The following is a 288,358-nucleotide window of genomic DNA, read 5'->3' on the forward strand; positions in this document are numbered from 1 at the left end:
ACGTTTCATGGTAATAAAAGACCAGAGAGACGCCTTTTCACATTCTTGAGTTCAAACAACTCTATAATACACGACATGCCTGGCTTTTATGTATCTTCAGTCAAAGGAAGACGACACACCTTGTCCCCGCTCTTGTGCGAAGTTGTGTTCTATTATCGATTCTTAAAAGCTAAGTGTTAGATGGATTACCTAACCAAAGTGAAAAGATAGTGCCTTCTGAAATACTAATAGAAGAATGTTTTTTTCCTGTGCCGCTTCATTGTTCAAAGTGGGAAAAATCACATGGGCAAGACGTACAAAAGCAAGTGAAAAACATGTGGATACCACCTAGTGTTAAAACTTTCTTTTTCAAGCTTCATAGGCGAGCCTTGTCAGTGAAAATGTGGCTCTAAGAGAGAGGGATGTATGTACCATAGGGAAGCAGCTGTCTCCTTCGTGACAAACTTTAAATCATTCAACATGCATTTATTGACTGTAAGAATGCTGTTTTTTGGGACAATTTACAGAGAAGTTTGAAAAAATATATACGTGTTACTCCACATGGAATCCATTTTGTGCCTTGTGAGAGTGCTGTGCAACTTTTGGACGTTATCTTCTTGCTCAGTTTTATTCGGTTTGGCGTAATATGTTATCGTACACACAGTGTGATGTAAGAGTTCTATCAGTTCATGAGTGTTTCGTGGAAGCTGTTATCAAAGTGCGAGATGTGTATATGGCTATCAACTGCGTTGATGACATGATATCTTTGTATGATGCGTTAACACACATGGCACGCGTCTTAAGTGTGATTGTCAGATGAACTTGACCGATAGTGATGAGGGCATTAAAAAAAAGCCGTTTCGTAGCTCAGGGGCTAACACCACGCATTCAAGGTTTGGAGGTTCTATGTTCGATTCCACGCACTGGAGTATTTTTCAAGATTTTTCTTTCTTGCGTTTTCATATACATAGATATGTATACATATATGGTGCATGACGTCGATGCCGACGCCAGCGGTGGAATCCAGCTGAGAACGTCTATATAATTTCTATCGCAATAAAAATTAAATTGAACAAAACAGGATTTTGAACTGGCCAAAACCTATTTATCATCTCAGCTACTTTTTCTGTTTATGTTCTTGGGAGTCTTCCTATTGTTAAGGATGTATACAAGTTTTTTTTCCCTAAGACCTAATTGTGTTTTTGTAGTTACTTGACGTTCATATTTATGAGCACGTTAGAGGTGTATTTTGCTCATTTTCCTCAGTTTCTGCCGAATTGCTTTTTCGGAGTTAGTGTCTTCAAGACACATGTAATTATCCAACGTGAATGACATCTCAAAACTTTTTGGGGCATATAGTTCCGACGTGTGAATGGCTCAAAGTGCTCCTGTTTAATGGTTGCATCTTATTCTTTTTAGAGGCGAAGCTTTAAAGCGGGTGGGTCGTTCTCTCCTCCGTAAATGTTACATAGTAAGTAGTGAGCTATAGTTATTGAATTTCTTACTAGATGCGTTGTGTATCTACAAGTAAAACAGTATATATGATCACCTAATTGCGACAAGGTATACGTATAATTGACGATTAAACTGGGGGTCTGTCGGACAGATGGACGGACGGACGGATTGACAGACAGACAGACAGACAGACAGACAGACAGACAGACAGACAGACAGACAGACAGACAGACAGACAGACGGACGGACGGACGGACGGAAGGACGGACAGAAAGGCAGACAGACAGACAGGCAGGCAGACAAACAGACATAGACAGACGGATGGATAGACAGACGGACGCTTTACCCACTCGTTAACATTCAGTCGGTGAATATGCTTTAAGCTTTGTGTTTTGAGAGCACAGTCTCGCGTTTCATATTTTATACCAGTGTTGCTCGCTTTGATAAATTCGATAAAGTTCAGCTACGCTTCCTCTATAGAGCCACGTGTGTAATAAATTAGTATGCAAGTCGACTGTAGCCCATAATCTGTTCACTTGTAATCGCAAAGTATTCGTGTCCGACATTTCATGTGTATTTTAAAATAACAGCGACCCAAACATCCATGCAAGAGATAGTGACTTGCGTGTAAAACTATTTGGCGTGATGTCTTCAAAGTCTGCAGACACAGGACGTACTTCTGACTTCATATATATTTATTTATAAGCAGTCATATATTGCCACTCGTAAAGTCATTTTTCTGTAGGTTGACTAAGCAAAAATGCCTCCTTTTCCAAGGCAAGACTGTCATATGCTACGTGTGAAATTCGAGAAGAACGTGCTTTCAGGAAGAACTCCGCGAAAGCTATTAGACAGGCAAGGCCGAGGCCAGACAGCAAAACAACGAAAACGCCGCCCAACTTCGGCAGCCCCAGCTCGCTGGCTGAGCCAGGCCTAGAGGGACCGTCTTCCCCTGGACAGTGCCTGCTTGCGTGGCGAAATTTCCACCATCGCTCCTTTAGCATCTGAAGTGTCCCATTCTCTTGAAGCCGCAAGATGGCTGACGAAAAGAAGCTTCGATACGGGGACCCTGCGGAAGAGGTAGTGAGTTGAGTAAATGCAAGTGTTAATACAACTGTGTTGTGACGTGTAGCAGTTAGCACGTAGATAAGCCACAGTGGTTTCCAAGACCTACAAACTTTAAATCTGCGTGCTTTTCTCACTTCACGTTATTCAGATGCATGCATATTCATAAACAACTACTAACTTTTTGTTTGAACGAGTAAAAAGGGATAGTTGACATTTCTACATACGTTCATATAACCAAGCGCTCGAAGAAAGGTTTGGTTTTATGAACACTTGGTGTTATCACTTATGAGTCTAAAAGAGCTTCAAAGAACCATTCAAGTTCGAAAGTTTGAATGCTTTTTCGAAGCCCTTTTAAACTGTGGTGTAATATAGTCGCACGTATTCGCTGAACAAATGCCTAATTTCGAAAAGAAACAAACACTCAGCAATGTTACAGTACAAAATATTTCTCAGGCAGCATTTATATTATTGCTGAAGTACTGCTCTTGTAGTTCAGCTTCTGTATTTACTCACTCAAATTGGTGTTCAAGCAAGTTGGAAAGGAATTATTGGGACCAAAACTGAGGAAATTTATTACAAAGGAAAATAATCCACAAAACTATTGGTGGTACTTTATAAAATATAACGTATCTTCAAACAGTAGCCACTGAGCTACTTTCATGTTTGAAACAATTACCGAAAGATTGAAGTGTGCCATCGCGCTCCCTCTTTATGGTAATCAAAACCACCTCGTATTGTGTGTATCGGGAAGGCAATTTTCGGGAAGCTGACACCTTTACGAATCAATGAGAAATTTTTTATTGATATAGAAAATGAAAATGTGGTTTCAAATCTTGACCCAATAGATAGTAAGGGTTCGAGCCGAAAAGCTGATATTAATATAAGGAAGCTAATCAGTAAATAATGACAAGGAGCTATACATCAGCATATCCTAAAAAGGAACATGCTACAGATTCAGTCTGGTTGGGAAGCAAGTAACATTTGAAAAGAAAAACTGATCATTGTATTCAATAAATGTACAAAACAGGAAATCCCGACATTTCGGGTCCCACTCGGTCCCTTCCTTGGGGGGTGACTGTGTGGTACCGGGGAGCAACAGAGTTTTTAAAGCTTTCTCTTCAAGTCAGTGGGTCACCCTTGTTTTCACGGACCCTATTTGCGAACCTATATAATGTTGCAGATGTCATTATTGCCAATTTGCTTCATCCATTTAAACAGGTATAAAGTAATCTTGGATATGTAAATAACTAAACCTGTATATTATATTACCTTCTGATAAATTTAAACTTTCATGAAGGTGTTGCTATTACTTAACTCACAAAACATGTAGCATTATCGTGGACTCAATATTTAGCTTATTTTAGAATAACAGTTACATAATTTTCAACAGTTCAGATATCTGAGGGTACATATATTCTTTGGTACGCAATGAACGTTTTCGACTGTTCACTAAAATAGCAGAAGGGTTGATAGATGAGCTAGTTGGTACATATATACATAATAAAATATTAGGATTGAAAACTAAGGGAACGCAAAGGCTGCGCTCTTTTGTCTCCTCCCTTGTGTCCTGATAGTTTGCGTTCCCAATATCTCATTATGAACACTCACAGAGCACAAGGAATCACAAGCATTGAATATATTCTAATTAAAATATACTCGCAAAGATCATACACATATTGTTCAATTCTTGATTGAAATGAACACAAAGAATAACAATTTTGCCGTTTCAATGGCAAATTACTCTCTTACAAAACCAGAGAAAAAATTTTGCCGTGACAAGACTGGGAAATCAGATACATCTGCAAAAACAAAATAGATGGGCGCTTTTCGCGTCTTGGCATACACTCACGGCGTCGCCAGTTCTGTCGGAATTCGAGGAATACGCTGCGCTATACATTTAAGACGTCTGTGAGGGCATACATAATTATTTTTCATGCGAAAAGCTGTAGATTCAAGACTGCGCTGCTGAATCCTGTATACGAGCAATTTTCGATCTGGTCTTTCGGGGGTTTTCATTCTGGCTTATGTTAGCTTCTGTTCCAGATTTAAGGAACACTGATGGACAGATTAGGCTGGTTGCAACTGTTAAACTGCACTGTAAAGTTTCAACTAAATTTGCTACCATATAATTAAGAAACAAAATGCCCAAAACATAGAATACATACTTGTTTTCAAGCTCCTTCTAGCGTGACACACTACTAACATCATGTTCAGCACTAACATATTCCGCATCACACTTGGTACTAACACCACAGTACTAATATCTTAGCCGCAATGTGCTCTCTTATCGGCTTCTAATTTTGGTCCTGGAGAACCACAGTTTATATTTATTAGATAAGAGCCACTACAATGAAAATCTTGAAAATCAAGATTTGCATGGTGTTGTATTATATGATGAATAGAGGCAGTCGTAATAGATTGTGGGGCTTACCTCCCAGAACCACAATAAGATTATGAGAGACGCAATATTATATGGCTCCAGAATATTTGATCATCGATAGGGCTCTTTACTGTGCGCCTAATCTGAGTACATGACCCTCAAGCATATTGAGTTCGATCGAAAATGCGGCCGCCGTGGCCGGGTTTTGATCCTATGACTTAGTGGCAATAGTACTAAAATTTACTGCAATCTTGTTTCTGTGTGACAATATCGAACATAGATGGGCCCATGTGTACTTCTGTAACCATAAGCTGGACCACGAGTAAGGAACCTATAAGGAACCTATAAGACCGAAGCTATTCGAGTAATTCACTTTTTTTATATTCAAACAGCTCTCTGACTTCTCCTCAGCAAAGACCAAATACAATCACAGTGCTGCTATTTGAAAATTACTCACCTGGAGGCAGTGCAATACCATATCCTTTAGAGTCCAACAAACCACCAATCTGCGTCAACTGACACTCGCGCTGAACGACGTACTCGATGCTCGTCGACTCCATGAGAAAAGCGTAGCCACCACTTCGCACCCGTGCAACTCCTTTGGTGTTCGACTGCGCCAAATCATATCTCATGGCTTGCCACATGCGCTCGTATGTTTCGTGTTTGGACTCCTGAAAAATGGTCACAGCGGGTTACCTCTTTTGAGAAACTAGTACAGATGAATATGAGAAAAGGCCTATGTCGCTCGTAGAAAGCTACATCAATAACTTGAGGGAGCAACAACGGTTTTTTACTACATCTCGATGACGCACCTAAGCACCTCTAAGCTGCTGGTTACATAAACAACATCATAACTTTTGAAATCCAACTAATATATAATAGAAATGTAAGCATGCCAACACCAGCAACTCCGTTTTGAAATTACCGTGCGAACATTTATTCGTTGCAATAGAGCGTAGGTTTCGGTAAAGAAACATATTAAGACATTGTTCTTCCCAACAAAATACGTTAGAACGTTCATTCTCCAGCTGCCATGGTGAATGTAACTTATCGTTCACTGAATCGGCAAACTTCAAATACATGTTAAAAATGGAAAATGGCCGCCAGCGTCACGACAACTAACGGCGAAAAAGAAAGCTTTATGAGGTGTACTTTTTCTGTGTAATGGGTAAATCAGCGCGAACAACACCAACTAGAAAATATACACAAACTGTGTGTTGTTCGTTTGTGCTGTTTGCGCTGTTTTAAGCAGCTTAGGAACTGCGCTACCTAGCCTTGATGTTAGGCTTTCTACCAGCACTTTGTTAGCTCAGATTCAGGTAGCTAATTCCGCACAAAATTTCGCAAAAGTTTTGTGTATGTGGTTTTGTTGTGTGACAATTAAAGCAAGTGAAGTAAGTGCGACGTACTCTTACGAAAACTGGTACATTACACAAAATGCACGCATTCCACCACAATTCGAAAGGACAGGTGAAAGCACAAAGCATCCTGCCCTACTTTTTTCTTCCTCAGTCGTAGTGCATTTCATTCACAGGATGCACCTAAGAAAGTGGACTAGAAAATATTGTTGCCCCGCCGTGGTGGTCTAGTGGCTAAGGTACTCGGCTGCTGACCTGCAGGTCGCGGGTTCAAATACCGGCTGCGGCAGCTGCATTTCCGATGGAGGCGGAAATTTTGTAGGCCCGTGTGCTCAGATTTGGGTGCACGTTAAACAAACCTAGCTGGTCGAAATTTCCGAAGCCCTCTATTACGGCCTCTCTCATAATCATACGGTGGTTTTGTGACGTTAAATCCCACATATCAATCATTACAAAATATGGTTGCTCACTTTCTAAACACGCTGTGAAATTCACCAATCCACTCTGAACGCTTACACACGGAGTTTTAGCAACTGTGAATTATTTCCAGCAAAATAAAGCTCCGACTCCTAAAAACATTCGGTAGATCCCACGTACCTGGGAATCGACGTTACGGGAAGCATGCAGAGGAAAGGTGACCGTGTTGCAATTTTTATTATTCAGCGACACGTCATGAATTGACGCTAAACATATGTACAAATGTTTCACGAACTGACATATGTTGAAGAGTTGCAGATGTTTTTATAACTAGTTGTTTGCACTTGTGCAATGATGTCAACTAGAACATGCGTATCAGCAACACCAGAACCTGTTATGAAGCGCTGATGCTCGCGAAGATGCTGGCCCTTGACACTGCTGCATATATTACCACCACAATTGACGTTAATACGACATCATGGCTCTGTCAAATGTGTACATATATAATGTTTATAAAACTAGGTAGGCAGCACTGCAACCACAATTGACGTTTAACGAAGATTAGCGTCTATTTGGAAAGTAGTTCCGAGACCTGGCGTAGCTCTGTGGTAAAATACTTGACTCTCACGCAGAATGCTTGAGTTCTGTTTCTGCTGGAACACTGAAGTTACTATTTGCATTCGTCGACGGATCAACACTGCCCATGTGAGGTTTTTCTTAACACTGACATTTATTCTACGCCTTCATTGGGTCGACGCTGCCGATGTCGGGTATTGCTTACCGCTCACGCGTTAATATATCCCGTGGGTGTTCTCGCCATTCCTGGATAGATACTGTCAATAACCTATGGCACATACCCACATGCCCGCGGCGGGTATGCGCCACTGTCTGGCGGGAAGGGTTTGACGACGTACGCGACGGAACTGTGACATTATTCATGTATTGACCAGCGCTTCATATTCGTCAAACCACGTTACCATTCCATGCTAATCTTGGTTCACGCCAAGTTAACGGGGTGGCCACGAGAGCACCCAAACGTAAGCGGCTATAAAGATAAATACACTCAAAGTCGCCGAAGTTAGCTAAGAAATGCTCCGCATTTAAAATTTGCTCTCCAACCTTGTATGCAACATTCAATACAATTATCGGTTTCTTTTGAAAATTGATATATGATGCTTTCTTTGTATGGTGCCTGCCATAAAATATTTATTTACTCATAGCACTGTGGTCGAAAAGCGATCCATGCGCTAATAAAACACAATAACAGACACAAAGGGCGCCTGGCGCACAATGTATCAGTAGTTCGTGTTGGGGACACCGTGACCCTGCAGCCTAACCACGCCCTCTAGCGGGTAAAAGAGCGTCGTATCTTTCTTCCTGCTTTCAGAAGTGCATAAGTTTTAAGAGCACGTTGTTTATCATTTGAACTGGTGGGTTGTAGACTCTGTGTATTTACGAGTAACTGACAAAAAGAACCATCTCCATTCGGTGTCCTCTAAATTATTGCATGCGGAGCTCAAATTTCGAATTTTTAGGGCTCAAAGGAACGTTGTAACAAAAGAATCTTTTAGAGAAGGTACCATGCCAGGTTGATTTTTTCATTGCCCAGGTCAGCGTTCCCAAAGTAACCTCAGCCGGCAGGCTTGCAGTCCCGAACTTTAGTTTCCAGGCCAGTATACTGAAGAACGTTGAAGCTAAAACTGCGAGGAAGGCCCATGATACCATTTTACCGCAGGTCTTTCCGATACCTCAAATGTACTCAGGTCATTTACGAAGATAATTAAACATTAAAAGTCCAGAAATATATTTATACTGGTCGCCAGAATGACTGCAATCGTTGTCACTAACACTTGACTACAAAGTTTTTCTCGTCGATTTCGTTTTGACACATTATGGTCAAGGTCGCTTCAAAAAATGGCAGCATAACCACGGTGTGAATAATGGAGAGTGGGGCGAAGCATGCGTCTGTCCATTCGTTCTTGCCTCCGTCCGTCCATGCGTCTGTCCGTGTGACCATCCGTGCGTCCATCCGCCCATCCGTGCATGCGTCTATTCATGCGTTCACACATTCATCCGTGCGTCCGTTCCTGCGTTTGTCCATGCATCCGCCCCTGCGTCCATTCATGCGTCCGTCCGTCCATGCAACATTCCATGCGTCCGTCCTTGCGTCTATCTGTGTGTCCGTTCGTTCATGTAGTCAACACTCCAAGTACCACTATCTCACATCTTTTCACCATATATTCCGCATAAAGAAGCACCGTCATCCATCGGACATTCCAAGGACTAAACAATCGGTGGCACACGCACACTTTCTTACGGCTTGCGCTTCGTGTCTACTTCCCATCTTTAACCACCTCGAGTTCATAGTATATGCTAGTTCACTGTATCCATGGCAATGCGGCCCAACGCTCGCTAAGCCTTTCTCAAACCAAGGAGGTTACGCCCAGCGAGTATAACGTAGCAACCCTTTCTTGCCAGGTAGTTCTCAATGTACATGCCGATGGCTGCTGATTGGGAATGAGAGACAGGTAAATTTGGCTTTTAGTTAACGCGCATACTGCGAAGTTTTTATTGTTCAACAATGCACAGGAGAAATATTCCACCGGCACCACCTCGCAGGTCAAAGCGTAAGACTGGTTAAGCACTACGACTACGACGAGGGACGTACGGGTGCCGCCTTAAGGAGCTTCGCCCCTAAATAAAATAAGGAAGGCTTTGGACAACTCACGTCTGCGTAGTTTATGAGCATGCTGATGAAGACTGTAAGTGAATATGAGAGCACTGCAGTCTAGTGTGGGCCTGCCCACCTGCCTGCGACCTGGTTCGTTTCATTAATTAAATTCCACTTTTAGCAGCTTGACCTCTGCAAATGTGCTCCTCAGTTGCGCATCACCTCTAATGTTCCGTGGTAGACGGGCAAACACTTATTTGAAGCTGTGCATCCTGAACGACTATTCATGACCTCAGGAGCTGACATTGTGATTCTTGAATTTTTAATTCATTTTAAGCGGTAAGTGTTTTTTATCGTACATATACTTATATTGCTTTGTATGAGGCACAAAGTGAGCAGCTCACACTGCTTCTAGGTTGCCGCATATCTATATAAATACACGAGCTTGTACGAAGCTCACAGCGTAAAATTACCTCACCTGAAAAAAGGCTTGCGTCGATCCAGAGCGCACGCAACCATATCGTATTTCTGACTGCTTCGCAAGATCTTCGACGCTCTCTATGGGCAATTTCAGGCGCTCTCGGGTCAAGAATGAGGCCAAGTTTGCCGTGTAGGAGGAGACCAGCACAAATGAAAACAGCCACCATGTTGCGCAAATTATGCACGTCGATGTGGACCTGCGACAGATGAAGTACACAAAGTGTAACATGACTTTTGTTAATAGTGTCTGGTGTTTAACTTCCGAAAGACAAGATGTGATTATGACAAACGTAGAGAACAGCTCCGGAATTTTCAACCATCTCATGTTCTACACTGGCCTCTATTTTCACTGGCCTCTAATTTCAACCATCTCACTTTACACTGGCCTCTAATTTTAGCCTCCCCTGAAATGCGAACGCCGCGGCCGGCATTGGAACCATGACCTCCAGGTCAGTAGTAGAGCAAGCACCCTATGGGCTACACCACCGTGGTAGACTAAAACGAATTTTATTGGGAAAGTGGCTCAGCGTGTAGTCTGCAGTTATAAAGTGGTTACGCCTGCATAAAAGAAACCCTGTAAATATTAATCTATAAATATATATAACAATCAACACAACACCTGGTCACATGATATATGAAAAAGTACATCTGCCTTCAGTGAAGTAATGTTTGTAAGCAACTGGAATTCAATATTTCTTAAAAAGCGGCATTCTTCATTTGCCCGCACAGGACAAAGAAAAATTCAAATCAAGTGCAGACAGAAGTATTAATCAGGATTTCGTTTTGCTGATTCTATTAGGAGAGGAGGACCAGACAAGGACTAAATGGCATTTTCAGTGATTTGGATAAGTTTATTGTCACACTTCCCATCATTTGAATAAACCAGTTGTGAGTTTGCGTGTCCCCGATCCTGCAATCCTGTCTCGTCCTCGTCCGGCAATACGAAGTGTGAGAAGAAGTTAAAAATAATCAACAACTAGCCGAATTCATCACTCTGTTGAAGAGTACTATTTTGATAAGATTTTAAAGATCATGGACTCAGTTATGTAACCTCATCTCCATTTATTTTTATTTTTATTTATCAGTACTGCAACCCTCAAAGAGGGTTTTACAAGAGTGCGTACACAATTGTTAAGAATAAAAAATAAGACAAAGTTTGTGCAGGCTTAACCGGACTGGTTAGGTGTGCAAAAAAAAAAGAAATCGACATTTTGCAACAAACATGCACAACGGCATCTAACAAAATAAATAAGCACTGTACTCAAAATGACCACCAGCGTAGAATAAAGATTGCGGTGACTGAAATACACAGCACTATTTTATGTCATAGAGCACACACCGTTGTTGCCGAAGTTGCGCAGTTCATTACTCAAGGATAACTGCAAAACATCATTAATAAGATTATTTCATTAGGTAATTGTCCTGGGGATAAACGACTACTTCATTGTGTTATTATGGGTGGGAAAAGGAGTGAATGTGAATGCGTGCCTCCGCCGTGTGGCATATCCAGTCGAAAAATGAAGTATGCGTGATAAGTCTATCTTAACGTAACCTTAAAACTAACTGAAACAAAAATTTCAACTCAATACAGCTTTTCTCTGTGTTCGAGTTGGAAGGTTGGCTTTTGCTAATAAACTTGTTATTGAAGTACGGCCAAAACTGATATAAATAAATCTAACAGCGCTCTTATGATTTTTTTTCATTTCGTTGTTATTGGTTTTAGTGTGAGTATACCGATGCATAATCTAGAGTAAGCTGAACAATAGCCTTGAATGCAGTAAGGCGAACAGCGGGAGTGGAAAGCTCGAGAGCTCGTTTAAGATAAAAGAGTTTGGAATTGCACGTGCCTATTTATTAGAGTTTTTATGTTTTGTCCAGTCTTGGTCTTATGAAATCCAATGACCAAGCTACTTGTATTGTTGTACCTCCTCAAAGAAAATATTACTCGCGGATTATGTGAAATGAAGACGATTATATTTATGACAAATTTTTATAAAACGGTTCTTTAAGTCAACTGACACCTGCCACTTTTCACACCAACGAATGACCTTAATAAATGCATCGTTCAAATAAATTTGGTCTGTTTCATTTTCCATCTCAGTTGCAGGATGCAGCCATCAGTATATAATTTAGCAATGCAGCTTTCCTTCTCATGACCAGAGGAGAATACTCACCTCGGTAAAGGCTCGCATCCTTGTTGCATGATGGAGCTGATCGTGAACCACAAGCTGTTCAGCAAGGTCAGACGATTCTTCACAATATCTGTCGAGCCTACGCTGTCACAACCGCTGCTTTTTCTGCAGTCAGTATGCGTAATGAGGTTGTTGGAATAATCTTTCACGTTAATGACGTCTACATAGGCAGATTCACACACTTTTTCTCCGACGCAGTCATGGCTACAATAAGCTGAAGTTTGTTCGCATTCGCAGCAGTAGTGTGTGTGGGCAGCTGTGCTGCGTCTCCACCGGAAAGTTTGCACACGAGTCACCCAGCACAGTAATAGGCTTATCACCACGTGTGCAGCAGCAACACATAACCACACATCAAAGGATAGGGGCGAAAGGAAGAAAAGTAGAGAGTGTTCCTCTTGGTTCTTTCTGAACAGGATGCTCACTCCCAGCGTCATAAAAGGAAGCGTGAAATCCACGGCTTCTTCTCGCGATGACGTAATGGTTATGTCACCCACCGCAAGGTCCGCTTCCTAAAAGAATGAAGAGATGTAAGGGATTTATTGCCACCAGCAAAATCAACAAAATGAAAAAAATGAAAGTGAAACCCAGTGATTCTTTAATCAATGTGGTCATTTACGGCGAGATAATCCATCAAAAGCAAATATACCTGATCACAACGCATTTATACGGTTTCGTGAGATAACTAAAGCGTGCATCGAGGCTGCTTTTTTGTTCGCGTAAATATTCTTTCACGCAATGTCAAAAAAGTCACCTTCGTTTTCGGAAAGCTTCAACAAGGTATTCAACAATAGTATTCTACTCTGCATAAAATGCAACATCATGGACACTGTGATTGTGCTGCCTTAACCAGGCAACCAGGCTGACAAGTTCACGTCCCATGCTTTAACTCCTGTTGCTGATATGCGCTAGCCAGATCAAATTTCTGAATTTCACTTGGTCACATGTCAACGTATTCTTTATTTTTTATTGTGACAGAAATTGTATGGACACTCTCGACTTGATTTTGCCGTAAGTGTAGGCGTCGCCCTCACTCACCGTATATGTATACATGTCGGTAAATATAAAAAAACGATAGAGAGAAAATTTAGAAAGAGACTCTGGCGCACGCTATCGAACGTGGAACCTCCACGCCGTCAATGCGAGCCGTTAACCACTGAGCCATCGAAGGGCACTTTTGTGAATGTTCAAACAACACGCTATTTATATCTACCACTTCTCGCTGTTGGCGGGCATCTCGGAGAGGGGGAACTATCGTGTTTTTAGCATTATCACAAAGAGGGCGCAGTGGGCGTGCGGCCGCTATCATTTCTCACGCGTACTTTGGCCAGCGGAGAGGAGGGAAGTGGACAATCTCTTGCGTGTCCTCATCTCCTAATGGGGAGGATCATACGCATTGGCTGGCGTGGGGCTTGCACTGAAACGATTATGTTGTAGTTACGGGGTGCACAAAGGTCACTGCAATGGTTGCACAGCCTCTGTTTGCGAAAAGGGTGGCGCGCTGTTTAGACACAGTGAAGTAACAACTGAGATGCTTATTGGCGCTCTTCTATACTTGTGCGTACGTTTCGCGCGTCATTTCTGTGTGAGAAACGCGGGGCATGTTTTTATCTGCTTGCAATTTTGCGCTTGACCTTCCTATTCGTTGCTATCGCGTTCATTGCTTCGCCTTTGCGGAAAAGCTGTGAGTTTTTGTTTCTTAACTCCCATCGGTTTTCATTGTCACAACAGTGATCAACAAAGCGTATAGCGCTCTCACACCAAATCATATTGGGGGAGTTGCATATATAAAATTCAGTACCATTACCATGGCTAAAAAGTATTTGTGTATTGATGACACCAGGTGTTGCTATGTTTTTAGGGCCAGGAGCCCTTTTTTCGTTCTTTATATGCTGCATTAAAGTGAAATACGGCAACAGAATTAGGTACCATCTGTAAAGATCCTACTATATCACGGTGGTTGAGCTTAAAGTTTCTTTTATCCCAAAGAGCGTGTCCCTCACTACTAAGGTGACAAGAGGAAATGGGAGTACGTGGAAACGGGTGACGCGAATCTAAAGATATACCAAAGCATTTTTCTCTCCCAACAAAACACCCGATAACTGCCGAATGCCTTCAAGTCGAATTTTATTGAAAAAGAAACTATCACTATGAAAATACCTACAAAGATGATGGGTGAACTCATATAGAGTGCCATGTTCTGTGAAAAATTGACGGCAGATCCACGAGGTGAAAGATAATGAGATTGGGCGAAGCTCCTGGAAGTAACCTTCGGTTAAACCGTGAAATTTCTTCCATTAATTCGCCCGAAATGAAAGGATTGATTAAATGTTTTATCAAACCTTTATTGCTGGTTTCCGTTGTCCTTTCATTATGACCGCTTTGTGGTCGGTGAAATGTAAGCTAAGTGGTTCTCGCACTGGTTGCAGATGAAAGTTGGCAAACACGATGTCGATGCAGGTGCCTCTGATGGTGGTTGGGTTGGGGTTTTCAATGTCTTCAATGTTTTATGTCTTCAATTTGATGCCTTCCATGGAAAGATTTGGTTTTGAATGTCTTCAATGTTTGATGTCTTAAGTTTGATGTCTTCAATGGAAAGATTTATTCAATGTTTCAAGGCGGGCGCGCAGAGATCTGCCCTGCGCGCCCGCTTTTTGGCATCCTTATCCATACGAGCACACACCGAAGGCAACGAGCATCGTCAACTGCAAACCTGTATCGCGATATGGTTTTGATTATAAAACCATTGCTTTAGAAAACACCTGGCGTCTTTCGTTAAGCAGCTGGCGTCTTTTCGTTTTGCTTTAGAAATATCTGGCGTCTTTTCGTTTTGCTTTTAGAAAACATCTGGCGTCTTTCGTTGGTTTTTTTCATCAATCAACGGCGTTTTGAAAATTAATCACGGAGGTAAACAATGGCTGCTACTGGGAATGAGAGACAGCAGAAGTCGGCTTTTAGCTAACACTTACACTTCTACTTCTACTGACGTTTCCTACTGGAAAGACAATAGTGTTTTTGGGATGCTCCAACACAAAAATTTGGTCTCTGTGTGTGTTCGTGTCTGTCCAATGATTCAGCCACCCGTTGAAAATTTAAGGCCGTGCTCAAAGCCCATCCATCTAGATCTGGTGGCTGCGTTCATACTTTTGAACATTGTGAATAAAAAAAGAAAAAAACTCCAGGCCTGCGTGAAACGCTCAACATTGTCACAGCAATAGCTATAAGAGTAGATTTCAGTGACTTTGCTGAACATTTTAGGAAACTGCTAGAAGCACACGTGCTGAGTACCCACTACACAATAAATATTCATAGGTTTTTTGTACTGCCCAGCATTCGATATGCTATATTTTGTCCTTCTTCGGAGAAACGCGACAAGCGCTACATACTTGCGCAATTTTCTGCATTTTTTTTTGCAGTGGCTGACAACGATGCAGAATTATGCATAAAGTGGGCATGTGGCAAGTTTATTAGGTGATCACGAACAAGTTGTCTAATGAGTTGGAGCATTGAACGACCCACTCATTACGCAATTCACATTTTGCGACGCTTGCTCCTTCCTTTGGTGTTTTAAAACGCTTTATTACTTATATTACAGGAATTGTTTTCCTGACATCAAGCCTTACTAAGGCCAGTTTAGAAACAAATTACAAGCACCCCGTGACTCAGTGGCAGAACACTGGGCTGGCATGCGACGAAACCGGTTTCGAAGCTTATTCTGTCCTTGATGTTTTATTTACGAAGTTTTCTTATTTCTTGCGATACTCGTTACGGACAACTACAGCACCGTGCGTGACCCGTGCTGTGATCTCATAGCAGTTTTCGACGTAAAAACAAACATTAGGCATATTTGAGGCACAGCATCAATACACAAGTGTTATGTAAAGTGTATTTTATTTAGTAAATCCAGAGACACGCTAATCTAAGAACTGAAGTGTTTATTACGCTGTGCTTAACGATGCGACGCTATGAATTAAAAGGGGGTGTTTTCGAAGCTTACCTAAAAGGTTCCGGGACTTCGACTAAACGATTTCATGCTGCCGCCTACCAGTAGCTCAGCGTTTTGAAAAAAAAAAGCTTTCGTTTTTTCCCAATACTGAGAGATGGCACCATTCCTCACGTTGCGGCTTTAGACAGAAGATTATCGTCCTTCAAAGTTCGTTGCAGGGAAGCACAGAAATACTCGTCCAATTTTTTTCCCAAGCTCCATGAGCAGTGGTAGGGACGACGAAGGGTACATAGCGTAGTCAGGTCTAGCTATTTTTAATGGGACGGCTTAGTGCTCTCCCATAGTTGAGCACAAAGTATTAGAAACCATTAAAAAAATTTTCCAAACACGGATATTCAATATGAGGACTAATTAAATGGTACACACCGTATTACAAAGTTCCGCTATTGTAGTTTCGTTGCGATTAGCGTACAAGCACTTTAAGAAAATATGGTTGAAGCCTAATGTATTGTTCTATAGTCTAGGAAAAGTTTTTCATAATGTTATGCCATGGAAAATGGCGAGGCTGAGCATCTAAGCAAGTTGGGGCACCACTCTGGTTTTTGTCGAGTTCTCTAAATGAATAGCTATTCGGAATAAAAGTGTGAGTGAAGAGGTCATCGGCTGTGTTGCAGTCCTGCACATGCGGCTTCCTCTGTGTATACCAACAACGAAAAAAAAGGCAGATCTCACGTACAGTGGGAATTGATGATATGCAGAGCACGAATGAGGATTGTTGATTTGTCACTTTGAATTCAGCACAACATTACGAGGTGAAGGTAAATGATGCCGTACAAGAGTTCCGTGTCATGATAATCATGTCTGGATGTGTCGTTTACCTTCTTCATCTATTCACATCACGTGATATCCAATTTAGTATATGTAGAGCTAGCGAAACGTCCACCAGCACGCTATAATCGTAGTATGTTGTCATGTTGCTATATCACATGCGTGTCAGGATTATCAAGATTGCACCAGACATATATTTTTTCATCTATTGACGTCGCGTAACACCAAAGTCGGTATATGTGGAGCTTGCAAAACGGTGACGACCGCATCATAAAAAGCCCAATATACTCCATTCTAGCGTTGACACGCGCGCATGCTGGGCACCATGACGCTACATTAGCAAAACGCGAGCACTTTATAGTTTGACGCCAGAGGCAACCAGCGTCCGTCGGCGCGGCCAGATGGCAACTGGCGCGAAATGCGACATGCTGCATTTCGCGCCGAAGCTTTACCCAGACAACATTGCATCTCCCTCTTTTTGTGACGCAGGGACGCCAGATTCGCTGAAACACGCATGCGTCCAAGCAACGCAGCGCGGCGCGCGCCGGAGAGTATATGGCAGGGCCGGCACCTGGCGTCGCAACGCCGGCGTGACGCGATGAAATGAACACCGGCGAGCACGCGCACCGCGTCACGTCGAAATGTGTTGGCGCTTTGACTGTGGCCTATACTAATGTTCTCGCATGACACGCATCTCATGATTATCAAGTTTGCACCAGTCACATACCTTCGTCTTCCAGTGGCGTCACGTAATACCAAATTTGATTGATTGATTGATTGATTGATTGATGTGTGGGGTTTAACGTCGCAAAACCACCATATGATTATGAGAGACGCTATATTGGAGGGCTCCGGAAATTTTGACTACCTGGGGTTCTTTAACGTGCACCAAAATCTGAGCACACAGGCCTATACCATTTCCACCGCTATCGGAAATGCAGTCGCTGCAGCCGGGATTGGATCCCGCGACCTGCGGGTCAGCAGCCGAGTACCTTAGCCACTATACCGACGCACTGGGGCAAGCATACCCAATTTTGCACATGTGAAGCTAGCGAAACGGCCGCGTGCGCATTATCAGTGTGGCATGCAACATGTTCTTACATGAAATGCATGTCGTGATTATCATGTTTGGATGTGTCATTTATGTATGTCGTCCGTTCGCGTCACATAATACCGAGTTTGGTACATGTGAAGCTGGCGAAAATTCCGCGAGCACATCATGAGCATAGCATGTAGTCATGTTGTTACATGATACGCTTCTCACGTTTATCATGTTTGCAGCAGTGTCAGACTTTTGTCATCCATTCACGTTCCGTATTACCAAATTTGGTATAAGTGAAGCCAGCAAAACGGCCGCCAGCTCATCGTGAACGTGGCATCTAGTCACATTGTTATATGCCACGCATCTCATGATTATCATGTTTTCACCAGTTACATACCTTCGTCGTTCATTCACGTATCGTAATGCCAAATGTAGTGTGCATGACGCTGGCGAAACGGCCGAGAGTGCATCTTGAGGGTGGCATGTAGTCCTGTTGTTGCATGACACGCATGTGATAAATTTTATGTTAAGGTCTGTCCATTGTGTCCGCCATGTATTCATGTCATACCATACCAGTCTTGCAACATGCCATGCGAACGAAGCCACCGCAAAAGCTGCAGTAAATCAGGACATTGATGATACACATGCCATGATTTTCGTTTTATGACTAGTCAAATATGTTCTTTATAGAGGCACGTTACGTCATTCAAGTTTGGTATTGATACCATTATCAAAACGGCCATGAGAGCTAAAAGTCATAGGTGGCTAGATAGATAGATAGATAGATAGATAGATAGATAGATAGATAGATAGTTAGATAGATAGATAGATAGATAGATAGATAGATAGATAGATAGATAGATAGATAGATAGATAGATAGATAGATAGATAGATAGATAGATAGATAGATAGATAGATAGATAGATAGATAGATAGATAGATAGATAGATAGATAGATAGATAGATAGATAGATAGATAGATAGATAGATAGATAGATAGATAGATACGCTGAAAGTCGCCGGAGTTTGCTAAGAAATGCTTCGCATTTAAAACATATCCTACGGTGCTTCATGAAGAGATTTCGTTTAAGGTACCGACAAAGAGTGCGAGAATTGATAGCAAACTATTTCAGAGTTTTTTGGAGGATATCACAGAATGCCTGCAGAAATTTCAGGAGATTGTAGCAAAAGGGTCAGAAAAGGAAGTGAATGTGAAAAAAGATTTAGTGGTGAGGAGGAGAACGACGAAGGTGAACGAGTTAAGTGTAACACAGAGAAAAAGACAGTGGACGGCAAAGACAGAACATTAAGGAAAGGGACGGAAAAAAGTAGCAAGAAAGAGAAAAGATACTAGGAAAAAGAAAGCAAGAACCATTTCGTTTATATTCGGCGACTACTTTTTTTTTTGGCATAGCTGTGGAAGTTAACTATGAAAGCGTATGCTTGCTATCTCATTCAAAAAGAGTAAGTATAGAATTTTTTCTGAATTGCCTTGCTGAAACAAATGCTGCTATACTTATAACGAGGGAATCTTTTGTGGGAAGTCAAAGGTAAAACACAGATATAGGTGAATTCGGAACATTGCTTTGCATTTCATTTCACTTCTGAGTCAGCACCACTTTTTCAGTACACCGAATTTACAAAGTATTGATGGTGTTATTGACGTAGCAAGTCAGTGAGTGGGCTCTCAAATGCTTTTTTTTCATTTCTAAAAAATATACTCATAATTTGACACTCAAGTGTAGACTGAATATTGAGAACATTTCAAGACCAAAGATCTCAAGATTGGCGTAAAACATTGAGTAGAGTGCAAAAAACCTCAATGATTATCAGCCATGCTCACTGACGGAGAGAGTCCTCGCAGCCTCCGCTTCTTGTTTGCCCGCGCAGTTGGAGCAAGGAAAGTCCTGTGCTTCGACAGCCAGCTTTGAGGTGGACCCTTCAGAACGGTCAGTGGCAGGTTGTGGTTCGACTCTATTTGTCAACGCCATAATTAGCCTAGCATCAACAACAAACAGTTTAAGCCCCTTAGACCAACCAGGCTTCCTGTTTCTTTTCTCCAACGTGTTTACGACGCGAACAACAAGACCGAAATCAGCTTCAAGCCGCCGTACTTGTTACGGACCTTTGTAGTCTTCGCTGCACTGTTAAGTCAAGTTGTCGCCGAATGTATACATATATACGACCAGATATTGCACCACCTAGCCAAGATGCTAATGTGCAGCAGCCTTTCTATGGCGCATAACCTGGCTGCACACGATGGTGCCCATAGAGTCGTAAGGCATTCTTATGCAGTGCGTACTCCCCAACAAGAAGCCATGCAACAGGAAGTTAGAAGCCTCTTTCGACAACGAGTATGATGAACTGTGTGTCCTTCCCTCGTTGTGTCAATCTTTGCACGACTTTGCATGAACTGTGCGTATTTTTATCGTTCTGGTTTATGTAAGTAGCGTCCTAAGTGCACTGATCAGCCAGTGAAGGCAAATGCCTTGGGGCACAAGCAGCAAAAGCTGACTTTGATTCCCTTTACTTGTTTTTGTATATAGACCTTAACCGGCAAATAAATTGGAGTAAACGGTCTGGTCAAGGCGGTGCTGTTGTAAAAACGCATTAAATCGCAGATCATGTGGAGCCCATTAGGCATGCCCTCATTGTGAAATGTAAGTTAAAGAAGGCAGCACAAAAAACTGAACGTATTGCGGATGCCACAAATGAAAACGCGCACTCTGTTAGCAACCAATGGTTAAATCAGAAAAAAACATTAGGACAGTGCTGAAGGTGGTCATTAAATTTCTGTTTGACTTATTTGAACAGAAAGAACACAAGTGGCGAGATTTCACAAAATATTGCTATGATTGAGTGGACATATTTTACCCGGTCAACGAGTTCCCGGACCATGCCATTCCATCGACCTTGGGCGTCTCTAGAACCGTGTGCACCATCTCTGACGAGCTTGATGCGATAACGGAAGTCCAAGTAACGAGATATTTCACGAAGGAGGTCCACGCAAAATCCCTCGAAGCGGTCATTGCCACGAAGCTTGTGAGCGGACGATTTCACCATCACGTATGGTGCGTTCTGTGAAATAGATAAGTAACATCATTTTGCTTGGCCGAATAAATATTGAGTTGCTTTTTTTACGTCTACTATTTCATGCATTCTTATGACACGCTGCACACGAAAATGGGTGTACTTGAGGTCTGCTTTCATGTGATAGTGTTTTTTGGCGTTTTAGTCAAACATAACGTATTTTTTACATGAGTGGTAAGTAAAACAAAGGTATAAACTCTATTAGTCTGCCTTAACTCTTTGGAGCAGAAAACGTAAAAATTTACCTGGTAGAGCTTTAACCAGTAAATTGGACTAAAGATAACTTTGTACAGCAGCATTTTGACCACACTATACGTGATTAGTGTCTGGTAAATATTCAACAAAAATACGAAGAATATATTACAAATGCAACAATATAAACGTGTATACTATCCCATTTGTATTTACTTAATACATCTAGGTCATATGAATTTTTATCTGAGAAATTGATAAACTAGCATATTGTTACCGACAAAAGGATTAAAATACACAAAAGGTAACTATACATAGCACGACCTTTAGCCATTGCAAGCAAAAGGTGCTGTCTTTTGACGTGCTATGAAGATCTTCATAATTGCTGTCTCGGCTCTTTAAAGGTCCCAGCACTATTATTCTGCCCCAGAAAACTCACGAATGAGTACGCATTGCTCAGTATTCAATGTCGGGAAACGTGAAGAGAAACATCACGCTCGCGTGTGTTCCATTAAGCCCTGCGGTGATTTCTCGCAAAAAGAGTGTAGAACGCGGCGATGAGGTGCGACAGCCAGGCTTGTATTATGAGTGAGACTTGGGTACAAGCCACTTTCCCGCGGTGTGCCAAAGCGTTGAAGAAATTTCGCTACTATTGAAAATGTTTCGAACGGGATGGTAGCAGCGACGGTGCATTGCTGAGCTAATCGCGCAAGTCAGGCATAACTAGACCCTTCTGTTTGAAGACGCCGACGGGAGCAGCTGCCGCTCGCCGTTTCATTAGGTACAAATTGTGCTAACCACAAGAAACGGGTAGTCAATTCCTAAAATCTAATGTATACCGATGCTAAGCTACCTTCCCGTATCCAATGGTGGGAACTCACAGGTTTGTCTCCACATCACAGCCAAAACCGAAAACAAGCTTAGGCTGATAATCAAGGGTCTCAAACCGCAAAGGACGACTGAGGAAAAGCAGTCTCATTGGCCTATACCATGCGTTCCTCGTGAGTCACATTATTTACGCGACCTCATCGCTATATCAGTCAAAATGCGATGATGTCAAGCTCTACAGTTTACTGCGCAAAATTACAAAAACGTGGTTAAAACTCCCATCAGCACCAGGTAAAGACCACGGACCTCCATTAAAGAGGCTGGACGAGGCATTTCCGCTCTCTCATGCAGGCGCTTCTGAAGCCACCAGCAATTCCCTTTGCGGTCCCGGAAGCTGGCGTCTTTATGACGTTTTAGGCACGTTATTCAATTATTATATTGTGGCAGTTGTTGTGACTGTATTTTTTGTGTTTTTGATAATATAACATTCTCGTGGTCATCCAATGCTACGAGAAAATTGACAGACGTCGTAGCGGGGCCGTCCGAATACGACGGAGTGCTGTAATGTACAACTATAGTGCATACAACTATTCCTACGATTAGGCATCACTCGGAACGCCGACTAGCGCTTCATGAAAAATGACAGACGCTGTAGCGACGCCTTTCGATATACGGTGGATTGGTGTAATGTACAACCTTACAATTACTGTTTTACAATTAACGGAGGGTCGGAGGCCTGGAGGGTCATGTTGTTCTAGTACCTGCCTTGGCACAGCCAGCAACTGTGGCGCATTCCCCTTGGGCGTGGGGATTGGTATTCTCTAGGACCAAGAAAAAAATTCTTTCACTTTCAACAACCTACGAAAAAGAGCCCTGTGAGGGATATAATATGCTCGTCCTTGTAGCCTTCTTCGTGACTTTGGCAGTGGCGTAGTGCGTTAAACGCCCACCCGCCATAGTCGGGACTAAGAGGTCATGAGTTTCTCTTCCAACAACGTTTACAGTGAAAGCTTAATACGGCTAAGAAAAACAAAACTCCGTTCGGCAGCGGTGTTATCAGTGGTCTCCTTTGGCTGTCTAATAGTTACATTGTTCCCAAGCGCGCGCGTTATTGGCTGCGTTATTAGTCACGTGGTAGCAGCCATGGCGCCTAGCCCATGCGCAACAGTATCTCCTGGGACCACCCCACCAAGTTGGCTCGCGATGTCAGATGCTTGCAACAACGTGACATGATTGCGGGAGCACGTTCGCCAAGGCGAACGCCGGTTTCGGAGAAGTTTCTCCAGCGGCACATTGGCTTCGGCTGCGACGTCTGTGACTTCCTGCGATTCGAAAAGGACCACTGGGATTAACTCCTTGCGAAATGCATTTACCTGCTCATTGCATTCATTCATGGCCGTGTTCATGCGAGACACAATGTGCTGTGTGTGAAATGAACACTGTCGTAAAACGAAGCCAATGATGTGTCTAATCTCATTAATAAGCACGAACTTGCAACCAGTATTTGTTAAGCGCTTCCCTCCCACGTCGGGTTTAACCCATCGGTATACACGGGGGCCGCATTTTTCAGTTTTTCTAGTTAACCATTTGTACGGAATTTTTCAGCGGTGACTTTTTTCTTCGCCGTAAACACGACCATACATAGTCGCGTTTATTTTTCTCACAGTTTTTTTAACAGGCATGCTTCATCAAAGTATTACTGCACTGCGGCATAGAACACTTTCGTGTTAAAAAACACAGAGCGCACAGGACGAGCGCTTTATCTGTACACTCAATCTGTTTTACGGCTTCGTCTTTAGCGCTGCATGTATCATGGAAAGAAGCTAATACGGCCAGCGTTTTACCAACGTTCGCGTTCTAATATTACCCAAGAGGTGATTTGAAGGCGAACAAGGGCAGCAACAACCATTTTAACTACGACAATCTGTAGCCTCTATATGAGGGAAACTATGCCCATGAGGTAAAAGCATATAAAAAACGGGTATGGCTGCGGAAATAGAAGTCTGCGCTGCTTAGCGGTGAGCGACCTGCCATGGAGAGTACTGTTTAGGCACACTGTAAGCGAAACTTAGCCGAGATGTAAATTTTTTCAGCATATTAGCCCCCAAAACTCACCTGCCCCAATTATTTACTCTATGGAACGAAGTGAACTCGGCACACGTCGTCGCAAAACGCTCCCTGCTTAATGACAGAGATTAGGAGTGACCTGGCCTTGTTAAACTCCTCATGGAGTGTCTGGTCTCGTGGTTACAAGCTCCCTATGGGAGTTTTAAAAAGCCTTTTTGGTCGTGACGTGCGTACGTGCATGTGTGTGTTTGTGTGTATGTACAGGCATCTGTTTGCATGTCGGCGTGAAACACCAGTGCTTTGTGTGGCTGACTGGGTGAACATCTGTCGACAGGCAACGAAATTATCAGAGCAGCGAAGATTTGTAACGACCTGTTGATGTTACGTGGGACTGTTTCAATGTATTTCACACTGTTGAACCACGCTGGACATCGGTTCAATTCGTATACAAAACGCCGCGAATGCCTCGCTTCAAAGGACCGAGTTACAAAACATTTCAATTGATTTGATTGATATGTGGGGTTTAACGTCCCAAAACCACTATATGATTATGAGAGACGCCGTAGTGGAGGGCTCCGGAAATTTAGACCACCTGGGGTTCTTTAACGTGCACCCGAATCTGAGCACACGGGCCTACAACATTTCCGCCTCCATCGAAAATGCAGCCGCCGCAGCCGGGATTCGAACCCGCGCCCTGCGGGTCAGCAGCCGAGTACCTTAGCCACTAGACCTACAAAACATTTCAAAGAATAATTTAAAGGTAACAAAAGTAAGCTAGCTTTTGCGATCGTCAGCAATTGCTCCTAGAGTTCCACTGTCTGAAACTCCGAAGCGGTCCGAAGTAGGCTTCGCTCGACCACGTCAGGCTGGCCAGTAAACGGTGCGAGAGTTGCTCCGGCGACGCACTCGGCCCGACTCCACTGACGGGGGCTTCTCGTAGTGCCACTGGTATTTCACGGGCTCCAACATTCAAGTGGTAATAATACCTCACTATGCCGTCGGTTTCAAGCCGGCGATGCAGCGAACTCGCATTGCGTGCCGGCCGCCGCGGCGAGCTCTACGATCAAGCACTGACTACACTGACTACTTCACAAAAAATAAAGGCTGCTTAAATGAATGGCAGTCTTCTACGCCTTGTGATTGCAGCTGTCAAACGACTAACACGAGGGCGGGCGCCGAACGAGGCGGAGACACACAGAAACGGCGTACGGCTTCCATGCCCAAGCAATGTATTTGAGCAACAAAAACCGCGACTGCAAACCGTCTTGATCGTTTAAGTCCATCGCTCCGTAGCTTTAACTACGTAGATAGCGGACAACTATTTCTGTGCACGAGAAAATTAACGCGACGAAAACTGCACAGCAGCAAGAGATTTGTAATCACCAGCTTTCATTCATTGCATAACCGTGCCGTATATATTTCTTAGTGAGGCCTTGTCGTCGAACGCGGAAGCGGCGGTGTATCTCGGTTCTTTGCTGGAGCAGCTGAATGTGCCTCGTTGATGTGTTCATGCACGGCAGCTCAGGCTTTGTGTATGATTCAGTGCATTTTACGGATTCACGCACAGTACTGCTAATGCAAATTCAGCCCACATGACAGAGCATCAACTGACAAAGCCCTTTCACTATAGGTAAAAACGTATATTAGTAGGTGGGCTTAAGATAAAAAGCATGTGTGCTGAAGTGCCTACAACAGGCCGACGCAAATTTATACCTATGATATGCATGCTTGTTGCTTAATTATTAGTGAAAAAGGGTCCCTCCGAAGCTAAATGGGAGGTCAGAATATGATGCTTATGTACACGCTGTGACTGAAACGTGGGCGTGCAGCGCGAGCGGCAAGCTGTGGTGAGTGTGAATGTTGTAATAATACGTGAACATTGTGTGCATGTTCTGGTACTGTGTTCAATATTGTGTGCTTCGATTGTAACTAAATTAAAGTTACGCTTTCGTATGATATGGCTGCTGACGTGATTTTTTTCTCACCAGATGTAAAAATTTACTCCCATACTGACCTGAAAAAGTTCCACGATGAATGTAAATAAAAACTCCCCTAAATCAGTCCAAGAGCCACCTCCTGTTGGGGAGTAAACATTTACTCCCTCCGGACAGTGCTTTTAAGCCCCCATCGAGGCATCTGCTAAGGAACAGGTCGTTTACTCTCATATCGGCTTATTTTTGTTTACAGAGCGCCATTCACTAGGGCAATGCCCTTGACAGCGTAACCCTCTCATTTGCAGACGCCTTGCCGCTATAAACAGCACAGAGAGCCATTTCTGCAATCACTTTTGTGATCTGTACACTTTTGTTTATGAGTGCACGTTTGTTTTGAAATGTGTCGGAGTGATATGTTTTATTGGGAAGAGGTTAATATCTAGATAACAGTACGTTGATTTCACGGTTCTCCAGGAGAAGGAAGAGTACTTCTTGATGTTACTAATAGGTTGTGCCTCCTGTATGCGCTATGTTGACAGAATCGCAAGTGCTGAAAAAACTTGTAACGGCCCCTATATAAATCTTACTGCAGGATACACACTAGGTATCTTGAGTTCAAATACTAGCTGCTCTGCTTACACCAACATTACGCGAATTTCTAGCCTTCTTGTGGTGCCTGAAAAAAAGAATCTAAAATAAAATAAAATCATTGCGTGACTGAAAGCCACTCCGGCTTCGAAGTTCCAGTTCCACACGAACACTAAATGTGAGCTGAACTCCACATTACGACCCTTCAGTGGCACAGAAATTGCCTGACGTGTGGCAAGACTTCTGATTAAGTTTACCATCTGCATAGTAGTTTGATTTCAGCTACAGAGGCTCTGTGGTAAGCCGTGAAGGTGGTAGACAGATCTTTGACCCCGTAGAGCACACGTAGTATTCCTAACTCATAGCCATGTAGGTACTCTCCAAGTTTGACACTGGTCTCGATCATTATCATTACATTTGCATTTTTCGCAAATATAACCGAATATCAGATATACTCCTCGGCCAAAGTATTTGCTGCAGTTAGTTTTGTATATACAGGCATCTGTTGTAAGCAGCACATGAATATTTACCACGTCATTACTAACTGCTTTTATTTCTTGGAAATAAACAAGTTCTTTATTAAACATTTTTGCCCAAATGCGTAGCATCAATAGTTTGTTAATAAACATTGGCCAATTAGTCTATTGAGTAGAACACATACAATTGTATGACGGCTAAAACAATTATCAGATAGGGCACAACACACAAACACACACACACACACACACACACACACACATATATATATATATATATATATATATATATATATATATATATATATATATATATATATATATATATATATATATATATATATATATATATATATATATATGTATATATATATATAATGCATTGAGTTTAGTTTATTGAATAATTGCGCAAAGAGGTTGCGACGAGGCCAGGCGAAAAAGCTGCACTGAGCAGCTTGAGGCAGGCTCGGGATGAGTGCACGTACCAGAATCGTGGTAATACGCATCGTCTTGTTTCTCAGCGTACTAAGCACTTCTTCCTGGAAGGCCTTCTCCGTACGCGCAATGTGCAGACCCGAGGTTGCACTCCATGTTCCCACCTAATAAGCGCACAAAAAGGGAAACAAAAGATAAGCTAATAAATACGTTGTAATCATGCACTTACGCTGTTTTCGCCAGAAGGGCAAACAAACAAATAGTTACATCGGTAACATACATCAAAAACAGTGATCCTAAGGCAATCTGTGTAGCTTAGTAGATGCTTAATACCATGGGCTGACGCATACATGGCAATCGTGCTGATGTTGTACGTTGCCTCAATAATGAAATATCGGCAAAACTATAAATATTGAATGGTAAGTTCTTAGGTGTTCACGTGTTCATAAAAATACTTCGAGTTTTCGCTATAGTATTGCAAATAACCAGAACGAAAACATTCTCGAGAAGAGTTTTTTTTTCTTCGTGCATTACAAAAAAGCTACAAACTTGTAATACGGAAAAAAATTTAAACATCGGTAGACAGGTTTCACTATTGGGAGTTGATTCTGATAAAGCCCTGTGGTCGTGAGGAAGATGCTCTCAACATTACATGGAAAACTCCAATAAGACTGCCCAACGTAGTGCATATGCCTGCCATGTTATCGAACGTGGACAACAAAATGGTGTGCCGAGTAGCGCTGTCATTCTCCAGATTTTAATGAAGCACCACAAAGTAAAGACTTTGTAGGAATTGACAAGCTGAATAGTTCTCACTGCTAAACTAAAGCGTCATCGTATTATACGCGCCACAATTGAACGCTAACATTTACATATAAAGCAAAATATTTTAGTCGTAACATACTACCTATTGAAAACTATTTGGAATTACCCAACCTGTGAAGCACCAAAAGTTCACGCATGAACAACTGGTCTCAAACCCACAAACTTTTCTATATACACGTCATGAATGTCGCACCATTCGCGATTCTGCCCCTAATCTATATTACAATAATAAAAGAGATCTTGAGACATGCTCTGCCCCGTTAAAATAAAAATATTTAAAGTTTCAGCTCGTTGCCACTCGGTCACATGACAATATATTCTACCAGAATAAACACTCTAGTAATGATAATCTATCAAAGCAAATGAATCCTAAATGTCAATGTGTGCGTAAAAATAAAATAAAAAGGAACTACAAGGTCGTTCGACGAGAACTGAGCGCGGGTCGAGTGCTTAGTCTACCGATTGGTGAGCCGCGGCTGCCTTTCGTACTCTTGAGCTCGCCCCCTCGAGCTCGCCCCCTCGAGTTGATGCTAGACAGCAAGGCGGTTTCGGGCGGTTGCGTGTGGAATGTGTGAATTCGCAAAAAAACCGACGTCGGGTGCATGTAAAATCACTCGGAGTATTGATACATCGAGATATCTGGCTACAATTTGCCAGATGACCCCATCCTTTTGTCGGCAAAATATACCAGCATGCATTTACAATGTCTGAACGTAGCATGCCGTGTGCTTTACTTTCCCAGCCAGTGCTCGCATCACAAACGTCGGCAATTTTGGTGGGTTTGTTCAAATGAGATCTTTGCATCTATGTTTCCACTTCGTGCGAAAGTGGGCTAATTGACCTGTTATTTATAATCACAGTGCTCATGCTAGGCATAACGTGAACGCCGGTGTTCATTGGTAAATTTCTTCGACAATGTTCCTGGTGTCTTCGCATCTGATTATGATATAAAAGAGGGCTGATGAAAAAGACTGTTAAGCTGACATAACTTTTACTCATTTTTGTGCAGCATTGATATTGTGACCAAACGAATGACCTCTCGCACTGAGTGAAATCGTGCCACACGGGTTCATTGCCACGCCACACGGGAGCACATGTGTTCATTGAGCGTTGTCAGAATGGCAAATAATGATGCCATCTCCTGATTCCTGAGAGTATACCAACGGGAACAAGCCCTTACTCTACCCTTTCCTTCATTTCATTGCGAAGGTCTCCTTCTGGCAAACTTTATGGCCTGACGAGGTGCGTGAGGTGTTATTCGTCAATCGTCATCCCCTATAAGGTCACTCACTATGTGACACCGAACAGCTCAGAAGAGTGTCGCACACTCAGCGCCGTGGCAAATGGTGGCACTGACTGACTCTCCCACGTTGAAGACACGTATATACACCGTAAAATCACCGTGGGGAATATCTGCCGTCATAGCTCAGTTGGATTACCCTCTACACATGTGAGAGCCAACCAGCACAGATGAGGAAAAATCGAGACATTGAAAATAGCTTCTTTTGTGGCGACCATTTTCGCAGATGAACAGGCCAGACGAAAACCTTTTCCTCTATGGCTGCCACCCTGGTACGTGCTACGCTCAGTACAATTACTTGAAATGTTCGCGAAACTGCGAAGGATCCAAACTTGAGGTGTCGGTGGGTAGGACGGGTGGTGAACATCGGCCAAGAAGTTGTGGTTTGAGTGGTGTGAGTGGGTCGTGTAGTGCCGTCAGCAGATCTTGAAGAGTCGAGTTATAACGCCGCTGGAGTACTTCGTTGAAAAGTGCCACCGGAACGACCCCCAGCGCTGGGGTTCGTTTCAGGGATTCCTTGAAGAGACATTTTATAAAAACGTTCAAAGAATTTTTGAGTACACGCGTGTGGAAAATAATTGAAGCCGCTAAGTATTCTTGTGAAGTTTATGATGCGTGAGATTACACATGTAGCACGATATATTTGTTCCCGTGGTTTTAAATACCTTCTAAATGATTTTGTGAGTTGTACCTGGTAGTTGCCAAGTATGCAAGTTTTTGCGATGCCTTTGTTGATAATACATATTTTATATCGTAAGCTCTTAATTGCTTTGTAACCCGGTATTCAGACCTAAACTGGCGTTTTAATGGACCAAAAACCATTGTTTAAATTAGGCGTGCTTTCGCGGTTCTTTTCAGTGGGACGATACGTCAGCCTTTCAAATCTACCCGGCGATTGTTTTTCTATGAACGCAATCGGTGACCATTTTCAGTTCTGGTGAGTCAAACGGCCAGCATTTATGGAGAGTGTTGAGGCCTATACTCTACGAATGATTGGCTCTCCTAGGGCAAACTGTTCACATATGTAGCATAATAGGTACTAATAATAACGATTCGGAATGGAACCTGTGATGTGCAGCCATGAAACGCGTTATTTATGGCCTACAGTGCCGCGAAAAAGTGCTTGTGAAAGTGTTTCTCCAGGGAAAAGCGCTGGCACCAGATTGGGCGCGAGGTGAACCAGGCCCGTCCCACCGCTTCAGTGGCACACAGCATGCCGCACCTTGTTTTTATACAGTGTTCATGGAAATCCACACAAACAATACGTTTCATAGTTATCATCAAAGTAATCTATCATAAAAATATATGTGTACAGCAAGACACCTAAGATAATGATCCTTCCCCTGCCACAGCTCTTTGATTAGCGAGGTGTTCTGCAATCGTAAGCTCGAGGCTGCGTTTTCAACAATACGCCCGCATCGATGAAAGCGTGATAAAAAAAGATACATTTTATCGTTAAGATTAGCAAGCCCACTCATAAAATCTCATGCATGTGAACGATAACCTAACGGTGTTGCTTTAGGAGATTGAAATCTGGCGAATACCGATGCAGCGACTAATCTGTATTGCGCAAACCTTCTTGACATGGCCACGGCATGTTTGTTCAGGAAGGCACAATGAAATTAAAGAACTCTTCACTCCAAATTCGGAAGCTCGAGATGCTTATGTTGTCTGATAGTCCTGCATGCGGGATCAACTCTGACCAATTATTTCTGGTGAGCGTAGCCTAGAGGATATTTTTTTCATGCGAAGCATTTCTTTGCGAACTTCGACGACTTTGAGCGTATCCATCTATCTAGCCGCCTACGGCTTTTAGCTCTTCTGGCCGTTTGGATAATGGCATCAATACCAAACTTGGTATGGCATAAAATGACTGTATGAAGAACAAATTTGATTAGTCATAACACGAAATTCATGACATATATGTCATTAAAGTCATAATTAACATTTCACGGTTCTGCAGCTCTTGCGGTGGTTTCACTCACATGCCATGTTGTGAAACTAGTATGGTAGGATATGATTGACTGGTCAACACAAGGGACAAGCCTTAACGTGAAAATCATGCCATGCGTGTCATGTTACAACATGACTACATGTCACACTCATGAAGGGCTCGCGGCCATTTCGCTAGCGTCACATATACCGAATTTGGTATTACGGTACGTGAATGGATCACGAGGGTATGTGACGAGTGCAAACATGATAAACATGAGATGCGTGTCATGTAACAACATGACTACAAGCCACACTCGCGATGCGGTCATGGCCGTTTTGCTAGCTTCACATATGCCAAATTTGGTATTACGGGAGGTCAATGGAGGACGAAGGTATGGGACTGGTGTAACCGTGATAATAATGAGATTTGTGTCATATGAAAACAGGACTACATGCCACAGTCAAGGCGCCAATACGATTCGACGTGGCGCAGTGCGCGTGTTCACCGACGTTCATTCGTCGCGTCACGCCGGCGTTGCCACGCCAGGCGCCGGTCCTCCCATACACTATCCGGCGCGCGCCGCGCTGCGTTGTGTTGACCCATGAGCGTTTCAGCGCATCCGGCGTCGTCCCTTCGTCACGAAAAGAGGGAGACGCAGTGTTGGGTGGGTACGCATTGACGCGAAATACAGCATGTTGCATTTCGCACCGATTGCCGTCAGGCCACTCTGACGGATGCTGGTCGTGTCGTTGGCGCCTGGCGTCAGACTATAGAGTGCTCGCGTTTTGCAAATGTAGCGTCACTACGCCCAGTGTGCGCGTGCGTCGATGCTACAGTGGAGTAAATTGAGCCCTTCATGATGCATTTGCGGCCGTTTTGCTAGCTCCACATTTACCAACAGTGGTGTTACATGACGTTAATGGATGACTAAAATATGGCTGGTGCAAGCATGATAATACTGAGACGCGTGTAATGTAAGAACATGAGCACATAAAACGCTCATAGCGTGCTCGTGGCGCTTTCGCTGGCTCCACATACACTAAAATTGCTATCACATGACGTGAATTGATGACGAAGGTATACAACACATCCAAACATGATAATCCTGGAACGGAAGTCATGTGCGGCATCATTAGCCTGCACCTCGCAACGTTCTCCTTACTTCAAAGTGACATATAAAGCTTTCTCATTCAGCTTCGCAAATCATAGATTCCCACTGTACTGTTTTCTGCCATTTTTTTAAATTTGGTTTTAAAACAGTGGGGCATGCTCTTCCGAGTATTCTGGTGCAATCTAGCTTTTCTCTGGTTTAACGTAGACTGACACTACCCTTGTGACGTTGCAGGGTAAAAAAATTGCGGGGTGCACACAATACCCTGACAGGCACTGTGGCACCCGGCGAAGGCTATTTTTCGTCTCCCCTCTTGATTTGTTGTGGCGCTGCTATAATATGGTTTTGGCTGCTGACACCAGGAATGCTTTTCTTTTTTTTTCTGAGGGGGAGACGCTCAAAGCACCCAAACCGTTTCGTTCTTCACCACGCGCCGGTTTATGGCGCTGCTCCACTGTGGGACGCTAGTTTCTTACCATATGTAGAAAGGCGTTTCTAACTGACGCAAAATCGTTTTCAATTAATGCCGCTAGCATTATCTAAGGTGCGTTATAGCATTTACAACATAATTTCGGCAGTGCCAGACACAATGCTACAAATTACTGTAACAAAACTCGCAAACAGAGCTTTCGCTGTCGGAGTTCTTTTAAGTGAGCTAACTTTGTGTTGCACATCCTGGTGAAAAATTATTATCAACGGTAATGAAGTAACAAAATGAAACAGAACGTGCGTTCACAGCTGGCACCCTAGCTGCGTCCCAAAGTGCACGTTAATGAGGTGGATGCCAACTAATTTACCCCAACATGTTTTGGTCACAGCTTTCACTGTTTTATGCAAAGTTACTGAATTCCATGCGAAATTTTTTCTTCAGAGCGCTTAGCGTTAATTGTGAATCTCCCGTGACAACTTTCACCGAGCAAATTACCACGCCGACACCACGTGAACATCGACAAACGGTTGAACAGATCACCTGTTTGTTTCACAGTTGCTCCACTTTTATTGGAAAGGAGCACAGAGTAGTGTGGTGGTATATTGATGAGTGGAAATACGAAAATAACATAAATAATTACTCGTGTTTTTTTATGCATACGCGAGATACGCAAACAGGACGTCCGTGCATGTGTGCCAATCGTATAGCGTCGACTGCACCTCCTCACATAAAAGGTTTTAAAGGAGTGTTTAATAAACAACCAGAAAACATGATTGGTGTTATATTCTGAGTGCGCTCACAATTGTTCATTTTGCCTAGTTATGCTTACAGCAAATTGTGCAGAACCCATTTTTACCTCGAAAGTGTGACATTGCATCTGATTAACAACTTTATTATAATGCTTCTCATTGGAACAAAGTTGCAGTGTCTGCCTTGCACTTTATAAAGAAAAAGTTTCAAAACACTGTTACTACATATTTGAGCCATCAACATTGGATGTAGCAATGCCATCTTAGAAACCTAACATTTTAGAAATATTTGTATATAGCTTGAGATAGCGGAGAGCTTCCAACTTTTATCTGCTCGTCGCAATTTGAACAACGCGGACTCACGTGAACAACGCCTTCTTTCAAGTAGCGGCGTGAGGAAGACAGTTCCCCATATTCGCGACTTAAACAATTCATGCGGCACCTAGAGGCATTATAGGAAAGCTGCGTACTGAGGTCCAAACAGTCCAGAAAGAGAGAGAGATAAAGATGCAAGAAAAGGCAGGGAGGCTAACCAGACGCACATCCGGTTTGATATCCTGCACTGGGGAAGGGATGAAGGAGAGAAAAGAGGTTGCAGAGAGATAAGAAAGTACACACAATCCCGAGCACACTCGGGGGAGCACACACAGTCTACAGGCGGTCACTCAGGTTTGTTGTCTCTCAGTAAAGTAGGGATGCTTTAGTCGCTTTCTGCGCAACTGAGGCAGATGCCCAAGGTCCTAGAATCTTCTGCACACAGAATGGTCTAGAGTCAAGTTGATTCAAAACCATCCGGAACTGGCATCTCTGTGTGTCGTAGCAAGCGCAGTGGCACAGGACGTGATGAAGGGTCTTTTCAGCTCCGCAGTAGTCACATGTTGAGGTGGCTGTCATGCCAAGGCGAAAGGAGTACATTTTTGTGATTGCAACACTCAACCAAAGGCTGCATAACAGTGTCGCATTGGAGCGGGAAAGTTGTGATGTTAGCTGTATATTGAGCGAGGTATCCAGTTCATATAAGTGACACCTTTGGAAGCTGGTAGACGACCAGAACGTGCGTGTAAGATCTCGAGCCAGCAGGTAAAGTTGCTGCATCAGTCCTTGATAGAGGAATTGATCTTGCTGCTGCATCAGTCCTTGATCTTGCTGCATTGACCTTGATCTTGCTGCATCAGTCCTTCATAGAGGAATTGGGAACACACGGGTTCCTTTATGGGCTGAGGGGGCTACATCATCGGCTAATTGATTTCTGGTAATACCGATATGTCCTGGCAGCCATTAATATATAATATTATGCCCTCGTGCTAGTGGTTCCTGATGGCAATGTCTTATTTCATGTACCTATTGTTCATGATTCCTCCTACGCATGGAAAACTGCAGACTCTGAAGTGCTGCCTTCGAATCACAGAATATGACGCACTTTGCAGGACGCTCTTGAACGAAATATTGTAAAGCAGCCCTTATAGCAGCAAGCTCTGATGCCGTAGATGTAGTCATATGCGACAACTTAAATTCGATTGTCATTGCTGCAGGCGGAATTACAACAGCACCTGATGAGCTGCTGGACGAGACAGACCCATCAGTGTTTATCTGCATTCGGTCCAAGTACAACTCATGTAATAATAGCAGTGCTGCTTGCTTCAATGCCACTCTGAAGTGATTTCTTTTTTTTTTTGATACCCGGAATTTCTAGACGTACTTGCGGCTGGTCGAGGCACCACAAAGGACATGCAATTCTCGTAGCTGGCGTATATCCTGATGGAATGCTCTTTAGGTGCTTGGCTATGACGTCTCAAAACGTAGCACTTGGTCCTTCGGAGGGTAGAAGGGCCAAGTGATGGTTGGGGGCACGGCTAGCATGTCGTATGTGCACTCTGAGGTAATCCACAACTCTATAAATACTGACCGGATGGTCTTTGGCACGCACGATTGTGGCATAAGTAAAAGCACATCGGGGCAGTCCTAGGCAGATACGCAGCGCCTGACCCTGCAAACTCTCCCATGAATAAGTATTGGATTTGCAAGTGTTAGTCAAAAGCAGCAAACTGTAGCGCAATATACCCATAAATAGGGCCCTGTACAGCTGTAGCATGGAAGCTACAGAAGTTCCCCATGCTTTTCCACACATGAATTTCATTATATGCACAATAGATAGCAGTCTCTTCTTCTAGTACGCACAATGCGGGCTTCACGAAAGACCTCTGTCGATTCCAAGCGCCAGTGTTATACGGTAGCAGCACGGTAGAATGGTGCCGCTCGTGAATAAAAAAAAACGAACGGCCAAGCAGACTCATTCCTTCCTGGGGAGGCACCAATGTTACCTTGTTAACTCGAGCCTATTAAATGACCATTCTATTGAGTGACTACAAGTCGCAGCGGCGCTTGAAGTATGTAAACAAATTTCGCAGAGACGCGGTGTACCATGTGCATTGCACACACAACCTGACCACTTCATGAACGCTGCTCGTGCTTGCGGGATCACTGGTGCCTACTAAAATAAGATACTCAGCGTCAACAACACGCCCCCTTCTACAAAACAGCGTGAACTGCAATCACTATGCAGAAAACTCAAGATTTGTGTTAGCGACAGCGGATGCAGTAACCTCCGTGAATCCGCCATGCTGCAACTTTGCAGTGCCCTCTCATGTTAATTTGTGTTGCGAATAGTATGCGGGATCGGTCGCGCGCGAGCTGTGACAGATTTCACTACCGATGGCTAATTCTCGTGGTGTTTTAATGAAAAAGAAATGCGTCAGACAAAGAAATTCATGCGTGATCGTGTGTAAATGCTAGCTTTTTATGCGCCTATAACTGAACCATGTGTAACAGTAAATGCAGAGTCTTCATTAGACATTGTAGAAATTATCATAAGCACACGAAACGCAAATGAAGGCAAACCTACCGCAGTCAAGCCTCTTCGCTTTAACTTCACCACGTAGAGGGACACGTTGCGCCGGCGACCCAGCGGGTCAAGCCGGATAGGACCGGTGAGGCCAGAGAAAGGTGTCTGCCAACATGCGTGAAAAAACGGTTCCGGACATATTCGCGGAAACAACGAGAATAAATGTTCACATGGACACGAATTCTATAGGCTACCAAATGCACAAACAATGCAGGACGATGACTTGAATTTATAAAAGGACTGTATACTGTTCACCAAATTTTTCTCTAATTGTGCCGGAAAATGAAAAGATAGTTCATCACATCGGCGGCAACGAGCATCCTTTCGTGCTAGAAAAAATTATAAGTTTAACTTGATGTTTAAAGTAGATAAGAAGTGACCACTAGCATCATCTTAACAGCAAACGTGGTCAATCTTGACAATCTATTGGTAGAACAGGAAACCCTCGCAGCTAGACTCATTTTGCTTAAGAACAAACCCGTTTAACTTGAAAATGTATTTTATACACTCTAGGCAGCTTTAGGTTGCACCAGAGACCATTTTTTTTCCTTTTTTTCTCGTGCGTTCAAATAGGTGCCTGGTAGCGTTGCCGGCAACGTGTGTGCTTCCCTGCATGCCTGCCTGCAAACGGGCGGAGATACGCGACCACGGCGTCCGCCGCCGCTCATGCGAACAACAAAAAAGTGCGTGCGTGCCAAAACGACCACTAAGGTATCTGTTTTATTTATAAGCGATCTTGATGAAGCCTGCAAAAACTCACGCGGTTTCAGTTCTCGACTTTCACCGGCACCGAACAACGTTGAGGTCATTCATCCCACCGATGAAAGGAGACGTACCACGGACAAAAAAAAATGTGTTTTGAAATCTTCTGCGCACTTTCCAGATAAACCGATGCAAGGTTAGACACTTCACATGGTGCACATTTTATTGCGACACAACACAGGAGAGCAATAAAGGACGGTATACAGTCCCTTTAAGTATCTTTTTGTTTGAAAAATGCCAAATATAGTAAATCAAGAAAGACGACTGACAAAGGTGGGATGCTTAATCTGTGTTCTTCATGGAAACCTATGCTTAGTGCTTCTCACACGTGTTCTGCTCAATCTTTTTTCAGCACCACTATATTGTTCATTTTTTCATGTGTTCATTTGTGCCCGGAAAAAAAAACGAATAGACCACCGACGTTTATTTTTGAGCTTGGTTCTTCGCTTCAGAAAATAAGCCTGCGACTGCTCCTTGCAAGTGCGGACTTGTGACGTAGATTCCTCTTGTTGAACATACACCTAAACTCGGTGTGTGCTATTTTTGGATAGCTCGAATGCTTACAATTTAAAAATGTGAAAATGGGAAGATGGTTGTTGAATGTTCCTTAGAGAAAAATATGTCTTTTTAGGCTAGCGTAGTGATTTTTGTGTACAGCTTATACAACTACAGTAAGAATTGCACAATATACCCTCTGTGTTGGCTTGTTTTTTACTATGCAAGCTCTCCCGTTTTCTTGAGTATTTGTGCACAAGGTGACCCTGCATTTGTAATGTTTTTAGTTTTGTTTTCCCACGCTGTCGCCACGCTAGTGTGTCAACCACAACAAATATATTACCTAAAGCACAAACGAAACCACCAAAACTTTAATAAATCATATATGAACAATGAATTAGTTTCGTCTCGTAATTTTGTCTAAACTTATTGCGTATGAGTTATTTATTCAATTATTTGGTCTTCACCATCATCTCTAAGAAACTATTGTAGTCACAGCTCAATAATGTATTCGAACGCACTCAGCGGCTTGCCATGTGTGACTAAATGGCACGTAAATATTAGGCTGTGTATAAGGAGCCGACCGCAGACCCTTGATCTAAAATAAAATCTACTGGCTGCAATGTAAAGTCTAAAAACTGCCTAAATTACAATAATAGCTGACATGTCTCCGACTCACTGTGTGTTCATGCTAGCTCTGCAAAGCTTTAGACAAGGTGCGCAGTTCACAGTAGTCTTTGTAGAACGCATCCACCTACCTGTTCATCACCTGACCCACGTGAATTCGATCCAAAACTTTTAGAGTGAGCGTCCAATTTTTGTGTACATTTGTGTATTTGTTGTAAAGCTACATTTCTCTACGAGTTAATGAACCTGTTTAGGCTCGGTTACACGTCATTTTAGAAGCCTGGCGACACACTGTTTCTGCCAACGCATGCGATATTCACATGTAAAAACTTTAGAAAACCTCGTTGTATGAAAATCGTGCATGCAAGTGAGCCTCTTCATCGTCTTTATTTGCTTCTTGCTCTCACATTCCTCAATACTGCCTCCAAACCTTTTGCTCTGCTCAATGCCAGACATCAAACATTCGTCCTCGCGTTAGCAGCACAACACTTTTGCTGTCACTGGCTGGTATGACGGCCATGCGATGATATCCAGGCAAACCCGCCGCGGTGGTCTAGTGGCTAAGGTACTCGGCTGCTGACCCGCAGGTCGCGGGTTCATATCCCGGCTGCGGCGGCTGCATTTCCGATGGAGGCGGAAATGTCGTAGGCTCGTGTGCTCAGATTTGGGTGCACGTTAAAGAACCCCAGGTGGTCAAAATTTCCGGAGCCCTCCACTACGGCGTCTCTCATAATCATATGGTGGTTTTGGGACGTTAAACCCCACAAATCAATCAAATCATATCCAGGCAAAGAAAATTTTCGGTATCATCACATGACAAGTGACGTCAATAGAATATCAAACTCTGATATAAGAAACAGTTGACTGCTGATACAGCAACGACCGACAGAGCACCTATTATTGGAAAATGGCGGATACAAAATGTGACTTGTGCACAATAGCAGATGGCATTACTGTACGCTCAACGAGGCCGCGTTTTTTGCGTACAATGCCAAATTTTCTTGGTTATACAAACTTCCCTCACAAAGTATTCGGTGTTCCGGTGACGAAATTGTCAAATATGTATGCTGTGCGAGCAAGTCAACTGTAACACCAGCCCCACCAGCACCAGCCGGCAATATTCTTGGTAACTTCGTGTCGCGAACTATGTAGTCAACGAATGAATTTTTACAATGATGGCATCAACTCTAGCAGAAAAGAAGTATTACCTTTTTCACAGCGTTCACAAGCTGATTAGACTGCTCCCAAGCCGCAGATGAATGCTCTCCACGGCAGTGAGCTACTGGGATACGGCTTAGATTTCCGGCTGCGGCCAATCTTTGCAGTGCTCTTACTAGGAGGTTCGCCGCGTCCTGGGCAAGTGCAGCGTCTGTCTGGGTAAGAAGCAATGTTATGAATGAAGCTGATTGCAGATGAAAAATTCATCATACAAGCGTGGCGCAGACATTGAGGTACAGGCTTCAAGAACAAAATCATCATATTGTGACGCAATAATAAAATCATCATATTGTGACACAGACTTTGAGGTACAGGCTTCAATAATTTAGTTTACACTGTGCAACGCAGCCAAGACCAAATGGCTCACAACGTCCTAAAAACGCATTCTTCTCTTTCTCTTACGGGGGTTTCACACCCCTTCTCTTGAGCCACGCGATTCACAAGAGCTTGCATTGGCGGATACCATCATGGCATGCGTGACCTCCACTCCTCTTCCTCTCTGTCATATGAACGCGGCAAACTACTGGGAGGGCGTAGAAAAGTACCGGAGTGCCAACTTTGTAAGTAGCTTTAGAACAAATACCGTTACGCGACTTCTAAGCTCGATGCATGCAATATCGACATTTATATCATAGCATGACGCTAAAAAGAAAGCCCATGGGGTTTAGCAGTAATAAAGTGTGGCAGCCGCATAGAATGTTGTTGTGGCCAGGGTTCCGAAACTTTCCAGGTAGAAAGCTCTTTCATTATATTTCTGAATTCAAGTATCGTATTCTTCCAAGCGGAGGAGATGGTATTTTTTATAGGAAACGGGGTGTAAGAAAGCATTCAAGATAAGATACCAACTGTCGGAAGTGACGTCCGATTCGAAATATTTGCAACATAAAACCAGATTGGGACGTCACTGTTCAGGGTCAGTCAGCTTTCTTAGGTGCTGGTTGAGGTGTATTATATAACCAAGTGACATCTCTTCTGGCAGGTATTATAGCTGTGTGTCATTATGGCGAGGGTATGCCTCAGATGACAACCGTAGCACGATTGCTTGAACGGTGCATAATTATTAAACGGAGCCCCGAAACAAGCCATCAATAAGTATTGATGGCCCCCATAAGTACTGCACTTCATTGGTAAGAGCAACATTTTTTGTGCTTCCTTGTTATTTGTTACCTTTTTGATGCTATGTGTGCTTTTACTGTGATGGTGATGATTGCAAATGGCTGATTTTACTGTAATGGTGATGGATCAAGGCAATCACCACTGGGACCATCCCTTAGTGCGAAGCACGAGCACTGTCAACTATTTGTGGCTGTACTGGCTACCTGCCTGCGACCAAACGTCGTTAATAAACCCCCTTTAGAAGTACTGCGCTGGGTGGTGCATCGCCCGGTGGTATGATTCGGCATTGATATCGCAGTGGCAGCATCTGGTTTTGATTTAGCTGCCCATCACTTCCACCACTGTACATAAATATTATACATAATCTGCGCATGTGGATAAGCATTCAGTTGAGATTTCGCTGCTTGTGTTTTGTTTGATCCTTCTCGGTATCTTCTTTCTTTGTGGCACCGTTTTGTAATTATGAGGTCCTGCTATGTAGCAGACCTGCCAGACTTGTCAGCCGCAGTTATACCTGGCTTTATGAATTATGAAGTCTCGCTTCTTCTGAAAACAGGTATATAAAATTTTGTTGTATGAGTGCAGCCAGGAAACCACAAATATGTTTTAGCTAGCAGGCTTCTCTGTGGATAACCGACAGTGTAAGTTCGCCATGCATAAAAAAACTTTCAAAAGAGCTGTCTAGTGATGACTAATGAGGACAGGGGGACGATAATAACAGAGTGATTGTTAAGTTCTGCACAAGCTTCTACATTTCTCAAGTTAAATTTGGATGCTATCTTCTCATGACCATCAAGTCGATTACACACGGTTCTGAAGGTTTAACAAAAATGTAAAAGTTCTCACAAGTGCCAAAGCACTCGACCTTAGAATGTGCAGATTCGTCAGACGGGAATAAAAACTAATACCACAATAATTTAGTATGCATCTCATTATACATTTCAAGTGAACAAACTGCTAGTTTGCAATTTACAATGAAAAATATTATTAGTACGTGAATAGGGCTTTCGCTAAACCTTCAAGAACTTTAGTGATGAGTTCAGGGGGGCTGTAAATATAATACGAAATTCGTGTGCCTTAGTTACTTCAAGAATTCTGTTAGATGTTCCCTATACAGCCTCGCTTTGCAAACTTCGTGCTCTCATTTTTTTCAGACTCAGCAGTTTTCATAAGTTTGAGAAATTAAATAAACACCATCACGTAACTTGACTGTATAATAAAGAATTGAGATAGCCAGAACTGTTATTTGAGACCAGGTAGCAGCATAGGCCTAGCCAGCGAAAGCGGCGACAACGTCTGGGCCGAGCGCCTCATTCTTAGCACTGACGATGTGTACGCCGAGCTATGAATGACCCACTTATTCTTCATTATATATTTCCCCCTCACTGAAGACGGGGCCAAGTAAGTGTTCTAAGGTGTCGTGAGGACAAGTGGTTCGTGATACAGTCTGAGATGATCCACGTGTACGATTTCGCGGCCTCGGCGACGCAGGTTCAGAGTGGGCGTGAGGGCTTCGATGAGGTAGTTGACAATAGAAGTTTGCTACATGACGTGATAAGGCCCATGGTAGCTGCTGCGAACTTTGTAGAGGTACTAGGAGCAGCAGTAGGAGGTACCCATTGCCAAACAAAAGAGTTGGGTGAAAACTGGTAGTGGGACCATTTATCTTCGTGACGAAATTTCTGTAGCCCTTGTTATTGTGTTGTGAGGGTGCGCGCTAATTGTCGACATTCTTCCGCATACCGAGCGGCTTCGTAACTGGTGTGCCTTCGAATAAGTCGGGTCGGTAAGGAAGAATGGTGTCGATTGGAAATGATGGCTCTCAATTATAGAGTAAAAAGAAGGGAGAAAAGCCTCACGTCGCTTGAGGTGCCGTGTCCTAAGCGTACGTTACGTAGGGAAGGATAAGATCGCATTTGCGGTGCTACAGCGACGAATCACATGGCATTCAGAAAGAAGTTCTTGATTAAAGTCCACGAGAAAGACGCGGCCTCTGTCGCTCAAAAGTTCACGTGTAGCGTCGAGACGCAAAACCAAACGTTGCAGCAGGAAGGCGCAACGTCACGTGCCGTCGCGGCTGGTTGAGCGGCCGTTTTTGCATATCTCGTGAGAAGGTAGATTGCTACAATAATCCAACGATTCGCAGCTGATGTATATGACAGAGGACCATAGAGGTCTATTCCAACCAGGCCGAATGGTCGCACTGGGCATGGTAACGGCTAAGTTGGTGCTGTTGGACGGCTAGGGTCGTGCTTGCGGCGTTGGCACTCTGTGCAAGATCGAATGTACTTTTGAACGAATGTGTACATGCCAGTCGAAAGCGTAGCCTGGCGTAGCTTTTAAACGAACCGGCGTGCGCACACTGCGGATCGGCATGGAAAACATGCACATATCCTGGCACGGAGATGGCTGGGTATGACGAGTAGCCATTGGCGGCCGTCCGGGTGGTAGTTGCGGCGATAAAGTATTCCATCATGGATGGCGAAGTGAGAGGCTTGTCGGTGTAGCACTCGAGATGGCGGGTGGGCGAGTGTTTCAGATAGCTAATCTATCAGAGACGCAATTCACGAATGTTTGCCTTGCTCCGTAGCCATATCGATGGGTCCTGATAGTGGAAGTAACTTGTCTTGGATAGAGACACTCGCAATATCTGTATAAACAGGTGAACGCGAAAGAGCATGGCATCGGCTAGTGTTTGGCCTGAGCGATAAATGACACTGATGTCGTACTCTTCGAGCTGTACAGCCTATCGTGCCAAGCGTCCGGAGATATCCTCGAGGGAGGATAACCATCAGAGCGTGTGGTGATCGGCAACAACATTGAAAGGGCGGTGGTAATGATAAGGCCGAAATTTCGTAATGACCCTGATGATCGTTAGGCATTATTTTTCAGTTACCAAATAAATTGCTTCTGTTCTTGCGAGAGCGCGGCTCCCGTACGCAACAACATATTTTTGGTTACCAGGCTTTCGTCAGACGAGTACAGCGCCAAGACCGACACCGCTAGCATCCGTGTGGATTTCTGTGGGAGCGCTTGAATGGAAATGGCGCAGTAGGGGTGGTGTTGTGAGCCGTTCATAGAGCTTCGCAAAGGCGCTATCGCAGGCTAGAACCCACGCAGATAAATTGCATTCTACCTAAAGTAGTTCTCTCAGGGGTGCTACGATCGAGGCGACATCCCGGACGAAGCGGCGGAAGCATGAGCAATCGTCCAATGAAACTACGCCTCTCCTTGAGAGACGCGAACCTCGGGAACTCGTTAACAGCACGTAGCTTAGCAGGTAAGGAAAAATGCCACTCTTTGACATGACGTGTCCGAAAATGGTCAGCTTACGTGCTCCAAAGTGACACTTCTTTTAATTTAGTTGGAGGCCTGCTGCAGAAAGGCAGCGTAGAACCTGTTCCAAGCGACGAAGGTGCGTGGGAGAATCGGGCTAAAATACCACCACATCATTTATGTAGCACAAACACATGTTTTATTTGAAGCCTCGTAGGATAGTGTCCATCATGCGCTCAAATGTTGGCGGTGCATCGCATAGGCCAAATAGTATCACGTTAAATTCGTATAAGCCATCTGGTGTAACAAAGGCAGTTTTTGGCCTATCATCCGGATTATTGGGCACTTGCCAATAGCCAGAGCGAATATCAAGAAGGAAAAGAACTCTGCGCCTTGTAAAGAGTTTAGGGAGTCATCGATACGAGGCAAAGGATAAACATCTTTTCGTGTTATTATGTTTAGACGACGATAATCTCGCAAAGCGCATCGTCCCATCTTTCTTTTTACCTAAAACAAGCGGCGATGCCCAAGGACCGTTTATCAGTTGAACGACGCCACGCTTTAGAAAGTCACCTACTTGTTCATCGATGATATGGCATTCAGTCGGCGAAATACAGTACGGTCGCTGCCGTAGGGGTGGGTGATTACCTGTGTTGATCTGGTGGCATACAGTAGATGTTTGACCTAAGGTGATTGTCGAAACTATGACTGCGACTGTCAAAAGATGGCCGAAACTTTTCAAGGAGGCTCAAAAGCTCACACCTCTGTTATGGGTTCAGGCCCTCGCCGATGACATGGTTTAAAATATCGGCAGTGGAAGGGCCATTCACGGAACTACAGGAGAGGTCGCTGAATTCCGGCGATCCAGCAGGAACGTCAAGTGTAGCGATGGTTTCGAAGGATTCGATTGAACCAATACATTCGCCCCGAAGCAGCGTATTTGTCAATGGTAACGGATTCCCCGCAGGCACGTCGGTCACACCACCTTGAAGAATAAGGAGAGCGGCAGGGAGCGGTAATAGGTGGCGATGAACGAAACCAGCGGAAGGCGTGAAGAATGCGGTAGCGTGGACAACGGGAGAACACGACACAGGTGTGAAGATAGTATACAGTGCGCAGAGGGATCTGGGTGTCCTCATTATTGGCCAACTTCGCGTAGGAAAGGCGATCGTCCACAGGTAGAGCGTCACCAAGGAGACAAAAGACGATTTCGGCACAGGCGCAATCAATGACGGCTTGGTGATGGGAGTGAAAATCCCAGCCTAAAATGATGTCGTGAGAACAGTGCGGGAGTACTACGAACTGCAGTGTGTAGGGCACTCTTTGAATTACTAGTCTTTCGGTACACGTGGCCACAGGCTGCACAGGCTGCGCAGTGGCAGTACGAAGACCCGAACGCAAGTATGGTGTTGTCACTTTTCGAATTGAACGGCAAACGTTTTTGGCAATGACGCAATTGCGGCACCAGTATAAATAAGGGCAAGTACAGGTAAACGTGCAAGAACGGCATTAATTACATTCAGTGGCGACGAACGAAGAGAGCTTGTGCTTTGCGACGAGGACGCAGTTCCTGCCTCGGGAACTGCGTCATTTAGTTGTCCGCGTCGATTGCAGGGGGGCGTCGGCGCATCGAGGAGGGCAAGCGATGACGTGGAGAAGGAGATTGGTGATCAAAAGTTTGTCGGAGACTTGGTCGAGGAGGTTATCATTCTGGGTCTGGAGTGTAGGAAACGTGTGGTCTTACTCATACTGACGTGGGTTTTCACGTGAGTGGAGTTGGCGGCCGCGGCGGCACAAACGTGCGTCGTGTCCGGGTAGACAACACGAAAAGCAGATTGGTTGGTTGTCAGCAGTGTGCCATGGATTAGGGACTCAGTTGACTGGAGGTCGCGGCGGCTAGATGGCATAAACAGGAGCAGGCAGTGAAGGCGGCGCTCGGAACGTCTGTGGTCGGGGTCGTGCTGCTGCTTCGGCATACGTCAATGGTGCATTGACTGTTGGCACCAGCTGCGGAGGATAACCCTCAGACACTTGGTCTTAGAGAATAGTCCGTAGTGTAGGGCTAGGCGGCGCACTGCACTCCAGTAGGCCGCAGATGAGCGAGAATTGCTGGGCAACTTCTTCGCGCACAAAATCTTTGATCTGCGAGAGTAGGATAGGATCTTGCGAGAGAGTTGAGCCGGACATCGGTTCCTGATGTGAGAAAGCGCGGCAGGTGACTAGACGTTGCCGGCGAAGCCCATCATAGCTTTGGCAGAGCTCAGTAACTTGAGTGACAGTTGCCGGGCATTTCGCAATGAGCATCTTGAATGCGTCCTCGTCGATACCCTTAAAATATGCTTGATATGGTTCACCTCTACCATGTTCGCATCGACGCGTTTGCCGAAGCCAATGACGTTCTCTATGTAACTGGTGAAATTTTCACAAGGCACTTGAGATCTTGACCAAAGGCGATGCTGCACACGAAGTTTGCGGACAGCAGGATGACCGAAGACTTCGCTGAACTTTGTCTTGAATGCTGTCCAGGTTGGAACGTCGGCTCCATGATTCTGAAGCCACAAGTTGGCAATGCCACTGAGGTAAATGCCGACGGTGGCCAGTTTCTTGGCTTCGTCTCATTTCTTCAAGACACTCACGAGTTCGTAGGTAGCCAACCAGTCGTCGACTTTGTGATCGTCAGTGCCACTGAAGATGGGAGGGTCCCGCTGACGCACCACGCCGGAGCACCCTATGGCCTGGGGAGCCATAGGTGGAGGACTTGTGACAGATGCAGTGGTCATAGCAGTAGGTCAAGTCCCGCTTCGCAACTCCAGGATTTCAAGGAGGCCCAGCAAACTCCACCAATTAAATTAAGAAACTGAGACAGCCACAACTGTTATTTTAGACCAGGTAGGAGCGTAGGCCTAGCCAGCAAAAGCAGCGTCAATGGCCGGCCCGAGCGTTTTGTGCTTAGCACTGATGGTGTGTTTGCCGAGCTATGCTTGACCCTCTACTTCTTCATTACAACTGCTTCATTCCACTACGATTATGCTTCTTCTTGAAAATAACAATATTCATTTTACCAGGCGTAGCGTTCCCTATTATATTGTTACCATGTTGTACATGCAGGCCTTGCGGACTGAAATGTCGGAAATAAGGGCTTAGTAACGTGCGTGTACGAAACTGCAGGCGCTGTAGGCACGAAATGTAGACACATGAAACGAAAGTATACGTTTCAGTGTCCACTAACAGCAGTTGCTGTCACATCAGTGTAATTTTGGCCCGAGCATTTACGTCAGAGCTGACTTCATACCTAATATCTAGGTTTACAGCAACATGACGAGGTTAGCTCGACTAAATTCTTATAAGAATTCATTATACTAAAAGCTTGCCCTCTGTATATATAATTACAGTACTCTGCATATCATCTAATTTGTGCCATTTATTCGTGAATAATGTTACGGAAAAGAAGAGACGCCGTGTTGACGAGGCCGGGGATTAGATTATTCAAAACCAGCGGTAAGGGCGTGACCACTTCAGCAGCGATTGAGTGGAGACAACCCTTTGTCTTCCTCGTCCAACACACACGCGCGTCGCCCCTTAAAATGTGAATATACAGGTATGTAGCATAACCTGCGGTGACACAAGCGCTGTCTCGGCGCATCTAAATGTCAAGATAGAGATAGAGATAAAGATACAAGGAAAGGCAGGGAGGTTAACCAGACGCACATCCGGTTTGCTACCCTGCACTGGGGAAGGGATAAAGGGGAGAAAAGAGGTTGCACAAAGATGAGAAGGTACACACAATCACGAGCACACTCGGTGAGCACACACAGTTCACAGGCGGTCGCTCAGGTTTGTTGACTTAAGGTAAAGAAGCAGTGCTTTAGTTGCTTTCTGCGCAACTGAGGCAGATGCCCAAGGTCCTAGTATCTTCCGCACACAAAATGGTCCGGGGTCAAGTCGATTCAAAACCATCCGTAGCTGGCATCGCTGTGTGTCGTAGCAAGCGCAGCTGCAGAGGACGTGTTCGATGGTTTCTTCATCTCCGCAGTAGTCGCATGTAGGAGTGTCCGCCATACCAATGCGAAAGGAGTACACCTTTGTGAATGCAACACCCCACCAAAAGCGGCATAACAGTGTCGCATCGGAGCGGGAAAGTTGTGATGGTAGCTTTAGCTTTAGCGAAGGATCCAGTTCATAATATTGACACCTTTGGAAGCTGGTAGACGACCAGAACGTGCGTGTGAGATCTCGAGCCAGCAGGTAAAGTTGTCTTGCTGCATCATTCCTTGATAGAGGAATCGGGACTACACGGGTTTCTTCATGGGCTGAGTGGGCTGCATCATCGGCTAGTTCATTTCCGGTAATACCGATATGTCCAGGCAGCCATTGATATATAATATCATGCCCTCGTGCTAGAGCTTCATGATGGCAATGTCTTATTTCTTGTACCAGTTGGTCATGGCTCCTCCTACGCATGGCAGACTGCAAACTCTGAAGCGCTGCCTTCGAATCACAGAATATGACCCATTTTCCTGGACGTTCTTGAACGAGATATTGTAAAGCAGCCCTTATAGCAGCAAGCTCTGATGCCGTAGATGTAGTCATATGTGACAACTTAAATTTGATTGTCATTTCTGCAGCCGGAATTACAGCGGCACTTGATGAGCTGCTGGATGAGACGGACCCATCAGTGTATATCTGCGTTCGGTCTAAGTACAGTTCATGTAATAATAGCAGTGTTGCTTGCTTCAATGCTACTCTGGAGTGACTGCTTTTCTTTTTGATTCCCGGAATTTCTAGACGTACTTGCGGCTGGTCGAGGCACCACAAAGGGCATGCCGTTCTCGCAGCTGGCGTATATCCTGATGGAATGCTGTTTAGGTGCTTGGCTATGACGTCTAAAAACGTAGCACGTGGTCTTCCGGAAGGTAGAAGGGCCACGTGGTGGTCGGGGACACGGCTAGCATGTCGAATGTGCGCTCTGAGGCAATCCACAGCTATATATGTCCTGACCGGATGGTCTTTGGCAAGCATGATTGTGGCATAAGTAGAAGCGCATCGGGGCAGTCCTAGGCAGATACGCAGTGCCTGACCCTGCAAACTCTCCAATGAATGAGTATTCGATTTGCAAGTGTTAGTCAGTACCGGCAGGCTGTAGCGCAATAGACCCAGAAACAGGGCCCTGTACAGCTGTAGCATGGAGGCCACAGAAGTTCCCCATGCTTTACCGCACAAGAATTTCATGATATGCACAATAGATAGCAGTCTCTTCTTCAAGTACGCACAATGTGGGCTCCACGAAAGACTTCTGTCGATTATTATGCCCAGGAAACGATGCGTCCGTGCATATTTGACACTCTGCCCATTGATGTAAACAGGGTATGGCGTCATTGGTTTGCGTGTACACGCCATCAACGCGCACTTCACAGTTGATATATTTAGGCCTTGTTTCTGAAGGTAGGCTGTTGTGAGTGTTGCTGCCCGTTGTATTCGTGCACGCACCTGAGGGCGAGTAACTGCAGCACTCCAGAGGCAAATATCATCGGCGTATATGGATAGGCACACCGACTTTGGCAGAACCTTCACCAGACCAATGAGGGCCACATTGAACAATGTGGGGCTTAAAACACCTCCCTGAGGTACTCCGCAGTAGGTGTAATGTTGGGCAGTTGTACCCTCATATGTTTGTACAAAGAAACCTCTGCCAGTTATATAATTTTTTATCCATTGAAACATTCGTCCACCAACACCCATCGCTGCGAGAGAAGTGAGGATGGCATCGTGAGCTACATTATCATATGCACCCTTCACGTCAAGGAAGAGTGCCACTGATATGCGCTTGCGACTTTTTTCTTGTTGAACAAATGTCGACAAATCAAGGACACAGTCAATGGAGGAGCGGCCCCGACGAAAGCCTGCCATGCAAGAAGGGTATTTGGTGTATCGTTCCAAGTACCACTCGAGACGAAATAGAACCATCCTTTCCATCACTTTTCCGAGGCAGCTTGCGAGGGCAATAGGGCGATACGCTGTCAAGTCCAATGGTGATTTTCCCGATTTCAAAAGTGGTATTAATCGACTAATTTTCCATTCTCGGGGAACACTGCCGCTGAGCCAGGAGTTGTTGAAGCATGTTAAAAGTTCTTTTCTAGCTTTTTGTCCAAGGTGTCCCAACGCACTATAAGTAATACCATCAGGACCTGGCGATGACATGCGCTTAGAAGCGACTAACGCACCTTCCAGTTCTTCCATGGTGAACGGAATGTCCATTTCTGGTAATCGCGTCTCAGGAACGATCACGGCGTCGATGCTCTCGTTCACAATATTCCCGGCAACTCTCGTGCAAAACTCTTCAGCCACCTCGAGTTCTGTTTTTCCCTGATGGAGTGCCAAAGCTTTAAAAGGGTGCCGTTGTTGTGGAGAGGAGCGAAGACCACGAACTGTTCTCCAGATATATGACAGCGGTTTATGAGGGTCTAGAGATTCGCAGAATGCTTTCCAGCGTTCGCTCTCCAGTTTGTAAATGCGTCGTTGAATCTTTTTCTGGAGCCGCCTTGCTTCCCTCAGATCGTAAATTGATCTTGTGCGTCTGTATCGTCGTTCTGCATGCCTTCGTATAGCTCGTAATTTTTCCAGTTCGATGTCAAACTGTGTAACTTTAGACGAAAATGGTAATTTACATTTGGACGCTTGCATAGCTTCCACTATGGTATTTTCCATGCTGCAGGCGAGGCCTTCTTAGCAAGCATTCTCAACACGCGATGCAAACATCGACCAGTCAGTGCCAATTGCAACACCGGAAGAGAAATTTTTTACGATACCATCGATCGTCACGTAGGTGGGTATGTGATCACTCCCATGAGTCTCAATATCGCAAAACCACTTAACTTTGTGAGAGAAGCACCGTGACACCAATGTCAGGTCAAGGCAACTGCCATACGTGAGACCCCGCAGATATGTGGGGGTACCATCGTTCATGATGGAAAGGTCGTAATCGGAAGCGAATGTAACAATGTTCCGGCCCCTGGCATTCATCCTAGTGCTCCCCCAAAGCATGTGATCGGCGTTGAAGTCACCGGTTATGATCCAAGGCCCATCGGTTCTCATTAGGATGTCTTTTAATCTGTCGCAGTCAAATCGCGATGACGGAGATATATATCCACCAATAAGCGTGAACGAAACTGCATTCTTCTTCACACGAAGACACACGTACTGATTGTCGTCATTTGAACTTATTGGGTGCGAAAGATAAGTCAAGTCTGTGCGAGTGTAAACAATTACTTTGCTACGTTCTTCGGAAGCGGCTGAACAAAAAGCTTCATAACCGGACAATCTATAAGGCGTTGACACGTTTGGTTCACATATGACAAGTATAGGGAATTTATTGGCCCGAACAAATTGGCGCAAGTCCGAGATACGGGACTTCATGCCTCTGGCATTCCACTGAAAAATCGACGCACTTTTAACTTCAGTGCGGAAGTAGAGATTTTGTTGAGCCATTGTGCTTATACGAAGTTAGCAAGAACTGGATTCAGTGCATCCAGTATTTGCAGTGCACTCTTAGCAGACGGAGATTGTATGCTGCTCAGTAGCGTGCGAATCGTGGCAATTAATGATTGCACGATTGCAGCCACTTGCCTGTCTTGGTTGGAAAGATCTCGAACCGGGACGATTGCAGTCACTTGCCTGTCTTGGTTGGAAAGATCTCGAACCGGGAGCGTGGACTGGCCGTCATGAAGCTCCTTCGGTTCGCTTGATGCTGCTTCCCTTGGAAGTGCAGGCCACTCTGTCGCAGTCAGGGTATGCTCACTGGCTTTGTCCTTTACAGCCTTTCCCGCGGCATGTGGTCTGGGAGGCAAAGGAGGTGGTACTGATGAGGGATCACGCAATCGTGTCGAGGAGGTAGCGGGCGTCCTCGAAGACCGACGTCGACGTGAACGACGCCTTCTGGCTTTAGCTGCGGCTTCTCGGTGAGATGAGTGATCGCGCACCATCTCCTTCAAGATGGCAATTTCCTTCTGAATCCGCGGGCAGTCCTTCGATGTGGCTTCATGGGATCCATTGCAATTAGAGCATTTCTTGACAGTTGCGACGCACTTATCCGCTTCATGGTGCTCGGCGCAGCGGTGGCATACCACCGAATTCTCGCAGACGCTGCTCACATGTCCAAGTTTCATGCATTTACGGCACTGGAGAGGCTTTGGAATGAAAGGCCGCACAGCATGTCTGAAGTACCCCACCTTCACATGAGAGGGGAGTGATGTGCTCTTAAACGCAATCTTCACACAGCGAGACTGGTGACATCAAAAATTGGAGTATCAGTTGTTGACTTGACAAGAAGCTGTAAGTCCTTATTGGAAATAGCGACATCAATGTCGTAGATCACGCCGGTTACTACATCACATCCCAAGGGAACATGAGAGCGCACCTGGTTGCTGTCCAAGTCAGTTACACTGCGCAGAACGCCCAACGCACTAGCGTGCAAAACGTTCACAGCCAGTATATTCTTTCTGGCGTTCACTCTTATGTCCGTGATCTCATTTGGCACGAGCGTTTCCAGAGACCTCGACACAGACTGTCTGTTAAGGCGTTTCATGCTGACGGTAGGAAGTGCAGGCAGAAACAGGATGGTAAAAGCGTTCGATTTTGGCGCTTCACTTACAGTTTGAATAGTTGAGGATGAGGATGTCCTCATGTTCCTTCTCTTCGCCTTGCGGCTCACCACAGGTTGGAAACCGTCATCTGAGAAGTCCTCACTGCTGAGATAGTAAGCATGAGTATCTTCACTGTCGCTGTCGCTAGCTTGTCCCATCCGCTTCCTAGAGGCGGTCGCCGCTGACGCCGCTGGTGCCGGCAGGCGCCCGGGGTGGTCTACTTCCATCCCCTCCAAGGGAGCAGCGGAAACTGATCAACAGACTTAAATTACAACTGAAATACGCCGGAGTTAGCAGAAGCAGCTCCTATTCAAAACACACTTCTTCGTCTTCCCCCATCTAAATGTCAACGTCACAAGGAGAGTTGTAGTGCTTCAAGCGCGCAACATGTACAATATCGGTAGCCTGTTGGGTAAATGAAGGCGACGGGGTGGCAGCACCAATTTCATATGTTACAAGAGTAACCACTTGAAGAACTCGGTATGGACCTGGGTAGCGAGTAAGCAGTTTTTCCGACAAGCCAACTTGACGGGTCCAAGACCAGAGCAGGACCAAAGTACCGGGCGGAAAGTGTACGTCGCGGTGTCATTGGTAGTACAAACGCCGTCGTTTTTCTCGAGAGGTCAGAAGACGAGTACGGGTGATTTCGCGTGCATGAGCGGCCCGATCGACAGCTTCCAAAGCATATTCACTGGTTGGTGCTCCAGGGGATGGTATGACGGTGTCTAGAGGCATTATTGATTCTCGGCCGAAAAGCAGAAAAAATGGAGAATAACCAGCAGTGCCATGGCGCGAAGAATTGTAGGCAGATATGCGACGTACAGCAATGCGAGATCCCACTCAGTGTGGTTGGTAGAAACATACTTAATAAGCATGTCTGTAAGAGTTTGATTTAGACGCTCCTTGAGTCCATTGGTTTGTGGGTAGTATGACGTTGTCAGCTTGTGTCTCGTTTTACAGGACTGCAAGATATCGGCTATGACCTTCGACAAAAAGGTGCGGCCACGGTCTGTAAGCAGCTGCCGTGGTGCTCCGCGTTGCAAAATCACGTTTTTGAGAAGGAAGTCAGCGACATCTGTGGAGCAGCTTGTTGGAAGAGCTCGTGTGATGGCATAACGCGTGGCGTAGTTGGTGGCCACCGCTATCCACTTGTTAGCCGAGGAAGTCAAGGGGAAAGGGCCACGTAGGTCCAAGCCAACGTGGTAAAACGGTTGTGACGGAATGTGAAGTGTTTGGAGGCGTCCGGCGGGAAGTGTCGATGGTGTCTTGTGGCGCTGACATTTCTCATAAGCCGCAACGTATCTTCTGATTTAGAGTGCAAGCCTTGGCCAAAAGAAGCGTCGGCGTATTCGGTCGTAAGTGTGTGACACACCAAGGTAACCAGCAGTCGGATGGTCATGAAGTTCATGTAGAACTTTCGAGAGAAGGTGTTTCAGAATAAGCGGCCGGGCCGGTCCATCCTGCTCAAAACTTTGGTGGTATAATACGCCATCGTGGAGTACGAATGAGTGATGGAACTGATTGGAAGATGGTGATTCAAGGCGCTCAATGATAGCACGCACGGACGCATCATTGTGCTGCTCGTCACCGATGCATGTGATTTGCGAAAGGAAAGAGACGCAAGACTCGGTGTCGGTGTCAGGAGTAGTGCTTGACTCAGCAACCGAGTAGCGGGAGAGGCAGTCTGCCTACTGATGTAGCCGTCCTGACTTGTACGTCACCAAATAGGTATTCTCTTGCAGTCGCAGAGCCCAGCGCTCGAGCCGGCCAGTAGGATCCTTGAGTGACGTAAGCCAACATAGCGCGTGATGGTCAGTTATCACAGAGAAATTTCCGCCAAATAAGTATGGGCCGAACTTTGAGATTGCCCAAACAAGAGCAAGACATTCACGCTCTGTAATGGAATAGTTGCGCTCAGCAGCTGTGAGGAAGCGGCTAGCGTAGGTGACATTTCGGTCGTGTCCCCGTTGGCGTTAGGCTTAGACGGCTCTGATTCCGGGACCACTAGCATCGGTTCGGAGTTCTGTCGGAGCAGATGGGTCAAAGTGAGCCAATATAGGTGGAGTCGTCAGTAGAGTGATTAGGTGAGAAAACGCAGCAGCTTGGTCCGTACCCCACGTAAATGTGACGTCTTTCTTCAGAAGCTCTGTGAGGGGTCGAGCGATGGTCGCGAAATTATTCACAAACCTTCTAAAATAGGAACAAAGTTCCACAAAACTCCGGACGTCTTTGGCTGACTGGCGTACAGGAAAACTGGTGACTGCACAAATTTTCTCGAGGTCTGGCTGTACACCAGAGGCGTCGACAAGGTGGCCCAACACTGTAATTTGCCGGCGTCTGAAATGGAACCTCGACGAGTTTAATTGAAGGCATGCAGTGTGGCTTATGTCGAGAATAGCTGACAAACGCTGAAAGTGGGTCTCAAATGTTTGGGAAAATACAACGGCATTGTCAAGATAACACACCCATGTTGGCCAATGTAGCAGAGAGTCCATCATGTGATAGAACGTGGCTGGGGCATCACATGGCCCAAACGGCATAACATTAAACTGATATAGGCCGTCTAGAGTTACAAACGCAGTCTTTTCTTGGTCTTTTTCGTCGACAGACATCTGCCAGTAGCCGGAACGTAAGTCTATTGAAGAAAAGTATCGGACACCGTGGAGACAATCGATACCGTCATCGATGCGGGGTAAAGGATAAACGTCCTCTTTCGTGATTCTATTCAGATGGCGGTAATCCAGGCAGAAGCGCCACGTGCCATCTTTCTTTTTAACGAGCACAACAGGGGACGCCCAGGGGATCGAAGAGGGTTCAATATTTACTTTGGCTAGCATCTTGGGGACTTCTTGTTGAAAACTTTGCGCTCGGTGGCATACGCCCGGTATGGTCGCTGATGAATGGGGTGAGAATCATCTGTGTTATTGCGGTGTTTGACGAGTGAAGTTTGGCCAAGTGGACGGCTGTCGATGTCGAATATGTCGTGGTAGGAAGCCAGAAGGCAGCATAGCGCGGCTGACTTTTTAGGTTTGAGGTCCAGGGTGATCATGCAGCGTAAGGTCGCATCGAAGCACGTGGCATTCTGCGAGTGATGTGGGTGATCGGGACATACATCTGCCGTGAAACAGGGGACGTGGTCGTCAATGAAGGGTCTTAGCGTGGTGACCGAAATTCCTTGAGGTAGCACTTGTTTTATGAAACCGAAATTCATAACAGGTTGATAATGTTTGGTTAGGGGCGATGATTACGATGGAGTGTGGGACAGTAAGGTCATGCGGCAGAAGAACATCAGTAATAGGCGTCACGATATAATCACCGTCGAGCACGGAGAAGGTGTTGACAGGTCAACGAATGTGAGAGCTGTAGCTGGTACCCGGAAGAAGTCAGTGGTGCACAGGCTGTTTGAAAGTTCAGGGTGAAAAACCGGGAGAAGAGGACGTTCTAGGCAGAGAGTACCAGAGGCAGAATCAATCAGGGCAGAATGCATCATTAGGAAGTCCATGCCGATAGATTAGGTCATAACGGCAATTTTCAAACACCGTAAATAAAACGGGAACATGGTGGCCGGCAATGCTATACTCATTCCAGTGATGGCAACAGTTCCACCATCAGCTACACGAAAGGCTTTAGTCGCTGCAGGCGTGATGACTTTTTTGAGTTGGCGACACAGGTGAGCACTGATTATGGACACTTGAGCTCCGGTATAAACTAACGCCGTCAAAAAAATGCCGTGCACATACACCTCAATTAAGTTCGTATTAGTGGGAATGTCAACGAAGGATTTGGATCAGTTGCAATTGGTGCAGTACTACCTCCCGGAGCTGCATGGTCTAGTTTTCCGTCCGAGAGGATCCATAGTTAACCGGCGACGGATAGTGGCTTGGTTGGGGTGATGGGGAACGGCGGCGTTGATGTGACGGCGAACGAGCGGTAGAGCGGTTAAGGACGTCGGAAGAAGGGTACACACGACTGAGTGAATACCGACGGGAGTCCTCGTATGAGCGAGAAGCGGAAAATGGGCTCTAATTTGAGGGCGTCTTAGTGCTGCAGCAGTAGCGGGAGATATGGCACACTCGGTGCCAGTGGGAGCAGATCAGTTTGCCATCTGCAGTTCTCCATTCCTTCGGATTGCGAGATCGTGGAAAAATTGTGAGTCATGGCGCGGTGCATTTATTGTCATTGGTCTGGAGGTGGGTCGAGAGACAGAGCAGGCCACAGGAAAACCGAGCTTTGCAATTTCTTACCTCACGACGGCTTGAATAACGGGGACCGCTGAAGGCGTTTGTGTGGCGCAATGGTCGAGCGGATGTGTAGGAAATGGTGCCGGACTTGACGCCTCAAGCTCCCGTCAAACTATTCGTGTCACGCTCTCCTGCATGGGCGGTGTGGCACCGAGATCGGTGCAGGTTGATGTAACAGCCGTGTTTGGTAGCCACGTAAATTGAGGCAGAACACGGTGGCTTTTGTCCTTTTCGAAGCGGTGGCATTCTTTGATAATCATATCTACAGTCGTGACGTTGGTGTAGACGAGCAAGTTGAAGGCGTCGTCCGCGATGCCCTTGAGTATGTGGCCCACCTTGTCAGTCTTTGTCATTTGCTCGTCCACTTTTCAGCACAACGTGAGCTCGTCCTGTATGTGCGGTACATACGACTCTGTTGAGGTCTGCACACGAGTGGCGAGTTGTTTTCGCGCTTCCATTTGGCAACCGGACGGGCCCCCAAAGATGTCGCGTAGTTTGTCCTTGAAGGTATCTCCACTGGTGAGCTCGGCCTCATGGGTGTCGAAACAGACACGTGGGGTGCCTTCCATGTAAAATATTACGTTGGCGAGCATCATGGTAGGGTCCCATCAGTGTGTATGGGTAACACGCTCGTACATACGGAACCAGTAGTCAACGTCAAGCCCAGGCTGTGCGGAGAATGTACCGGGATCACGGTTGGTGGGCATAGTCAGGTATGTAGTGGCTGGAGCTACAGACGGAGACGCTCAAGGGCTGTTGTCATTGGTAGCCATGGCGGTGTGGCCATTGCGATGCTTCGTGGTGAAGACGGGGAACGTTCCACCTCCACCAAATATGTTACAGACAAAAAGAGACGCCATATCGACGAGGCTGGGGATTAGATGTATTCAAAACGAGTGGTAATGGCGTGACCTGTTCGCCAGCAATCGATCTGAGACCGCCCTTTGTCTTCTGCGACCGGCACTCACGCGCGTCGCCCCCTAGAATATCAATATACAGCCATGTAGCAATGTTATAAACTAAGGTAGCAACAAAGTTTTTCCTATTCGGTTCTGTCACAACCACATCTTTACTTTTAGCGGGCAAGTAGTCTTTACCATGTTAAAGCGCGTAGATCACAAACACCGACAGGCCAGTGTGTATAGCGGATTTAACCCTCCAAATTGTGGTATTTTTAAGCTCCAAACACTCTAAGCTAATACATGTACAAGCCAACAGTGGTAGACTCACCCGCACAAGATTGCTGGAAGGTCTCTGGCCCAGGAAAACAGGGTGAAGTCCTTTGCGAGCGTACGCATTACGTACCACGCTGATGTCTTGCTCCCACAATTCCCTGTTCAGCAGTTCGAAGCCGGTCAGGTTGGTGCCCGAATTTCGGAAGTGTGTGAGGTCCAGGGTATGCATGTCCTGCTTTGAATAAACATTGAATAAAAGCATGCAGACATTCTCCAAAACGATGAAACACGTGTATTCTATGTACGTTGGAAATGCAAGTTAGTTTTAGTGCATACAGCATTTCAGTAGACAAAAAGAAGGTGAGCCGCAGGATCCTTTTTTTTTTCTTTTCGCATGCTGCAGTGGTATTGCATTGGCCTGTAATATATGTACGGAATAAATGCTTATTTGGCCATCACCTTGAGAGTCCGAAATACTAGTAGCATTGAAAGACAACAAGGAGCTCGTTTTGAATAGGCCAGGATTTTTTCAGATTTTGTAGCTTGAGGGAGTTTGCGAAATCAATATCTGCTTACAAATTGCTGTTAGGGCTTTCAAACAGATACGAGAAGAAAGATTCTGGCAAAAAGAAATGATGTACACTTCACATTTTAAGCCTTTCCTATTTCCTGCAATGCATGCTACGCTTGAATAAAAGTGTTACAAATGATAGGGCACAGGATATGTTTCGCAAAAGCTTAGGTGTCAAATTTATGTGGCGTGTATACTTGTCATCATGATACTTGAAGGAAAAGAGCTCACAACTCACCAGTGTTGTCACAATGTAACTGTGATACTCGGTGACCAGTCCTAATTTCTGCGCCTGAAAATGAAAGTAACAGCTTTGGAAAACAAAGAAGCATTACGTGTGTTGTGGTCGCTTCAATAAACTTCGAAATGTAGTCGCACAGAGTTAAGATCACGGCGCTTGAAAGGCAAATGCTACAGGTTTTTTGGTAAGTGAAGAGAGAGAGAGAAGTAAACGTTTATTTTGAAACAGTGCCCCGAGCTATGCCCGATGTCACCCTGAGGTGGGAGGGCTCCTTAGTCCAGGAACCTCCTGGCTTCTACTGTCCTCTTGGCCCTGGCGACAAGTTGTTGTTGGTCTTCTAGGTTCTCGAGACCGAGCTCTGCCTCCCACGCTTCGGTTAGGTCTTCCGGCCGTCCTGCTTCATTATCAGTCGTGTGTGGTTGCAAATACGTCTGGCGATACACTGGCATGCAGGGAGCAAGTGTGCCAGGGTGTCTGGTACGTTGCAAAGCGGGCAGGCTTTGCAACGTACAGGCGGCTTGTCAGTGCAAAGCCTGCAAAATTCATGCAGAGTGCAAAATTCGTGCAGGCGGCTTGCGAGTCGGTGAAAAGCACCGCGGCGTCTGTACATGTTGTGGTTGCTAGAGCAATCGCCGATTCTTCTGCGGCGTCTGAATTGAGTGCGTTGACCGTGGCCGACGCTAATACTCGGCCTTGAGAATGTACAACGCTGACAGCGTACGTGTTTCTATGCGGATACTTGGCCGCGTCAGTGTAGCGGGCGTCCGGGTCTTCCTTGAACTTTCGTTGAATAGCGTCCGCTCTAGCCTTGCGTCTAGGTTTGTGGAAAGTAGGATGCATGTTGCGTGGAATAGGTGCGATGGACAGCGACTCCCTAACGTACAGCGGGATGCGCTTTTTCCGCTCTGCATCGGCGATGAAGGTATCGCTGTAGTTGAGGTACCGGAGCACCGACCTCCCCGTGGGTGTCAGCTTGAGCCTCTCCAGCTGGCTGTTCCTATGCGCTTCTATGAGCTTTGCCGCGTGTTGTGGACGCCCATTTTTAGGAGACATGTAGTAGAGGCTATTGGAGGAAGTTCCAGGGCTACTTTAGTGGCCTTTCTTATCATGATATTAAGTTTTTTTCAATTTCAGCGGTTTTTAAATTCAGGTACGGCGTGCCATACGTAATGCGGCTGCTGAACAGAGCTTGCATTATACGTAGCGTGTCGTGCTCTTCGAGTCCGTTTAGTTTATTCGCGATCCTCTTGACGAGGTGCGTGAGTTGTGATAGTGTCCGTTGGGGTCTAGGTAGGGTGGCAGCTCCCGATCCATCCTTGTAGATGTGAACTCCAAGTACTCGAAGGGTCTCGACTTTTGAAATTAAGGTCCCTTTGAGCATTACGCTTGGGTCGGACTCGTTGTATAGAGGCGGTCTTCGCTTTGAGGACGATGTGCTTGAATTTCTCGGGGGCTCAGCAGAGACCGCAGTTTCTGAGATACCATTCTCTGGTATCTACGGCGGTTTGTAGACAGGTCTCTTGCCTCCCAGTGTTCGAAGCCCTGGTTCATAGCGTGATGCCATCAGCATAGATCGCGTGCCGTAAATCTGGTATTTTGTCAAGAAGTTTTGGCAGATTGATCGTAGCCACATTGGAAAGTAACGGCGAGATGACCGAACCCTGCGGCGTGCCTTTTTTAGTAGTTGGAAACTTTTGCTGCGTATGTTGCCCACAGTTGCCGTACGGTCCGTCAGAAAGTTTCTGACATACGTGTAGGTACTAAAGCCGCAGCCAACGCCTTCGAGGTTGTTGAAGATCGCGTCGTGGCTGACGTTATCGAAGGCCGCCTTGACGTCGACTCCGAATATGGAGTACTTTCTTCGATGAGTAAGGTGATCAAGGAGGTCTTCTTTGAGTGGTACGAGCACGTCATGCGTCGAAAGATGCTGCCTGAAGTCGAACATGGTGTCCGGTAGGTGCCTACTGTCTTCCAGGTACTGGGTTAGGCGGTCGTGCACCATGTGTTCGAACAGCTTTCCCACGCATGAGGTGAAAGAAATTGGTCGTAGGTTCTCCTTGCCATCTGGTTTGTTAGGCTTAGGGATCATGGTGCTTCCATACCGCAGGTGGCTCTCCTTTATCCCAGCAGTCGTTGTGATATCGGAGAAGAGCCGTGGTGGCCTGGTGCGGTAGGTTGCGCAAGTGCTTGTTGACAATCCTGTTTGTTCCGGGGCTGCTATTTCTTGTCAACTTCGTTAGGGCTGTGTGCAGTTCAGCCTGGCTGAAGGGCTGGTCGAGTTCAGTGTTTGGTGCGCTAGCGTATTCTTTGGTGTGAATTGAAGCCCGAGTGGGTGCATCGCCACAGAGCTTCTTTTGTATTTCTTTTAGGAGGTGTTCTTCTGTACCGGCGTAGTTTCGAATAGGCCTCTGAAGGTGCTGCTTCTGTGCTGCTTTGGAGGGTTGCGTGGCTAGAAGTGTGCGTAGTATATGCCAGGTCTCCTTGGTTCTCAAAGTCCCCTGCAGCTTGTCACAGAAAGCGGGCCAGTTCTGCCTGGCCAATTGGTTCGCATATTCTTGAAATTGCTCGGTGAGCAGAAAAAAGCACTTCCGTAACTTTTTGTCTAGTTTTTGCCGCTTCCACTGTTTTAGAAGTCCTCTTCTAGCCTCCCAAAGGTGGAGGAGATGTGCGTAACGGTGGGTGTATCGACGTCAAGCTGTATGTCCTCAGTGTAGCGTTCGGCTATCTTGAGCACATTCTTAAAGCAGTCTTCAATGTTGAATATGGTGGTTCTAACGTCAAGGTCATTCCTAAATGATTGCCATTCTGTTAACCGCGCTATTCCAGCCTTGGTCTGTTTAAGAGTTTGCGCTACAGAGAGCTGGGTGATGTGATGATCACTACCTAAAGTTTTCGGTAGCACATGCCACTCTGCCCCAGTGACGTTCGCCGTAAATGTAAGATCAGGATTTGTAACTCAGGGGACGCTGACCCCTATTTTCGTCTTCTGAAGAGGGTCGTTCCACAGGGCTAGTCTGCGATGTTGAGCAGTATAGTGCACCCTAGAACCCTTCCTCGTGATGATATGATAGCCCCATACCGTGTGAGAGGCGTTAAAGTCTTCCATTAATTTGATCTAGTGGCCAGTCGTGCGTTTCCTGATTTCTCGTATGAAGTGATCAAAGTCTGGTAGTTGGTCTCGTGGGGGGCTGTATATATTGGTTATGAAAAGCCTTTGCTGCGTCTTTCATTCCGGCAGAATCTCTATTATTGTATGTTCTATCTGAGTCTCCTCGATTTCGTGTTCTTGCGTTGAATGTGCTTTCTTGAAAAGTATGGCAGTGCGTTGGGTTTGTGCGCAGGTCGTGTACTCTTGCTGTTTTACGTTCTGCGTGCTGGTTTCCTGAAGTGCAATGATGTCTGTTTGGTTAAGCTTGATGAATTCTTGTAGGCTTGCGTGTCGAGGGTGGTATGACCGACAGTTTCATTTCCATATGCGTAAAGTTGAATGCTGGTTTCTATACTTATGGCTAGGGATTGCCATCTTCGATCGATTCGATGTCACGCCTGCGATCGCGACTCGGCGAGGCTGAGCGAAAAGCATTGTGACTGTTCGCTCGTGCCTTCTTCAGAGTCATTTGGTGTGAGTTGTTCAAGCTGTCGAACTGTGTCATGGTTACGTAAGTTTTCTTCACGTGGGCGGTGAAATTGTTGACTTGCGCAGCAATCCTATCAATTTAGGCATTAGGCGTAGTGATCTTGTGTTCAAACATTGAGGCTGTTTTTTCTAGTGCTGACTGGACAATCTTTTCTATTGTGGCGTGCATGTTACTGAAGAAAGATTCCTCGAATATCCTGGACCTTGTGTTCACTAGGGCTTGGACGCCTACTTTGGTCAGCGTCGTTGCCGGCTCTGTGCTTGAGTTTGCTTGTTCTTGATATTTTTGTTCTGCATTGTCCGAATGTCTTTGCTGATGCGTGCACTTTTCAAGTAGTTTGTCAATGAGCTCTTGTAATCGTTTTTGACTCTGAAGCAGTTTATTTATGAGGCTTTGTTGGCTTTGCAGTTGGCTGTGCTGATTCTGGAGCTTTTTTTCTTATTTTTTAGTTTATCTTCGCGAACCTGTATGGATGAGGTGTCCGACTTCAAGGAGGTTAAGCTGCTGCGGTCGTTAGATCCTCTTGCCATGATAGCGGAGCCCACACGTTTAACGGAAGGCGAGCGCGTGCGAGAGCGGGAGCGTGAGCTGGAACGCAGTATTGATTTGGATCTGCTGCGCGTAAAGACGGAACGCGTGCGAGAGCGGGAGCGCGAACTCGAACGCAATATTGACTTGGATCTGCTGCGCGTGGAGACGCGGCCCTCATTGTCACTTTTAAAGGTAGCGGCTGATATGTTAACCTTAGGGAACTCTTTCCCGCTGGCGTTTAAGTTGTTGTCTATTTCTTGAAGCCTGCTGAGGTGCTGTTGTCGTAGGTTCTATGGCGGTGGACTTGGCTTTAGTCTTCTTTTGCGTTCCTTACTTGCTGTTTCGTGTCCTTCTCCGCAGATCTTGCAGATGGGTGCACAATCATGTCCCTGCGTTTATACGGCCTTGCCGCATTTATAGCAGAAATCTAGGATAGGTTTCAGACAGATGTCTTGGCGGTGACCCGTATTGCCACAAGCTCGGCAATACTGCACTGACTTACGATATGGTCTGCAGCGGAAGTCCACGCTATGGAAAATTATGTAGTAGGGAAGAAGACGACTGCCGCAGTCGATTGACCTAGCATTCGGGCCTGAGGAACTGTGTATCTTGCCGGTGCGCCAATACCAGCCATGAGTTCTGTGGTGCTCGTGCCGGGTATCAAACCACTGATGACGCCTCTGGAGACATCATCCGGTGTTCTGATGTTGCCATTCACAGTGTAGAAATTTCCTCCAAGCTGTATTTTTTGGATGCTTACCAGCTTCTTGGCGTCTTCTTTGGCGGCGGTGCTTGCGTCGATTCGGTTTTCCATTCTCTGGACTTGTACGCGTACCTTGTCGTTAAAGTATTGCTGCGATAGTCCACTCACTCTGCCGATCGCATGCGTGACAGCGACGGTGTTCCATTTGACGAGGTCAAGACCTGCTTGCGGGCGCTAGACAATCCTAAAGTCATCGAGTGGCAGAGGTTGCATCTTGGGCCTGCGTTGTTGCTGCGATGGTGATGACTTCAGCGCCTGCTTTGTGATAGGTGGCTGCTCTGTGAGTTGGTTGACTGGTGTCCTTGCATTGGCGGCAGCCTTCTTGCCTCCCTTATTTCTCGTGATCCAAGCGCTTTCCGTTGCATTTGCTCTCGCACTGCCAGCGTCATAGGTCCACAAATTTTCTGTTGTTTTGTTTGCTTCCACTGGGCCAGTTTGCATTGCATTTTCTTCGTCTTGCTGGTTTCTTTGCATTTCACCTGCTGCAGCTGCGTCTCGGCTCATTCTAAGAGGTTTTCGCCACTGCGAAGACGAGCGCTCGTGCCATGCCATCAGGTGCGCCTGAGCGCGTTGTGCACGCGCCGCGCAGCTTTGCTAAGGAACGAACTTGGCGTTAGGCTTACTAAACTGGACGTGCGCTTGTCGGGCATTGAGTCTTGTATTATGAGACAGGATGCACTCACCCAAAAGAAGCTAGTGTCCGCCGATTCCTCGTGTCTTGGCGGTTGAGGCTGTGAAACTCTTGAGTTCGTCACTGGCCTTGCTTCGGGTTGAAAAGCACGAAAAGCAGAAGCCCATACGAGACGCGTCTGGTCTATATGGCCCCCTAGCGGTGAATCTCGGCAAGTGAAAGTTTAAAAAGTATTGACTAATTCAGCATGCACGTACAACTAACAAATTCATGAATTTTGTTTCGTTCACACTTAAAACCTCCTACACCTAAATTTCATTAAAAAAGTCCTCATAAAGGCTCCTATGAAAAACAATGGTCATGTAAGCTGACAATATCAGCAATAAAAAACTTGATCGATTTTTAAGAATATTTTAAACATGTTGTTGAAGTATAAGAGTAGATTTTTATTCATTATTTACTACATGCTGCGCACATCAGGCCCATGCGGTTTAGCCAAAACACAGTTAAAAAGTAAAACAATCTTGTTAGCTCAACTATTTAGCCCTTAGCTTACATTTTTGAGTAACCCACATCATGCAATAAAAGTGTGCAGAAGAAATGATACAGTGCGTTATTTGTGTGTTACAGTGTATTCGTGTGATACAGTGTGTTATTTATTTAATGAATTATGGTGCCCGAAGAAAAAGAGAGTATTTGAACCGGTCAGTTTGGGCGAAATAGTGGGTTAGAGCATTTGGGTGACGTTGGTGAGTAGGCCTCGTCAATAGCGGACTCAAGTATGCTGCCAGATCGAAAGCGAGATTTTCACTAAGTAGAAGTGTCAGAAAATGAAGCCGCTGTGTTTTTTTTTTTGACATGATTCAAGACTGTGGATGTCATTCGACTGTATCAGTTCAGTTAGATTTTTACTAAGTACATGTGACAAAAAGTGAAGCCGCCATGTGTTTTTTTTTTTTTTGACGTGATTCGAGATTAGGGATGTCATTCGCCTGTATCACTTCAGTTGGTTAGTCGAAAGTAGAAAGGTTCAAGCAAATTAAGTAATAATGCGCAAGAAGATTAACAGAGAACGGAGCATGTTTTGGTTTTTATTTAAAAAATATAGTTTTCTGAAGGCAGAGAAAGATATATTTTCTACATGAAATTTCCAGGAAAAGTTCATGCAAATTGTGACACCTAAATATTTATAGGTGACTAATTTAAGAGGAGAAGAGCCAGGCATATAATTATAGTATGGGGAAGATTTCTTTCGGGAAATTGGTAAACGACCCTTTTTTCCGCATTCAAGGCAATTTCCAATTTAAGCATCATTAGAAAATGTGACAGACTTTTGTTTACGTCATATTGGTCACTAACGCGGACAATGTTTTTAACAGTGCACAATCATAGGCGTGAATAGCCTTACTTGAACATTTGTTTTAACTTCATTAACAATGTCTTTCGCATACAGAAGAAACAACAAAGGACCCAGTACATTTCCCTGCGGTACTCGAGAGGTGACTGGCCGACAGGCCGAGTGGTGCCCACCTATATCCAAGAACTGCTCGAAATTTTTTTAGGCATTCAGCTATCCAAGGAAGAAACAATTCAAGAATATTATATTTTCCTTGCCTAACTGTTAGTTTGACATGAGTTACCTTATTGAAATCTTTGCTAAAGTCCAAAAGAAAATAAATTGATTTGATCTTTATTGACCTTAGCACAAGCAAAAGTATGAATGACAGTGAACTAATTTAGGGCTATTGTAATAACATGTTTATTAATTTACAGCAAGAAGATGTTATTGAAATTGGATGATAGTTATTTACACGGAGGTAACGGTTGTACCATTTAGCTGCCTTTCTTAAAATAGCTCCACGGTGTGGAAGTTTCTGGTTACTGTACTGCTCTTCAGCATCTGCAGTGTATTATATTGCTAGCAAACGTCTATGCTTCAAAGGTCTTCCTTGTTTATAATCGTGCTGACTGTGGCATTTGAACAATTTGTAACATTTATTTATTCTTAAAATTATGTACGTATCCATAAAACTATTTTATTTATTAATACTACTATGCCAGCGTCCATAAAATATTATGAACGCTGGCATAGTAGTATTAGTAGTAGCATAGTGGCGCTAATAAAAAAATAACTTGAATGAGCAAACAGATGAACATTGCAGCAATCTTACAACACAACAATCCGCTACAACGTCGATGCTCTGCTACGTCATCAAAAAACATTTAAACACGTTTGTTAGTACAGCCATCATAAGGTGAGGCACACAAAACGAAGTTAGATGTTGTTTTTAAATACACCGTACACATACAAGTTCACTTGTTTTGCTTTTAATTTTTGTTGTTATGAACATTTATATATTTAATAAGTTCTTGCTTTAATAATTTCGTGTTTTAATAAGTTCTTGCTTTACTAATTTAAGATGAAGGACGCTCCAGTCAGGTAGAAGAACAGTAACGCGTAAATAGTTCTACACAAGCGAGCCGCCAGGCATTAGGCCCAACGCAACTGACATATAGGTGTGGTCTAGCAGTTAGATGTTTTGATGAGATATGGATGACCAGCTAATCAACTTGCCGCAATGGTCGAGCTTCTGGCTTTATTTTCTTTGCGGGGCACAAGTTTACCTAATTTTTTAAATAATGATGAAGTTTAGCCTCCATTGTTCTTGAAACCGCCTCACACTTCCGGTTGTTTCACAGCTGCATGATAAGCATGAATAATAGCACTCCCCTAGCCCTAGAACTTATGCAATGACCACTGGAAGGAATGTTCACCCGCCTATCGATGAAGCACGGTAAATATGTATTATGCAACATATTTTCTTCTCAAGCATGACGTCTTGATACTTCAGTGTCTGCCAAAGAGGAAAGAGGCAGTAAAGCGTCCAGGCGCAAGCAATTTAGATGTTGTTCAGTGAACTCATAGAAGTAGTAGAGGGTCCAAAGGTAGAGCTGCCCAAAGGGCCCAGGCATTAAATCTCTGACCGCATGGGGACCCCAATAGCCGCATTTACGTTATGCTACGAGCGTTACCATCTTCTGAGACGAGTGCTGAATTCACAATGGCATTCATTGTTAATTGTAACTCATTATTGTGCACTAACCAAACTAGAGTTGTCAGTGCGCCTCAACAGAAAGCGCAGACGACCACGCATTCTAACTCCCATCAGAAGATGCGCCATAAGATTCGATCTTCAAATTGAGCGGATATGGTGGCGCCATTTAGAATAAATGCACGGAAACTGTGCTATTCTGCCCCTTGAGTCTTTAGGAGAATAAAGTGCGTAGGTCGCCCTTAATATTTATGAAAACCATTGAAATTATTATGTAGGCTTTGTTTGCTCGCTTCTAACATGCAAGAAATGTCCGTGTTTGATTCACATTACCAGTACTACTTACGTTCAATGCCGAATGATTGTAGTTGATCTGTAAATAATTGAACATGCATCAATAAAAATGGTAGTGCAAGTGCAGTTTTCTTGTGGTCTGCTGTTTCGACTGAGTTGTTCCTGTGGAGTCTGTGCTAACTCTATGAAATTGTGAGTCCCTTTCTTTGAAGTCACGTGGCTTCTGCCGCATCAGTTACCTTACCAGATTTAGAACTTCGGCAAGTCTCTCCGCGGTCAGGTCCAGGACAAGATTGCAATCTCCAGACTTGGCTATTTCTCTAAGCAAGGGTCTTGGGTCTTCTTCTACTGTTAGCATGTGAAGGGACACCGGTACCAGCTTGGCGTCAGATGACAATCGCTGGTTGAGCAGTCCGCGTAGTCGAACCAGCGCTGGGGCGAAATGAATAAATTATTGTCGACAATGGGGAAGTATAGCATAGGCAGATGAAAAATCGCCACTACCGACTAACTCCTCACTCAGTTCACGACTTCAGTAACACTTTTCTCAAATTAGCACCTACTGTTGCTTTGCAGAATATTTGCATCTTTCTTTTCTTGCCCCTCGTCGTGTGTTTGAGCTGAATGCAATTCTTAATATTTTGCTGTATCTGGCCCTATTTTATGATTGTTTACTTTCGGATTTGTTGAACAACAATATTAGGTGGTGTAATTACAGAGCACGGTAAGTGAATTCTCACTTCGTCTTACATTAGCAAAGAGTTCCAAAAGGTAAAGTAGGGCCCGTTTTCTTAGCCATGGTTTACATTACATACGGGATTACCAACAAAAAGCCAGTAGTTGTAGTACTAGTAGTAGCAGTAGTAGTAGAAGTAGTATTTTCTGGAGTAGTATAGTAATACTTGCTGCAGTAGTAGTAGTATCAGTAGTAGTATTAGTAGTAGTAGTAGTAGTAGTAGTAGTAGTAGTAGTAGTAGTAGTAGTAGTAGTAGTAGTAGTAGTAGTAGAGAACTTTAACATATACATAACCAGACAGGCAAGAAGGAGCATTATATTGTTGCAAGCTGTGACGAAGAAGAGGGAATTCTTCATTCAGGCGATGAAGATGAAGACTGTAATAGCTTTCGCGTTGTTGTTCGGAGCTGCCGTCTTAGCTTAAGGACTCTCTGTGGACAGAATGAGTAGAATACATTTTTCCCTTCTGTCTTTATTTCAGGTATACTCAATGTCGTGAAGTTTTGGGGGAGGTGCGGGTGGCGACACGGTATAACGGAACTCCGTATCGGACGACGTTTGACGCAACGCACGATGGCAGAAAGGTCGGCCCCTGGAGTGAAAACCGCAACGACAACAATTGTCCTACCACAACTGAAAGACCGGTACGTTCAATGGGACAGACAAAGTTGATATCGAAGAGTGATTGCCCATGTACGAACGTACCAGAAAGAATTAGCGCTGGAATGAAACGTTTATGTTAGCGAACATCCTATTTTACCTGAAAGGGACAGCCAAAGTGCAGTTCGAAGATCACGAGGCAGAAATCTGTAGCTGGGATTAGTGCAGAGAAGATGTGTGCCTCGTTCGGCAAATCAATGGTCAGAAGATAATGGGTGAGAAAGAGCTGGCCTCTCATGCACAAACGTCAAAGTAATCCTACCTATCTTTACTACAGGACCTCCTCGCCTTTTGCCGCCAAGCGGACGACAGCATGGAGGAATCTGAAAAAGTGGTGCATATAATGAAAGAAATATTGGACGATGCATTCAAACTTCTGATCTACAAGGGCTGTGACACGCTAGATACCGTCGTCCGTGTGTTCCAGTGTTTCGAAACCGCCGAAAACCGACGCATTGTCTATCGATTCTCCCCGAGTTCCTCACACGGCAGCAGCGTCGTCTTGCGAAGAGGCCATCTGCCCCAGACACCCATTGACTGCGGAGCACGTGACAAAGATAGGGTGACGTGAACTCAAAGGTACCTTTCCTGCTTCCACTACTTCTCATTTCTGTGATGCCGGCTCGCAAGTGGTACTACTAGTGCATGCCATTGTAGTTCAAGAGCTCTCGACAATTGGCCTAGTCTCTGTGTGCACCATCGTTCCTCAAGACCGATTGACTGTGGGCCACCACTTTCGTCCGCAAAAGGCCGACGCTTCTTCGCAGTCCCACCGTATGGAAGATGGCTGACGACCGGCCCATTTGTTTCCACTCCGACGACCGGCCTATTTGTTTCGTCGTATTGGTCACGTGGGCCGATATTGTAACAGCAGGTGGTATTGGCGTCAGGAATATTATCGGTTTATCACCCATAGGCAACGAATGATCAATTCCAACCTCGCCATGAGTTACCTGAGACCACCAGTGATGACGCTTCTCCCATGCCTTGTCGTCAGTCAGCCTCACCGTATGGTGACCGGCCCCTCTCACCACTATCTCGTCGCCCATTGTCTCGCGCGCCCCAGTTCTGCCCTCATGCATCGCCGACTTTCCGCCAGTCTTGGGAAAACTAGACGATGCAGCTCCCGAAGGTGATCGTGCATCGACGATCCGCCCGCTAAATCCTGTGACCAAACTGCAGACTAGACGCAACCTTATAGACGTTAGAGTGGAAGACGCTCTTGTTGTTGCTCTTGTGGACACAGGCGCCCACATATCAGTGATGAACTCGGAGCTCCACCGCCGTCTAAAAAAAAGTTTTAACGCCGCTCATGATGCCACTCGTCCAGGTTGCCGACGGTGAAACATTTACCGTGGTTGGGATGTGCTCTGCTCGTATTAGTGTTTCTGACCGCGTCACCACTGTACTACTTACCGTGCTCGAAAAGTGCTGCCACGACCTCATCCTCGGAATAAACTTTTAGGGTCGAAGCTCCTTATGGCTTAAGTCTGTCGCTCCTCCGTATGTATGTATGTATGTATGTATGTATGTATGTATGTATGTATATATGTATGTATGTATGTATGTATCACAGCGATCACAAGTCTTCTTCCTTTTCTATACTCTAGCTCCATGCCCACTGCCCTCGTTACAGTATGTATGTATGTATGTATGTATGTATGTATGTATGTATGTATGTATGTATGTATGTATGTATGTATGTATGTATGTATGTATGTATGTATGTATGTATGTAGCCACCAATGGCACATACCCGCTCTAGAGCGGGTATGCACCACAAGGTTTGCGAGATGGGAGAAGGTGGTACTTGGTGTTCACTAGATGGATGCATGAACGCACGCATGGACGGACGGACAGACAGACTAGCAGATGGACGGATAGATGGATGGACGTACGGACGGATAGACGCACGCACGGACAGACAGACGAATGGACGGACTCATGAACGGACGCTTGGATTGACGCACGAATGGACAGAAGCAAGAACGAACGGACAGACGGTAGCTCGGACGAGCTGAAGGACGCTTCGCCCCGCTCATCATCATTTACTCCGTGGATATGATGCGATTTTTTATCCACCCAATCTGCTCTTATTGACTGTAGAAGCGGATTTTTGAGCTCAATCTGCTATGTTATCAAGACGCTCCAGTAGCACCTCAACCACGTTTGTGTTCGTTTAGTACGATTGCCTTGCGGCTCAAGCGGTTACGTATTTGACCTTCAGCTCGAGCCCTTCTATTCCCGACGTCGACTACATGTTGGCTGCAATCATTGACGTTTTGATGACTCGAAATGTTGCTGTTCTTCGCGTGGTTCTAACGGTCGCGATGAATTGAATATCTCTATCTATACTGAACTTCCCCTGGTGTGGGAAAGTTATACCGAATGGCATGGCTCTAGCCAACGTGTCTCTTCTCGCCGGACATACTGCTTTTGCGTTAACTTCCGACACTCCATTTTCGCCTGTCCCATCTTTGTCACAGAGCTTAGCTGATGACTACATTGGCAAGATCATCGCATCTGACCTCGATTTAGCACAGAGAGCTGATATATGGCGTATCTTGAAATCCTTCCGGGACATATTCGACTTTGACGACCGCTCCTTAAGTGAGACGTAGGTGGTCATTCGCAACATTAACGCCGGTGACTCCATACCAATCCTACGACGCCCTTATTACGTGTCTCATGCCGAAAGACAGATAATACCGCATGAATTTGACAAAATGCCCACGAAAGATGTCATTGAGCAGTCCTGTAGTCCATGGTCATTACCAATCGGGCTTGTAAAAAAGAAGTATGACAGCTGGCACTTCTGCGTTGACTACCGTCACTTAAACGAGGTCACGCGAAAAGACGGCTGCCTTTTGCAAATGATTGAAGGTGCCCTCGACTGCCTACACGGGTCTGCCTACTTCTATTTCGACTTGAGGTCGGGATACTGCTAGATTTCTGTCGATGACCAAGACCGTGAAAAAACAGCATTTGTGACGCTGGACGGAGTTTTTTCAGTTTAAAGTAATGCTATTTGGTTTATGGGATGCTCCAGCTACGTTTGAAAGGTTGATGGACTCTCTGCTTCGTTGGTACAAATGGTCCACGTACCTTTGTTACCTTGATGACGTCATCTTATTCTCAACGTCTTCTGAAAGCCACCTTGGCCGCCTGTCAGATGTTCTTGAAGTTTTGAGCAGCGCAGGGCTCCAGCTCAGCTCTTCCAAGCGCCATTTGTCAAACGAGAAATCATTGTGCTCGACCACTTTTTCAGTACTCAAGGCACGCAACCTGATTCTGACAAATTCGGGTCCTCAAAGATTTTCCCGTACCACGTTCCACGACAGATGTACGCAGCTTTGTCGGCATTTCTTTTTACTTTCGAAGTTTTGTCAAGAACTTCGCTAACATCGCTCGCCTTTAGACAGAACTGCTGAGGAAGGATATGCTGTTCTCTTGGGGTCCCCAAAAAGCTGAAGAATTTTGCAAACTTACTGCTTTGCTCAACTCCCCACCCATTTTAGCCCATTTCGTCCCAATAGCACTGGATGAAATTCGCACCCACGCCAGCGGATATGGCGTTGGTGCAATTCTCGCCCAGTGGCAACGAGGACGCAATCGCGTCATTGCTTACGCCAGTTGATTCCTTCGTCTGTCCGACTGGAAGTTTTCTGAATGCAAGTCTGAATGCAAGTGTCCATAGGGAGTCCTTCAGCCGAGATGGCAGCACATGAACAACAACAGCGCGAGAGATAATACAGTTTTCGTCTTCATCGCCTCAATGAAGCATTCCCTCACGTTTGTCACATCTTGTAACAACACAGAAAACATATGCTTAATACACACCCTGTTCACTCCGCAATTCCTCGTTTCTGAACCTCGGCTCATCTAATATCTAATGTCGTCCTATCGCTGTCATCTTCAATGAAATTAGGGCTTGACTAAATAACTCCTTTGCCATTGGTATCACGCAGTCACTTTTGTTTACTTGAAAAGCCTAATATTGCTTTATTGTGAGGTATCTAACGTGATGTGCTTTTGTGAGAAGTGCTGCTCCATAAGTAAATATGTTCGGCTACATGCTCTTCGACGAGCGAAGAAAACGCTTACGTCCTTACTGCATAAGTGCTTGCAACTTGAACGGATGATTTCTAATGTGCCAATTTGACATCTTTTACTACTTTTCATTTACAGTACTCAACAATAAAGGACAAAAAAGAGGCTTGATTGAGGGCTCACCTCATCGTATCTTAGACAAAGGCTAATAAAACCAACCTCCAACGAAGCTAAGCAAAACATAAAGGACATTATTTGTACGTTTTGCCCATTATGCATACTAGTGAGCGAATGGAAGAGAAACAAAGCGCAGAACTATCAGCTGATTTCACGTAAGTGACTTGACTTGTTTAGCTTGAATATACAAAATAGTCACACACACTGTGCCTTGTATTTGTTCACATTATTTTATTCTCGCTAAGTTTGCTTTCATTCGGCTCATTCCTTAATCTGTGGGTTGATTTTTAATGGGTCTTCAGCATCTCTCAAAGAATGGAAGCATTTTTCACTGCATGAAATAATTTGTATTTGAGCCGCAACCTCAGTCAACCCGATCTCTTCTTACCCGTGCCTCACCGAAATGAAAACGCGGGACTTTTTCTTAAATAACTTCATTCATTCCTTCGTTCATTCACTATCTTCCCCATCACTTCTTGTGGTACCTATTTTTTAACATAAAGTATATATTTATCTACTTTTAGTAACCACAATATTGTGCTATAGCCCATTGTATCTATGATAACTATTGGTATATAGTAGTAGTGTTCTACTATTTATGCTGCTAGTACCTAAATTTAGTAACCACACACTTTTTCCTAGCTTACTATTGTTCTGCTATTGTTGCCTATGTTTCGCGCACTTTTGGTAACCACACTATTCTGCTACAGTCCTGGTAATCCTAGGTAACTATTGTAATATATATTATCGTATTAATGTTCTAGTATTATTAGAGATGTCTCAATATTTACTATGACACCAGTTGAAATGTATCTTTAAGTTGCTTCAAAGTGTGCGCTTGTCCTTGTCTTTCTCCCGTCCGTGTTTTTTACCGCGTAGTATACGCCGATCAAGTGTCACAACCTGGAATAATCGTACACTTTGATCAAAGTCTAAGTGAAGCAACTTTCACACGTTACCTTCTGGTCTTTCGTAGATTAGGGTGAAGTGGGTCCATCGCTGAGCTTCAACAAGATCCTGAAGAGCCCTGCTGAGTTCCACAGGAGACGGTGAGAGCGTGATTGACACCGAGTCGGGAGCGATTCGCCATTGCTTGTCATCATCACGGTGAGAGTAGAAGTGTGTTATCCTGTGCCGGAAGCAAGCGGTGCGTACTAGAGAAGACGTTTCTCGTTGCAGTGGTGCCAGTACAGCCAGCACGCCTTGCTCCAAAAGTCCGCACACTGAGCCCATAGCAGAAATTTGCATACGTGATGTAATAGAGAAGCGTGTGCATTATTAGTGCTCATTCATGGCATACAGAAAGGCGCACAAGTAATTTTACCTATATTGAACATTGCCATGCAATAATAGGTACAGCGTGACACAATTCTACAGTAAGCGCTGTATGGGAAAACGTTTTTGATACCCATGGTTTTCCTTTAGTCCACATCTGCTTCCGCAAGGAGCTTATTTTAGAATTTTTAGAATTGGGCAGTCATGGTCACAAGTATATCAACTGGTCTTGTGTTCATGCCGTTCCCACGACAAGATGCTGCAGTGACACGCCTTGATTCAATGTTCATCACATTTTCATCACGCAAAGCTACCACTTAAAAGTAATGAGTAGCCGAGTTTCCTGCGTGCTCCACCATTTCTATCGCGATATCGCTGTTGAAATTCACTGGAATATTTTTCATTATATACGCCGAGTATCTGCTAATAATTCAATTTTTATGCAACTTTAGCTTCCAAAGCTATTTGCCTTTCGACGTAGAGTAGGCGTCGAAAGACGACAGGAAACTCGCTGTCATAGAACTTTTATAAAGAAAGTAGGAACAGTCAGAATAAGCTTGCATTATATCGCCCTTTTGCATTAAATTGTATTATTTTGCGAAGCAAACCTAGCTTGTTTTTTGCCGTGAAAATAACCATCACTCTTGTTTTTTTAAAGGATTCTTTTTAACCACTGCAAAACATTGTGCGCATAAGGTATGACAAAACTTTTGGATTAGTTTGTCCTGACTTGTGTTTTTCGCAATTACTACCTGCTTTAAATGATTAAGAAGTGGATTCGCATGACTGAGCGCAAATCTTGAGAAAAGCCATCTGCCCTAAGTCAGTTAACTTGGTTGCCAAAACTTCCCGATGGCATCACTATCTAGGTCCCGCCATCATCAGGTTCACAGCGGCTGTCGCATCTATGGCGTAGCTGCATCTTAGAATTGACATTTATGCTGTTGTTTGTGTGCATATATATGTATTCAGTGAACTATTTTCGAGGAACATGGATCCAAACAGCACCCAGAAATTAGCTGTTGCACGGTTCCTCCTTAATGTGGACGCAAAACAGAGATTAGAAACAAAACACGGACACTGTGCGAGCATTCGTATGCGTCACTAAGTGACTTTCGAATTTAGGCTGCACATAAATAACTATTTTTACGAGCATTCATATGTTGAAGACAGTATCCTTTACGACGCCTGAATTTAAAACTGTACCTGTCGCAGAATCAGAACGTAGGAGCGTCAGTGCCATTTTGCAGCTTTATCAAAATATCAAGTCTTGCACATTGATGCATAAATGCGCTTTTTATTATGTTCCACTACAATGTAAAACGCGGCCTGACGAAATTGAAGAAAAAAAAACATGTGCTGCACTGATTAGGACCGCGAAACAAGTAGTGTTCCAGTTTGTGGCGCTGCTGCAGCCATTCGCAACACATACCTTATTATGCCACGTCGTACCGCAACGTTCCTATTCCTTATATATAAGTGTGTATATGTGTACATTATATTGTTTTCGCATGTCTGCACTAATGCTTGGAAATTTCGCGATTCACAATGCACTGTGTTTGAAATGCCACACTGACCAGCCCAAGAGGCCAGCTGCAAATAGCACGCCACTAACCGGCAAATACTTCACCTCTTTAATTGTATTAACACCAAGAAAGTTTTGATATGTACACTTGTGGTATCAAATAGCAAAGCCCATAGTTAAAAAAGTGAATGTTGTGCTATGTTGTAGCCGATAGTACTTTATAAGATGAGAAAAAAACACTTTCGTACGTAGAGCGAAGTGTTTGAGTGGACGTATTCGTAAAAACTGTGCCAGAAACAGATATTACTTCTGCGATACCTTTCACGATGACCGCTGAAAGCTTTGACACAATATGCAGCAGTGAAAGACGTATGTAACTGTATCGTGTTCGGAGGTGAACGTGCAGCAAGATGTTTACGATTTCGCTCAATGACCATAGTTGTTTTGTACTACATGGCCATCAAGAATGATGTATTGAAAGGAAATGTGCAGGGTGCGGTACTCACATTTCTTTGACGACCGCAGGATGTCTACCGCGTTCAAATCCACGGCAGAAAATTTTAAAGTCTCTGCCGCCACATTTGATGCCCCACTGATGTTGAGTCTCAGCTTTTCCAGCGCCTGCAACAGCCATGTCTGCTCCTCTGGGGACATGTTTTGATCGCACGCAAAACCTGAGTATTTACAAAAAAACACCAATGTGGACATAATTATTACGACAGGCATATACACTTACATATAATACCTAATGTAGACCGGCTGCCCTCAGCTATGCTTCCAGCGCCGCTTCCCCTGACAGCTGTGCTAAAATAAAGCCAGCACCGGAAACCGACAGCGTGTAAACACTATCAAGATCTCTAGGAAAACACGCGTAAGGACCGTGAGGTTTGTCATTTATATTTCTATTAACAGTCATATTTCTCTATCTAAATTTCATGTTCATCTAGCGTCAACTACGAGTGCTCTAGGGTCAAGTGCAATCACCCCACATGGACAGGTTTTTCTCTAACGGTGTGGCTCGCAAATATCCCATTTCTTGAAATAACAGACGCGTAAGTTATTCAACCTGTCTGACGTTTGCGGTATTCTATACTTACAGGGGCCCATTCTTATAGTGCTGCCTCTGAACGGTGGAGAAAGACGACTTAAGCTTACATCATGGTCAGCCGCAGTGGTCTAGTGGCAAAGGTACTCGGCTGCCCGCTGGGCGCTGGATAAAATCTCGGCTGTGGTGGTTGCATTTTCGATGGAGGCCGAAACGCTGTGGGCCCATGTGCTCAGATTTGTGTGCACTTTAAAGTACCCCAGGTGGTCGAAATTTCTGGAGCCCTCCACTACTATGTTTTTAATAATCTTATGGTTGCTTTGAGACGTTACACCCCACATATGAATCAATCGATTAATCAATCCATCAATAAACTTACCACCTTTCTCGCTAAAGAGAACCATTTGTAGATGTGAAACAGCGGGCGCTGACGCTTACACTGGCGCTGCCGTTGACACAGGTGCTCATCGCGGCTTCGTACATGGGCAGTAAGGATGATCACGCCGAACAATGAATTGAGCTCAACCATAAAATGCTCCACTTCTAAAATGGGCGCACTCATTGGAAACTACTTTGGTTGCAAGCAGAGAGCTCATTTTCACATCCGCTGTGTGGTGGATATCAAACTGTGCGCTAAACAGAATATCGAAATGCCTTCAATGAAACGTCATGTTATTGTGAATTTCTCAATTCTTAAATTGCGCTCAATAAAATTGCACTCATAACAATTTTTATTCTCATGGAGACTATCTGAAACGTGGCTTAACGCAAAACAAACACTAATTCATTGTAAAGTTACGTTCGCAAAAAACAGGTTGCGAAAATAATAACGCCCGACCTATTGGAGTGTAACTAACGCCTGCGCCAATTATCATAGTAGTAAATGTTCAATCACCATCATACCTTTATTTACTTTATAGGTATGAAAACAAATGAATGCGTTGCATTTTTTCATTGCGAAAACAAATATACGGACACTGGACGCGCATTGCAGCGCCACTTTCATTTCAATTATTAGTTATATATATAAATTTTTAAGAAGTGACGTGAGGACGTGAGGAACATTCATCACATCACCATTTGTAGAATGAAAAAAAACAACGTGTGTGTCATGTACCTAATAATAAATACGAAAATGTCTTCCTTGTGCCGCGGTCGTTAATCCATTGTGATGTACTGCTAAATTCCTACGGCATCAAATGTGAGAGAATAATAGTCCCAGGTCATATATTGTCTATACCGCAACATGCCTTTCATTTATCCAAGAATGTCGATACATACATGCATGACAAACATGCTATAGCGAACGTGTTTTTATAACATCAATCTCTTGATTTAGCTAGGTCCCAATAAACGCTCTTTATGCTTCCTCCCCGACTCCTTCGCATAACATCGATTTGCACGGTGTGTGGGATCATGCGAGCCAAGTACGCCTAAAACCAGATATATTACTATTTAGCAACACTCTAAAATGGTTTGGTGGTGTTTGGCGAAACGTGACAACATAATGTTTTATCCAAATCTGACTTTTTAGGTGGCTTGATATCAATTTTGCTCAGCTCGACTAATTATGATGACATTCAATGGTTCCAAGTTATATTAGACGTGAAAATTGTTGTGTGGAAATGTTCGTCTTTGTAACATCGTTATTCGACACAAAATCGCCGAAATAAAAACACGCACGCGTTGATACTTTGATTGCCAAAACAAATGCGTCTTTTTGTAACAATACCTGCGGAGAGACGTAGCTGACACGAAGTGCTCGAGCTTTATTGTAGCCGACCGAGAGCTGCATTGTAATTTATTAGGCCTGTGGTGGTCTTCTTTATTCTTCAGCGGGATTTCACAAATAATAACGGATGACAGCTATGCTCGCACCACGCGTCATGTATCCTTTGTATATTGCAGTAGAACACCCTTTTGCAGGGGCGCTTCGGAATAGCTGCGCATTGGGTGAGCACCAGGCGGGTCACGTGTAGGAGCCACTACCGCCCACGTCTGCAGACATGGTTACATGATCATCGATTTGAGCTTATCATTCTCACAAACGGCAATGCGAAGACGGCGTCTGAAAGAGTAAGGCGAACTCCACTGCCTCTTTTTTTTTCTAAAAATCATAGCATGCTTCTGATCTATTCGTACAGTCTGACACTTCATTGATATATTACCTTTGTGAAAAAAAGAAACAGTCATTAAGCCAGACATGCAGGAGCACCAATCAAAATGAAACTGTGCTTCGTTTTGCCTCACACAGAAGAGAAATATTTCGAAACCACGCAAAAATATCAATTAGTACAGCTTTGAACAAATGTAGTGACCGTATTGCGACTATTTGAAAACGTAGAAATTCGCAAAAGGCAGCGAACAGCAGTTTTGGAAATAGCATGCGTGATATGTGACAGCGGAAATAGACTAATGTTACGATCAGTCTATCTCGATTGATTCATATATGCCTGTTAGAATTTCATTTCCATTCAAATACGCATGTTAACATTCCGACTGTTAGCGCCGCAGGAAGCTTGGTTGCTTCGCAACTATAATTACTACAAATATTATTGCCCCTAAAAATGTTAGGCTTGTTTCGTAAGACATTCGAATATGTTGATATCGCATTCAATGCTTTGCTATTTCGGCGATACTGTGACTTTTTTATGGTTTACTGGCCAGTAAGCTATTCATGAATCTACCGTGCAAGGTGAGCTGACCTAAACCTACCCTCCATGTTTACACTAATATATAAATTAGCCAGAATAAACTGGCGTTGTTTATTCGCGGCAGGAAGCCAGGGGATCTGTTATTTGCTTGCACAGATGAGAGCCTACTCGCCGTCATTGCTTTCAAAAAATCAGATGCAACGGCAACAAAACGTACAAATCGCTTCGTATACCATGTGTGGTGATTCATGTTGAGCGCGGCTTTTTTGTGTTTAATGTTGTTTCGAACAGTACACATCATTGATGTCGCTCGAAATATACGTGAGACACCTTTGTGATTGATTTACTGTGTCAGCTTTCAGGTTTCGCTACCCATTTCAGGCATAAGTACACTCGTCTGCCACGGGTGAAAGACGACAGTAAGCGATGCATGTTCCCGGTGCTAGTCTAAGGTCTGAGTATCGCCTTTTGTGCAATATAGTCTGCACTGTGCTTTACAATGCCTTGAATGAAGGCAGCAGAACAAACCTACGCGCTCTTATTGAGAATCCAGTTTTTCGAATGATCTCTGCTATGCGGGCTCTTTTTCTATCACCATCGGTGTGAAGACAGAACGTTTTGACTAGCATATAAAATTAGTTCAAGCTTGCAGAGTGCATCTTCGCTTGGCGCAGCTGTGCTCGAGTTGCAAGCGCTTCATCGGAATAGTTTATCTTTACAAAACATTGGAACTCAAACAACCACGGCCAGCAAAAAGACTACAATCACTCATAAACAAGTTAGACAAGAAGTATCCAGGTGTAGTTTTTTGCTGAATGCACAACGTTGCCAGAGGCCGCCAGGTGCCGACAAAACTGTTTAATGCCGTTGCTTGAGTTCGGTGTATATTAGTGATTATATGCCACAACATAGGCAGGTTGCCGTATGGATTAAAAACTTGTTGCAGCAATTTCAACTTAGTTGGAAGACTTTATGAAAACCTTATTCATATTGGCAGCTTATTTTACATGCAAATTTTATGAAAGCTGTCCCAAGCATTATTGTGCTCTTGCTTGCTATCCAGCAGAATGAACAACGCAGTGAGATAACGGAGAGAGATAATAACATTCGTAAATAAACAACTTTTTTTTAGTTTTGAAGGCCCTAAAACTTTAGTGACGTAGAAAATTAGTAATGCGAATTAAGAGCTTCAGAGCTGTTATTGTTGAAAAACGTTTAGAAAAGAAGTGTCTAGAAGTCCACTTGCAAATATTTTCTTGGAAATGCCATAGCCACTCTGGAGTCAGTGGTCATTCTGGCCAGTTATACCCTAATAACTCTTGGCGGTGTGGTATTGATATTGTGATAACTTGCGAGTGCGATGTTAATGGAACGTAATATATTAAGTTTTTCAGTGGATGCTATAATTATTATGCTACTATTATTATATATACCGTTGTATAACCCAATGGCAAGTATGCAGTTTTAAAGAGGTTCGTTCATTATCACCACATTTGCAGGCACTTACCCCAAGTTATTAAAGCTGCAATGAAGCAACAATTGTGACAGATACACGCCCATGTCAGGCACTAGGTCAATGCTACTGATAATTTTGAAATGACCTTTATTCAGAACAATAACAAGTTGAAATGAACTACTTAACGCTAAAAATGTACAACACCGATACAATTATTCGGTCCTTCTAGTATTTTTTCACGGAATAAACAGAAGAGACCACAAATCATGGTAATAGGACAAGGGCACCGACTTTCTTCTGGTGCTCATATTACAGCGGCGAAATCACAGAGAAAAATGAAAGCTGGAAGAAAGCTGCGAGGACAATATCGTAGAACAACTCCAGTGGTAATTTTGTAGCCACAAATGAGACATGCCTTATTCATTAGGTCTATCTGCAACACGTGAATAGCGGAGGCACTTTTGAACACTAAAGAATGTTGAAAGAAAAAAAAATACTATATCACCCAACACAGAAGAAATACTTATTAAATGATATTGCAATTACATGAACGTATGCCTTGATGCAGACATAGATATAGATATCTGAAGCAGACATTGATCAAAGTGGTGTGACTGAGCAGTGTTTGGAAAACCAACTAAGAGGTTAGCAGATTAAGATCCACATTCTAGTCAAAATTAAAGATTTCCGTCCTGATACACAGTGAACTTTTATAAGCTTCTCAAGCCTCAAACACTGACTTGTCACGCTTCATAAACGCCTAAGCGTCCTGATGCGTGCTCCAATAAGCCAGAGCGTTCCCTATCGTTGCGTGAGCATCCATTTTAGCCCTCAGTAAGTCAGTTTTCGCACAGCAAATCAGGTGCCTGGGTCAGGCAAAACTAGTGACTAGCCAGACTTTCGCCTTCTGATGTTAGAGGATTGTAAGACCTGCCGACTTATGTATTCATCACGTGCGGCGAAAGGTTACTTCGAAATAGCCCAGTTCAGCGTACCTCACGTTTTTATCACCGTAAGCAGACATAAAAACCAATACGTTTCTAACATACTAGGGAGTCAGTGCTTAACGCGTGAACGTTGGGCTGTTCGTTCTTCTCGAGAAATGAAAGGCCTAAGTTTTGGTACGAATAAACAGTATAATATATAAATACTAGGGGAGTGGTGTTAGTAATTTATGATTGCGCACTACAAAGGTGCATTGTTGCACCTAGATAAAAACTGTCGCATTTACCTTTCGGAACACTTAGAAAATTTGCAAAACACTCCGTCATGAACTTGAATTTTTGCCCTAACGACGTCTTCAGAAGTGTTTAAGGTTGAGCAAGGTGACTGTTGTTGGCTACATTGCCACAAGCTGGCTATTTAAAACACTCTGAAAATGAAAATTTCAGGACAACTCTAAGGCGCCGTTGCGGCTACTTAGAACTTCTATTGCGGCCTATTCAGTAATAGTTTTCATTATTTCCAGAAAATTTACCAGACAACCCTAACGTAAAAATTCAGCAGATTCCACGTACCTGGGAATCGACGTTATGCGAAGCATGTGGAAGGAAGGCGACCATGTTGCAATTTTTTTTATCAAGCGACACGTCATGAAATGACGCTATATATATGTACGAATGTTGCACGCACAGACAGATGCTGAAGAGTTGCATATGTTTGTATAACCAGTTGTTTGCACTTGCGCAACGATGCCACTAGAACGCGCGTATTAGCAAGACCAGAAGCTGATATGAAAATTGATGTTCGTGCAGATGCTTGCCGTATACACCGCTATATAAATGAACTTCAGCGCATGGTAACTAGCCTCAATTGATGTTAACTCGACGTGACGCGTGTATGAAAGGAGTACATATGTAGTGTTCATAAAATTCGGTAAGAAGCACTGCAAACACTGTTGACGTTTCAAGAGGATTGGCGTCAATTGGAAAAAAAGTTCTGAGACCTGGCGTAAATTTGTGGTGAAATGCTTCATTTCCACTCAGAAGGCTGGGGTTCAATTCCAGCTCGGGCTCCGACATTTATGCTTTGCATTCGTCCGGTCAACGCTACCAATATCGGGTAAAATTGCCCATGTGTGTTCTCGTCGTTCCTGGGTAGATACGAAGTACCAATCACCTGTGGCACATACCCGCATACTAGTGGTACATACCCGCCAGTGGCTATGTGCCCCTGTCTGGCGGGAAGTATTTGACGATGTACGCAACGGGTTTGTGACATTATTCAAGTCTCGACCAGTGCGTCATACTCGTCAAATCGTCTTATCCTCCCATGCTCTAATAATAGCAATATAGCAAAAAATAGCCTAGTTGGTGGTTCACATACTTGGGAAGTAAAAACAGCGCACAAATATAGACACGAACGGAGAAAGAGACGACACCGCGCTGAACTCACAACTAAACTTTACTGGAAGATACAAACACATATATCAACCATTCGGCCCGGTCACGTGGAAAACAAAGGCGTCTGCGCATCAAAGCAAACAAGGTACGAAACACTGTTCTAACTGTTCTATCGCATTGCCAACAAACTAAAGGTGGCACTGTACCTTTCAGCATGACGCCTGCAGGAGGGTGAGCCCAATTGTTTGCACAGGAACACATATGACATGTGGGTGTACGCCTGTTTTACTTTCACCTGATGAAGTCATGAGCGGCGCTGATTTAGATATTAAACAAAAATACTTTCCCACACTATTGAAAACGTCACCTAATTATTAAAGGCGAAGTATTTCTTCGCAAACTTTGGCGAATTTGAGCGTATCTATCTATCTATCTATCTATCTATCTATCTATCTATCTATCTATCTATCTATCTATCTATCTATCGATCGATCGATCGATCTATCTATCTATCAATCTATCACTTTTAGCTCTTCTGGCCGTTTCAATAATGGTATCAATACAAAACTTGGTTTGGCATAACATGACTGTATGAGGAACATATTTGACAAGTCGTAACATGAAAATCATGACATCTATGTCGTGAACTCAATGATTTACACTTCAAGGTACCACAGCTCTTGCGGTGGTTTCGTTCATATGGTATGTAGCAAAACTGGTATGGTATGACATGATTGCATGCTGGACACAAGCGACCGACCCTAACACGAAAATTGTGACATTCGTGCCATGTAACAACATGACTACATGCCCAGCTCACGATACGCTCATGGGCGTTTCGCTAGCGTCACATATACCAAATTTAGTATCTGATCGTTCATCGTAGAAGCTGATCGTTCATCGTCGTTGTCCCTCTCGGTGTTTTCAGAGCCTTCTACGTCCAGCGAAAAATCACAGCATATTCACGGACTTTATGACGATGATTGGGGCGAAACATCCGTCAGTGCGTCTGCGCTTCCGTCCATTTGTTTTTTCTTGCTTCTGTCTGTCCGCGCTTCTTTTCGTGAGTTCACTTGTTCGTCCATCCGTTTGTGCGTCCGTGCGTCCGCCCCAGCGTTCATCTGTGCATCCCTCCGTGGATCCGTACGTGTGTCCGTCCATGTCTCCTTCTGTGCATCCGTCAATCCGTTCGTGCGTTTGTGCGTCCACCCTACTTTCATGCATCTGTCTGTCTGTCAGTCCATCCGTTCGCACATTCGTCCGTCCATCTAGCGAACACTTCAAGTACCACCATCTAGCAAAATTTCATCATATGTTCATCATATAAAAGTACCACCATCGAGCGGACATTCCAAGAACTAAATGACGAGTAACTAGCTACTATTACTATGACGACTAATACTGCTACTACTGCTATTACTACTGCTACATACAATGTGGACGCACGACCCACGGCATAAGGAGCTTTACCCCTAAGATGAAAGTGCCCCGTACCGAACGTACAACATTTTCTTTTGCTTGTTCACCGTTAAACTACACGGAAGTCATCTGTTTTATAACATCTGCATTGGCTTATTACACCAACAACTATTGCCCAGCGGTGAATTCTGGAACGAGGTGGCTACGTACTACATACATTGGGGGCGACCGACCCACGCCTAAAAGAGCTTCGCTCCTAAATACATCTCGTCAACATGCTCTCTTGCTACATCACTGCTGAAAATTGACTGCAGACTTCGCTCCACCGAAGGACTTCGTAAACTCCACATAACCATGTACGTTACGCGCGCAATAAATATTTTGCTCTGAAACCAGTCAACAAGTGAATCGCTCCCAGCGTGCTCCTACCTATCAAAAAACGTACAAAAACAATCTGCTCAGTGCCGGCGAATTTGCCACTGCTTAGTTAAAAAAGATGAAATCGTGAACCCGCGTGACTTTCCACGTACATTGCTATAGGATTCATGCTCTGCAAAAGCACTGATTATTGCTACATGCAAGTAAAACAAAGTAAGTTTCAATTTAAAGGATCAGACGTTAACAATATATTAACGCTTGCCGATACAGAAAACCTTCGGAAGTTGAGAAGTGTGCACGTTGAGCTAATGTTGAAACCGAGAATTCTCACATATTTTCACGGAAACTTCATTACTCGCAAAAACAAGTCAGATTTATCGTGTCAGGGAGGGCCTGGTTTGTTTACAGAAATCATGCAAACACAAGTGCTTCTTTCCTGCTAACGCGTTAGCTCTGATGCTAGTTCAGCCGAATAAGGGAGCAACAGCGTAGTGCTGCCGTTGTGTCGTCTACTGACCTTCCTCGAGAGGACGCTACTAGATTCCGCTTGGTGGCACGACAGTTTATGGGCTTGGCGATCGTGAGCCTTTGTACACTATGCCGCTTCTGCTCAGTGCGCCTATCTATACACAAACTGTGCACGTAAACTGAGCCCATGGAAATTTATTCATTTGTTTGTTAATAGTATATCGCTTGAAGTCGAATAACTGGGTGAAACAGTGGTATTTTGTCTGTTCTGCTGATGTAGAAAGATATTCTTAATTGCTCAATAGCAAGAAGTTGATTCATGGGCCAATTTTGTTTTATTTGACTAGAACTTCAATGCTTATAATAAAAGGAATGACTACTTTTGGCTACTTTTAACTACCATTCCGACCGATGAAGAAAAGATAATGTGGTCGCTAGACCCAGGTTAGTTAATATCGGGCTCGAGATTATTGCATACCAGAGTGAACCACCCCGTTTTGCAGCATGAGTTCTGCGCGTATAGAGTAAGATTTATGAATGAAATAAGGTCGAATTGTATGAATGACGTTCTTATATGTTTTGTATACTGTATAAAATGCAGGTGTTCGTGGTGTCCTGGCTTTCTTCTTACACCTTTGTTTGCACGCCCTGTCTGTTTTACAATGTGTAATGTACGTAATTTTTGCAAGGCGGCATATCAACGTCCTCAGATATTTGCGCTAACGTTCAAAAATTCAAAAAACAAAAACAAAATGTGAAGTTCTGCAAGCTTTTCCATTATTAATTTTTACACATTTATAGAAGTTGTCAAATTCTTTCAACTGTCTTTCCTAGATTTTCTTTTTCTTTCTCTCGTGTTTTTCTTTTTCTCTTTTTCTTTCTCTCTTTCAATGTATGCTATGGTAGGCAGGGTACTTATCTCAACAACAATAATATTAATAATATTATTATTAATAATACCTTTTATTTCTTCAAATAAAACAGTAAATGTGACTAGGCCTGCCAAAGCCAATTGGTGGCTTGAGTGGCAGAGCCTGGCAGGCAGCAAAACAAACCGGACGCGTTACAAGATTGTATTTCATGGCCTAAGAGGGATGATAAGACAAAAACAATGTGCATATAAGATTAGAAACAGCAGGGCATACAAGCAATAGTTATGAACATTATACAATAGTTACAGCAATTGAAAGTGAAAAGGTATAAAGGAAAAAAGAACAGAATTATAGCAAATGCTCCTTAAGCAAAGTACCACACTGGATGATTGTGCAGCATCATGCTTGCGAATGAGTGTATACGAAATAACACGCCATGCATTACCATTGTAGACAGATACGCCGAAGCAGTTTCTTTAATTTAAATTTCGTTTTTGTACGAAAAATGCGGGGGGGTAGTACATTGAAATAGGTTGGGACATCATGGGCTCGTATTTTAGTTCCATACTTTGTTGAACACAGCGGCCTCCAGTAACGCACTTTGGGCTTTAAAGAACGAGAATTAACATACGGAACCAGGAATCCTTTGGACCAGAAATGTTTTAAAACAACCGTTTGAATTAACAGATCATTGAAGTTTGGCTTAAACAGCGTTTTGAAAATGTCTCTCTCAGAATTCATGTTCAAGTCGTAAGATATATTTTTTTAAAACTGAACGCAATATTCTCTTTATTCTATTGTGCCATCGGATAGCACAGTGTCCGTAAATGGTTATTCCGTAACGCAGTATACTGTAACCTAAAGCGTGTGCTAGCATCTTACGCACTGAAAACTGCATGTTGTATCTTATGTTATATAATAAACATGACACAGCGCGAAGTCTTTTGCAAACATAGGCGAGATGACTATTTCAGGAAAGGTCGCTGTCAATGTATAAGCCAAGGTATTTTACAACAGACTGTAATGGCCTACAAGAGCAGGATGAACAGTCAGAACACTGCAAAACGAAAAGGTAGTCAAGGGTTACTTTCTTCAATGAATAATGGAGGCAGATTAGAGTAGTTTTAGACACATTTATATTAATAAGGTTATCTCGAAACCAATCCATGGCTTCAGTGGCAGCTGACTGAAGAAGAGTAATCGCCTCATAAAAGTTGTTTGCAGTCGTCACGATCACAGTGTCGTCGGCGTATTGATATAGAGAAATGGGTATCGCGCTGTGAAGGTCATTTACAAAAATATTGAACAGCAGCGGACTAAGAATTGATCCCTGTGGAACAAGGGCACCGCTATCTTCTAATCATCATAATATTCATTAAAGAAAGTTGGATAACACTACATCAAAATGTGCACTGTATCGTGGTCCGAGCTGGAGCAACATTGTTGCTGTTGGGCAGGAGGCAGTGCTTCAGACATGATATGATGGAAGATGTCACAGCTGTTGTGGAGGCGAACAACGCAGCCCTCCCCATGTTTGTTTCTACACGCGTGAGTGCAGGTATACACAAGAGAAAAACAATAGAGAACATATATATGAGGATATAGAAGGTGTCTTTGTTTTTAGTCAGCTTTGCCATGACAGCAGGTGCAGATGCGGTTGCGGACGACAATCTGGAATTAACTGTTTCGTTGGTTGTGGCAGAGTGACAGACGTGGGTGAAAAACAATAGCTTCCTCCTTCGAGGTAGAAGAGGTTCCGGTTACGCCTAATATACTGATGTACTTAAGGGTCAATATTGTGGAAATAGAACAAAGCACGTTCGCCTTTACACTATGGTGCATGGCTTGTCACGGTAAATAAATGCCACAGTGTTGCACTGTGCAACTTCAATAATGCGCCTCTGTTTGCGGAAATCTGACACGCGTTTATCATACTCTTTGTTTTCGCTATGTGCGTGAATGCATGCAGTTGCTTTTAATAGCTGGACAGTGCGCCAGTGAGCGTGCTGTCCCCGGCTATTCCTTCAAGCAGGGCTACCACTGACAGACGTCGTATGAAGCAAAGCAAATAAAAGCAAAGCGATATAAAAGCAAAGCATTAAAAGGGTCAAAGTGTCGACGTAGGGGTAAAGACTGTATAAGACTTCATAAAATGGCAGCCTGCTATGTTTACCTGCTTCGAAACTGTCAACATTTAACGTCTAATGGCGATAGCGATTTGCACGTGCATATATAAGGATATGTATAATCGTGTTGGCCTGTTTCAAAAGACACGTTTGGTTTAAATGCAATTTCAGGCATTGTCTTTGTATTTCCTTTGTTAAGAAAGTTTGAAGTACCAGGTGGTTCCCAACAAAAAAATAGTGTTCCGGGAAATCTTATTACTTTTTAAATACGAGGCATTTCTTAGGGAACTTTGGCGACTTTTCGCGTATCTATCTATCTATCTATCTATCTTGCCGCCTTCGACCTTTAGCTCTCCTGGCCGTTTCTATAGATGTATCAATAGCAAACTTGCTATGGCATAACATGACTGTATGAAAAACATACTTGACTAGTCGTAACATGAAAATCATGACATAGATGTCATGAATGTCATGAACTACATTTCATGGTTCTGCAGCTTTTGCGGTGTTTCGTTCTTATGACATGTTGCAAAGCTGGTATGGTATGACATCATTGCATGGCGAACACAAGCGACAGACCCTAACACGAAAATTGTGACATTCGTGCCATGTAACAACATGACTACATGCCCAGCTCACGATACGCTCATGGGCGTTTCGCTAGCGTCACATATACCAAATTTAGTATTACGGTATGTGAATGAATGACGAAGGTATGTGCCTCGTGCAAACATGATAATCATGAGATGCGTGTCATGAAACAACATGACTACATTCCACAGCCAAGGCGCCAATACATTTCGACGTGACGTGGTGCGCGTGCTTACCGGCGTCCTTTTCATTGGGTCGCACCGGCATTGCCACGCCAGCCACCGGTCATGCCATATACTCGCAGGCACTCACCGCGCTGCGTTGCTTTGACCCATGAGCGTTTCATCGCGTCTGGGTAACACATCGGTGCGAAATACAGCATGTTGCATTTCGCACCGGTTGTGGTCGGGCCACGCTGACGGACGCTGGTCGTGCCGGTGGCACCTGGCGCCAGACTATCGAGCGCTCGCGTTTTGCTAACGTAGCGTCACTGTGCCCAGTGTGCGCGCGCGTCAACAGTACATTGGAGTATATTGGCCCCTTCATAATGCATTCACGTACATTTTGCTAGCTCCACATTTAACAACTTTGGTGTTATTAGATTTGTCTTCGGGGGTAGAGAAGGATTGAGCTGGCATGCCCATACCATGTGGTAGGTGTCAGCCACCTCCGCACAGTACTGGCAGAGGCAGGAAAAGGAAGGGTCAAAGTGTTTAGGCACTGCCGGGCACAGTAAAGTATTGGTAAATAGCCGGAGCAGAATTCTCTCGTCCATCTTCCTAAGTCCCTTGCAGGGCGAAGGAAAGCAACGGTGCGAGTCCCGGTAATACGTAACTATCTCTCTATAAGTTAGGAGAAGAGCGTTTTCTACTGAAACACAGGGGTCATCGGTGGGCGAGGCAGTGGCCCGGGGAACGAGGGCGTGTGCGGCCGCGTGCGCCGGCTCATTGCCTGTGAGGCCCTAATAGCCAGGAGTCCAGATTATTGAACGCGGAGAGGGGTAGCCTACTCGCGGACAAGATTTAAGAATTTTGGCAGCTAGGGGTGTGATCCATCCTAGTTTAAAGTTTCGGCAAGCTCCTTTGGAGTCTGATAATATAATTTGAGAACTATCGTGCGCTATAGCCACAGCTATGGCTACCTCTTCCGCATGGGTAGCATTTGTTGCGCGGAAGGACAGACCATACACCTGCCTGTCTTCGTTGACCACGGTGGCCATATAACAAGCCCCGCAGTTAGGGCGGCGATGTTCGTGTAAAATACGTTTTGTTTAGAGCTGAATTGGTGCCGGATAGCAAAAGCCCGCGCCTTTCGACGGCCAGCGTGCGACTCACGGGATACATTTGTGGGGAGGAGTCGAATATGAATCGTGTATTTCCAATGTTCGGGCACTCGTATCCACTCCTTTGTGTAGAATTCATGCCGAATGTGTAGGTGATCAAGGAGTCGTCTGACTGACGGGATCTGCGCCAGACGCGTGTAATGAGTTTTTAGGTGAGCCTCCCGGAGCTCCCGATAGGTGTTTACCACTCCCAACGCATGAAGTTTTGCAATGGAACTAGTGATCGGGAGATCTAGGGCACTCTTGACAATTTCGCGAAGGGTGACTGACTTCCAAGGAATCTTCATCGTGCTTCCGTAATTGAAGGTATCGAGTCGCATACAAGATGCGACTAGTGACAAAAGCATGTGCGAGACGAAGCGCATCCTTGCTTTTGAGACCTCCCCGCTTGTTGGAGACTCGGCGGACCATGCGGCCCACCTGTTTTCCAAGCTTACGCGGCTTGTGAAGTGTTGTCTTGACCCTGCGGTGTTTGTGAATGTGGAGTTCAAGGGCACGGATCTCCTGTGCCTTATTAATAAGTCCACGATGCATGGAAAGGTTGATGGACGAAGTGCACTTCACCGACGGCCGAAGGTGCATGAATTTGGACTTCTGTGGGGAATAGTGGAGGCAACAGCACGCCGCATATTCGTCTACTATAAGGGCTGCGGTGTGCAGGCTGTCCTCCATGCTGCCAAGGCATCCTTCTGTGGCCCACCGAGTAATGTCGTCGGCATAAAGCGCATGCTTTACCACGTCGACAGCAGCCAAGTGGCCCGGGAGCTGTGCCATAGCTAAGTTGAACAGCAGAGGCGACAACACAGCGTCCTGTGGTGGGCCTCGCATGCCCAGTGGATTGGGGCCATATTCCTGATCTTGGATGCGAATGTACACAACTCTGTCAGTAAGAAAGTTTCGGACGTATTTGAAGGTGCGCTCGCCACACTTGGTGGCACTTAGGTGAGCTAAGGTGTCTTCGTGCTTGAAGTTATCGAAGGCTTCTTTAAGGTCAAGCGCTAGAATGATCTTGTCATTGTGGGGGAGTTCTACGGGATTAAGTACTTCGTGGTGTAGTTGTAGGAGTATGTCCTGCGAAGAATTCTTGGACCTGAAGCCATACATATTATCGGCGAAAATGTGGTGCTCTTCCAAGAAGGGAGAGGCACGATCTCTGACCATAGTTTCCATTAGCTTCCTCACACAAGTTCTAAGGATAAAATTGTTTTTGTAAACATTTGTATGCATTACATTAGGCACCACTTTTTCTTAGGCTATCGGTAATCTCTCTGGTATGCCTCCATTATTACAAATCTGAACAGTAATTTTAAAGACCACTCGATTCTTGTCCAATCCCCCATAGTAGGTATGCGCCAATATCAATAGATGAACAACAACAATAAGTAAAAGAAATGGGTGTCAGATTCTCAGTGTTGATCGGTAATCCTGGCTTTGGAATAACTGTTACTAGAGACGTTTTCCAGTCTAGTAAGAATGGCGTTTTTCTGAACCAGATCGCATTGATATAGTCAAGAAGCGACTGATGCGCTGCATCGGGTAGATTTGTCAGCATTTAACCGGTTATTTTGTCTCGCCCGGAAGCCGTACCTCAGCTCATTTTGGCAAGGACGGCGCGAAGGTCGTGTGGCTGGAAAGGAGCATTCAGGGCCAAGTTCTCTCTGCCTGCATAGCAATACGCGGAGCCTCGCGTGTCCTGCTGAGTGCAAAGATATCGGTCCCGTAGTGATAGGGCTAGGTGTGTTGTGGAGCCTCTGAAAGTGTGAAAGGCTCGGTACAGCTGTTTTTGCGTTTTACCTCGCGTTTGAGTGGGATCAATCATACTGCGGAAGAGTTCCTATGTATTGCGACTGGATATTTGCCTGCTGGCAGTGTTACAGCGATCTACCCAATTTTAATCGGCGAGCTGGGCAGCGTACTCGGCTGCCTTCTGGTTGAGATCCATTATCCGCTTGCGAAGTTTGCGGTTGCGTTTTCGTCGGCGCCATCTCCTTGTGACACTTCGACGTGCCTCCCAAAGATAAAGGAGATGGTTATCTACATCCGCATGACTATCCGTGAATTTTATTTCGGTCTTGTGTTTTCTTAGTGTTTCGAGCACAGAGTGAGCCCACTGGGAATGACCGATCTCCTGGATGGGAGAGTCAGGTAAGGACTGCCGGAAGGCTTACCAGTTTGGTAGGCGAGCCTGTGCGTTGGGGCGTTCTAGGGGTCGTGTAGAAAATGTAGTGATGAGAATGCAGTGGTCATTACCGAGGCTTTCCTCAGTATTGAACCAGTCTGCGTGTCTGATGTTTTTCGTGAATGTTAGGTCGGGGCAGGTGTCCCCTGCTGACAGAGTTACCTACACGAGTTGGTTGCGTGGGATCTGTTCGAAGAGTCATGCCCAGCATGGAATTCAGCTCCTCAAGTTTCCTTCCATGCGCCTCTTTCTTGCGATAGCCCCAAAGCCTGCTTGGAGCGTTGAAGTGACCCACTATTAAAAGGGAATCATGCCCGGCGAGCTTCAGTGCCCTGCTGAAGAAGTCAGCGAATGTGATGTTTTTGAGTTTAGGTTTGGAATAAATATTAAGGATGTGCACTCAGGGGTCGGTTCTGTGCAGGGGAAGAACCGTGACCATAGTGTACGAGTACGGTATTGAAATTTCGAGGTCGACCTCTCGCGTAGGTAAAGTTTTATGAACAAAAAGGCAAGTGAATGGGTGCCGTTGGAAAGTGTTATAACCTGAGAGGCGCCCGGCATTGCCGGGCTCTTGAAGGGCAATGACGGCGCACAAGTGCTTGAATGTTTTAAGATAGAGATGGAAATTGGCCCGTTTGACCCTATCTTTGAAACCTCTACAGTTACGTTGAATTAAAGAGAATAACTGAGGTTTTCGGTGTGACGATGTGGAGCAGTTAAGATGAGTCGCCATATTGAGAATTTGGGGTGCCTGGGAGGGACTCTACTCCTACTTAGGCATCCTGTGCAAGTAGGAGCTCGAAGTCCTCGGAGGTTTCAGCGAGGCTGATGGCTTGCGAAAATCTAAGGGGACTCTTAACGTCCTTCAGAAGATTAGCCCTTCGGCTTCGAGGGTTCACGCCATGGAACGTAGTTTCTATGTTACTCGTCACCTGTTGGGTAACAGTTCGGAAATATTTTCCAGGCTTTTGCTTATGGCGATGAGTTGTGTCATTGAAATGTTCATAGTACTTTCAATAGCCTGAAATCACTCTTTGTGTTAGAAGACTCCGATACGGATGGAATGGTGCACATGGGCATCGGTTCTTCAGCGGAAATGATAATATGGGTGGGAAACTACGTGGGGGGGACTGGTGGGCTACCTGTCTCCAAGGCAGTGATTTTGGCTTCAAGATGCGCGTTCTGTGCCCGCAATGCAGCAAGCTCTTGTTTGAGCTCGAGGAATTCGGGGGAGGAGGCGTGGAAGGAAGAGTAAAAGGATGAGGAGGCAGCCCTCGCCCCGTTGCCTACCGGAGTAGCAGTTTTCTTGTTCGGCCACTTACGGGCGCCGGGATCAGTCAGAGGTGGAACGTCCCCAGATTGGAGCACGGGGGCACCCTAGTAAAGTGTCTTAGGTGGAGGTGGCGCTTGTTGACTGGTCCCTTCAGTAGCAAGGTTATTCGTGGCTTGGTTGGTGCTCCTGGCTGACGTCCTTCTGGCACGACGCCAGATGTCTTGGGCGTTGACCGCTGCTTCGACGAGCCGCGACTGCCATGTTGCCCACCCGGCTGCTGCAGACGGCGAAACCTTGCTTTGCAGGCCTGAGATCCGGTGAGGAGTCCCTCACCGCACACCAGGCACGATGGCTTGCACTCGTTCAGTGCCATCTCCTCCTCAGAAGCACGCACAACTTGACCACAATGGCCGCAGCGTTGGCCGTTCGGGTGTGGACACAGCTCCACCCGGTGGCCTACCGTACCACAGCGGTAGCAGGCTGGAATGGTGCGGCAGCTTGGGCTAGTTGGCATGGCATGACCATAGTTATAGCGCGAAAACAAAACACGACGACACAGAGACAAGAAGGGCACGTAGCGCTCGCGCCCTTCGTGTCCTTCTTGTCTCTGTGTCGTCGTTTTGTTCTCGCGCTATAACTATCGTCATGGAATGGTGGTTTATATTCGCGTACTGGTGTCACAACGCTGTTGTAGTGCACAAAACACTGCACGCAGCGGCCCTCGAAAGTTATAAGGGACACCGAAGTCTCGCCAAGCTTCCTGATGAAAGCAATGCTTCCACCACGCCAATGGATCTTTGCTTTCAAGGAGGCGAAGGTCTCCTGCTCGTGTACCGTAATGACGCCACGGCACACTTCCCCACTGATCTTGGTGTGGGCGATCATTGGTAGAGGACCTTGTAAAGTTTTGAGTGAGAATTCTCGAGAGAGAAGGTTGTCAGAGTTGATGTTTTTGGTTGAGACAACAATGATATTTTGCTCCCACATGGGCTACACACTAATAGAGTCACTCCAGGTAGTGTTCACGTATGAGGTGACCTTGGTGCCTAGATCACCTGGTTGAAAAGTAGCTTTGATATCCACCGTGACACGAGGCTTCAGCACGATGGTGAAGTCTTCTGAAGCAATGCGGGGCATAGCAGTAGGCCACAACGATACACGGGATGTCTTCTTCTCTGGTGGTATGTTCGCGGACGCGGCTTTATTGGTAGCCCCCACCTTGGTAGCTTTAGATTACTGGCGACTCTTGCGGAAGGCAACCACGGTGAACAGTCCCTCATCCGCAATATCCATTGGTGAAACGGAGTTTTCGGGCACTGGGGTAGAACTTTTTCCACGCCAACGTCGTGGGCTCATATCCATGGAGAATGGTGGCCGCCATCTGTGGCTGCAGCCGCGGAGAAGTTCCGACGCAGTCAGCGTTCGGTGCAACGCTTGGTTGGGCGAACGTAGCTCCCACGAGGTCAGGTTAACAAGTGAACATAAAGTGTCCTGACATTGGCCCACCTTGATGATAGAGATGTCTTCCAGTGCAGAACAAAGGTACAAAGAAGATAAGATCAATCTTGATGAAGTTTGAAGCAGGTTTTCAACCAGTCCTCACAAATAGAGCGGGAGCCGATGCGATGCGCGTCGGCCCTCGTCGCGCGCTCGTAGCGTTTCCTCGCAAAATGCAGCATGCCGCATTTCGCGCTGGTTACCGATGTGCCCCGCCAACGGACGCTGGTCGCGTCTGGCGCCAGACTATAAGTGCACGCGTTTTGCTAAGGTAGCGTTGCGGTGCCCAGCGCATCATCGCTACATTCTGGTATATTGGGCCTTTCATGATGCGCTCGCGGCCGTTTTGCTAGCTCCACATATACCAAACTTGGCGTAACGAGACGTCAACGCATGACAAAAGTATATGACTGGTGCAAATCTGATAATCCTGACACGCGTGTAATGTAAGAACATCAGAACATACCATGCTCATAGCGTGCTCGCGATCGTTTTGCTAGCTCCACATGTACTAAATTTTTTATCACGTGACGCGAATACATGACAAAGGTAGACGAAACATCCAAATATGATAAGCATGACATGGAAGTCATGTACTGCTTCATTTACCTCCACTTCGTAACGTTGTGCTGATTTTAAATCGACATATCAACCTTTCTCATTCGTGCTTCGCATATCATCGATTCCCACTGTACGTGGGATCTGCCAATTTTTTGAAGACTGTGAACTCAAAGCCTACCCTAGTATAAACCATGCGTAGACCGCAGTTAGACTGTGATTACAGTGCGGGGCTGACGACTCGAAGGTCATGGCCTTAATCCCCGCTGGTGTAGGCGCATTTCCCGCGCAGGCATAAAACAAGTTACCCATTTACTCACCTTTGAGAACGTATGAGCTCAGGTGTTCAAAATTTCCAAAGTCTTCCACTACAACTCATATCAGAACTACAGCTTGGTTTTAGCAAGCAAAACGCTTTTAATATTACTTAGACTCATAGCGACGTTAAATGGCGCTTTTAGACACCGAGCAAGCTTTGCAGGAATCGTCCATACAGCGCGGCTTCTTATCAGGACAGCGCAAAAGCGAGGAGGTGACCAGAATGCGCTGCTCGTGGGCTCACGAGGTTGCTGTATGGAAGAGACGGCTTTACATGCCGCACGAAATGGAAAAATTTTCTGGCGTCCGGCATCAGTGGCATCCGCCCATGTGATGCAAAAAGTACTATCACGTGATGACTACAACATGAATTCACAGACCACCTCCGTTTGTGACGCCATGACGTCACTGTAGCGTTGCATCACGTGACGGTATGCAGGTGCGTCAGGACATGACAGCATCGCTTGGTTAATGACGTATTGATGCATGAGGCAGTGCAAAACTATATTAGGTGCGTCGATCATGGAATCTGTGCAAAATGTCGCTAGGTGCGGTAAGTGTTCACTGTGTGGCAGGACAGAAATATTACTGCGATCCACAAATAAATTGCGTCAGCTTCCGCGCCGCCTTTGGTCAATCCACGAGGGACTCTGTAATTGTCTTTTCACCTATACCAACGCCGTGAAGTGGAAAAAGTAGACGCTAAGCTTCCACGCTCGCCTTTCAACGCGATAGCGTTAAATAGCTCATTTTGCAGAAATTTTGTCGTCAATGGCGTTAGTTAGGAGCCAAAATTGCCGTTTGTCCATGATCAAAAATTGAACGTGACTATGAACGTGACCTTTGTTCGAGAGCCCTGTGCATAAACTTGTTAAAAACTCTATGCCACAATGTTTTCGTATAGGCGAAGGACGGGTCTAGGGGAGGGAGAAATTCCGGAGCGCACCCTGTGCGCATCGTGAATAAACGCACTGCATTTTACACAGTCTAAGTCTCCCTCTCAGCAGCGACATAAGAGAGCTGGCTTACGCGGTTCACACCGGTGAAATAGGCGCACAAGCTTCACTGGCGCAGTCGACAGGATATCCTGCTGACACGACTGGGGAAAACTTCCATCCTGGTAAAAGAGCAGTCGGACTCCATTGTGACGGACTTATCTGGGGCATGATATGAAGAGGTCATAGCCACTACTGCTTAAAGCGTGAGGGGCGCAAGTGGCTGTCTCCTCTGTTCGCTCGAAGCTTGTTATGACTAGTAGGTATAACTTGCGCACTGGCGGGAATGGAAAATCATCAAGCCTGACCATAGTGGGAGACTGATGGATTGTAGGCTTGCACGCCGAGATGACTACAATCGTAAGACAGCCTTTAGGGGTCACACTGTGAACTTCTTGCAATATTACAACTGCAGCAACACATTTCGGAAATGAAATTATGAACCGAATGGCTTAGAAAACACAGTACCACCGCAAATGCTACGAACACAGAGGTAGCTTGGAGTGAGGACAGGAGATTTAGGTGCACGAGCATTCTTTAGGATGGGTTGGTACGCATGCCTACTTGAGAATCACTCGTTCCATCGTAGTTTGGCGATGCCAATGCTATATTTGCTAGAATGTGCCATATGAGTGCAAAGCGGGGCTCATGTCGACAGAGTTAAGGGCTTGCTCGTTTGATTCGGAGCTGATAAAACGAAGGATTGTAATATTTTTAGAGAAACTTTGCTTAAAGATATCAGACTATGTTCGGCTGAGTCGAAAAAAGTACAATAATGAGAGATAGCAACGATTTGGTGTGATCATATAAAACTACCTTATTTATTACCTAAATGAGTAAAAAAATGCAGCGTTTAACAATGCCTAAATTTATTTGTAACCAACAGACTTTGCGAGAATCTATGCGTGGAAAACCATTCATTCTTCATTCAAGACGAAGCCCAGAGCAAAATAACGCTTCCTCTGATGATTGCCGAATTGGCAGAAAGCTTCGGAAATGTTAAAAATTCTTGGCTAACTAAAGTGAAATAACGAGAGACGCAATGGCGAAATCTCTCCCTGATGCACACAAGTCTTTGGTAGAAGAAAACAAAACCGCCAAGAAGCGCAAAGTTGTTTTTGTCTGCAATTTCGCAGAGCATTTCACGTGAGACTGCCCGACGGTGCAGGCAGCTAAAGCAACATTGGTATGGACGGAAAATACAGTAATATTGTAGTAGGTGTGAAGATTGTTGCTCTGGAAAACTCTGTGAAGGCACCCATATTTCACTGTATTGACAAAACTTACCTTAAGGACGACTAGTCACAGTTTCCATGCAGTACCGATTCCCGTGCTAAGATAAGCCACACTAGCAAAGTTATTGTTCCATGATAGGATTCAACATAAACTTGATGTGGGCATTTGGTTACCAAGCAGTAGCGAAGCTAGCCTTTGTTCTACTGAGGTTCATTGGAAAGCCTGGATATACTCGTCACGAGGAAAGCAATATGAAGATCCTGTGAGTTCGCTAACAATAGAGAGAGAGAGACACAAATAAATAAAACGAAGAGACAAAAAGGTTAACCTAGAAGAACTGGTTTGCTACCTTTTACAGGGGGGGAGGGGGTAAAAAGGGTCGCAAAGAGATTAGAGATAAACAGATAGAGAGAAAAATAAATTAGAAAGAAAATTCGCCTGCACACAAACTCAGAGTTCCGATCACAGTCGTTTGAACAGGCAGGTTGAACGCAAGAAGCGCAAGAGCGCCTTCACAGCCTTCTTTTGTGTCATAATGTCCTTTCGGTAGCGCAGGATTCTTTCTTCCGGAAGAGTCTGGTTGTCCAATTCGTCTAGTGCACTGCCGAGTGACTGTCTCTGTGAGAAGTATTGTGGGCATTCACACAGAATGTGCTAAGTTTTTTTGTTGCTGCCGCAATGGCCGCATGCAGCAGTGTCAGCCATTCCTATGTGGAATGCGTACGCATTGGTAAATATGACGCCCAACCATAATCTGCACAGCATAGTAGCATCTCGTCGGCGTAATTCCGGAGGAATTTGAATACTGGGCGTTGGGTCTAAGGTACATAATAGTGCATGGGTAAAATGTCACTCGTTTTTTTTTTTTTTTTGCGGCGTGGTGTGCTTGCGAGAAGGCATGCTGAGTTGCCGTGCAGCGTCAGTTCAGGAGAGCGGAATTGATATTTGATCGCTTTCAGTATGGGTAGAACGGACAGCTCAATCGGCCCGTTCATTGCCAATTATTTCACAATGCCTTGGAAGCCATTGAAAGGCTAATTCATGTCGTTTCTCAATAAAATGGTGAGTCTTTTCTGCAATCGTGAATACCAACTGTTAGTACGGGCAGTGTCGTAAAGGTGATAGGAGGGATGGCAGTGCCGCCTTTGAGTCACTGAAAAGGAGGCCTTGAATTTTCTTGTCGTGTCTTTTAGTGGTATAAGAAATGATGCCCTTGAACTCTTTTGTAAAACAGAGCCGTCGCTGTATACGTGTATACAGCCTTGATACGTCTCGTATCACATGAGCAGAGCAAGCTGCCTAAGAGCAGGTGACGACATATCTGCTTTTTTGATGGATGCCAGGTATAGTTTGCCTGATGGTAGCCTGAGTCATGCACCAAGGAGGAGTCGAATGCCTAGCAGCGGGTGTAAAGCATGTTGGCAAAGAGTCGCGATATGTGGCTACCGTTTGGCAAATTGACGAATGTGGTTTGTCTGCGCGTTGAGAGGCTAAGTGGTGGCAGGGTGTTTGAGCAATATTGTTATTGCAATAAAAACTATAGGAGTCAAACCAATTCACCAATAAGAAAGTTTTATTCATCATTTACATGATATTTATTTTTGCAACCCCCGTGTCTTATTTTGTTTTACCACACTTGCCCTAAGGATCATTCTACTGTTTATCTTCATGTGGTAACAGATACGCTATTTGTCTTAAACCACTTGAACACCGTTTAAACTAGACACTAAAATGAATGACTTTTAGCTCTATCCTGTGCCATTGCGTAGCTATCTTTTACTGTCTTCGCATTCTGCCTATTCTAGAGCTGCTTTATTATAGACTGTAGATCACTACTCTCCCTCTGAGTTATCGTGAAATATTATCAGATAGAATTGGTTTTCATGTCTGTCAGCAACACTAATGCCATATTTTCGGGGAAACACCTTCTTTTAGTGAAAGCTAGATAGAACAAGGCAGATGCAAACCCCGTTTATATGGTGTTTGCCTTTGGAATCACATTACTCTTCATGTTAAGTCGTCTCCTTCGTTGCAATATTTTAAACATATCATCAAAATGTACTTTTGAACAACCCTCTGTAATGTAAAATACTGCAGTTCAGTATGCAATGTTTTAAACAGTTTTATTCCTATTTCACTATAAATTGTTCTGTAGTCAGCGTATAAGTTCTTCCTTTTCCCCACTTTTATCCCTTGTTGCTGTTTCACAACTCTCGACTACCTCACTAATAAGGGCAGATAATTGACGCAGTTTGTATTACGTGAGCCAGTATTGTGCATGCAGTGTGAACAAATCAACTTGAACTATGCTTGAACTGAAAATCAACCTCTTTTTTCTTAAAAAGTACACCAGTGCGCGATATCGGCGGGACATGGCGCAAAGCGCTACGAAGCTATGGCGTGGTGCATGCTACGTCAAAGCAACTTACGCTGATATGACGTGGCGCACACTACATCATGGCACTGTAAGCTGCAGTTCGTGGAGATAGAATTGAAACATCCGTTCTAACGAGAGTGCTGACATTACATCCGCAGCTACCCTCTATATGTCAGCGCGTTCACCGTACCTGGAAAGCCCACAATAAACCTTGACCTACTAAATTTACCCAAAGACGTGGACAGTCCTCTTAGCACTTGACCCATGAAAAGATATCAGGTGTGCGTAGACCTTCGCCCGCTGTTTTGCATAAAATTGATTCCCAGCATGCTTAGCATCAGCCACATTTTTATTTCTTCTGCGTTACTCTCACTACGTTCCTTGACGGTAATTTTGCTAAATATTTCAAGTCGGCAGCAAATATGATGTACCTAATGTAGCATGTGTTTTAGGCATTATTCAATGTTTTTAGCAAAACTCATTTTATCGTATCGCTGTTGGAGCATGCAGGATTTGTTGATGTTTGCCTCCCTGCCAAAATAGCTTTTTTTGTTTTTCCTAGAGATTCGCACTTTTTATGCAGAGTTCACCAGAGACGGCTGTTTCGAATAGACAAAAGCGGCTAAGAAAAGCAAGGAAGAAAACAACCTCCATGTCCTCCGTTGGGCAAACAACGATTCTCGACGAAGTTCGTCCTCACAAAGAGAGTGATGGTGTCACGTTTGTGCATATAAAGAAAGTATTTGCACTTTCAGGAAGCAAGGAGTTCCGTATTACGTTTCTGTGTTCTGAACATTTCGTGACTACATTGTGCAGGGTGCTACAGACGCAATAGTGTTCACGTGTCAAAATAAGCAACGGGTGAAGCAATGTTTACTTTCTAGTCCCGCTAAGTTGAAAGTCTGCGAGAAATATGCAGAAAAAACGACAGCAAACAAGCAAACAAACAAGAAAAAAAGAAAAAAAGAAAGAAAGAAAGAAAAAAAGAAAGAAAGAAAGAAAGAAAGAAAGAAAGAAAGAAAGAAAGAAAGAAAGAAAGAAAGAAAGAAAGAAAGAAAGAAAGAAAGAAAGAAAGAAAGAAAGAAAGAAAGAAAGAAAGAAAGTGCACCACAGACGAGAAAGCTCTGCAACGCAAGCACGGAGTCTTTCTGCGAGGCCACATTGCCGCCATCCTCACCAGCATCGCTTTTACTTTCCGGAATATCCTGCAGGGTGGACTTCGGTGGTAAACGTGCTCATCTTCCGCTTTTGTGAGGCGAGGTCACTGCAGTCACGCCGCATAGCTTTTGTGTTCTGCACCTCATATTGGCACGTCGCTCAGATGAGTTTGATGGGAAATGTTCCATTCATTCTTTTCTGCAGCGGTTCTGACCCAAACTTGCTTTCTAAGACCGCAAATTGTCATTCACTTTTAGTTTGTGTAGGGTAAGCGTTGAATTGCATTCTTGTCTTTGTCTTATGATTAGAGACACCATATAAATGCAGGAGCCCTACAGAACTACAGCTACAATATTGCACTTCAATGTTTAAAATTATTCATCGTTCCGTTCCTGAACGTTCTCGGCTTTTTTACGTCTATATATCGGTTTTCCTAGACGTTTGTGTTTGTGTAGCAGCCAAAAGCTCAATATAACACAGTACGTGTTGCGCAAAAAAATGTTAGTAGCCCCTTTATGCGTTTGCGATGTCAAGCCATTGACAACGTATATAACCCCTTTTTCAAGGCATTAAATATCTCATTGAAATTGTTACAAAAAACGCACTACGAAGAATAAAATCTGAAACCAGATGTGGGAACTCCCTCATGTTGAAAATTTGTCGCTGTTTTCATTTGTCTGCGTATGACATAAAAGCTTCGTTGCATAGAATAGACAATATTGGAGCAGCCCCACAACAATTCTTCCGTACTTTTTTCGAGATGTACATAACCATATATTCATTTCAGTAGAAATAACGTTTTCGAGATGGGCATAAGATGGCGTGTTGCTATTGAGAGCGAACTCTCAAGTTTGTTGAATTTTTTTTTGCAGATGCTTCACTGCTTTCTGCTTGTTAGCGTGAGGTCTGTGTAGACATATTGATTGCATAATGTCAAGAACAATAGAAATAGTTCTACGAGAGGTCAAATAACAAAATATAAGTGGCATGTTTCGATAGTGTTGAAGGCTTAGGATAAAAAAAATTGGCAGATCCAACGTACAGTGGGAATGGATAATAAGCGAAGCATGAATGAGAAATGTTTATTTGTCACTTTAAAATCAGCACCACGTTATGAGGTGGAGGTAAATGATGCCGTACATGACTTCCGTGTCAAGATTTTCATGCTTGGATGTGTCGCTTGCCTTCCTCATCTATTCACGTCACGTGATACCAAATTTGGTATACGTAGAGCTGACGAAACGGCCGCATACACACTATGAGCGTGGTACGTTGTCATGTTCTTACATGACACGCGTGTTAGGATTATCACGTTCGCATTAGTCATGAATTTTGTTATCCATTGACGTCACGTAACACCAAACTTGGAATATGTGGAGCCAGCGAAACAGCCGAAAGCGCATAATGAAGGGCCCAATATACTCCAATGTAGCGTTGACGCGCGCGCACGCTGGAAACAGTGACGCTACGTTAGCGAAACACGAGCACTCTATATTCTGACACCAGGCGCGACCAGCGTCTGTCAGCACGGCCCGACGGCAACCGGCTCGAAATGCGACATGCTGCGTTTCGCACTGATGTCAGAAAGTAACATTACTCTATGCCGATGCTTTACCCAGACAACACTGCGTCTCCTTCTTTTTGTCACGGAGGGACGCCGGACACGCTGAAATGTGCATGTATCAAAGCAACGCAGCGCGGCACGCGCCTTCGAGTTAATGCCATGACCTGCGCCTGGCGTGGCAACGCCGGCGTGACGCGACGAAATGAACGCCGGCGAGCACGCGCACCGCGTCATGTCGGAATGTATTGGCACCTTGATTGTGGCTTGTAGTCATGTTCTCACATGACACGCATTTAACTGTTGTTCTTTCTGCACCAGTCATATACTTTTGTTATCCATTGGCGTCACGTAATACCAAATTTGGCATATATGAAGCTGGCAAAACGTCCGCAAGCGCATCAATAGTGTGGCATGTATTCATGATGTTACATGACACGCATGTAATTTTTATCACGTTTGGATGTGTCCTTTACCTGTGTCGTCCGTTCGCGTCACGTAATACCAAGCTTGGAAAATGTGAAGCTAGCGAAACGGCCGCGAGTGCATCAAGAGCGAAGCATATAGTCAACTTGTTACATGACACGCATCTCATGTTTATCATGTCTGCACCAATCTCGTACCTTCGTCATTCATTCATGTCCCGTTATACCAAATTTGGTATCAGTAACGCTAGCAACATGGCCGCCAGTCCATCAGGAGCGTGGCATGTCGCCATGTTGTTACATGACACGCATCTCATAATTATCATTTTGGCACCAGTATTATACCTTCGTCATCCATTAACGTACCGTAATACCAAATTTGGAATATGGGACGCTGGCCAAACGGCCGCTAGCGCATCATGAGCGTGGCATGTAGACATGTTGTTACATGACACGCAACTCGAGATTTTTATGTTAGGATCTGTCGCTTGTGTTTGCCATGAAACCATGTCATACCATACCCGTTTTGCAACATACCATGTGAACGAAATCACTGGAAGAGCTGCAGGACCATGAAATGTATATTATGATATTCATGACATAAATGTCGTGATTTTCATGTGATGACTAGTCAAATATGTTCCTCGTACAGTCATGCTATGCCAAGTTTGGTATTGATAACATTATCGAAACGGCCAGGAGAGCTAAAAGTCGTAGGCGGCTGGATGATAGATAGATAGATAGATAGATAGATAGATAGATAGATAGATAGATAGATAGATAGAATAATAGATAGATAGATAGATAGATAGATAGATAGATAGATAGATAGATAGATAGATAGATAGATAGATAGATAGATAGATAGATAGATAGATAGATAGATAGATAGATAGATAGATAGATAGATAGATAGATAGATACGCTTAAAGTCGCCGAAGTTCGCTAAGAAATGCTTCGCAGTAAAAAAACTTTATTTGCTTGCGAAATTCACTAATTTATGGCCAGTTCTCTCAAGTTTCAACCGATAATAGTGGACACTATATACGGTTTAAGTTTGCTGCAAATATACCGGGACACGTGAATTCCCTTCAAATGCCATTTGCAAAGAATTTTACGTTTGGCAGCAGCCTCAGCTAGAATAGGCTGGCATAATAAAAAAGTTTAAAGGGAATAGCTTCACATAAATATTGCGCAATAAACACATCCACGAGGATATATGTATGTTTCTTTGTTATGCTGAACGCGCTCTTTTGGCGTAACACAGATTGTCATCAGCGATTTGGGCATCCATAACACGGAATTCGCGCAGTTCTTTTCAGCCACCTTGCCACAACGAGTACCCTTCCGCCAAAAGAAGAAAACCCCAATGCAGTAATAGTTGCCCTGATAACTGAATAGAACGAGCAAACTATACTATTATTTTAAGTAAAAATGAAAAAGGAGCACGCACCGAAAAGGACAAGCCGAAAATATAAGACAGCGCCACACCAGGAGTACCAAGCCTGGAGGAAGTGTGAAGCTGAGCGGCCTTCTGCGTTCCTCGTCAGTTCGGGCAAGTACATGAGGGTCATTTGTGACATTGTGGTATGTCTCGCTTCTGGCGGCCGTTAACTGAAAGAAGGGTGGTCGAAAACGTCCAGAAATTCGGCAACGACGCTTGGCTATAGTTAAGAAATGATTGTGTGCGCCTGCAGAAGCCAGAGTGGTCAAAGCTTAATAGAAACGTCTTGGTTGGCTAAGCTTGTCTCAAAGTCTAGAATACAGCTGTTCAACACGTCTACAACAAACTTGTAGTGCCATAGGAAGTCGTCTTCGATTATCACTTAGCGCACATCCGCGGTGACAAACAGCCAGCAAAAGGTACGTAACAGGCCGATGTCATGAGCCACAGACTTTTGCCTATAGTCAATCTGCTGACCGCGGTGAGAGCAGGGAAGTCGGGAGGATGGCGTCGCCAGCGTAAGAGGGCTATTAACGTATTTCAGCGCTAGTAACGGAGAAATTGTAGTTCTTGGTCAAACTATCGGTAACGTGGAAAAGGCCAATGTGCATAGGGCTGGCAACAGCGGTCACCGTCACTGTTTATTCTGGTTGTTTTCCCCTTACGAACAAGGCTGGCGGCAGCTGTTTGCACGTCATTGGTAGCAACGATGGCACAAGCAAAGGCTATTCGAACTGGTAGAACGGTGGCCACAGAAATTAGGGCTGAGGCGGTGAGCTCGGGATAATGAATGTGGCTGGTTTGTTTGTAAGGCGAAGCCATCAGCCATAAGTTTCTCAATTTTTCGGTTGAGCTCCTCATTATCACTGAGGAGACATGTGTAACTGCTACTACTACCTGTGCTGTCGGGGGAAGCATTCGTGGGGTGACAAAGTGTGGCCGCGGAAGCAAGTTTGACATCTATCATTTTGTCGGCTAACTGAGCCAGAGATACCAGTGTCGATGAAAACGTGGCCACAATCATGCGCACCTGCATTGGGAGGCGCTGCGTAAAAAGTTCTCAAATAAGTGTGCTGTTTGGTAACGCAGTGAGGTCGGACACAATGGCCGAGCTCCTTTAATGTAAGCTGTTGATGCAGCCCATGTTCTTAGGTGTGGGTGGTGGAAATCATGAACGTTTCCTTAACATGATCATAGGGGTGATCTGCTGGAGGAAAACATAGCACATTGCAAACGACCGTTGCAATATGAGGCGGGAGCGCTCCAGCGATATGGTCGCTTGTATTCAACTTCGAAGTGATTATGTATAATTTTCTAGCCGCTGACGATAAAACACTGTTTCTAGAGTGACAAAACAAAGTTCTGAGTTTGACCGCCAGAAGTCAAGGAACTTGAAAGCGGAAATCTCGGGCTCGTGGGGCTGTGGCGATTGACGATGGTTAGGGTTCTTGACGAAAGGTCATAAGTGTCCGGCTTGGCAAAGGGCTGCGAAGACTGTGGTGCGCTAGTTCCTAGCACCCATAGACCAAACAAATTGGCTGCGGCAAGCAGAAACAAGGAAGCGAGATTGATCTCGCAATGTCCAAGTCACAAACTTGTGGTAACAGGAAGACAGACGTGGATGATGTGACACCACAAACAATATACTTCGTCTGAAGCCATTTAGTATGACGCAAACAGGACCAGGCATGGCCATCTCATGCGTGAAGCGTAGTCGTAGTCATCTTCTGGTTGGATTCTCCTGGTGATGTGGGGTGGGTGGAAAACATTTATTATTATACTTACAGTGAGTTGTATGGATGGGAAGATGCTGATGGAGCCGCCTTTCACAAAGACTGGGAGGTCTCTCTATTCTGGTATCCCTTTGCTGCCACAGCGGCCCAGGCTCTATAGCCACCAATTCCTGTTGGGCTTCGATGTCAAATAAGCTGAGCAGGACAGACTCCCTCTCCTCTAGGGTGGAATGGGGTGAGGAGGTGGGATTTGAGGATTACGCGCTAGCGCGCTGCACATCGTAAGCCACCAGAGTGGCTCTTATTTAGTGGGGACGATTGTTTAGAAGATCCTTCTCCATCCAGCAGTATCGCCCACGTTCGACTTGCGCTTCCGATCACTGCTGTTTCGCTAGACTGAGCCTCCCGCTGTATTGTCACTAACAAGCGTATCGTCGTTAAATCCCTAATAAACCTCTCACAATTTTATTAAAACTCGGTTGTTGCTGTTGTCATTGTAGAGGTCGCAGCCGATTATCCTGAGTTCACAACTGTCTTGTCTGACGGTGCGACGTTTTTGTGTATTGATGCGATGGCGTCAAAGACCTCGCCTCACGTAATTGTTGGTGCTGCGAGGTCTGTGCAGGTGACGGCGTCGTTGCTACCGAGAAAAAATCAACTACGTGGCCGAGAGATTAGGAAAGAAGCAAACAAAATACATATCAAACCCCTTCATTTCGAGTGAGCACTGAATCAGGTCGTCTACATGGCAAGTAGCTGTTCTACCAGCAAGCCACGCTTTAGCGTCAGATTCATTTCATGAAGAAACACTAAATGAATGTCATGTAGTGTAAGAGTTTTCCGAATGCATGTTATAATTTATGGGTCAATCGGACAATCACGCCGGGCGTCAAAACATGTGAACTGAGCAATATGCGCGTGTTCTAAAGGTCCACTCATTACAATGCAATCAGACGTATTTATTCATCAGCTGTAAACGCGTCAAGAAAGTATGTAGCTGCTTGGCATCACGTGTTGCTTTATGGACGCGTAGTAGGCCCTTCAAGACAGCAAACAGATGCTAGGATTGTTTGTAGGCATTAAAGATAGTTTGATTAGATAAACTAGTATAATCATTTATAAAATTTACCCTGTTAAAGAGTACGAGGAAACACACTTCAATAAATGAAAAGTTATTTCAGCAATATGCTGCAGTGTGCAAGCATAAACAGAGAACAAAGATCTCTATGAAACGTTGTTCAAAGTGTGCATAAAGCTAGTATACTGGGACCACTACTTTTTTATTTATTTATTTATTTATTGAAAATACCTTACAGGCCAGAAGGCATTGAGTAAGGGGGGTTACAGTGAAAAATCGCATGTAAATTTCAAAATAAAAACGGTACAATGTCGGTTAGTAATAACAAAAAAAATTAACAAAGCAATAAGTCAGCAATACGTAAACATGGCGATGAAGTATATGAGAACACTCCGTGACATAAAAACCCTCGGAAAAGAAGTAAAAGAACGTCAAGATGAAATATTAAGGAACTGCGTCTGAACTTTTTGCCGAAACGTGTTGGGGTTGCTATCAGAGGCGATATCGTCGGGAAGATCATTCATGCTGTTGACATTAGCTTCATAAACAATTAAAGACAGTATTTCATATTTACGGATGAGACTTCCAATTGTTTTTCACGGATGCATATTTAAATGGCTCTATTTCAGCAACAAATACGACACTAGTTGACCTGTACAATGAAAATTGAATGTTTAGAAACAAAACCCGCATTGCTTCATTCAAAAGGCGCAACGTACAAAGACATTTTCAAGTTCCGCCTTCACGACCTGATGATTGATATTTTTGTCTGTTAAATCACAGGAATGCATTATCATACGCATGCCATTCAAAAACTGATATTGTAAGAAACAAGTTATGCCTTGTATCTAAGGTTTTAGGAATTGACTAGTCAGGACTTGTCAGTCATTTTTACCGACTGCTCGTTTGTTAATCACTTAAAATACGTTTCTTTGTTCGCAGTCACGCTATGGTGTTTTGGTGTGGGGTATCGGCTGCTTGCATTCAAAGCAGAAATCCATTGTAGCTCAAACAAATTGACAGATCCTACGTACAGTGGGAATCCGTGACATGCGAAGCACGAATAAGGAAGGTTGATATGTCACTTTAAAATCAGCACAACGTTACGAGGCGGGCGTAAATTATGTCGTACATGACTTTCGTGTCCTGATAATCATGTTTGCGACTTGCATTTGTAGTCGTATTCCATTCACGTCACGCAATACCAAATTTGGTATATGTGAAGGTATTGAAACGACCACAAGCACGCTCTCAGCGTAGCATGTAGTCATGCTTTGCTTCACACGCATGCCATGACTATCGTGTTCTTGCAAGTCATATACCTTTGTCATCTATTCCCTTCACGGAACGCTAAATTTCGTATATGTGGAGCTAGCAAAATAGCCGCCAGTGTAGCATATGTAGTGATGTTTTACATGAAACGCATATATGAGTCTGATTTTTGGACATGTAACCTACTTTCGTCGTCTACTGACGTCCCGTGATACCAAAATTGGTATATGTGGAGCTAGCGAAACGGTCGCCAGTGCATAATGAGCGTGTTAGGTTGTCATCTTACATGACACGCATATCGTGATTATTATGTTTGCACAAGTCATAAATCTTCGCCATTCATTAACGTGATGTAATCCCGATGTTGGTGCATATGGAGCTGCGAAACGGCCACGAGTGCACCATGAGCATAGTTTGTAGCCATGCTTTACATCACACGCATAAATTTTTATCATGTTTGGTGGACATGTCATTTACCTTCGTCGACCATTCACATCACGTAATACCACATTCTTTTGAATATGGGAAGCTAGTGAAGCAGCCACGAGTGCATCATGAGTGTGGTAGGTAGTGATGTTTTTACATGACATGCATGTCGTAATTTCCACGTTAGAATCTGTCACTTATGTTCGCCATGCAGTCATGTAATACCATACCAGTTTCACAATATATTATGTGATTGAAACTACCGCAAGAGTAGCAATACCTTGAAAAGTAATTCATGACATTTATGACATGCATGATATTTTATGATATGACTAGTCATTTATTCTCGTTACACAGTCATGTTATGCCATACTAATTTGGTATAGATACAATTATCGAAACGGCCAGGAGAGCTAAAAGTCGTACGCGCATAGATAGATAGATAGATAGATAGATAGATAGATAGATAGATAGATAGATAGATAGATAGATAGATAGATAGATAGATAGATAGATAGATAGATAGATAGATAGATAGACAGACAGACAGACAGATAGATAGATCGATAGATAGATAGATAGATAGATAGATAGATAGATAGATAGATAGATAGATAGATAGATAGATAGATAGATAGATAGATAGATAGATAGACAGACAGACAGATAGATAGATAGATAGATAGATAGATAGATAGATAGATAGATAGATAGATAGATAGATAGATAGATAGATAGTTAGTTAGATAGATAGATAGATAGATAGATAGATAGATAGATAGATAGATAGATAGATAGATAGATAGATAGATAGATAGATAGATAGATAGATAGATAGATAGATAGATAGATAGATAGATAGATAGATAGATAGATAGATAGATAGATAGATAGATAGATAGATAGATAGATAGATAGATAGATAGATAGATAGATAGATAGATAGATAGACAGATAGATAGTATAAGGTACACACGTTGTGAACATTCAATTAATGCCAAGAGTTGAAATTTATGAACGTGTGAAGGATTGTTAGTGGCATCCTGAAAAACCGAGTTCAGTGAAAGAAATAACATCTTTTGCTCCATAGCACGCTTATATCCCCTAAACGTCGTCTGGAGCCACCAAACAGATTTATTATTGGAAGATTACACGATGTCGAACACACTATGGCTTCCAAATTCTGAAATATTCAGTACCACACACCCGATAAATTAAATTTGCCATCAAACAATTGCGCCATTGTTTCCGTACAGAACATGTGTCTTTTTTGTGTACTAGCATGAAGGAAAGCATGGTTTCTAAAAGTGTGTTCAATGAGCCACTGATAAACGTTCCCGAGCTCCGCATTCGCCATTCACTTACATGGTAAACACGGTGTGTGATCGAACTCACAAACTTTTATTCCTGACGCCCCGTCACCTATGAGTAGATCTCAGCGCGTAAAAAACACGTGCGAGCTACGCCTTAAATCCCGTCAGCCGCATAAAGTCAGTTAAACTCCGAAAAATGGCCATGCAGTCAAATTATTGCCCATGATATTGCACTTGACTCTCAGGAGTTTCACATCACCCCATGCGCATTTTTACCATTTATATTTCGTGCTGAAGATAAAGCAGTGGATAGCCTGCATGTCTTTGTAAGAACATATGTGTGCGACCAAGCATTCTCGACACAAGCCTGCCTGAAAAAATTGGCCCCGTATCTGCATGTTAATATGCTAATGTAGTCGAAAGACAATGGTCTTGCTTGTGGAGAGAGTGAACAAAACATTTATTTGATGTTCTGCGCAAGAAAAGCAGTGAATGGCATTCTGGAGGCGCTGCATTAGAGTGCCTCGAGCATGCAGCGGAGGCGAGCGGGCGCATCAAGTCACGTCACACGTCAGACATGAGCGCCATCTGGCAGTTTTTTTGGACGCGCTCCGTTAGAGTGCCTCGATCGTGCAGCAGAGGCGAGCGAGCGCATCAAGTCACGTCACACGTGATAAATGAGCGCCATCTGGCAGTTTTTTTTTTTTGACGCGCTGCGTTAGAGTGCCTCGAGCATGCAACGGAGGTGAACGAGCGCATCAATTCACGTCACACGTGAGACATGAGGGCTATCTGGCAGTTATCATGGAAAACGAAATAGGCGTCTCAGAGGTGATAAGGTGTAGCCGCTGGATAAAAAATTGGCCCCGTATCTGCCTGTTATTCAGCGAATGTCAAAAAGCCATAGTCTTGCGTCTGGAGAGATTGAACAAAACGGTTATTATTTAGATGTTCTGCGCAAGAAAATTGGTGAATCCTAATCTGGAGGCATTGTGTTAGAGTGCCTCGAGCGTGCAGCGGAGGCCAACGAGTGCACCAAGTACGGCGCGCGTAAGACACGAGTGCTATCTGGCAGTTATCTTGGAAACGGGGCGCTCCCGCCATGCGCGCCTGTCTCGGAGGTGATAAGGTGTAGAACGCAAGGCGACGGGTAGGTGCCACTACCATGTGGTCTTAGCAAACCGTTCGAAACACTTCCCTTTTCGTGCAAGCGTTGCATGATGAGCACTGCGTAATAAGAGCTACGGTTCTTAGAATAACTTATGTCTGCCTTTTCTAGTAAAACACGCACATGCAGAATATATACGTGTTGTTATGGTGCCCCAGGCATCTACAATAATTGCTGTTTAATTGACAATTGCACAAGTATGAACCCTGAACCTTGAGCAACATTGGTGGGCGCTGCGGATGGGGTCAGCCATTTCAAGTGCCCGATGCCCTTAAGAGTAGACAAACAGACAAATTGACAGACAGACAGGTGGACGGCCAGACAGACAGACAGACATACAGACAGACAGACAGACAGACAGACAGAAATTTTTGCGTCGAAGGTCCCCAAGAAAGACTATCATGTTAAAAAAAGCGCCGTAATCGGCTGAATAAACAGCCAGCCTACGACTGGCTCTGAGTGTCAAGGAGCCCCACGTCCATTTGTTGGTGCAAAAAAAAATGGGTTGAATTAGTTTTATGTCAGAGAATGAATTATTTATAAACTTTTGCGTTTGAATTTATAGCAGGTTATTGTTGTGTAAGCCGAATAAAAAAATTTGCCCCGTATCTGCTTGTTTCACTGCAAATGTTGCCGAAAGACAATAGTCTTGCGTGTGGAGAGAGTGAAGAATACGTTTATTTGATGTTCTGTGCGAGGAAATTGGTGAATTGTATTCTGAACGCGCTGCATTAGAGAGTCTTTATCCGTGCAGCGAATGCAAACGAGTGCATCGAGGCACCTTAGATACGAGTGCTATATGGCAATTACGAAAGAAAGTGTGCATGCCCACGGAGAAAGATGCGCGCCTGTCTCGGAGGCGAAAAGGTGTAGAAGGCAAAGCAACGGGCAGTTTCCACCACCGTATCGTCTTAGCAAAGCGTTGGAAACGCTTGCCTTTTTGAGCATCGCGTTGTAGTAGTGTCAGCGTGATAAATGCTACGGTCCTTAGAATTAGTCGTGTGTGCCTTCTCTAGTACAAACACACACATGCAAAACACTGACGTAAGGTTATGATGCCTCAGATATGTGCAATATTTGCTTTTTAATTGTCAATCGCACTATTATGACTGCTGAAACTCGAGCAATATTTGTGGGCACTGCGGATACGGTTCGCCGTTTGAGGTATTGTTTAGTGCCGTTGGAGGTATCGTCACCGTGGGCAAACAGACAAATGTACAGACAAACGGATAGACAGAAAGAAATACAGATCAAAATTTTCGCGTCGAAGTTCCTCAACAAAAACTATCGTATTTAAAATGCTCGCATAAAGCGGAAACAGCGGAAGGGACGTTTCTCATGTGAAATCGCACGTACTCTAGCAGCCACGCGCTACATCTTGGTCTAGTCGTGACGCTATTTTGTTAATGTTCTTGGACGCGCGCTTACACAACGACTGTATTGACGTCGTAGCTCCTGCGTAATAAAGTTCTTTTTGTTATAAAATCCCCTTGTCTACATCGCCTAGCCTTCACATTTGGCGCAGTTGATGACGAAGCATGCAGAGAAAACCAAAGTCACTCGTCTGTTTTGTTTCAGTTTGTGTTGTGTAGAAGCTGCCTGCCACACTCCCTTTGCCTCCTCTAAGCCTCCTTCCAGCTTGTGCACCAGTTTATGACCACAATGGCGCTTGAAAACTGTAATGAGGCCACTGTGGAAGAACTAAATAGGTTCAAAACGGACCTTATACTCATGAACTTTCGTGATGCAATCTGGAGACGACTAGTCCGAAGGACAAAATAAATGAATGCTTGCTTCATGACTTCGCCCAAGACTATCCACAATCTGGTGTACCAGACTGGACAGCTGAGCAGTCGGCTATTACTTCAAGTACGTAAGTGCTGACTGACTCACTACAGCAGTTTTTGACGTTATCCCAACGGTTTACGCTTCTAATCCAAGCTATGTTGCCGGACCTTTCGGATTCGCCGCCAAGCCTCAGTGAAAAGAGTAGCATTTCAACCCACCAGTGGCTTGAAGGACTCAAGCGTACTTAAAGATCGGCGTCATGAACACCATGTACTTTCCTCGCCGTAACGCTTGGTAAGCTACATCGCCCTGCCAAATATTGAGAGAGCTGCGCTACTAAACCATTTCAACACATGAAAAAACTTCAAGACTGCGTTCTAAAACCAGTTTAGGGACAAACTTCTGCTCTTGTCGAGGGAGCATGTCGCCAGACGGGAGCAGTCTACCAGTAGGACCCCTGTTGACTACTCTTCGGTGAAACCGTGCGTAAGTTCAAGATGCCTCGCCTAACTGAAAGATTCTGAGCGCATTGAATATGCCCACAGGGTGTGTGCGACACACACTTAAAAACAACTATCGCTGCCCCACGATCACAAACTGTGAGCAAATATCTTGCCACCACCACCCAACACAGCTGAACTATTGAGCGCGCTTCTGTTTTTCAAAGTCAGCCACCCATTACAGCCAGAACCTAATGTCAAGAGCGCCTGCCATGCCTTTGCAGCAGATTGGTATTATTAGCGACAAATCTCCTTCACCAATCGATATAGATCAGTCACCAGTCTCATGTAGCATTTCCTCATAACCATTGAAAGAGCAAGACAGTAGTTATTCTGCCATCAGCTACAGAATTGTCGCGCCTTCTCATTCCTTCGGGGATCAGCAAAACAAGGCTAGATGCTATAATTTTCGCCAGACTGGCGATGTTGCATCCACGTACCCTCGTTCCGGGTGTAATGCTCAGATATCCAGTCAACAAACGGGTCTACCGTTCGTGGCGTGCTTTCAAGCTTCAGAGCCACTCAAAGAACCACTTGTTCAGTGTGCCGTAATGCAATCCGACATTGCACTTATAGGCCCTGTTGATGCCTTTTCAAACAATGGTTCAAAGTACACCATACTCTCAATGAATGCCACTGTATCTTACAACCTGCTTCTATGGACGAAACCTCGCATACCTGTTCTAGGTGGTGGCACCGCCATTCCAGTAGGTACGCTGTGTACTCGTGTTTCGGTGAGGATCCTTTCCGCAGTGTGTGAGGTTCTCGTTCTAGCTAGAGACCCATTGCCTTTGATTGTAGGAGAGGAACGGTTTGAAACCACTCACGCTGAGTTCCTTCTCTGGACACATGATCCAACATAATTTCACCATCCCGAGCAAGATTTGCCATGTAATGCCTCGAGAAGGTGCTACCGAGAATGCCCTGTGGTGTTGGGTTGTCTGGTAGCTCCAAATCTCCTCGTACACAAGCAGTGTCTTGCACAGCCTGTTTACAGTTTTTGCCATTGCCGGACAACACCAAGCCCTCAAGATTATGCCTCGAACAAAATGAACAGTCACCTAAAGTGATGTCTTATGAACCATACAGAGCGCGGCATGACTCGAACGATGCCATGTCAGAAACACCACGGCCGCCGCTACGTGATGATCACGCAAGTCCACAGCTACAAAACATGTAATTGCAGTTCAAGACGTACTGCACCAAGGTGGTGACCTCTTTGCCACTGATGACACTGAGTTGGGCTTTATAAAGGAACTGAACACTTTATTGACCTCTTTCCGGATGCATCATCATACATGTCAACCGAATGGCACAGTAACGATGATATCGATTTCATTGAGCACCAATGTCAAAAGCTTCACACAAAGAAATCAGCTGTCAAGTTCTTTGATGTCTGAGTTCGGACCGTTATGAAAGAGGAGGATCAGTATGTTAAAATCAGCCTTAAAATGGACTTTTACCGTTCGTTATAGGTATCATATAGAAACATCTCTAACGCATACACCTTGGATACATCATGTCATCATGCACACCAATTGTAAACGATCCCGCATTGGCCTATACCTAATATCTCATAAAGAGACTTTAGGGGACTTATACTATCAGTTCGTCATTGATTATACCTAAAACAATGTGCAATATATTGAGACGAAAACACAGAGCCGTAATACTGTATTCCAGTCCATCGACTGCATTAACTTCGGCCACCGCGGTACCAAAAAGTGGTTGGACATTACCTTTCCTGGTCTAAGGGGAAAAACACTGTTCCAAGAAATTGGTACTATTGCCCCTTTTTCATATTCTACAGAGCAGCATTACAAACATAAATGACAAACAGTCATATGGTGTCGACTGTTCGCTGCCGAAACGCCCCCGCTAGAACCTCGTGCCGACTTGCTATGCAGTGAAGGTGAGGCTGAAGCAGGATTCAAACTACCTTGAGGTTGTGGATAATGATGATATGTGGCGTTTAACGTCCCGAAACCACCATATGATTATGAGAGTCGCAGTAAAAGGCTCCGAAAATTTTGAACACCTGGGGCTCCTTAACGTGCACCCAAACCTGATCACACACGCCTGCAATATTTTAGCGTCCATCGGAAATGCAGGCCCTACAGCCGGGAATCGATCCCGCGATTTGAGGGTCAGCAGCCTTAGCAACTAGACCACCAGGGTGGGGCCTGTGGAACTGGAGGTGGACATTTTTTCCTTTCCTAAAAAGTACATTTTGGGACCTTTCTGCGTATGTAACTAAACAAATATCTCTATGCAAAAATATATAACGCACATTCTAATTTAGGACGAAAGCATGACCGAAATAAGAGACAAAACGCAAAACTTTTTGACTTTGTCCCAACATTATGGCAAAGTTCTGGCTTCGTTTTATACGGAAGTATTTAATAATATAATATACTAACATATAAAACCGCAAACCGCAATATTTCACCGGCGAAAACATCTATTCTTTTAATACAAAAACCTAAACGTGCAGCATATTGAAATATTTCACAAAGATGAAGAGAAAAAAAATGTTGGACAAAACTATTATACTGTCACAGTCACGAAAGAAGAGAGCACTGAGATTAAAAAACTTTATCGCAGTGTTTGTCCAAACTAGTAATAATACATGAATTATTTTTCCCGACACAGTCTCACTTGGGTTCCCAAATTTTCAAGGGCTATATATATAAATATTAAGGGAAAGAAGTGTATACCTAAGGGCTCGTTTTTCCGTGTTTTTGACAGAACATTAATGAGATCTAACAGACAGTATCGCCAAGGAATGTACAGGGGAAGTTATTAGAACCAATGGAATGTAAATATGAAGAAAGAAAAGTGGATGAAAAAAATAACCAGCCGTGAGAAGGAATCAAACCTACGACCTTCGAATAACGCATTCGATGCTCTAACCACTGAGCTACCACAGCGGCCTTCCCTCCATCCACTTTTTTGGGTTTATATGTGAATTTAGAAGTAGGAGTGACAGTCAGCGCCATCTATAAGCCAAACGACGAGTGTGAACCACTCTTTTATGCGCATGTTTGGCGTCACGTAGCACGTGAACTTATTACGAGCGAGCAGCTGATTATATATCTATTACTGATTATATATATGATGCTTATATGATTATATATATATATATATATATATATATATATATATATATATATATATATATACATATCCCATACCTACATATATATATATATATATATATATATATATATATATATATATATATATATATATATATATATATATATATATATATGGTTTGTCGGCTAAGAGATTTTGAAAATCTTTGGATGAATACCGGAAATGACAAATTATGTGTACAATATTGCATCATCTACAACTGGTAAGCGAACACACGCTGGCCTTTACCTGAAACATCCTAAAAGCGTTTGAGAAACTTTAGAAATACTCTACATCCTGTATATTGGCGGTTGTCATGTGTGCATAGAGTCCGTATTTTTTCCTTCTAAGTTTTCAATAATGAGAAACTCTAATTAGTTCACTGAATTTAGGTACTAGGCTGCCTAAAATAACCTCAGTATTAGGCTTGAAGTTGTTCGGAAGTCTGTACTGTCCTATTTTTGACAAAGAAGAGCCAAATATATAAAAACCACCAAATATGAAATAGATGACGATGGTTGCTTTCCTTTATTGCCGCATCAAGCTGAACTTCACGATCTACGACGAACGCGGCATAAAAACACGCTACGCCCGTTTAGATGAAGACAGAGCAGTATTGAAACAAATTGCTCAAGATGACTGGAAAACTTGAGTGGTTATATATTTTCTTTTTTGCTGGTCTTGTTGATTGCTGCCATAATTCGGGGACTAGTAATGTAAGACAATCAAAGTGGCTTAGGTGATCCTCCATCATCCCCCAAAATAAAGCCTGTTGCTTTTTCACGTCATATAAATTATTACCTATCAAGCTATCTATGTGCTGTTATCAATCACGCGTTTTAAAGCCAAAATACATACATGTTTCTAAGCTAGGCGTATTTTTTGCTCGCTTGACATTTTCCCGATTATAATTCTTCAAATTACTGCATATTTCAATGGCAAAAAGTAGTTTTTACTTTAAAAAGTTATTGAACATGACGGAGTTTCGAAACTTGCTCATTCCACAAGATAATAAAGTTCGAAAAACTTTCCGCTTCGGGTTTCTGGAGTGATTGAGCGCAAATCAATAATGGCTTACTGTTTCCAGCAAAAGCGGCTTTTTTACGGCCTTCGCTGGAATGTAGCCTGAGGCTACACCAGGCACCGGAACCTCAGCGCTTACTTTGGTTTCAAGGAACATGCATGCTCGCAGCGGTTGCCGGGCATTCTAAAATCTGGTAGAATGCAGGAAGGTTGAAGTGAATGTTCGCACTTATTGGCTTTCACAAGTTCCTACATTTGAAAAAAAAAATAACACCTCTGAATAACTTATATTTTGTGTAAAGTTTTCTCATAAACCTCATTTTGCGAATTTTAATTCAGGCGAAGCGCTCGAAGTGATTGACTTGAGTTTGCAGCGCTTGCCTCCGCTCCTTCTCACCCCTCGTTCAGCGATATTGCAAGTTGCATCGCGTTCAGTTATCTCGCTTGGTCGGCGTGCCAACTATGGGAAAGATGAAGACAGGTATTTGTGGCGCGCAGGTACGCCGAACAAGTGAACTTTGCATTCGCCGAAGATGGTTAAATCGGGCCACACATGTTTTCTGCGGCTCTGCGGTGTGCTAACCCGGGGATATCTAGTTCCGCGAAAGTTTTTCAGTGCTCCCTAAAGGCAACTGGTGAGCACAATAATTTGAACCCATTATTTGAGCAGCTATTGATTTTGCATGAGTGCAGTGTCAATTTTTATTAAAAGGAGCGCGGTGACACGTGGCCTGCGCGCTCCGGCGGCTGCTTGCAGTGCTTTCAAGCGGGAGCGAGAGCAACCACAGTGTCTTTTCGCGTCAATCCGCAGTGAGCAAAAGAACCATTCGTTGCTGATATAGAATGGCAAGCTTTCAACCCCTCTCCCTTCAAGGCGATTGCCGTCGCTCGCGTAACAGCCCTAAAAAGGGAGGGGGTCGAAATCATGCCGCTGGTTCGATATCAGCTACGAATGGTTGTGTTGCTCCCCGCGAGATGACGCGAAAAGATTCTGTGGTCGCTCTCACTCCCGCTTGAACGCACTGCCAGCAGCCGCCGGAGCGCGCAGGCCATGCGTCGCCGTGTTCGCTTTCGTAAACATTGACACTGCACATGAGTAAACCCACTTCTCTGCAAGCCTGACTGGACTGACAGAAGTGTAGTGTCGCTTGACTGATTGGTGAAGACAGCAGTGAAGTTGTTGTCGGGAAAATGCGTTTATTCAAAGGAATGAATTCGAGGTGGCTCGGCTTCATAGCGTAAGATTCTTTTACTTCTGGCGTATAGTTCAAATGATCTCAAGTAATTATAGGATTCTGCCCACTTATGAAATTCATGTAGTTGGTTTGAAAATTTACAAGTCTTTACAACCAGTAATGTCACTCACGGACACGTGATGTCCTAAATGCTTTTAAATATAATTACGGATAATGTCACTGGAGCGTGCGTTTCGACAAGTAAGCTTTTCTTCTTCAAGGCAACGCTGTTACCCTGAAAAGAACAAATCCCCTTGCAGAAGTACTGATTCCAGCGACATTTTTTTTTCAATAAACTTCACATTTCTTCAAACCTTTCCATGCCTCTGAACTTCTGTCACCTATGGTACTCAAGTTCTTGAGGTAAACAATGCGCGCCGTACTAACAAAGGTGATTGAGTCAACTATGACGTGTCCAACTCGCGAATGTTTGAAATTTTTGCATTTATTCGGATATTGTGGTTGGAGTGATTGCGTATTAGATCCGTATGTCACTTGTAAGTTAAAGCTGGTTTTATAGATTAGCATTCTTACACTAAGTGCGTGTCTGTGCTTTTTTTATACAAAAAGTGCAATACAAAGCTCATTTTATTTGTGCCGGTAGAGTTTAGTCTCACTCAGAAATCAGAGAGCTCACCTTTCGCCGCTGCAGAACACCTGATTAATATTTTGAAAAATGAAGAACAAAGTTTTACGAGTTTCCGCTTCACCGGGGTGGCAGCGGACTTGAAAGAAGGCACGAGCGCATTTCGCTTGCATGTGAAGTGGGAAAGAAGCGCATACGCGCCACTCTTCACCTCCCGAATTTTAGTCCTTTCCCTCTATATTATTTGGCGACCTCACCAGTGATGCCATAAAAGAAATTTTTTGTTCGTAATTTTTTCTAGTCGATGCCTGAAAACGGCCAGTGATAAAAGTAGTGCTACCACTGCGTATTAGCATGCGAGAGCAAATACATGAAAGGCATAGGGAGTTTTCACCCCATTGCTCCACAAGACCTTATTTATGTGGAGATGAGCGAGAACTGGTATCGTACGACCGAATTTCTAAGCTTTTTTTGCGCATTGAAACAAAATATTCTCGTTACATTTTTTCTTGCTATTGCTGAAACTGAATTTTTGGAGGTTCCACACCCTCCATAACCGTAATATTTTCACTTTCTTTTACCAATCATGACATAATAGCACCAAACTTTTTAGCACTTTGTTACCCTCGGTGACGTTTGCATGTGAAGTGTGCTTTAAAACAGGCAACTGGGAGATGCACAACCGAAAAAGGAAGTTTGGACGATGATACATTTTGTAATAGATCGCTTTATTCCACACTGTACTTCCTTTTAACACTTCTATAAGTAATTTATTTTCAATATCTTTTCAGAAAAAATTCGTTTGTCTATGACAGTTACCTCTCCTAACTGACCTCATTTACACGAAGTTACATAAATATTTCAAGTGTTATCTTCACGTAAAAACCATAACGCGATCAACTTTTATGTAGAAAGATGTCAGTTTGCCGAAAGGGTGACTCATTTATTGTGGTAGGAAAAAAGCGAAATGTCACACGAAGAACAATCAGCTTGATACTTGCAGTGTGCAGCTGAAACTCAAATAAGGGTCCTCTAAAAATACGCGCAGATATACACAACACAAACGGGAAGTAGCAACAGTCACACTTCTTCTGCCTTTTTGTTTGAGCGATGCGCCGTAAGTGTCAACAATGCAGTGTCAACAACGCAACAGCCCAACGCTTTTAAATGCTTTTTTTTTTCTTGTAAACGAGGCCGGGAGTGAGAGTGAGGTGGTCCTTCTAGTTCTGCTGGATGCTCATAGCGCTTTCGAGCGTCTGCCACATACTGTCATGAAAAGTCCTCAGAATGCAGTCAACTTTAGAAACTGCTTCCCTAGTTTAATCAGCGCCGTCCTAACCAGATGGACTGTCCGGGTCAAAGATCGTCACGCAACGATTGATGCAAGGCCTGAGACAACCGGCGTGGCAAAGAGCTTGTCATGAGCCCCTTTTTGTGCAACCTGCTGCTGATGGAGCTACCAGAAACCCTACCAGGCAACCAGAAACACAATGTCACGCACTGCTCGTTGTATGCAGGCGAAGTGGCACACTGGCTTAAGGGACTCAGGCGGAACCTCGCGGCGATCAGGTGCTCTCTACTGCAATGTTTGCTGGCTGCCGTGGTCAGCTTATTCAAGGCAATCGGGCTTGTCGTGCCACCCACGAATACAAAGGCACTCTTGGTCTACCCCAGAGCTGCTGCGCAGAGGGCCAATCAAGGGTCCTTGCTGGGAGACCGGCTAATAACGTGGAGCACTGCAGTGACGTACTTTGTTCTAATAACTGATCACTTCTTTAATTCGATAGTCGCTGCTGAATTTGCCACGTACAAGGCCACCAGAAGCCAGCATGCTGTGATTAAGCTGCTAAGCCGGGGCCGAGAATTCATCCGCCGCACGTTCCTTCGCTTCTGCGAAGGTGCTGCAATGGCGTCGCGAACTTATCGATTGCCTGTAGTTTAACTGGCACCACACCTTAAAAAACAGTTGAAGCTGCGACAAAGCATAGCAGCTCGGCACTTTGTGGGAATCCCCTGCCACTCATTCATGGCTGCGTCACTGGTGGAAACCCTATCACTTCTTATACTTCGACATAGGCTGCATCATGTGCACTATCTTCACAGGGCCCCTAAGAACAGTGCCCTGCTTCGGAGATCGCAGAGCCGACCAGCATCACGGATGGAAGAAATGTGCACCCTCTATGATTATCTGGTGTCCCAGGCTCCTTGCCCTATCCCGCCCCATCCAGGGCACGAGCAGCTGTGGACGTGCAGTTGGAGGTGGAGAATCTGTGCAAATGGGGATCTCCGATGTGCCTGCTCCACCAGTGAGCCGTGGCGAAAATACTCGACAACCCGTGAGGTCACCTATTTATGTGTACAAACGGGTCTGTTTGGGACAACTTCCACCCGGCTGCGTCTGCCTGTGACGTACCAACGACTGGGATCACCATCTAGGGTAACCTTCCTTTCTGGGCTAGCTCCGGGTAGCTGAATCAACTGGCCTTCAATTAGCAGCCAACTACTTCGCTACCACACCCAAGTAGTGATGCTTTGCGCCTTCTGACCAGCCCTGCAAGTGCTGCTGCTACCAGTCTGGACTGGGTTCACCATGACGCTGCTGCACTCTCAGGTAACCGCCATCAGATTGAGCAGTGCGCGCCTGCCCCTCCTTGTTGGACTAGCTAGAAACGAGGAGGTCCACGCCACTGCAAGACAGTTCACCACGGTGACATCCCATTCACCAGCGTGGTAGCCCTGTCTGATTACTCCTGACAAGCCTGCGGTAGCTGCTACGAAGGGCTCACCCAATCAAGCGGGTGGTATGAGGCGATCCACCACCACCCCTACCAGAGACCGGCCTAGAGAGACGCGAGTGATGGCTGCTGCTTTGTCTCCAGGCCAGCAGGGTCTGGCCGACTGCACGCATGTATGCCACGGGTCACTCTTCATCCCCTGCGTGCGACAAATGTGGTGCCGAAGAAACGCTGAAGCCCATCATTTTCTCCTGCCTGTTCTGGCGGCTAAACGATGCATTATTGTGCGCCGCTACTGCCTTTTCGGTCTCCCTGCGTCAATTTTGGAGAACTTCCTCTTACGCGCGTGATCCTGGATACCAGTCCTGTGAGCTTCATTGAGGTTGCAGCTCGTGCAGACCTCGACGCCCTATAGATGAACGCCTTGGCATCGCCCTCCCTGCCTGGACTGACAAGATGCTCTCTCGTCCTTTAATCATCCTTCTAGGTTTTTTTCTTTTAGTTTCTATCAATTTTATTTTCATCTTCGCCATTACTAAGGCGCTGAACCATGCCACTACGACATGAGGCTCAAAATAGCGTCCTTTCAATATCTAGTTTCTGGAATCAACTTCTCTGTAGTAAACAGCAGCGCGGGGAGTGACCGCTCTGTGAAATACCATCTAAAGAAATTTCGTCAAGGCCTGGAAACTCCTCGCGTGATGTGTAACCAGTGGGCCGACACTTTACTCGCGCGAGCTCACCAGTGAATCATCTTTTCTCGATTAAAATTGTTGTTATATTAGTGATAAACGTCCATACACTTAAAAAAAATGCGGATGCCTAAAAGCACAAATAAACATACACACTTCATTTTGATTTTGTACTTTCTTTTATTTCAAGCACTCGTGCACTACTTTATGGGCAAGCGTGTCGAGTTTCCTTTGTTTTGGACTTGTCTTCCTGGGTGATTGATATGCGCAGTTTAACGTCCCAAAACCACCATACGATTATGAGGGACACCGTAGTGGAGGCCTCCGCAAAATTCGACCACATGGGTTTTTTAACCTGCACCCAAATGTGAGCACACAGGCCTATAACATTTCCGCCTCCATCGGAAATTCAGCCGCCGCAGCCAGGATTCAACCCCAAGATCTTCGTGCCAGCAGCCGAGTACCTTGGCCACTAGACCACTGCGGCGGGGCGACTTGTATTCTTTGTCTTGTTCCTAAATCAAGATGAGAGCTGACAGAAGGAAACAACGTAGTGGGATTATCATGATGAACAGTGGAAGTGCCTCAGACAGACTGCCTGACGTCTCGAAAGGAGGACCTACTTTTTTCAGAGGCACCGTGTCATCATTGACATGTTAGTTTTAAATGGTTGAGTAGTGACGTCAACTCCTGGTGGTAGCATGCGTCCCTTTTGATAATCACCATTTGAAAAAAAAACTATAAAACAAAGGAGTGCAATGGTCACTTCATTTCAAGTTGTGAAGCGAGGCCTGCACTCGTCTCTTTTATTGTTTCTTTTTCAGAATGCCCACTTGTTTCCTGTCGTTCGGGCGTTGATATGAACTACTTAGCAAATAATATTGCTGCCCCACAGAGAATGTTTGATTAGTAGTTGACTATCAGGTCCATAATCGCAGAAATAAAACTCTCTGAAGCCTTCACCTGCGTGCAAGTCCAGCGTTTAATCCTTAATTCTGCGACTATCTGGCACTGGACGTTCGTCTCTAGAAATTCTGGCATTGTTGAAGGTTGTTCTTGGTGCTTTCAGGTAGTATACGAAGGAATATACGAGTTTACGAATGATCGGTCAGCTGTCACCTCTTAATAAGTGCACGCGCCAGGTGACGCCAAATTGGCAGATAAAGAGTACTTCTTCAATGGCCGTCATGGCTACTGCCATCGCTGACTTACTCTCCCCCGTTTAGTGCACATAAATACCCCATAAATGAACGGGAGGATAGCCAGCGTTGTGTCCGGAAAAGACAGCGGGTGTTTCAGCATCTGGCGGTTTTCTTTATTTATTGTGATCTGTGTGCGCTTCTGTTCCTGACGTGCTTTCTATAGTATTCTCGCTCTTGGTTGATTTGAATTCTTTTTTATTGTCATGCCATTGACTGAGTGGTACCATTCTTTACCAAATGCTCAAAATATTTCCAAGTCAACTTTCATCACTGCCGAAATCACATTGGTATCATGCTTCAGTGCGGCAGATTTATCTATACTGCCTTGTAATTCTCAACTGGTTACGCGTCTCCGGATATCACTACATTGCCACCAACTACGACGAGAACACCAGAAAAGAAGCAATATATCAGTAACTAAGTTTGAATATATACAATGGACTTGACTCTAAACTGCTGCCTCGAAGTAAACATGCAGTTACTAACCTGGCAGAAAATATCCCTCGATGCTGCAGGTATAGCATAACAATATTAGAAAAAACATAAATTGAAAACTGCTGGGCCAAACGCTTATGAAAGCACATATTGCCCCATTTCTTTCCTAATGTTTTGTTACCACCCCGTCACACAACGTTCAGCGCAAACCACACCTACGATGTTCGAGAGGCTTCGACGCTGCAGTGGATCGTTTCGTAAAGATTACGCCCACATCGTGAACAATACAAATCATTCGAATACCTACGTCACCACTAGCGATAACGCTAGAATATTCGATGGCGAGGGTATAAACTCGGACAGGCTTCACCGCTTGTCAGTTGACCGACGGCGGACGTCCTGCTCGCCGCTACCATGCCAGTATCTCGCTGTATTCTTTCTTTTTACGTGGCCACAAGTTCGCCCAAATAAACAGTTTATCACTCGACCTGCAGTTTTCTCTCTTCATCCACGTCATGACCCCATGACATCTGGTGGAGGTGCTTCCCGTTCATGCACCGAACGCACCCTCCAGTCAAGAGCCAAGCCCCAATCGTGAACTAAGCATCCCTGCCAACCTCTACCTGCGAGCAAGCCGCCGGTAACAAGGCCTACCTCCGGAGTACGGTGCTGTACCCGTTAACAGTCACAAGCCCAAGGCCACCACCACTACTGCATCGACTAAGACATCCCATGTACTAAAGCCCACCATGGTTGTTATGCAGCAGCCAAAGGAGCCACCCAACTTCCACGGATCTTCATTTGAAGAACCGGAGACCTGGCTCGAGACATACGACCGAGTAGCAGCCTTGAACCAGGCGGACCCGGAATAAAAGCTGCGCCGCGTCTACTTAACCTGGGAGACGCGGCAGGAACCTCATTCGAAAATCGGGTGCCTGTACTTCGCTCCAAGGATCTCTTTCGCAGCACATTTTTTGTAACTTTCACGAGCATTGCCTGCAAAACAAGGGCCGCTGCTTTGCGGAAGACCCGGGTGCAGCTGCCAAACGAAAATGTCACCATCTTCACGGAAGAGATGATAAAACTGTTGCGGTACACCGATCATGCCATGGCTGAGGACAAGAAGCTCCGCTTCCTCGTGTGGGGCGTGAAGGAAAAATTCTTTGTGGCACTTGTTCGCAACCCGCCCAAGACTGTTGAGGAGTTTCTCACCGAGGCCACGACAAAAGAGAAGGCGCTTGAGATGCGCACAAGGCAATACGACCATCGCTCTTCAACAGCCAACTGCACGAAGCCCATGCCTTCAGCTCCGATGACCTGCGTGAGACGATCCGACAGGTTGTGCGGGAGGAGCTACGGAGCCTGTTGCGTTTGTCTCAGCCCCAAGTGTATTCCATTCTTGACACTCTCTGCGAAAAAGTTCGGCAATCGCTTGGAGTTTCCGAAGCTCCGCCGCCCCAGCCGCAAGCGATGAGCTACGCTGCAGCAACCCGACGCTACGCTCCCCTTCCACACCTACGTCGAGAGGCCGCACCGTCGCAGTGGAAGTTCCGCCACCAGCCACCGCCACCGTTTGGCCATACCGTCTACCCGCCGGCCAGCGCAATGCTCCGAGGAAAACCGACGTGTGGCGTGCCCCCGACCACCGACCACCGACCTCTCTCATACCCCTGCAGAGAAGCAGGGCACACCTACCGCCGCTGCCGGTACCGTCACGTAGTACTGCGTGGTTTCGCCGTAGACGCGCCGCGTCCGCAGCGGGGGAAAGACCCCGTGACATCGCCGACTACCTCGCAGCAGTGAAGTGGACACCTCGAGGAACTTTCCGTTCACCGTATTCCGGCCGCTACATGTCACTTCACCGCCGGCCGTTATCCAGGAAACTAAGGACAGCAACTACTGGAGGTATGGTTGCTGTGCGATGAGCTACCGAAGATCATCCAACGATGACGCCGTGACGGTACTCTTCGAAAACTACGCAAACCAGGCAAACCCCTGACGACAAAACCCCATGTACTGATGACGACCTCATGACACAGCATGGAAGCAGCGGAACAAGCCGACGTAACCAAGACCCGACGCCACGACCTAACTACAACGCGAGACGATGAACTAGTGACCTCGAAGCTCTTATCGACAGCCACAGTATAACAGGTCTCGTCGACACCAGAGCCGACTATTCGGTCATCAGTGGAGAGCTCGCTACCAAGTTAAAGAAAGTCAAGCACACCTGGGAAGGCCCTCAACTAAGAAGAACTGAAGGCCACCTAGTAACGCCGGAGGGAATCTGCACACCGAGAGTCTGCGTTAACAACCGCATTTACCTCGCAAGCTTCGTAATACTACCGTGGTGCTATAGAGATATGATCCTTGGTATGGACTTCTTGGGCCTTCATGGCGCAGTCATCGATCTGAGATGCAAGTTGATGACGCTATCAACAGAACAAACCCTAGCGCCACACACGCCACCCGGGAAGCAGGCCTTGAATGTACTGAAAGATCAAATTGCCGTTCCTACTCGATCCAGCGTCAGCATTTTCATTGGCTCCCAGAAATCAGGACGCATGCAAGGCGTCGTTTAAAGCGATCAGCAGCTGTTGATCAACCATGAAATTTTCGTCGCAAGAGGAATAGCTGACCTGAGAGAGGGGAAATCAATAATGATGTTCATGAACTTTTGCAACAAGTACAAACACGTGAAAAAGGCACGACAATTGCCTATTTTGAAGAAGTTGTCGAATCCAGCAACGTTATCGCCTTCAACGAGTCTATTGAACCTGCTTCGACGAATCGAAGTCTCCGCGGGAAGTTCGACATCAATCCAACCCTTCTGATGCATAAGCGAAAACGGCTGAAAAGCCTGCTCCGGCAATACTAGGACTGCTTTCATCGTTGCCGAAAGTTTTGCAGACACCAGTAGCAAAACATCGCATCCTAACAGAGAAGAGTACCAGACCACTCCGTGAGAGCCCGTACAGAGTTTTGACGTGAGAGCGGGAGGCCATAATTAAACAAGTAGACGAAATGCCACGTGACGACATCATACAACCTTCCAAAAGTCCGTGGGCGTCACGTGCGATGCTAGAGAAAAAGAAGGACGGCACCCTACGCTTCTCCGTCGATTATCCTCGCTTGAACAAAATCACGAAGAAAGGTGTGTACTCTCTCCAACGCATAGACGACACTTTTGATCGACTTCACTACGCGAGGTATTTTTTGTCAGTGGACCTCAAGACCAGCTATTGGCAAATTTAAGTTGACGAGAGAAACCGAGAAAAGACGGCTTTTATAACACCTGGTGGTCTCTTCGTATTCAAGGGGATGCCGTTTGGTCCTTGCTCGGCCCCCGCAACTTTCCAACGCGGTATGGATACCACGCTGGCTGGATTGAAGTGGCAGACTTGCTTCGTGTGCTTGGGCGATGTCGTCATGTTTTTCTCAAGTTTTGGCGAGCATCTTCGGTGCCTCGAAGCTGTACTTCAAGATATCAAGACCTCCGGACTCGCCTTCAAGCCAGAGAAGTGCCGCTTCGCGTACAAAAAACTCATGTTCTCTGGCCACGTGATAAGCAAGTTTCGTGTACGCCCCGACCCGCAGAGGACAAGCGCAATCGCCGCATTTCCTCCACCCGCCGACAAGAAAGCTGTTCGTCAATTTCTCGGCCTCTGCACCTATTTCAGGTGGTTCAGCGAAAACTTCGCCCGGATCACCAAGCTACTCAATAACCCTACTAGGTCCCACGTGGAATCAAGTGGAAAACGCTGCAGCAGAAAGCATTTAAAGAACTAAAACGAAGCCTGCAGACGTCTTCGTTGCTTGCGCAATTCAACGAATTCATCGAAACAGGAATACATACTGATGCAAGCAGTTTAGGACTCGGCACCGTTCTTGTGCAGAGGATTGACGGACAGGAACGAGTCAACAGTTATGCCAGCTGGTCGCTATCAAAGACGGAGGCCAACTATTCTACAACAGAAAAGGAGTACCTTGCCATCTTTAGGGTTACGTCGAACTTCCGCTCCTACCTTTACGGCAGGCCCTTCAAAATTGTAAGCGACCACTAGGCCTCGTGTTGGCTGGCAAACTTGAAAAACCCTTCAGGTCGTCTCGCAAGATGGAGCCTGAGACTGAAACATTAGACATTTCCATCGTTTACGAGTTAGGAAAAAAGCACTCCGACGCCGACTGCCTGCCTCGTGCCGCCTTCGATTAACCATCGCAGGATGATGACTGCTTCTTAGGAACCGTTTGATTGCTAGGGGATATGGCATTGATTAGAAGACGGCACTACAGGTTTACAAATCAGCTGTACTCTCTTTCGTGATGCATGCCTTGCCAGTCTTAAATGTACCGCCTGCTTTAATGTATCAGCTGGAACGGGATCATCATGTTTTCCTCCGAGTACTGTTTAGCTTACCTCGTGAAGCACAATCCATCCCACTACTGACTGAAGCACACCAGTTACCGTTAAGGCTGCAAGCTGACCAGAGAGCGCTACATTATATTGAGCGTCTGAACTGGGCCCCACATGGCAAGACACAAGGCTGTTACAGTGCCCACATTTTCGGGTGGGTAAAATGGCGGCCTAATTCGATGACATTACTGGCGATTCCAACGAAACGATTGAGTTGCCAGCATCGACAGAGCACAAGCCATGTACCTTCCTTACCCATCTGTCAACTCCAGGAGTAGCAAAAAGTGTGACCAACCTGTTTCGGAGCTATACCAATTAGTCCATTCACATTTATTTGAAAACTTTGAAGACTGTGCAAAAGTACTTACGGACGCTTCTGCACGCAGCGATGGCCTGAGCGCTTCTTCAGCTTTCTTCTGCCCTTGAACCGATACCAGACGGTTGTTTAAAATACCGCACCCCTCATCGTCGGTGACGGCCGAGCTAGCAGCGATTGATGTTGCCCTTAAGTACGTGCAAGAAGGGTTACCAGCATCGAAGGTTGTCATCCTCACTGACTCTTGTGGTGCGCTTAGCAGACTCACCAGCAAGGAGACCGACAGCCCTATTATGAGCAGCATCATGGGACCCATTAACAATATTCTGTCACGTGGGGTATGCCTAGCTGGACAGTGGGTACTATCGCACGCTTGTATTGCGAGCAATGAAGAAGCGGATCGCCTTGCTTCGTCATGGAATCTTGATGGCTGTGACTGTCCACAAATTCTATGTACGATGGACAACGCTCGTCTGCTTATACGCCGACACCTCCTAAAGCAGCACCCAGACCAGCGTTAAACAAATGGATCGTTCCCTCCCCGAGTTCGTGGCCGTGGCTGGCCCCGTAGTTCCCGAGCGCTGTTGTACAATTTAAGAGTGGGCTCTGTGCTGGTACGTGAACGCTTACACCATCAAGGGTGTGTGGACTGGCCGTTGTGCGCAGCTTGTGGCTCCTGCAAAACACTCGAGCATATCGTAGAGTGCACTCTCCCATATTTGCTACGCAGCGGTTTTTCCTGATTGAGGAATTTAAATTCCTAGGACCTAAGTGCGCAACCCTACACGACTACCTCTTTCCGAGTGGTAGTGCTGCCTGACGCGACCAGGCCCACCGAGCTCTCCTTGCATTTATGAACCAAACGGACATAACCACCCATTTATAGACGCTCTGTTTTTTCGTTTGTATGATTTTTTATGCTTTTTTACTCATTCTCGTCAAAGTCTTCGTCTGTTTTCCCCTTCCTTATCTTCTTTCCTCTTTCTCCTCTCTAACCTTTGTTTCCTCTATTTATTCCCTCTTCCCGAAAAAGTGAGCAGGTGTTGTGCCCCTCCAGGTGGCAGTTGTCAGCTTGCTCTCTGCCTCTGTCCTCTGTGTCTTTGTTTATGTGTGTATGCAAATAAAAAAATAATAGATCAATAAAGTGCCGACGGCTGTCGCTGAACGAACACGACCTGATCCGAAACTCAGGGGCCTTATGAAATACCTCGAGGGCAGTGCTGCCATTGTCCCGAAGGTATTCAAGTGAGTACTGACGTACTTTATCGTGTGAAATGATGTTCTCCAGAAAAAGAACTTCTTGGCACGTCGAGCAAAGTATCTCTTCGTTGTACCTTTCGCATTGCGACCAAAAGTACTCCAGGCCCTTCGTGACTACTCCACGCACAGACACCTGGGTGTTTCCCGCACGCTCTCCAGAATACAGGAAAGTTACTACAGGCCTCACCTTTCTGCCGATGTAGCTCATTACGTGAAGACTTGCCGAGATCATCAGCGACGGAAGACACCACCGACTAGGCCAGCTGGACTGCTACAGCCCATCGAACCACCACCATGACCATTCTAGCAAATCACCATGGACCTACTAGGGTCATTTTCTGTCTCGACTTCAGGAAACAAATGGATCATCGTCGATACCGATTACCTCACACTCTATGTCGAGACATGGGCCCTGCCTAGGGGCAGTGTGTCTTAGATAGCCGAGTTCTTTGTTGAGAACATCATTTTATGTCACCGCGCACAGGAGGCCCTCGTAACTGACAGAGGTGAAGCCTTCATGACGGACCTAAGCAGGCGATCCTCAAATACAGCCCGACAAATCATTGCCGCACCCCCACCTACAATTCACAGACCAATGGCCTCACTGAGCAGCTAAAAAAGACTATCGCCGACACGCTGGCCATGTATGTGGACGTCGAACACAAAACTTGGGATGCCATCCTTCCGTACGTAACCTTCTTGTACAACACCGCAGTGCAAGAGACGACGCAGCTGTCGCCATACGAGTTGTCTACGGAAGGAACCAGACAACGACGCTTGATGCCAGGCTGCCAAATACTGCTGATGAAAAAAAACCTCGATGTCAACATCTACCTTCAGCGCTCAGAAGAAGCTCGTCAACTCGCCCGCCTGCACATCAAGAACCAGCAGGCGGCCGACAGCCACCACAACAATCTTCGACGAAGCTTCGACCAGTACGAGCCTGGTGATCGTGTCTGGGTATGGACGCCGATACGCCGACGCGGACTCGGTGAAAAACTTCTGCGACGCTACTTCTCACCATACAAAGTAGTTGTATGTCTCATCCCACTCAACTACGATGTTGTTCCTTACGGCATCAGGAACTCGCAACGGAACCATGCTCGACCTGAACTCGTCCATATCGTGGGCATTAAAGCTTTTTGTGCGCTAACCTGATGACGTTAATTTGTTGTTGTTGTGTGTGTTTATTGTCTTTATTATATTACATTCGTCTTTTGTTGAAGCATCAGGACGATGCCTTTTTCGTAGGGGGCAATGCCACGTTCCTTTCCTCAAGTTTTGTTATCACCCTATTACACTACGTTCAGTGCAAACCTTGCCTACAATGTTCGAGAGGCTTCGAGGCTGTAGTAGATCGTTTTGATAAGATTGCGCCCATTTTGTGAACAATACAGATTATTGGAGAACCTACCTCACCGCTAGCGATAAAGCTTGAATATTCGATGGCAAAGGTATAAATTCCGACACGCTCCACCGCTTGTCAGTTGATCGACGGCCGGCGCTCTGTTAGCCGCTACAATTGCCAGTGTCTCGCTCTAATCTAACTTTCCTTTTACGTGGCCACAAGTTTGGCCCAAATGAACACTTTAATAATTGACCTGCAGTTTTCTCTCTTAATCCACATCACGACCCCATTACAGTATGTATCTTCACACTGTTTAATGCATTTTTGTTTACAGCGTGTTTAGTGAGTGCAAATAACGGTACTGGAAGCAGCCATCTCATGCTTGATGGTGAGGTTTTGTGCGCTTTTGCACGATCGCGTATTGAATATTGAGCAATACGTGGCTAGTATGAGCGTGACATACCCAACATGCCCCGCCGCGATGGTCTAGTGGCTAAGGTACTCGGCTGCTGACCCGCAGGTCGCGGGTTCGTATCGCGGCTGTGGCGGCTGCATTTCCGATGGAGGCGGAAATGCTGTAGGCCCGTGTGCTCAGATTTGTGTGCACGTTAAAGAAATTGGTGGTCGAAATTTCCGGAGCCCTCCACTACGGCGTCTCTCATAATCATATGGTGGTTTGGGGACGTTAAACCCCACATGTGTATCGAACATACCCAACGTGGTCAACATTATTCAAGTTAGGCCTTGGTGTTTTCTCGCCAACAGAAGGCGTTGCACATGAGTGGGCACAAGCTTGAAGACCACGCTACCGTTTACTTTTGTACGCATCAACGATTGTTTGCATTCAGGTCACGTTGGAAGCCTAACGACAGGCAGAACATCTTCCTGGATTATGCAGGCTGTAATTAGACTGGCACTTGCATGTGTCTATCATCACTATGCTGCGGAGCGAAATCGCGTAATGCCGACAAATGTTTTGTAATCACGAGAAAGCATGAATATATTTTTAGAAAGCAACGGTACAACCTGAGCAACAATGGTGTCTGTTAGCACAAGACATAAAACTACAAGATTAAATATCTTCAGAACATTTACTGGGGCACCGTAGGACTTCTACCAGAAAGATGTTCCGAGGAATGAAACGAAGCACGATTATTTATTGGGATGCACTACAACGAAAAGTGCCATGGTCATCTCACAATCCACATATGCCAGCATTTCTGCTCATCTTCTTGAGATGAACGGTTCGGATTTTTAACCTTCCTAGCATTATTCTAGGCTCGTGTGGTGCAGAGGTTATCAATTCAGCTCCCAGCGCAGATAATTAGACTTTTATGTGAATCACTTGAATCACTTTAAGAGCCTTTAAAAGCCATCGTCACTTGGCCTAACGTTGGCAAAACCACGCATAAAAATTGAAAAAAAGGAAGCCAGCCAGATATGCAAACAGAGGGGTAGAAAGAAAGAAAAGGAATTAGAAAGAATAACAGCAGAATCCACGCATTGTGGGAATCGATGTAATATGAAGTAGCCAGCACGAGCAATTCATATTGTAAAAAAGTGACAGATCCCACGTACATTGGCAATCGATGATATGCGAAGCACGAGTGAGAAAGGTTGATATGTGTCTTCAAATCACCACAACGTTACGAGGCTCATGAATGTAGTACACAGTATACACGAGTGTAAATATCATGCGCACTCTGGACGGCACCACTAACGTTTGCAGCACCCGCCTCAGCAGTGGTTGGCATGTAAAATATGCCGTACGTGATCACCATGTCATGACTTTCATGTTTTCGCTTTGCACTTGTGTTCGTCATCCATTCACGTGACGTGCTACCAAATATAGTATATCTAAATCTAGTGAAGTGGCTGCAAGCTCGCTATGAGCGTAGCATGTAGTCATGTTTTACAAGACACGCATATCATGATTATTATGTTTGGACGTGTCATTCACCTTCATTCTCCATTCACGTTACGTAATGAGAAATTTGGTATATGTAAAGCTACCGAAACTTCCACCACCACATCATTAGCGTGGTATGTATTCATGTTGTTACATGATAGGTCATTCTTGATTATCATGTTTGCACCAATGATTTACTTTCGCCATTCATTCACGTATCATAATACCAAATTTGGTACATGGGGAGATAGTGAAATGCCCGCAAGCGCATCATGAGCGTAGCAAGTAGTGAGTTTTTACATCGCACGGAAATCTTGATTATAATGTTTGGACGTGTCATTTATGTTCGTCAACTATGCACGTCACATGATACTAGTTTGATATATGTGAAGCTAGCGAAACAGCCAAGAGTGCACCATGAGCGTGGCATATGTACTCATATTCTTTCATGGCACGCATAATATCATTATCGTGTTTGCACCAGTCACATACATTCGTCATTCATTCACGTCATCTAACACAAAATTGGGCATATGTGAAGCTAGCAAAACGATCGCGAGCACGCCATAAGCGTATGACGTGTAGTCATGACTCACATGACATGCACGTAATAATTTCAACATTAGGGCCTGCCATTTATTTTCGCCATGCAGTCATGTCATACCATAACAGTTTTGCCATATGTCCTGTTAAGGAAACCTCTACGAAAGCAGCCAGACATGTGTATCATAATATTCATGACATACATGTTGTGATATTTTTATTATGACTCTATAGTTGAAATCACCCTACACTCATGTCCCGCCATGAAAAATTTGGTATAGATACCATCATCGAAACGACCAGGAGAGCTAAAAGTCGTAGGTGGATAGATAGATAGATAGATAGATAGATAGATAGATAGATAGATAGATAGATAGATAGATAGACAGATAGATAGACAGATAGATAGATAGATAGATAGATAGATAGATAGATAGATAGATAGATAGATAGATAGATAGATAGATAGATAGATAGATAGATAGATAGATAGATAGATAGATAGATAGATAGATAGATAGATAGATAGATAGATAGATAGATAGATAGATAGATAGATAGATAGATAGATAGATAGACAGACTGAATGTCACTGAGGTTCGCTAAATTGCTTCGCATTTCGTAAGTTCGCTAAAAAAGGCTTCACATTTATTAATATACATGTTATGATTTACATATTAGGACCTGTCATTTATGTCCGTCATGCAGTCGTGTTCTCATGTCACGTAATACCAATTTTAGTGTATATCAAGCTAGAAAACCACCCGCGAGCATACCACGAGCTTGAGTAATGATGTTCATGTAATTGTGAATTATGATACTGTACATGTAATAGATAAATCGTTTTCGTGTTAGCACCTGCCATTTTTGTTCGCCATACATTCACGTCGTGAAATACTAGTTTTTATGTATATCATTAGCTAACAAAACGTCTGCGACCACACAATGACCGTGGCTTGCAAGTAATGTTAAAAATAAATGTGATCATTTCCGTTTTACGTTCTAATTAGGGTTGCAGCGCAAGTATGAAAGTGCTGGAAGAAAGGCAAACAGAAGGCAAGAAATGGAAAAAGAGGACAACACGTGTTGTCCTCTTTGCCTTCTATTCCTCGCCTGTGTTCCTTTCTTCGAGCCTTTTCGTGCTTGCTCTGCTATTACAATAAAATTTAACCAACAAGCCCGAATAGCCATTCTTCTTCCTTATTGCGCCCTACCATTCATGTTCGTCACATGTTCATATCAAGCAATACCAATTCTGGTATACACCGAGCTAGCAAAATGGCTGCTAGTGGAACAGGAGCACTACATGCCTGTCATGAAATACATTACACGTTATAATTTTCATATTAATATTTGTCAGTTGTGCTCGTCATTCAGTCACGTCATGCAAGACCAAGTTTGGTGTATCTGAGACTAGCCAATTTTGGTGTATCTCAGGCTAGCGAAGTTGTCGTGAGCACATCATGAGCACGTTGTGCATAATTTGTGTGTCATAATTCTCGTATTGTCATCTGTCAATCATGTGCATCATACAGTGACGTTGCGGCACAGCAAGTTAGCTGTATAACAAGGTAGTCAACCGGAGGTGAGAGCACTATGAGCGTGGCACGTACATCGTAATGTATATGAAAAGCGTATAATGAATATCGTGATACCACCTGCAAAGAATGCTCCTTATCCAGGCCCATCATGAGATAAGAAGTTTGGTACACGTCCAACTAGCGAGTGATGAACATGGTAAGTATTTCATGTTTTACATGGCATTAACTTCATTATTTGCGAAGTACCTGCTGTCATTTATGCTAGTCATACAGAAATACCTCGCGCACGAGTAGTATATGACTGTTCCGTAGTAATACTTATTTGTGCTTCTTAATTGCCGACTAATAAGATGCTCCTCAGTGCGAAGTGTCAGCCCTCCAAAGAGCGTGTTTTCAATTGGCGAGAGAGTGGCACGAAGAATGTCTGACGTGTACGCACGCGCCGTTAGAGGCTGCGCTATATGGTCAATAAAACTGTCTATAAAATATATTATAGCTATATTAGCGCCAACGCACGAAAGCTTCATGTGCAATAGACAAAATAGAGTTGATGGAGCTTTCTAAGTTGATTAATAGGCGTAAGGTATGCGTTGTAAGAAGGTATACCATGGAGAGAATCGAACGCGCTTTGAAAAATGGAAGAGCATCAAAGCAGTGAAGACGAAACATGGGATAGGCGAAAATCGGATGTATGTACTAAGGGACAACGAAGGCAAAATAACTACCAACATGAATAGGATAGATAAAATATCGGAATACTTTTCCAGAGATCTGTACAGCAGCCAACCAAAGGAACAAGCAGGATTTTGAACAGGCTACTCAACAACCGACCACATTCATACTATCAATCCGGAAATAGAAAAATGCTCAGAAAATAGCCAATCACTATGCATAGCTTTCACAGATTACGAGACGGCGCTTGATTTAGTAGAACTATCAGTAGTCATGCAGACACTGCGGAATCAGGGCGTCGACGAAGCATATATCAACAATCTTGAAGAAATCTACAGGGTATCAACCGCTACCATAGTGCTTCATAAAGAAAGCAACAGAATACCAATCGAGAAGGATGTTAGGCAGGGGAATACAGTCTCCTCGAGGCTATTCAGCGCATGCTTACAGGAAGTTTTCAGAGGCCTAGAATGGGAACAGTTAGGAATAAGAATTCATAGAAAGTATTTTAGTAATCTGCGTTTTGCCGTTTACAATGCAGTGCTGAGTAACTCAAGGGACGAACTGCAACTCATGATTATGAAGTTAGACAAGAAGAGCAGAAAGGTGTGTCCTAAAATTATTCTGCGTGAAACGAAAGCAGTCTACAACAACCTCGGCCGACAGCAGCACTTCGAGATAGGCAATAGTGCACTTGAAGTTGTAGAAGACTATATCTACTTAGTAGTGGTAATAACTGCAGAGCCGAACCACGAGATTGAAGTAACTCGAAGAATAGAAATGGGGTAGAGCACATTTGGCAAGCACTCTCAAATCATGACCAGCACTATCCCTCAAGAGGAAGGTATATAACAGCTGCATCTTGCCGGTACTTAGCTACGGAGCAGAAACATGGAGATTTGCAAAAAGGGTTCAGCTTAAGTTGACGACGACGCAGCGAGAAAGAGAAAGGAAAATGGTAGGGGTAACTTTAAGAGACAAGAAGAGAGCAGAGTAGATTAGGGAACAAACCGGGGCTAAGGATATTGTAGTTGAATTGAAGAATAAAAAATGGGCGTGAGCCGGGCATGTAGCGCGTAGGCAGGACAACCGCTCGTCACAAAGGGTAACTAAGAGGATTTCCAGAGAAGGCAAGCGGGTAAGGGGGAACAGAAGATTAGGTGGGCAGCTGAGATTAAGAAGTTTGCGGGAATAAAGTGACAGCAGCAAGCACAAAACTGAGCTGACTGTCGGGACATGACAGTGGCCTTTGTCTTGCAGTGGACGTAGTTAGGCTGATGATGATGATCTTTGTATTTTATTTTTTTTTCAAAGTTCATAGCTGTTGCGCTTCTTTTTATTCTGTTTCTTTCTCCTTCGGTTTTAAGAACCGAAGAAAAAAGAGATAAGTCAACAAACCTATTTTCTAGGTTTTTAGTTCTCATTTATCTGTTTCTTTTTTTCGACAGACTTTTATTCATTTTTACTCTTGCTGTTCATGCAGCAAAGCTTCAAAAGTAAAGCTGCAGGCCCCAAAAAAAAGACGAAAATTGTCCAGCAGCAGAAGAGAAGGATGCAGCGAAAGAACAGCCGGCATTCCCCTACAACAGCCTTCAGAGTAGCTTCTAGATTTCAGAGGTGATTGATGATGTGAGAATTATCTACACCATCTTTAAAAATTTCTCTGAATTCAAACTATCCTTGAAACCCTGAAAAACTTCCTCATGTCATAACCGATGCCTAGAAGTTTTATTCACTCGATTACGCTGTCGTATTCCTCCATTAAATTTTTATTTGTTTAGAGCAGGCTTGACCACCTGCCTACTTTGTTCTTTTTGGGGAGAAGAGGAAACTGTAGAGCGCTTTTTCATCTGTTGTAGAAAGTTTCAAACGTTAAAAAAGGTATTACTAGAAATACCGTTACGAATTCTTCACTTAGCTTTGACTTAGCGGTGACCATTTCGGCTTACCAACCAAAACGGTCATCACGACATTTGGGGGCACAACATGTCCGTCAGAAATGAGGTTATGGCCATTGATCTTCCGAGTTGAGCCCCTCGTTTCTTGTCTGATTCAGTGAAAAAACTGCTGGAGATTCAGGCACAGTGCGGGAGGATGTAAATCTAACATTCGTAGTCACACCTGCGGAGAGAGCCATTCTTCAAGCAACTATACTGCAACAGCCGAAAAGTGTTGTCATTGTGGGGGGGGGGGGGGGGTCACTGCATCGACAACTATGAGTGTTCCGCTCGTTATAAGGACGTTCAAATCCTAAAAGTCATTGACCGCCGCCACTGTTCTCGAAGGGAAACCAACGACCTAGTTAGAGACAGGGCTTTTGCATACTCTGGCATTACAGCGCACTACACTTTAGGTATAGGCTCAAGTTTGTCGCAGGCTATTGAAACAGCTGTGTAATAGGCAGTGAGTAAGGCAATGGATAAACTCATATCTAACCTTTCTGACTGTTTGGCGCAAATTCTTTCTAATCAAATTGTGCAATGAGTACAGGCGAGTGCAGAACTTGCAGTATCTCACATTACCAACGATGCCACTCAGCTACGCAGCGTAGTGTTGGACGTGTTTTCTACATCTGCACAGAAGGCTAAGCAGTCAGGAACACAAGTGCACTTGGACCGACGTACACCTCAGCTGAGCAAAAGTGCTGCAATTAATATAGAACTCGATATGTGAACTAATAAACGTGCCAGATCTCCTATCTCCGCCGATCTCAAGTTCCTGACTAAACAGATTGAATGAGCTATTTCGCGTAAATATCCTGACAAGGGCGCGACGTGCGCCTCTGTGGTGCACTCAGCACCATCGGCCAGTTGAGAGGAGTACAGAGAAACTGCCGTTCTATATTCTCGGCCTCAACCAATTTACATCACTTTTGCAATCATTTTACTCTTAATATATATTTCTCAAGGAAATTTGGCTTAAACGAGATAAAAATTTTCATCTTACAGGTTTTCGTTTTTTTTCGATTAGATTGCCCGACACACGGTGGTCGTTAAATGATCCCTATATAAAGTAAATTATGCCATAGGGCGAAAATTTCTTTTAAAACGTTAGATTCGGATTGTGAAATTGTAGCATAAGACGTATTTCCAAGGATACCACCCTTTTTCAATTATAAATTGTTACTTCCCCTCCAGTTTCCAAAGTACGCGTTATCTAGACAGTGTTTTGGTAGCATGTAGAAAGGAAATCGTACTCACAAGAGACTTTTGTTCACATCATTGTCTTGGGATCTAAGGACAGATTTTTGTGGTAGGCGACTGTGGGAATAAACTATTATGGACCACAACCTCTTATGTCTGAATAAAGGCCATGCAACATTCGTCAGAGATTGGATTTGCTCAGTATTAGATTTGAGGTTTTGCTCTAATGCAATCAAGGTTTTGTCACGGCTGTGCTGGATTCGACAACTAACAGCTTCCATCTTCTTGTATTTTTTATATTAATTGTCCAACAATAACTTTAGATCAGCCAAAAGGCACATACACCAACCATAGATAATTTCAAGCCTGCCTCCGTTCTGCCATTTCTAAAGTTGCAAACGCCAGTACTACGGAGAGTGCATCTACGATTGGTTCAATGGTGGAGGGATCTATGAAAAATTCCGAATTCGCTGTTCCATCAAATAAACGATCCTTCTCTCGTTGGGAGAACGATGATTGTACGCACACTTATAGAAGACGAAAAGTTTCTAGGAAAAAACTTCTTCATAATCAATGCCAACAAACTGGAAGGACTATCGATTCCTTGCTGGCGTAGTTAAGCGTACAGTTAACCGCGCGAAAGCAGAATACGACAGTAGACATTTCAATTATCTTTCCAAATAAAAAATAAGCATGCTTTGTTCGCTTACCTTCGGACAAGAAAAGTACTGCCAACGCCTTAACGTTGCAAACATGTGTCTTGATGCCACAAAAAATGAACACCTCACTAGAAGACATAGCGCAGGGTTAAGAACACCGTTTCACTGCCCATCACTCGGCTATTGGGCCCATGCTGGTAAACGTGCATGAATATTCAAAAGTTTCTTTAGCTGAATTGAGTCATACAGTATTATGCTTACTAGGGATAGCTCTTGGACCAGATAGAATTACGAACTCGGTGTTAAAATGTTTACTCCAAGAATCACTTATTTTATGCTAGAACTAGTGAATTATTCGTTAGGTGACGCATGGATACCCCCATCATGAAAACTTGCCAAAATTATATTGTTGCTCAAAAATGAAAATGGAGCATACTTTTGGATAACATAAAGCCAATCGCGCTGACATCAAATTAAGTAAACTTAGTTCAGAGAATCATCAATATACGAATTCATGAACTTATTACCGAGAGGTCAATTCTAAGCCCCTGTCAAATTGGGTTCAGGGCTGGTTGTTCAATTAGAGATGCCCACGTTGATTTAGAAAGTCGGCTTGAATTAGCTCGGCTACATAACAAACATGCAGCTTTAGTTACCTTAGAGATTGCTAAGGCATACGATACCGTGGAGCACCGTATTTTGATAGATTGATCATAATACCTTGATTTTCGATCACACATAGTAGCGTAGGTTCACAATTTTTTTGCAGTTAGGAAATTTTGTTGTTTTACGGATGGGTTTTCATCATCTGCTCATACACAAACTAGGGGAGTACCGCAAGGCTCAGTACTTTCCCCGGTGCTATTTAGTTTACTAATGAGCACCGTTCCATGTAAACAGGACACAACTTATGTTTATAAAGAGGATATCGCGTTTTTGTAATGACAGATAACATTCAGACCGTATATGAACGGCTGCAGACTTACAATAATATATTGGAGAGATGGCTTGACGGCAACTACTTTCTACTTAATCCGAGTATAAATGTGTCCTTGTTTTTCCGCTGCAATACCCCGTGCACATCTCTCTGTCTCACCATCATGAGAATATACCACCGGTGAAATCTGTTAGATACCTCAGAGTAATTTAACATACATCGCTTAACTAGCGACCTCATATTAATTACATTGCAAGAAAAGGTGCGTGGGCATTGGTATATTACGTAGGATAAGCAACTACCGCGTAGGCATGAAAAAAGACACACTGATAATGATATATTTTTGATTCATTTCTCATCTACAATAATGACATTCCATCTCGTATCTCATCAAACATCCGTCTGTTCGCCGACGATTGCATCATATACCACAAAATTATCAGTCCAGCAGACCAGCTGGCATTACAACAGGATCTCGACCAAATTACATTCTGGGGCTCAATGTGGCAGATGAAGGTAAACACTGCAAAATGTAAACTAATGACATTCAGCCGAAAGCAGTCTAACTCGACTTGCACATATTCCCTCAACAATAAACGTATATTGGCATGAGAACACTATAAGTGCCTTGGCATTAACTTCACTTCGAATGTATCCTGGTCAACGCGCATTGAAAAAAATACTGCCACAACATCGCGCACACTCGGATACCTTAAACGTAATCTTCATATGCCGCCATTCATAACACGTAAACTAGCATATCAAACATTTGTCCGACCACAACTCCAATACGCATCATCTATCTGGTCGCCTCACTAAGCCTATGTCATCGACTCACTAAAATCTGTGTGAAACCACGCTGCACGTTTCGATGCGCGTGACTACAATCGCTATTCCTGTGTCACTAACTTGAAGGCTTCGTTATCACAACCATCCCTGGAATTGCGCAGGAAGACAGCTACTCTATGTTTATTCGATAAAGTCATCTACAGAACGCACGTAATACATTACCACTAACAAAGCCCCATCGCACATCTCGAAGGCTTCTTAATCAGCATAGTTTTGCTCATCATTTCGGCCACACCCAAGCATCTAACGCATTCATGCTAGCACGTGCCATAGTCCAATGGAATAACCTTCCTGATGATGTGGTATCTATTGGTGATTACGTGGGGTTTAGGAATAAAATACTAACTATATATGAGTGTGTTCCCTAAGCATGTATTTTACATTTGTGTTCATTCATTGTACATTGATATCTCGAACCGTTCAAAAATTTATAACGCATATTAGTGTCATATTACTACAGTGTATGTTATTGAACATTTTAGTAATTGTATAATACGTGACTTTTGAGTTCTTTTCGTTTGTTTTGTGTTCTTTTCAAATAACTATTGTATAGTCCCCCTTTCATAATGCTCCTACTTGGAGCCTCTGAGGAATTTGCAAATATATATATATATATATATATATATATATATATATATATATATTTATATATATATATATATATATATATATATATATATATATATATATATATAATCATGTACGTTGATGCTATTTCGGAATATGCTTCAGTACCTTTCTCTGGAGTTCCAGCTTACAAGTAACGGCCTCTAGTTCTTCTGTAAATTGAAGCTTTGCGCTTATGCCTTCGCCTGCCTAAAACAGTTGCTAACAATGTGTTATATCTCGAATCGAGGGTCCCTTCTTTTTCCTGCAGAATTAACCTTCTGACTGTTCAGACATTCTTAAGAATTTAAGAATCACCTTTACGACATTCAGAAATAACCTTTACTTCCACCCCGTATTTATTTTTCGGTTCTAGATGGCCCTGATATTTCACCCCACAAATTATATTTGTACAAAAAGGACTAGAGCCTCTAAAAGTACGTATGTGCTGAGTCCTGATAGTTCATACAATGTGGAAATTCAATTTGACGATATTTTTTCTAATAGCGCCATATAATTTCTCCATATTAATTTGGATGGTTTACTCCCAGATCACCTGCGCAGTATTACAACGAACATTATTATTGCCACAGACGCATCGGAATGTGATGAAAAATCATGGGTTCGTATATTCAGTCTGATTTTAGATTGGTTTTAGTCCCTTCGACTACCCTATTTCATACGCTTTTTGTGGCTGAATTTCTGGCAGTGGTGCTCGCCTCGCGCAAGCTGGATACGGCAATTACATCAGCTAGCAAAATAACAGATTCTCTATCCCTCTGTGCGGCACTTTCTCTTGGTGCTGATAAGTAACAAAGGCGTTTCGTGCTCTAGTATCTGCGCATTTGAGAAACGTCCGATTAGTTTGGGTGCCTGGCCATAAAGGCTTATTTTTAATTGAAATAGCCTATTCCATATCTAAGTCGTCGGTTAGCCGACCGATTCTACCGCACTGTTCGTCATGCGCTTATGTGACTGCGGCTCGATTCCGCAGACGTACGCTTATGGAAGTCTTTAAAGGTGCAGCACTAACAAATTCTTCCGAATATCGCCATTTATTATACCTCTGGCGAAGATGCTTTTGCCGAACTCGTAAACAAGAAGTATTTATCACAAGACTGGGTTGCCGGGTAGGAAATCTAAATTTCTACAAACACAGGTAGGCACCTTCGCCACTGTGCGCATTCTGTGATGAACTTGAAACAATGGATCATTCATTTTGGACCTGCAGGCGGTTCACCACCATACGGACAACCCCTTTAGAAATACCTTTACGTGGTATTTGTATAGATTCATTTGTGCCTCTCATTTCATTTTTAGGAGCTTCTATTTCTGGGTACTCTAATGCGACAGTATGCATGGCCGTTCGGGACTATAATAGTAAAAGTAGCAGGTTCACTATTTATTCTGTGTCGTTATCCTGACGTGTCTACAAGATTATATATGAATAAATAGCAGAGTAGTGCTCTGCTTTAATAAATAACATCGTTTTTTATATAAATGATATACGCATTAGATTAGGCATCATATTTTTCTAGGTCATCGGCTGTCTTGCTATTTTATTCTTACTATTCTAAATCTGCACAAAATTTTTAAAACCACTCAACTCTGGGACAATCCCCCGCAGTGGTTAAGCACCACGGTCAACAGTAAAACAAGAACAAGTTCGAGATAGGGCATCTTTCACTGGCCTTTATTTGATAGGTTAGAAAGCCGATGGTGAACACTGATTGCAGAGAGGGGTGGCGAAGAATTGCAACTTGAGGAGCAATTCAAAATACAGCGCCCTGCACATTAGGTTGGGGCTCTTTTTCTTTGGTTTTCAACGTGTTACTGCGTTTTACGCTGAAGATTACAAGCATAAATACCAGTGTCTTCTTGTTCCGATTACAGCGCTTGCTTAACGTTCATAAATGTATAGTTTACTTGGCGGGTTAAATGCTCATAAGTTAACATTCCAACTAACGCATGCCACCCGCACGCCTGTAAGCACCGGCATTTCTCACAGCCATGCATTCCTGGTTTGTTTCGGGGCAAATGCAAATATATACTCCGTAGGCATTCTCATGTGCTCACCGATGCGAATCACGTCGGCCGTACCGGCAACCCAGATGCTCGCTTCGGCGAGAACAACAGCTGCGCCCAGGACAAAGAATGGCGTCTTTCTCTTGATCCACGGTCTCGCCGATGTTGACAGCGATGGTGCACGTGCGACGGGGCTCATCTTGTCGCGACGAGCAGATTCACGTCGCACGGAGTTTTCTCGAACTTTTCGGTCAACAACAATGGTTGATCCTCCACCGTAGTGTCAAAGACCAGGGTGCACAGTCTGCAAGCGTTATTTATTGATGAGATTTCGTTAGCGTAGAAAGGCGCACAATATGAATAACACTGCATTAGCGATTTTTTCCCGTCTAAATTTTGTTGCTCGCAGTCAGGACCGCGCGAAAGCATACCCTAAAGGGGTACATTTAGTGGAAATTTTAAGACAGATCCTTGATTCTTCTGGCCTTGATACATTCAAAACATCAAAACTCACATTTTATACACCTTTAATCTGTCGCTTTGCATTCAAAATTGTGATTGAAATACTTAGAAAATTACAGGTACTTTTGCTTCAATTTAACACCGAGTATCAAGCTTCACCAAAAATGGCTGCTGATGTCGTGGTTGTTGCATAAAAAGAAAACTAAAAAAAGACTTTTTCGCCTATTAGTAGCCTGAAGCGTGATTTCTCAATTCCGAAAACATCACTCTTACCGCGAAACGACGTTTGGCATAAGTAAAAAAAAAAAACGCGAAAAGAAATAGAGGGTGGCGACGCTATCTTGCGATTCTTGCACCAAACACTATAACGTCATAAATTTTAAGGCGTCTAATAAAAAAACGAAGTACATTAAGATCTGTGGGTGCCTAAGATCTAGCTTACGATGTTTCATAAAATTGAATGGAGCCAATGTCACACAAATACTATCAATACAATTCAAAATTTTTGACGCGTTGCGCAGATATTTCAGCGTAAAATTTCAACCTTCAGCCCCACCTCGGTGGTGTAGTGGCTAAGGTACTCGACTGCTGACCCGCAGGTCGTTGGGATTGAATCTCGGCTGTGGTGGCTGCATTTCAGATGGAGGCGGAAGTGTTGTAGGCCTGTGTACTCAGATTTGGGTGCACGTTAACGAGCCCTTTTCCGGAGCCCTCCACTGCGGTGTCCCTATTAATCATATGGTGGTTTTGGGATGATAAATCCTACATATCAATCAATCAAAACTTCAACCTTTATTTCCTAAGCAAATAATGAACTTGTGGTAGTGAAACTTAAGACAGAAGAGTTCACAGATTGCAGTTCGTCAATATAAACAAAGTTATTGTTTCTCTTTTCTCATAAAGGTTACAGCGTGATGATGGCAGCCTTGTACTTCAGACAGACAGACAGACAGACAGACAGACAGACAGACAGACAGATAGACAGATAGACAGATAGATAGATAGATAGATAGATAGATAGATAGATAGATAGATAGATAGATAGATAGATAGATAGATAGATAGATAGATAGATAGATAGATAGATAGATAGATAGATAGATAGATAGATAGATAGATAGATAGATAGATAGATAGATAGATAGATAGATAGATAGATAGATAGATAGATAGATTATTTTTCTTTTTTGTCCCGTAAAGGTTACACGTGGTGATGGCCGCCATGTACTTCAGACAGACCGACAGACAGACAGGCGAAAAAAGCAAGCATAAGGACGGGATATAAGCAGTATGCATTCTGATTTGATTACTATTACGCTAACTCCAACGTTTTCTGCTTTGAAGGTATGAAAGCAATAGAAGATAAATAATTCTAATAGCCCATGTTTTTCAGACGATTCCTTATGCAAAATAGTGTTTTGCAGTGCTTCATTTAGTCGTCTCTGAAGTTTTCTTTACCCCAATCTATCATTTAGGTGCACAGTCTCGTACGCCTTTACAAGCCATGTACTAGAGCGCGTAATCAAGAGAATTGATCATTTCTCTTATGCTTCAAAAGCTATTTTCCCTATTACTTTTGTTTTTTGCACCTCCGAAATCGAAATTCTCTATTATAATATACAATGACGTGTGCTGCTTAGGGCAGAAGGGTCCATTTTTCAAAGACGCCTGTAGAAACTTTATAAATTATATGACCTGAACAAATAAAGAAACCATATTTGGGTTTCAGTAAAGGGGAAATCCGGAAGAGTTGCATGCGTATTTTTATAGATACTGCGCATATGTGTTAGGGGCTTGAGTGAGTTAGTAACATAACAGATTTTCTCGCATCACCCGAGCAACAAAAGGAAAGGACTGACAATGATCCTCTTTCTGGCTATTCCCGGAGTTTCATCGTCCTGTTTTTGTGCAAAGTGCCAGCAGTTATGGTGTGCCACGTACATAAGCATATCGAAGGGGCAGCACAGTTTTGATCCCCGAAAATTTGCATAGGGTTCCATTACGTATTATTGCTCCACCAGTGCTCCACACACCCAGGTGTCGCCAAACAAGGGCTATGTGCCTCTTTCCACTTTCGTTCCTCATGCTGCGACACATTTCGGACTATTCATACGCATATGATCGGCTTAATAACAGTAACACGGCTCTTTCTTTCTGTGGACGCCGAATATTTCCTATTTCTTTCTTGCGGTTTTACCACGCAGCGCACAAACATGTAAGCAGAGCAACGTGAACATTCATGAAGGATGTCATGTGGCTGGCCTTTTTCCTGAATACACACTCTGGAGTTTTGGGATATTTCTGGGACATATTTGCTTCGGGCACGATAATTGAGGTGTCCGTGGCGCGGGACCTACGTTTTCCTCATCTCAAGGAGAAAACAAATCGATATCTTTGGAGTTCGCTTAGAGCTCGCATACGTCATAACGTCACACCATCGACCACAGGGATTAAGTTGTTCAATGTGGCCCCTCACTAAAAGGATAGTAAAGAATATTCCGTAATTACATATATTCTCAAGAGTTGTGTCATGGATGTGGGGTAGACAAGTATATTTTCTTGATTTATAACAAAGAAGCTTTAGCATATAATCAGCATCTAACGAAAAAACAGAGTTCCCCCCCCCCTTGATATTAGCATTTGGTCCTATGTGTATTTCTGAGCACGCATACATTTACATATACTACGTGACTTTCTGATAATTTCATTGAGCATCCGCGTATAAAATACCTACACTTCGCTGCCAGCAGCGATTCTCCGCGAACTTTTTTCAGCCTTTAGCGACCTCCCTGGTTTGTCAACTTTACGTTCTGCCAGTATCCACGTTTCCATTGATGATTCATTATTTGTAGGTGAACACAATCGTAAATAGCCTGTAACAATTAGACGACTGCTATTCATCATTACGTAACACATTGTTTGACAGGCATGAATCAGACAGCATATGAAAGTGCATGAGGAGCGGAAAACTTACTCGTGTTATAGTCAGGCAGACCTAATGGTCGAACTGTATATAAGTTGGGCCAATAGGTAGTAGCCTTACTTGTATATCATAATATTGCTATAAAATTGCTGGTCTTCATTCACACTGACGGGCCGGCCACATTTCAATTATAATCATGGTGGAGACACAATTACTGTAATGCGTACTAACTCGTTGTCACCTCGATCAGGAAAGTGGTCTTTTTTTTTTTCTGGCCCATGAGAGGAGGGGACGCGTTTGCCGTTGGTCGCCGCAATATTCACATTCTAAGAGCAGCAATGTGCTTGAACAATTACGATCTGCCAGCTTACGTGTTCTGGGAAGCGCCTGCCATGTGTCGTTTTATGCAAAGGCTCGCATTTCTCAGTTTCTGTATGTAGACCGTATTGAAAACCAAACAACTAAGCACACAAAAAAACACTTGCACGTGCAGCAATCAGTACGAAAATGCAAAAAGCCCCACCGCAGTGGTCGAGTGGCTAAGGTACTCGGCTGCTGACCCGCAGGTCGCGGAATCGAATCCCGGCTGCGGCGGCTGCATTTGCGATGGAGGGGGAAATGTTGTGGGCCCATGTGTTCAGATTTGCGTGCACGTTAAAGATCCCCAGGGGTCGAAATTTCTGGAGCCCTCCACCACAGCGTCTCTCATAATCGTATGGTGGTTTTGGGACGTTAAACCCCACATATAAATCAATCAATCAATAAAAATGTGAAAAGCCGTGCTTCCATTTCTTTGGCGCACCTGGCTGATCAAAGCAAATGTGTCAAAGAAAAAAAACGAAGGAAAAAGACACAGGGTGGTGTTCGTGTAAATGGTCTGGCAAGACGCTTTGCAAAAATTTTTGCGGGTAGATTTTACGCAAGAACCACAACTAGGTGACTTCCGTAAAGACTTTCTTAAAAATCAAATTTATGAAACTTTATGAAAGCGTTTATCAGTAAAAATTACTAGATATTTCTATTTGTAGGTCTCACAAAGATGTAAAAATACGCACCTTTTGTTAAACATTACCACGCTAAGAGTGGCTTAATACCATGCTGTGAGCAGTTTCAACAGGAACCCTTAACCAAGGCGAAAACTAAAAACACAAAACATTTTCCCGCGTGATATTTTTAATTCTCTGCACTTCATTATGGTCAAGAGATAATAATTACATTGTTTTTGAACAGCTAAAAATACTTAAATCTAACCAGTAGAATCGCTGTGGGGGTGTACAGTGTACATTGTTTTCAAACGTGGCTATGCAGCGAAAACATTAACGTGCTAAATATTTTATGGACTAAATCAACTGATCCTCCAAATCTGCAATTGACCGAGTCATTTTCCTGTTTTCTTCGGCAATGACAGCAAAACCTATAATAGAAGTTTTTAATTTAGTAGCATAACGTCACGCATTCGAGAAGAGTGAGATGTAGAACGTACCTTCTCGGGCAGCTGAACACCGAAGACACACTTTTCGCTTGCCACCGAAACACTTTGTGCGGTCACATAACTTTTTCTCGACGGAATGCCGACACCTGTTTCCGGCAGAGATCTAGTTTCCGGCAGAGACCTTAGCCGCGTCCAACGCGTCCTAAGCGGTTCACGTGCACGTAGGAATATCTTTGGGGTCACCGATATTTTGGGTACACGAATAATGCTTTGGCTGATTTGAAGCTTGTTTTGAGGTGAAACTTTTAGTAAAAAGTCTAAGAACTAGTCTTATAAGGCTTCCATAAAGCGCTTACTAAAGCAGCAAAATACTTCTGAAATCAAAATTTGAAGAAAACAATGGCTACACACTTTCACCAACATACTCTCTCTAACGTTAAGCATTGGGAGCTGCCCGACAGCGAATGCACACGGAAAACCGCCGGCTGCTGCACCCCGACGATTGTCACGCGGTCGAAGCGCTCTCTCCAGCCGGTGCCGTGAAACCGTGAGAAAGAAGGAAACGCCGCGAGCGTGGCAGCGAGCGAAGGGAACAGAGCGCGGCCTCGACAAGTGGTAAAGCGAGAAGGCGGAAACTTCTAGCTCTATCGGTTGCCTCCGAGACGGTAGACGGTGCCGCAGTGAATCGGCTAAGTTCAAGCTCACTTGGTGTTTGTGATCGATAATGGCGCCATCTATGGATATACTGGCGTGCCTCGATGCCACGCCAAACTTAATTTGGCTTCTTTCAAAATCGGAGTGCAGTATAACCATACAGTCCGCTACAGTGGCGTAGCGGTTACAGAACTTACGGAGCTCTGACAGCTATTCGCAGGTCGTGGGGTTCAGCCCGGCTGCGGTGGTCGCATTCCTATATGGAGGCGTAGTGGTAGCGGCCTCCGTACTGTGCGATATCAGTGCACCATGTGGTCAAAATTTCTGTAGCCCTACACAATGGTGCTGGTCATATTTTTATTGGCGTTTCGAGAAGTAAACCTGCAGATAAGATTATTACTAGTATCGCTGCACAGAAGGTTTTATCTGCTTGACAGCACTACGCGCTGTTTCTGAGGAGATGCTCTCTAGAAACTCTAGTTGCAGCCTCGAGTCGAACACGAAAAACAGTCGGGCTTACCCCAAGCATTATTCAGCAACATGCGTCTGGTCGCGTCATCGCTGAGTCTGTCGGCATATTTTTTTTTTAAATCTTGGTAAAGATAGCACTGGGGCGCCTTTCGTGTGCATTATTAGAAAGCGGGTTCACGTACGAATAAGCAGTTCATAAAATCATAAAAAAACTGAATTCTCGTGCAAACTGTTTCTTTGTTTTTTTTGCTACTCACCTGAAAAAGCCTTGATGATTTTTTCATTCGGGCGTCTTCTTTGTTGGTGTCATCTTGCTGCTCCTTAAATAAATCCTCGGCTGGACCATGCGGTTTCAATTTATCACCGGGTGTCTCATCTATTTTTAGCCATCACAATAAAAAAATGCATTGTCTAAGGCAGGTGAATAAAGCCACTTGCATACTTCTGACAGCCATATTGTTCACTACAGACAAGTTTTGTTTTTAATTTAACAAATTTGTTAATGAAGTTATTAGTGATTTTAGGCAAGAAATAAGACTTGCAATGTTCGGGAACGTCTTCCGAAATTCTACTTGCACTATTTGCGATAAGCGAAATCTCACGTATACCTGCATGCTTGGGATATAAAAACAGCGCAAAAATAGAGACAATGACTAAAAACAAAAACCACAAGGTTCTTGTCTTTTTTACGGTGCTTGTCTCTGTCTTTGCGCTATTCTTACATCTCATGGATGAACCGCCGACTAGCCCAACTTTCGCTTCTAGTTCTCCCTTATACAAATTCTTTTTTTTTTTCTAGCTTTTACGAACTCCTGCAAAAAAAATGAAAAAGACCACGTGATTAGTGGATTACCGCGCCGCAAAGGCGCTGCTTTCATCTGCGGTTGAACGAACGGTGTGGTCATGACTCGCCAGATCCATTGCAGTGGTAGGCTGATAATTCCGCAGTGGATGGCTAGAAGTTGCAGGCGAATGAGCGTCACCTAGCTAGCAACGAGTGATTAAAGCAAAACTAATTTATCAACCTACCATTAAGGAATGCGGCGTGTCGCGGCTGCAGGTAATATCGCTACTTGAAACCTCGCCTGAGAGCAGCAGCATGTTCGCGGCATGCCACTGCACTGGTCACGTGGCCTTTTTTTATTTCCCGGGCTTGAAAAAAAAATGGCATACGTAACACTTTCTTTATCGCAAATAGACGCTCTAGAACTTTGCAAGTCTTATTTCTTGCCTAAAGTCAATAGTCACTGGGTGAGTTAGCCATTCTGTTTCACAAATCTGTTGAGTAAAAATAAAAAAATGTTTTTTAATGCGCAAGGTGGCTGTCAGAAATATCAAACTGATTTCGCTTGCCTACCATTACTATTGAGTTTTTAAGCCATGGGCCATGACTAAATATAGTTAAGACGTAGCCTCGTCTTCTGTTGTGGTTTTAAATGCGAAGCATTTTTTGGCGAACTTCGGCGACTTTGAGCATCTATCTATCTATCCATCTATCTATTGGCCTACGACTTTTAGCTCTCCTGGCCGTTTCGATAATGGTATCGATCGAAAATTGATATGGTATAACACGATTAAATGATGAACACAATTGACTAGTCATAGCATGATAATCATGACGTGTATGCCATGAATGTCATGATATAAATTTCATGCTCTTGCTGCACTTGCGGTGGTTTCGTTCACAAGTCATTTTGCAAAACTGATTTGGTAACACATGACTGCGTTGCGAACATAAGTGACAGGCCCTAACGTGGAAATCTTGTCTAGTCATGACTACTCGCCGCGCTGATGGTGCGCTCACGGTCGTTTCGCTAGCTTTACATATACCAAATTTGGTGCTACGTGACGTCAATGGATCCCGAATGTACATTACTGGTGAAAACATGATAATAGTGACAAGAGTGTTATGTAAAACGTGACTACATGCTACGCTCAGAGCACGCTCGCAGCCGTGTCGTTAGCGTCACATATACAAAATTTGGTAGTACGTGACGTGACTGAATGAAAGTAAAGATACGTCCAAACTTGATACTCTTGTTATGCGTGTTATGTAAGACATGGCTATACCTGCTACGCGCATAGCGCGCTTGCAGCCGTTTCGCTAGGTCCTTAAATAACAAATACCGTAACGCATCTCGTGTACAGACGACGAATGCAAACGACACGTCCAAACATGATAATCAACATGCATGTGATGTAAAAGAAGACTACGTGTTACGTTCATAGCGTGCCCGTGGCCGTTTCGCTAGCTCGACATACACCAAATTTGATATCGGGTGACGGGAATAGACGACGAAGATAAATGACGCGTCCAAACATGATACTCGTAATATGCAAGCCATGTACGCAAAATTTTTTTCTGCCTCGGGAAGTTGTGCTGATTTTCAAATGTCACATCAACTTTCCTCATTTCTTCATTCGTACTTTGCATATCATTGATTCTCAGTGGACATGATATTTGTCAATATTTAAGTTGTGAACTCTAAATTTTCAGTTGTGAATTTTAACTCGTCCTTGCTATATTTAAGATGACTGGAAGGTGAAATAAATTTACATTTCTATATGCACATTATGCGACTTGATTTACTTTATATGGGGCAACAATCATATAAAGTACGTTTACTCAACTATACAATACCTAAAGTTTCGCCCACTTGTCACGATTTACATGTTAGATATTTGTAGATCTTTACTACCTTTTTCATCAACACAGGAGCATCACCACATTATCACACTGAAGTGAATAATTTTAGAGCATTTTTGCAAAAGCACGAGACACCTATTATGACCACATAGTGGTGACAAAACGAGCATGTATTAGAATGACGCTTAGTGCGAGAATCACCATTGCAACTACAACCAAATTAACCTTGTATTTTTGTTTCACAGAACGCAGAGAGGCTTGTGACTACAGCGCCATATCCAGCTAAGGACATATCTATGAAAACAGAGTATTCTCGAATATCATATCATTCCTCTGGGGGATTCGTGTTTCTTAATGAGAATAAACACACCTTTCGCTCTGGTTTACTACGGTGTTTGTTTCACATGCAGGACAATGTCTTGTATTATCATTGTCATGGAGGAATGTAATGAATAGTTAAATGGGTTTCGCAACGTGTTATTGACAGTGGTTGTTTTCGAATCACTGGCGGTCACAGATGTCGCTGCCGTATTCAACGGGCCGCTGGAGAGACTCCCACTTAAGACTGGGTTCGCGCCGTTCAACGCACTGGCGCTATCATCACATTAGACAAATTTAGTTGGCGTTCGTAGCAGCCAAACGAATGCAGCCTGCTAGCCAGGCCGCGTCTATACGGAGGCACCACTGTTCAAGAGAATCGACGCACTCCATGGCTGAGAAAGCTAGCTTTGGGCCAACAGACACATGAGTTGACACACGCGGACTCATATTAAGCCGTGAGTGTGAGTCCCAGCGAGCACTGAGTTTAAAATATATTTCATGAGTGAGTCTGAGTGAGCTGCACAATTTTTGTCGACCTACAGAACCAACTACACTAGGCGAAAACTTAGCATTGGAGCGACGGCCGTGCAGGCGGATCGTCTGCACGTTTGTGCCACGACGCACGTAGTCCGGCAACTTACAGCCGAATTCAGTTCCACTTTAGGTTTTGCTTGGTGGCAGCACAAGTGCATTTAGTAGAACACGCATACGATGACATTGAAACTGACTGACTGACTGACTGACTGACTGACTGACTGACTGACTGACTGACTGACTGACTGACTGACTGACTGACTGACTGACTGACTGACTGACTGACTGACTGACTGACTGACTGACTGACTGACTGACCGACTGACTGACTGACTGACTGACTGACTGACTGACTGACTGACTGACTGACTGACTGACTGACTGACTGACTGACTGACTGACTGACTGACTGGCCGACCGACCGACCGACCGACCGACCGACCGACCGACCGACCGACCGACCGACCGACCGACCGACCGACTGAAGTGAACTTTATTTTGTCCTGAGACGACAAGTCTCCTAAGGGGGCTTGTCCGCGGGCCGTGTCCACGACGGGACCGGGAGATGGAACGCGATGGCCACGTCGTGGGCTCTCTGGACAGCTCGATTGAGAGTGACAATCAGATAAGCGTGCATGCATGTGTCTAATCACTGTATACAGAATTACTTTGAATAGAAAATTTCTGCGATCGAAAAGTTTTTATAGCATTTTACAGCCTTTTACCAAAGCGAAGAATATCTGACGATCATTTGTGTTCAGTCAACAAACGTTGTTTAACGCATGCACATACCCGAGATAGGGGAGTATGCAACACCCGAGGTCAAATGTTAACACTTCCATTGATAAATCGTGGTACAGTTGAAATAGCCATTTGCGCCATTGTACATTAGCTATAGGAGCTCAGCAAGATAACCATAGTCGCGAAGCAGGCACTGCAGCCAAAAGAAGCAGGTACCATGACGTGACTGAAACGAAAGGCTTAAAGATCAGTCACTTTTATTCCGAAGAAATGTCTTACAAATAACTACTTTATTGCTCTGCTTTCTGATGACTATTGTTGACTGAAATACACTAATCGACAATATTGTAGCACAAGACTCGCTTTTTTTTGTATAGAAAATACTTGCAGTTGTTTGCTAACACCACTGCATATAATTCTTTGTTAATATTCGTTTCTATTTTTGCGTGATCTTGTACGATTCGACGATGTATTTGACAAAGTTTCTCCTTGAAGTTCATTCTCTTTAGTGCTTTTTTGGCTTGTTCTTGTATTTTCGAATTTTGCATTTACTCTGAGCAAGTAACTTCCAGTGTAATTCTTTTCACTTTTCAGCTTTATGGTTTTACCTGTATGTGTTGTCTTTTTCGCTTCATGTATTTCCTTTGTATACTACTGCGCCTTTTCTTTATTATCATGTGTCAATATTTCACGCCTCCCAGAGTCTTTGCTTGCGACTGCAGCATCAATGAGTAAATGCACATTCGTTTAGAGATGTTGGCTGTTCGTGAAGCGCCACAGTTTGATAGCCACCGATTTCTCGTTTTGTTTTTTGCTTCTGTACACGCAGTACCTAACAGGTATTGTCTATAACACGAAACTTTGTTGGTAGAGAAGTATATTTACTTTCACCTCTTCAAAAAACAGGAACAGATGAAAATTTAAAAAAAAATACAATGAAAAGAAAATTTCACTAATGGCCGCATTGCACGACCGGCTAGCGGACCTGTTGGTGGTGAAAGGAACATAATTTCTGCAGCCCGGTAGGGAGCCCGGCGCATCGCCTGAAGACCTGAAAGAAAACACGAGCACATTCCGCATGCATGTGAAGTAAAAAAGAAGGGCAGCCGCGGCAACACTCTTGCTCTCCATTTTCGTTCCATCCTTCTATTTTTGGAAGTCGTCAGCGACGTGATCAGAGACATTTGCTGTTCCTGATTTATTTTCTGTAGAATTCCCGGTAACCGCCACGAATAAAATCGATGCTGCCACTGTCGAGAAGGAATACATGGGAGCTACAAGAATTTTTCGTCTCGTGCCAAGAATTCATGGACTGTTCAGGCTGATGGCACGGTATACCAGCAGAGACAATGCGGATGACTAGCCTGATATATCGTGACAGCCACTTTCTGTCTCATTTCGAGTATACCTTTCTCTGATAATCCCACACCAAGCTGGCAGCCGCCCATGGTCGAGCTGGAATCGTGCACGCCGACTTTACTAAAAGAACAAGCTTGCAGAACATGTGTGCCAACCAAGAAACGATAAAAAAAAGAAAGAAGCATTAACTATGCCCAGCTTTTCTTCCCCAACGCTTTCTCATACTTTTTGACTTATACAACAAAGAAAGTTTTACATTTTGACACAGGGTAACTCTGCAGGTGCGAAAATAATGTTGGTACCATTTCTTGGCGCACGCAGGCAACTATTGCAGGTTTGTAGCACCCACGGGGATTATAAGAAAACATGTTACCTGTTATAGACACAGATCACATTCCCCTGAACTACTTTTGCTTAAGTTTGCATTGAGAGTGCTGGCAGCTAACTTCTGCTTAAGTTTGCGATGAGAGTGCTGTCAGCTAAGTGCGTCAACAATAATTTCTTCCTGAAAGATATCGTGCTGCGAGAAATCACGCTTCTTAACAACGAATGTTGCCTGATAAGCATGCGCGCTTGATATAGAGGTATGACTAAGCATGAGCGCTTGATATAGAGCATAATCATTGGTTTCTGAAGCCCCGCCGCGGTGGTCTAGTGGATAAGGTACTCGGCTGCTGACCCGCACGTCGCGGGTTCAAATCCCGGCTGCGGCGGCTGCGTTTCCGATGTAGGTGGAAATGTAGGCCCGTGTGCTCAGATTTGGGTGCACGTTAAAGAACCCAAGGTGGTAAAAATTTCAGGAGTCCTCCCCTACGGCGTCTCTCATAATCATATGGTGGTTTTGGAACGTGATACCCCACAAATCAATCAATAGGTTTCTGATGATTACGGGAGTTGTTTCAAGTGCTAACAACGATCATCCTTAGTACTATCGGGGTGTCCGTCCCTTCCACTCGATTACTCAGGCAATCAACAGTGCGGCGATGCTACAGGGCGAAACCGTGACGAGGTAAGCGGCCAATCTCGGTCATACTGCGCAGAAGTTTATTGCACAACGTGGCTTCATACCGGAGCAGCAAACATTAACACTCCGGAAGTTTCTGCCATCAAGCGAATATCACGACGTCCCAATCAATCTTTCACCGCCTGTTCAACTAATCCAATCAGTATGTGTCCGCGATGCACGTATAGATGCGTGGGCGGCCTTTCACGTCGCATTGGGCTTTGACATGAGTATGTCAGCTTGTTTAAGAACGCGTTAATGTACAACGGCGTCCTTCCGCACTTCTAATCTTAATCGATGATTTGGCATCTCGTCGTTGGACCAGCTCGACTACCACTTTGGCACGACTAATTTAAAGCGATGCGCATAGGTGAACGGCAATCAGCCTTCTTGAACGGGAGGTCCATATTTCTGAGCTTCCTGGCAAGTCTCTTATCGGCGTAATCATTCTACACAATTATTTGTCAGTTTGCTTGCTTGTTCCTGTGTGCGTTCTGTGTGGTGAGCAACAGGTGTATCAAGATCACCGGCTGTTTCTTCTTTCATCTATTTTGTCCGAAAACGTTTAACTAGGAAACACACAGAGGGCGTGCTTCACACAAACAGAGGTTATTCTACTTCAGGTTTTGGTAACAGGCCACCGATTAGGCAACAACCTGCAACAGGCGTTGATTGACTGATTGATATCTGTGGTTGAGCGTGCCAAAACCACCACATATAATTACGAGAGACGCCATATAGTGGAAGGCTCCAGAAATTTGAACCACCTTGGGTTCTTTACCGTGCACCTAAATCTGAGCACGTGGGCCTACAACATTTTCGCCTCCAACTAAAATGCAGCCGCCGCAGCCAGGATTTAAACCCGCGGCTTTCAGTTCAACAGCCGAGCACCTTAGCCACAAGACCACCGTCGTGCGCCTGCAACCATGGTTAGACATGATGATATTCCACTAGCTCTATTACACTTGATTTTTCTGACTTGATGGAACTCACTGCCGTATTCGCTAAAACAACTAACGCCGTAGCATTTATTAACCAAAATAGTCTTGAATTTTGCTTGTTGTTATATTGTTTGCACTACCAACTATATAATCTATGATGAATGCATGAAGAAAAGCGTCTGAAAATTCTGTTCTGATTATCTATTGCTGAAGCTGCGCATAAAATATGGCGTTGTGCACTTTCAACTTACGCGAAGAAGGCTTTGGCTATGGTCTAAAAACACGTAATAAAAACGCAAAAAAACCATAGACGGCACTTGTATACCTCATCTTATCTGGTAAGTCATTAATTATGCGCTGTTTTAGCCCATTATGAACAGTCAAGCAGCTCAATCTACGTAATGCGACTGTGAAGGATTTGGCGTTGAAACATTGGCCGGCTGAGAAGGTGTAATACTTCTGAAGCTCTGTCTGTCCTTTGCTGTTTCTATTTCTCCTAAGTATGCATCGGTAATGTATCTACCATATTTTTAAAAGATATCTCTACCTAGCAGCGGTAGTGTAAGAAGTCAAATGGAAAAATTCCTTGTCGCAATATTCTCAGTTTCTCATATGGCAGTCTAATCTCTTGATAAGGGTAGTTTTTGTTTAACAATACCAGACTACATTGTTCCCTGGAAATCAATGTTGTCGCCTGTTGCAAACTTACATAATTATTGGGGTCGTGCTCGTGCGCATTAATAAGTGAACTTAAAGTGATAAAAGTGTCCGCGCTATGCCGTTGTTTACCACAAACAACTCGCCAACACAACAAAGAGCTAGAGTATCATCAGAGCATGCAGTTTAAAAAAACCATATGTATAGTTACAGAATAAAGCTGCGTTTACTGCCTGCTTTACAAGGCTTATATCCTCGCTTCTTTGCTAAAAGCAGAAGTGTGAGCACAATGCATTTATTTACACGGCCAAAAATGTAATTCAAAATAATATACACACGCATTAAAAACATCCCCAACAAAAAGGCCGGCAAGAGCTAGCGTTAAAGTCTGAAAAAAAGGAATGGCAGGGGCAGCAAGAAATATTGTCTGTTCGACCAATATTTGTGAAATATTGGGTGGGATGATGTTGGATAAAGCAATCTTAACTAATAAGGCAGATGTGCTCGGTGCAAAATACTGCTATAGCCATTTATAGATACATTGGGATGTCATGGGCTTTTAAATATGTACTAACGCACACTCGGGTGTATAAATATCCGAAAATCAAAACTTGGACCAATATATTGTCAATTTTCGTCAAACTCAGGTCAAAGTTGGTCAAATTCCAGTGTGCTTCCGCAATGGTGATTCGCAACAACCTTCTATTCAAATGAGTACTTATTTTGTAACTCGAAACGAGAATGCTGATGTCATCGTCTGACGAACAAGCGGGTAAAGGCTAGTGTTTCTATCACATGTAGTTGCTTTCGACAAGACGTTTCACAGCAAGTCCACATATGGCTAGGTCATGACCGCGTATGCCACAGACCTAGCCACAGACCTAGCCACAGAGGGGCTTGCCACAGAAGCTGAGAAAACCCCGATGTTCAAAAATGATCAATAATTAAAAAGGAAATACGAGTGGCAGACGCTAGCATGCCTCACAAAAAAATTGGGCATGAACCGCCATCTACCACTCGAACTGTATGCCGCAAGACAGACAAGATGAAAGACGTCGGGAAACAAATGCGGCTAAAAGATGCGTGCTTCGTAAACAGCTCCTCAAGATCGAGCAGGAAGCACTAAGCCAATGCTGCAAGATAAACTAGAGGACTCATGACGCGAAAACGGACGTGTGCTGCTCAAATGCAATACTAGAGGAGCGAGACACAGGAGGCTTTCTCGAAAATATTGCAGCTTTAGTCATTCCTAAAATGTGGGCACATGCATGCCTGCCGCCACCTCTTGGCGAAGTTTATGGCACCCTGCTGTTATAGAATTTGCTGTCGCAGCTATACACGAAAATATAGAAACTTCTCAATCAAAAAACAGTCGATTTTACGATGCAAATACACATTGTAACATCCTGGAAAAATTCACGCTACAAAAGGCGCTGTTCACTTGGCTTTTTAAAAACCAACGCCTCATAGAAGCAAACGTTGCCTTGGCAATGTGAGGAACATCCCAAGAAACCACGTATTTCTTAGTGCTATACTTCTAATTTATCGTAATGTTACGGTGGTTCTTCCCTGTGAAGACAGGGGAGTCCTTCTTGAAAAGTACGCTTTGGTGCCATGTATCATTTTGTTGCATACTTACCGTTTAGTTGTAGCAGAGCGCTACTGACACTAGCGATAAATGTCACTGTGTTACCAAATCCGGGTGATATACAAGGTCAACGTGAAATGATTTGTTGCGCGACGCAGCTAACAAACACACAGTGTAAGACGAAGGCACAAGCACTGAAGTAGCAACTAAATGTTTATCGAAGGGAAAAAAACGTTAATACAAGATAATATCTGCGGTTTTAGGTCCCAAAACCACGTTATGGTTGCGAAAGACGCTGTAGTGGAGGGCTCTGGAAGTTGTGACCATCTGGTGTTCTTTAACGTGCACTCGTATCTCACAGTACACGGGCCTTTATACCATTTCACCTTCATCTATATGCGACTGCCTCGGCCGGTTCAAACGCGTCAACTGCAGATCAGCTGCCGAGCCACGCAACCGCTATGCAACTGTGGGGGACAAACCTATACATGATACTCAATAACGAATCTCGGGATATGCTTCGACATACGGGTGCTCTCCGAGCGTCATCCCAAAACCTTTCTTTTGCGCACACAAAAATATCGTTTAGTGCTACAAACATATAGTTTTTACTTATACCTTTCATTGTCAGTATCATCATCAGCACCCCAATTACGACTAATGCAACCTGATGGCCTCTCCTGTGTTTTGTCAATGAAGATGGTGGTGTGCTTTCTGCGGTGTTACGGCCGTCATAATTATTTAAGTTTTCCGGCCTTTGTGAATGGAATGAAAAATTTTAGACGCATTCCAAGCAAGGGTGTGCCGTCAAGACGGGTTGATTTCCTCTTGACAAAACCTGAACGACGGGTGCGGGTCTGGTTTACGCCAAAGAAATGCACGAGCCAAGAGAGGCCACCGTGAGCTCGACTCAAGAAAGGTTTTTGTGTTTGCTGGGAGCAAGGCTTTCGAGGCCGACAAGGAGGCAGCTACGCCATTTTCGAGGTCACCAAGGATCTGTAAATCTCGGAACCAGCATCGTGTTTGCAGTTGAGGCTGAAGGGTAAAGCCAAACTGGTTGTGGCTGCATCTTGCGAGGAGAAGCGGAGTCTTGGATATTCACAGCTAAGCCCCTGCTTCTAGCAAACAAGGCATGGAATGTGGGCTTAAAGGGAAGGAAAAGGCACTATGTCCTGCAGCCCTTGCGGGAGCCAGCCTCGACGACGAGGAATGAGTCGACCACTCCTCCTTCCCCCTTTTTCCATAGGATCGGCTGAATGGGGTGGCATACTTTGACGATATGCTGGCCCACCACTACATTGTCCTACCCAAACAGTCACGCAAGTTTGACACGTGTACTGGCAGCCGGTTTTTCGAACCTGACCAAGCTGTCAGAAGAATCTTGGAAGCCAATATCATCGAACGTGCGCGAAACTTGGTGACGTGTGCAAAAACGTCGGTGCAGCGCGTTTGTGGCTCTATTTGGGCATCGTGCAGACTGTGCTCTCTCCGCATGCATTGTGTGGTGTTTTTCTTCTCCTTCGTGGGTAGAGCACCTAGAATATGGAGCGCCCAATTGGCGCAAGCCACGGACATTGCGCCCAGGGTTGGCAACGAGGCGCTATATCAGCCGAAGACTTTCGTGTACTTGAAGTTCTACAGTTCAACAGCTCTCATGTACAGTGGTGATCACTTGATCACCTCCTTTCTAATTCTCAGTTACTAACCATGTAAATAAATTGTGGTCGTTTTTACGAGCGCCTCATCTGACTTGTTCGAACGATGGGTCCTAGGACGGGGGCCCGCTACCAAACTGAGACCCGCCGGACCCGGAGTCGCAACAGCGGCCACGTTACAATTGCCAACCCCTTATCTACCGGCCCATGCCCCGCCGCGGTGGTGTAGTGGCTAAGGTACTCGGCTGCTGACCCGCAGGTCACACGATCAAATCCCGGCTGTGGCGGTTGCACTTCTGATGGAGGCGGAAGTGTTGTAGCCACATGTGCTGAAATTTAGGTGCAAGTTAAAGAAGCCTAGGAGATTTAGGTATCCGTTGCCCTTCACAATGGCGCCTCTCAAAATCATATGGTAGTTTTGAGATTTTAAACTCCGCATATCAATGAATCATCTAATATATTGGCCCACTTAATTTTCTGTCTCCCTCTCATGCATCTGCCTTCACTGATGAAGCAACGACCAGTGGTTATTCAGTACGCTTTACGTGCTGGGGCGTGCCAATTCCTTCTTTTTTATTCCAAGTATCATATTCTTAGCCCATATTTGTTTATGATAAACTGTGCTCTCTTTCAATCTCTTGTGATCATAGTCTGCTCCGTAAGTACCGGTGAGATTCAGCTGTTATATACATTCCACTTGAAAGATAATGTCAGACTTCCATTCACGTTTTGAGAATACTTGTCAATTGCACTCCTCCCCGTTTTTTTCTCTTCTAGTTATTGCACTCTGATGGTTCGGCTCCACGGTTACCACCTGTGCTAAGTAGACATATTTTTTACAACCGCAGGTGATATATATTTTCGAAGTCCTCCACCATGGCGTCTCTGATAATCATTTTGTTATGAGTAACTTGTTTAATGAGCTATTTACAGCGCAGAGAACCCAACGAGCAAGATGACGTCAGACCAGCATCCAACGGAAAGACCTACTTCGTCCTCCTCTTTCATGCAGCCGTGTTTAGCGGCTGTTTTGTATCATAACCCTCGGTGGTAGAAGCACCGTCCCAGTGCTAAATTTACGCAGATGATGTCGAAGGGGGGTAATAGAGCTTTAGCCGAGCCACGTGAATGGTGTCGCTCGGCGCTGACGATGACTTTGTTGGATCGGTTGGAACAATCTCGTACGTGACGTCTGTCACTTGGCGAACGATACGGAATGGTCCAGTGTAGGGCGACATTATTTTTTCCGACAGTCCCACACGCCGAGTAGGTGACCAGAGGAGCACGAGAGAACCCGGAAAAAAGTGCACGTCCCTATGGTGAGAATTGTAGAGCTGTTGTTGGCGCGCCTGCGAAGCCTGTAGACGGTTACGGGCGACTTGGCGCGCGTGGTCGGCGCGGGCAATGGCTTCACCAGCAGATTCAGTGGCCGCAGGTAGTAACGTGTCTAAAAGTAGAGTTGGGTCCCGGCCATATAGTAGATAGAAGAGCGAATATCCGGCAGTGTTGTGACGAGATAAGTTGTAGGCGGACGTCACATACGGCAAATGAATGTCCCGATCATGGTGGTCTGGCGCAACGTATTTGGCAAGCATATCGGTTAGGGTCCTGTTAAGGTGCTCTGTGAGGCCATTTGACTGGGGATGGTACGAAGTAGTAAATTTGTGCTTGGTATGGCAAGACCTCAGGATTTCATGAACGACAGCTGATAAGAACGTGCGGCCACGGTCGGTGAGAAGTTGACGGGGAGCACCGTGCACTAATATTAAGTCGTACAGGAGAAAGTTCGCAACGTCGGTAGCACAGCTGGTCGGGAGTGCTCGTGTGATTGCGTACCGCGTCGCGTAGTCCGCGGCAACAGCAATTCATTTATTTCCGGTTGTGGAGAGTGAAAAAGGGCCCAACAGGTCGAGACCAACTCGAAAGAAAGGCTCGTTGGGAACGCCGATCGGCTGAAGGTAGCCGGCTGGGAGGGCAGACGGCGTTTTGCGACGCTGACAGGGTTCACAAGCGGCGACATAGCGTCGAACAGAGCGGGCAAGTCCAGGCCAAAAAAAACGACGTCGTACCCGATAGTATGTGCGAGAAACGCCCAAATGGCCCGTCATGGTAGCGTCATGAAGTTGATGCAGGACAGTGGAACGCAGGTGCGCTGGGATGACAGGAAGTAAGTCTGATCCAAAGGAATCAAGGTTGCGGCGATATAGGATCCCGTCTTTCACCAAAAACATTCGTAGGGACGGGTCGCGAGGCGTTGACTCCAGTTTGTCAATGATGGCTCGTAAAGAAGCATCCTGACGTTGCTCTTCGCCAATGTTTAACAGCTGCGACACGGAAAAAACGTCCGTGATAGCGTCAGTATCGGTTGCTTCGTCAACAGGGTAGCGGGATAAACATTCCGCATCCTGATGTAATCGCCCTGTTTTGTACATTACAGAGAACGTGTGCTCTTGAAGGCGTAGAGCCCAACGAGCGAGACGTCCCGTGGGGTCCTTCAGGGAGTCTAGCCAGCAGAGCGCGTGATGATCCGTGACAACACGGAATGAGCGCCCGTACAGGTATGGGCAAAACTTGGCTTGGCGACTGCCCATACAAGGGCAAGGCACTCGCGCTCCGTGATGGAATAGTTGCGCTCTGCTGGAGATAGCAGTCGACTTGTGTAGGCTATAACATGGTCGTGTCCGCGTTGTTGCTGCAATAGCACAGCTCCTATGCCGTGTCCACTGGCGTCGGTGTGAACCTCGGTTGGGGCTAATGAATCAAAGTGAGCCAAGATTGGTGGCGTTGTAAGCAATGTCGTAAGTTGCGAAAACGATGACGCTTGGTCATGGCCCCAGGTAAACGAGGCGTCTTTCTTCAAGAGGTCTGTGAGTGGGCGTGCAATGGTCGCAAAGTCCTCAACAAAGCGTTTGAAATATGAGCACAACCCCACAAAACTGCGGACATCCTTTGTGGTCTTCGGAACGGGAAAGTTCTTGACTGCGCGAATTTTCTCTGGGTCTGGACGCACGCCTTGAGCATCGACAAGGTGACCAAGCACGGAAGTTTGACGACGAGCGAAGCGGCACTTGGAGGCATTAAGCTGGAGTCCGGCTCGACGAAAAACGTCCAGAATAGCTCACAAACGATCAAGATGCGAGTCGAATGTGGGCTAAAAGACAATAACATCGTCAAGGTAATACAAGAGGGGCGGCCATTTCAGCCCTTGGAGCAATGAGTCCATCATTCTTTCAATTGTGGCTGGTGCATTGCAGAGTCCAAAGGGCATCACCTTAAACTGATAAAGACCATCAGGAGTGTTGAATGCGGTCTTCTCGCGGTCCATCTCGTCGACGGCTATCTGCCAGTACCCTGATCGAAGGTCAATAGTTGAAAAATAAGTGGCACCGTACAGGCAGTCGAGAGCGTCGTCGATGCGAGGTAAAGGATAAACGTCTTTTTTGATAATTTTGTTAAGGTGACGGTAATCGACACAAAAGCGCCATGTTCCATCTTTCTTTTTAGCAAGGACGACGGGACAAGACCAGGGGCTGCATGAAGGCTCTATAATATTTTTCGCAAGGATTTTGCCGACTTCATGTTGTAATATTGCACCCTCCGACGCCGACACACGGTAGGGGCGTCGGTGAATGGGGGTTGCATGGCCAGTATTTATGCGATGGGTGACAATGGTCGTTTGGCCCAAAGAGTTGCTGGCAAAGTCGAAAATGCTACGATAGCCCTCAAGAACGTGGCAAAGCGCTGCAGCTTGCTCAGACGTGAGGTCCGATGACACCATTCGCTCGATGTCGGCGCCCCAAGAACGTATTGAAGTGGAACCACTGACTGAGCTGCAGCAATAGTCAACTCTGAAGGGCTCGACATGGTCTTCTTGGAGAGCAGTAATTTTGGCCATGAAGATACCCTGTGGCAGAACTTGGGTGGTGAGTGAAAAGTTGACCAGTGGAAGGAAGGTGCGGTTTCTCTTAATCATCAGAATCATATGCGGCACAGCAACCTCATGCGTAAGCATAACTGCAGGAATCGGGGCCACCATGTAATCACCATCAGGTACTGGCGGCGCGGAGGATAAGTCGACATGTGTGACAGAGTTAGGAGGGAGGCGCGTGAAATCAATGCCGCCGAGGCTGGTTTGCGGTGGGCTGGTCGGGTCGGAAAAGAGGGGTAAATCGAGGTGGAGAGAGCCAGCTGAACAGTCTATGAGGGCAGAGTGCGTGGCTAGAAAATCCATACCGAGTGTGAGGTCATGAGGGCAATGTTCGATAACGGCGAAAAGAACGACGGTGCTTCTCTCCCCAATAGATACTCGCGCAGAGCACATGCCAAGAATTGCGGCAGTTCCTCCATCGGCGACTCGTACAGCTCGGTTGAGGGCGGGCGTGAAAACTTTTTTAAGTCGGCGGCGAAGGTTAGCACTCATAATGGACACATGCGCGCCAGTGTCTATCAATGCACTGACACGAACATTGTCGACAGTAACGTCCAAAAGGTTCCGATTCATTGTTAATGTTAATCGAGGATTCCTTACGAAGGTCGTCAACGCAGCTCCACCTCCAGAAGCTGCACGGCCTAGTTTTCCGGTCGGAGATGCTGCGAATAGGTCGGGGAGGCAGCTTGGCGTTGTGGGGTCGACCGGGACTGACGACGAGCAGGGGACGGTGACCAGTCGTAGCGAGGCCTGCTCAGAGGTGCTGTAGGAGCGGAAAATGTGGTCGGCATTGATGGAGAAAGTGGTGGGGACGCCTGGCGAGCAGAAGTGGTGTGATACTGAGGTGCATAATGGGACGGTGTAGCCCAGCGGCTGCGGCATTGACGAGAGATATGACCAACGCGTCGACAGTTAAACATATGGGCCTGTCATCAAGAGTACGCCATTCGGACGGATTGCGTGGTATAAGAGGTGCAGAAGGGGCACAATAAGAAGGCTCAGCAGAGTATACGGTAGGAACAGGATGTAGGCCGACATTCGATAACTCTTGACGAACGACCGCTTGTATTAAAGAGATCGTGGTCGGGGAAGGCGCAGGCGTCGGTAATGGCGTGGCTACTGGTTGGGCTGCCTCGACCTCTCGACGAATGATGCGTGTAAGGTTGTCACATCGAGGGGCCTGGTGGAAGGCGTCGTCACACGAAGAAGTGGCCGCTGTGTTCGGAAGGCGCACGATGCTTTGGGCTACGCGGCGGGCTTTAGCTTGTTCGAGACGTCGGCATTCTTTAAGGATTGTGTCGATGCTCGAGACGTTTTTAAAAACCAGCAGGTTTAAAGCATCGTCAGCAATGCCTTTCAAGACGTGGTTAACCTTTTCGTCTTCCGACATGGACTGGTCGGCCTTGGAACAAAGGGCCAAGACGTCAAGAATGTAAGAGACGTGCGATTCGGTAGAAGACTGGGCCCGTGTGGCAAAAGTCTTCTTCGCAGCGAGCTGATGACCAGATGAATCGCCAAACAGGTCACGTATCTTTTCTTTGAAGAGATTCCAGCTCGTTATGTCGGCTTCGCGGCTTACAAACCATGTTCGGGGAGTGCCGTCCAGGTAGAAAAGCACGTTGGCGAGCATGAGCATGGGATCCCATCGGTGAGTAGCACTTACGCGGTCGTACCACTTCAGCCAAGTGTCGAGATCGATCATACCATCACCGGAGAAAGTGCCGGGATCCCGAAGGTGCGGTAGTGTGACGTAGGTGGTGGCTTGGACTGATGAGTGCGGCGTAGAGGAAGTACCAGCAGTCGAAGCAGTCGAAAGGTCGCCGATGGTGCGACCGCTGCGCGTCTCCATCGAGGTACGGGGGTCATCCACCTCCACCAATAATGTTACGAGTAATTTGTTTAATGAGCTATTTACAGTGCAGAGAACCTAAAGAGCAAGATGGCGTCAGACCAGCATCCAACGGAAAGACCCTCTTCGTCCTCCTGTTTCATGCCGCCGTGTTTAGCGGCTGTTTTGTATCAATATGGTGGTTTTGGGACATGAAACCCCACATATCAATCAATATTTCTTTACAACTTCCAACGCGTCGCTATATACCTATCGCAAAGCGCTGTTCTCTACCTAAGTTATTTCACATTAGCTTTATGCATATAGTTTTAGACACTTCTGCTTTCTGTCTCTGATTCGGTAATCATAAGTTGTCATTCGTCTCCTGACTCATCAATGCAAATGTTCTGTACGCCCCTGTTAACGCCCCTGCCTCTCTGCGCGTGTAACTCTCTCTCTCATTCTCATGAGCAAATCGTAGGTTAAATTAATCACTTGTGATCAACTCTTATCCCTAAGTCTTCCCACTCTGGGGACCTGAAATTATCCTGTGAACAAGCGGTGAATAAGATTGAAGAGATCGCGTCTCCATGCCATAAAACCTACTTCATTTGGATTCTGTAACTTCAAATTCACTGATCTTCACTCTCCTTCGCCCCTTCCCTAGTTTTTTCATCACATAATATTATCCATTTTTGTGTGGCCTGTGCAAAATCTTGGCTGAGTTTCTACCTCTATGTCAAGCAGCGATGGCGTGCGAGTATCAACCTTGCATACAACAAGTTCATTTTTTCTAATCGTTGGGCCCCAGAACGCTCAAACCACATTTTAAAAAATCCACGTGATGTTGGAATTGTGTAGAAATGACTTATGTGTTGCCTCGCTAGTGATTAAATCCGGTTATTCACTCCTTCTCCAGAGCTAGATTGCGTACCCGGATTTAGTGCTGGGCAAGTACATCTGACATGAATACACCAACAAAATATCGGCCTTCAGTCTGCAGCTATACTGCGAAGCTACTAACCAAGGCGGCGGTTTCACTTATGACGCAGTGGATGGTGATAAAGATCTCTGGTTCCGAACAAGACGGCCCTAGAGTCTGAATTCGGCTCCGTTTCCTGCTCACTAGTCCTGAAAAAATAACCCTATTGAAAGCTGGCTTTTCATACTCCCTTGAAAACTACACCAGCAACGGTCACTCCTAATCAACCTAATTATGCCAGCTCTCTATGTTGGTTCAGGAGAATGAATTTACTTGCCATCGCCTATTAATACAACCGTTTTGTTATAAGTGATTTCTAAATAACAATTCTCTAACACTCTTACATGATGAAAATGATCTAGCGTCATAGCAGGCGATTAGACCGCCGACTTTATTGACATCGATTTCACATGAGTACTTAAGTTTTATTACGAACCTTGTCGGCGTTACATTCTCCTTTGTCGATCTTCCGAAAAACAACGATGAATTGTTTGTAAACAAAAGACTATATCACGCAATGCCAAAAGTGCACCTCCAACTTCTGTAGCAAAATTAAGGGCTACTTTTAATGTGATGCTAACAGCTGCATATATTTGCTCGAATGACCTTTTGTAACTTATGTTATGCCTACTGTTTCTTCAAAAATCTTTAGGCACGGAGTTAGCCTTCCACTGTGGTGGGCTGCTTCTAATTAGGGGCAAGGCATTCAGCAGCTTGATAATCTTCTCACCTTTACCAAAACATTTCAACACTCTTAATTTTCCAGGCTTATAGGTCCCCACTCCCGTACCTGCAACTCTCGAGGGCCCCTTCAATTACCTTATTATTGCTGCAAACCGGTACATTCCCGTCGCCCGTAGTTTACATACAGTAAGATTATTGACAGCATAAAGCCTCACCACCCTCATTGCGATATCAGACGATGCACGTTATCACTTATGCTCTGGTGATACACGGTGCGACTCATAGGCGAGCCTCTAAGCCTAAAGGACACCCGGAGTACGGCAATCAACAGCTCGGATTAGTAGGTACAAAACACGGGCTGACCAGGGGGTCCACGCAGTTTAAAGGAGGTGCATGCCCTTCCTGTCCCAACCTGAGTGCGGCCCGCAGCCGACCGGCCCTCTTGAAGGTAATTGGCTCCTGAGGACAAATCATAAATAAAATTTGCCTTGCTCTCCTCCCCATTGATTTTTTGCCTGTTCGAAGAACTGTTATCATAGTCAATATTACAGCTAGAATTTTATATTCTATATAAAATTTTTTTTACACTTCTCACTCTTCTAATCCCACCACATTTGTTAAAATATGCCTGAAATCGAGATTATTCTGAATATTTCAGCCGTTGGATCTAAATTTTCAGATATTTGGCAAGAGCGAAAATTTGTAACACCAGCACTGTTCAGTGCGTGACTTTCCTTCTTTTGCAGTACTGGTAGACACATATGTGTGAATAAGTAACAAAATAGTGACACATCCACTTTTTTTTGTTTTGTGCGGAGTGCACTTGAACGATGGATCTATCTGGATAATTTTAGAACCTTTGGAAGTGATTATGTGCTCAATGCGAACATCAGAGCTAGTTCTGTAACTTACTCAGTGGCTGCTACGACCATGGAATCTTCGATTATACATGCACAAAGGCTGGCGCACTTCACCGCTTGTTAGTTTAATGACGGCAGGCCCTCCGTTAACTGCTATATCATCGCGCGACGCGTATTGCTGCAGTTCGAGTTTCTGTCTTCTACACTTGCCACTCTCGGCTCTGATGTGGCGTTCATGCATATCGGTAGCCAAAAACTCGTGTAGATAGCTGGTCACAGCATCATCAGTTTCTTAAAATTGCAGGTTGCACTTTAATACCGTCGAACAGTGAGAGACTCGCTCGCTGGATTCCGTGCGGACCGGTTGTGCCCTCACGATCTCCGACGACAGCGTAGCTCTGGCCGACTGGATTACCACCATCTTTTGTCGCCGACAAGAGCTCTCGCCAGTGGTGCCCCGTATTCGGACTTCTGCAACCATGTCCTTCTTTCCTGTCTTCTCCTTACTTCCATCGCTCCCTGTCCCACCGCCTCGCTCTCTCCTTCCCCTTTCTCTATTTCTCTACCTTTTAATCCTATACTTTTATATCCTTCTCTACCCCAATCTCTCGAGAGCTACTGTTGAGGTATCCTCCCCCTGAGAGACAACTTTTCTCTTCTTTTCTTTTAAAATCACTCCCCCACCCCCTCAAACAGACAGTGAATCCACTCGACATACCAAACATGGAAGCCACATCAGTCCACATGCCGGGACCAACTACTGAACACCACGTGCAGATAAATTGCTCAAGACATCAAGAAACTTCCTCCCAAGGACAGCACAATAAAAAGAATGCTGCTTCTTGCATTCACTTTGTCATCGAATAGGGTAGCCAAACGATTGCATCGTTTGTGACCAGTGATGCGGAAGTCGGATTACTGGACACAGGCAAAAAAGGGATAACCTAATTTTTAGATCTAGTCCGATGGTACCAATTTTGCACAGCGTGGATGCCTTCCCAACCTACTATGGACTTCGTTTTGCCAAACGCCTGGTCTGTGGGAGCGTGGGCCAATTTCCCTGGTAGGTACCCTCTGGAAATAATGTTCAGCCTCCTTCAGCAGCAGTAGAAGCTCGACTATTTCGCCAAACTGTTGTAGACTAGGGGCCTTAACAGAACTCATGGGGCAACCTTTCGAGACGACAAAAAAAAACAATCTTCGAGGACCATCAGCTTGTAAAAAACGCTTGGCGCATTTTTGACAACATAAGCTTGGCCCTTAGGCGGAATATTCTAGTAGCATCGAAGATGTATGCAACTGTCGCGCAGTGGTTAGATACTGGGACTCTACACTAGTTATAGCGGATTCGAAATCACGCAGTCCGAACAACATTGACGTGTTTTTCATTGATTTTTTATTGTTGATTAGGGGTTCACATGAGCTATGACTACGTCACTCGCAGACACATGTATGGCTAAAATATACGTGACCAAGTAACTGGCCACTGCTTGCTTTGCTCACGGCTGAGCGTCTGCCTGTACGCACCGAGGACAATTAAAGAATCAATGACTGTCAGGTAGGCGCTGAAAGATTATGCGCTTGGAATGAGGGCATCAATTTTCAATGGGTGAAACACGACTGCGCTCAAAATGCTTTTGGGACATAAAACACGAGGTCCGCGCGTTTTCAGTTATCCTCAGCTCGACCTTTGCCGAAATGTAGGTGCGAGTGACCAATTTATTTTAGTTTCTTGTTTAGCCTTGCCCACTCCTCGATAAAGGTTGGGCACAGCGGTCAGCATGCCCCTTAGATACCGTTAATCAATTCGTTGATAATATTTCTTAGACTGAAATTATAAAAAATTCTAACCGTGAGGCTATCTCAAGCCTGAGTGCTGTGTTGATTGTCATCTGAAAAATAGCTTGTGATACATTGTGAAAAGTGTGACGCAGCGCTTTTTACCTCTTACTCCTTGTGCCAAACTATACGTGACCAGCCGACTTTGTGTGAGGCCCACGGGACGGCTTTAAGCTCTCCCATAGTAGAGTACCTAGTACTCTGAATCGTTACCTACCTTTTCTAATCCCCCCACTCGTTGGGTGTGCGAGGAAAACGCTCAGCTCTTAAAAGGCCGCTCACCAGGTTTGACAATTTTGAGCTGAGAAGCGCAATGCGTAGACGAGGCGTTCATGATCACGTCTGCCAAAATTTGAACCGCTATTCACCTTTTCATAAACGCCTCCCTGGGCGCCGCCATAGCCCTCCTTGGGCTGTGCAAATTGGCGCGTCCCCTCGAAAATGCACTGGCAACGCTGCGCCCTTGGCCCTTGTACTCCCGCACACAGCCAATCATGGCGGTGTTTTTTTCCTTCTTGTGAAAAGGTGTATACGCGCCGCGGAATTGGGTAAATTTTCAAGATGAACGCTGCTCCCCCTCCCCTCAACCGGCACACGCCCAGAGAATGAGCGCATGACCAGAGCGTATGAAGGGCCCTACGTACACGGCAATGCAGTGACGTTGGTGCTCTACATAGACGTCGTGTCGTGTCGACAGGGTAGGCACTAGTTTTAATGCTCAGCCGTGAGCCCATATCATAGGTAATATGTATTTAGGCGATGGGCCTAAAATACTTCAGGCTTGCTACATTTATTGTTAGAGTTGAGTTACACCGTTACTAGAGCAAAAATTTCTCGTCGCAGGTAATGACTGGTCTGCCGAGTATGCAGCGAAGATGTATGGTAAAAGAACAGTTATGAGGTGTGCGCTTACAGATCGAAAAGACCCAATTATGATAAAATAAGGTTTAGGCTTGCAGTGTACAATTTTGTAGTTTGTACATCTTTTTTGGTGCTCTTACAGTGCAACAAGGTTGTGCTCAGCACTGAGCACAACCTCTTTTTTGCATAGACATATCGATAGAACTTGAGCACTCTCTAGGAAGCAAGCACTCCTGAAATCAATTGGTGGTACATGATGTGAATCTGCCCAAATGCTGGAGCAATAAAAGTCACCTTTATTACACACTTGTTATTGTGTTTACTTTCTCAGTATACTTGTGCTTGAAAGCGGAAGTTATTTTCTCCCACCTAGTTTTAGAGGTGAGGACTTGAAATACGTACTATCTTGCAGTGTGGCTATGCATGTCAAGATCATGTATCTTTCAACTACCTTTGTGATTTCCTAGATTTTTTCGTGACGGTAGTGCAAACAATTTCACTTCATAGTGATAGACATTATAGTTATGACAATCTAATTTAAACGGAAGCTGATGTGCTGAACTAAATCTGGGACGTTTCTCGGCTGTATGGAAAAAAACAGTACCACATCTAATTAACACAATCTTGCTCTTCACGACAGCATTCACATCTTTGAGAAATCTGTGCTGCAAGTGCTTATCACCTTTATGATTTATTAATTATTCAATATATGTGCAAAGCTAAAGCAATTGAGTGCAGCCTTATGAGCTTTGGCATGTCTTTTTGTAAACTTGTATGATCTAAACACAGTTAATTAAGACAAAACAGTTCTGGGTGTTGTTCGTAAACTGCCACAAGCACAACTAAATGTCGGAAAGCCTCTTAATGCCCCTCTCTGCAGGGGTGTTCATTTAGCAATGCAAATAATAGTTTCTGATAATTCGCATGCCAACTGTGAATTCATTGTGAGTTGTACAGTAGTGGGCAAAATTAGATTGATTCTGGCTTCCAGGGGTTAAAACATAAGACATCGTAACCTCAGGGGAGACAAGACTGCTTGTCGAAACATTTGCTCTGACAATCCATGTTCTTATATTTTCCATATTTTTAAGCTTTCATCTTTTAAGGGTCAGTTTAATTCACCTGCACCAATCACAACTAGTTCACAGCTGTGCTTGAGAAGTTCAAAACTTGTGCAGCCTGAGTTCAGCAGTGCGGAATCACAAGTGAATGACAAGGTGCCAACAATGTGGAATCCTTGTTTTTTTTTTTTTTGCTCAATTTAACTAGGTGCTAACATCTTGTCAAAACACGCCGCGTTTGTAGAGGTGGGTACGGTACCAACTTCTAATGCTGTGTTATTTGTTAAGCTGTGCATGCGGCTGCACAGTGTATGAAGTACAGTGCAGGAGGTACAGTGTAGGAGGTACAAAAAAATATGAACTAGTTTTGGTGCTGCATTTCTCCTGTGCTTTTTGAAATAAATGACATGGTTCAGAAGATGCCATCACTGCACCACTGAAAATAATGGCGAAATGCAGCACTTTGTAAAACGGACCATGTGGTGCAGGCGAATCGAACAAACCCTTAAGCACACAAGCGGTTTAGCATTTCACCCACATCAAAATATGGCCACTGTGGCTGGGATCAAACCTGTGTTTTTGGCCTCAGCAGTGCCACACAATCTAACTAATAGTGTTACAGTTTCAACGTTATTTAAGTGTAGATTCCATGCCACGGTAGGCAGCCAATGCTTGTAGCCAATCTAAAGCACCCCCTATAATGTGCGCGGTAAAACATTCACAAATATAGCATTACATGTTTGAGGTTCGAGATGACCTGTTGTAGTGGACATTCATATGTTTCAACGAGCTTCAAGAGTGGACATTCGGGGGTAGTCATCTTGTGGTTGCATGCCACTCTGTAAAAACAAGTAATATCACCAGATATCAGTGCATAAGAGTTTTCAAAGTAAACAAATAAACTCAGTTAACTAGTAAACAACAGTAGTTTATACATATATGTAGTGGTACCTCATTACACGTGCATCACTCAGGGCTGCTTCTTCACAAGGCATGTCATGTAGCAGGTTCCTTGCCCATTGTACACAGCTGCTTCCATGTCAGGCGGGCCAGGAGGCTGTGGCAGAAAAAGAAGTATTTCTAATTTATGTGACACTTTCTTTGTCACACTATAGCAAAACCACACCAACAATTATGTGATGTTTCTCAAACGAGACTGCGGTAAACTTTCAACTCATAGTTTTTTTGCACTTATATATGGGCAAGCTACGGAGACACTTGGGAGGCGATAGTTATTTATTTGCCTTTTTTCATCGCAACGGCCTTGTAGGTGTTACCTGGCGATAGAATTTTAGAATTCACGAGTCAGCGACTCGTTCCCACGTGAAGCCACCCCGCAAGTAACGCACGTTTCTCCGGTGACAGATTAAGACGTTAAAAAATTTAAAAATTTAATATTGCAAAGCGCTGCCACTGTGTGACCCCTACGCAGTCATTGAAAAAAAAAACTACATATGTTGAAATGAAACAACTAGCCCAGCAAGCAACGGTCCCTAGAAAATTGAAGTACTTTCTACACACCGGCCCATGCTTGCAACGGGTGTTCATCCGATGAAAGCTTCAGCGGTCGCTTCATTCCCCGGAACTCACTTGAATTCCCTTCACGAAAGCCTTAGAACGAGACAAAATAAACAGAACGAAAAAGAGTGTGTCGGTCGGTAGAGGCTCGAAATATTTACAGCGAAACAAAACAGGCCGAGACACTTCAGAACGTACCACGAACCATTACCTGCCGTCGCAACCGTTGGCCGCAGTACATTTTGAAAAGAAGATAATGATGGCGATAGGCTGCTGCTGACCTCGAGTCGGCTGGAGCAAAAACTATTACAAAAAATTGATGACGCAGCGCATGTTTAAGAAAAAGTACTTGCTATAGGACCAAATTTGATGATTTTTGAATTGAAACTTGGTCCCAACGATGGGGCCCCTATGAAAAAGTGCAATAGCGCGAGTGACGAGAGAGGTTCGTAAATCCACTCTGGATGTTTGAATCAAAAACGCGACGTGATTAATTATTTCGCCTCCTACAGGTGAGTATAACAATTTCACCTCCAAGGTGGTGCTGGTGAGAGATTTCTTCTGTGCGTTGTTCATCAATAAAAGGTAGTGCTCAATGTGCGTGCCAATGGCTGCTAAAGGGGAATGAGAGACAGGAGAAATCGGCTTTTAGTTAACGCGCACGCTGCGAAATTTTTATTGTTCAACAACGCACAGAAGACAAGAAAGCGCTGCTACGTTATACTTGCAGGGCGTAACCTCCTAGGTTTTAGGAAGGTTTAGTGAGCGTTGGGCCGCAGTGCCATGAATACAGTGAACTAGTCTATACCATGAACTGCAGGTGGTTAAAGGTGGGAAGTAGACACGAAGTGCAAGCCGTAAGAAAAGGTGCGTGTGCCTCCTCTCGTTCAGTCCTTGGAATGTCCGCTGGATGGTGATGGTTCTATATGAGGAATATATGATGAAAAGATGCTATATGGTGGTACTTGGAGTGTTGAATAGGTGGATGAACGGACACACAGACAGATACATGGATGGACGTACGGATGGCTGGCTGCACGGACGGATGGACGCATGGACGGATGCAGGAGCGGAGGCATGGACGAAAGCAGAGACGGATGCACAGATGAACGTGCGGATGGACGAACAGACGCACGCACGGACGGGCGGATGGACGCACGGACGGCAACACAGGCTCACGCATGGATGGACGGAAACATTGATTAATTGATTGATTTGCGGGGTTTAACATCCCAAAACCAGCATATGATTATAAGAGACGCCGCATTGAGGGCTCCGGAAATTTCGACCACCTGGGGTTCTTTAACGTGCACCCAAATCTGAGCACACGGGCCTACAACATTTCCGCCTCCATCGGAAATGCAGCTGCCGAAGCCGGGATTTGAACCCGCACAACACTGCCCAAACGTTTAATAGTAGTCCGCACAGCTCGAGCGTCCACAGCGCCGCGGAGGACCCAACCTTGTTGTGATTAGTTCGCGGTGGCAGATTCGGTCACTCCTGTAAAAATTGGCTGCGCCTGGTTCACCTGTGCGGTATCGTTCCCGGATCAGCTTTTACGACAAGGGAGCGAAGCAGTTGGCTCTAAATATGTTCGGGACAGTGCGTAAGCAGAGAGGCAGAAATGTAAGCATGAACTCTCTCATTAAGAGAATGACTGCGTTCACCAACGTCAGTAAGCGTGCGCTGTACAAGTGGGTAGCGGAGCACGATAAGCACGGCGAGACACGATAAGCACGGTGAACACCGGGAATAGAGCTATCATTTCGTATTGAACGCCAGTGGCACTTTGCCTGCCCATACGCATGCGTATACGATATCTGATGAAGCGTGTTGCTTTTATACTCAATTTGGCTTGCGCGTCGCTTTCAACCGAAACATGAGCCTATGAAACCTATCCCTCAAACGTCTACGTGCAAGTATTTCAAAGACGCGTGCTTTTACGGTGCCGAGGATAATATTTACTGTTTTCACAATTACAGCTCACCTCAATACGCAGTTGCACAGTGTACCGAGACACTCTTGCCGCTTTTGCATTGGCGCTGGCCGACAGCAGACGACAGGGCGCGGAAGGATACACTTAAACGCGCTCGACCTCCTCATTGGTTGAGAATTCCTGTGGCTTCCACAGTGCTGCACGGAAATTCTGGAACAGGATGTAGTGCATCGCTTATACAGGCGCAATTAAACGCAAACTAGCGGCCGGCCTGTAACTTGGTGGTTTGCAAGCCATTTAGACACGTATCACATGGCGTTCTTGCAAAGGGGTAGCTCAAGTGCGCAGCTGCAACTCCTCTTATGTTCAGGTGTGTAACGCCTACTTCCGCTATCGCTACTCGAGGAAACGCGCGGGTAACATGTAAGTGGCTACGTGTACGACGTTAACGAAATATGTAGCAACCCAATACTTACACATGCCAGATGCGTCCAGCACACCAGCGTGACAAATCCAACGTACGCATAGGCGCTCGTGGTGAGGAGCCGCTTCATTTCGTTCAATGATTGGATGCCTCATTTAGTTCTTAGCATTTCTTAGCGAACTTCGACGACTAAGACCGTACTTATATATCTATCTAGCCGCCTACGACTTTTAGCTCTCCTGGCCGTTCCGATAATGGTATCAATACCACACTTGGTATGGCATAACATGACTGTATAAAGAACATATTTGATTAGTCATAACAAGAAAATCATCACATGTATGTCATGAATGTCATGATTTACGTTTCATTTTCCTGCAGCTCTTGCGGTGGTTTCGTTCACATAGCATGTTGCAAAACTTGTATGGTATGACATGATTGCATGGTGAACAAAAGCAACAGACCCCATCATAAAAATCATGAAATGCGTGTCATTTAACACCATGACTACATGCCACGTTCATGATGAGCTCGCGGCCGTTTCGCTAGCATCACACATACCTAATTTGGTAAAACGGTGCTTGAAGGAATGACGAAGGTAGGTGACTGGTGCAAACATGATAATCATAAGATGCCGTGTCATGTCATGTAAACCCATGATTACATTCCACGCTCATGATGTGCTGGCGGCCGTTCTGCTAGCTTAACGTATGCCGAATTTGGTATTACGGGACGTGAATGGATGACGAAGGTATAATACTGGTGCAAACATGATAAACATGACATGCGTGTTATGTAACAGCATTACTACATGCTACGCTCATCATGCACTTGCAGCCGTTTCGCTAGGTTCACATGCATCAAACTCGGCATTACGCGGCGCGAACGGACGACATAGGTAAATGTCACATCCAAACATGATAATCATTACATGTGTATTTTGTAACAACATGACTACATGCCACACTTATGATGCCCTTCGGCCGTTTTGCTAGCTTCACATATGCCAAATTTGGTATTACGTGACGTCGATGGATGACGAAGGTATATGACTGGTGCAAACATGATAATCATGAGATGCGTGTCATGTGAGAACATGACTCGATGCCACAGTCACCGCACTAATACTATTCGACGTGACGCGGTGCGCATGCTCTCCGACGTTCATTTCGTTGCATCACGCCGGCGTTGCCACGGCAGGCACTGGTCCTGCCATTTACTCGCAGGCGCACACCACCCTGCGTGCTTTGACGCATGTGCGTTTCAGCGCGTCCGGCGTTCCTCCGTCACGAAATGAGGGAAACAAAGTGTTGTCTCGGTAAGGGTAACGCATCGGCACGATATGCAGCATGTCGCATTTCGCGCCGGTTGCCGTCGGGCCATGCCGACGGACGCTGGTCGCGCCCGTCGCACCTGGCGCTAGACTGTAGAGTGCTCGCGTTTTGCTAGAGTGGCCTCGCTGCGCCCGCCCAGCGCATGCGCCAACGTTGCGTCAGAGTATATTAGGCCCCTCATGATGCGCTCGCGGTTAGTTTGCTAGCTCCACAGATACTAAATTTGGTATCACGTGACGTGAATAGAAGACAAAGGTAAACGATACGCCGAACATGATAATCATGACACGGAAGTCATGTACGGCATCAATTAACTCCACCTCGCAACGTTTGCTCATTTTAAAGTGACATATGAACCTTCTCATTCGTGCTTGGCATATCATCGATTCCCACTGTACGTGGGATCTGGCGATTTTGATTCCGAATTTTAAACTTTATCGCAATGCTGTTTTTGTAGGTGGAGTTAATAAATATACATTCTGTGTGCCAAGATATATTTGACAGTTTTCAAGTTTACATGACGGGATGCCGGCACATGTACAATCTGACTGCCACTGATTTATGTTCTATCACCGGAGACGAGCCACCAAGAAACAAAATGGGGGCAATTTGAAATACGTAATAATCGAAATTTTTCTAAACATATGTTTCACACTTTTTAATCTATTTTTATTGCTCTCTTAACAGAAAGGTGGGTTAAGCTTACCTAAAGCAACCTACATACCACTCCAAGTTGTGGCCCCTATGAGAGCGACACTTGCTTAATTAAGGGTATCCATCAAGAGCAGAAAAAAAAGTGGCAGATCCTACGTACAGTGGGAATCGATGATATGCGAAGCACGAATTAGAAATGTTGATATGTTATTTTAAAATCACCACTACGTGATGAGGTGGAGGTAAACGATGCCGTACGTGACTTCCGTGTCATGATTATCGTGTTTGGATGTGTCGTTTAACTTCGTCATCTATTCACGTCACGTGATACCAAATTTAGTATATGTGGAGCTTGCGAAACGGCCCCGAGCACGCCATGAGCGTGGTAGGTTGTCATGTTCTCACATGATGTGGGTGTCAGGATTATTATGTTTTGGGTCCGAATCCCGGCTGCGGCGGCTGCATTTCCGATGGAGGCGGAAATGTTGTAGGCCCGTGTACTCAGATTTGGGTGCAAGTTTAAGAACCCCAGGTAGTCAAAATTTCCGGAGCCCTCCACTACGGCGTCTCTCATAATCAAATGGTGGTTTTGGGACGTTAAACCCCACAAATCAATCAAATCAGGATTATTATGTTTGCACCAGTCATATATTTCGTCATTCATTGACGTCACGCGACATTAAATTTGCTATATGTGGAGCTAGCAAAACAGCCGCAAGCGCATCATGAAGTGGGCACGGAAGCGCGATGGAAAGAACAGCCAAAGGCTTACGCACCTGTCTTTTCGTCTTGCAGTACGTCGCTGTTTTCGCGGCCGGCGTACCAGTGGCTGGTCTACGGGAAAGCTTCGCGCTCTCGGACGGAATTCGTGAAGCCGCCCCTTCCCCGGATCTTCCATTATCGGACGGAATCTGTGCTGTTGCCCCTTCACCAGACCTGCCAGAAACAGCTTGCTGGGACCTGACCAACATCGTCGAGCGCCACCTGCAGCACCACCAGTGCGCAGCTGCGACATCAACGTCATCTCGTCCGGATAGGATAAGACCCAGCATCGAGCACTATCACTGCAGTGGGCACGGAAGCGCGATGGAAAGAACAGCCAAAGGCTTACGCACCTGTCTTTTCGTCTTGCAGTACGTCGCTGTTTTCGCGGCCGGCGTACCAGTGGCTGGTCTACGGGAAAGCTTCGCGCTCTCGGACGGAATTCGTGAAGCCGCCCCTTCCCCGGATCTTCCATTATCGGACGGAATCTGTGCTGTTGCCCCTTCACCAGACCTGCCAGAAACAGCTTGCTGGGACCTGACCAACATCGTCGAGCGCCACCTGCAGCACCACCAGTGCGCAGCTGCGACATCAACGTCATCTCGTCCGGATAGGATAAGACCCAGCATCGAGCACTATCACTGCAGTGGGCACGGAAGCGCGATGGAAAGAACAGCCAAAGGCTTACGCACCTGTCTTTTCGTCTTGCAGGTTAGTTACCTTTCTAAACTGCCTTGTCGTAGCTTCCGATCTGATGAACCCTTTATTGTTGTGCTTCCGTGCCCACAAGCCGTTCTCTTGCCTTTTTGTTCTTTGCTACTACTTCTTTGTGGGGATGTAGAAAGCAACCCAGGTCCTGACAACTTAGCAGAACTAGTGAAAACGATGAAGGATTTGAACGAACGTACAAAAAGAATGGAATCAGCGCAAACAACAATATTGGACACCGTATCTGTGTTAAAAGAACAACAACAGTCAGTTTCAGAATCAATGAACGAAATAAAGGACAGACTGGCGAAAGTTGAAAACCAAACCTCCGTTTTCGAGCACTGGCAGCATGAAATGAAAGAACTACGCACCACTGTTGAGCGCCTTGAAAAAGACACTAGTAATATGCATTCGCGTCTTGATGACGCAGAGGATCGATCGCGGAGAAACAATCTTGTCTTTTATGGAATTCCAGATGCCGCAGATGAAACTTCTTCGGAATCGGAAAAAAAGATCATCAACCTCCTGACTAATACTATCCAAATTGATGTCACAAGTTCTGATATATGCCGCGCTCACAGAATAGGACGCTATGATTCAGCGAAAGCTCGACCACTTATAACGAAATTTGAAACATTTAAAAAGAGAGAGCTGGTTTTTTCAAAACGAGGTTTGCTAAAGAGCACTGACATAGCAATGAGCGAAGATTTTTGTCAAACAACGCGCAACATAAGAAAAAAACTAATAGAATACGGTAAATCAAAGACTACTAATACGGTAATAAAAAAATACGGTAAATCAAATACGGTAAATCAAAAAACACTGCCGAATATTGCTCAATCATACTAGAACATATTTACTCGCAATCTTACAACTCGGGTACCTTACCGTTTGACTGGAAAACTGGCAGAGTCATCCCTATTTACAAATCAGGACCATCCCATGACCCACAAAATTATAGACCGATTTCTCTTACATCAGTGCCTTGCAAAGTTATGGAGCATATAATTTACACACATCTGGTTAATTTTCTCGAACATAACAACTTCTTCACAGCTTCGCAGCATGGATTTCGCAAAAACTTTTCCTGTGACACTCAGCTCATAGCCTTCACTCATTTTCTCCACTCTAATCTAGATGGCGGTTTTTTAACAGATTGTATATTTCTCGACTTCTCTAAAGCATTCGACAAAGTGAACCATGCACTGCTACTTCATAAACTAAGCGTTCTAAACATCGACACAGCTGTAATTAATTGGATTCGCGCCTTTCTAACATCACGTGTTCAGTTTGTAGCCGCTAACGACGTTAACTCCTCATTGATTCCTGTTGATTCTGGTGTCCCGCAAGGGTCTGTGCTTGGTCCCTTATTATTCCTAATCTATATTAATGATTTGCCTACTAATGTCTCTTCGAAAATATGCCTGTTTGCAGATGACTGCGTCTTGTATAGAAAGGTGACGGATGCCGCAGACATTTCACTAATTCAGGAAGATCTTAATAACATAACTAAATGGTGTCAATTATGGCGTATGGAATTAAACGTTAGAAAATGCAAAAGTATGAGGATTTCCAGTGCTGAAGTGACTTCCCCTACTTACACACTTAATAACATCCCACTAGAATGCGTAACATCGTACAAATACTTGGGTGTCCATATTACCAATAACCTTTCATGGAAAACTCATATTGATTACATAGCCACCAAGGCCACTAGCACATTAGGATATTTTCGCCGGAAGTTTCCTCAAGCGCCATCTTCATTAAAACTACTACTGTACACAACTTTCATTCGTCCGAAGCTTGAGTATGCATCGTCAGTATGGGACACCGGATATCAGAACCACATAAAATTACTAGAAAAAATACAAAATCGCTCAGTCCGTTTCATTTTAAACAATTACCAAAGAACTGCGAGTGTTACTAACATGAAAGACATTCTACACCTTCCATTGCTATCACATCGCCGAAAACTATCTCGACTCTATCTTTTCCATAAAATCTACTACCACAATTCATATTTACATTCTATGCTTCTTCAGCCACCGCCGTACATTTCATCCCGCATCGACCATCGCCAAAAGGTAAACATTCCACACAGCAACACCGTCGGCTTTTCACACTCATTTCTCCCCACAACGACCAGAGACTGGAACAATCTGCCTGCATCACTCACAAGCATAACTAACACCAATAATTTCAAAATCGCACTTCGAAGTTTCATTTCGAGTTAACATCGTTCAGTGTTTGTTTCATACCTTTAATTTTTTTCTTTTTTTATATGTTTCCCTTTTGTTGCTATGCTTCTCGTATTCTAGTTTTGCGAGTGGCTACTTTTTGTACATTATGTTTTTTTTTTTTTTTTTTTTTTCATTATATCTCTTTTGGCAGTGCATCCAATGATAAAATCTTGTAATTCTTCCAGGACAGTCCAGTGTTTTGATTCCTGTGTTATTCATTTTGGTTCATTGGCCTTTGTTCTTGTAACTGATATTTGTTTAAAGTGTCATCGTGATAATTCATTTCTGTATTTTTAAAACTATAACCAAGTTATTATTACGTGTTAACTTTCTTTGCCCCTCCCCTCTTCAATGTACGTTTGTACCCTGAGGGTATTTGAAATAAATAAATAAATAAAATAAATAAGCACCCTGTAAACTCCAATGTAGCGTGAGACGTGCCATAGACGCCACCGGGAGCGGCCGCGTTTCGCAAGCTCTCCGGCAAAACTCCTGTTTCTGACTGCTTAAGTCATTCAATGGCAACTTGAACAAATATGAAGCTTTTTACGGAATCGACCGCATAATCTGAAGTGATTTCAAGTGAGTGCTTTGCAGTTCGCATCCACGAAGATTGACTTTTTGGCAGCGTTTGACTACCTTGGTGGGCCTACCGACTAGGCCTATCGGCTAGGCCTACCAACATGGTCATCTACGATACAGAGGGAGTGGAGCTTCCCTCCACCGAAGCTCTCGACGATGATGAAGGACGCAGGCGTCAAGTGTATGCCAGGGCCAGAAAACCCGCTTCATCCTCAAAGAAATCGACGCCTGACATCAACACTTCGCAAGAAGTGTCACAGAAAGCTCTCCCATCGACTCGTCGCACTGCCCCCAGACTCCCTCCACTTCCAGCGGACGACTACAAAATAGTTCTGCGAATACGTGGAGGCCTCAGCTGTGCTGACACTTCACTTCCGAAGCTCATCCATTCCGTCCTGAAACCGGCAGCGCTCACAAGCTCCCTACATGACCGATATCGCTTCAACCCTGTAAGCAACATTCTGCTCATAAGCACACCGGACTCGGCACACACCGAAGCATACCACCATATCAAATACATCAAGATGGACGAGCGCAGCTTTGAAGTGGCCCCCCACATTACCGATCTATCGAATACCTGCCGAGGCTCATCTGTAATATTCTTATAGAACACACATCTGGAACCATCTTGTCAAGTCTGTTTGACTATGACAGACAAAGCCTCAACCTGACCGGACGTCGCATGGTTTCCACAACGTCCATCTCGGTCACCTTCAGTGGTACGCGCGTGCCTTTCTACATAAATTATCAGGGTGGCGTCACCCGATGCGTACCCTATCGTCATAAGACGGAAGCCTGTAATCTCTGCCGCAAGCTAGGCCACAGACCAGTCGTATGCTCAGACGCCCCTCAGCCTTTATGTCCATTGTGTGGCATTCCGAACCCACTCCTTGATCACGAATGTGAACCTAACTGTGTGGTGTGCGACAGTGACCACTCCACCGGCTCGTCCCAGTGCCCACAGCTCTACAAGCCCAAACCAAAGCACGCACCCTCAACTTTCCAGCAAGATGCAGCTCCATTCCTCGATCCAAGCCCATCTTTCAAGGACGCTCCTAGAGAACGCTCACCCAGTATCACAACACAGCAAAGCCGAAAAAACCACAGCCGCAGCCGAAGCCGCAACACAGGCATTCATCAAGACTCCAACCCTCGAACTGGCTCTGGACACGAGGTGAGCTGGGCTCATGTAGCCTCCCCTGAAAGCTACATTCAAAAGCAGCTCAAACCATTGCAGGATGAGATTGCTAAATTAAGGGCAGAAAATATAAAACTACGCCTAGAGCTTCAGTCCTTCAAACAACCATCTACCTCCCCACACCTCCCCGCCTCATCTTTCACCCCTACGCCTATCTCACCAGCCCCAGCTCCTCTCTCAACCACCCCTACAGCTAGGCACCCCGCTCAACCATCTGCGCAAAAACGAAAAGTCTCGACTCCCACATTGTCATTCGATGAGCGAGTAGACCAAGTCGAAGCGAAACTAGAGATGGTTGACAAAGAGAAAAAAAAAGTAACCAAACTTGAGGAAAAACTTGACAATTTTATTACCTTCTCCACAGGTTCCTTGCAGAAGCTACATGAATCCGTAGCCTCGATACCACAAGCCATGTTACCGATGCAACAAACACTAGAGAGAGTGACGCAGTGGATCGACACGGTCCACGCTAATCATCTAGAGCTTGCCCAACCTACGCCAAATCAACTTAGCGAAAATGGCTCCTCGTAACCGCACTGAACTTTGCGTATGGCAACGGAACTGCAGGGGGTTTTGCCGAAAAAAGACGAACCTCCTGCAGCACATCAAATCACGAACTACCCCTCTCCCAATCATTGCGTTACAAGATAGAAATGATGTAGTGCAGCTGCCGGGTTATAGAACGCATCAAAATCCGGCTGATGCCTAACCAAACACTGCTGTCTTAACTCAGAAGCACCTTACAGTTACGTATTCAAAATTTGCTGACATCGACATTGAGCACGACTTTCTCCAAATACTACCTGATAAAATTAACTCGCCATTCGTATACATTCTTAACGTATATAGTAGACCACAAGAGCAAAGGCACCCCTTCGATACCCTATTTGGCCGAACTACATCCTCGGCAGGCAAACACACCCTCCTGATAGCGGGGGATTTCAACGCCTTTCACCCAGCGTGGGGTTACACCACATCTACACCGAAAGGTAGAGCCCTCTGGTCCCATATTCAGACACATCGGTTTACGCTGCGCAACGACCCGGAGGAGCCTACTCGTTTGGGTAACAGTGTGAACAAAGATACATCCCCCGATCTTACCCTCACTCACAATGCCCCCACAATGGTTTGGACTAACACCCAAACTAATCTTGGCAGTGATCATTACATTATTAGCATTACATTACAACTAAAACACAGACCCATTGCACCTAAAGCACTGATGCTCACAGAATGGGACAAATTTAGAGAGACCCGCAACAGCACCGCTTCCTCACGTATTGCAGACCTTGCCGAGTGGACTCAACAGCTTCAAAAAGATGTTGAAATTCACACGAGAACTCTACCCGACGACACCCCGATAACTACTCTCGACTCCAAGCTTCTTCATATGTGGGAAGCAAAACAGTCACTTCTGCGACGGTGGAAACACCAGTGCCACAACAGGAAACTCCGCATTAGGATAGCGAAGCTAGACCAACAAATAAAGCGATACATGACTCAATTGGCGGCACAACAATGGGGTCAGCTTTGTGAAGGAATGCATGACCACCTCAGTAATAATCGAACGCGGCAACTTCTGAGACATCTGCTAGACCCCAGCACTTCTCGCGCACGACACCCTCATGCTATCACTAAACTGTTACACAAGCACAGTGACTATTTAGGACAACTCCTGGATAACCTCCACATGTTGCCTTTACCTCAATTACGTAGAGATTCTATAACATCTTACACAGGGAAACCTAATATGTCATTAGATGCGCCGATAACGGAAGCGGAAGTTAGTCACGCCCTCGCAACACTCCGTACCACGTCGGCTTCAGGCCCCGACCGCATCAACAACAAATTACTTAGAAATCTTGACCCTATTTCCATTGAAGCTTTGACTGAGTACTTTAACGACTGTTTTGACACGGGCACACTTCCACCTTCGTGGAAAGATGCCAGAGTCATATTTATATTTGAACCGAACAAAGCTCCCTTAGTAGAAAATCTGAGGCCCATTTTCTTGACATCGTGTCTCGGAAAGACTATGGAGCATGTTGTACTTGCACGCCTACAGAGACACGTGGAGGAAAATGAGCTACTGCCTCCCGAAATGATTGCTTTTATGCCCTCACTTTCAGCGCAAGGTGCGATGCTTCGCCTTCAACACGACGTCATAACTCCTAACCAGAGCGAGGATACTCAGGCAATCCTTGGTCTGGACATACATGGAGCATTCAATAACGTAGCCCAGTCAGCTATATATGCTGGCCTCAACTGCATTTATTGTGGCGCTAAAATGTACTCTTACATCAAAAGCTTCCTCACAGACCGCACAGCTACATTAACATTAGGACCAGAACATCCCTCATCCTATACACTTGGCAGCTTCGGAACACCTCAAGGGTCAGTGCTCTCTCCAATCCTTTTTAACCTTGCTATGCTACCTATACCCAATGCTCTTCAACGTATCCCTGACTTGAACTTCTCCATTCATGCCGATCATATCACCTTATGAGTGAAAGGAAGCTTAGATGGACATATTCAAGACACCCTACAAACAGCTGTAGATATATTACCAGCACTAACATCTCAGATGAATCTCTGTTGCACCCCAACTAAATCAGAGTTACTCCTTCTACCAACACATCGTCGGAACAAACACGTTCCAATGATCGAAGTTCACATAAATGGGTGCCCAATTTATAAAGTATCACGCATTCGTGTGCTAGGTTTATTTATCCAAAACAACCGACTTAATACGTACACACTGGAAGCTTTACGCAATACCATTGAAAACACCCTAAGAATTATAGAAAGAATCTCAGGGAAAAATAGAGGGCTCCGAAAGTCAGAGTTACTTCGTGTAATACAAGCTTTTGTGATTACTAATATCACATATACCCTCCCTTACCTTCGCCTTAAATTAGAAGAGGAGGAATCGGTCAACACTCTCCTCCGCAGAGTTTACAAATACGCACTAGGCATTGCAATCAAAACCTCTAACGCGCTACTCCACCAGACAGAAGTCATAAATACCCTATTTGAAATCCGTGAAGCCCATTTAACAGCTCGATACGCAAGACTCACGTCCACTAGCGCAGGTCGCCACATTTTATCGTTACCCGAATTAACTTCGCCTCCCTCACCAACGCTAAATACAACATTCGCCAAACATACACAAACAATTACTCATACCGCCCCTTCCTAAAAACATGCATCCAACATATCACACTAAGCGTAGAATCCAAAGAGCAAAAACTCTTCAGAAAAAATTGCATAGAGCCAATGACGTGCTTTTTGTCGATGCGGCAGAATACCCATCCTCCTCATCTTATGCCCTCTCTGCTGTCGACTATAACAGCAAGGTGCTCACAACGGCATCTATCACTGTCAACTCTTCGGAGGAGGCAGAGGAGGCTGCCATCGCTGTAGGTCTATTTATCCCCAATATCACTATGATTGTAAGTGACTCCAAAACTGCCATACGCAACTTCAGCGCAGGTCGAATCCCATGAACTGCCCTTTCAATTCTTATAAACATCCTCCCACGCAAGACGTTGCTTTCGATAGGACGCCCGCGCATGCGGGGTTGAGCGGCAATGAGGCGGCTCATACCTGTGCTCGAGGAATGACCGGCTGAGCGCAGGCCTCTGATGGCGCCTTAGACCACGCGGCCTTTTTCAGCGCGATAGATCGTCTTTTGACCTTCCACGATATAACAAATCACTACTGCCTACAGCGCACAATATACCCCCTTACATCATGGAGCTTCGCGCTACCATGAAATACTATGGCGCCACTTACAGGCCCGTACGTTTCCTACCCCATCTTTTCACCATCTTATACACCCTGCGATATACCCCTCCCCTTTGTGCATTTTCTGCCAACAAAGAGCTAACCTAGACCATATCATGTGGGGGTGTACTCGAAACTTACCACCCAGTTCTCTACACATTAATAGTAAGGAGCAGTGGGAGGCTGCTATGTGCAGCTCGGCGCCCGAGGTCCAGGACCAGATCTTGGATTGGGCCAAGAGGGTAGCGGAGACCTACGCTGGGTAGGCTCCTCTGACACTCCACCACCACACCTTTCCCTCTTAGAATAAATAAAGTTTTTCTCCTCCTCCTTCTCCAATGTAGCGTTGACGCGTGCGCACGCTGGGCACAGCGACGCAACGTTTGCAAAACGCGAGCACTCTAGTCTGACGCCAGGTGCGAGCAGCGTCCGTCAGCGCGGTGCGACGACTACTGGCGTGAAATGCGACATGCTGCGTTTCGCGCCGATGCGTTACCCAGACAACAAAGCGTCTCCCTCTTCTAGTGACGGAGGGACCCCAACACGCTGCAACGCGCATGCGTCAAAGCAACGCAGCGCGGCGTGCGCCTGCGAGTATGTGGCAGGACCGGCACCTGGCGTGGCTACGCTGGCGTGACGCGGCGAAATGAACGCCGGTAAGCCCACGCACCGCGTCGCGTTGAAATGTATTGGCGCCTTGACTATGGCATAGAAAAATTATGTCTGGAACGTGAGCCGCGACCGTGCCGCTCTACCCTCGGATTTTGCCCTCCCCCTCCGGTACGTAGGCAAACGCCTGTGGCGGTTGCCCCCTGCGAATGCAGCAATGCTCTCACAGTTGCCTCCAAGCAGCTGTGATGTGATGTGACAAAGTGGTACGGTAATGTCACGTGACATAGCGGGACGGAGGTGAGCGGTCCCACGCAGCGGATGGTCGCAACACGTGGTAGGAGGCATGGCCTCCAAGATTTTGTGATGGCAGCAAGATCTCATTTGAAGAGCGAGCCACATTAAAAACATAGTTTTTCCAGGAGGCGGTGCTATGGCATATAGTCATGCTCTCACATGACACGCATCTCATGATTATCACGTTTGCGCCAGTCACATACCTTCGTGATCAATCCGTTGGCGTCACGTATACCAAATTTGACATATGTGAAGTTGGTGAAACGGCCGCAAGCGCAGCATCAGTGTGGCATGTAGTCATATTGTTACATAATACGCATCTCCAGATTATCATGTTTGCACCAGTCACATACCATCTTCAATCCTTCACGCACTGTAATACCGAATTTGGTATATCTGACGCTAGCGAAACCACTGCGAGTGCATGATGAGCGTGGCATGCAGTCGTGCTGTTACATCACAGGCATATCGTGATTTTCACGTTAGGGTCTGTCGCTTGTGTTCTCCATGCAATCATGTCATACCATACCAGTTTTGCAACATTCTATGTGAACGAACACACCGCAAGAAATGCAGGACCGTGAAATGTAAATCATGACAATCATGACATATATGTCATGATTTTCATGACACTACTAGTGAAATATGTTCTTAACACAGTAATGTTATGCCACACCAAGTTTGGTATTGATAGCATAATAAAATGGCCAGAAGTGCTAAACGTCGTAGGCGGCTAGATAGATAGATAGATAGATAGATAGATAGATAGATAGATAGATAGATAGATAGATAGATAGATAGATAGATAGATAGATAGATAGATAGATAGATAGATAGATAGATAGATAGATAAATGCGCTCATAGTCGCTGAAGTTCACTAAGAAATGCTTCGCATTTAAAAAACGCGTTGACTCATCCGAGAAACTTATGACGTCTTCAAGTGACCTCATCAGAACGTCCAGGATCGCTCATCTTTGTGACGTCTTCGAGTGATGCCTTTGTTCTTTCAAAGGCGGGCCCTTGCCAGAGGCAATACAACTGTTGCTTCGATACTAAACGCTGTCGAAAAAACTGAAATGAAGTGGTAAGCCTGCCGTACATGTTTCGCCGTGTTAGTCTAGTCTAGGCTATCTGTGGAAGCAGTCCTCACGGTTCAATCCACCTCACTTGTCTAACAGTCTACATCGGCCAAATGGAAGGACGTAATAACGACGGCTCAAATCATGCTCAAAAATAAGACAGAAGAAGGCTACCCGCATTTGATTCACATTGTCAGAAATTTTGGTTACGGCCTATCTTTTGAGGGTGCTAATAGTATAGCCAGTCGGTAGATTTTTATATAGTGCTCAGTTGCCTTTAGGACATTGCTTCATGAAAAAAAACGACGACCTCATTGATGGATGACGTGGCTTGGATAGGGCTACATTATTATGAATATGATAATGTGTGTATATATGTTTGTATATATAAATATATATATATATATATATATATATATATATATATTTATATATATATATATATATATATATATATATATATATATATATATATATATATATATATATATATATATGTGTGTGTGTGTGTGTGTGTGTGTGTGTGTGTGTGTGTGTGTGTGTGTGTGTGTGTGTGTATACACATATATGTGTATATATATGTCTGTATATGCATCTGCATATATGTGTGTATATTTATGTGTATGTGTGTACACGCAATTTCTATGCATAGCATTGTTGTCATATATACAGTATTTTGTATTCTGTCATATTTTGCATTGTACTTCGGAATTTGTGCCGAAAGAAACTACTTACGCTTGTTAATCTCTGTACACAGCATTACTGTACGTGCATCTTCCGACTTGTACTGCGCCAAACATCTCATGGCCTATGTTCATTGCCTATATGTCCATGGCCTATGTTTCTTTACCCATGTCCCCGTTGCTTGCCATGTATTAGGGAGGCTCGGGTTCTCCTCAAGTGACAAAACGTCACTTTTCTCCCGAGCCCACCCTCATCCTTGGGATGAAATGAAATTGAATTGAATTGAATTGACTATGATTTCAAGCTAAGCGTTCATTGATCTCTCCTGTTCGAGCTTATTATTTTGCTCGGCGTTTTCATGATGCCTCACGTTCCTCACGACTGAGTGTAAGCGTTTAATGACTGTTCGCAGAATAAACAGTTTTTAGCACCAGCACTTCTCTTTCCCGTATTCGCTGGAGCACTCGTATAATTGACTGTCTGTCAAAATAAAAGACGAACGATCCAAACAGTTTTGTTTGGGGCACGTGAAGGATGGTCAGTTGGTAGACGGCGCTCAAAGAAAATGGAACGTAATGAAAACAGGCTACCTAGACGCGGAATAAGCCGTTCTCCTCGGAACGCGACTTTGTCGTCAAACCTCGTGAGCCTTAGTTCACCGCACTTTGTGCTGGGGAGTCACCCGCACGGCAGCAGCGCTCTCACGGTGAGCCAGACTAAGAAGTGGGCGCTATCGTCACACCGCTCCCCACAAGATAACGTGGTGCCATGCTGTAAGGATAAGTGTGAATATACGGCAGAATCGTGTCTACTAACGCCAGACAGCCGACCGGCCATCTAGACAGGCTTGTTGTCGCACGAAGGCACGAAGCTGTACGTCGTCACACGAAGTTGTCGCACAAATCTGTACGTCAACGAAATGATGTAGTTTTTCTTAGCCGATGCTCGGAGGATAACAAGGTGTGGGATCGCAGAGGCGGAGAGCCGTCTCTGAGAAAAGGGGAGTCATTTGCCGCATTTGTGGAGCACCAAATAGGGGTTTGTCCTACGAGGCTGTCTCAGATGAGACGGGAGGTATTTAATGAAGAAAAATGGAGAGAAGGGGAGCTTGGTGCTCGAGAACGAGATCAGAAAGTGGGGTCAGAGGTCGTTCTTAACGCAGATTCTGTTCCAAGCTTGATACTACGTTGAAGGGGACAGAAGTCGTGCTTAGCGCAGACTCTGAAATCGTCCATATCAATCGTCCGGGAAATCGTCTATATCAAACGAAAAATAAAATGCATGCGAAAAAACAAAACGAACTCGGTAGCAATCGTACAATTGCGTGGACAGTTAAAGACCGCATTAAAAGAATCCAAACGAAAGTTTTATACCGAAACCCTTGCTGACTTCATTAGGTCTTCCCCTCAAAAATTTTGGCTTCACTTGAAGAAAAAAAGAAGAAATTGAACAGATAAAAATTGGACCCGAGACAGTGAGGCAAAAACCGCGGATAGCAAATTCTTTCAACCAGTTCTTTCAGTCGGTCTTCACTAGAGATAAAACAAATCAGGTGGATGCTGGCCAGGCCTGCCCGCGCGCCTGCGCAACGGAGCCCTTAGCTATCATGCAGGAAGGGGTGTTCAGTCACTTGCTAGGGCTTGACACTAAAAAGGCAACTGGACCAGACGAAATTTCCAGTGAATTCTTACGACGGTATGCCGAATGGTCGTCTTTTTATTTAACAATCATTTTCAGAAAATCTCTTGAAACATCCTCATTACCGCAAAACTGGCGCACTGCAATTGTAAAGCCTATATACAAAGCTGGCAATCGACTTCATGTGAACAATTATCACCCCGTTTCACTGACCTCTGTGTGTTGCAAAATCATAGAACACTTCATAGCAAGGCACATTAGTATTTTTCTTGAGTCAAAAGAGTTTTTTTATCCCCATCAACACGGATTCAGGAAGGCGTTGTCAACTGTTACTCAACTGGTAGAAACAGTTCATGATTTTTATTTATCTCTCGAAGGTCGACAACAAATAGACGTCATTTGTGTAGATTTCGCCAAAGCATTTGATAAAGTTCCTCATAGCAAATTAAATTTTAAGCTTCAGCAACTAGGACTTAGCTCAGATATACTAAATTGGATAGCCGCGTATTTGGAGAACCGTCAACAAAAAGTACGTGTAGATGATTGCACATCTAGTTCATTGAAAGTACTGTCTGGTGTCCCACAGGGGACTGTGCTGGGTCCTTTTTTGTTTTTAATTTTTATAAATGATATTTTCGTAGTTGTCGAAAGCCCAGTTAAAATAAAACTTTTTGCAGACGATTGTTTAATTTACGCTCCTGTAACTAACGCAAACGACCAAATCAAAATAATTGCTGTCTGCAAGCCTTGCATAATTGGTGCACCCAGTGGGGGATGGAAATTAACTTTTCAAAGACTACGTTCACCCATATAACCAAGAAAAAATCCGTACTCGCATATGATTATAAAATCGGTAATAGCCTTCTGACCAGAACACACAGCTTTAAATACCTGGGGCTGACTATTACCAGCGATTTGGGGTGGCACACTCATGTTGAGGAGGTGAGTTCAAAGGCCTACAGGAAGTTGTTTTACTTGAGGAAAAAACTAGAAGATGCCCCTAGAGATGTCAAATTACTTTCATAAAAGACATTCGTTCGCCCTATTTTTGGAGTATGCGTCTTCTGTATGGAGTCCTCATCAGCAGTCACTGAGAGATAAAACAGAAAAAAATCAAAGGCTAGCAGTGCGCTTCATTTTCTCGCGGTACCGGAGGACAGAATCCGTCACAAATTTGTTAAAATCATGTGCGCTAGAACCCCTGCAAGTGCGCCGCGAAAAGCAAAAGTTAAAACTCTTGTTTCAAATTATAAGAGGCGAAATCAAAATAAATAAAGACACATACATACAACCTGCACCCAAACGAGGCGCTCGGTTGAACCATAGTCACCCAATAAGGCCTTTTTGGGCGCGTCTCGATGGCTTTAAAAATTCTTTTTTTTCCGTATAGTATAGAAGTGTGGAACAGACTTCCAGAGTACGCTGTTACTAGCGCAAATGTCAAAGAGTTTGAGTGTTCACTAGAATTGTACTACCGGCAACATGAAACGTAATGTCTGTTTTGTCATTGTGTATTGTTTTTGTTTTGTGTTTATATTCCTCCCTGTAATGACCCTCAAGTGAGGGTTACAGTATTAATAAATAAAATAAATAAATAAAAAGGTTGATACTACATTGAGGAGTTGGTGTCGATGTGTGGAGTATATCAAGGGCTCGGCAAGTAACGCCGACGTTAATAATATTACAGGCCAGTGCTTACTGTGCGTTCGGCTTAGTGGCCACCCGGCCTTTTTTTGTATATAAGTGTCAGTGTGAAAATACACCGCAGTTTGCCAGGAAGTGAGCAAGCAGTCCAGTCCTTCGACGTGTCGTCGTGATCATCTAAACCATTGGGATTACATCCATCATCCTAATTTTAACTCGAACAGTCTTTCTTTCATACATAATGTCAAATAACAATAAAGTAACACGCACAAATCAACCAATATTGATATTGAAGATTGGCCATCGCCAATATTCATTATTGATCAAGCATTTCATACCTTTATAAAAAGCTTGTTATGCTCGCGCTTTCTCCGGCGTCAGTGTGTATACGCTTCTCTGGTGATTTCAGGAATGCTCTTGGCACGTGTGCTTCCTTTTTCTTCCCTGGGAGCGGACGCAGCTCACAATATTCATTACCGCTTGGCCGCATGCACACCTTATAAGCCAAGGCAGCAGCTTAGCGGGCTGGCAAGGCAGCAGCAGCTCGGACTCCCACCAAGACCCAGCGGTGACTGCCTGAAAGGCCAAAGCGAAGAGGACTTACCATCGAGCAAATACGGAGCTGTGCGCCAGCGAAGCCGTGCGAAACGGCTACGATGTAAAAGCGTCCTGTATATTATTCGAACTTCGCACAGTCACGCTCAACCTCGACCACAAGACGGGCGTCTCCTGCAGACGTAAGTAGTTCCCCCTCATGCAAGCAAGTGCCTCAAGACTCAAAGAGAAACGCACGCTTCAATAGTATACGACTACTGCTAGACGTACCTGGAGACAGTTATACAGGTGGCCCTCGTTCACTGTAATAATGTCGACAGGTTGTACCTCAGCAACGCCAACGGGAATCACCACTTCTAGCACAGGACCCCAACGAACACGCTGGAAACGTGCACGTCACTGCATTCGTTTCACCCGTCTGCCCCAAAGAATCGGAGCGTCCTTTACGAGCTTTACTTTGTGAATTAACATCAATTTTACATATAAACTGCATATAATTCAGGCATGAGAAAGCAAACATCTTTAAAGGGAAACGAGTCCCTAATTTCATTGACGGATGCCATTCGTGTACTTAGCAAAAGAGCATCTCTTATGTATGCATTATTTTCATAGCTCATCAAAATGTATAAAGTGCATCCAAATGTAAATTACTGAACATAGTGCACGTAACGTATAAATAACAACGTTGCCACGCATTTATGTGATGGCAAAGGCTGTGTACAAAGGCTTCGTGCGTTACCCGATCATTTCCGAGAAAGCTCCTCTAACATCATTCAGTATGTGCATATGGCGGTGACAATTCACTTTGTATGTGGCTTGTCTTTTTCGTCTGCGTTTTTGCGACAAGCCTGGTGTAGGGGACTACGATAAATTGAGCGTATAAGCAAGCAGATTTTATCGGGTGCATTGCAGAGTGGTCCACCATCGCGTCAAAAATAGACGTTGTTTTTGCTACAATACTGAAAAAGGCATCCTGTAGCAGATAGAAAGCAAAATCATCATAGACCATCTTTGCTGGCATAACACACGCGACATCTTCTGCTGACGAGTTGTTTCGCATTCAAGCGTGCATCGGTTGTTTGATACGCTGGCGTGGCAACCTGCATTTCTTGTTCGCACGTGCGAAATAATTTCGCGCCTCACTGAGCACCGGCTCAGGTTCACTGCTTGCTCGCAATGTTCACAGAGTCCGAACGGATCAATAACTAGCGCAGGCCTCCTCAATATTGTATTTGGCGGAATAAGTGCCCTATTTACAGGAATGATATCAAACTGATTTCCTACGAAAATTCCGCTTCGTCGCTTTTTATATAGGCTGCATAGAAGAGGTATTGAACAATTCTGACGTTTTGACAATAATTTATTTGTTGTAAGCTAAAGAATAAGTTATTGTAGGGGCCTATAACTCTTCAGTATATCTGAAAAAATATAATAGACGTGCAATGCAAAAAGAGTCATGAGTTGTACCTGCATTTTGCTCACATATTTTTCTTACATATTTGGCATCCCCAGAAGAGCCGAAGTCTCGATGCGGCAGCATTCGTCTCTCGCGCTAGAGTTCCCGACGCTCCGACCTGCTAAGCGGCACATGTTATGCATGCAACATCTTCGGGATCAGAAAGCACCGCTTCGAGGTGATTTATTTTCCCCAAGCAATAGCATCCATATATGTTGTGCGAGAGTAAGAAAAAGCCGTCCTATAAAATCAATATGCCGAGGCTCCGCTTCTGATAAGATGAAATGAACTAAGTTGGCGTGCCTGATCCAGCTTCTGTAAGGCCTGAGAAATAGTCTGCGGGTTTCTGCGCGTGCTCTTTCCTGTATTTCTGCGCTTGCACCTTTGGAAAAGACATCAAACCAAAGGTATAAGCACTTCAAAAGCGTAGAGAGCCTGATCTTGTTAGTGGCACTTGGCACTGGGATTAACCCGGATATTCACAATGTGAAGGAATTAAATTTCTCGTGGAATTTGTTGTGCTTGCAGCACCAAGTCAAAATGTAGCGATGAACAACTCCTGTGTTTGTTTGTGTGTCAATTGCTCTTTCACTTATCACAAACGGGTGCATGAAGCTATGGTTATAATCATTTTACACATCGGTGTTTAAAGTGTTTGGCACTTTCATGTCATCAAAGTGATATCTGCAATTGAGCGCTACATAACTTTACTTACCTAATAACAAACACGGCTCCACGGAAACAAGTTGTGCATACTTTAGTTACTACTGCTTTAGTAGCATTACTCTATGTGGGTTCTCCGATATGAAAACAACGAACAAGACAGCAAGCTTCCACGCTTTCTTTCGGCTGTGTAGCGTGACAGCGGCTTTTGCCGTTTACTGGCTTTGCTCTAGTTCATATTTTAATTTGCCAAGGAGGTTACGCTTGCACCCAAAAATTGCACTCGGAGGAACTGACGAGAGTCAGGCATCATATACAGAAAGGATTCTTCTTATTATGAGTAATAAAGCGTTTTAGAAGAGCAAAGGAGTAGCCAGGTGCTACACAATGCTAATTTCGTAACGAGTGAGCATCGAATCTACGACCCTTTACAAGACTTTCATACATAATTCATCGCCGTCAGCCACTGCATCCAAAAATGCCCAAAATTCTTCGCAGGTGTGTAGCGGGTATACCACGCCTTCCCAAAGAATGCCTCTGTAGTACACCAAAATTTTGATGATTTATGAATTAGCAAGTACCCTGGAAGTGTACTTGCAATAGTTGCCGCAAGAGTGTTTCAAAAAGCTCTACAAAGAACTCTCTGCCAGCTTTTGCTGTGGCTGTGTTCCGTGTTCTGCACAGGCCTGGCAGTTTTTTTTTTATAAAATTGACAACCGATGATCACTAATGTCGCCTTCCGAGAGATTTTAGCTTCCATTATTTACCCGGAGAAATCCATGGACCATGGAGAAGCCATTGTGAGAAGTACGTCGTATTCTAATTTTAGTTTTCGGATTCGCAGCAAAGGTAGTTTTAGTTTTAAAATCTACCCGCAGGTGAAGTAAGTGAAAATATTTGCGCTAAATAATAACGAGCAGTCAGAAAAGAAAGCGGAAAAAGAACCTGGGCTTCCAACAACTGCTTGTTTTCGTCAAACACATGGACTCTAAATAAACCTTGATGCTTGTCTTCATACTGTACGTGGCGTTGCAAACACAGAGCGAAAATTTTCAGCGACAATTCGTATACTGACCATGGATGGCCAACAAGCCCAACCGTCTGCTCTCCTAAACAAAATTGGAAGTGGTAGGCATAAGAGGGCGGCATCGCGTTGAAACTTCGTCCTAATAATGGGGAGCTTTGCGGACGCTGATGTTTAAGGAGACACGTTAAATTTAATGGAAGATTTTTGTGATCTCTTTGTATAGCCGTGGGTCGCGCGTCTCCGCGCAATAGCGAAAGCATGTCTTCAAAAAGCGTAGTGAGTCAGACATCCGACTAAAATGAACTAATGACTGACCTAAGAGCCAAATGCTATTTCTTCACGCTTCTTTTTTAGAGTGATAGCAGTGAGACACCTTGCTCCGCTTTTGAATTTCAAAAACAGGAAATATTTTCCACCTCTTTTAGTACGTAGCTTTTCCACGCGCATTTTTGAGTAAGTTCCGTTACTGAAGGGTTCTTTTCGTGATTTTTGTATTAGTGCAAGTATGACGCAGAATCAATATTTACTAGCTGGTATCACCTCCTGTCCGAAGCATCAAAATCAGGTATATTTCAATCCAGAGATAAACAAAACTGAAAATTGTTGCCGAGTGAGAGCTCTGCGAAGAGAGCTCGCAGCTCCAATGCGAAGTGGTGAGTGCAACAATTCTAAACGACCTGCTGAAATTCAATTTCCTTTACACTCCGACAATTACGAAATGGCATGATACTTGGATGACACCATCCTTTTAGCAAAAAAGTGTTTTATGCCAGCGTCCACTAAGACTTCAGTCACTCATTTTAGCCACAAAATTGACGTCATAAAATGCACACGTAAGGGATAAGAGGAGTTGCGTCAGCGGGAGTCAAACCCACGACCTTTGCTGTCTGCGACTAGAAATGTCGGGTATGCTATATCCTGCACCACAACGTTTTTTTGTGTCTATTTTCGGTATTCAACCTTTAACAAAAAAATTACATCATCTTTCGCAAAAGGGCCCATGCCACGATGTAAAGCTGCACGTGGTATGAAACCTGTTGACAAGGAAATGATGGTCAACGGCTACGAACAACGCAGACGCGCTCTATTACACAGAAACATGCTGCGCGTTTCCACGGGGAGCGTAGGAGAGTGGAGAAAGGTTCAGGGAGATGCCCATGCGCAGTGCAGGTGTATACGTGGCACTAGCGAGGAGGCATTTCGTTGCCTTCGCTGGCGACTCGGACGAGAAGCGGGCGAGCCTAGTTGAGGAGTGAGAGCGGGAGGACTTCGTGGGTGCTGTAAAAGCAGTCACGCTGGAATTCGGATGGAGCTCGACGTTAAGACACTTCGTGTCTAATAAGCACAAAAGAAACGTTTTTTATAATACCACTTGGTTGCCTGCGACAGCTCAAGGAAAAAAGCAAAAGGCTATGTTCGGATTAGGGAAGACACTTTAAAACTCCCTCTTTCCCAAAAGGAGCTCTACATGATATAACCAATTGGGAATATCTGCAAAAAGTTTTTGTTCTTCTACAAAACGAATGAAACCATCTTTGAAGTACTGATGCGCCGGACGGGTGTCTATGTAAGCGTTAAATGTGGCGACCCAACACTTGTATATGCTGTGCAGTGTAATCAACATATTCAGATTAAACGGTGCTACGTCATTGCTTCCAACAGAGAGATGCGCAATGCCAGGAGGGTCTAGGAATATTTTTGGTGGTAGGCTGCAGTATGTACAGTATAGAAAAAAGGTGTCCCCGCTGCCAATGAACCTAATGACACGCTGTGTTGGTGCCCGAAGAGGAGAGCGAAGAAGTGAAAGGCTGCTGTAGCTGAGTAAACAGTCGTCCAGTTCCTGTCTATCATTTCATCTCGCGACAGACTGGTGGACGTGCTGGGTACTGCACTGCAACATTTTATGCCTGCTGGTCCTGAACCAGAAGCAACCACCGCCAGTGCACCAGGGTCCACTAATATCCATCGAAGCAGCCGCCGCCTTCAAGGACAACCACCACAGTATGGCCCCTTGGCAAGTTCCGTGAGGACAATGTTTGCCACATATACAACCCAAACCGAGCACGACCCAATTGCTAGCGTACCCTGTGTCATCAACATGCCTCGAACATCCCACCCATTCCACGGCGATGCCGGTGAGGATGTCGAAGACTGGCTTGACCATTTCAACTAGGTCGCTGCCATCAACGACTGGGACAATCGCCGTAACTTGAAGAACGTGTACATCTCCCTCTTAGACGCGGCTAGAGTGTGGTACGAGAACCACAAAACTTCACTCACAAGTTGGCAGGAACTCCAACGGCAGCCCCGCGAGGCGTTCAGTAACCCCGAACGGAAAGAGTGAGCAGAGCAGGCACTTTCTTCGAGGTTTCAAATCCCGAACGAGAGCGTCGCAATGTTTGTCGAGGAGATGCCGCGATTGTTTCGACGGGCTGACCCCCACATGCCAGAAGAAAAGAAGGTGCGCCTGCTAATGCGAGGCGTAAAGTAGCAACTTTTCGCGGGTTTTTTGCGCAACCCTCCTACGACTGTGTCGGAGTTCATACGTGAGGCCACAATTATGGAGCGCATGCTACGGCAGCGGTTGTCGCAGTATGAGCGTCCGGCGGGCATGTCCGCAGCCTGCTCGCTTGTACCAGGAGGTGATAACAGGGAGGTCCTCACAGACCTAAAGCGGCAGGTTGTACGCGAAGAACTTCGGAAATTTCATGCAGCGTTCCCTCCCAGTAGTGTTGCTTCAACGGACATCGTTCTTAACGAAATCAGGCAGTTCGTTCATTTCTCAACACCATTGCAAAATGAACCTACCCCACTTTCCTACGCCGATGCCCAAAGCGTCTCTACGCCGTCGACGACACATTTTGCTCATCCACCTGCTGTGACCCCCGACGATTTCCAATTCCAGTCCATCGCCCTCCTTCTCAGGCCGATTTTCGTCCTGGCCCGCGGATGTCCACCATCTGGCGTGCACCCGACAATCGACCTTTGTGCTGCTACTACTGTGGCGAAGATGAACACATGTACCGCGACTGTTACTACCAACGATAGGTCTACACAGATTCCACCCAGATGTCCACTGTCCACGCTATAGTGAGCACCCGCAAGAAATTGCGGATTACTTGGAAGGTAGTCATCACGCTCCTGTCTCACCACGACGACAGTCACGGTCACCATCACCCCGTCCGTCCGCATCAACGCACCGCGCCCGACCCGCCTTTGGGTCTCCTGGCCCACGCCGGGGAAACAGAAAACAGTGACCTCCGGAGGTGAGGCCGCTGCCACGCGAACCGACAAATACCATCCGCCGTGGCTTTACGACGTGCCGTTAAAGCCTGTTTCTGAAACGGCCAACAGAACGTCCGCTGTCATTACCGTTTCCGTCGGCTGTTATCCGGGGACTGCGCTTGTTGAAACGGGAGCTGATCACTCGGTGATGAGTGCTTTATTGGCCTCCTGTCTACACAAGCTGCTAACAACGTGGGACAGCCCTCATGTAATCACCGCTGGAGGACACCTCGTATCCCCTATAGGAAAGTGCACCGCCAGGCTTGAGATTTGTGCGTCGGCTTTTGTAGCGTCATTCCTTGTACTGCCCAATTGTTCTCGGCCGGTCATTCTGGGCATGGATTTTCTGCGAGAATATAAAGCGATAGTTAATCTGCGTGATTTTTTCATCACTTTTGCTAACGGTGTTTCTCCAGATTTCGACATCGAGAACGGACATCGTGGCGTGGCTTTATGCGCAGTTGATGATTGCGTGACGTTGCCACCTCACAGTAGTATCTTCGTGCTTGTTGAGTGTCCACGGGAGCAGTCAACTACGGGCATCGCCGAAAGTAACCTGTAGTTATTGCTTGATCGGGAAGTCGCCATTGCTCACCAAATGACCAGGCTACGCTTTTAATTACGAACTTCAGTGGCAAATACAGGCATTTTGCAAAACGCACAACCATAGCTTACTTGGAGGCATTGGATGATTTGTACGTTTTCCCTTAGATTACGATAATCTAGACTGAGAACAGCTGCGATACGGACGTGAATAGTCACCTCAGCGCTCATCATCTGTTAGAAGAACCTAAGAGGGCAAGGCTCCTCAGTCTCCTCTCATCATTTAGTGACTGTTTTGCCACTACGTCCAAAGTCCGCAAACCCCTCTAATAGAGCGCAGAATTATCACTGAGCCCAACGTCCAACCCGTGCGCCAACATGCTTACCACGTGTCGCAGAAGGAGCAAGATGCCATCCGTCATCAAGTGAAACAAATGCTCGACGACGACGTAATTCACCCATTGGCTAGTCCTTGGGCGTCACCAGTTGTTCTGGTTAAATAAAAATGGTTCACTACGACTCTACGTCGACTACCGCAAATTGAACAAGATAACGAAAAAAGATGTATATCCTCTTTCCCGCATTGATGACTCCTTCGTTCGCCTGCGACACGCCCGTTACTTCTCTTCCATGGATCTCCGTAGCGGATATTGGCAGATTGAAGTAGATGAACGGGGCCGGGAAAAAACAGTGTTTATTACACTTGCGGGTCTCTATGAGTTTGAAGTTCTCCCTTTTGGCCTGTGCTCCGCTCCAGCCACATTCCAACGAATGATGGACACAGTTTTGTGTGACCTGAAGTGGCACTCTTGTTTAGTGTATTAAACGACGTAGTCGTTTTTTCTACGACTTTTGAACAGCACCTTTAGCGGCTTGAGGTGGTTCTTCTGACTATGCGCACTGCCGGCCTCTTTCTGAAAGCAGGAAAGTGTTATTTTTGATAAGAGGAACCAAAACTCCTTGTCCACATTGTCAGCAGAAGTGGTGTTCGCCCCGACCCTGAGAAGGCTATGGCAGTTGCTTTGTTACCGATACCGAGAACAAAGGATAATGTACGCCGCTTTCTGGGCCTTTGTGCTTATTACCGCCGCTTCGTGCTAACTTTTTTTAAAATCTTCAACCCTCTACAAGAACTCGTCAAGGACGACGTCGCCTTCGTCTGGGACCCCAAACAATCGGACGCTTTCCGCAAGCTTCAACAATGCCTACAAACGCCGCCGATCCTTGGTCACTTGGACACCGAAGCAGACACAAAAGTCCGCTTTGACGCGAGTAACCTTGGCCTCGGAGCTATTCTCGTGCAATATCAAGATGGCGTAGAACGTGTCATCGCCTACGCCACCCGCACGTTGTCATCTGCGGAAAATAACTACTCGACGACTGAAAAAGAATGTCTAGTGGTTGTATGGGCCATAACGAAATTCAGGTTGTACTTGTACGGACGCCCTTTCTGAATCGTCAGTGATCATCATTCTCTCTGATGGCTAGCGAATCTGAAAGATCTTTCGGGTCGTCTCACAAGATGGAGTCTTCGGTTACAGGAATTTGATATAATGATGGTTTACAAGTCTGGCCAGAAACACACCGACGCTGACTGTCTTGCCCGCGCACCCGTCGAGATCGCTGCAGAAGACAAGAATGAAGACTTCAACTGCCTTGCTACTCTCGCGTAATTAAACGTGGCTGAGCAGCAACGTGAAGACTTGGAACTACAACAACTGATCGATTACTTTGAGGAACGTCGCCCACAACCCCAACGTCAGTTTGCGTGTGAGTTGCCATCTTTCTGTCTACGCCAAGACATCCTCTACAAGCGCAATTTTCATCCAACGAAAAGTTTTTACCTCCTCGTCGTTCCTGCAGCTCTCCACGATGATATTTTACGTGCTTGTCACGATGAGCCATCGTCAGGGCATCTTGGCTTCGTGCGTACTTTGGCACGGATCAAGGCCAATACTACTGGTGGAAACGAACGAAAACCATCCGGCAGTACGTAAAGAAACGCCCAGCCTGTCAGTCCCACAAAAATCCAACGACAAAACCAGCCGGTCTGCTTCAGCCTTTACGACCCCCTCAGCACCTTTTGAAAAGTTCGGCATGGATTTACTTGGCCCATTTCCGAGTCTACGGCAGGTAACCGCTGGATTGTAGTAGCCACCAACTACTTGACCAGATGCTGCGAAACATGAGGCGCCCAGCGAGCAACTGCTTCCAATGTGGCTGACTTTTTTATCAAGAACATCGTTCTCCGCCACGGTGCTCCCGCTGTCGTGATCATAGATCGTGGTACTGATTGATTTGTGGGGTTTAACGTCCCAAAACCACCATTTGATTACGAGAGACGCCGTAGTAAAGGGCTCCGGAAATTTTGACCACCTGGGGTTCTTTAACGTGCACCCAAATCTGAGTACACGGGCCTGTAACATTTCCGCCTCCATCAGAAATGCAGTCGCCGCAGCCTGGAATCGAACCCGCGACCTGCGGGTCAGCAGCCGAGTACCTTAGCCACTACACCATCGCGGCGGGGCTAGATCGTAATACTGCTTTTACTGCACAGGTGCTCCGATATACTCTGTTGCTGAGTGGCTGATGAATGAATACGATGGTAATGGGCATGCCGAGCTCTACTTCGTCGGGAAATTGGGGTCTCGTTCGAAGGCGTACTGCGCTTCAGAAAAGCGGTGCGCTTGCATTGTGTGGGTCATTCCTAAGTTGCAGAGTTATCTCGGAGGTGCTAAATTTAGAGTAGAGGTTGTCCCTTTACCTTGCTGCAAACCGTGACATCAAGGAACAGTCGCCTTGTGAGGTGTAGCTTGATTCTTTAACAGTATGACTTTGAGAATAAGTATAAGAAGGGTAAAGTGAATCAACACGCTCAAGCGCTGAGCCGCTTTTTCAAACGATCCAGAGTGCTCCTGATGTGTCAAAAGGATTGAGTTTTTTTTTTTTTCGTGAAAACTATTATATGAATGTGTAAGGTAGCATGTTTGGTTTCTCAGCGTGAGTCCTGAGAGCTTGCAACGTGACCTTTTTGTATAAAAGTAGGAATGAAAATTGTTTTGTCATCCCTCTTTTGGCTTGGTTTTTTCGCAGCGGGCCGAGTGCTAGCTTGTGCATGTGGTCGAGCTTCAGAAACACTGTCGAAGTTTTCGGCAATCACCTAGATAAAGCGACAAGCGAAGGCTAGTCCATGGCATTTAAACGCGGAGACTTTCCCCGTCCCTTTGTACAGCAGCGGCGACTGTTGCCCTCCGTGACTCATCTGGCGAGGGGGAGGCTGTTGTGACTCTCGTCCGTGGGTGTCGTGCTGGCCATGAGAAGCTGATCCGAGCTGTGTTCCCACATTCGGAAGCCCCAGGGCTCTTCTCTCGGAACAAACATCGAGCAGCGGGAAGTAACAAAGGGATTAGAATGTGGCAACTTCGGCTGTCCGTGAGCCAATGTCCATGTTATACTTGTCACTGCATACAGACCTCCTGATGGCGGTGCTGAAAGGTTTTTATTGCTTCATGATGGACATTATTTTTTATTAACCCATAACTACACGTTAGTGCTTGGCGGATGCATGAGTATTGTTATGCTGCACAGAACTTCCAAACAAACAATGTTTTCCACGCTCCTTCATTCATACTTAATATTGTTATGCTTATTGGTCGTATGAGCATAAAACTTCAAACACGGCTACACTTATAGACGTTTTTCTTACTAATATGCCACAAGATAGATTGCGTGCTAGTACAATTGCAGTATCTATGAGCGACCGCTTGCGGATTTATCCTATCAGGGACAGACAACACGGGCTGGGCCATAAAGTGATGCCATCGACCTTTGTTCAAGACATAAATGCAAACAGTTTATGCAGGTTTAGAAATGAAATTAGTAGGGCTGATTAGCAAAATATACTCTCCAGTTTTTCTGAGGGAACGGCGCATAACAGTTCTAACGAAGATATTTAGATCACTGTATGAAAAACATTTCATTTTGTAAAAACACTGCGAAAGCAAGACTTGCCCATAAACCACGAATTATGAGGCATTTGGTGAAAATAATCAACGGAAAAAGTATTTGTTTAACACATTTCTGAAAAATTGAAATTCGGATCCGGTTCAGGCATTCAAACAATAGAGAAACCTTCTAAACAATTTTTTTCGGAACGCTAAACGTGACTACTTGTATAATATAATTGATGGCATTAAGGATGTTTGATGGCATTAAAAAAATGTAAGCAAGCATTTTTAACAAGTTTTCAACATCTCTTCCCCAGAGTTTTAATGAAACTAATATACATGGCACCTTAAAGCCTTCGTCTCAATCATCAATTTAATTTTGATTTCAACAGACAGTAGTGAAGTATTCAATAGATCCATAACACTTAGGTTCCGCTATTCCGGCTGCCGTTCCGAGTGGTTACGAGTTCCCGTTTTCTGTGGGCTGCTAATCCTGCTGCCGTTCCGGGTGGCTGGCACGACCCAGGTGTGCTACTGGGACGAACGCGGCTGCCGAGAGCTGTTGCTCCAGGGCGGAGCTTCCGAGCGACCGCTACCCTCCTGCTGCTACTGCGGCTGAAGGCCGTGAGATGGCGTGGGCCTACTCACGTTCAAGACGCCAACGAGACAGACGGCATGTCACCCCGAGCGATCAGCGTCCAAGCCCAAGCAAAACACAGCGAGATTTTTAATTAGTGAGAGATTTCCCGTGGAACTGCATGTGACAGATTATGTTTACAAATGCTCCAATAATAGTTGCTTTTCCAGTGTATATATTTTGTGTGTGTGTGTGTGTGTGTGTGTGTGTTTGTGTGTGTGTTTGTGTGTGTGTGTGTGCGTGTGTGTGTGTGCGTGTGTGTGTGTGTGTGTGTGTGTGTGTGTGTGTGTGTGTGTGTGTGTGTGTGTGTGTGTGTGTGTGTGTGTGTGTGTGTGTGTGTGTGTGTGTGTGTGTGTGTGTGTGTGTGTGTGTGTGTGTGTGTGTGTGTGTGTGTGTGTGTGTGTGTGTGCACTCGTGGCTCGATTTTTTCTTGGCTAGTGGTCTTGGGCCCAAAACCTGACACTACGTCACACACTCCTACAGACATTGAAAGAGCCCATAAAATAGGTTGATACCAGGAAGGTAAAAACCGCCAAATTATCGTCAAGCTAGGCCGTTTTAAAGAGAAATTCAAAATTCTCTCCGCTGGTCCTAAACTGAAAGGCACAGATTTCGTGATCCGTAAAGACAACTAGGCACGTGTACGCCTTGCCCGCAGTAAACTTTTTGATTTTGGCCAACTAAACTAGGCTGGTTTCAAAATATGTTTTGATAAAATAAGCAAAGGAGATAATATATCTACGATGCGGTATCCGATTCCGTGATCGAACAGAAACCACAGCAGTGACGGCTGGCTTCCTAGATTCCCGCCAGAGCCCCCTTACCTGTACCCAAAGACCGCAGCCCTACTTGCGATTCCGCATCACTTTTACTTGCGAACGTCAGGAGCTATCTTCCCAAGAGGGCAGCCTTTGAGGCCATCTCGGAGGATAATGCCACTGACTTTGCAATACTAACTGAAACATGACTGACTTCTTCGATTAATGACGAAGAACTACTACAGGATAACACATCATACCACATGTACAGACTTGACCGGACCGGGCGTAGTGATGGTGGGGTCCTAATCTTAGTCAAAAGTGTTTTGTCTTGCTTCCATGTTAAAATCGACACTAATCATGAAATTCATTGCGTAAATATATTTTTTAATTCTAGTGCAAACATACTTATAGCGTGTTACCGAGCCCCTGACTCCGATATGTTGTGTATATATCACTTTCATTCCGTCATGCTTGATATTTACTGTCGCTTTCTTCGTGCCAATTACTTCATATGTGGTTACTTCAATTTTCCCTACATCGACTGGAATAACCTGGCCGCACCAACCCGTCATTTCAAAGTTTTTCCGGATTTCATACTTATGTTCAATTTCGCCCAAGCAGTCAATATACCGACACGTGGCGTTAATATTTTTTATTTGGTTCTATCTTTGAAGCCTGATCTCATTCAATTGTTATCTTGCATAAATGGGCTAAGCGACCACAAAACTGTTCTGTTCGACGTGGACATTCCGATTCTTCGTCGATTACCCTTGATAAAGTGTATTTGGCATTACAAAAAAACTTCACTCTCATCAACACCGATCTTGAAAACTTCTACAGTTTTTTTTTTCAAGTTTCCACCCTCCAGAGGACAGTCGAACGAAATTGGCTACTTTGCAATAAAAAAATTCAAAAGCTATTTTAAAAGTACGTTCCCCTCATTCGTAATTGTGGCAACTCTGAACAACCATGGCATCCTAATACCTTAAAAAAACTTTCGCAAAGGAAGAAACGTCTTTTCCGAGAGGCAAAATGCCGCATCACTGCAGCGAAGTAGTCTAACTATTTCAAGTCTCTTCATGATTACACGCGTCCTCTGCGACACTCTAAAGGAAAGTTTTATCACCATGATATGTTAAGCAGTTTACGCGCTAACCGCCGTAAATTCTGGAATATCTCAACCCCGAAACACAACCACACATACAATTTCTTTGAGAAATTCCGATGGTTCGGAAGTATTGCAAGACCAACGGTCTGACATTATGAATACATTATTTTTGTCCGATTTCACCTGTGAAAATAACTTTGATAGCCCTGATTGACCCTTTCAGCATTTCTCCCAAATGCTTCCGATTAGCAATAATGCCTTGGGCATCGCTAAACTAATAGCAAAACAAAAGTATCTTGTGCACCTGGGCCAGATAAAATCACAGGTAAAATACCAAAAGGTACGCTCACGTATTACAGCAAAATATTAGTAATAATATTCACGCAAACGATAAAAGACAGGACGCTTTCACATGAATGGAAGCTAAGCAGCATATTTTCAATATTTAAAGTGGTAATTTGTCCGTTCCTTCAAATTATCGTTCCATTTATTTAACTTGTATTTCTTGTAAGCTGCTTGAGCACACAATACACTCCAGCATGGTAACCCATTTTGAAAACAACTCGTTCTTTTTTGAAAAACCACAAAGGCTTTTGCTCAGGGTTTTCCCGTGAAACACAACTTTTTTGAGTTTACGACGGGCCTCCACTTAAACCTCGACTCTTCAATTCAAACTGGTGTCATCTTCCTCGATTTTTCTAAGGCATCCGATCATGTTCCTCATAAACGACTTATGCTTAAACTTTCCTTCCTTAATCTAGACCCGCTCTTACTGTCATGGATACAAGCATTTCTCACTAATCAATCCCAATACACAGTCATCGGAGGTTACCGCTCCTCAACTACAAATGTAACATCTGGCGTACCTCAAGGTTCCGCCTTGGCCCTCTCCTTTTTCTCATTTTTATTAATGATCTTCCCTCAAGTGTTACATCTTCACTATGTCTCTTTGCCAACGATTGTGTCGTTTACCGCCGTATATGTGGTGGCTCAGATCAACATGCCCTCCAAAATGATTTAGACGTAATTGAAAATTCGTTTTTTATGGATGATGCAACTACATATTTCTATGTGTATATCTATGAAAGTTGCCCGTAAGCGTTCATACCTAAATTTTACTTATTCCCTGCAGTCTAACCATCTCGCTCTAGCAGAATCGTACCAATACCTGGGTGTTCTCATCAGCATCAAACTAACATGGACTGACCATATCGCATGGCTTACTGCCGATGCATCCAAAACATTAGGTTTCATCATATATCTCTGTCCGGATCACCAGCCTCAGTTCATAAACTCGCCTGTGAAACCTACGTCTGTAGTAAACTCGAGTATGCCTCTCTAATTTGCAATCCACACCGATCTTGACGCCCTTGAAGCTATTCAAAATCGCGCGCCTAGTTTCATAACCTCCCAATACATTTTCCGCAAAGTGTTACTACTATAAAATTATCACTGTCGCTCACCTTTCTGGATTTTACATGAAAAATAGCACGCCTTTGTTTATATCACAAACTGTATTTCAAATATCCTTACTTACGTTGCTCCCTGCTTCTCCCACCAATTCGAACTTCGCGCAGTTTCTTGAATTCTTTGAGTGTCCAAAATTTGAAAAGTTAAGCCAGCGTTTTTAACAAATCTTTTCTCCCGTTAACAATTGAGGATTGGAATTGGCTTCCAAATGCAATAGCCAACGAACATATTACTCTGAAAGTTATAACCTTACTCGAAACTAATTTTACAACTGCACCATCGTAATTTTTATAAGTAGCCAGCTACCTTTCTCTCATTTTTATGACACTTTTAATCATGCTATCAGTTGTATAAGGAGTTCTGTTATTATTAATGCTCTGTAATTCCAATTCTTGAATTGTATCCTACTTTATGTTGTTGTTCTGAAATTGCCTTTGTGTACCCTTGTTCGACCCCCTTTCCCCTATGTAATACCCCATCAGGGGCCCTTAAGGAAAAATGAATGATGATGATGATGATGATGATGATGATGATGATGATGATGATGATGACGATGATGATGATGATGATGATGATGATGAAGTGAACAAAAATGTAGAATTAGTATTTTCTCTCCTACTCTAGATCGGTAGTTTTCTCCTCGCCTTACAAATTTCGTGCTCCTGTTTATAACAAAGTTTTTAGCAATCATTCTAACTCTGCCAGTTACGAGAAGCGCATCGGCGTACAGATGCCGAAAAGCGGCATCCATATGTCGATAGCCGTTGAGCTACTTTTGCCCATCCTTTGAGCACAAGAACCGAGTGACGGCTACTGTACGTGAGATGAAAGCACGGGTGATGGCGTCCGAAGTGGTGAATGGAGGCTCAGACGGAATCGCGGTGCCGAAAAGCAGTAAGGCATGCTGGGCCAAGAGGTGATAATATAGTCAGTACTGGCAGTTTCGTAAGGCAATGAAGGTGACAAACGGAAGGGTGATGTCTCAATCGGTGTGTATGGTCGTCACGACCGTACATGAAAAGCATGTCCGCCAGTGCGTCGTTGAGGCGTTCGGTAAGTCTTTCAGTGTGAGGATGGTTAGCATTCGTAAAGTTGTGTAGATTAGCACAAAATCGAAGTAGGTCGTCATCCACACGAGACAGGAAGCAGCAAACATGGTCTGTGAATAAGTAAGAAGGGGTGTCACTCTGAAGAATGATGCCATGGAGAATGAAAAATGTGACATCGGTCGCTGCAGAGCGGTGTAGCAGGCTGGGCTGGGCTACTTCAAATCAGCATCTCTGCCTTCTAGTATATGTCCTCCCTGTCATTCATTGGTAACCGATAATTTGTTATGGAATGGAATGAAACAAACTTTATTTAGCGAAAAAAACTTTATTTCCAATAATTTGTTACTTGTTGTTGAATCAAACATAACAGCAACAAGAACCAGTCAAGAAATAACCAACACATGATAGAATGTGAAACTTTTTAGACCACAGTGTATTGCCATTAGCAAACGAAAAGAGAAAACCTGCATGAGAGCCTAAAACATTATGGGTGTTCCATGTTCACAAACCACAATGTGATTGTCAGGGACGCCGAAAAGGAGAGATCTAGAAGTATCGATCGTCTGGTGTTTTTTAACGAGCACTGAAGTCACACAGTACGTGGACGTCCAGCATTTCAGCTCCATCAAAATGCTACCACCGTGCCCTGTTTCGAACTTCGCGACCAGGGGCTAGCCAAGAGGAGGGGTTGGTGGTTCAATGACCCATCCGGAATTTTTTATATTACAGGCATATATATACATGCACACACGCGAACGCACGCACGTAAATACATGAAGCATATTTGACCCCCCCCCCCCCCTGCGACCTTCTGGTCAGCAGCTGAGCGCAGTAACCACTAATCCACCATGGCTGACCAGGTAAATAAAATAATAAAATGATGGCATAGAAAAAGCAGGCGAAAAACTCGCTTGTTTGTCAAATGCAAGAAGAGCTGAGTTTGTGCGATGAAATACCGCATTACTTGCATACTTTGCGCACTTCTTTTTTGCTATTTTAGAGCTCCGAAAAGGGAGTGCGCAATTTACGCGGGGTTTTCGCGAACACACACGCCTTAATGTGAAATCGTCTTAGCGCGCTTTGTATACACAAAAAATAATAAATCTGTTCACAAACGAAGCGTACTTTTTTAATTAGGCAAAACCAGCACGTACTTTAACTAGTCAGATTTGGTCACGTGAGGTCTAGTCGAAATCGCTGATCGAAAGTTCCGATTGAGAATCATCGTCGCGGCCGCTGCCACCACCCTCCCAAAGCGCATCGTCCTCGGTTCTGTCGAGCGCGTTCGAATGCCACATTTTCTTGAAGCCCTTTTCGACAATACTGGGAGAAACTAGGTCCTACGACACGGTGATATCGAAGGGCCTGAACGTTGGCATATAATTGACAAGGCCTTCTTTAACGCCAGAAAACCTGTATTAGTAAGCACGCACTCTGCTTTCTGCCGTACCAATCGCGCCGATCGTCGCACGTTTAAGTTCACGCTCAAGTGCTTGGCGGCGGCACGATTCCAGTTTTTTTTCGGGAAACTTCACAACGGCGAGCTTGAATGTTGCCGTATATATGTAATTATCCTAGGTCATCACAAAATACAACAGTAAAAATGCGATGGATGGATGAGCAAACCCAAACTTCAGAAATCAACGAAGCGTGCGTTTAAGTGCGGACACAAAGAACGAGGGGAACAGTTGGCGCGACAGGCGCTCGCACGCTTATACGATGCAGAAAATTGTCTGTGCTGTGACGCTAGCTGATGTTTCATGGTAGAGATCGTATAGATGGAGGGACGGAGGCAAATGCTCGAACATTTGCGGCTGGTACGGTGTTCTAGTGACCCTAGCAGTAGGTGTTTCCTAACCCCAGTTCTGTGGACGTATTCGCAAGTAAATGCTTCGCACTTGCAACCCGTTTAATTGCGTTCGCCCACTCGCCAATCGAGGTGCGCGCCTGGAACGCCCGTTCAAGGCATCCAAAGGTGTCAAGTCTCTTCGTTCGCGCGCCGTTGAACCAGCTCGGGCGGGTCAGGGAGCGTAAAATATTCGTTTTTTTTTTTTGCAAAAGTAGGTAAAATATTAGGGGTTCGTAAGTTATGCGAATAAATACGGCACGACGAAACAGTGTGGTGCCAAACGCAAACACAAACGAAATTAGCAACCAGACGATGAGCTCGCACGTCTGAAATGTACAGAAAAGAACAAATGTCTCTTTGAACACTGAAGCTTTGCCTGTCTGCTTTCTTTCAACGATCTGAATGCGCAGGCATTCTTTAGCAGGAGCTAGAGACATTGGGGGAGAGCTTGGAGGTGAACACTATAGACGAAAATGACCAGGGCGAGTTCATTTCTGCCTCTGATGTAGGGCTGGAAACGGCTTAAGGCTCGTTCTACTAGCGTGCAAATGCGCGCTGTAATGAAAAAGAGTAGGTGTGCTCGACTTCTGCATCTCGACATTGATCACCCCGCACTTATGCACACCGTCCAATGGGCAGTTTTTAAGGCCAGGGTGGCGGTAGCCGTTGTCAAATAATTGAGAAGGTTAATCAATTATTTCGATTATTCAAAGACTGAAAATCTATAGTAAAAAATATTATTCTGCACATTTCTTTGAATATTTCATGAATTGTTCGCTAATTTTATTATTTCTATCAAGAAGAAAGACTTTCACGCACCAAGGCAGGCTTGCAGATACTATGCTTTCTGGAGCGCCGCACTTGTTGGCCACTCAAAGGCAGGGTTATCTGACCAGCGCAACTCATGAACATCTTAAAGTTAAACAGCTGCCCAGAAATTATCCTCATCCATCCCTAGGAGGAATACTGCTGCCGGTAATTTTAACCTTCCTCCCACAAACAATGTCTATGGAGAACGGCATCTGCAGTTCATCGGTACCAAAATCTGGAATAGATTGCTCCAGAATATCAAATTGGTTGTTAACTTTCCTCTGAAAATAAAAAAAACACTTCTTTGCAATCCTTCATGTGTCTCCGTTACCCCCTTAATAGTAACAAAATCGTTCAATTTTTGTAAATAAGTATCACTACGTCCAGTGAAAGTTTACTGCGTAGTTGTTATTACTCATTGCCTTTCTTTTGTTTGTGTATAAAAAGTACATGTTTCTGTTATCTTACCCAAGTTCGACTATATGAATATATATGTCTGTACATTGCCTAACCTCCTTTACTATATCCGCGATGTTTAGCATCTTGTATCCTGGTTCTACGCCTTTTTCAGTTGTTTTGCTACATGTGCTATTGTTGCCTTGTGTTATCGTTTGGATACTGTGCCATTTTGTATCGCATCAATGGACCCTATTCCAACCTTTGGCTATGTGTCCAAACAGTTTTTCTGAGCTATCGTGTTGGAATGGAAAATAAAGAGAAATGAAATGAAATGAAATACGCTGGCAGGAATACGTGAAGAAAGATGAATGGTAAGGGCTAAAGAACTCGCACAAATCTTTTTGAATCGCCAAAACGTACTGTATGTGGACGCTGCTTGACAGGCAAGAGACCGTTACACCATATCCGGGGTACCGGTCACAGGCAACGTATTAGCTGCGGCCAACTAGAATATGCTAAGTTTCAAAGCTCTGTATCTCCGCTAGCGGAGGTACAGAGCCCACCTCCTTACAGAGCTCACCTACCTACAGAGCTCACCTACAAGCTCTGTATCTCCACTAGCGGAAATACAGAGCTTTCGGCTCCCCCTCCTCCACTAGCGGCAAAGGGTGAGCCGAAAGGTGGTCACGAGAACCAGCAGCGCTGGAGTGCGAGCTTGTTGTACTCTCGGCACATCGTCTGCTCACGGTGGCTTTCTTGTTGTAATATTACTGTGATAGCAATGATATGTACAGTCTCGGCTGGTTTTTTCCCGCCACCACCGTCGTCATTCATGTATATGTATATGTAAATGTATGTACACATATACGGGGAAAGATGCGCTAGTCTCCTCTTTCTGTGGAGTCAACATCTCCTTTGCAGCCATGATCGTTTGCACGCGCGCTTATCTCGTGAGTGAACAAGGTATGGGGGCGCTTATTGGCGTGCTATCGCCGCAACAATGAGCGCACAGCTTGTGCCTTCGCAGCAGGCGAGAGCTTCTACGGGCTGTGTTGTCAACACAAAAAACGGTGCAAAAAACGTACCTTGAGCGACCGTGTTCTCTTCCACCAGCGTTTTATAGAGTTACGTGAGACCTAATCGAAATGACTTGGTTGCCAGCCTCACTTCATATATCAACGCCGTCACAACGCGCGAGACTTGTTGTGGTCATCTACTGTGGCCACGCCGAAAAAACATGGTTACTTAGGTGCATGTTTACCACAATATATTATTACTCCCAAAAGCGCTAGCTTTGCTTCGAAAACATTCTAGTATGTCGCTGTCGCATTCATTGCTTCCCCCTTTTGGCGAAACTGTGACTTTTTTTTATCGAGCTTAATTTAATCATCATGCTTCTAGTCGACATTCTCGCGTCGCATTTGTGGACTGCTTATGTGGATACGCACAAGATAGCTTTTATAGATTAAACTGGATGAATTGCCCATTGCAAATTGGCTGAAGATTGATGTCCTGCTTATAATTGAGATGTCTGCGTTGCGTATATCCTCAAAGTACGGGCGGTTCTACGTAAGTGAACATTCTGAGTGTAGTTTTTGTGACGACTGCTATCAATCTGATCAGAGCTGTCTTGCCAAGGCAAAAAACAACTCAAAACGTCCGTAAAAGCCTCAAACAAGTTGACTTATTTGAATATGAAATTGCTCCACGGGAAAACAGTATTCATGTTTTATACTACCTACAAAGAAGACGTTCTTCAAAAAAACACTATTCATGTAATGCATGTCCACAAGACAAGTCTTTGCGACGGCTATCAATCGAGAGCAGAGTGCTAAATGTTACAGCAACTTCACCTTTTTTCTCGCAATCTACGCCTTTTCAGAAAGCGCCTGATTGCTTTATTTGCGAAAAAAGAAAATAAAGGGTACTCTCAACTCACTATGCTACAATACTACTCTAGCGACCATGTTCTCACCATGGAATTCAAAAAACGCAGTGGCAACCGCTCCTAGTTTCAAGCAGAATCCAAAAAAGGTCACCAACTATGGCGTTCTCGTGAAATGCCGCTAGGCAGCTTTCTCAAATGCTTTTATGTATGAAGAAAGCCGTGTAGAGGACGATTCAAGCAGTTTTCTTGAAAACACGTCATCTGAGTGAGTGCAATTTTGTGTGGTTTGCGTGCGGCTGCCCCACGGGTACTTGTGAGAGAGTTTTTAGGCACTTTTTGCACGTTGTCCCGTATTAAACAATTCCGCAAACGTACCCATGGATGTAGTATACACTCACAGTGTGTTACTGGTGGACTACGCTGCACCGGGCAGAAGTGACACCGACATGTGCAGCACCCGTTGCCTGCTTTAAGGTTTAGAAACGGGAACACTGCAATGGAGAAAAATATCTGCTGCTACAATAAAAAGGAGATGTAACAAAACACGGCCATTTGTAAAACATGACCCTTTATGTACGATTGCGTTGGTTTATAAGAGAAATTATAAATTAAAGCAAATATATATTCAATTCTTGGAAGGCAGCGTGACAGCTGAAAGTTTGTGAAATGTCGCTTTGATGGAACTCTAAGTATCAAAAGCATTGTTCCCCACGTGCCTTTCAGCTTGCTGTTCTAATTCTTATTCCCTGCTATCCCTATTGCAGAAACAGCGTGATGCCAGTATGTTTTTTGGCACTGGTACACGCTGGAGACGCTTGTACACGCTCTCAATCACTGGCCGTTCACTGGGCGCACTGGGAAAAAGCTGTGTCGCACTTGTAGGGGCACTGGCTCAACCGCTGTGATGCTGGTGCGCACTGCGAAGCACTGGAAGCACTGTAATTTTCACTGGCAAGTGCTGGTGAATACTGGAGCACTCACTGTTTTTACCCAGCGCAGCTGAAGCGTGCATGTCATTGTAGCGTGTGCCATGATTTGTTTTGGTTTCGTTGAATATAAAACGCTTGATTCGACGGCAGGGAGAGATGCTACCCTAACAGATACCGAGCATACGTAGTTTTTTTAACAGATACAGAGCATACGTAAGCGGTCTTACCTAGTGCCCAGCCCAGCGAGCATTAAACCTGTCATGCCAGCCGCGTTGGCATATATGTTACCGGCGCTGTTTGCTTTGTGTACACATGACTTTCAAGTGTGAGAATAACTGTAAAATAAAGTTTAGACATCCATGAACCTGAATCAACTATTTTGTCTTGTGTTGATGTTCGCACAAGGAGCGCTGGTGATCGAACGTCGCGCTCTGCGGGCTGTCACCGAACACTCTAAGCCAAAACGGAGCAACAGGGGTATAGGGGTTGCTCCTTTCAGGGAGCAATTGCATTGCCACTCCCATTACTCTCCTGAAAGGAGTAACTGCAGAGGGAGGAACCGTTGCTCTCCTTTCAGTTCCTCCTTCGGGGGATGAACAGTTACTCCCTCCAGTTCCTCCCTGCAGACCAACAGTTACTCCCACCAGTTGCTCCCTGCCGACCAACCCTTACTCCCACCAGTTGCTCTTCTAAGAGCAACAGTTACTCTTTACCGTTCCTCCCACGTGTTTGCAGTTACTCTCTGAAAACCAACTGCACATGCTTCCAGTTACTCCTTGGGGAAATGAGTATCTCGAGTATGCTTGTCACACGCTTAGCACATGGCGAGAGCTCTTTGGAAGAGCACTGCTTGGGTGCTTCTAACACAAAAAGTGGACAATATTGAAAGGAAAATAAATGCTTTATTGTTCTTTTTATGAGGCGACGTGTGACCACACGTAAAAGTAGACTTCGCCACACCACAGCCAGCACTAAACAAACACCATAATACATCAAAGGTTTTCTGCATCATCCGTGGAAAAACAATCTTGAATTTCTAGCATAGGGCAGTCTGTGTCATCATTGGTGAGAGAAGGGCAACTTCTCCAATTCTGAAGAACTCAAGTTTCGCAGCTGGTGTTTCCATCAGGCTAGCGCAGCAGAACGTCACCGCAGGCATATGTGAAGCATCTCATTGCTGCAAGAAAAAAAATAGGTGTGAGGTTAAACATGCCAGAATCAATTCATAACAATGAGTCACACACACTGAAGCAGCGCTTACATTCTAGGATGTCTACTGCAAAACGAAATGTGAAAAAAAGGAAGGTTCGGCCAAACGTTACTTGGCAAGCCATATAAATGCTGATGTGGTAGACGCTCTTCACATGATGTCTCGGACAGCAATATTCTGGAAGAAAATGTGCAGCCCCTCAACAAGGCATATTTGTAGCAGTTAAAGATACCCTTAGGTTCAGTTAACTTGTTTCCTATACACAGCTGAGTTACATTTCTATGAGCCCAGTCACCAATGGGCATTCTAAATGAGGTCATGTGTGTGGCAAATAACACGTACTGTCCGCTCATGTTAAAATACTTATTTAGCTCGTGCACATAGTTGCTCTCGATTCTACTGTTCTATCATACGCTGCTGCGTCTTGAATTGTGCAATACCTGTAGGCACAAGCCAAGCATGCAAAGCCTGCTTGAAAGCAACCATTTGCAGAGGCTACATGATAATCTTCAGTATATTTCTTTGTACCTGACGCAAACGGCTGGACAAAACTATAGACAAATAAATGTAGACCGTGCTACCTTCAAAAAATGCTTTAAATTTAGAAAACTAGGGTGCATTTGTTCACTCGGTTGACGAGTCACAGCCACGAGATATGTAAACGAAGCAATATATCTTCAGGCATGCACAGATATTCTGATTCTTTGTTTGACAGTGTCACAGATAGCTTGCCAATACATATATATTTGAGGGCAACAAGATGTGAAGCTTTTATTAGTTCAACGTCTTGTTGGTTCACAGCCAAACATGTTACTGCTTGTTAGACAAATTGGAATAAGCACACCATGGTTTCCAAAAAAAAAGCATTATTAGAAGTTAGCTCCCGGTGTGAATGTCTGCCTATTTATTTTGTACTGCCTTCTACATGTGCCACAAAGACATTTGTTGAGGATGTGCTACCAGTCAAGCCAAGATCGCATACTTGGTCAATGTGATGGAAATACAAACATTAGAAACACTGCCACCTTTAGTAAGAGCATAACACTTCAGTATCTTGGACTAGCAAAGAGGTGCACAAGAAAGTTAAGCCCACTCTTGCGGAACTTTGAACGCGAATATTTCAGAGTGGGGGAGGTCAACATGCTGTGGCACTTTTAAACCCACGAAACATCTGCAGAAAACAGGGTAAAGGCAAGTCAAGAAACGCTGTTATGAAGGCCTGCGCATGGACAGCTTTGTGAATCTAGGCCCAAGTGTTATGCTTTGTGCAAGCCAAAATCCATGTAAATAGGGAAAGCATACTTTTAGGAGTACCAGCGCAAACAAATCTTGGCAGTTGGCTTTTTAGTACAAACAGCAATCCCTGCAATGAAAACATAAACATTTTATCTTAACGGTAACAGTGTGAGCACACACACGGGCCAGCGGAGCCATGTCGAATTGTCAGTGCCAGTGTAACCATGTGGCATAATGAACTATTCTCTGGCCAACACATGCACAGTTTGCCCCTAAAAAGCGATGCTTTCATAGACGTAGTACAAAAAGTCTGCACTTACCAAAATTCACTTGCTTTCTGTACTTTAGCATCGTTGGGAGCATCTTTATCTGCAGTATAACCAAATTTGTGTCATATCCCTGAAAAAAAGTAGTAAAAGACATGCATCAAATATTGTTTCATTTGGTAGCAGTGAAGTCAGGTTAAGAACAGCCAAGTGGGAATCAGCCGAATTATGTGCATGCGGCAAATCCCAAACGGCGTTATTGAGGTTGTCGAAATTTTCGTCGATTGGTATTAACGTTGATATGTGACTTCAACGGCATGCCAAGTTTTCACAGCGCATAAAGATTTCATGATGCAGAATAATGACAGCGCTAACGAGAACATACAGCATTTATGATTGTCTTTTACAATATTCAGTTTTGCTAAGGTTTTACATCACTAAAGAAATCTGAAAGATTTGGGTCATTTCTCCTCCAATTGTTCTGTCACTATGTAAACTGCTCGCTTGATGGTGCGCTTATAAAATAGTACGTTCAGCGCAGAGGTGAAGCAAGTGATGCAGTGATGTGGGCAGATTTTTTTTTTTTTTTAGGCGTGCGGGGAGGGGGGGGGGGGGGGTCCGCTTATCTGAATAGGCCGGGCAAGCGAATATGCTCGTCAATTTGGGCTCCCTACGCCCGGCCTAAAAAAATTCTGTGCGCAACCGCGCCTGGCTATGCCAGTGAAGTGATGCGACAATGATTTGTTCACTTACTGATTTACATACACTTTACATCTCTAAAAAATGCGGCCCAAGGCCCCAACACTCAGCCGTTAACATAACATAAAGCCAATGGTAGAAAAGTGCCAGTATGAATGCAGCTACAACCCCGCCCCAATGTTTTTTCAAGCGAGGTAGTGTTGCGGAAATGAACTTTTAACTGCAAAAGTACACTGGCACTGCAGTGGTGACAGGTGAAGCAAGAGGGTATGCAGGCGGTAATAGAGGTAATTTAGTCCGATACGGCTAGCAATGGATACGGTGAATAAGAGCAAATCATTTCTCTTTCAATAGCGCAACCACTCAACAATGTATTGTAAGAGCATTAAATGTTGCTGGAAATGCCACTCACCTGCACGCTGATGCATGCTCGGTCCTTTGTCCGACGAGCGAACAGGCTTGCAGATAGCTGAAGACGTGTTTACGATGTGTTTGTTCCACCCAGCAGCAAAATCCACAACTACTTCGCGCTCCATAAAGATAAATATACACTAACCTTCATCACGAATAAGCAGAAACGCAAATCTGCGGCACACACACACGATCAAAACATAGCTCACAAGCTCGCCCGTCCATGTGCTCGCCAACCACAGACCATATGAAAATGAGTAGGTAGTGCGAACGGGAACCTAGTTGCGCCGAAAAAAAAAAAAAACGTCCAGCAGTGGCAGCACAGGTGTCAGCGCAATAATTTCAGTGTGTTCTCCTAATACAATTATGAAAAAAGAGGTACACTAAAACTCATAAATAAATATAAAAAGTTGAGTGTATTTTTTATTTAGTACTAGTCAACATAAACACTGAATAAAAATTACTTTGTAACTTACATCGTTTGCTACACCAGCGCTACTTTTGTCGTGCGGGCGCAGATGGCGCAGATTTGTCATTCTGCCCACAAACTACACGGTGAAGCGTGCTACTAAGTGTATGGCTGATGAGAAGCGCGTCTGGGTCCGCTTTTTTTTTTTTCTTCTCCGATATATCTGGGCGGGGGGGGGGGGGGGGGGCTCTTTATGCACGTGTTTCGGTGCTTGATCGACTTTGACGCCCTTACTTCGCGGACGAACGGCGTGTCTAGGCTTTTTTTATCGTTGTTTTGCACATGTTTCGGCATTCGGTCCGCTTTGACGCGCCAACTCTCCATTCTGCTGCTGCGTGTGTTAGGTATTTGCCGTACTGTATTCTCAGGCCTTCTGTGTTCATCCAGCGCTGCTATCTTATTATCTACGGATGCTAAAATAAATCACTGTTTTGGCTTGGTGAAGTTTGGCACACAGAACAAACAATAATCTGGCCCATAAATATCAATGTGGGCGGCATGCATATTTGTGTGCGGTGTCCTGCCGGGGAGTAACCGTTGCGTGACGAGAGCATTTACAGCGGTTCCTCCTTCCGTTGCTCCCTTACAAACTTAAGATGAATACAGTTGCTCCCCCATTCTCGAACAAGTCGGCCATCTTGTTCCGCTTGGTCTTTTCGGAGAGTAACAGTCGGTCTGAAGGAGTAAAAACAGCCGTTGCTCCCATTTTGGCCATTTTTGGCTTAGAGTGAAGCTGCCAGCCGCACATTGCCGGTACTTCTCCGGCTGATATGTAACAACACGCAATTTTCAGTTGGTAATTTAGTACGCCTTCGTGAACTGACTCCCTGCCATACGTTTCAGCGAATTGTATTGGTGTTTCTATGGGTGTTTTTTTAATTGTCGGTATTGATATAACTGCATATATAAGTACACTGGCACGCCCGCTGTTTACTGCCAGCGGAGGCCAGAAAAACGGCTGTCGTTCACCATCGCCCCTCCGTAAATGCATATCTGCCAATGATTGACCTTCCACTTACTTGAGAAACAGTTTAGGTAACAGAAATATTGTGAAGCTCAAATACAGAAACTTCAAGCATCGCAACTCAGCTGCTTCGAAAGCAGCCTTACCCTATGCCCCGTCCCAGCGAGGCCTATCGTGCCGTCCGCGTCGGTGTACCTGCTGCCGGCACTTTTTACTTTGAGTAGCCATAATTCTAAAGTGTAAGAATGACTGTAGAGTAGAGTTTAGACATCCCTGAGCCTAAATCGACCATTATTCCTCGTGTGTGGTGCCCGCAGAAGGAGCGGCGATGATCGATGTGTCGTGCTTTCAGCAACGTAGGCTGTCACCGAAAGCTTCCTTCTAAGAACAGGAGCCGGTACTTCTCTGACTCGTACGTAAGAACCCGCAATTTTGAGTTGGCAATTTTGTACGCGTTAGTGAACTAACATACTGGCATACTTTTTCAGTGGACGGCATCAGTCATTTCTTTGGTGATTTCTTAGTCGCAGGTATCAATATAACTGCAAATATGTAATCTGGCACGCGAAATGTGTACTGCTACATCATTGCTTGCGCGAAAGAAAAATACTCAATATTCACTTGTGTGCATGGATATCTAACAAACAAGACATGTGAATCATCTGCACTTGTTGACAAGTAGGAAGTGCTTAAAACGACTATCAAAGGGAAAAAAAAGACTATCGGCTGCAACAGCTGACAATCTTTGGCTGCTCCTCCAGTCAATTTGGGATTTTTCAGAGTTAACATGTAGATGCTTCTAAAAACTTTCCGCTCTTGTTAATATCTGCTCGTCATTCAGTGCCCGGAAGCCGTTCGTCACTGTCGAATCAAGACGCTATTGTTGATTGGAAATGAATATCGTGTCAGTCTTGACTGTGCAACTTGTAAACACGAAGTTGGATGGCGCGTTCTTCGGATAGATAGTCATTTTACAACCCCGCAAGCCGGTTCTGGCGTGGCGTTGTCGGTAGCGTACTCAGTTAGAGATTACGAGGTAGCAAGTTCAAGTCTGGTGAAGCAGTGCTTTATTCTTTTTATTATTATTATTATGCATGCATGTTATTTTACGTATATATATATATTTATTTATGGCAAATGGGTGCCCCCTTTTTTTCCCTGGGAAGCCATTTTGCGCAGATTACTGGGACGCTACCGCTCCAGCGTCCCAGTACCTGCGCTGGATGCGCTGATACCAGCGCCATACTGGGCCCATAATCAGGCATGGCACTGGACCCAGTGGTGCTGGTTTTTGCAATAGGGTTATGTTTATGGTGCAGGGAGAGGATTTTTTCCACCTCACAATAAATAATCTTCTATTTCAGGTGGCTCCTCCAAAATGGGAACTGGTTATTCAAGAGATGCCACGTGTGTTTTTTTTTTTGGGGGGGGGGGGGAGGGGGATTGGCACCTTTGTTAGGAACATTTTGGCTTCTATATAAGGGGTGAAATTGCTGGGGACAAGCGCGGAAGAGTACAAGGCACGAGCTCCCAGTTTCCCTGTGAGATCAAAACTTCTTGTCCAGAAAACCATGGCTTAGACTTGCTTCGCTCATTCGCTGACTTTACTGGGGTATTTTTTTTTGTACGCTACACCTACCTTTCTCTTTGTGCCTTGATCATGCACTCAAATTACGTTGTCAAATAAACGAGTGTCTCTTCACCGATACCTATATGTATAATATTTATGTCCTGCATATTGTTTGAATGCGATAGCGCTAAAGAGATCGTTTCGCAGAAATTCCATAGTCGGCGTCTCCGGTTGTGAGCGAGAAAACATCATCTTGTCCATGACAAAAAAAATCTAGAAACCTGCCAATACAATTAATAATAAAGAACTTCAACGTGACGACGAAATAAACCGAAGCTCTCTGCGTAACAATCAAGTGTTCTACCAGAAAGGCACGCCAGTGGAAGAAACTGTAATAGAATGTAGTAGAATTTCTCATTCATACTGTGTCTAACCAAAAAATTGACGCCTAACAATTACACTTCTTTCGTTCATGCAGTAGAAGGAATCTCCTTACATCACTGGTACAGGCGTGTAATTGGGCCAGGCATCAAATTATGTAATTGCGCAACAATTGCAATTATTGAAGGCCCACCCAATACAAATCTCTCAAACAATGATGTTAGCGTATTGCCTTCCACACGCGCAGAGGGCCCTTTGCGAATCGTGGTATTTGGTAATTAACAATTCTTCTTTCAATAGGGAATCTACCATAGTTTGAAAAACGCTGTGTTGCACTTACATTCATTCATTCCCTCACGGTGCCACTGAGAAATACACAAAGACAGAATCTAGGGTATTAATGGAGAAGGTGATTCGTACAGGGCCCGCTTACGCTATCGCAGTGTACTCTGAAGGCGAACCTCAAGCGTCATCTAAGTGTTTGAATTGCTGTGTTTGTAACTGTTGCGTAATTGTTTCACTCTTTATGTACATAAACCTCAACGGCTTCACCTCTGGTATATCTGCCTATTGCTACCGCATGCAATTTATATTATTAGAATGTGACTTTTCATTTGCCCAACAATATGAACTCTCCGGCAATGTACAAGGAAAGGGGGAAAATTTCTTGACGATCGTTCATATGCTAGGTCTTTGCCGCAGGGAGAAAGAGACTAGGGGCTACCTATATTGGCTTCTAAAGCTGTTTATGGTAGCTTTTATCTTGGCCCCGGAAACGGTGTAACTATGCTTACAAAAAAATAAATAAATAAATAAATAAATAAACAATCAAACAAACAAGTTGCAGAAGCGAAGTCAATATTGCGGTCGCCGCTAACAGAGGCAACTAATTAGTTGCCTTAACAGATATCATCTTGTACGTTTCGAAAGGGACCCTCATGAGCTTCATGATGGGCGGTGTTGGCCCAATTACGGCCAAAATTTACAAAAATATTCAATGAAGCCGTAAGCTGTAACTTGTATGGGTGCCCACTCGTACGGGAATCCAAAGAATGAGGCGGCTCACCGCGTAAACCGAGGTTTGATCAACCAAGAGGTGGACTCTTCAGCCCTGGACTGCTCTTGCCCTACACTTCTGGCAGGAAGAGATCTCCACGTATAACTAAAATACCGCTTATTACAGAAAAAAGCGCAAAACATACGTGGCCCCACGCACTGACCTCACAAGAAAACTAGCTTGAGCTGGCGGCAAATTCACACAAATTCTTTTGTGAGCCCTCATCGGCTGAATAAATCTTACCCTGAAGACGTTTGACCACACTGCTGATATTGCGGCTGCCTGAAGGCTACCGAAAAATAACAGTCTGTGGGAATGCGAGGGGCACCCTCAACCAAAGAGATTACCACCAGCTTCCTCCCTTGAGGCGTGGGAGTACCCCCTGTCGTCGAAAGACTACCGTGTTGATTCAGGAGTGGTTGCCTGGGCGGAAACGATTGTGTCAAGCTACTGGCCCTACCGTTCACACCAGCGGCACGCTGAGTTCAACGACCTCGTTGTGCCTTTCAATGAAGCTGTTCCTCTCCATTCCTTGCTGGAGCAGGCCACGCCGGTTCATCACCATGCCACGCGGGAGTACGTGCGTTCATTGCGCGTGTGCAGAATCTCGTTACCCGACGCCATCACGTTATTGCTTTGGAGAAGGCAAGGGAGGCCACAACGTCTTACCCAGCCCCTTTCACAGACCGCAATGCACTAGCGCGTGCGCGTAATCAGACAGTGTTTGGCCAGCTGTTGCGCAAGCGCAATAGGAGTGGTCACAACACAGGCCACTAGATTAGACTCCATCATGAGCTACTGCGCGTCTGACAATCTAGGCCCGAATTCACAAAGCTTTCTCTTTGGCTACGCATTTTCTTAGCCAAAAATTTTCTTATCTGGAGGGATTACTATAGCGCGGGTATGAATTTAACTTATTCGGCACTTAAAAGGGCAAAGAGGACAGACGATAGCCGATGAAACGACAAGGAAAGAAAGAAGTGTGTGCCGATAATATCAAGGTAGCACGCAAAGCGTCTAGCATCGAGAGTATACGATGATAGCCAATGATTTGCTGCATCTAAGTTTCAGTTCCGCGAGCGTCTGCTACAGCGCTTACGGGATGCCGCGTACGTTGTAATAGACGTTTTGGTGGGCTGTGCAAAGCCAAGCACTCGCCTTTAATCAACGACTGTAGCTAAAAAAATAATTGCTTGATGGTCTTAAGCCACCGAGCAATCCATGCACTATCTCGCCAAGTACAAGTAAACAACACTCCAGGTGCACCACATAAATGAAACCACACATAAATCGATGCATGCAATGTTTGAAAATCTGCCTTGAATGTCTTCCCTTATTTAAATCGACCACTTACCTTACATTTCATTGAAGCTGCGCTGCTACTTAACTAATTTGGTGCAATCTAGCACGGTATAGTGGTGAACGTAAGGATGTTTTGTACCTATAGTCAAAGGTAGCCTTTGTTACAATATTCTTATTACAAGACACATGAGCGACTTTGGTGCCTGCCGACGAATTGTGCTAAAATAGATAACAGCAGTAATCAAATGAAATTCTGAGCGCAATTTCGCTGGTTCAAAAGAGAAATAACTAGAAACAAATTCAGCCAAATCATTACCAAACTTACTCACCAATGATAAACGGGGGCCGAATTCACAAAGCTTTCTCTTTGGCTACGCATTTTCTTAGCCAAAAGTTCTCTTATCTGGAGGGATTACTATAGCGCGGGTATGAATTTAACTTATTCGGCACTTAAGAGGGCAAGGAGGACACATGATAGCTGATGAAATGACAAGGAAAGAAAGAAGTGTGTGCCGATAATATCAAGGTAGCACGCAAAGCGTCTAGCATCGAGAGTATACGATGACAGCCAATGATTTCCTGCATCTAAGTTTCAGTTCTGCGAGCGTCTGCTACAGCGCTTACGGGATGCCGCGTACGTTGTAATAGGCGTTTTGGCGGGCTGTGCAAAGCCAAGCACTCACCTTTCATCAACGACTGTAGCTAAAAACAAAATTGCTCGATGGCCTTAAGTCATCGAGCAATCCATGCACTATCTCGCCAAGTACAAGTAAACAACACTCCAGGTGTACCACATAAATGAAACCACACATAAATCGATGCATGCAATGTTTGAAAATGTGCCTCGAATGTCTTCCCCCATTTAAAGCGACCAGTTACCTTACATTTCATTGAAGCTGCGCTCCTACTTAACTAATTCGGTGCAATCTAGCACGGTATAGTGGTGAACGTAAGGGTGTTTTGTACCTATAGTCAAAGGTAGCCTTTGTTACAATATTCTTACTACAAGACACATGAGCGACTTTGGTGCCTGCAGACGAATTGTGCGGAAATAGATAACAGCAGTAATGAAATGAAATTGTGAGCGCAATTTCGCTGGTTCCATGCACCGCAGCATATTTATAAAGCCGGAATGCGAGAACGTGCATACGCTTACGCTTAGGTATATGTCTACGTAAAATGAGGGAGACTCGTCGGGAGGTGTCTCAGTGCTAATGCTTTTCACAAAACACGGTGCAAATATTTCGCCCAGCGTTGTTTGAGTGCGCAAAGCAAGGGACGTGTATACGAGTCTTGAGGTCGAGAGACGTTATCACACGTACGAAAAGGATGAAAAGAGAGAGAGACTCTCGTTTCGGCTTCGCGAAAGCTTGAAATTGATAGATAATAAAGACAATTTTCTGGCCCAGCAGACGTCAGGGAAAGTCTCCGCAAAACAGGGTCAGATGCTCGGAGAGCATAAAAAAGTGGAGTACGCGTTATATGAGAGTGACAGCCACTCAGAAAGCGAGATGAAGTGTGACTGTCCTTAGGTGTGAGAATCAATGCTAATTAAGAGAGTTGAGTTAATGAGCCAAAACTTTCCTAAATAATGATAATGAAAGCAAACTGAGCATTCATCTAGTGAAAGTGACACTAGTGACAGTGAACTCATAATAGTTGATTAGCGTTGTCACAGGCCGATATATATTTTTATTTTCTTATCTATATTCGGAAAACTATGAGAAGGTAACGTACGTTAGAGCCGGCTCTCCCAAGGTCATGACAGTAATGTACAAGAATAAATAGCGCACGGTTATACAATCACATGTGGCGGTTTCTATTTTCTAGTAACCTTGGCAAAACGCATTCTAACTATTTTTTCTATTTTTGACAAAGTTTCACGGGACGTTTTTGCATTTGGCTTCATTCGAAGAAATGACGATATATCAGCAATAAGGCGATTGCAAGCACTGCTGCAGTGGACGAGCGGTTACAGCGCTCAACTACAATGTAGGAGGTACTTGGTTCGATTCGCAGAATCACTGAGCACTTTTTTTTTTCAAGAGGTTGCCCGGCCTGACATTATGCGTGGTGGCGGGTACTAAGTTTTTGAGAAGTAGGCTTTCGCACTTGCTTCTTTCACTCCCCTTTTGACCCAAAAGCACTGTACTGTGCTCCTTCAAAAATTAAACAATTCAGGGTTCATAATTTTCTCCTCCATCCTCTCTTATCGCAAAAGTGTCCAGTGCTGAAATACCAATATCATACCTGGTATATTACTTTTCACGTGTTTGGATATTCGACCAGCAATCAGTCTTCACGGTGTTTTGAAGAAAATCTACACATGCAGTGAGCTAACTGCTTGCAGCCAAGTTGACTGCCTTTGTAGGGACACGCTTTCGTGCTAATTTGGTCGGCATCATCACATGCAGCAAGACGAAAGAGCACGGACAGTTAGAGCTGATGCAAACAGAGTGATTAGTTTGTGTCTTCTCTCCCGCAATTTGTCATGCTGCACGCTTCAGTGTAATGTCGCTGTCAATGGTTAAAATGAACTATAGCAGTTAATCGAGTTCTGCTGAGAGGGTCCCATATTGTCTAGAATGGAACAGAACAATGGCAATTTGATTCGTGTGATAAAGAGATACCTTGCTTTTGGCTATTAGAATAAATTTCTAAACTGAAGTTTATTTTTTATTAACAACAGTTCCAGTGCAGATGAAAGGGGCATGGACAAAAATCGTGTATTCAACTTGGCTAGGTTTGTGACCTTAATTGTAATTGCGAACTGGTATCACCGTATGCATAAATATCACACACATATACAACCACGGTTGATAGCTTGCTTATTCTGATTAAAATTGAAAGGTTGAAATCGACATATTCAACGAACGCAATGTGTACGAGATATGCCATGTAGAGTAGCTATGCTCGAAACTAATCTTCGCAGTTTCGTTCCATTTTACCCAATTTCTTGCTCATGACTGTAGGTTGGTAAATGAAACTTCTTCGAACACACATATTCTGTGTAAGGTTACATTTATTTTTATGCAGTACAAAACAAATTGAAATGTATAATGGCTCAAAAGAGAAATAACTAGAAACAAATTCAGCCAAATCATTACCAAACTTACTCACCAATGATAAACGGATTCTCATTTAAAAGATACATACATACATACATACATACATACATACATACATACATACATACATACATACATACATACATACATACATACTTACATACATACATACATACATACATACATACATACATACATACATACATACATACATACATACATACATACATACATACATACATACATACATACATACATACATACATACATACATACATACATACATACATACATACATACATACATACATACATACATACATACATACATACATACATACATACATACATACATACATATACGCACACACACACATATACATATGTACACCCATACATACATACATACACTCAGGTGTAAATATTAAAATGAATGGCTATAAAACAACAATTCTAATACACTCATTTTGAATATACTACAGAAAGTAACTTACGACAGATATCCACCGGCACTGTTATGTCTGAACACGGTGTTTCTCGAATTATCTCGCAAAAGCTTGATGCATAGTTTTCTGCTGCTGCCCAGTGACAAGCAGTTTTTATAAAAAACACAAGAATAAAGCCCTTGACAATGTCATGCTAAAGAAAAGGGCTGTGCATCAATATTTTGTACATGTCTGCAATATCACTCTGTTTATTTACATAGCTTGGCTCATTCACAACCCACTAACAAAGCATGTTAGGACACTTGGGCTGAAAGTTGGCACAGCACGAGTAAATTCTAGACAAAACATGAATAATACAATTATAAGCTACTAAGCTCCTTGGTGCAAACAGTGTTTATATTGACAGCTATAGGTGCCATTTCGTTTCCCCAAAACACTTCTCATAAGTAGAATCAACTTTATTTAGCTAAAAGTTTCTATTCTGGCGCGTCGTGGTGGCTCAACGGTGGAAGCGACTCTTTCGGCCAAGAAAACAAAGACCAATTATTTTTCCAGTTCGTGAATTCACCCCATGCTAACATTGAGGCAGCTGGTAAGAGTGCTTTTGGAGAGAGGAAACCACCACATTCCCATCAGTTGTGGCCTTGGGTAGCTACTTCACTTGGACAAAAATGATGAAAAACACTCCTCAAGAAGACTTCAAAGTTTGCACATCAACACAGTTCCCATACAGCTGTCTATTAGTCTGCTTGAAAAATATTGAGTTTACTGGTGTGCAAAGACTGTACACTATGTGAGGTGATGCTCCAGTGCACTGCATGTATGTCTTGCTGCTGGCCTCAAATGCGATGTTGCTCAGCACATATGTGTAAAATAACAACTAATACTATGCCACTGCAAAATAATTATGTGTCATTTGCATGAAAAAGGGACCACAATAAAAGAAAATAACATTTGCTTTCACAAAGTTCAAAAAATGTAAATAAATTTCCACAGAGTTTTCACAGTTCATCTGAGGATAGTAATATTGATTGTAAACACATTCTTACTTCCACTAACAAACTATTTTAAGATGCCAGATTCAATATTAGAGTATACCAGCACTTTTGTAGGGCTAAACAATTGTACAGGCACCTAGAAAAACACAAGTGAATGCATGGTATAGCTACATATAAAAATAAGTACTTTTATTTCTAGTCTGAGTAGAGCTGCATAGATGATAAGTCACTTGCATTACATTACGAACAAACCTATCCGAGCAAAGTATACATTTAAAAAGTTAAACTTACACAGTAGATAAGTAGACTGTTGAAGGACGGACAGGCAGTGGGATAATACCCAAGCACTAAAATCTTCTGTTAAGATATACTAGGAGTAGTGATGATCTACTTCCTTCCAAATAAAATAATCCACATAGATTCACTTCCCAGAGCTTATACACTCATGGCATCATTGGTGCTATACAAATGAGTGTACACTGAAGGATTACATCGACTAAGTACATGATTACTGCATCCATGGCTTTACTTCTTGTACTACAAAGAATGCAGACACAGTTACCATTGGCGACCATGGATGCTGTGATTTCTGGCATGTAAATGTAGAGGCGCGCAGGCACTTAACACACATGTTAAAAACTTCAGCTCAAAAATATCTGCCCACTAACACTACAGCAGCCTTTAAATTAGTGTCATAGTTTGGTATCTTCCATGCAAAATTTTAAATACTTTTGAATGCAAGCAAATGAACTGCTGAATAATGCACTGCTAAGAAGTTAAGCAGCAGCTGCTCCTGACATCACAATGTGCTCTTTCTGCTGTTGTAAACTTTGAGCAGGAGAACAGTCACTGGCAGTCCCTTTATACTTGTTGGTCTTCTGTCCTCTGTTCTTAATACACTGTACATGACCGTGGAGCACCAAACCCCTTGTTACTGCTGGAACTTAGAAAAATACAGATCATTGTTACAACCATGCTACATGCAAGAGTGTATAGTTGTCAATTATGTGCTCATATTTACAGATATTGTATTTTCAGAAGCCAATGACAAGCCTCAACACACACACACACACACACAAACAGTGAAGACTGAAAATATATTTATTTTGATACAAGAGCAAAACTACAATGTTATAGATGAAGGCATGAAACTTCTGCCAGACATAAAAAGCCAATAAATTTTCTTCTATTTTGACTTTACACTAGGTGCGAGAAGCAGACCACAAATAAGTTCACTAAGAAATACAAGTTAGACTGCATTACAACGCAACAGCCAATGTTCCAAACATTAAGGCTGTCTAACATAGCCAGCTCACCGTACTGCGTATAGGAGCAAATTGGCAGTCTAGAAGACACAAAGAACTTGTGGATTATGAGTGTGCTTGTTGCTGACATCTATTATTCTAAATGAAGAAAACGTTTCAAAAATGCACTTCATCAGGGGAAATAATCATACGCAACAAACACAACGGGCTCCTACAGGTGCCACCAACACTCACCATTATTGTTGATACCAGTGTCTTGCCGGATGGATATGCTGCGTCCTGCACAGAACACCAAAGGAGCGCTCCATGACTTGGATTGCATGTGTGCTAGCTGCATCGCTCTGCTGCTGAAATAGGCTAGCCACAGACAGAGAAATGAGAAGCCAAGGCTTTGAAACACACTGAACGTCACCTTTAGAGATCAACAATGCATACTTATGTCAGGTACAATTTGTAGAAAAATATATATCACTATTCAATCGTGGTGAACATGTTCGGCTGAAACATAAGCAACAGCACTGAGAGAGAAAAAGCTACATTAGGTAAAAGATGCAGTTACTGGCCCTATGTCATCTGCAGCTTCTTCAATAGGTCTTTCTCCTTACAAGTTGTGAACAGCCAGGCAATTTTCACCCACTTGCTCTTTCCTTCCAGAGCACTTGATCCACAGAGGGAGTCACAAGCTCGAGAGCTCAATAAGGAATCAAAGTATTTGTGCTCGTTTCAAAGCACAAGCTTTTGAGCCTCAGAATATTGGAGTTTCATTCATAAGCTGCAGGCTTTCATCTTTCAACATTCTCAATTATCTTGAAATTTAGTTCTATAAATGTTGAATAAGAATTATGTGTAAGAATATTACAGGTATCCACTGAAAGCAACCATACTTGGGTTTTCAATTTGTGCACAGTAAGTGGTGTTCACGTAATCGTATGTATTAAAGAAAAACTAACCTTGCAGCCAGCCGTTAGGCAGTTTTGTGCGCTCGAAGCTCCCAAGCAGATCGCAGTCCTTCCAGATGAGGCTGCCATGCATGCTTCCACGCCCCATCCGCTGAATGATAACAGTCCCAGCAGTGACTTAGGCTTGCATAGTTAGGGGGAACGCGTCCTTTCTATTTTTGTGCAGGTGCTCCAAGTAATAATGAAGATTGATGTGCCAGAATGTTCAACCGATGAATCACAGGACCTTAACAAACCAATCTCTGCGATCTGTGAAGAGCCAAAAACGAGATATTTAAAAACAATCATTAAAGCACTCACTTCTAATACTTCTTTGAGGAAGCTATCACTTCGTTAAGGTGACCACAATCTGCTATAATCACTTTGAAATAAACTGAAGCCTCATGTAAAATTTACGTACCGCAATATATATGTCCTACTGAAGTATAGTACTAGCACAGTGGTAATCGTCTATAGAACTAATTTTCCAAAATAACATAAATTTTTTAAGTGCAACCTGGCTTCTGAAAAATAAATTCACAATAACTTTCCAACTATCAAACGTGGTCAATCGACAGGCCCAACCTCATAATCACACAAGAGCTCACTTGTATCAAATCACAAAATCTTTTTATGTATTTGCTCCATAATATATGTATGTATATAACAGTAGTAGTATATTTTTTATGCTTCAACTTACCATAGAGAAACATTACATCTGATGGGCTTAAAAGCTTGCACACGTTATAGAACTGCGTGAATTATAGTACTGTTGAAATTTAGATCTGCAAGGTGAACTCACCGATGGCAGCATTTAGTAGCCGTCGGTGTCATGAGGAACCAAGTACGGCCAACAGGCAAAGGGCATCTGCAGATTGGAGCTGCCAATGACAGCAATGAAGGGCTGGCCAGGCGTGCACGTCCATTGATAAAGTGTAAGAACTGGCCATGACCGGCTGTTGTCAAGGCTCTAGTGCCGTGAAAAACGATGGCCAGACAAACTCGAAAACCTGTAGTTAGGCGATATTGGCCCACCATTTCATCCAAAGCAAGGCACCGGTGAAATCTTTGCTTTTTCTGGGGGCCGAAGGCAAGCTTGACGTTCACAGGCTCTCGCTGCCACATAGAACTCTCAAGTTGTTACCGAAGAACAGTCTAGGCGCGCTTCCAAAGTAACACGATCCACAACAGAATGTAGCATCTCGCCGTTTTGGTTGATCACATCACAGCGCTAGGACTATTGTTATCACAAAAAGGAGAAGTGACGACTTAATAAACAAAAGCGCCAAGCTGCCGCACCACGACTTCGCCGGGCAAAACAGTTATCAACGCTGTCTTTCAATTTTCGGTCACACGAGCACAGCTTGTTCGCAAGTCTTGGAACGTCAACACAGCACCACTGTTCACAACGAACATCGTTTCATTCCCGAACAGTACATTGCTCTCAAGTAAATAGAAGCGTACGGGCTAACTAGTGGCGAAGCAAGAACCGAGCGCGTAGTTCATACGTTCCCGTACGTACTTGGGGTCACTCAAGTAACGTGTCAAAACGCTGTCAATCCGAAATGTCGCACAGCACCCAACTGAGAGACTGGAAAGTCAAGCGAACGAACTGTTACCGGCACGCAAACACACATTGCAGGCTTCTCGAGTGCTAGTTGCCGTCGATACATCGACGCCGATCCCCGCTTGATAACCACACCGACGCACAGGCTTCGCTGCGCTTCACCGTACACCATTGCACTGCCACAGCTTTCCGCACTGCTCACACGCACTGAAAGAGCTGCTGTAATCGCAACACATCCGGTCAAACGCTGAAGTAACTCGTGCGAGAAGCATTTGCTGAAAGTCGCACCGACCGATATGCTGTTTACGACGCCATGTTGTTTTCGACAACTGCACCGCACGTAAGAGAGCTCTTAGAAAGTACTTGCACTATTTTCACGGCGTGAAAAAAATTTCTCTTATGTGCGAGGGGGGTGATATGACGAACAGGACAGGCGTGCCAGATGAAAGAAGTGTTTTGGCAACGTCATGGAGTGAACTGATGTAGAGGGTATTGCTTCACAACCAATCACAAGCTGTGCCATTCGGCCAAGCCGTCGTCTGCTCGCGTTTGTCGTCTGCTTCGATCAGAGCATGCGACAGGGGATTCGCCTTCGCAACGCTATTATTCTCAGGTTAAGTGGCCGCTGCGTCGCACAAAATACATGTCAGTGGCTCGCTCTACCTTTGAATGATGTTCGTGCGCCAAGTTAAATGGCTGGTAATTGACGCAGGGATGAATTCAGCCAAGGTTTGCTTCAGAATCGTGAGGGTTTGCATATTTTCGGTGTCATACAAAGTTACTAGGGTCATTTTATTCCGATTGCTTGCCATATTATCATGGTCCATATCGGTGTCTGAACGGTGAGGGTGAAGATGCATGATTTGTTTGTAGTTCCATGCGTAATCACGTGCACCCCTAATAGGCTTTGGTTTACAAAGTACGCTTTGTTCCAGATCGTTCCAAAGTGTATCGACAGCTGTATTTCAGAGATCGCAACCATTGGACAGTTAGAGCCAATGAAAGTACACTAGAGCACAAACTTTATGAACCACTCACTGAAAACTTCCTCTCATTTTTATTTCGAATAGCGTGCAAAGAATGTGCTCCCATTAACCTCTTTGGTGGTAATTTCCACCAATGAGGCAAGGATCTCGAGTCGCACTTTTCATTGGATGAGATGGGGCGCAACACAACAACATAACAAATAAGGTTGATCCTATGTCATGTCGCGTTCGAATGCAGCGACCATTAACGTATCACATTGGTTTTCATCCAACCGCAAATCTTTATATGCGTAGTTTTATGCCATTGACACCCAATAGAATTCTTCAATTACTGCGACTTCGAACTTATTTTTTTTTTTTTTTTTTTTTATTCAAGTACCCTAAAGGCCTGGGTAGGCATTACATAGGGGAGTTGTAGCACAATAAAGCTGTTACAATTACAGTGTATAATTTGAATAACAAATACAAACGATTGATATAAATATGCACATACATATGTAGAGATATTATTACTTAACAGTACAGAGATACAAAAATAAAGAAAGTACTAAAAAAAAAAAAAAAAAAAAGGACAACAAAACTCTAAGGAAAATTTTCGCAGTGTTCAAAACAACAAAAGGATGCAAAGAAAGGATAATTCACGTTCATTGAAATACCGCGTACAAGAACAACGACAACAATTACAACAAAACAGATATGCACAGGAACAATATTAACTTTCATTAAAATAACTTTTAAGTTTATTCATGAAATCTTCATGATTTTGGGAAGAAACGACGTCGGCAGGTAGCTTGTTCCAGTGATATATTGCGAGAAAGAGGGGGGATTTACTTAAGAAGTTTGTTCGAGCAAAAACGGGTTGTACTTTAAAGGGGTGATCCAGGCGCGGAAAGATACGATGGGCGGCCGTGATGTGGCGTACGCAGAACGATGATGATGAGTGATAAAGTTTGTGGAAATGAGATAGAAGTGCTATGATTCTTCTATTCTCTAGGGTGCTTAGATTCAGAGATTTTTTTAGGTTAGTTATGCTTGATGTTCGTGAATAATCTTTGGTAATGAAGCGGGTTGCTTTATTTTGAATTGCTTCGAGTTTGTTGATGAGATAAGACTGGTGCGGGTTCCAAATAAAAGATGCATATTCTAGTTTTGCGCGAACCAACGTCGCATAGGCCAATAATTTAGTAGACTTGTTTTCCAAATAAAGGTTACGCCTGATAAAACCAAGAGTTTTGCATGCACTGCTACAGATTGCTTCGATGTGGTCACTCCATGAAATGTTAGAAGATAAATGAACTCCCAAGTATTTTATTGTATGCGCACGCGCGATGACTGAGTCATTTATCAAATAATGAGTAAGCTTAGGATTAGACACTCTAGTGAAGGCTACAGCCTTAGTTTTCGAAGTATTTATCTCCATTTGCCACTGTTCACACCAATCTGCAATTTTCGCAAGGTCAGATTGCAAAGCGTCACTATCAGAGGTGGTAGTTATTCGTCTATAAATTACGCAGTCATCTGCGAATAATCGAACTGTAGATGAAATGCTATTGCTGATGTCATTTACATACAACAGGAATAAAATAGGCCCCAATACAGAGCCCTGAGGCACCCCTGACTTGACCAGTGATCGTGAGGAAGAAAATTTATTGGCAGTTACAAATTGGTACCTGTCGGTTAAGAAATTCCTTATCCAATTCACAACCTGACTATGTATATTAAAATAGCGAAGTTTTTGTAATAAACGGTTATGAGCAACCTTATCGAACGCCTTGGCGAAGTCGATAAATATGGCATCTATTTGCGATGAGTCATTAACAGCTTCGTAAATGTCAGAGACCAGCTCGAATAACTGCGTCTCGCAGGAGCGACCCTGTAGAAAGCCGTGCTGGTTGCTGAAAAGATGGTTGTGCTTTGTTAGGTACTTCATGATTGCCGATGATATGATATGCTCTAATAATTTACATGGTATACTGGTCAGCGAGATTGGTCTGTAGTTGGTGACAGATGACGGGTCTCCGGATTTAAAAATTGGCACTATTTTAGAAACTTTCCATCCGTCAGGAACGCATCCTGACTGAATCGATTGCTGGAAAAGGCATGCAAAAATGGGAGAAATAACAGGTTTAGTTAACTTTAGCAGTTTAGGACAAATACCATCTGGACCAGGAGCAGAGCTGCTAGAAAGACGATCAATAGCAGCTTCGATTCCCTTTTCAGTGATCACGATGTCCTCCATGATGGAGGTAACGGAGCCGAGGTGAATATTGTCGGTAATAGGAAGCTCACGAGAAAAAACAGAACAAAAGAAGGAATTGAACGCAGTAGCGACTTCAGAGGGCGGGAGGAACTCGTTGCCTTGCATTATCGATATGAAACATGAAGACGACGGCTTGGGGTTTATTACTTTCCAGAATTTTTTTGTGTTGACAGTTAACATGTTGGAGATGTCATGGTTGAAAAATTTGTCTTTTGCTGCCTCAATTTCGGTTTTGCATAACTGTGACTGTTCGCGATAAGCCTTCCAGGCATCGTCAGATTGCAAGGTTTTAGCTCTTGAATAAAAGCGCTTCTTCTTGTTAATGCATCGCTTCACGTGGGAGGTAAACCAAGCGCTCCCTGTAGACACAGATATGTGTATTTTTGGAATGTATTTTTCTTTGAGTTCGATTAGCTTGTGACAGACGATCATCCAGTTCTCATTGCTGTCGCGATGCTGCATGCCGTTGAAAAATTCTACGCAAAAGGACGAGAGTTCGCTATAGATCATTTCAACATCTGCACGTGCGTAATCATAAATTGTTTTCTTTTCATTCACGCTTTCTTTACGCGTTAACTCGAATTCACAATGGATGACATTATGGTCACTGATGCAGTCTAACACATTAACAGACATGTTTGACGGTTCGGTGGTAAGCACAAGATCCAAGATAGCATCCCCCCGTGTTGGCATAGAAACTATTTGGCTTAAACCGTAAGACGAAATCACGTCAAGAAAGTCCTTACATTCAGCTATCCTTGCGCCGCTATCGGCTGTGCCCGTCCGCCAGTTTATTCCAGGATAGTTAAAGTCGCCCGCGAGAATCACAGGAGAGCCAGGAAATCTGTCATATACGAGGCTCAATGATTCGTTTAGGCAATTAACGAAGGTTTCTTTTGAGTCAGGCGGACGGTAACAAACCCCAACGGCACAAGTTACACATGAAAGCTGGACCAATACCCACAAAATTTCAATACAGGAACCCGTATCAAGCAGACGCGCTTGAAGTTCTTTTTTTACTGCAATCATAACACCACCTCCTCGTGTTTCCGTTCTGTCCTTTCGAAACAGGATAAAGTTTTTAGTAAAAGACAATTCATGGTTACACACGTCACTTGTCAGCCATGTTTCAGTTCCCACTATGATGTCTGCCGAGCAGGATTCGACAAACGCACAAAGGTGATCTTGTTTTCGAAAAATACTTCTAAAATTAGCTATAATAATAGATAGCTTTTTAACTTCGGTTTCAATGGGGCGTCATTCATAAATCGCGGGAGCGTCTTGTCTCGGGATGGGGACCACTTTATTGCTCGAGGAATCGACGGTGAAAATTACGTTGCCCATTATAAGCTTGTCAAACTGCAACTTATACTTCTCATTTTTCTGTCGCTTCGCACGCGCGAAATCACGAAGCGTTTTTCTAATTAGCTGCACACGAGGTGAAAAATCCTCCTCGATCCACACTCGCGGGGTTGCCAGGTCTTTCAGCTTGAACGCATTTTTCAGAATATTGCTTTTGTCCTTGAAGTTTAGGAATTTGACAACAACAGGTCGAGTGCGATCGGGTTTGCGTTGCCCGACCCGATGGGCTCGCTCAATTTCACCTGGTTGAATTCCCAAGTTTTCCGTGACGAATTCATGAATGAGTTTTTCTGTATCGCTCCATTTTTCAGCGGCTTCGATTTCAGCGGCTTATTGGACGGTGGTGGTTGTCAACACCATCCACTGCGTACAAGGGAAACAACACGCGAAGCTCGAAGCGCCGAAAGAAATAAAAACGCACCAGCAGTCATCAGGCAGCCCTTGATGGGCGTGAATTAACTCAAAACCAGCCAGGGCACCAAAGTATACCGCTGCGGCAGCAGGTTCTAAGTAGCCACATTGTTCCTAAGAGTGGTCCGGACCACTCTTGGGATTTTCTCTCAGCCATGCTGTTTTTACGCACAATTTCGCTTCGTGAATCCACTTACGAGCACTTTTCAGTGACGTAAGCAAATATAGCAACTGCATCACCATCGCTGACATGTTCCCGGGCAGTCACAGCGCGCTTTATTTGCAGTGGCCGATGTGACAACTATGACCTCTTACGACGTTTTTTCGTTTCGTGAATCGACTTACGCAACAAAATTTCTCTTGCGCAAAAATGTTTTCGTAACTCAGTTTTGTGAATCCGGACCCTACTCTTTTTCTGGCAAGCAGAAGCCGCGTCCCCGCAGGCGCGACCTTGAAGAACCATATCGGCCACATTAGAATCAGAAGGAACGATGAATAAGCCCTACTACGCAAGAAACACTGTTTTTTGACGGTTCGCTGGTTATTTTCGGTCGGTACACTGCAGTCAATGCTTCTTTCACAAGTCATCACGCTGACTTTCGGTGTCATAAAAAAGTCCTGCTTGCACTTTCGTTGTTGCAGGTACAGGCGCAACAGCATGAAATAGCACCACCACATAGCGCAGAAAACAAAGCGCACCGAACGTCGGCTACGCAAAGCGATAGCAAAAAATGGCGGGAACGAAAAGTAAAATGCCACGAAAACGCAATATCCAGACGTCTCGAAGGGCAACCTTGCCCCGCCGCGGTGGTCTAGTGGCTAAGGTACTCGGCTGCTGACCCGCAGGGCGCGGGTTCGAATCCCGGCTGCGGCGGCTGCATTTCCGATGGAGGCGGAATTGTTGTAGGCCCGTGTGCTCAGATTTGGGTGCACGTTAAAGAACCCCAGGTGGTCTAAATTTCCGGAGCCCTCCACTACGGCGTCTCTCATAATCATGTAGTGGTTTTGGGACGTTAAACCCCACATATCAATCAATCGAAGGGCAACCTTATAGGACACCGATCATCGGGGAGGAAAAGCGACTGATAACGGGAAGACGCTAAAGGGCCGAGAAGGGAGAGAGAATATTTTGCGTGCACCGGCAAGAACAATGAGCCATGGTACTTCCCCCAGTTTCAGGGGCTTTAGGGATGCCACTCAGTAATGGGCGAAAATGTGACACAGAAGTGTTATAAGTACACACTGCTGCCGATTAAAAAATGTGGCTGCAAAAGCGAAGGATCGATACTAAGTAAGACATATTGTTCTGCTTTTATTCAGTGTGTCATGATAGAGTGATCCGAATGCTTTGGTGTTTTCAATGAACATTTCAAGAATCAACTTTTTCGCTTCCATGTTTTTGACTATGATTTCTGTTCGCCCTAAGATCGCAGACTCTAGTAAGCGTGCTGGCATATGAAAACCACGTTCACATTGAGACACGATTTCATGCTTTAAGAGGAAATTCTAGTCGACATAAAATTACATTTTTAGGCCCAACTGTGCAAAGAAGGGTATACCACTGTGCAAACCTCGTCGAAAAGTGTTTAGGTTGGCGCCACTTGCGCAGGCGTACTACGGAAAGGTTGTATGTATGCAAAGTGGATACTTTCATCAGCTTCCAACCTCTTATTTTCTAAATTTATACAGCGGCAGAAAAAGAACTTGCCTGAAATGGGAGAGTTTGTTTAAAAATGCGATGCTTCGAGCCTGCTCACTCAGCGTTAGTTACAGCCAATAGTAGTTAGCAATAAGAGCTTAAAAAACTAAATTTCCACAAAGCTACTCGTACAAAACAACTGGTGTGTGCGTGCATGCGTGCGTGTGTGTGAGTGTATGTGTTTGTGTCTATGTGTGTGCATGCGCGTGCACATGTGCACGCATGTGTTTGTTAATGTTTGTAAAGAAGCTATTTAAAACTAGGTCATTCATAACTACACCAATAGTAAACTCAACAAGAAAATATTATTATCAAGCCTCGCGTTAACAATTCAAATTAAGAAGAAAAACAACCGTGGCCACCCAGACTGAGCAAAAATGGTCTCTGGCGAAGTGGCCGAATGAGATGACGTTACTGCCACTCTCAAAGCCATAAAACATACGAACATGTCACAACCCTTGACAAGTTTTCAGTCGACAGTTATATATCCAAGAGACAATTCCGGCAGGTTAGACCCGCAGAAACTAAGGAAACGCGGCTATTCCCCACTGGTCCATGAAAACAAACAGATAACCAAAGTTAAGTCAGCAAATAAAAATGTATCATTCCATTTCGCGTTTACTGTTCTACTTGGCGTTCTCAGCTCCCTTTAACTGAAACTAGAAAAGAAAAACGATGACGTTTGCTATTGACAACTTGATGGGACCTCCTTCAACAATTTTTAGCCATTGTGCTCATGTTATCAAAATACCTCAAATCTATACTGTGAATATGAACCGTATACCCTGCCATCTTCAGTAATTAGGAGTAACTTTTGAATTTCACTCTTTTAGCTTAAAAAACCTTTTGGGCCTGAATTAGGTCCTAAAAGAAGTCAAAATCATAGCGAAGGAACGATATAGCAGTATTGCGCGACAACATTAACGCTGTCCTTGTGTTACTGGCGTACCGTTTTTTTGTTGCATAGACGTAATACCAATGACTAGACTTGTAATGCGAGTGGTACGGAAGCCCACGCTTCCATACTTCTGGCAGTGTTTCGTTGGTCTTGCCATCTAATTAAGGCCTTAGAAAACTGCATGTGTTGTTGTTAGCTGTATTTATGTAGTGCCGTTCCAGATCTCTTCATCTTCAGAGGACCAATCGGTGGGCGTTATCTTCAGTTCAGCGGTCTTCTATTTCAAATATGCCGCCTGAGGCAAAAAAGAGAAACGAAAATCTCAGAAAATTCCAAAAAAGGAGAAGATAAAGGCTGGAATGAATAATAATAGCCCTCTCACTCTTTATATTCGAGATTTGCTTATACATTTTGCGCTGTAGCAAGTGCCAACTCGAACGGGAGAAAGCAATTGTGCCACTAATGCATGGTAGGAAAGTTTTCATGAAAATATGAAAATAGGAGAAGTAGTGGCTACGTACTGCACCAGGGTGGCCAATCCTGGTCTATTCAGAAACTGCAGGTAATGCACTTCCCATGAGGAAGCAGCAGGTGGTCGGTGCATGTTCGCGAGTAAGGCCGCACTCGAGACCTCTTCTATTTTGTCTTTTTGAACAATTTATTTATCACCCGTTTTAAGTAAACATACAATCGGGAATGGTGCGGCCTCTGCATTAGAACTACATTTTGTCATTGCATGCTAGGCTGCTGTGCTCTCTCTTTTTAGGGCTTACTATTGCCCTTCTTTAGCACTGTAAAATACCATCTGACAGTCCAGCTGCTCTTAACTTCACGTCACTCGTATCTTGCTTAGCCCTTTTTTTTAACTGTTTGGAAATTCATATTTCCTTGTGAGCTTAGGCCGGCTTAGTGCCCTGAACAAACCTCCTTCTCACGCGTTTATTTTTGCCTGTCTTCTTCCTGTCTCGCTCAATTACGAGATTTTTGGCTTGGAAGTGTCTGCATTGTCGGAGTTTCGCTGATTACGAGTGGTCGTACTGCTACTTCGACGTTTCCTGTCAACTGATGAGCTGTGCGCTCATCAGAAAACAACTAAGACAAAATGAAACAGATTAGATGCACCCATGTTTGTCGTTTTCTTCATGAATGTTGACGCAGCACTGCTCAAACGTATCAGGCTCTATTTCATTCAAACCGGTCCAGGATTTTGTTCATTATTTAATCAAAATTTACTCATTGAGTGCACTCTACATCAAGGAATTGACTCAGTTGGAACAAAAGTTCATTCTTTTTCAATTTTTTCATTTTGTTATTACCTGAAAGACCCCTGTTCAGATACGGTTTGAAGGAGTGAGTCATACATAGGCTAGCAATATTGTTCCGTGGTTTCTACCGACAGTTACAGGGCATAGTGGAACATGCCTTGAAATGCGCCTCGGAAAAATAAAACGCATGTGCGTTTCTTCAACAGCGTAAAAAATGGCCACTGTTTTAAGCTGCATCCTTAGGACCAACATATATATATGCGTTTCATGCGTGGAATAATATTAAACGCGACGTTTTTAGGTATTTCCTCAGTACTTACCACATTATTAGAGTTATGTTGATGGTGGCCTCAACAGCAATATATATTCATTATGAAATGACTCCATTTTGTTTACTAAAAGCAGCTCACATAGGATTTAGTTTTTAAATGCGAAGAAATTCTTGGAAGATCAAAGATACTTTGAGCGTCTCTATGTAATTATCCACGTATCCGGCCCGCTCAGACAACGTGTTTCGTAGTTGTCTCGTCACTTCAGAATTGACCGAAGTCGGCATAGGGGGGCACGAAAGTATGAGAACATGCGTCTAGTCTTGTGAATATATAGTGAAAATCTTGTGTACGCCATGAAACTATTTCTTTCAGTCATGTGTATCACATACCCGTATACCACTGACGGCGGTATGCGGGTATGTGCCTTAAAATTGGTATCTACATAAGAGCGGCGACAACAGATATTGGTAATATAAATGCGAGAACCTTTAAAAATCCAGCTTCGGCAGCGTTCATCCTACGACTACAAAGAAAAGAAACCTGGATCACAGCTGGAATCGGACCCAAGCATTTCGTGCGGTAGTCAAGTATTCCACAGAGCCATGCATTGTCTTGAATCTGCTTTCAAGAAGGAACTGTGCCGACTTCAGATCGGTGCAAAGTGATCATGGCTAGAATGCTTGCTATCTCAATTTATAACAAGGAGATGAACACTGCATATGTACTCCCACTATACAGACGAACGTGATGTATGGTTAGCATCAATAGTACTTTCAGTGCCAGCTCCGATTTTATAACAGTCCCCCAAGCATTATATAAGCTCTCGTATGAATCAACAAGAATCAATAAAATGTTGCTCGACAATAGAGGAATGCATTAACGAAGGATATTGACATCACCGCGCCATAACGCGCACCTCGTGTCCATAAAATTTACTTCTGTGCTGTAACTTCACTGCTGAGGTTTAGTCAGGTGATGAATTTGCCTTTAACCGCCAGTGTAGTCGACCAATACTACTCTTGTTGTTCGTTTTTACCCATGAGTTTGTTCGTTCTCGTCCATAACTGCATCGGTCAGTCACGGCGGAACAAAAGGATGAACGAGTGATGTAATGTTGGAGTGCCCCTGTTCAGCGCTAGCCTGCTCTGTAATGCCAGAGCACAAGGCGCTAGATCATCGCACAAGTAGACCGTACAGTAAAGAGCCTTCAAAGGAAATCGTCGCAAAAGAAACGTTCTGAAAATTTCACTATACCGTAATATTCCCTCAGAATATTTTCATTCTCTTGTAAGGATATCATCGAGCGATCACTGTGGTGAACGAAAACTCCCTCTTAGTTGTTCGTTTACCCAAGAGCCATCAGTGAGCACTGTCGAAATTTGAGAGGCGTAGCCTACCTCCTCCAACTTTTTTTAGTGAGGTGCCAGCGCTCCCTTTGTCCGCCCTCCCCCCTCCAGCTCATGCGCCTATGGGTGGAGGTGCGGAGTATAACATGTACCGACGGAAGCGCTACCCTTAGAATTTCGCCGAAGTAGTCGCCTTGCCGGCCCACCTCCTTCCTTACCCATCATGCCTAACTAAGCAGAAGCTCGAGAACTAGCCCCCGGCAGTTCTTGGCCGTATCACAAAGAGCCACGAACCTTCTCTGGGAAGGCCAACGATGAAGTGAACGCATGACTGAAGCATTAGAAGCGCCTGAGACTCTACAACACATGGGATGCTGCCTCAGAACTATCACGCGTAGTTTTCTACCTCACGGATGTTGCCCTCGTTAGTATTAGAACCATGAAGATACTCTTACCACATGGGAACGCTTTGTTGAGGAATTTAGGGAGGGTTTCGGCAACTCAACTGCAAAAATGAAGCTCGCTTAGCAAAGTCTTGCAAAGAGAGCCCAGCTACCCGGTGAGACCTGAACTATGTATACCGAAAAAAATGAGGCTGTGTAGGGAAGCTTATTCTAGCGTGTCGGAAGAGGGCAAGGGGGGGAATCAGCTGAATGAAATTGCAGAATATGTGTACGACTTCTTTACTAGCAGCGAAAGCCTGACTTCTGTGTCTGATGTTGTACGGCACAGTTGTACATTCGAAATCCTGAAGCAGCGCAGAATACCGCCCAACTTTTGTCATCCGGCAAATGTCATCTCAGTGGCCAGCATAAAAGCGGCACCAACAGTTGACTTTTCGGCAACCATCCGCCAGATTGTTCGGGAAGAGTTGCTCACGCATAGAGAATTGATTGATATTGATTGATATGTGGGGTTTAACATCCCAAAACCACCATACAAATATGAGAAACGCCGTAGTAGAGGGCTCCGGAAATTTCGACCACCTGGGCTTCTTCAACCTGCACCCAAACAAAAACACGCGGGCCAACCACATTTCCACCTCCATCGGAAATGCAGCCGCAGCAGCGGTGATTCGATCCCGCGACCTGCGGGTGATCAGCCGAGTACCTTAGCCACTAGACCACCGCGGCGCGTCCGGGCATGGAGAAATGACACGTGAACAGGCAGCTGTCATGTCTTCATCCTATTTTCTGCCGGACACCACTGCCCCACAGCTTACGGTTTATGAAGCTCCATCCGTCAATGCAGCGGAGATTGTAGGGCCTCGGCATATTCAGCAGTCCAGTCCAGCTTTTTATGAGCGATCACAGTACCCTCAGCGTTTTCATTTTGAACGCTCATGCCACCCACCGACAGCTGATTTCATTGAATTTCGGACTTACGCGAATGCTCGCAGACGTGGCAGCATTCTTGAACCCTTCGAAGAGCGGCGACGACCTTGTCCTGCGCCTGTGTGCCTCAGATGTGGTCTGACTGGTCACATTACGAGGTATTGCGATAGTTCGTGCCTACAGCGCTAAGAACAGAGGCCACGCTTGACTGATAAACCTGTTGTCTCAACTTTTCAAGGACACTGGACCACTGACTCTAGACCCGGTAGCAGCCTCTGGCATGGACACTAGCGCAACCGCTCTTCAGCGTCAGATAGAATTGTGCCGCCACCTCCAGCGCCTCCATCCCAATGGTCTCTATCGCCGCAGCACCACCCGTCGTCTCCCCACCAGGATAACAAAACAGCGCGGCCGATGGGGGTGATGTTGCTGGTGGCTTTTTGGAAAGCGAAATACCTCCACCTGTGTTAGTGTTCACCAAAAAAGTGCAAGTTTTTGTTGATGCTGTGCATACGATGACCTTGGTGGATACTGGTGCTACTGCTTCGATTATGACTGCTGCTTTTAAACATTGTTTAGGGTAGAAGGTGGGGCTTTTAGGGGGGTGGGAGAAGGCGAGAACATTTGGTAACTCACTGTGTTCCTTCGGTGTCTGTACTGCAGAAGTGTCCCTGGATGATTGAGTATTTGCCACAGAGTTCAGAATTCTTTCATGGAGCACACACGATATCAACCTGGGGATTGATTTCCTTCGAATGTTTGGCGCCACTGTTGATTTCAGAATTGGAGAGCTGTACGTATGTGAGGCTGTCTCTGGAGAACTGTTGAAGAGTTTGGACAGAGAGCCCAGCACACTTCGGGTCAGTGAAGATAGCGCTGTCCCAAAATTTTCTGCAATGTGTGTTGCTGTATATTCTTCACGCATCGAAGATAACGACAGCGCGTTTGACGCAATGGTGAAGCTTTTTCATTTCAGATGCGCTTGGAAGAACACATTGTTGTCCCATTGCATAGTGTCACTCATTCAAGGACACACAGGACTATGGGCGGCAAACTGTTCAGCTGAGTCGGTGGTTTTACCAGGAGGACTGACGCTTGCCGTGTTCAAAACATACTCCCCGACGACAGTGGCTGCCCTCATTGATGCTCCAGTTAGAGCCCCAGTGAATACTTGTTCAGCCAATTCAAAAATTTTACCTATGCTTGACAAGTCACTTACTACCAACAAATGCCGTATGCTTCTGGACGTCCTGTTAAAATACGTGGCGGTTTTCGATTTTTCTCATGATCATTCGCCCTCGATTCTCGCGTCTCGGTTTCTACACAGGATAAACACGGGAACGGCACAGCCCATCTGTCAAAAAACCCTACTGATTGTCAACAACTGAACGCGAGATACTAGATAAACAAGTGCGTGGTATGCTGCAGAAGGGTGTCATAATCATAAAGTTCTTGGGCGGCTCCGGTGATTCTAGTAAAAAAAAGGATGGTAGCTAGTAATTCTGTGTGAACTATTACCATCTGAACTCCGTCACAGAGACAGGTGTCTACCCTCTCCCACGCATTGATGACGCTCTAGACTGCCTCCGTTCAGCATCCTAATTTTCGTCCAAAGACACGCTCAGGCTACTGACAAATACCTGTGGCACCAGGGGACAAAGCAAAGGCAGCTTTCGTTACCTCGTATGAACTATATGAGTTCAACGTGATGCTCTTTGGTTTATGTAGCGCGCCTGCTACAATATAAAGGTTCATGAACACAATTCTGCGTGGCCTAATGGGGAACCTCTGTACGTGCTATCTTCACCGCACTGTGATCTTCAGGCATACACTAAGCGAGCAGAACGGACGGATAGAGATGGTTTTGGAATGTATTAAAAATGCTGGCTTGGTTCTTAATGCGAATAAGTGTCGTTTCGGCGTTCGATAAACACTTGTGCTGGGACACCTCGTCAACAAGGATGGCATCAGGCCCGACCCGGATAAAACAGCGGCTGCTAGAGCTTTTATTCCACCTCGCTTAGTGAAAGAGCTTCGAAGCTTCTTGGGCCTCTGCTCTTACATTCCCGCTGTTGCTGAAGTTACTAGTCCCATGGCCTGTATTCTCGCCAAGGTGCAATATTAATGAACTCCTGATTGTGAAGCCTCCTTCAACCAACTGAAGTTCGTGCTCATATCGCAGCCTATCCTTCATCACTTGGATCCTTCTGCGGCGATTAAAGTTCACACTCGACGCAAGTGGCATTGGCTTATGTGCGGTTCTGGTAAAGTGACGTAATCAAACGGAACACGTGATCGCATATGCCAATCGCACATTAAGCAAGCCGGATCGCAATAACACTATGACTAAGCAAGAATGCCTCACACTCGTCTTCGCTGTGCAGTGATTCCGCTCATACCTGTATCGTCGTTACAGATCGTCATTCTTTGCGCTGGCTTATGAATCTTCGGGACCCGTCAGGCCGTCTTGCATTCTAGGCCCTGCGGCTTCACGACTTCACGATATGTACACGAGAATACGACTTCACGATATTGTACAAGAGCGGCAAGAAACACGCAGACCCAGACTGCCTTTCGAGGATGCCACTTGATACCACAGTTCGCGACGCTGACAATTTTGATCATCTGATTGCGTCCATGGCACCAACGTTCCCGAATAAGGTCACCTTTGAATTTTAGCAGCGAACAGACGTGAGCTTGAATCCGTTATTTGTCATTGCGCAAGCATCTACTCCGGAAGGCCGGTTTTGCGTTCGTGATAATTTACTGTACAAGAAAACCATCTTTGGCACCGACACTTGCTTCCTGCTGGTGGTTCCAGAATACTACGCTCATCTGTTTTGTGGGCCATGCATGATGACACCAGATCAGATCACCTGGAAACGACGCGCACTCTTCCTCTTACCGTGTACCGAGAAACCCCAAAACGCCTACTGAGGACGTAACAATATTAAGACTGATGCTCTACACCGTAGTGCGCTGCAAAGCCTACAGAACATCACGGAAATATACAGCGTCACAGTTAAATGAGAGATTCCCACAGACTGTAAGGGCAGTGTTGGCGTTATTTATGACGTGAACATTTCCGTTCCCGCTCACGATTTTCTTATTTTTATAAAGCCAACTACAGACGACATCCTCATCAAGCACATCGCAAGGCTCGGTCAGTAAAGTTGCCTGAACACTTTTTGGGAGAAAGTCTTCCACCACACGTTAAAGCTGGCCACATTCGCCACCAGGTCTGCCCACACATACTGAATCCCCTACAATGGTGCAGATGTTTCAAGATGGGACATATAAAAGGAGTATGTGCCAGCAATGTTGTGAGCCCGCGGTGTGCTGAACCTGATTCAGAAGACACCTGCCACGCAACAGCGTTCAATTACTGCAACTGCTACACCGCTCATAAAGCGTTGTTTTAAAATTGATCAGGAGTGCGAAATGAGCGTGCGGTGCTGAAACACAGGGTGCTCGACAATTGAACGCACAGAGAAGCTACTGCTACTGTCAGGCGGCGTCGGCATTACCACAGAAGATCATCACGGAACGTGACATCTGCTTATAGAAACGCACCCTCTCCTGCAAAAACAATTGGCCACCAATCATCAAGCTCTGCGATGACGAATACATCGAAAACGAAAACAGCGTTAACACACCCACCTCGTGAAAATTGGCCTTCCCTTCGACGAACACAGCCTGATTGAGAGGTGCATTGAATCCCGCCAACCTCGATGCCCTCACGAACCACTGATGCAAAGACAAGAGAGAATCACCAGGTCATTAACATGTTGCAGACCTTTATGAGCGCAATCCGCATGCTCCTAAGCAACATGAACACCCCGTGAGCACAGTGCGCACTGCAGGTGCTAGACACTTTGACACCGCTGCTTGCAGCTGTAAGGCAAAACTATGGCCCGCAACACGTTATCCTATCAAGAGGACGTCAGAACGTATCTGTCCTTCAGTGGAAAGCCAGAGGTTTTAGGGCGCGTACGTCCAATTTCCAGCAATATGTATTCACGAACCAGTTCTCCATAATTGTGATTTGTGAACCGAATCTGTCAGCTGACATCAGACTGCCTGGATATCAGTGCTTTATGTCCTCTACCTACAGAGAGTGCAGCAAGGTTGTTTTGTTCATACGGCGCGACTTAAGTTATGTTCATCACCCTGTACCCCCTAACAAAGAAAACCAATACATTTGCCTAACAGTAAAAAAAACAGCAAGACCACATTCACAATCGTCGAAGCCTACTTACTTTCATCGGGTCGTCTAGACCACGAGCCTTTGCGCGGATATATTTAATTCAATTCTGCAGCCATGGCTCATAACTGGCGACTTCCATGCCCACCACTACTTATGGAGTAGTTCCAGGGTCAACACTAGAGGTAGACTGTTAGCGTCCGTTGCTTCTGAATGTGAACTTATCCTCGTGAATGGCGGCAGCCCTACTTATCTACGTGGATATGCCTATAGTATAGTTGCCTGGACCTCGCTTTCATCTCACGCTCGTTCACCAGAAGAGTGCACTAGCTTTCATATTCGGAAACAAGACCACATCCCAACATACCTGAAGATTGATGGCTTTCCAAGTCTCAAGTTCTCCAGAGCCATCTAGTGCACCGATTGGCAAAAATACAACCTAATTATGGAAGACCATTTTGGCGGCTAACCCTTCAGCCTAGAGGACGCAATGAAGAGGGACCTACAGTCCACCTTGCGTTCGCTTCTGCTTAGTTCACCTCGCTGTGATACGGCCATTGAACTTGAAAAACTCCGTGCTATTTGCCGTCATGCAGAACGACGTTGCTGCGACGTTATAGACGCACGAAGTCATTTGATGATCTGGGAGTGGCCAGACGCACAAAAAAAAGTTACAGCGTCACATGGACAAGTTCGATAAGTGACTATGGGTATCTTTTTGCCAGTCTTTGGATTCCGGAAAGCCTCTGTCACTAATCTGAAGAACTGTCTGGGGTCTTCGTACAACCGTCACTCAGGCGCTACCCATTTAAATCTCTGGCACTTCATTTACGCTGCGAAGATAATGGCGTCAAAGAATTTTTCTCTCGAAAGATTGCCTGTGGGGCAAATTCAACTGGGACGAAGATGCCTGACTGCTCTGTATCCTGAGCGATCCTCAAATGAAATGTTCCTTTTCAATAGAACTAAAGGCTACGCAAGCTTTGCGTAGACGTTCTTCAGCATCAGGACCTCACGGCATCACCTACCACGTACCGCGCTCTGTGTTACCTAGCAGATCAATCTCGCAAGCCACTCTTGCTGCTATACTACGACTCCTGGCAAACTGGCATGGTTCCACAGGAATGGAAGTCAAGTCACCTGATTCCACTTCTGAAAGCCAGCAAGTCACCTTTGCACATTTCCTCTTACCGCCCGAACGGCCTCGTGAACGGTGTGGGAAAAATTATAGAAAGATTGATTTTAACGTGTCTGGAATGTGTCTTAAAGTTCTGCGAAATACATACAGATGCCAGGTCCGGGTTCAGACGGAACCCCTCCTCAATCGACAATGTGGTTCACTGGGTTAAATATGCAGAGCACCAGAAGGCCTTCAAACGTTTATCTGCTGCTCTGTTTCTTGACGTTAAAGGGGCCTATGACAATGTCACCCACGATGCTATTTTCAGCGCATTAGGAGTAGGACTCGGTGGCAAAATATATATGTGGGTATAGAGCTACCTACAGAATAGGTGCTTTCACGTGCAGACAGATGACCCGATAACCGAGTTTTACTGTAGGCAAGGAGTCCCGCAAGGCGGAGTGCTAAGCCCGACGTTGTTCAACCTAACACCCTATGAACTAGTTGGCAAGCAACCAAGCAGCTTACGACTTTCCATTTATCCTGATGACATCTGTGTGTGAACATCAGGTGTGACTCGACTTCAACTTCGCGCTCGAGTTCAGATGGCAGCATCAGTGAGATTGCACCACCCACGTGAACAAGGGCTCAAAATCACAAGTGGAAAGTGTGCAGTCGTGGCTTTCACAAGAAAGGCAATGTCCGCTTAAGGCATATCAATTAACGGGCAATTGGTGTCATGCAGCCGGAGTCACGGGTTCTTGAGAGTCACAATTGACCGAAACTTGTCTTGGGCTCACACGTAAATTATACTTAAAAAGTGGCTGACCGTCATTAGAGACTTGTTAAAGTTCCTTGCAGGAAAAATTTGGGGAGTGTCTGTCGAGTCTATGCTGCAGCTGTACAAGGTATTATTTATTGGATTCCTGCAGTAGAACCTACCTGTTACACCTCACACGTGCAAAACTAACCTGCGAACTTCAAAATATGCAAGCCCAGCCTGGATATGCCTTGGTTTACCCCACTGTGCATCGACAACTGAAAGCATTGTCATTGCACAGCACTACTTGATCATAACGCACATCACCCTTCAAACGATGCGTAAGTACCTCAGGCAACATGCTAAAAAATCCTTCCCACCACTTGGCAACCCTCGCTACTGAGAGGCTCCACACAAAATTTTGTGCAAGTGTCTGTACGCATCGTGCATCCTTTACGTCAGGTTTTACGCCTGTGGTGAAATTGATACATCTTCCGTGGTGCCTGACATTTGCTGAGGTACGTCCTTCAATTCCAGGAATACGGAAAAAATCTAATTTTCCTTCGTCAGCCCTAAAACAATTGCGTTTGCGCATATTGCACAAAATGTACAGTAACCACGTGCACATATACACCGATGGTTCAACTCCAGCGCCTGGTTCTGGCGGTGTAGTGGTAATTTTAGCAACAAGAATCACTCTGCGAATCAAGTTGTTACACGTCACTGCGTCTATGGCGGCAGAACTTAAGGTTTTGCATGGCTCCCTAGAGTACATTCAGTCCCAGAGACCGATAAATGGGCGGTGTTTTCCGACTCAAAACCAGCCTTACAGAGCATGCAGTCAGTCTTTCGACGAGGTTAGCACGAACATTTAGCATACCAGGTTGTCAAGGTTCTTCATCACGTCACAGAAGAAAGCCACGAGGTCAATTTTTAGAAGCTACCTGGTCATTGAGAGATAGGTCATTCTGCAGACAACGCGGCTTGCACATCCCCACTGGAAGAGTACACCCTTCCGATTTATTTGTCAAGGACAGACGCTGCAAAGGAACTTCCTCACCTGGCCCGTAATCTATGTCTGTTGGACTGGAACAACCCAAGCATAAGACATACGAGACTCTACCAAATTAATTTTCGACTAGAACTTCGACCTCTATCCGGACTTTCTTGACGCGAAGCTTCGCTTTTTTGTCACCTCTGGTTGATAAATGCCTTCACAAAAGCATATACAACCCTCATTGAATTGACCGATAATGCGTAATTTGACGTCTGTGGCACCAAAGAAGACATCGACCATCTTCTATGCCGTTCCTCTCGATTCGCCTCTGAAAGACAGAAGCTTTCTTGCATATTGTGACAATTGGACGATCGGCCACTCTCTATGCAGATGCTACTGGAGCACCATTCTCGTCTTTAGTCGCCTCAAAAGGCAGTCAAAGCCATCCAGTTTTTTTTTTTTTTTGAGGACTACAGGTTTATGTGAACACCTTCAACTTTTGTGTAGTGCCATCACTGCATACGCGTCAGCCCATTGACTGACAATCCTTTTTTTGCCTCTTCCTTTTCTTTTTCGTCTCTTTCTCATCTTTATACTGCCCCTTCCCCTTTTCCCAGCGTGGGGTAGCAAACTGGACATGTGACTGGTTAACCTCCCTGCCTTCTCTCTTCTTTTTCTTGTGCTTCCTCCTCACATGACCCAGTGGAGATTTAACAGTAGGATAGAGAACACAGTCTTCTGCCAAAAGCCGTATTTTCACAAAAGTTTGCAAGGGGAGGTCATTACTATACAGGAACATTAGGAGGTGTCCTAACAGAACTCTTGGGGAATCCCTGCTTAAACTGACATCAAATGCAAATTAGTTGACTTGAAGAACATATTTTGTGAACGCTGCAAAAAAAGTCGGATATCCCGTCAACCAATCATGCAATATTCAGTGTAACAAACAGCTTATGCGACAATTTGTGATGAGAAACTATATCGTAGGCTTTTGTGAAAGCAATGAATAAGGTGTCAACCTGATTACCTATGTCTGAATAGCGGCTGGTGTTATGTACGAATTCTGTGAGTTGAGTATTGGTGCCGAAACTACGTCTGAAATTGTGCTGGGAAGTGATCAAAATGTTCTTTGAAGAAAGAAATTTTATGATCTCTTTGAAGACAATATGCTTTATCAATTTACAAAAATGTGCTGCTAAAGAGATGGGTCTATAAAGTTCTTAATAGGAAGCACAGTAACACGAAGATTGAAGTGTCGCTGATGAAAGAAATGTCCTAAAATTAAGTGTGAGATATCTGCTGCACCAAAGAGTGTATCTGAATAGGACAACTGTCAGGACGCCGTCGGGACCACATGATTTCTTGGTGTCCAATTTCAACATGAGATTGAATACATCCTGATGTGACACTAACACATCACCGATTCCAGGATAATATTATGAATGAAAAGCAGGAATGTCTGAGTCGTAAGTCGTAAAGACCGAGTGTAAATACGTGTTGAAGGCTGAAGCCATAACCTCTGTATCAGAAGTTGCAACATTATTAGTTGTCATCATGTGGGATGGTAAACCAGATCGTAAAATAGCCTTCCATATTATACATGGATTTTCTTTCATTACCTTGGGCAAGGTAAACTTGCAAGAATGGTCTTTAGCAGCCTTCATTTTTGCAGATAATTCTTTTTTAGCGCTAACAAACTGTTCAAGCTTTCTAGGGTCAACATGGTGCTTTGATCGGTGTAGTCTGGTCACAAGACGTGACAAATATAAGATGTACCTAGTATATTTATTTATTTATTTATTTATACTGTCAACCCTCACTTGAGGGTCATTACAGGGAGGGAAGCATAGGATATGGAAAGTAAATACAGACATTGATATTTTCAGCACTTTGAACAATAACACAATAGCATATTCATTGCTCGGCAAAGTAAACATCAAGAGCACATTCAAATTTTTTAACGTCAGAATTTTCAACAATATGTCGCGGCAATTTATTCCACGCTTCTATAACATCAGGGAAAAAAGATTTGCGAAAGACGTCCGTGCGAGCACCGAAGGGGTGAACTGCCGCGTCATGATTGATCCGGCTGCTGAGCTTATGCGGGGGGTGTACGTAAATTGTTCTATCTATTTTTATTTGACCATGCAATATCTGAAAAAATACTTTTAGGCGCTGCTTTTGTCGTCTAATTTCTAGAGATTCCAAACCACTTAATTTTAGCATCTCGGTAACCGAATCAGTCCTTTTATACTTCGAACATATAAATCGCGCGGAAAGTCTCTGAATTCGTTCCAGTTTATCTATTAAATCCTTTTGGTGGGGGCTCCAGGCAGCACAAGCATATTCTAAAACAGGGCGCACAAATGTTTTATATGCAAGCAGCTTGACGTCTTTCGTAGCATTCGGTAATTTAGCACGCAAGAAACGCAGTTTTCTGTAAGAGGCACAGCATACATTCTCGACATGTGCACGCCATTTCAAATCATTCGTAATATGCACTCCCAAATATTTAAATGCACACACCTGCGGTAAATAATTAGGTCCAATGCTGTACGTAAATGGTAAAACGTGTTTCTTGGTAGTTATATGCGTATATGTTGTCTTAGAATAATTTATTTTCATCTCCCATTTGTCGCACCATGTTTGAAAATCATCAAGACAATCATTAATTACAATTTGGTCATTCGCACACGTCACTGGGGCATAGATTAAACAATCATCAGCAAACAATTTAATTTTTACAGGAGGGTTAACAATGTCAACAACATCATTTATATACACCAAGAACAGCAATGGGCCCAACACGGAGCCTTGGGGCACACCGGAATAAACATCAAGTGATTCAGACTCAAACCCATCAATTCGTACCAACTGCTTGCGGTTCGTTAAGTATGCTTCAATCCACTTCAGGATATTTTCATTTACGCCTGTTCGTTTGAGCTTGAAGAGCAATTTATGGTGGGAGACCTTATCGAAGGCTTTTGCAAAGTCTATGCATATCACGTCGACTTGTTCTCTGTTATCTACGGCAGCGGCAAAATCGTGGAGAGTTTCAATCAGTTGGGATAACGTGGAAAGCCCTTGCCTAAACCCGTGCTGTTGCCTACATATCAGCCCATTTGTCTCCAAGAAAATAGCCATCTGTTTGGCAATGACGTGTTCAAAAACCTTACAACAAACACACGTCAGAGACACTGGCCTGTAGTTGGTAAAAAGCATCCTGTCGCCACTTTTAAATACCGGTTTCACAATGGCGCTCAGCCAGTCTTTTGGAAGCGAATGTGTCAAGAGTGATTTTTCTTTCTTTCTTTCTTTCTTTCTTTCTTTATTCAATACTGCAGACCTTGTACAGATCCAAGCAGGGTGGGGGAAGAATAAAACAACAACAAAACGGAGCAAACAAGTATAGTCATGCAATTAGCAATGAGCAATGATCCCAATGCGCTTAAATGCTACAATGAATCATTCCAGTCTGTTACGGTGCGGGGAAAAAAAGAAAATTTGAATAAATCTGTTCTCGAAAAATAAGGTGTCAAAGAATTAGGATGATGGTGGCGAGTAAGTCTTGATGTAGAAGATGAAAGATATGGTGAGGGGTTAATCGCTAGTTTATGATTCCAAAGGAGGTAAAGAAATTCCAAACGTGCAGCTTTCCGTCTCAGTGCAAGGTATGGAATGTTGTTAGCCTGCATCAGTTCAGTGGGTGAGTCATACGGTGAAAATTTGGAATAAATAAACCTGACTGCTTTTCTTTGCACATTTTCTAGGTGATTAATGTTGGTTTTAGTAAAGGGGTCCCATACTACACATGCATATTCGAGTTTTGGCCTAATTAGTGTGTTATAAGCAAGTAATTTAACAGCTGGAGGAGACTGTTTGAGCTTATGTCTTAAAAAATATAACTTGCGGTATGCAGAAGAACAAATGCTATTTATATGTGTATTCCACGACAAAGTATTAGTAAGAGTTACACCTAAGTACTTGTATGCCGTTTCCTCATGCAATGGTAATGAGCCTAGCCTATATTCAAAGGAAAGTGGAGCTTTTCTGCGAGAGAAACGAAGATATACTGTCTTACCAATATTAAGTTTCATGTCCCATGTGTTACACCATTCGGAAATGTTAGCAAGAGCAGTGTTAAGGAGGTGCTGATCGTTAGGTGAAGTGATTTCATGGAACAACACGCAGTCATCTGCAAACAATCTAATTTCAATGCTAGGATCAATGACTGTAACGATATCATTAATGTATATCAAGAACAACAATGGCCCTAATACACTCCCTTGAGGAACCCCGGAACCAACCGGAAGATAGCCAGACCGCCGCCCATTAACTTCCACACACTGGGATCGATTAGTCAAATAACTCCTAATCCATGTAATTAAAATTTCCGGAAGTTTGATTTTTCTGAGTTTTAAGATCAGTTTGTCATGCGGAACCCTATCAAAGGCTTTGCTGAAATCTAGAAATATTGCATCGATTTGACCATTTTTATCAAAACATGAAGCGAGTGAATGAATAACGGTAACTAATTGTGTAACTGTCGAGTAGCCTTTTCTAAACCCATGTTGATGATTAGAGAGAACTGAATGTTCATCTAAGAATTCATTAATTTGATTGGCGATAATGTGCTCAAGAAGTTTACAACAGGATGATGTAAGTGATATCGGTCGATAATTTTCTAATAAAGATCGATCACCTTTCTTGTGTATGGGAACGACTCTGGCTACCCTCCAGTCATCCGGTAGTTTACCATGAAGTAAAGAATTACGGTAAATTATAACAAGAAACTTTGCAATAGACTCAGCATATCGCTTCAGAAACATGTTAGGAAGGTTGTCAGGACCACATGAAGATTTCGTTTTCAAGTTCAATAGCATAGAAACCACGCCAGGGTAAGAGATGAAACTGACATCAGAGGGATGAAATGTTGTGTGATTGGCTGGACAAACACCAGACTTACTAAAAACACTCTGGAAGTACTCATTCAAATGACATGCGATGTCACCAGGATCATTAACAATTGAGCCATTAATAGAAATTTGAGACACTGGCTTCTTTTTTTCGCTTATATAATTCCAAAACTTTTTAGGATCTTCTGAAATAAAGTTTGGTAGCACCGTCTTAAAATAGTGATCTTTCGAAGAGCTTACCGCACGTGCAAGGTTATCTTTTAGTTCTTTTAGATTGCCGATAGATATGCATTGTTTTTTTAATCTCTTTATTTTTCGCTTCAGGTGGATGATTTCACGCGTCATCCATGGTGTCTGCCTATTAACTAGTTTATGTTTGGTTGGTACAAACGTATCTGTACAGAAATTACATATATCTTTGAAACGGCACCAAAGTGAGATGACATCAGTGTCGGTGAAATCAGTTAGACATGTTTCCAAATGTTCTATTATGGATGCATCGTCTGCACGTGAGTAGTCTTTGAAAGAACGCTTCACAGAATTATTTGATTTCATAGGAGCAACAATGTGTAAGCAAACACTGACAAGAAGATGATCAGAAATACCTTCCACAACTTGAACTGTGCACTCTGATAATTGTCTGGGTAAAAAAACCAAATCCAGTACTGATTTCGAAGTACCTTGAACACGTGTTGGTTCCCGCACTATCTGCACTAGGTCGTGAGTTAACATTATACTCAGTATACTATTGAAATGATTGTTGTTTTCAGAAAGTGATTGAAAGCGTTCCCAATTAACGCCTGGTAAGTTAAGGTCCCCTATTAAGAGTATTTTATGTTTGTGGAATTGAGACAGGTGTTTTTCTAGTTTATCCAGATACTCAGGGGTGGCATCAGGAGGCCTATAAATGGCACACAGCAAAAAGTTATGGCCCCAGCATGTGATTTTTACGCATAAACATTCTAGGCCGGGGATGTCTTGCAAAAGAACAGCATCTAACGGGTTGTTAATGAGGACAGCCACGCCGCCTCCTCTAGAAGCCCTATCCTTACGAAATATTTGATAACAAGGTGGAAAAACGTCCTCGTCACATATTTCAGTCCGTAGCCACGTTTCAGTTATGACGGCAATGTGGGGGTCTTGTTCTAGTAAGGAGACTTCCAAAGGTACTGTTTTATTTATTACACTACGAGCGTTTAGGTTGATTATACGTAAACTCTTGTCATACTCATTGAAAACGGGTCATATGTCAGACTGCTGAGATCGCTGGTTCGTTATTTTGACACGCATGTTTTTTGTCTCATCCCAAAAGTATAGCTCTTTATCGACCTTTAGCTTGTCATGAAGCAAGTGCACTTTCTTACCTTGTAGTTTTTCTGCTTTCGCGCTTTCCCACAGAAACTTCCGTTTCTTCAAAGTCGCTTGCGAATAGTCATTTTGAATAGATATGCCTGATCCTCTAAGTTTGCGACAGCTATCGAGTATCAGTTTCTTTTCATTGAAATTTTGAAGATAGACAATGACCGGGCGTTTGCTGCCAAGGCGTCCAAGCCTGTGGATGCGGCCGATAGATTCACATTGTACGTTCATCTTATCCCGCATTATCGTCGTTAGAACTTTTTCTTTAAGAAGCGCTTCCGTTTCCTCGGGGCATTCAGAAACGCCATGAATTATTATGTTTGACCGCCTGTTTCTGTCCTCAAGATCAGTTAGTTTCTTTGACTGGAATGTGATAACGTGTTCTATGGATTTAAGCGTATTTTGAACTCCGTCTTCCGGTGATGAAGGTAGTTCAGACAGCCTTTTTTCAATATGACTGACCATCTGCTGAAGGCTACTGATCTGCCCTTCGACATTAAGTAATTGCGCTTTCATTTCTGCAATGTCATTGCGGATTACAGTTTGACCTTCAAGCAACTGCTCAAACAATTCTTTCTGCGTGGGACCTGGGTTAGTTTCAATGTCCCCGCATAGAAGCAACTTGCAGACGAAAAGACATTCATAGGCAAGGTTAAGGCACTTCCGTGGGCACGGCAGGACAATAATACCACGACAATCACTACGAAGAGAATAATTGTTATAACTGACCTGCAGAACGCAGAACAGAGATCTGGTTAGCGTCATGGCCAAGCCGCGTCCTTCGTGCCCACAAAAGGCAAATCGGTGAGGCGTTTCTTTTATAGCATTTTCTTCGAATGACGTCACGCAGCAACTGCCGATTGGTGTCGCCAGCGGAGTCAAATTGCCAGGGTGGAACCACAGCGGAATTTGTCCGGCGGCGATATCTGGAGGAAGTTGATACTTGTCGATGATGCCGTCGTTTTCCCAGCACGTGTGGCCTCTCACAGCTGAAGATGCGCTAAACTGGAAAATGCCCTGCAGAACGCAGAACAGAGATCTGGTTAGCGTCATGGCCAAGCCGCGTCCTTCGTGCCCACAAAAGGCAAATCGGTGAGGCGTTTCTTTTATAGCATTTTCTTCGAATGACGTCACGCAGCAACTGCCGATTGGTGTCGCCAGCGGAGTCAAATTGCCAGGGTGGAACCACAGCGGAATTTGTCCGGCGGCGATATCTGGAGGAAGTTGATACTTGTCGATGATGCCGTCGTTTTCCCAGCACGTGTGGCCTCTCACAGCTGAAGATGCGCTAAACTGGAAAATGCCCTGCAGAACGCAGAACAGAGATCTGGTTAGCGTCATGGCCAAGCCGCGTCCTTCGTGCCCACGGAAGTGCCTTAACCTTGCCTATGAATGTCTTTTCGTCTGCAAGTTGCTTCTATGAAGATAATGACTAAGTAAAACGACATCCACTCCGCATACCGCCTCAAAAACACAGTTGGTATTCCATCCGGTCCATTAGCCTTCTTTTCGTTCAAATTAAGTAGCTGCTGAAACACGCCCGCTTGATCAAATGAAACTGGATCCATGGCGCATGTGCAAGTATCGGCCATTTCCTTATCTTCATCCGTGAATGCCATCTTTGTAAATACAGATTGGAAAAAGCGATTGAAACCATTAGCTATATCTTGTTTCTGGGTTACAACATCAGAGCCAACCGCGATATGTTCAATCGCTTCTTTCCTATCGCTCAAGTATAGCCAAAATTTTCTAGGCGAAGTGCGCAAGAACCCAGAAAGCGTTTCATTGAAGAACTTTTTTTTGGACTTGGAGATTTGGATTTTCAACGCTGCTCGTAGTTGGGAAATCTGCTCAGAGTGGCCTTGTCTTTTGCGTAATCTCTTTATTTTGCGTTTAGTGTGGATAACATCTCTAGTGATCCAGGGGTTAGTCTTCCTTGTTTTTTTTCAATCGAATGGGAACAAACCTTTCTATACAGCTGTTAATTATTGATTTGAATTTCTGCCACAAACAATATCACGGTATTACCCTGTTCTTTTTCTTTTGTTTTGAAAGGAATGAAGCAATTCAGACTGACTGACAATAGTGCGTTACAGTGACTGCTGTGGTAAAAGAGTTGGGCTCTTGTGATGTACGCGTTATCTAAAGTCAAAGAATGGGAAAACTTGTGATAAATAATAAGACGTGTAATTTCGTGGCGCTAAGTTAAACCGCGTAAGTTACATTTAATTTTAATGGGGAAATCATCGAGGTGTATCAGAAGTTAGATAATATAAGTCACACCACACGGATGTGGACGCACTCGAAGGCATAGGTTACGGTATTATTGTGAAGACAAAAAATCACATTCGCATACTCTAGCTTTGAATGCCACTTTCTTAAATGATTTGATAGTGAAAGATACTTAAGGGCGACTTACCCTCTCGTGTGATCTAGACAATTTTTGGTTTTTGTATATGGCGCTTGCGGACAGAAGTCCTCACAAATGTATAAATAAATAAAACTAAATATCTAATAGTTACTGATAAGTAAATACACACATAGATAAGTAACCTGCACGTAAAAATTCTGTCCTACATAACCTGAAGTGGGAAAATATGCAAAAGAGCATGCGCGATAACTCACAAAAGAAAAATGGGCTGATAAATTATTGAAAGAATATATAAAATAAATCCTTTTGTCATTAAGCTGTTCCAGTAGTTCACTTTCACAATGTGAGAAAGCTGGTAATTATTTTCTGTTTACGTGGCATATACCATTATTCTTGATTTTCTAAACAGCCAACGTTTGCTGCCATTGTTTCTGTACAAACTTGAAGTTGCACGGTGCAAGAAGGCGATAAAATGTTTTTACAGAAAGAGATACAAACCCATCTGAAAGCGTACAGCGGCACCATCGGACAGATGGGTACTCATTTCGACATAACGTATACTAGTTATCATTATTACTTTTTCACATTTTGGTCTCGCCTCCGCAACAAAGACTTGAGAAGAATTCGGCAGCTGCACACATCAAGAGAGAACCGCTGCCGTAAAGATAATAGCGGTCCTGCTTGGAAAGCTCTTCCAGCCTGTCAGGGGGGATTTATATGCTCCCGTAAGACCGCAATGAAGCAAGGCGCCAGAAATGAGAGCACCATTCAAAACAAAAAGAAGAGAGATTTTTTGGCGTGATAGCCATAGAGGTTTGCAGTACCAGGGTGGGGAGAAAGGGGCACTGCTCTTGCCGCATTCTTGGCTCTTTCGCTGCGAAGAGAAAGCATTTGATGAAATCGATGAGTGCATTCGGACGAAACTGCCGGAATGGAGGTGAAACAGCAGCCACATTTCGAGCGAGCAGCTTGGAAGCATGTAAAAAAATAAAATAGAAGGAATGAGGACAGAGAGAACTTCATGAAAAAAACATTGTGCAACGAGCAAGGTTGCGTAAAAACACAGGTTATTATTCCAGAAACGTTAGCCGCAACAAGCTGGTACAGGCAGGAACCCGGCAAGCACGAGCCACACACGGACGTCAACGTCTTCTTTCACGCTGGCACACAGCTGGCGCCACTATGCTTCGGTACAATTACTCCCCGCGCAGAAAGGAGCCAACCTGGCGACCTAGGGAAAGGACACGACAAGGGGGTCATAGCACAGTTTGAGGCGTGATACGTCTACTGTTTCACGCCCACGGCAGCGTTGGTCCGAGGGTGGATCAATGGGCTCAACTTCATAGTTGACAGGAGATGTTTGCCGCACCACACGGTAGGGGCCATGGTATTTCGACGAAAGCTTCGGGGAAAGACCGGGAGGGGTAGACGGGACCCAGAGCCAAACCCGCATTCCTGGGTTATAGTGTACAGTAGACGCAGAGGAATCGTGGTCAGTTTTCTGGCGCCATTGGTCTTGTGCGGTAAATGAGCGAGCGAGTTGACGACACTCTTCGGCATAAGCAGCTGCTTCGGAAAGAGGCGTCGCTTCGGAAACACCAGGCCTGTAAGGGAGAATGGTGTCCATGGAGCATGATGGCTCACGTCCGTACAGAAGGAAGAAAGGAGAAAAGCCAGTGGTTGTTTGTGGCGCAGAGTTGTACGCGTACGTGACAAAAGGGAGCACTTGGTCCCAATTAGTGTGGTCGTCAGAGGCGTACATGGCAAGCATATCTCCAAGGGTACGGTTAAAGCGTTCTGTCATGCCACTGGTTTGGGGATGGTATGCCGAGGATTTCCTATGGACAGTGCGACATGCCTTGAGTAGCTCGTCGACGGCGTTCGAGAGAAACACGCGTCCACGGTCACTGAGTAATTCACGAGGTGCACCGTGTCGCAAAATGAGATGGTGAAGAAGAAAGGACGCAACGTCTTTCGCAGTGGTAGCAGGCAGCGCAGATGTTTCAGCGTAGCGTGGTAAATGATCCACGGCGACGATAATCCACCGGTTGCCTCGAAGAGAGTTGAGTAGAGGACCATAAATATCAATTCCGACGCGGTCGAATGGTCTCGCTGGGCAGGTTAAGGGTTGCAAAGGGCCAGCAGTGCTGTGAGAAGGCGTCTTGCGTCGTTGACACGTGGTGCATGACCGAACGTACTGGCGAACGTGCCGATACATGCCGCGCCAGTAGTATCTTAGACGAAGGCGAGAGTAAGTCTTAAATACTCCAGCGTGGCCACACTGGGGGTCATCGTGAAAGGCAGCGCAGATGTCCGAACGCAAATGACGAGGGATGACAAGGAGCCACCTACGGCCATCCGTCACGTAATTGCGGCGATACAACAAGCCTTCACGGACAGCAAAGTGTCTTGCTTGACGAGAGAGGGAGCGTGAAGTCGTTTTTGATGAACTGTGAGAGAGGACGTCGAGCAAAGAATTGATCCAGGGATCCTTGCGCTGTTCGGATGGCATGTCAGTAATGCTCAACGATGACGAATCGCAAATGGCAGTTGATAAGCAGGCAAGGTCAGGAGGCAGTGGAGAACGGGATAGTGCATCGGCGTCTGAATGTCTGCGTCCTGAGCGATAAACAACACGGATATCGTATTCCTGAAGGCGTAAAGCCCAACGAGCGAGGCGGCCAGTAGGATCTTTCATGGACGCTAACCAGCATAAGGCATGGTGGTCTGTGACAACATCAAACTGGCGTCCGTAAAGGTAGGTGCGAAATTTTCCTATAGCCCAAATGATAGCCAAGCACTCCTTTTCCGTGACGGAATAGTTGGACTCTGCCTTCGTTAGTGTACGGCTGGCATAGGCGACAACGTACTCGTCGCAGCCATCCTTGCGTTGAGCGAGAATGGCACCGAGGCCGACACCACTTGCATCCGTGTGAATTTCAGTGGGTGCATTGGGATCGAAGTGGCGGAGAACTGGCGGAGAGATGAGTAGCCGGCGTAGCGCCGTGAATGCCTCATCGCAGTGGGAATTCCAGCCAGAGAGGTCCGTGCTACGGGAGAGAAGCTGAGTCAGAGGGGCAATTATAGAAGCAAAATTGCGAATGAAACGCCGAAAATAGGAACACAAGCCTATGAAACTACGAAGCTCCTTTAGGGTAGTAGGCTTGGGGTACTCGGCAACGGCACGCAGTTTGGCAGGATCTGGCGATATTCCTTCTTTTGAAACGACGTGGCCGAGAATTGTGAGTTTGCGGGCGCCAAAACGACATTTCTTGAAGTTAAGTTGCAACCCGGCTGCCGTAAGGCACTGGAGAACTTGTTCCAGACGGGAAAGATGAGTTTCGAAATTTGCCGAGAATACAACTATGTCGTCTAAATAGCAAAGACAGATGTGCCATTTAAGTCCCCTGAGGACACTGTCCATCATTCTTTCAAAAGTCGCAGGCGCATTGCAAAGACCGAAGGGCATTACATTAAATTCATATAAGCCATCAGGGGTCACAAACGCCGTTTTTGGACGGTCTGGTTCAGCCATTGGTACTTGCCAATATCCAGAGCGCAGATCCAGTGAAGAGAAAAACTCCGCACCTTGAAGGCAATCCAAGGCGTCATCAATGCGTGGCAGGGGATAAACATCCTTGCGTGTGATGTTGTTTAGTCGACGATAATCCACGCAAAACCTGATGGAGCCATTCTTTTTTCGCACGAGGACCACTGGCGAAGCCCAAGGACTGTGTGAGTGCTGAATAACACCACGTTGCAGCATCTCGTCGACGTGTTGAGTGATGACGTCACGCTCGGACTGCGAGACGCGGTAGGGGCGCTGACGAAGTGGAGTATGATGACCGGTGTCGATATGGTGAGCGACAACTGACGTGCGTCCCAAGGGAGGTTGTCCGTGGTCGAAGGAGGCGCGGAAACGGTCAAGTAGTTGAATGAGCTGATTGCGCTGGTCTTGCGTAAGGCCGGTGTCTACCCTGCGCAACAGAACGTCTTCGTCAGGTAGTGAGGGCGCGGTGCCAGCTGTGACAGCATCCACAGACATCGGTGTCCTATCAGAACGGGCATCGAAAGGAAAGATGTCATCATAAGTGTCAAGACTCCCAATGCATTCGCCATGCAATAAGGTTGCGGGACAAGGGAACGGATTGCACACGTACACGGCACTGGAGCCATCAGCAAGTGTTATGACGGCAAACGGGACGACAAGGTTCCGGCGACGAGCGCATTCTTGTGACGGCATAAATAGGGCAGTTGAATCGGAAACGGAGTTGCACAAAAGAGATACCGCGGTGACCGAAAAAGCAGAAATGACGACGTCAGCGGCGACGATCACCTTTTTGGGTGAGCGAGGGAGATCTATGAATGTCGTGCTGAATGGAAACAAAACGAGTTGAGCACGAGCGCAGTCGACAACCGCATGATTAGCGGAAAGAAAGTTCCATCCCAGGATGATTTCATGTGACGCATGCGGAAGGACGACAAATTCTACGATGTAAAGCACTCCTTGAATCACAACACGAGCAGTGCATGTGGCAGAAGGTTGGACGTGTTGCGAACTCGCCGTGCGTAAAGAAATTTCAACCAGTGGAGTCGTCACTTTGTTCAGTTTGCGGCATAACACTTCACTGATTATACAAATAGCGGCACCTGTGTCGACAAGAGCAGTTGTGGCGAAACCGTCCACAAACACGGCAATCTCGTTAGGGGGCGATAGATGAGGCCTTGGAAATTTCGTCGGTGGCGCAGCTCTTGCCTCAGGAACTGCGACTGTCAGTTTTCCTCCTGGGCGTGGTTGGAACGGCGAAGCATGGGGGAAGGAGACCGAAGACGGGGTGAAGGAGATCGACGTCGGCTGAAGTCTGGTCGACGTGAGCGGGGGTCATGCGTATCAGGTGTCACATGCGATTCTGATGGCCGAGGTATGTTGCCGGAATGCTGCACATCATTAAAATAGAATCCACGGCGACGACAGTAGCGCGCGACATGTTTTGGAATACCACAGTTGTAGCAGAGGGGCCGGTTATCCGGAGTACGCCAAGAGTTGGCAGGTGCTCGAGGTGGTGGAATGGGCCGATTTACCGGATAAACTGAAACTGGTGACCTGTAGTAGTTGGTGGTTGGACTGTATGAAGGGAGCGGCGGTTGGGCAGGAGGTTGGCGGACGGCTTCTGCATAAGTCAGCGGTGCAGCCACTGATATTGGGGATGTGGGCGAAGGGAGAGCCTCGGCAACTTGCGTCTGAATAGCACGGCGAAGTGAGTGGTCCAGTGTTGCGGGGGTCTCGTTGATGGTGGCGACAAGAGAGAGCTGTCGAGCAACTTCCTCCCGGATGTACTGTTGAATTTGAGGCATTAACACGCTGTAGTCGGGGCCACTGCTTTTGCACTCCAAGGCCGAAATATCAGCTATCTGCGTATTAGCGCGACGTGTAGAAACTCGTTGCTTGCGCAGCTCATCGAAACTTTGACATAACTGAATCAAGGCTGTGACGGTCTGTGGGTCTTTGGCCACAAGCATATGAAAAGCGTCGTCATCAATGCCTTTCATTATGTTCTTTATTCTGTCAGCCTCCGTCATCCTGTCATCAACTCGCCTACAGAGGCTGATCACATCCTCAATGTAGCTTGTGAAGCTCTCACCATTTCGCTGAAATCGTCCCCGCAGTCCCAGTTCAGCGCGAAGCTTACGCATGGCTGGACGACCGAAAAACGAGGTGACGGCCTCTTTGAAAACCGACCAGGTGGGGATGTCGGCTTGGTGGTTGGTGAACCATAGGTTGGCCAAATCCGTCAAGTAGAAGATGACGTGAATCAGCTTCGCAGGGTCATCCCACTTGTTAATCGCGCTGGCATGCTCGTACTCTGCCAGTCAGTCCTCGACATCTTGATCTTCAGTGCCGTTGTATACTGGTGGGTCACGCAGACGAAGTACACCAGAACACATGACGGGTGGCAGCGTGGAAGAGCCTTGTGGGGGATCGACGCGCTCGGTCATCGTGGACTGAGATGGTAGCTTACGGCTGCGGAGCTCCAGGACGTTACCCAGCACGTTTCCACCAAATGCAACGAGCAAGGTTGCGTAAAAACACAGGTTATTATTCCAGAAACGTTAGCCGCAACAAGCTGGTACAGGCAGGAACCCGGCAAGCACGAGCCACACACGGACGTCAACGTCTTCTTTCACGCTGGCACAGAGCTGGCGCAACTATGCTTCGGTACAATTGCCGTAATGATGGGTACCTAGGCTATGCCCTAATACCCTACGTCATACGCCTTTTCATTCAAATGTTCAAAGCGGGGATATAAATTTTGCGTGCGGGGAGGAATAGTTATCCGCATTGACAATGCTCTCAAGATGTATGCATGACTTCCACGAGACCGACCTTCGATCAAAGTTTGAGTGGCGCCGTTTTCCAGATCCTGATGCGATTAAAGTGGAGAGATAAGCAGCGCGAAAATACGTCGCATGTACTACACGACTATGAAAACTGTCTCCCATGTGTAAATTAATAAAGTTCCGGCAATTTCTTCACGCAAGCATTTATTTGTTCAAGTATATTTTTTAATCCAATTAGGAATTACCCAAGGAGTAGAATGCTGCAAGATGCAGAGAACATTTTAAACCTAAATATCAGTAAATAAAGAGCTTGAAGCTGATAGTAACTGATTCAGCATTTCTGGTGTCTTAATCTCATAACTGCATGCCGTGTGTTTAAAAATAAATACTTGCCAACTGCCTCAGCTATCTGTTATACAAGTTACTTACGTCCTGCAATAGTATTGGATCACTCGAGCTATACTTAGTTAAGCTGCTTTTGGTGATGAGAGAGGTTGAGTGAGTGACTGAGTGAGTGAAACAACTTTATTAGGTGCAATTTGCTCAAAACAACGCAATAGGTGCGAGTTGAATCGACGTCACTTGGCTAGGCCAACGCGGTGACGATCAGGTTACACCTGACCGCCCTCGCACGGGCCCTCTGGGTGGTCATAATTTAGAGGTCAGGTCCTGGGCTGGAATTGTGTTCAAGTTCTTTTGGTGGAAAGAGGAAGCACAAGGACCCAGACCCGCAGGACATGCTTGAAGTTTACGTAACCACCACATAAGGGGCGATCCGGACTTGAAAACAGTTCGGGGTATATTCTGTGCAGTGCCGCAGGGCTCAGATAGGTGCTTGTCTGGAGCAGTCTGAGAGTGATAGCTCGGACCCTGCACAGCGAGGAGTGTCGCAAGGGCCGTACTCCTCTTCAGAGACAATGGTGCTTGCATATCTCACAGTACGTGCAGGGAGGCTCGCGTGGCTCAGGTGATGACGTTTTACCGGCACATGCTCAGTCAAACCTCCAGCAGCCTAGTGCACCTCCTCATTTTGATTAAGCGAAGCACCCTTAATTGTTCTTAGGTGTTCAGGAAGCTATAGACCGATGAGAGACAGAAGTGGGTATTGTGACAGAAAAGCTGAGAGGTCAGTTTAAATTCATTTTCGGACCGGCTACATAGCGCTGGGAAAGGGGAGGGGATGGAAAAGAAAAAAAGGTTCAAATATGACGATGATAAGGAGAAGGAGGAGCAAACTAGCGATGAAGCAAAACCATGTGGGAAGTGTATAATCAATTTATGGTTTGTTCTCCATTTCTATCACACGTAAAAACTTGTTCAGTGCTTTTGGGATATCATCGTCTGAATACGAGTTGATGTTTCTGACAGAACTTTTTCAGAAACTTGCTCTTTTTTATATTACAACAAGACGGTGGCCATCGCAATCCATTATTTGATATCTGTAAGACCCCATATTAATCCCTTCATGCTGCATACAATTAATCATGACGAAAAACTGTGGCTTAGCACTTTGCAGGGGCTGAAAAGCATTGAAGCACGCACTAATTGCCATTTAGGTATAAGCCCAATATGAGAACACGCCTGCGTTTATGTGTGTTTTTTCATTATTTTTCTTCTTTCTTGCAGTTGTCTGCTATTGTATGTTTTACTCGGGAGGCCAGGAGCCTCGTAAGGTGTGTATAAACATGATTTTCACTACGGCACAATGACAATTCATGACAAGAAACCGCAATTAAACTTCAAACTTTCATCTTGTCGCGCGAATAATATTGTGTAATGACTTGTTTTTACTTCACTCTTTTACCACGCTATTTAATTTCGTTTTTCATTTCATTTTATTTGCCCTCGAGACCCTGTGGCAATATAGAGGGGAGTGGTTACAAGTTTACAAGAAACAAAATTCAGCAGGAAAATAAGTTATTTTTACAAAAAAAACTACTCATTATACAATATTAGCTGCGAAAGAACAACTATTTGAATACAATATGAACATAATACATAAAATACATACCCTGATGCTTTGTACACGTTTTAATTATACAAAACTAGTCAATTATTCATAGAAAAGCTGGATATTAGTAATAGTTCTCTGTCTTCGGGTTGATGGTTCCAATCTGCTGATGTACAAAGTATCAATGATCGATAAAAACACTGCGAGTTGCATAATTCCATGCCAACCTTATGACGATGGTTGATACGATGAGATATGTACTGAGCATTGAGGATTAGTTGCTCATGAAAGGCGGGATGATGAAATATTTTGTGAAAAGTGGCCAGGCAGGGTATTTTATGACGAGATGCACGTAAAGGGAGGCCTAGGTTAGATTTCATTGAAGATATACTGACAATTCGATTATATTTTGGCAGTATGAAACGAACGGAGTTATTCTGTACAAGTTCTAGTGAAGTGACCAACTTATTTTGGTAAGCATCCCACAGAGAAAAGGCATATTCGCGTTTGAATCTTACCAATGCTTTATATAAGAGCAATTTCGATCCTGATGGTGCTTTTGAAAAGTTACGACGTGCGTAGCCTAGCATGCGATTGGCATTATTAGTAATGTATTCGATGTAAGGTGCCTAAGGTAGGTTTGTCGTGATAAGAACACCCATGTATTTATACGAGTTGACCGAATAGAGCGGGACGTTGTTTATGTAGTATGTTAGCGGGGTGTTGGGTGATCTTGTTACGCGCGTTACGTTACATTTGCCAATGTTTAAGTCAATTCGCCATGTGCTGAACCAGGCTGCCACGGGGCTAAGATCAGATTGAAGAAATGAAGTGTCATTACCACAGGTTACTTCACGAAAAATGACGCAACCATCTGCACAAATATGAATGTTAAAAGAAATAGAATACGTGAGCTCGTTAATATAAATAGGAACGAGAAGCGGACGAAGGGCCGATCCTTGCGGTGCTCCCGAGTGGACCGCAGCAGATGAAAAATTGTTAGTGTTAGCAGTAACGTTCTGAAACCTGTGAGATAAAAAACACTCAATCTACTTCAGTAAATTATTGTCAAGGTTTAGTAGGCTCAATTTAAAAAGTAGTAGTTGGTGACAGACTTGGTCGAAAGCCTTACCGAAGTCCAGTCGGCGTATGATGATAGGTACAAAATTTGATGCAGTTGGTGAGTGAAATATGAGGTATGTGTCGCATAAAAAATGTTCGTGGAATCCATGTTGTGCGTGTGTAAAAAAAGAGTTAGGTTCATGAAATGTACGGAGATTGATGAAAATTACATGTTCTAATAGTTTACAGGAAGTGCTTCTTAGGAAAATTTGGCGATAATTCTTCTGAAAGTCTCTATTACCTGATTTAAAAATTGGCACTACCACCCAGTTTTTCATTGTGTAGGTATGGTTGATGTATCTAAGAATTGTTGAAATATTTTTGTTAGCATCACTTAACTGTAAGTAACGGTGCTCTTTAGAAATTTAGAGCCGATATTGCCGTTGCCAGGAAAAGAGTCAATGTGCAAGTTATTTATAAGTTTAGCAATACCGGAAGGATTTATGGAAATTAAGGGCATGAAGATATAGTCGGAGTCCTGCGCATGAGGCAGAATGACGCTACCAACTAAAGAAAAGCTGTTTTTGAAAGTGTCATTAAGAAGATCAGCAAGCATGTTAGTAGGAACCGGCATCCCTCACTTGCCGCTTGGCTTATAGATGGCGCTGACCGACCTCCCAACGTCTAAATTCACATATAAAAACCCAAAAAAGTGGGGTTAGGGAAGGCCGCTGTGATAGCTCAGTGGTTTGAGCATCGAACGCGTTATTCGAAGGTCGCAGGTTCGATTGCTGCTCACGGCTGGCTATTTTTTCACCCACTTTTCTTTCTTCTTATTGACATTTTATTTGTTCTAATAACTTCTACTATACACTCCTTGGCATCGCTGTCTGTTAGATATCAATAATATATATATATATATATATATATATATATATATACATATATATATATATATATATATATATATATATATATATATATATATATATATATATATATATATATATATATAATTCACAGCTGCTAATAACTGTGCGTTTTCCTGCCCTGTCACAATGTCTGGTTCTCATTTCATGTCACTGCTGCCAGCCGGCCTACGAGGCTTGCCCCCACTCGCCAACAAGTCGTCAAGCCACATGTTGCGTTTTTTATTTTCATTTTATGGCCGACGCAAGTATAAAGGCAAATAAAAGAGCACCCGTTCCACACCAATTGCTTAGTGAGGCCCAAAAAGGTCATTCAGACAGCCACCATCTAGTTTGACGTGCCCCATAATGTAATAGGAGTATTCAGATCACACTTTACAGTTATGTCAGCAGACAGTACCCAGAATCACATTCGTGTCACAGTCACTGCTCGTGAAATGAAGAGCGATCGCAGTATTCAACATAAAACTAACTGTCTCTCACTGTAAGCAGATTCCACATAAAACACAATCATGGCTTTCAGTGATTAATATATGTGAAGTATTGTTTAGCGAACTTCGGTGACTTCGAGCGCATCTATCTATCAATCTATCTATCTATTCATCTATCTATCTTTCTATCTGTCTCTCTATCTATCTATCTTTTCATCTATTCCTCCCTCCATCTAGCCACCTGCGAAATTTAGCTCTCCTAGTCGTTTCGTTGATGAGATCTATACCTAAATTAGTATGGCATAACATGACTGTATGGCGAGCATAGGTAGCTAGTGATAACATCAAAATTATTACATCTCTCTCATGAATGTCCCCATTTATATGTCATGAAATTGCTGCTGTTGCGAGGGTTTTGTTCCCATAACATATTGCAAAGCTGGTATGGTATGACTCTATGGGCAACATAAGTGACAGGCACTCGCGTGAAACTCATGACATGCATGTTACGTAAGTCATGATGACTACACGCTATACGTTCATCGTTCTTTCGCGATCCTTTCGCTAGATGCACATATACCAAATTTGTTATTGCGTGGCTTGAATGACTGATGAAGGTATATGACTGGTGCAAACACGATAATCATGACACTCGTCTCATGAAACACTATGACTACATACTACGCTCATCGACCGCTCGCGACAATTTCGCTAGCTTGACATATAACACATGCGGTATTATAGGACGTGAATGGATGACAAAAGCAAGCGATAAGTCCAAATATAATAATTATGATATGTGTGTCATGTAAAGCATGACTACATGCCACACTCAAAGCGCGCTCGCAACCGTTTCACTAGCTTCACAAGCACTAAATTTGGCATTACGTGACGCGAATGGACGACGAAAGTAAAGGGCATGTCGATAAATTATAATCATAATATGCATGCCATGTAAAACAAGACTACTTGCTACGCTCACAGCGTGCTCGTGGCCGTCTTTCTCGCTTCACATGTACCGAATTCGGTATTTGTGGCGAGAATGGACAATGAACACAAATGCCAGGCGCAAACATGATAATCAAGACATGGAAGTCTTGTACGGCATGATATACATGCCAACTACTGCTGGTGCTGGTATGAAAAACGTTTGTGGTGCCGTCGTTATTCGAATATAAACAACACACTTAGATCTTTTTTAAATAACCGAGTAAGCATAACATTTATACTTGTGTTTACTGTGCACTATATTTGGGCGGCTCATGATGTTGTGCTGACTTTGAAGAGACATGTCAACCTTCTTTATTTGTGCTTCGCATATCATGGATTCCCACTGTAACCTTAACAAAGGTGAAAGAATCATTAAAGACTGCGTACTAAGAAGAAGGGTGGATTGGTAAAAGTAAAATGAATGATTTTAGCACAACTGTGCTTTTAAAAGCTTGGTGTGCCGTAATTCGAGGCTATAAAAAGCTTGTTATGGGTTTTCTCTGTTAACTCGCTTGCGAAGTGTACTATATGCTCGTAGACGAACGTAGTTCGGGAAGAGTACCTTCAGAATGGTCATCCGCTTCACATATCAGGACGTCCTTGGCTATTCAGGGTAGTACCTCGGAAGATTCTTCTTCTCGTGTACATATTGCCACCAGGTGTTTTGTGTCAGTGTAGGAAGGAGACGAAGACGAGCAATCCGTGCCAGTGGAGATGTCCTTCTTCCTTTTTGACGTTTTGACAATCACGTCTCCTCGTACGTTTGTACGAGTTCCTAGCGCGTGACAACTGGTGGAGAAGCTGGGTACCCTGTGCACCAAACCCCTCCCATTGCAAGAAGCTCCAAACCCGTACCGGTGGTTAGACCTGTTGACCGTGCCAGCCAAAGAATCCGTGGACTGGGCCCTGAGTTCGGATTTTTCCCAGAGTGGAAGACAGCTCCAACTACCCAAGCAGCGACGCTCCAAAAATTAATTCAACCCAGCCAGTATGCAAGGCGCAACGCCAATGCGCTATACGCTGTTCAAATCACGAATGCCGAATTTCTTTTATGGTGTTGCCCATGAGGATGCTAAAGATTGACAAGTGTCACAAAACGAGCGCTCAAAAAGGGCGCGCCGCCAAATTCTCGCGACGAAGCGCCGAGAGGTCAACGATAAAAAAAGAAAAGGAGACAAGCATCCAAAGACAACCCGGGCGCGCGTCCCTCTCCCCTCGGAAGCGTAAGTTCGTCGTCGAACCTCCACGCATCAGCGGCTGAGCAAGACCTAGAACGTTCTCGATGGAAAGGGGCGTGGTGATGCAGGGTTGCGTCATCCATCGTGGACGGCCCTCGTACCATCTCGCCCTTCCCCAAGCCTTCCCTGCGCATCGCGCCAACGAAATGATGAGAATTTTCTGGAATCTCGCGCGGAAGGTATTTAACCGAGCAGCAGAGATGGGAGATCAGGAGAAGGAGGAAGTTAGCGCCAGAGTGCGTAGGGTATCCCGCCTCGTCTGTCGGTGAAGGTTTTGTCCTTAGTGACAAAGCAGGAGAAGAAGAAAGTATGTGCCTGAGTGCGTAGGGTGTTCCGCCTTGTGGGCGAAGCCTTTTGTATTCCGTGACAAAGGAGGAGAAGAAGAAGATTTCCACCTGAGAAGTGAAGACTCGAGCTACAGGCAAGAGTGTGTGTCTACCGCTATCGAGCGAAAATGCGTGGCAACAGCTGCGCGAGTGAAGCCGACGTGTTACCCGCGAAGAAGTTTGGAGCCTGGAGAGCGGCCGACTGAAGACGCGAGGTTTTCTGGAAGAGAAACTTCGGGCGCAGCGGAACGACAACAACGCTGGACTTTGAGTGAATGATTCTCGGAAGAGTATCATCCAGACTTTTGTTCCAAGGACTTTGGACTTAATAAGTTTCCTAACTCTTTAGTCTTTAAGTGTCTTGGTTGTTTGATGCATGCGACTGCATTGTATTGCGTATTGTTGTTTGTGCCCGTTGTTTCGAGTGAGGCTGATTGTACTGTGTAGTACGTTGTTTGATTGGTGACGTATTGTATTCAACTATTGTCGAGTGTGCATACTTGTGTATCGTTTGATCTGCCATAACTGAGAATATAATTTTGTTTTGTTTATCAACTCTCGGCTCTGACTTGTTCTTTGGGCCACAGCCGGCGTCCGCTGGCGCGCCATATAGGACCACTTCTAAATTGTCCATGCTTTCGTGGTGCGGTTCGGGGGGCCGATACTTCGGCCCTTGGAATTAGCCCGGCGATCGCCTCCCGAATTGACGGGACCCGTGACAGCAAGTCCACTATGACTTAGTTGCCACTCAAAACATGTAGGATGACACAGACAAGTTCAGACATGTCTACATCGGTGCAAATGACGGGGCACTTTTTCGATACGAAAACCTGATAGGTGTGTTCACGTCATGGGCTTCAAACGCCAGATTCTCAACACGTATGCAAGTCGCGTTCACCAAGAGTGAGCTTAGCATAAACTCCACTGCCATATGCAAATGCATACGGCACTGGAGTTTATTTGGCATGCAAATGAACTCATGAAGACATGCATTGCTACGCATTCATTTGGCATGCAAATGTCAAAGAAAGGCGTAGCATTGTGAGTCGAGAACATGATGCGCTTTTTTCCGACAAGCCGACTCCCACATGCCAGAAGAAAATAAGGTGCGATACCTGATGCACGGAGTGAAGGAGCAGTTGTTCAGTGGTCTTGTACGCCGCCCACCCAAGAGTACATTAGAATTTTACGCTGAAGCTGTCCTAGTTGAAAGCACGCTTTGGCAACGAACGCAGACGTACGAACGAAAAGTCAACTTTGCCTCCACTACAGACTACATGAGCAGTCTTGGGGGCCAGGTCGACTTCTTCAGAGAGCTGATACACTCTGTAATTGGCAAAGGAATGCCGAAGATATGAGTACTCTCGGCGCCCACTGTAAGTTCTTTGTCCAGCATCGTCCCAAACGAAGTTCAGTAGGCACTACAAGAACTGTCCTTTCAAACAGAACCGCGGCCCCTAATAGACTTCCCTCGCATGTTGTATGCTCAACCTCAGCTCCAGCCAGCACACCTTTGGCTTCATTTCCCACCGCAGCCCCTACCATGCTTCGGGCAGTCCAAGCGGACCGGTACTGCACAACATTTCATTTTTTTTGGTGCGCAAACCTGCACCACATTTCAATCCGCTCCACACCACAACCCCAGTCATGCTTCAGGCAGTCCAAGCGGACCGGTACTACAGCAACCGCCTACCGACTTCGGGAAAATCAGACGTGTGGCGGGCCCCCATCAACGTGCTCTTTGCTAGCACTGTGCCTAACCTGGGCACATATACTGACAGTTCAATTATTGAAGGCTGGGACTTAGCAGTTTTTCGGCGAACTCTCCACTTCCCACGTTCGGCCAGCGGCCTCCGAAAATTACGGATTACGTTGCCCAGCCGCGTGGATTGACATCTCGGCACTATTCACGATCTTCATTACCGCGGTGTTTCTCGCCTAATTGTGGCACTTATTCAGGCGTGGTGCAGGGCCGGTCACATAGCCCGCGTCGGGAATACTAGCCACAGCAAACTTCGGTGGCAAAGCCGCTCAGTCTGGTCATGCTCAAGGCCGCCTATCGACGCGAACTGACCATACTGACGATACACTGGTGACGACATCACCTGCTGATTGGGGAAGAGTTTCACTAGGTACTCCTGTTCTGCTAGATGGTGGCGCAGTCAGCGCTTTAGTGGACACTAGTGCGCACTATTCCATAGTTGGCAAAAAACTAGCCACCTTTCTGAAAAAGTAACAACGCCTTGGAACGGACCGCCAGTTGACACAGCGGGCAAGCAGATCGTCGCACCACTAGGTATGTGTACAGCAACATTGCAGGTCCATGGTTGTACTTTTGTTGCCTATTCGAACGTTCTCCTTCGGTGTTCTCGAGACCTGATTATTGGCATAAATGTTCTCAAGGAGCACGGTGCTACAATTGATATTTGGCGAGGTCTAGTCACGTTCTCGATCACGGACACCAGAAGACCTTATGCAGACCTCAGCCACTGCCGAGTGCTCTTCGCGTCGTCGGCGACACTGTCACGTTACCACACCGTGCGAGCATCATGGTTCAGGTGGCGTGTGACGATGTGATGCACGGTGAAAAAATCATGGGAAGCAATCACTTACTTCTGCTTTCTCAGGGCGTCTGCGTAGCGAGAAGTCTTGTTGATATTGCCGCGAACTATGCCTTCTCGTCTGTGTTTCGCACTTCCTTTTGTTGTAGCGCTGCGATCAGCCGAGAAACTGATCGACTTGGCTTGAAAATCAATAATAGCACCATTCTCAGTCAAGAAGTCCATGCCTAGAATCACATCGCGGGAGCAGCAGGGCAATATGACGAAGGCAGCAGGGTAAGTGGTGCCATTTATGGTGACGCGTGACGTACAAGTTCCACAAGGCGTGACGAGGTGGCCTCCCGCAGTACGTATGTGTGGACCGTCCCAGCTAGTGGCAACTTTCCTCAGTTTCGATGCAAATGGGCCGCTCATCACTGAATAGTCGGCACCCGTGTCGATTAGTGCAACTACGTCGAGGCCGTCAATGCACAGTTGTATATCAGAAGTGGTCACTCTCGAGTTTCGGGTTCGTCTGGGCGTCCTCTCACGGCTTGTTCGCGTTGATGGTCGGTGTACAGGCGTCGTCGTCGTCGTCTTGGTAACTGCGGACTTGGTTGCATCGGGTAGCGGCGGCGCCATGTGGCTGTCGTCGTGCTGGGGAATCATGTCGGGGACACAACGGAGCGTCGGGCTGTGGGCGCATCGTGCATCTTCGTCCATTGCGCGTCGGTGCGTCGCTGGAGGGTTTTTACTTTGCGGCCGTGGTGCAACTTCACCTCCCGAAGCTGCAGCTCTTAGTTTCCCCTTCCTGGGCTGGGGGACCTTCCGCGTGTGGAGTTAGAGTGGCTACTGCGGCTTGTTGATCCGTAGGGGTGGGGCGACGGTGACCGGCTGAAGCGAGCTGGTTCCTGGCTAGTGCGAGAGAGGTACTCGTTGATCTCCCTCGGTCGTTGGCCGGGTACGGGGCGTGGTGCGTCGACTGAGGAATTCAAGAGGAAGTTTTTGATGACATTCACCACAGTTGTGCGGAAGGAGCGGGCCGAGGCCATGCTGCAGACGCGCATGCAACACCCTAACGAAGGGGTTGTTGTCTTTGTTGAAGAAATGAAAAGGCTCTTCAAGCGAGCTGATCCGGAAATGTCCGAAGAAAAAAAGTTACGGCTGTTAATGCGCAGTGTGAAGGAAGAACTGTTTGCTGGGCTTATCCGGAATCCCCCCAAAACCGTCGCCGAATTCGTCGTTGAGGCTAGCACAATTGAGAAGGCCCTCGACATGCGCGCTAGGCAGAGTAACCGCCAGTTTGTCGACGTGGGCAGTTCGAACTGCGTTGACGGGACACGATCGGGCGCAGCCAGATGTTCGCCACGAAACACAGACGAGAAGGCATAGTTCGCGGCATTATTCGTGATGACCATTGCGGTGTTCTTGCTACAAACTTTAGCTACGAGCACCGACACCTTTTCCCTGCAGATCTCATTGCCTACGTCGACCCAGTCGCAAATGTCATCGCGTGTTTTGCTTCCGAGGCCATTACCCCGCCGCGGTGGTCTAGTGGCCAAAGTACTCGGCTGCTGACCCACATGTCACGAGATCAAATTCCGGCTGCGGCAGGTGCATTTCCAATAGAGGCGGAAATGTTGTAGGCCCGTGTGCTCAGATTTGGGCGCACGTTAAAAATCCCAGGTGGTCTAAATTTGCGGAGCCCTCAACTATGGCGTTTCTCATAATCATATGGTGGTTTTGGGACGCTAAACACCACATATCATCAACTTCCGAGGCCATCGGCAATGCTGCAGCATCTTTTTGCAACGTCGACATCAGTCCAACGTTTACTGAAGTGAACAAGAAGCTCTAGAGTGAGCTGTTGCTGGAATTCCATACAAGCCTTGCACGTTCTTCCAAGATACGTGAAACACCGATAACAAAACACCGTATTATCACCTGTGACGACGCGCACCCCATGCGGCTGCAGCCATACAGCAGCAGCCTAACCGAATGGCACGCGATTCAAACGCAGGTTACAACCTATGCTTCAGGATGGCGTGATACAACGTTCAAGCAGCCATTGGTCATCACCAGTGGTTCTTGCGAAAAAGAGAGTTGGCACGCTTCGCTTCTGTGTCGACTACAAGAAGTTGAGCAATGTCGCGAAAAAAAGACGTGCACCCGTTGCCTAGAAATAATGATTCTCGGGACAGGCGGTGGCACGCTAAGTATTTTTCGTCCATCGACTTAAAGAGTGGTTATTGGCAAATAGAAGTTGACGAACGTTACCGGGTAAAGACCGCTTTTTAAACTCCGGATAGCTTTTACAAGCTCAGAATGGTCTCCTTCGGTCTCTGTTCTGTTCCAGTTACATTCCAACGAATGATGGACACCATCCTGGCAGACCTCAAGTGGAAAAACTAGAACAGCTCTCGCCAGCGGCAAATCTTCCAGGGCACCCAAAAGCTTCTCTTGAAGGTCTTCGGCAGTTGAATGTCCCATGAACACCGTATAAAACCTCGTGGTCACCCGCTCGGGCTGTCACGTGTACCTCGATGATGTCGTTGTGTTTTCTGAAACGTTTGACGAGCATCTTCGTCACCTCATGATTGCACTCGAAGCCGATCTCACACCGAAGGTCGGCCGATCTCACACCGAAGCCTGAGAAATGTCATTTCGGCTGCGAACAACTTAACTTTCGCTGAGACGAAGGCACTGCCTCCAGGGATCGCATTTGAAGGTGCCAGTTTTTATGCATCAAATGTGCTATGGCATGGCACCCCGTCTTATGTCATCACAGACTGAGGGACTTCATTCGCGGCAAAGCTCTTCTATGGTATCTTCAGGTTGAGTTACACAACCTAACGAAAGACCACTGCACATCACCGTCAGAGCCAATGGTTTGTCATAAAGGCTCAACAAAACTCTAGCCGACATGATCTCTATGCAAGCGGATGCGTATCACATAACGTGGGACGACATTCTGCCGTACGTAACATTTGCGTACAACACTGCGGCACAGGAAACTACACGCTTCACATTTCGGCTCGCTTATGGCTGAGATGTCAGAACCATGCTAGACGCCATGATTCTGTATGAAGACATCGACCAGCTTAATGAATTAGCCCCCGACATTGATTACTACACTCAACGAGCAGAGCAAACGCGTCAATCCCCATGTGGACATCAAAACGCAACAGTGTGAAAACCCTCAAGAAACCCTCAAGAAACACAAAACCCCTGTCAGCCCGATACGTACGGGTGCGCCCTGCTCCTCAGCTTAGCTCGTATTTGCCACTACCCTAAGGCTTCCTGGACAGTTTTTCAACATATCACTGGTATCACCATTGAACGTTGCTGATTTATGCCAGTCGCCTCAGGAATGCCATCAGAAATGTGTCTCCTATTCCGCACGTCAACACTCACGACCAAGTTTTGTCAGTCGTGCCGCATTCAGACCACCACTGCAACCTCCTTACGATAGACCTTTTAAGGTCGTCAAGCGCTGCCCGAAGCATTCCGTTCTGCTGCTTAACGGACGCGAAGACGACGTCTCCGTTGACCGCATAAAGCTGGCTTTCCTTGACATTGACGCCGTCCTCGAAGACTACAAGCCATCTGCGAAAATCAGACAAATGCGCTCAGAAACAGCAGAGCCCACAACCTGCTCATAGGGGCCGCTCCTTCGCACACTGGCTACCTCGCACACTGGCTTCCGTACTAATATTGGTCTACCCCAAGTTATGGGGGTGATCAACTGAGTACCAAGACGTAGGCGGCTAGATAGTAAGATAGATAGATAGATAGATAGATAGATAGATAGATAGATAGATAGATAGATAGATAGATAGATAGATAGATAGATAGATAGATAGATAGATAGATAGATAGATAGATAGATAGATAGATAGATAGATAGATAGATAGATAGATAGATAGATAGATAGATAGATAGATAGATAGATAGATAGATAGATAGATAGATAGATAGATAGATAGCCGCCAAAAGTGCTTGCAGTAGGCAAATAACTGCTTTTCATTTTATAGCTTGCCGCTAGCCATCTCGATAACGTACGTTTTGTGGCGCTGCTTAGCGCCGCACGCTGCGGATCAAGGGGTCACGATTTCGATGCCACGCGACAAAGCCTTTTCTTTCCAGTTTTTTGCAGTTTGCTAATACATAGTTCACAAGGTCACATTCGTGACGAAAATACGTTGGTGGAGCCGTGATGCAGCCCGGCATTAAAGTCTTTCCTGTTAAAAAAGGAAAGGGAGGAGGAAAGAAAGAAGGAACCAAAAAGAAACACAGAAACACAGTTGTAATGCTCATATAAAATGTACGCTACGCTTTCTTGGCCAATCCCCAGAATGAATATGTACCACGTTTTAGAGGGATCAAATCAATCTCCCAGCCCAGCACTAATTCCTGGTTTGTCAACTATATTGTGAAGCTAGCTTAATATGGCTTAAATTTAACTCATTCCTTTGTTCTATAATCAAAAGTTGCCTAGAATATGTGGTTACTTGTTCAACAGTCACAAGCAGGCCGATATTCAATCACACTATCTGAAAATTCTGGTTTTCCCTGGTCGTAATGACCCATTTTAAAAATTCTTGTCATAAATTTTCTTTTATCGGTGTCCTTTAAGGAACATTTCATAATACGTTGTGCAATACGGCTCGCTTCCTGCATTCGTGAACAAATATGCATTATCATTTGCCTATGTGTTCATGTGGTGTGTATGTGTGTGCGTGCGTGCGTGTGCGTGCGTGTGTGTGTGTGTATGCGTGTATGTGTGTGCGTGTGTGTTTGTGTGTGTGTGTGTGTGTGTGTGAAAACCCTAACCGAAAAAATATGAACAACAATAGGAAAAAATTACTATATAGTTCCAATAAACCAATAAATTATGGCTCAAAAAGGCACAAGAGCCCTATTTGTTGACAATTATTCCTTGGCTCATTTTCTTGATCCGTCTTTTAGAATGACACTTCCACAAAGCTAGTTGTACAAAAAGGCAATCACCTTTAACCTGGATCGCAGCGTCTTGTCAAATGTGCGCCTCAGCCTCCTCTTCTCGTTTTTATCGCGCTCTAGCAAACTGAATTAGCTTTCAAGTTACTGAAACGAGACACAGGGTTCACCTTCTTCTTACTACTACCTTACTTCTATTGAGAGATTGGTCTGGCACCACCTCCAGGCGAAAGAATATTTTTCCTCACTTGCCTCGCCGTCTCCCGCAAATCATATTACCCCACCTTCGTGGCGCCACGAGTGGTTATTTTCGAAACACTGTTCGCGAAGCTGCCCAACGCCCCTAGTGGCAGACATTGTTCGAAATCCTTCCCATTAGTCACGGAAGCTTCCTCTTCGGGCCTTTTAGCCGAACGACCAGCTTTGGTTGGTGGAGCGAGCCTGCCCAGAGATTTGCTTAGTAATGTGGGGAAATTCAAGACTCCTAAAACATGACAAGAAGAACAAAAATCACAGGGAAATCACGTCACTCTGTCTCTTTGTCTAGAATATTTCCTCATTATGGTGGACCAACTATCCCCGCAACAAGGTGTACTCGTAAACGTTTACATTGATTGTCCTAAAAAGTTTTGTCTATATATCTGGCCATTCATTTGTCTGAAATAACGATTGAGAGATTCCTGCTCTGTGAAACTCTTTGAATATGCATCCTCGCACACCCCTTTCTGAGGGCTTTGTTTGCTTGTTTTTCTGTAAAGGCTCTTACGCACCATTGTGGATGGGCCAAGAAGCCGGTGGTTAATGCAAGTGAATAATTAAAGGCTGTGCAGGATAAAAAAAAGTGATTACTTTGTTTGGTTTTATCAGAATGCGGTAATTTGGACACAGAGACAAATAAAACAATTCAAAACAGAAAAATTGATAGAAATACTTAAAATGAAGAAATACTAAGTTTAAGGGGAGTTAAGCTTGGTTTCGACAAAGAGCTTATCAATGACTCAACAAGGTCTTGTCTCACGCATGAATTCTCAGAGGGCCTCGCAGATGTTCTTGTCGCTAAATTCTTATTATACAGGCCCAATGGCAACATTATATGGAGCGCTAAGTGAAATTTCCGATTTGTGAATATAATTTGCAAGCATGTTTTCATTAATTTTGAAACAGCGACATGTGAGTGGAAAATGGTCGTTATTTTCAGGTTAATTACAGCTTTAGGACTAATTAAGGGGATTGCACCAGACCCAAAATGTTCAAGTAGAAATGAAGCGGTGGCTTACGGCATCATAGTTTTGTTATGGGGACTTTCAATTCATGTGTCAGACACGGTATACTATTCCATGCGGAGTCACTGTTTTAGCACATACTTTTCTGCCTGAGCCAGTCTTTTTTTCGCAGTAACTCACGGGAGGAAAGCGTCAGAAAATTTCTTTTTGTTTTCAATAGCAAATCATCGTTCATTAGACCACTCTTCGTGGCGAAAAGGTCCAACGGAAGTTAAAATGCCACGCAGGAATGTTCAGGTCCAAGACCATGATTCATTGCCATGAACTGAATAAACTCGTGTAGGGGGAATCCGCTGCTGTGGGACTCATTGACCAAGTTCAGGTAAACCTATTTCGAAATTCCCTACAAGCCACTCTATCTCTAACTCTCATCAAGCCACTCGGACAATTTTTTTAAACCACAGTGCAGTATTACTGTTACGATGGCTTTCCGAGCAGCTCGTTCCAAAATTAGGCACGGCAGTGGCACACGCGCGCGCTCTCCCCGCGGTACGCTGCTGCCGGTTGTCTGAACACAGAACACCTGTTCACTATATACTTTGTCAGCACGTGAGCAGCTAAGTTATTTCGTTAACCTCGGCCAGTTGCTGCTTTTTGGCGCGCCACCTATCTAGCGCTGGTCTCCTATACAGCACGTCGGTGCAGTGTAAACTTCATGCCACCTTGTGTGCCCTGACGTGGGAAGATAGTAGTATTTAAATAAAAATTGGCCTAAAAGAACTCTGCTCATTGTGATCAAGCTTTCTCATACTATCCCATAAATGAATCTGAATGTGTCCTGCGAATTTGGGCACAAGCATAGGTTCGTGCTATTGATTGAAAACCACGTGTCGTTTTCACAATATGTCAGTTTTGGCTTCAGGGAGGTCTAGAGGTAGTTGTAAAAACCAGCATAACTTTCGAACAGAAGCAGATAGAGACATAATATTTGCTGCAAATAATTTCTAAATGTCTTTACAATGTTAATGTAAGAAAAAGTGAAGTTCGCTTTGTTGGTAAAAAGCACCGCTTTCCAGAGTAGCGACCTTTTATTCATGGTAGTATGCATCTTAAGATAAATTCAGTGCGATTTTTACAGTCTCTAAACCGTATGGTATGTAAGCAATCAACGTTTTACATTGATGATGTATGAACACACAACTAACAGTTGCTTTACAATACTAAGGAAGCAGAGACATTTAGGGAGAAAACAACCTTATTGCAAAAACGGCATCGCCAACGTGATGCCAGTTTGTTTTTTCATATTTTTTGCATTGGTACGCGCTGGAGACACTGGTACGCGCTGGTCTTTACTAGCACTTCACTGGGCGCATGGCAAATTGCTCGTTAGCATTGGTAGAGGCGCTGGTTTGACCACTGTGACGCTGGAGCC

The 288,358-nt window shown here is 44.7% G+C and overlaps 1 protein-coding gene and 3 long non-coding RNA genes across 10 annotated transcripts; all 4 read right to left on the reverse strand.

Moving 5' to 3' along the window:
• Window positions 1–2,108: 2,108 nt before the first annotated feature.
• On the reverse strand, window positions 2,109–151,949 carry LOC119173660 (glutamate receptor ionotropic, kainate 3). Of its 5 annotated transcripts, none has more exons than XM_075896130.1 (15): window positions 151,499–151,949; window positions 146,682–146,934; window positions 76,877–77,044; window positions 74,530–74,793; window positions 68,193–68,380; window positions 59,036–59,089; window positions 58,282–58,458; window positions 39,770–39,934; window positions 36,678–36,782; window positions 27,475–27,588; window positions 20,689–20,892; window positions 11,983–12,509; window positions 9,807–10,005; window positions 5,340–5,553; window positions 2,109–2,503 (listed from the first exon to the last, which is right to left on the reverse strand). In XM_075896130.1, the coding sequence occupies exons 2-15, from the start codon at window positions 146,827–146,829 to the stop codon at window positions 2,166–2,168; spliced, it is 2,865 nt and encodes a 954-aa protein (XP_075752245.1). In that variant the 5' UTR covers window positions 146,830–146,934; window positions 151,499–151,949; the 3' UTR covers window positions 2,109–2,165. The 5 variants fall into 5 exon arrangements, with proteins under 5 accessions (XP_075752245.1, XP_075752244.1, XP_075752246.1 ...); XM_075896129.1 differs by having other exon boundaries at window positions 58,282–58,461; XM_075896131.1 differs by lacking the exon at window positions 151,499–151,949 and adding an exon at window positions 77,795–77,888 and having other exon boundaries at window positions 58,282–58,461; window positions 146,682–146,773.
• A 30,754-nt stretch (window positions 151,950–182,703) lies between these two features.
• On the reverse strand, window positions 182,704–184,158 carry LOC119170183 (uncharacterized). Its single transcript, XR_012895466.1, has 2 exons — window positions 183,043–184,158; window positions 182,704–182,911 (listed from the first exon to the last, which is right to left on the reverse strand). It is a non-coding gene; the product is annotated as an uncharacterized LOC119170183 (long non-coding RNA).
• Window positions 184,159–220,413: 36,255 nt separating this feature from the next.
• On the reverse strand, window positions 220,414–223,601 carry LOC142817992 (uncharacterized). 3 transcript variants are annotated; one of them, XR_012895469.1, is made up of 4 exons: window positions 223,355–223,601; window positions 222,298–222,376; window positions 220,854–220,918; window positions 220,414–220,708 (listed from the first exon to the last, which is right to left on the reverse strand). It is a non-coding gene; the product is annotated as an uncharacterized LOC142817992 (long non-coding RNA). The 3 variants fall into 3 exon arrangements; XR_012895467.1 differs by lacking the exon at window positions 220,854–220,918; XR_012895468.1 differs by lacking the exon at window positions 220,414–220,708 and having other exon boundaries at window positions 220,719–220,918.
• Window positions 223,602–232,100: 8,499 nt separating this feature from the next.
• Window positions 232,101–237,829, reverse strand: LOC142817993 (uncharacterized). Its single transcript, XR_012895470.1, has 3 exons — window positions 236,613–237,829; window positions 235,823–236,080; window positions 232,101–235,229 (listed from the first exon to the last, which is right to left on the reverse strand). It is a non-coding gene; the product is annotated as an uncharacterized LOC142817993 (long non-coding RNA).
• Between the last annotated feature and the right edge of the window lie 50,529 nt (window positions 237,830–288,358).

The sequence above is a fragment of the Rhipicephalus microplus genome, chromosome 5, assembly GCF_043290135.1.
Source record: "Rhipicephalus microplus isolate Deutch F79 chromosome 5, USDA_Rmic, whole genome shotgun sequence".
Taxonomy (NCBI): domain Eukaryota; kingdom Metazoa; phylum Arthropoda; class Arachnida; order Ixodida; family Ixodidae; genus Rhipicephalus; species Rhipicephalus microplus.

Coding starts and splice junctions, on each gene's coding strand:
- LOC119173660 (XM_075896129.1), bottom strand. CDS start 146,829: ATGAGCCCCGTCGCACGTGCACCATCGCTGTCAACATCGGCGAGACCG. Junction 74,794..76,876: donor CCTGCGGTCGTCAAAGAAAT/GTGAGTACCGCA, acceptor CTATGGGCTCAG/TGTGCGGACTTTTGGAGCAA. Junction 27,589..36,677: donor AGCGAAGAGGCTTGACTGCG/GTAGGTTTGCCT, acceptor TGCGCTTATTAG/GTGGGAACATGGAGTGCAAC.